The sequence below is a fragment of the Abrus precatorius genome, unplaced genomic scaffold (genome assembly GCF_003935025.1).
Source record: "Abrus precatorius isolate BTA unplaced genomic scaffold, Abrus_2018 Scaffold7, whole genome shotgun sequence".
Lineage (NCBI taxonomy): Eukaryota > Viridiplantae > Streptophyta > Magnoliopsida > Fabales > Fabaceae > Abrus > Abrus precatorius.
Genome location: NW_020874417.1, coordinates 17,174,362 through 17,406,609, shown reverse-complemented (window position 1 = coordinate 17,406,609; position 232,248 = coordinate 17,174,362). Strand labels below are relative to the sequence as shown.

The 232,248-nt window shown below is 30.9% G+C and overlaps 25 protein-coding genes and 1 long non-coding RNA gene across 37 annotated transcripts; 9 read left to right on the top strand and 17 right to left on the bottom strand.

The window, feature by feature from the left end:
- Positions 1-17,905: 17,905 nt before the first annotated feature.
- LOC113871574 (tubulin-folding cofactor C) lies at positions 17,906-19,357 on the bottom strand. The gene is made up of 2 exons (XM_027508665.1): positions 19,312-19,357; positions 17,906-19,034 (listed from the first exon to the last, which is right to left on the bottom strand). Exons 1-2 carry the CDS (start codon positions 19,355-19,357, stop codon positions 18,001-18,003), a joined length of 1,080 nt encoding a protein of 359 aa, XP_027364466.1. The 3' UTR covers positions 17,906-18,000.
- Positions 19,358-19,977: 620 nt separating this feature from the next.
- On the bottom strand, positions 19,978-22,471 carry LOC113872650 (50S ribosomal protein L29, chloroplastic). The gene is made up of 2 exons (XM_027510357.1): positions 22,041-22,471; positions 19,978-20,381 (listed from the first exon to the last, which is right to left on the bottom strand). Exons 1-2 carry the CDS (start codon positions 22,350-22,352, stop codon positions 20,199-20,201), a joined length of 495 nt encoding a protein of 164 aa, XP_027366158.1. The 5' UTR covers positions 22,353-22,471; the 3' UTR covers positions 19,978-20,198.
- A 5,029-nt stretch (positions 22,472-27,500) lies between these two features.
- On the top strand, positions 27,501-33,572 carry LOC113871964 (ubiquitin carboxyl-terminal hydrolase 3). Its single transcript, XM_027509065.1, has 6 exons — positions 27,501-27,823; positions 28,424-28,540; positions 29,530-29,628; positions 30,206-30,394; positions 31,991-32,172; positions 32,841-33,572. Exons 1-6 carry the CDS (start codon positions 27,707-27,709, stop codon positions 33,244-33,246), a joined length of 1,110 nt encoding a protein of 369 aa, XP_027364866.1. The 5' UTR covers positions 27,501-27,706; the 3' UTR covers positions 33,247-33,572.
- A 3,206-nt stretch (positions 33,573-36,778) lies between these two features.
- On the bottom strand, positions 36,779-39,893 carry LOC113871963 (probable mitochondrial adenine nucleotide transporter BTL3). Its single transcript, XM_027509064.1, has 5 exons — positions 39,332-39,893; positions 39,205-39,298; positions 38,526-38,829; positions 37,264-37,731; positions 36,779-37,081 (listed from the first exon to the last, which is right to left on the bottom strand). The coding sequence occupies exons 1-5, from the start codon at positions 39,600-39,602 to the stop codon at positions 37,007-37,009; spliced, it is 1,212 nt and encodes a 403-aa protein (XP_027364865.1). The 5' UTR covers positions 39,603-39,893; the 3' UTR covers positions 36,779-37,006.
- A 7,988-nt stretch (positions 39,894-47,881) lies between these two features.
- LOC113872808 (ras-related protein RABH1e) lies at positions 47,882-51,005 on the bottom strand. Of its 2 annotated transcripts, none has more exons than XM_027510635.1 (6): positions 50,762-51,005; positions 49,803-49,873; positions 49,550-49,638; positions 48,902-49,013; positions 48,618-48,708; positions 47,882-48,437 (listed from the first exon to the last, which is right to left on the bottom strand). In XM_027510635.1, exons 1-6 carry the CDS (start codon positions 50,876-50,878, stop codon positions 48,294-48,296), a joined length of 624 nt encoding a protein of 207 aa, XP_027366436.1. In that variant the 5' UTR covers positions 50,879-51,005; the 3' UTR covers positions 47,882-48,293. The 2 variants fall into 2 exon arrangements, with proteins under 2 accessions (XP_027366436.1, XP_027366437.1); XM_027510636.1 differs by having other exon boundaries at positions 48,294-48,437; positions 48,902-49,009; positions 49,546-49,638; positions 50,762-50,985.
- A 3,712-nt stretch (positions 51,006-54,717) lies between these two features.
- Positions 54,718-58,375, top strand: LOC113872336 (BTB/POZ domain-containing protein DOT3). 4 transcript variants are annotated; one of them, XM_027509822.1, is made up of 6 exons: positions 54,718-54,921; positions 55,147-55,216; positions 55,850-56,748; positions 56,883-57,156; positions 57,250-57,378; positions 57,870-58,375. In XM_027509822.1, the coding sequence occupies exons 1-6, from the start codon at positions 54,791-54,793 to the stop codon at positions 58,245-58,247; spliced, it is 1,881 nt and encodes a 626-aa protein (XP_027365623.1). In that variant the 5' UTR covers positions 54,718-54,790; the 3' UTR covers positions 58,248-58,375. The 4 variants fall into 4 exon arrangements, with proteins under 4 accessions (XP_027365623.1, XP_027365624.1, XP_027365622.1 ...); XM_027509823.1 differs by having other exon boundaries at positions 54,758-54,921; positions 55,850-56,745; positions 56,934-57,156; positions 57,250-57,383; positions 57,854-58,337; XM_027509821.1 differs by having other exon boundaries at positions 54,758-54,921; positions 57,250-57,383; positions 57,854-58,337.
- A 1,013-nt stretch (positions 58,376-59,388) lies between these two features.
- Positions 59,389-59,724, bottom strand: LOC113871573 (50S ribosomal protein L23-like). The gene has a single exon (XM_027508663.1). The coding sequence runs from the start codon at positions 59,722-59,724 to the stop codon at positions 59,389-59,391; it is 336 nt and encodes a 111-aa protein (XP_027364464.1).
- A 920-nt stretch (positions 59,725-60,644) lies between these two features.
- On the bottom strand, positions 60,645-65,165 carry LOC113872573 (CMP-sialic acid transporter 5). 2 transcript variants are annotated; one of them, XM_027510222.1, is made up of 7 exons: positions 64,988-65,165; positions 64,092-64,140; positions 63,747-63,973; positions 62,774-62,972; positions 62,538-62,681; positions 61,724-61,798; positions 60,645-61,241 (listed from the first exon to the last, which is right to left on the bottom strand). In XM_027510222.1, exons 1-7 carry the CDS (start codon positions 65,110-65,112, stop codon positions 61,080-61,082), a joined length of 981 nt encoding a protein of 326 aa, XP_027366023.1. In that variant the 5' UTR covers positions 65,113-65,165; the 3' UTR covers positions 60,645-61,079. The 2 variants fall into 2 exon arrangements, with proteins under 2 accessions (XP_027366023.1, XP_027366024.1); XM_027510223.1 differs by lacking the exon at positions 61,724-61,798 and having other exon boundaries at positions 60,719-61,241.
- A 2,078-nt stretch (positions 65,166-67,243) lies between these two features.
- On the bottom strand, positions 67,244-71,207 carry LOC113872945 (TLD domain-containing protein 2-like). Its single transcript, XM_027510848.1, has 9 exons — positions 71,039-71,207; positions 70,448-70,896; positions 70,251-70,323; positions 69,542-69,622; positions 69,361-69,424; positions 68,355-68,442; positions 68,134-68,218; positions 67,327-68,002; positions 67,244-67,284 (listed from the first exon to the last, which is right to left on the bottom strand). Exons 1-8 carry the CDS (start codon positions 71,153-71,155, stop codon positions 67,919-67,921), a joined length of 1,041 nt encoding a protein of 346 aa, XP_027366649.1. The 5' UTR covers positions 71,156-71,207; the 3' UTR covers positions 67,244-67,284; positions 67,327-67,918.
- Positions 71,208-72,963: 1,756 nt separating this feature from the next.
- LOC113871572 (protein FAR-RED IMPAIRED RESPONSE 1-like) lies at positions 72,964-74,285 on the top strand. Its single transcript, XM_027508662.1, has 2 exons — positions 72,964-73,283; positions 73,442-74,285. The coding sequence occupies exons 1-2, from the start codon at positions 72,964-72,966 to the stop codon at positions 74,283-74,285; spliced, it is 1,164 nt and encodes a 387-aa protein (XP_027364463.1).
- Positions 74,286-84,386: 10,101 nt separating this feature from the next.
- LOC113871126 (annexin D2) lies at positions 84,387-87,422 on the top strand. The gene is made up of 5 exons (XM_027507926.1): positions 84,387-84,524; positions 85,204-85,349; positions 85,821-86,039; positions 86,439-86,651; positions 86,953-87,422. The coding sequence occupies exons 1-5, from the start codon at positions 84,443-84,445 to the stop codon at positions 87,244-87,246; spliced, it is 954 nt and encodes a 317-aa protein (XP_027363727.1). The 5' UTR covers positions 84,387-84,442; the 3' UTR covers positions 87,247-87,422.
- Positions 87,423-87,634: 212 nt separating this feature from the next.
- On the bottom strand, positions 87,635-90,581 carry LOC113871127. Of its 2 annotated transcripts, none has more exons than XM_027507927.1 (5): positions 90,264-90,581; positions 90,083-90,156; positions 89,218-89,347; positions 88,773-89,087; positions 87,635-88,132 (listed from the first exon to the last, which is right to left on the bottom strand). In XM_027507927.1, exons 1-5 carry the CDS (start codon positions 90,369-90,371, stop codon positions 87,860-87,862), a joined length of 900 nt encoding a protein of 299 aa, XP_027363728.1. In that variant the 5' UTR covers positions 90,372-90,581; the 3' UTR covers positions 87,635-87,859. The 2 variants fall into 2 exon arrangements, with proteins under 2 accessions (XP_027363728.1, XP_027363729.1); XM_027507928.1 differs by having other exon boundaries at positions 87,822-88,084; positions 88,782-89,087.
- A 9,484-nt stretch (positions 90,582-100,065) lies between these two features.
- On the bottom strand, positions 100,066-115,985 carry LOC113870951 (ABC transporter D family member 1-like). 2 transcript variants are annotated; one of them, XM_027507554.1, is made up of 28 exons: positions 115,735-115,985; positions 115,502-115,659; positions 114,955-115,075; positions 113,623-113,902; positions 111,294-111,518; positions 110,511-110,708; positions 109,922-110,376; positions 109,648-109,786; positions 109,490-109,568; positions 108,539-108,777; positions 108,112-108,416; positions 107,923-108,028; positions 107,659-107,817; positions 106,354-106,453; positions 106,170-106,278; positions 105,486-105,576; positions 103,867-103,991; positions 103,613-103,762; positions 103,443-103,515; positions 102,617-102,797; positions 102,355-102,531; positions 102,100-102,225; positions 101,769-102,005; positions 101,188-101,351; positions 100,963-101,015; positions 100,790-100,868; positions 100,421-100,564; positions 100,110-100,353 (listed from the first exon to the last, which is right to left on the bottom strand). In XM_027507554.1, the coding sequence occupies exons 3-27, from the start codon at positions 115,014-115,016 to the stop codon at positions 100,478-100,480; spliced, it is 3,999 nt and encodes a 1,332-aa protein (XP_027363355.1). In that variant the 5' UTR covers positions 115,017-115,075; positions 115,502-115,659; positions 115,735-115,985; the 3' UTR covers positions 100,110-100,353; positions 100,421-100,477. The 2 variants fall into 2 exon arrangements, with proteins under 2 accessions (XP_027363354.1, XP_027363355.1); XM_027507553.1 differs by having other exon boundaries at positions 100,066-100,564; positions 102,100-102,258; positions 102,373-102,531; positions 115,735-115,983.
- Positions 115,986-119,283: 3,298 nt separating this feature from the next.
- Positions 119,284-124,588, bottom strand: LOC113872444. Of its 2 annotated transcripts, none has more exons than XM_027509994.1 (4): positions 124,187-124,588; positions 122,496-123,552; positions 120,877-121,744; positions 119,284-119,707 (listed from the first exon to the last, which is right to left on the bottom strand). In XM_027509994.1, exons 2-4 carry the CDS (start codon positions 123,462-123,464, stop codon positions 119,661-119,663), a joined length of 1,884 nt encoding a protein of 627 aa, XP_027365795.1. In that variant the 5' UTR covers positions 123,465-123,552; positions 124,187-124,588; the 3' UTR covers positions 119,284-119,660. The 2 variants fall into 2 exon arrangements, with proteins under 2 accessions (XP_027365795.1, XP_027365796.1); XM_027509995.1 differs by having other exon boundaries at positions 122,496-123,547.
- An 11,460-nt stretch (positions 124,589-136,048) lies between these two features.
- On the bottom strand, positions 136,049-137,745 carry LOC113872888. Its single transcript, XM_027510763.1, has one exon. It carries the CDS (start codon positions 137,599-137,601, stop codon positions 136,192-136,194), a length of 1,410 nt encoding a protein of 469 aa, XP_027366564.1. The 5' UTR covers positions 137,602-137,745; the 3' UTR covers positions 136,049-136,191.
- A 4,023-nt stretch (positions 137,746-141,768) lies between these two features.
- On the bottom strand, positions 141,769-147,261 carry LOC113871571 (tetracycline resistance protein, class B-like). The gene is made up of 3 exons (XM_027508661.1): positions 146,968-147,261; positions 145,978-146,729; positions 141,769-142,249 (listed from the first exon to the last, which is right to left on the bottom strand). The coding sequence occupies exons 1-3, from the start codon at positions 147,259-147,261 to the stop codon at positions 141,769-141,771; spliced, it is 1,527 nt and encodes a 508-aa protein (XP_027364462.1).
- A 1,238-nt stretch (positions 147,262-148,499) lies between these two features.
- Positions 148,500-151,221, bottom strand: LOC113873107 (protein spinster-like). Its single transcript, XM_027511087.1, has 3 exons — positions 150,876-151,221; positions 149,603-150,354; positions 148,500-149,224 (listed from the first exon to the last, which is right to left on the bottom strand). The coding sequence occupies exons 1-3, from the start codon at positions 151,167-151,169 to the stop codon at positions 148,726-148,728; spliced, it is 1,545 nt and encodes a 514-aa protein (XP_027366888.1). The 5' UTR covers positions 151,170-151,221; the 3' UTR covers positions 148,500-148,725.
- An 8,095-nt stretch (positions 151,222-159,316) lies between these two features.
- LOC113872680 lies at positions 159,317-161,969 on the bottom strand. Its single transcript, XM_027510412.1, has one exon. The coding sequence runs from the start codon at positions 161,265-161,267 to the stop codon at positions 159,831-159,833; it is 1,437 nt and encodes a 478-aa protein (XP_027366213.1). The 5' UTR covers positions 161,268-161,969; the 3' UTR covers positions 159,317-159,830.
- A 13,869-nt stretch (positions 161,970-175,838) lies between these two features.
- Positions 175,839-178,737, top strand: LOC113873138 (protein SCO1 homolog 2, mitochondrial). 3 transcript variants are annotated; one of them, XM_027511133.1, is made up of 7 exons: positions 175,839-176,065; positions 176,191-176,326; positions 176,457-176,532; positions 177,686-177,889; positions 177,982-178,071; positions 178,218-178,350; positions 178,429-178,724. In XM_027511133.1, the coding sequence occupies exons 1-7, from the start codon at positions 175,992-175,994 to the stop codon at positions 178,535-178,537; spliced, it is 822 nt and encodes a 273-aa protein (XP_027366934.1). In that variant the 5' UTR covers positions 175,839-175,991; the 3' UTR covers positions 178,538-178,724. The 3 variants fall into 3 exon arrangements, with proteins under 3 accessions (XP_027366934.1, XP_027366936.1, XP_027366935.1); XM_027511135.1 differs by having other exon boundaries at positions 175,839-176,067; positions 176,193-176,312; XM_027511134.1 differs by having other exon boundaries at positions 175,839-176,067; positions 176,193-176,326; positions 177,686-178,737.
- A 4,615-nt stretch (positions 178,738-183,352) lies between these two features.
- On the top strand, positions 183,353-183,805 carry LOC113871570. Its single transcript, XM_027508660.1, has one exon. It carries the CDS (start codon positions 183,353-183,355, stop codon positions 183,803-183,805), a length of 453 nt encoding a protein of 150 aa, XP_027364461.1.
- Positions 183,806-184,998: 1,193 nt separating this feature from the next.
- LOC113872878 (ribosome biogenesis protein TSR3 homolog) lies at positions 184,999-190,783 on the bottom strand. The gene is made up of 10 exons (XM_027510750.1): positions 190,623-190,783; positions 190,505-190,533; positions 190,352-190,413; positions 189,957-190,022; positions 188,932-188,972; positions 188,258-188,394; positions 187,916-188,006; positions 187,432-187,503; positions 186,342-186,454; positions 184,999-185,466 (listed from the first exon to the last, which is right to left on the bottom strand). Exons 1-10 carry the CDS (start codon positions 190,691-190,693, stop codon positions 185,345-185,347), a joined length of 804 nt encoding a protein of 267 aa, XP_027366551.1. The 5' UTR covers positions 190,694-190,783; the 3' UTR covers positions 184,999-185,344.
- A 947-nt stretch (positions 190,784-191,730) lies between these two features.
- On the top strand, positions 191,731-194,619 carry LOC113873861. The gene is made up of 3 exons (XR_003505967.1): positions 191,731-191,906; positions 192,036-192,090; positions 194,593-194,619. It is a non-coding gene; the product is annotated as an uncharacterized LOC113873861 (long non-coding RNA).
- A 412-nt stretch (positions 194,620-195,031) lies between these two features.
- LOC113873524 (probable RNA-binding protein EIF1AD) lies at positions 195,032-196,971 on the top strand. The gene is made up of 4 exons (XM_027511679.1): positions 195,032-195,190; positions 195,813-195,888; positions 196,424-196,550; positions 196,713-196,971. The coding sequence occupies exons 1-4, from the start codon at positions 195,077-195,079 to the stop codon at positions 196,897-196,899; spliced, it is 504 nt and encodes a 167-aa protein (XP_027367480.1). The 5' UTR covers positions 195,032-195,076; the 3' UTR covers positions 196,900-196,971.
- Positions 196,972-207,313: 10,342 nt separating this feature from the next.
- Positions 207,314-208,040, bottom strand: LOC113871569 (PLAT domain-containing protein 3-like). The gene is made up of 2 exons (XM_027508659.1): positions 207,926-208,040; positions 207,314-207,814 (listed from the first exon to the last, which is right to left on the bottom strand). The coding sequence occupies exons 1-2, from the start codon at positions 207,998-208,000 to the stop codon at positions 207,314-207,316; spliced, it is 576 nt and encodes a 191-aa protein (XP_027364460.1). The 5' UTR covers positions 208,001-208,040.
- A 5,158-nt stretch (positions 208,041-213,198) lies between these two features.
- Positions 213,199-213,990, top strand: LOC113871568 (NDR1/HIN1-like protein 13). The gene has a single exon (XM_027508658.1). It carries the CDS (start codon positions 213,199-213,201, stop codon positions 213,988-213,990), a length of 792 nt encoding a protein of 263 aa, XP_027364459.1.
- A 6,284-nt stretch (positions 213,991-220,274) lies between these two features.
- LOC113872037 (probable trehalose-phosphate phosphatase J) lies at positions 220,275-223,079 on the bottom strand. Of its 2 annotated transcripts, XM_027509217.1 has the most exons (12): positions 223,017-223,079; positions 222,659-222,921; positions 222,414-222,554; positions 222,262-222,333; positions 222,080-222,172; positions 221,925-221,987; positions 221,724-221,825; positions 221,545-221,622; positions 221,325-221,394; positions 220,967-221,037; positions 220,747-220,839; positions 220,275-220,633 (listed from the first exon to the last, which is right to left on the bottom strand). In XM_027509217.1, exons 2-12 carry the CDS (start codon positions 222,914-222,916, stop codon positions 220,565-220,567), a joined length of 1,110 nt encoding a protein of 369 aa, XP_027365018.1. In that variant the 5' UTR covers positions 222,917-222,921; positions 223,017-223,079; the 3' UTR covers positions 220,275-220,564. The 2 variants fall into 2 exon arrangements, with proteins under 2 accessions (XP_027365018.1, XP_027365020.1); XM_027509219.1 differs by lacking the exon at positions 223,017-223,079 and having other exon boundaries at positions 220,365-220,633; positions 221,925-221,972; positions 222,062-222,172; positions 222,659-222,916.
- Positions 223,080-232,248: the final 9,169 nt, after the last annotated feature.

The following is a 232,248-nucleotide window of genomic DNA, read 5'->3' as shown; positions in this document are numbered from 1 at the left end:
ATATTTTAATTAATTAATAATATAATATTTTTATGCTGACAATGAATTAAAATAAGTTTTAATTTAATTCAAAAGTAAGACAACATGCATTGCCTTGTGCTATAAAATATATTATTGACGAAACCTCAAAGTTCAAAACCAAGTTGAAGACTTGCTTTGCACTTAGTTGGTCGTAACGGACGGCCTACTTTTGCCTCTTTCTTCCTCCTTTTTGGAAGATAAAAGAAAGAAAGTGATACCCCAAATAAATAATATAATATAACAAAATAAAAAATAAGAGATGTTAAAGTAAGTAACAATACTGATAGAATGTTAATAAACTATTTTATTTTTCAAACTAATATTAAATGTTAAATGGATCGAGGTGCATGTATTCATCTACCAAGAAACGGGGAGCTATTTCCAAAATAGAGCACGTGTTTTTGTTTAATTAAATATGAAATGTTCAGTAAAAAAATATTAGATGGAAGTGCATGCATGTATATAGCATTAAGGCCGAGATATTTTTAAGATAGGGAGAGTGTTAATACATTTTAAATATATATTCTATTATTGAATAAAATTTATGTTACTTTTATTAATACAAAAATAAAGCTCAATAAATAAATAAATTCATTTATATTAATTAGTGGAACCTATGTAAATGTTACCGACTAATAGAAAACACACTTAAAGGAGCGTATTGTTGATACTATTTTATATATTTACACGTGTCAGGATGATGTTAAGTGCCAAGTTTTCTTTTACATATTTATATGGTGCTGGATTCAAAAAGATTGAATGGTAATATTAAGATAAAATATCGTATTTCGATTATAAAAAGAGTAATAGAAACAAAACTAAAGATTGAGACTTAAATAACAACCTAATATTATAATTATTGAACATTTTGAAATTAAATAGAGGCATGCACCTCCACGTTGCTTAATGTAGGACTGTCCCTTTATTTATGTTATTAAACGTGTAGATCAATTGGAAAATGCTGTTCCAACTTAGCATGAGGCTTTGAGTTAGTCCATGTAAATGTCGTCTATGTTAAAACTTATGAAAATTCAACTCAATTTAATCTAAATTAACCAGATATTTAACGTGGTATTTGAATATTGATAGTTTTAGATTAAAGAAAAAGTGACAAGTATTTTAAATTCATTTTATTTTTCCTTTTTTCTATGACTTTTGCTGATCTTTCATTGTATTTGATTTTAAATTTATTTTTTTTATAAATTTAAATATCTTAAAGACACATCATTTTGATACAACAAAGTGTAGCATAATTAAAAAAAAAACTATCTATTTATTTTTGGATTTTTTTGCTGAAATGGGATGAACAGATAAACAAATTCTCTATATAGGATAATTGTTAAACAAATTCGATGTGGGTGAGGTATGACACGTGGTATAAGTGTCGATACAAATTAATTTTTATTTTTTTGAATTTTAAGTATTGTCAAGCTACCTACCAACACTAAAGAAAGTTGGACACATGTCACAGATCCAGATTCTCTCCAGTTCACGCGGGAACTGGACGTCCAGTCATTTTTTCGCTTAAGCGAAAATGGGTTATTTTTGCTTAAAATTATGACAAAATGGCTTAAGCCAATTTTTATAAAACAAATGGCTTAAGCGAAAAATGGACAGAGAGTTTTAATTTTCACTCAATTTTATCTTCTCCTTTCCCCTAAACATAACATTTTCTTCTTAACAATATTCCGGTACTCTACCGGTTATTACTTGCAACAGAACTAGTATACTTGCCGTGTTTGAAGGAAAATAAACCAACACTCTTATACTTAATTCTTCTCTTTCCCTCCTAACTCTCTTTTCCTTCAACCTCATACCTAACTCCTCTCCTCCTCTTCTCATTCTCACATCACCAAATACCTATCTCTCCCTTTTCTCTTTATACTCAACTCTTCAATTTCCTCTTCTTCTACCGTCACTACTATATCATCCGCTCTCCTTGTCTACATCCATTCTTAATCTTCTTTTTTCTCTACACTCAGCCTTCATATCTTCAAACACACAAAATTCACTTAAGATAAAATAATTCACTTAAGCGAATACACAATTCGCTTAAGCCAGAAAAATTAGCTTAAGCTAATTTTGCATAAAAAATTTTTGGTAGTGGAGGAAGAAGAAAGTGAAGAGTTGATTGTAGAGAAAATAGAGGATTAAGAATGAATGTAGACAAGGAGAGCGGGTGATATAGTAATGACGTTGGAAGAAGAGGAAATTGAAGAGTTGAGTATAGAGAAAAAAAGGAGAAATAGGTATTTGGTGATGTGAGAATGAGAAGAGGAGGAGAGGAGTTAGGTATGAGGTTGAAGAGAGTTAGAAGGGAAAAAGAAGAGTTAAGTATAAGAGTGTTGGTTTATTTTCCTTTAAATACGGCAAGTATACTGGTTCTGTTGCAAGTAATAACCGGTAGAGTACCGGAATATTGTTGAGGAGAAAATGTTATGTTTAGGGAAAAGGAGAAGAGAAAATTGAGTGAAAATTAAAACTCTCTGTCCATTTTTCGCTTAAGCCTATTATTTTCGCTTAAGCCATTTTTCGCTTAAACCATTTTTTTTCGCTTAAGCCATTTTTTTTCGCTTAAGTCATTTGTTTTATGAAAATTGGCTTAAGCCATTTTGTCATGATTTTAAGCGAAAATAACCCATTTTCGCTTAAGCGAATTTTTTCGCTTAAGCAAAAAAATGACTGGATGCCCAGTTCCTGCGTGAACTGGAGAGAATCCGGATCCCACATGTCACACTAATAATGGAAAGAAATTTAAAAAAATCATTAATAATTGTAATTGTAACACGTAAATGTTTCTTATAATATTGGACAGCTCATATTCGACTTTTGTTTAAGCACTATTTTAGTCGACATGTGTGTCAACATAAGCAGGACCGACACACTTTTAATTGGTCTACATGGCAGAGCTTCTGAACCGTTTCTTGCCCACCTCTCTCCCTATGCTTCTTCTCCACTTCGTCTTCTTCCTTAGAAACATACAGTAGAACCAATGAGAAAAAAATATCATTTTAGAGCGATGATTTTGCTGTTTTGAGAATTTGTAAGGGACAAAGAAGCTAATTTATATTAAATATAAATATTAATATATTTTTAAATAAATAAAATTATTTTTCATTTCAGGAAGAATTATTGAAGAGAGTCATAGAATCTGAGTAAGAGTGTAAGATATTGGTTTCATTCAACACTCCAAGAGTAAAGGTTAGCAAAAATTAAAATATTTAATTTTTTAAAATATTTTTTGCATGAATAAAATGAAGAAATAAGAAAATAGAAATTTATATTTTGAAATTAGAATTATCAAATATATAATTAAAATATATATTATAATATTTTAGTTTTTTAAGGTAGAAAATTGTATTTAAAAGCAAAACTAATGTTTATATTATTTAGTATTGTACATATTATCATGTTAAAATAACTAAAGTTTAATTATATATAAATATAAATAATTTGAGAAATGTAAAATAATTAAATTAGATAAATATATAAATTAGAATTACATGTGATTGTTACTTAGATTAATAAAATAAAAAAATATTTGTGACAAAATAAAATTAAAATAATAAAAAAATATGTTAATTAATAAATTTACATTGATAAAAAAACTGCAATTGTTAAATTTGTAAAAATAATTTGTCACATAATTAAGAAATAGTAAATAATTTAAAATTCTGAAATTAAAAAAAATCATCATTTAATTATAAATTAGATTATTTTGAAAAATTAAAGACTAAAAGAATAATAATTTAAGTGAAAAAAAATATGAATTTATAAAATATTACAGTAGTTATAATATATGTATTTATTTAAACTTAAAAGTATATAATTATAATATGTTATATAAGTAGTTAATATTTGATGAAATTACAGTTTATCCATAATGTTATATAATACTTAATATTTGATAAAATTAAAATAAAAATTATAATGAAGGTGTAATATATTCATCATCAAATTAGTAATAAATATATTTGAATATGTTAATTTAAAAAAATACTAAAAATTAAATAAAATAAATAATTAGTAATTTAGAGATTTAAATCTTTTAAAAAATTGATGTTCTTTATATAAGTTTGATTAATAATAATAAATTTATGTATTAAAATTATTAATTTAAGTGTAGTAAAATATAATAGTTGATTACATTAGTAAAGTTTTAAATAAAAAAAAATTGTATAATGAAATTTTTAATATATAATTTTTTTAAAGCTATTATATGCCACCATTATTTACATATATTTTGTAGAAATACTAATTGTAAGTAAATTTAATAAAAGAGTTATTTTTTAATACAATAATTCATAAATTCTGTTTAAGGTAGAATTTGTTTAATAATAAAATAAAATTATTTTTGTTAATTATATATTGCTTACATTTAAAATATGAAGTTTATGGTTTATTTGTTTAAATATATTTCAGATGGCATCATCTTCGTCCTATAATAAAGTATTAAATTTCGGCTTTGAGTATGGTTCATTATTGTCCTATCAGTCTATTTATGTTTGAGAACATATTTTGGATGGACGTGAACACCTAATTTGGAGAATAAGGAGATGTCACTTCATATCTGCTGGCATAGAAGAAGTTCCACTAGAGATTCTTCCTCATTTGATATTAGCAAGATTTGCTGGAGTTGCACAGCTGACGAGTATTTCTATTGACTGGCAGTTGATTACAGCTTTGGTGGAAAGATGAAGGCCAGAGACTCGTATGTTTCATATGCTTCCTGAAGATTTCTTGCCCCTTTTTGAAACCTTATTGACATACTCTAAAAAATTAGTAGTTATGTGCCCACAGTGACACCTTTCATTATCATAAGCCAAATTTTGCTTTTTCTTTGATACGTTATCAATCCAATTTTGAATTTTAGAAGAATGCAAACAAAATGTATTAAGCTTTACTTCAAATCTTTGCTTGCAGGGTATATATGCTATATGTATAGAGTTGATAGGGTTAATGGTGAAAAACATATATGGATTAATTAATCCAAATACATGTTAGAAAAAACTTACCTAATTTGATGAGATTACTTTTCAAGGTGATACTTTTGAATCTTCTATTGAAATTGCTTGCAATGTGATGAATGCAACAAACATGATAAGCATTGGGAGGTTGCCACCTAATGTGTAGGTTATACACAACAACTTTAATACTTTGATGACGATCAGATATGAAAGAAATTATGGTCTTCTCAGTAACATTCAAACGAATCATCGCTAAGAACCATTCTCATGCTTACAATGTTTTTCCTTCAATAATGGCAAACGCTATTGGAAACACAGTATTATTGTCATCTTGAGTTGTAGCAATTAACAATGTTTACTTGTACTTACCATACAAAAATGTATTATCTACCTATATTATAGACTTATAGAACTTGAATGCTTCATGACATTGCCTAAATTACCAAAACAATCGATGAAAGACTCTAAATATATTATCCACTACATTACCTCTAACATAATCATTGGCCTCAATTTTGTCAACCGTCCCAGGAGTATGAAATTGCATGTATTGTAACCATCTTGGTAATTGATGATCGCTTGGATTGCATAAAGATTTGTTATTAATCCTCATCAAAGTATGGAGAAAATTTTGTGTAGTCTATGATGCAAGCCTAGGTTGTATCCGATGACTTTGGTTGAAAATGTGCATTAAACATATTTATATACATTCACTATGAAAGCAAGTAAAAAAGGGGGTTTGTTTGATTTCTAGATTCAATGTAAAAAGCAAATAACAAGATTATCAAATTCAATCAATAAAAAGTAGTAATCCTTAGTTCATTCACGTCATTCTATCCCTATTCCTCTTAATATTTAGCACTCTTCCTCTTCCTCTAAATTAGATTAATTCAACAAGCGAGAATCAATCTCAAAACTCATGAATTTAAACAAATTCAATGGACTCTAACCCCTTTTTCTAAGATTACGCAACTTTAGAAATTAATTCAGAATTAAGTAACCCAAGTTAAGAATCTCATTAAAATGAATTAGGGTTAATTAAGCAATGTCTCCCTCATTCAACCATTAATTCAATTCAAAGGATTGGAAAAAAGAAATTCATGAAGGAAAATGAATTATATTAAACATTCATAACCCAAGAATTCAAGAATTCAAGTGAACTCACTAAGGATTACAAAAGATCTAGCCCTCCATGAGGATGAGTCTCAACAATATAAAAGAGAAATGAAGAGAATTCAATGACATAGATGTAAGATCAAAGGAAAGTAAAGAGAAATATAAATCAAACTCTAGGTTGAGTCCTTGCTATCACCTAAGGCTGACCTAAGCTCTACAAGTGTTCCTAAAATGACAAAAATCTAAAAGTGTGGAAAAAGATCCCTAACCCTAATTTCTAAAATTCTATTTATAGTACAGTGGTCGTCGCCCATAGTAGCTATGCGCAGCTTCCATCCTACCATCCATTTCTGGAGTGTCCACTATGAGTTCAAAGTGGCTATGCACACTGCGTGTTCTATGGAATAGAAGTGACTACACATAGGACTGAGTCAATTTGGACTTCTCTGGAATGTCCACTATGGGATTCAAAGTGTCTACGCATAGGCCCTCTTCAATCTGGGGTCTCTGTAGTGTCTATTATGATTTTGAAAGTGATCACTTTGGTCTGCTCTCTAGATCTAGCTTGCTGTAGTATCCATTATCACTCTGAAAGTTGTCACTTTCAACTCAAATTTTCTCAAAGGCTAAAAATCTATTGAATAAGCCTAGAAAATTCTGCGCAATTATTCAAATAATCAAAATTACAAATTATATCTATGTAAATCGATGCAAATTAACCAAGAAATTAAGAAACCTATGATATTTGACTAAAATGATGTTTCTGTGCTATTTACACTCCCTAAGTCTACTTTTTCTATTAAATAACACTAAAAATACAAGTTAAAATCCCATAAAATGTGGATTTATTACTAATGTTGCATATCATTCATCCTAGTCACCAAGTATTATCACAATTGCTTTTTATTTTATTTTTCATACTTTTTTTTTATGAAATTGAATATCAAATTATCCACTTATTCTCTCTTGGATTAATGAAATTAGTATTTGTAAGGTATCAGGTTTAGAGGATAATAGAAGAACAATGAAGAAGAAATAAGAGCAGATGTATAGTATTATTGATCTGATCTTATTATGTATATTTACAATGAAAGAATGCAATATATATATATATATATATTTATTTATTTATTTATTTATTTATTTATTTATATACAGATTACAAATGAATAAGAAAACAAATCAAAGAACTGGACAACTGAATTAACTAATTCTTAACTACTATAACTACTTTCCTTTACACTTCCCTCAAACTTAGGTGAAGGCTTAGCTGAAATATTGAGTTTGAAACATAATAGATGAAATAATGAAGAAAAGACAACTTTTGTAAAATTATCAGTCATTTGAGAAGTCGCAAGAATGTGAAGAATTGAAACTTGGGATTGGGATACCTTTTCCCTAACAAAGTGTAAATCAAACTTATTGTATTTTGTCCTAGAATGTAAAATGAGATTAGTTGTGAGAAGCACAACACTAAGGTTATCACAAAATATTGGTGAGGGATCTGAAGGGAGAAATACTTAGAGTTCATGGAGCAAAGTCTTCAGCCAAATGAGTTCAGTGATGGTCACTACAATACTTCTGTATTCAACTTCTGTACTGGACCTGAAAACTACTGATTGTTTCTTAGTTGTCTAAGAAATTAAGTTGTGTCCAAGGTAAACACATATACTAGATGTTGATTTTTTATCATTTGGATCCGATCCTCAATCTCAATCAGAATAAGCATGGAGTTGTAAATGAGTGGATGGTTGAAGATGTAAACCATGATTTAAGGTTCCTTGTAAGTATCGTAGATTCCTTTTTACCGCTTTCCATTAAGAGTCAAGTGAATTTTACATGAATTGACATACTTTATTTACACAATAAGCAATATCTGGCCTACTAAAGGTTACATACTGAAGAGCTTCAACTGTAGACTTGTACAGCAAAATGTCAGAAAAAGGTGTTCCTTCATGGGCTGAAAGCTTAAGACCAAATGTAATAGGAGTAGGTGCAGGTTTGCAATCTCTCATCTTTGTTTGTTATAACAGGTTTGAGATGTATTTGGTTTGTGAAAGAAATAGACAACCCTCCTTTCTTTTTGTTGCTTCTATGCCAAGAAAGTAATGTAAATCCCCCAAATCTTTTAAGGAAAAAATTGTATGAAGCTCTGAGATCAAGGAAGAAATGGCATAAGATGAAGTACTTGTGATTATTATATCTACATAGATTAAAGGAAGATAGTTTCTTTGGTGGTAATTCTATGAAATAAAGATGAGTCACACTTGGCTTGAGTAAACCCAAAATGAGACAAGTAAAGTTGAGTTTCTCAAACCAGGCTTTGAGAGCCTGTTTTAAGCCATAAAGAGCTTTCTTAAGCTTACAAACCAAGTTGGAAGATCCTTGAGAGAATCCTGGAGGTTGGAGCATATATACTTCCTCGCTTAAATCGCCATTTAAGAAGGCATTATTGAAGTTAAATTACCTTATTGGCCATTGCTTGGACATAGCAACTGTCAAAATAGTTCTGATTGTACTTGGTTTGACCACTGGACTAAACGTTTCCTTAAAGTCAAAGCCTTCTGCTTGTTGGAAGCCTTTTGCAACAAGCCTAGCTTTGTGTTTACTTATACTGCCATCAAGATTGTATTTAAGTTTAAAGACTCACTTACAGCCTATTGCATGTCTATCTGCTTAAAGTGTTTCCAAAGACCATGTGTTGTTTTTTCAATAGAGCTTGCTACTCATCAAGCTTAGCCTATTTCCAATTTGGATCTTGCAAGGCTGACTTAATTGAGGTTGGTGCAGTTTCTGTAATAGCAGTGAAGACTCGAGGTTTAAAGACAGTGATCATAAGATGAGTATTAGTATTGAGTTGAGAAGTATGGTTGGAGATTTCTTGTTGGTTTTGACGACCATTATTCGAAACTTCAGTTTTGAAATCACAAGAAACTATAGGAACAACATAATTATAGTCAGCGGAATCAGAATATAAAGATTTTATTTGAGTGGGTTGTGAAGAGGGAATAGAAATTATTTTAATAAGTGGTACATTATTAGTAGTAGTTGACAGATTATTAGACTGAGTTGATATATCATTATCATTTTGTTTGAAAGGAAACATAGATTCATAAAAAATAACGTCTCTAGTTATATAAATTTTTCCATCTGGTGCTAAGCATTTAAATCTTTTATGATAGACACTGTCCAACAAATGTACATAGTTGAGATCTGAATTGAAGTTTATGTTTATTGTAAGGCCTAAGCTTTGAAAAACACCTACAACCAAAAACCTTTAATTGAAAATAATCTGGTTCTTTTTGAAAAGGGGTTTCAAATGGGGATGTAAAATTAAGAGATGATGCAGGAAACCAATTAATAACATGTACAGCAGTAGCAAAAGCTTCATTCCAATATTTTAAAGGCAACCGAGAGTGAGCAAATAAAGATAAACCAGTTTCTGTAATGTGTATGTTCTTTCTTTCTGCACACCCATTTCACTGATGTATATAAGGACATGACAGTCTATGAATAATCCCATTTGAGTTAAGATAAGGTTGAAAAGCAAGATATTCCTTAGCATTGTCTGTTTGAATTGCCTTTAGTTGTGTTTGTAGTTGTAATCCTGTCATTGTCTTAAAATGCTAAAATGCAGAAAGAGCTTAGGACCTATTCTATAAAAAATATATCCAAGTATATCGTGAAAAGGTATCAATGAAGGTTATATAGTATCTTGTACCATTATTTGCAGCAAGAGGTGAAGGTCCCTAAATATCTGAATGCACAAGTTCAAGAGGAGTATAATAATCAGCAGTAGAATTTTGAAATAGTAATTGATGTGACTTAGCAAGACAACATGATTCACAAACAATTCCTCCTTTATCATTGTCAATAAAAATATTACATTTTTGTTTGAATACATGAGCTAATCTAGAATGCCATTTATTGATTCAATATCTCTAAGAGCTAATCTAGCATGCCAAAGATCAAAATTTACATTTTTGGTTGAATAACATGCTGAGTGTATATTGTTTGAATACACATTTTGACTCAATGTAGTTGAGAGAAGATTATCAAAGGCATACAGTCCATTCTTAAGAGTTCCTTGCAGCAGAGTTTGTTTAGTGTCCTGAGATTTAACATAACAATAATCAGAGAAAAATTCAAAATAAACTTTATTGTCTTTGCAAAATTATGAGATACTCAATAGATTTTTACAAACTCTAGGAATATGGAGTAAATTGTTTAAAACTAAAGGAGAGAGAATTTTCAAAAACAAATTTAGAACTGCCAACATGTTTTATATGGATACCTATACCATTGACAAATTGTAAAGATTCGTGACCATTTTATGGAACTTTAGTGTGCAAGTTAGACACTTCCGATGTCATGTGATTTGAGGCACCTGAATCAGGATACCATATAGGATCTACTACTGAAGCAGGTGTAACGATTAATGTTTATGATTTAGGCTCCACATTGGCAACATATGCTTATTGCTGAGATGTTGTATTCAAAGCAGAAAAGGTTTGATTATTTTGGTTAGCGAAGGGATGGGGTAGATTTTGATTAAACCTTTGATAGTAATCCTAAGCAATATGCCCTAGTTTGCCACAAAGTTGGCAAGAAGGTTTGGACTAATTATTTGATCTTGGTCCTCTAAAATGTCAACCTCCTCTACCATCTCTGTATGAACGACCACCTCTAAAATTTGAATTATTAAATCTTCCACCTCTACTATTATTATATTCTCCGCGAAGATTGAAATTGCTTATATTGTTTTGACTCTATGCAAGATTTGCTTGAATCGGAAAAGAAAGTTCAGTATTCCTTCTTTTTTTCAATGCGCTCTTCGTGAGCCATCAAAAGAGCTTCTATTTCATCAATGGTGTAAGGGTTTATCCGAGATGTAACTGAGACAACAAAAAGGTCATATTCTTCCTGTAATCCTGCTAATATAGCATCAATATGTTGGGCATTCGTGAGTGGAGCTCCAACTGCTGCAAGTGCATCTGAGACTTTCTTTATTTGCAGCAAATATCCAGACACAGATCCTTCTTTCTTTATGCTCTTGAGTTAACACTATAATTGATTTATTTTTGCTCTTGTTTGAGATGCAAATTTTTTTTTCAACTTACTCTAAATCTGATACGAATGATCACATCTTATCATTCTAATAGTGAAAGTTTTTGTCATGGAACCTAGTAGCCAAGACATGAGAAGAGAATCTTGTTGCTCCCAAATTTGAAATTCTTCTGAATCTTTGCCAGCTACACTATCTTCTTCTGTTAAGAACCTTTTTGGTAGTTCATTTTCTTTGAGATGCTTTTGAAGCTTGTAACCTTTGATTACTGCAAGAAATTGATGTTTCCAAGACAAGAAGTTTCCATTATCTAATTTTTCTGATACTAGGTTTGAAAAGGTTTGAAGCATGGCAGATTGATTGGGGGATTATAGAAGCCATGGATCGATAGAAGCTTTGATACCATGTAAGGTATCAGGCTTAGAGGATAATAGAAGAAGAATGAAGAAGAAACAAGTGAAGGTGTACAGTATTATTGATTTGATCTTATTATATATATTTAAAATGAAAGGATGCAATATATATATATATATATATATATATATATATATATATATATACATATTACAAATGAACAAGAAAACAAACCAGAGAACTGGATAACTAAATTAACTAATTCTTAACTGCTATAACTACTTTCTTTTACAGTATTAATGGTTCTCATTTAACCATACATGTCAATAAAAATAATCAATATGTCTCAGCTAATGATCATTTAAACATTATTTAAAAAAAAACAAATAAAAATTATATCAATTGAAATTCACGTACCAAAATGCATGAATAAATAAAATTTGAATACAACTTTTTGTGGTATTGAGAAATAATTGTATTTACGCATGTATCCTTACCACCCCATTTCATAATTTTTTAGTTATTTGTATTTTTGGGTAACAATGCTCTTTCTTTTCAACGACTTCGTATTATAATTCAACATTTCACAACATGAGTTGTCATTATTGACTTAATCACAAAAAATATTTGATATTTTCTCATTGCATAATAATCGCCAATTTAACCTCCTCTTTAAAGTCAAAGAGTTTCCCAACATATAATGTATCTCCTTGTATCCATGATTGTGACGAATGCAACTCGGAAAAATCTAATTCTTGATAATGGTGTTCTTAATTAATAGCAGTGTAGTGTGAACTTATATTCCAAAAAGGTATTACAGAATCTGTATTAAACTTCTATAATGTTAATGTTCGGAGGGCAAGTGTACCCTCGAGAAATAACAAAGGGTTCTTAAATTAAGTTCCTGAAATATTGTCCCACAAGGATTGATTTCCAATTACTAAAAATTTTCTAATTCAATTGTTTAAGCTTCAAAGGTACGAGATTAATTAAAAATCAGAATTTATAAAATCAATTATAAAACTAAGAGTAAAGAATACAATACACGTCTTGGTTAAACTTATTGAAGAGGAACCTAGGGCATATGGGTTTTCTCATTCAATTCTTTATATTATTTTTCTGTTTAACTCTAAATTCGATTTCCTTGTGATTACCAATCATTCATACGAATACTATTAATACCCAATGGTCATGCAATATTAATATTCTTTTCTCTAAATTAACAACTCCAATGGTCATACAAGACATTAATTTGAGAAAGCTTAAGGAACCTATAAACTTGTTAATTTAATAACGATTAGAAGAAAAAGATTGATTTGTTCCACCTAATCCTTTATTTCATTTTACCTGATAGATCTATTAATTCACCGAGCTACGGTCGCCTGACGATATAATTAATTAGGATTAAGAGAGAAACACAATAAGATAAAATCTAATCACGAAACGGAAATCAAATTTAGATTCAAACGTCAAAACTCCCATAAATTTATGAACAATAGTTCCCATGACCCTAGCTATGAACTTAGTTACTCATACTAAAGAAAAGCAAACTAGAATAAGATGAGTTCTCAGTCTTCAAGTACAATCGCTCGAAGCTCCAAGTCTCGCCAAGCATGTGCCAAGGATCCCATGCAAGAGAAAAGAGACGAGAAGTGTATCCGAAAGCCAAATACTAGATGTAAAAACGGTCTCTTTACGATGCTTGAGATCTCCTTTTAATAGGGTTTGAAAATCTTAAAGACTCTTGATAATTGGGCTTCTCGTAGATGAGTGCGGCCGTGCAAGGCCTTAAGCACGACCATGCATGGGCTCGAAGCTCTAATCTTCTATCAATTTGGGCCCAAGACACACCCAAAGTATACTTGCGGCATCTTTATACCAAATTGCATAATTAATATATAAATTAGTGTGAGCACCAAATAAAATAAAGGTTAAAGATGAATATATGGACTGTAAAATAGGGCCTAATTACAGACTTATCAGTTAGTTAAAAAAATTTTATAATTAATTTATTATATAAAATTATACCTGTTGATCATTGTTGCACATCGCTATTTCTTTCAATGTTTGAAATATTGATCATTGAATCAAAACCATCATCCAAATTAGTATCAGAAGAACTGTCTAAAAGAATTTGTCTTTCATCTTCTTCATCTACATATGCAATGACACATGTTTATTAATAAATTAGTAAATTTGAAACATTATATTATTGAAATAAATATTGTATATTATCTCTTCCAATTGCATACTCTTCTTCATTGTCACTAACATTAATAAGTGAAAGTGATAAACTTAAACCTAACAATTGTGCAACAACATCATCACATACATCTAAAATTGTGTGGTTTCTACTCCTTGCATCAACTAAAATTCATGAAATTAGTCTAGAAGTTATATTACTACTGCACAATCTCAATTTTATATGTATCTTTCTTTTCAACATTTCAAAAATAATTTCACGTTCTATCTTAATCATCTTCTTATTTTCTTCAAATATTATACCCTCATTTCCTTCATAGACTTTTCCATTCTAATATAAAATAACCATAATTTTAGTCATCTTACATATTGATAAGTCTATAATTAGGCCCTCTTTTATAGCCCATATATTCATATTTGATCTTTATTTTATTTGAGTTTTACACTAATTTATTTGTTAATTGTGCAGTTTTGTATAAAGAGGCCGCAAGTATATTTTGGGCGCATTTTGGGCCCCAATTGATAGAAGATTAGAGCTTTGCAGCAGTCAGCACGCCCAGCGCCTTTAAACAAGTACGGGAGTGCTTCAAGCCCATGCACGGTCGTGCTTAAGGCCTTGCACGGCTGTGCTTATCTGCGGAAAGCCCAATAATGAAGAGTTTTTAGGGATTTCAAACCCTATTAAAGGAAGACCTGATACACCATTGAAGATATCTTTTACACACCATTTTTGACATCTTGGCTTTTACTCTGGGATACATCTCTCATCTCGTCTCTCTTCCACAGGATTTTTGGCACATGCTTGGGGGAAACTTGGAGCTTCGAGCGATCATACTTGAAGACCGGGAACACATCTTACACTCTAGTTTTCTATTTCTTTTCTTTATGTCTTTGTTCATGATTGTTTTAGTTATTTTCTGTAGCATGAGTAACTAAGTCCATAACTAGGGCTATGGGAACTATTGTTTATGAATTTATGAAAATTTGATGTTTGAATCTGAATTTAATTTCTGCTATGTGATTAACTTTTATCCTATTGCGCTTCTTTCTTAATCTTAATTAATTATATCATCAGGCGATCGTACCACAATTAATTAATAGATCTATAGGGTAAAATGAGACAAAAGATTATGTGGACCAAACCAATCTTTCTCTTCTAATCGTTATTAAATTAACAAGTTCATAGGCTCCTTAAGCTTTCTTTAATTGATGTCTTGCATGACCATTGGGGATGTTAATTTAGAGAAAAGAATATTAATATTACATGACCATTGGGTATTAATAGTATTTGTATGAATGATTGATAATCACAAGAAAATTGATTTTAGAGTTAAATAGAAAAATAACATAAAAATTGAATAATAAAACCCATATACCCTAGGTTCCTCTCCGATAAGTTTAATCAAGACGTGCATTGTATTCCTTGTTCTTAGTTTATAATTATAAATTTTTATTTTAATTAATCTCATATTTGAAGCTTAAACAATTGAATTAGGAAATTCTTAATAATTGAAAAATAATCCTTGTGGGACGATATTTGGGGAACTTAATTTAAGAACCCTTTATTACTTCTAGATGGGTACATTTGCCCTTCCGAACAAGTTTTTGGTTACATATCAAATTAAAAATTACCAAAGAAAAATTTACGAAAATAAATTAACTAGTTAAACAAACACTAATAGAAAATATTACGAGAACATTAAATTAAAAGAGATTTATATTTACATTTTCAATATTGTACTTACACTAAAGAAATTATCATAGCACCACAAATATTCTTAATTTCATAAATTCATAATAATATTAATATTATTATTTAAATTTTAATTGCAAAAATAAAAAACTTTTAACCTTTTCAACTGCTTCTACAAATTCAGCTTCTTTAATGTAATAAACTTCAAACAATATACATTCTGACATACACATAAGTATATATATATATACTTTAAATTGGATAAAAACTGATAGATAAAAAAAAGTGTATTACTTCTTTAACTGCAACGTAAAGGTGTGAAGTACGAAGCAAGTATCAGAGTCAAAGTAACTAACACATAATAAAATGTCAGAAATCAACATACAAACACAAGTGTAGCAAAGAAGTTAATCGACAATAAGTGTTAAAATATTCTCAACTAACACTTATATCATATAGCATTAATTTAAGTTAGTATTAATTGTTACTTTGCCAATATTTTGTTTTTAAATAATATAAAATTTGTGTCGCTATTTCGTAAGTCGACATTGCTGATAAAAAATAAAATTTAATGTGTCAATGATAAAGTCTATTTGATTAACGAATTTGTTTGACAAATCACCTATATGAAAAATTTGTTTATCTGTTGAAAAAAAAAAACCGTAATTTTGACAGAAGCACTCTCATTAAATATTTTCTCGTTCTTTATGTCAGGCTTTCTTCTTGGAGCACCCACGAAGCATGGGTTATCCATTTGTTCTTAAACTGGCGGTTATAAGTGTGGGGCCAAATCAGTTCAGTTAAACCGGTTCAGTTCGACTAATTCAGTCTGATTTTCAAAATTATGCTTAAAAGTCTATGGGTCATGTGGTCATCTATGCAGTGTTGGAGAAAAACTGAAAATAATTGATGGTCGAACCTGCCCGAAGGGTGAATGGTACTGATAGAGTAATACCAACATTGACAAAAAAATAAAAAAATAAAAAAATAAAAATGAAGAACCAACAGAACCTGAAGTCCCAGCATCAGCATAATATACCACTGATCAACATCATATAACACTAAACTGTGGGAAAAAAAAACACTGAACCAAATTCGCTGTTATTGGACAACGTCTCATTCACACTATTTTTCTTCTGTTTTGACTGAGCTATTTTGCAAGTTGTATTCTCTTTATTTGTATCGAGCTTGTTAACTACGATTTTGGTTCTGTTAACAGTCTTTCTTTTACTGGGTGACATTATGAATGACACAAATTACAGTATTTTGGATGATGACGTTGTCGATCAAACGTTGTATTTTGTCTGGTGATATTATGAATGAGATTGTTTTGCCAGTTGCAAAAGTTTGCAGCTTCATTGTCGTATATAATAATAACTCACGTATTGATTACTCATTCTGAAACGAAGCTATTGATTAATCAACTTTTAACAATTTTGTCTGTAATTATAAAACCATTGTCTTTTCTCAGTAACAATCAATCCTAACAGAAAATAATTTAAAACTTCTAACATCAATTAACCATAAAAGTCAGACATTACAATAACAAAAAAAACCCAGACCCTCCAAACATTGCAAGCATTCTAATAGTCACCTATTCTCATTTGGTAACTACTGACATGGTGACAATCCATAGTTATAACTTATAAGCATATTACTTTAACAATACAAGTACAGTCGAAAATAGACAATGATTTTACAGTAGATCAGATAGCTTTATTTAAAGAAACTTAAGTCTCATTTTAAGGTTGGGAACACAATTAAGGGATGTTTAAAAGAGCTCATGAAAAGTTAATAAAAATAACTTATCTTATATATATATATATATATATATATATATATATATATATTATTATTTTTTTATTATTATTTTTTAAAACTTCGTTTCAATAAATTTCTTGATTTAAGTTAGAAGTTTTCTTTCAATAAGAATTTATCGAATAAAGACTTGCATACCATTATAAAGTTTGTGCTTTTATTATCAAAATCCATGAAAAATCGAAAAAGAGAGCATACAACCTCAGACATAAATTTCATTCCCGTACTCACTCCACTTGTATAAATAAACAACAAAGAAATATAGATGATTTGATAAAATATATTAAGTAAAAATATATTTGTCTCAATTAAATTGAGCCATTGATTCAATTAAATTGTAAAAATTAGTCTAAATTGACAAATTCTTTTGCTAAGATGAAAGCAAAAACTTCATTTGAGCTAAAGAGAAGTCTTCACGTTTAGCATGGTTCGAGTTTTCTCCTTACCAGAATCACCAGATTATTAAAATGAGCAAGGATAACCAGACCGAACCCACCCCCGTCAGCACCTTATAAAAAGGAACAGAGACGTAAATCCATGAAAAATCGAAAAGGAGAGCATACAACCCCCGACATAAATTTCATTCCTATACTCACTCCACTCGTATAAATAAACAACAAAGAAAAAGAAACAATTCAAAAACCAGTTGTACAGTTAAAATCACATGAATCTCATCATCAAAATTTGAAAAACAGAGCATACCTACATTCAATAATAATAGTCTGGTTCCACACGGCTCTTGAAAGAAATAAACAATGTTGAGATCAAATTTCCTCGTTCCCATTGTTCAAATTAGATATATCAACGATCACAACCCTTTCTTTCTCCGGCAAAATCGACCAATTCGGAGACTGCACCGCGCGCAGCCACTTGAAATCATCGACATTGCCCCAATTTCCGGTCTCGGCATCGAGACCAGCACCGCGAAGATCCTCTTCAATCCCTATGTAACTCAAACAATACGGAGCGAACCTCACGCCGTTACTGTCCTCGATTATAGGCCTGCTCCTAACCCTAAGGTAGAAGTCACTTCCTCTAGCACCGTGAATCCTAATCTGATGCGACGCCATCATGAAGACGCAGCCCTCAACTTCCTCAATAAGAATCGACCCCGTCACTGGCCCCACGTAAACCCTACAATTCTTCAACCTGTGAACGAAAAGCGCCCTCACGCAACCAATTATTCTCACTTCGCAAGAATCGAGATCCGAAACCGTGAACTCCCCAACCTCTGATTCCCGGAACGCCCCAACCAAAACCTCGCCAGCTTTGTTTCTGAACCCGGGCAAGTCACGCGCGGCTAGAATCGTTTTATCACGTGAATGACAATCGCGGTTGGGAAGTTGGGGTTGTTTGGGTTCGGTAACAAGTGGATTCTGGTCTTTCTTGTTAGATTTGTTTTTGAAGGAGAATTTCTTTTTAGGGATAAGCTGGGAGCTGAGGTGGTCGAGGGCGAGTTTTAAATCGGAGATGGTTTTGAGGGAGACTCGGACGTCGTAGGAGGGTAAGAAATAGGAGTTTTCGGCGACGAGTTTCTCCAAATCGGAGATTGATGCGGAAACATTGTGGAAGTGGAGTTTGAGTTGAGATGGATCTGATGAAAGTGAATGGGAATGAGCGAGTTGAGATTCTATGGAGGATTTAAGATGAGAGAAGCGTGAGAGGAAAGAAGAAGTAGATTCTAATGAAGATTCGGACTTATCTGAATGGGTTTGGGGGCGTTTCGAGAGACGCTCCACCATTGCTAAGTGCTTCTTCTGTTGTTCCTCGTCCATTGTTTTTTCAGAGGGGAGGGAAACTGTACAGTAGAAGAGGCAGTGGCTTTAGAGACTTCGTTGAGTAGTATGCAAAAAACATAATAGTCATTCCCAGTGGTATGCAAAAACTCTAGATTTAATGATCCAATCTATAAAAAAACAAATTGAAATTAAAAATCTTGATTTTTTAAAAAAAATCAGACGTTCAATCCATTTTTTTATGATTGAAATAAGTTTTAGATTTCATTTAATAAAATTAAATTAAATTTATTAAAAATTAGTTTTCATCTTCGACCGTATTTATGGATAAATCTCAACCAGATTCCTCAAAGTAATGCATGTGCAATACTATTCTTCCCTTCATTCACCGTTTATGTCTTATTTAAAATATATATTATATACATATATATATATATATATATATATATTTTTTTTTTTTTTTCATGCTCATTTATCCAATTAAATTTTGCTACTACTTGCTGTTATGTATTATTTACACACACACATATATATATATATATATATATATATATATATATATATATATATATATATATACACGTTATCGATATGGATTCGTATATTAATAAAATGAATAAAAATAAATATTATATTATCTACATCATACGTTTTTGTATACGCATAAAATGTATATTTTTAGTTATTTTATGATAAGATAAATTTTATATCTTATAATGATATTTTTAATATAAAATAAAAGTATAGAATAATATATATATATATATATATATATATATATATGTGTGTGTGTGTATTCATAAATCTTGATATGCTAAATAAATATATTTCTAAAACCAATTTCAAACTAAATTTAAATTTTAAAACTAATTTTAATCTAATTTTATAAAAAGTGAAATATATTAATTTAAAATTCAATCTATATAATTTGATTTAAAATAGATTTGGGTTGGTTTTATTCTCCCAAGTTATTCACACAACAAACTAAAAGGCAAACTTTTAATGAATTTGAAATTCCCGAGTTTAAAAATATGTTTTACCTAATTTGAAGGACAAATCATGATTTTGATAACCATGTCTCTTTTCTTACAAAATAAAAGGCATGAACCATTACTACAAACAATATATTATACACGGGATAACAGTATCCATCTAAACAAGAAAATTATGACTGAACTATAATTTTCACCGTTGAACTCTGTAACTTGCACATTTTTTGTGTTAGCTCATGCAGCTTTTTCTGCTTCGGCAGCTTCGGCTGCTGCTTCTTCCTCCTGAAGCTTCTTTAAAGATGGAGGTGGTCGTACAACAATGCTTCTCTTCCATTTTTTATCAAGCTTTCTGGACAACCTCTTATTGATACCCTCCTCAATCTCTCTTTCCCGCTTCACAGTAAGCATGCGAGCAATCTGTATGGACATTAACAGTCGCATCATCATTCATCCAAAAATAACATCTAGCCAAGAAACACAGCATTTAGTAAATCCCTCTTGAACCATTTGAAGTCATATGCAAAGGTAATAATACACTATTAACTATAAACGTGAGGCTGAATCAGCTAGGCCAGATTGAGATTATTTCTTTCCATTGTGCATATCTTCTCTTCAACATGGTATCAGAGCATTCTAAATCCCAGTGTGCTGTCTCTTTACCAACTGACTAACTAGTGAGCCCTCTCCCTGATTAGCTTTTTCTTAGGTGTGAGAGATGGGCCCTGATAGAAGACAATTTCAGTTCTCACAAAATCTCAGTTTAACAAGTGGAAAATGGAAATGGAAAATAGCAGGATGATTGAATTTCATTATGGATTTAAAATTGGTATTGACATGTAGTCATGACAAAAGAAAACCCAAAAGAGAAAGCAAGATAGATGGACAGAGCAGAGCCCCTTCAACACACCATAAACAGAAAATAAGACTATTATAGTATATAGTGATTTGACAGGAAAAACACTCAAAAGGATTGCAAAGAAAGGACAAAAATACAGAAAAGATTATAACTCAACCAATTGCACACTAGTTCACAAAGAAAACCTGAAGCGCATCTAGCGTTCTCAAAAAACAAGCAGAGGTTAGAAGTTATAAGGGAATCAATGAATTGAGGAAATCAAAATCGTAGTTCAAGTATTACATACATGTTGAATTACTCCATATCCATGCATATATATTTCTCACAGTACTTCCCTGCTCGTGGCTTATAGAGTGTGATGCTATGCTAGAATAATAATTTTCAATTAAAAGTGGCAGGTCTCATCAGACATATGCTAGAAATTGGAATCAAATGTAGGGGTTGAAGGACCATTCTATTCATCAAGGGGCATTGATCTAGGCCTCATTACTTGATCAAGCACCAAAGACAAGGCCTTCTCTTCATAATCTGGCAGCCAGTGATCCCAGAGCAGGAGAAATAGTAGCACCATTTCTGGATCTAACAGCACATGGGTGTGCCAGCCTCAATTACCATGAAATGGCCATAGGCCTTACTCTGATTACGTTAGTTATCAGTGACAATTTGTTTCTAAGTGAGCTCTCTCTTCAGACACCTAGATAGTAAAGACACTATGGAATAAGAGATTCAAGCTTATGACCTTATGTTAGATTTAATCTACATGATTCTAGAAACGTGTCCTCAAATCCTAACCTTTTAATGACATAAATTTTGTAGTGCAACCAAACAAAATGACAAATGAGTTAGCAAGCCATCATCTACCATGCTTCGTGTAAAGGTAGTAAAATAGTTTACATGAATATAAACATATAGTAAAGCATAAATAAGGATGAAAAATGTAATGGATGAAATAGTCTTCGAATAACTTCCTGTGTAAGGAACACATCAAGCTAATCACATAAGTTAATTTCATTGTTAAAGCAGAAAACCAAACAACGCTCTCACACAAACTCCCATTGTCCTAGCTCGTTATCCATGACAAAAAATATTAATGAATTTTATATTATCTTATTTTGTGTTCAAAAGAGCTTATCCCTAAGTCAAAATCATACAGAGAGAACTTAACAATAAATAAATAAATAAAAGACTAATCCCTAAAAATTAAGCTAAAAATGCAATACCCTCTTGCGCATGCGACGGAACTCGCTGGACTTGAACTCGTTACGAGCCGATTTCTGAAGGCGAAGCATGAAAAGTTCGCCCTTAAGATCGACAACTTCTTCGTTGATTTGTTCGGTGGTCATTTGCCTAATTTCCTTCAATTCCTCTTCCCTCTTTGCCATCATAACCACCGAAACGGTGCGTTTGGTTGGTGGAATGGAGCATGTGGGAGAGTGACGGAGCTGAATGCCAGTGAAGGATGATTTGAATGGTAATGGTTTTGGGAGAAAGCAAATAGTCGAAGAAGGTGAAGCAACAGAGAGGTTCAACATTCTCCACGTACAGAGTGTTGCTGTTGCAGTTGCAGTTGCAGATAAGATTCACTCACCTTCGTCTTCTTTAATTTTATCGGCTACACAGCGCTACCCCAATTTCCCCTTTTTGTTATTCCTCCTTTACGGAAAAAAATAAAAATGGTAAATTTTGATTATTGTAGTTTTCACTTGATGGGAATTTTCTTTTACAATATCTTTCTTTTGATACAAGTGTTTGTATATTTTTTATTATTATTATTATTACAGTTTTCATCTCCTGAAAGTTAATATTCCAATCATTTACAAAATTGGGATAAATCCTTTATAAAAGTGAATTTGTTTACATTAATAACTACAAATTTATGAACTAAAATTTAAAAGTGAAGAAAAATATAATAATCGATATTTAGAAGGAAAAAGTGAAATATAAATAAATAAAATATGACTCTTTTAAATCTTAGTCTTGAAGATTAATTTTTAAAATCTAAAAATAATAATTTTTTATTTAAAAATATTTATACTATTTTATATTTTTGGTGTGATAAGTTTTTTTTTTAAATTTTAATATTTGTAATTATTTAAATCAACTCCAAAAATTATACTTAACATTTTTCATGAAAATATAGAAACTGAAGAAAAAATTACGAATACCAAACAACCAAATGATTCTAGAATGAAACGAACTAAAAAAACCAGAAATGTAGTTAATTAGTTTTATGAGAAAGATTAAGAAAAACACAATAAAGATGAAGAAAAGAGAAAAGTCGTGAGAAAAATAAAGGAAACAGAAAAAATAAAATTGATTGGATGAAAATATGATTATATAGAATCATTTATATGGCTTAAATATAATATAAAAAGTAGTTTCAATATTTCCTTCGATTATTCGTTGTTTTTTTTTTCTTTCCATTATCCTACGTATTTGATCATATTTTATAGTGAAAGAAAATTATAAGAAATTTTGTGATTCACTTTCCTCATCCAAACCACAATTCATGCTATTACCGACTGATCATATTATCCTACTTTGTTTAGTATATAGAATTAAAATTAACATTTCGAATTGTAATTCCAATTCAAATTCTATCAAAAATCACAATCTTATGTTTAACGTATTTAAAAAATTAAAATGTAGAATTAAGATTTTAAATTAAAATCAAGTTCTACAGTATTATGTAAGATTTAAATTTTAAAAAAATAATTTAATTTTGTATTAAAATTTTATTTAATAACTTTTTTAAAATAATGTATTAATTAAAAATACAAAATAATTATTAAAATAATAATTTAATATTTTTTTAAAATCATAGCATAATAAATATATTTTTATGTTTAGTTTATCATTAAAATTTAATATTATGATATAAAATGTCTTTTTCATAAATTATATGAAAATATATAAATATTCATAAATATAATTTAATTCTCAAAATTAAAAATAGAAATTGAATATAAGTGTTTCCGAAAACTCTTATTTTGAGACTATGAACTAAAATAAGTAGAAACAGTGTAACAGATTCTTTTACGCCTACATGATAAATAAGATGTAATTTATTATAATATTTTTCATCAGTTATATAATATAATCGTCTCAAAAGTATATTATTTACTATGTCTTTATTATTCTATTGCATTTAAACACTATTTTTTTTATTTTTCTTATACTTTCAATATTTTTAAATTAATTTTTAATATTTACTCTGATATCTAACAATTCAAGAAAATATTAAATAATTAATTATACAATTAATATAAATAATATAGTTTGCGACAAGTGTAAAATAATAATAAGACATAGTAATGTAAATATATTAAACATGTAAAAAAAAAAAAAAGACTTGAAAGAATAATAGAAAGAATAAGACAATGAGGAATAAAGAAATATCACTTTTATTAATAATCAATGTAAAAGTAAAGTTAAAAGAAAAAGAGAATATAAAGATCATGAAAAAAGGAAAAAAAATACATGACATTATATGAAGAAGAATTCTACAAAGGAAGAGAGAAAAAAGCATTAAAAATAAAATATATAAAAAATAACAAGAACTACTGAGATGAAAAACTATAAAAAAAAAAAACATATAATACAATATTAGAGTATATTTGTGAATTATAATCTAAGAATTCAAATTTAAGAATTTAAATTTTTAGAGTGTAGGTTAGAAATTAAAGTTAGTAAAATTTAATTGTTATAAAATTTTATGAAATTACTCTATAGAATTATAATATAAATTTCAAATGAATATTCAAATATGATAATAAAAATTCGGAAGTTCTATTTTAACTTTAGTATTTAATTTTATACTCAATTCCATGGATTCAGTCGACCAACTGAAGAAATGAGAAAAGTCTCATATCCAAAATCTCAATATTCATTTTTTTAAATCAAAGAAAAAATTATAAGTACGTTACGTTGAGTCAGGTATTTAAAATATAAGTTTAATTTTAAAAAAATAATTTTAACTTATTTATTTAATTAAACATTTTAAAACTTAAAATTTACTTTTTAAAATTTAAGATTAATTTATTAATTTGATAAATATTTTTAAAAAATCGTTTTCAAAAATCAATTAAAAAATTAATTTATTTTTTCACATTTTAAAAAAAATTTCTCTCATAAATTAACTAAAAAAATAAAGTATTATTAATTAATTTTCACAAAGATAATGATGTAACCCGCTTAAGTACAATGTGCCCCGTGCCAGGTTAACTTATTTTTTACTATATCAACTCAAAAACTACAAATTATACTATAAAATAACTACAAATATATTTTATTTTTATCTTTCATATAACACTATATTAAAAGTGTGTATAAAAATAAAATATTTATACTGTCACTTTATGTTATGATATTATTAATTAACATAATTAAAAATACATTAGGGCGTTATATTACATTTAATGCAGTGCATCAGCATTTCTGTGAGAATTAATTGATAGAATTCAATGAATAACAAATCATCGGTTCATAACTTAATTTTAATTTAATTTATTTTAGAAATTTAATTAAAAAACTTCTTATCATTCCATAACTAGTTTAAATCAAATGTTTTTGTAGCTTTTACACTCTCATCGGTGACCAAAGCAGTGGATGAGTATGGATCGAGTTATGGATCCACCACTCTCACGGTTCCTTGCTAGAAAAATGAAGACTTCCTTAGTTTTCTCTACCGGCATTAACTGAGTTATTTAAAACAATTTATTTGTTTAATTTTTTTATTGCACAACTCAAGTGAAAATTTGTTTCCGATAAATAATAAATTAATAGGCTGAAATAGAAAACTAAAAGGCACAAGAAAAGAAAACTACAATAACATAGTTGAATTACGTAAGATGTTGATTATCAAAACATATAAAATCATATAAATTCTTTGAAAAATTAGACGACGGTTCTCTTAAATCTTTTTGGAAAATAAAGTATATTTATGAAATTATAATTTATGAAAAATCATAAGTCAATTATAAATTCACAAATAAAGTTGAGAGTTATGGATTGATTTTATAATGGTCCACCACCAAACTAATATTGCTACATCCAAATCTTGACACAAATATAATTTTCAAGATATGAACTAATGAATAAAAGTTTAATTTTATGTTTATGATAAGAACAGTGATAATTAATTGAACATACAACAAAAAAAAAAACTAACATTTTTGTTAAAAAAAATGAAAATGTAAGGATGAATTGGACGAGAGCTAGGGAAATAAATAAGCATAATTTCTTCTAATCCAACAACATTTACTTTCGTTTTTGGAATTTTTAGATTTTGATATGCCAAAAAACAATGAAGCTTTTCTACTGCTTGCAACATCTTAGTTTTTGAATGTTAATTCCATATATTTAATGCAGATTGACATCAAACTCACATTTCTGTGAATAAAAAACCTGCCTTGGAGTGTTCAAAAAGAAAGAAAGAAGAAGAAAGATTAGCATGCTTAGTTAAAACCTTATAATCTTTACTCAGGCAAAAGAGAAAATGTTATAGGCACAAAACTGAAGAAAGTCTCTATTAGCTAAGTTGACTTGAACCTTGATCAAGCAGGAGCATGTCTTGAAAGTTTTGTTTTTAAACGATTTTTCAAAATTTTCAAAAATTGTCGATTAAATTGTCCGTCTGAACATGATCATTGATTTGATACTAAGATAATTTCTTACAATAACTTATTTAATAATTAAAAATATTTAACATATTTTTAACCACCTTCCTTAATTTCTCTTGTCTTGTCATGACAATTTTCTGAAGACAAATGCTGTGTGATGCGATATACGAAACCTTTGCCCGAATAACAGACGAAAACAGTTTACACCGCAATCCAGTGTGATTTTCGCCAAATATTTTATTTTATTTTTTAATTTAATATCTGTTCAATGTAAAAAATATTTGTACAATCATCTTTCGTACTATTTAGCAGCGTTCTTTCCAAAATTAACGTGTAAAAATAAAAATCTACGTGACATGAAATTATTAGAAATTGTTACAAAATAACATTAAAAATATAATTGATTTTTTTATCTTTATTCAAACGTATTAAAAATACCAGTGAAAATTTTAAGTAAAGATCTTTTTTTTTGCTATTTTAAATAAAGATCTTTTATTTTAAGATGTAATAAAATTACATAAAGAATTACAATAAATTTTGTTAATTTTAAAATTTTCATGTTTTTAATTTCTTAATTAGTACACCTTCACCAATTTATTCAAATAAATTGTAAAGAAAATTACATGTACATTTATATATATAAAAAAAGAGCAACACATTTCTAACACATTTTTTAAATATATTTTTAATTATTTGTTAAAATTTATTAAAAAATATGTCACATAAATCTTATTTATTTAATTTAATATTTTTATATTTTAATAAAATTTATTTAATAATTAAGAGTGTATATTTTTTATATAAAATAATAATTAATAAGTACATGATGGGACACAATTATTTAAATTTAATTAATAAATTAAAATTCAGACATTATATATGCACATGAGAATAAAACTTTATCACTCTTCACTGTTGTACTCATTCAGAGTAAAATTGGTTATTTAACATAGCTGGGATCTAGGTAATAAAAAAATACTTGTAAAAAAATGATAAAACCTGTGTTCTTTACTTCTTTTTAATTTTTTTTTTCTAATTTTTCTTTAAATTTTCGTCTGCATTTTCATGCTCTTGCGTTCTCTGTCTTGAGCGAAACCCTTTTTCATTCTCTGCGATTACATCTATAGGAAAAACCAAAAGCCATTGAAGGTTTTATTCTGCAACAAACCCTAACTATCCAAACGGTCACTCAGTATTTCATGCTGCGAGTCACTGAGTTGAATCGGATAGAAATCTGAGTTTCTCGGTGATCGGTTGACGCGGTTATGGGTGCGGCTGGCTCCAAGCTTGAGAAGGCTCTTGGCGACCAATTCCCCGAAGGAGAACGTTACTTTGGCCTTGAGAATTTCGGCAACACTTGTTACTGCAACAGCGTTTTGCAGGTCTTGAATCCATACTCTAATATTTTTCGTTTCCAATCCGATTTACAATTTTTCCTTTTTCATTCCTTTTTTTTGTCGCGTTCAATCGGTACTCTAATGTTTACTGCATCCTTATTTGTTTCCTTTTTGGTTTCAAGACGGTAGATTCTTCTTTTCTATTGTTGTTGTTGTTGTTGTTTTTGCCTATTTTGATGGTATATTGATTCAATGCGAAGTTTGTTGCAGTTCCACATGTATCATCACGAGAGTTTAGTATTTTGGATGTGCTGTTGACCTGATTAGCATAATCATTGCGCGCTAGATTAAAGATTCCGTACATGGATTGAGCATCAACTATTTTTGTTAAAATTGATTCTTAGTTCTATTGAAATTTAAAAGGGAATTTGCTAATCAATATTTTTTTTTTCGGTTGAATTCAGTAGCATTATCAACGTCTCTGTAGATGCATATGTTGATTTATATCTAGCTTACCATGTCTAAATATCAATAAGTAAACTAGACGTCTCTGGTGACAGTATTTGAAGATGGGCCTGTTTTCCTTTTTGTTAAGGTTTTTAGGGTTCTTTGCTAACTTGTTTCTTATTTTGCCTCCTTGTACAGGCATTATACTTTTGTGTTCCATTTCGTGAACAATTACTAGAGTATTACGGAAATAATAAAAGCATAGGGGATGCGGAAGAAAATCTTTTAACTTGCTTAGCTGACTTATTTTCACAGGTAATCAGTCTTTAGTTTGTAAATTTCTTGGCATTACATGCTTGATTTCTCTAAGCTTTTTCATATCTGATTGGGTGAAGCATAATTCACCATTTGAAATTTGTCTCATCTTCACTAATTAAGGCTATATTGCTTGCTTTGTACTCTCATAAAGGAAGCTGTTGATTTGCTAGCTATGCTCACTTCTTCATTTATTTGACTTTTTGTATGTTGATCAAACATACACTTGTGACAGAGAAATCTTCATGTTGATTTATTTAGTGCTTCAGTTCCTCCTAACAAAGCATACCGTGTGGTTTATTCTGTTTATCATTTGAAGTGAAGTTTATCAAAGCATGATTAGGCAGTAGTTAGGAATAGTGCCTAAAATTTATATACCTAGTCCTAGCTGACATTTTTTGTTGCTAGGTGTTGTATTTTTTCCAGTTGTTTTGTGCCTGAGAGGCAAGGAATTCACATTGGGCATCGCATGCATATCTAAAGTTTGTGTTGAAGTATGCTTGAGTATAAATACTATTACTTCCCTCTGAGAAGTTGCTTTGTGTTTATGACAGTGTGTTTTACGTGGGTTTAACGCATTCTTTATGTGTTTTCGCCTTTCCTCTTTGCCTTTGAGTTATATGAAATTGGTTTAGGAAATTGTGTGCTTGCCTAAATCTGCTTCATAGTATGCTTGAGTATATATATATATGTATTATGTATACCTGAGAAATGGCTCGGCTATTTTTGGGGTGCTTTTGTAAGTATTTCCATTTTGTATATCTATAACATTTTTGTTCCAATATATTTGTCTCAAATATTTATTTAATGGACTCTTACATGCCTGTCTCTTATGCCTCTGAGAACTTGCCACAAGGTATTTGTAGTGTGCCTTATGTCAGTATCTCCATTTTGTTTATTCTGAATAATATTTTTTTTCCAACAATTATCTCAAATCAAATGTCCATTTAATGGCATTTAGATGCATATATTTATTTCTTTTGGTGTAGATAAGTTCCCAGAAGAAGAAAACTGGCGTCATTGCTCCCAAACGATTTGTACATAGGTTGAAAAAACAGAATGAACTCTTCCGTAGCTATATGCACCAGGTATGTGCTTACACTGTTAAGAACTAATTTCTTGTACAGAAAGGTGATTATTATAGAAACCTGTAAATTTCATTGACCACAACATTCATATTATAATTAGGAGATTAGTTTGTACACATGCACACAATGATTGGTTATTCATATTATAATTAAGATTTCTTTTATATGTCCTGTGGGAAGCATAATCTTTTTATATCAGTTTTTCCATATGGCCACAATCCTTTTCACTTTGGCATATAGCACCATTCCTTTGTTACGCCTACTTATGTTTTGACTGTATATAGCTGATATACAAATGGTGCTTTGGCTTATTGGGTTTCTTTCTTTTCTGTGAGGAAATAATTGTGTAACTTATGTTGAGTGTTCATATGTGGAAAATCGTTACTTTTGAATGAGGTGGTTTACTATAAATGTTACTGAAGTCAGTGTAATAAATTTATAAATGTATTCATTATTTATCATTGATTGTTTATTATCCGTCAAACCTGATGTTCCACTGCTTGCATAACATATCATATTTTGTCTAACTTTTTCATTAGAGACAGCATTGTTATTGTGGATCTTCTCTTTTTGGCAGGATGCCCACGAGTTCTTGAACTTTTTACTGAATGAACTAGTTGACATTCTGGAGAAAGAAGCTCAGGCTGCCAAAACTGATCAGGAGACCTCACCGCCTTCTGAAAAGGCTGTTAATGGGCCTAAGAATGGTCAAGCTAATGGTGTTCACAAAGAGCCTCTAGTTACTTGGGTACACAAAAATTTTCAGGTGATCTTGCTTTGCCAATTTAATGTTTTCATTTTTGCATGTTGCTTGCAACAAAATTTGGATGGACCATAAATTGTAAACTTTATACTGGATCCAGTCAAAATTAGTGTTCTCTTTTTAAGTGTTCATGTCTTGCTGCTTGCTAGTTTAGGTTTCTAACAATTTTATACATAATCCAGTCATATTGGCTTTTATGTGAATTATTATGAAAATCTGCACATTATTTACGATACTATTATACTATTAGTTTATTTTAAATGAACTTTATTATTATACACTGTAAAAATAGTAATTTCACTTCTCAATTTTCAGTGTTGTTAAATGGTGGCCATGGTGGCGCCATGGCGGAATTCGGTGGCGGTTTTTGACCCGCCGTTACAGCGTTACCGTTTTCTGGCGTTTTTCAATGGCGGCACCATGGCGGCCGTTACGCACATGGCGGTAACGGCAGCCATGGCAGAAAATGTAAAAAAATGGCTTTTTAGTGAGAAAAATTGAGTTGGGCCATTGATTGGACCTGCTCCAAAAAGATAATCCGTGAGCCCAAACCCTAAATCACATATTTTCTTCCTTTTTTCATTGCTGTTGTGCCGCTGTGGAGCGTTGGCTTTGCAGAGGTTAAGCCCTAGTTGTAGTGTCTTGGTGTGGGTGTTGAAGTGTAATTGAGAAAGAGAGCGAAATTCCAATCTTGCCCTTGTTTTATGTATTTTAGGGTTTTTTAAGGGCAAAATAGACTTTTTCCACTTAAAATTTTTACCTTCTCTTCTCAAGCAGTAAATTTTCAAAAATATTTAGGGTTCTCTACACTGTTTTTCTTCCTTCTTCTCTAAAGCCAATTTCTCCTTCATCTCCTTCACCATTTCTGCCGGAGAAGACATCCTTTCTGGCTGTTTTCCGGCAACTGTGAGTGGAAGGCCCTGTTTTCCGACGTCCATTTTCTATTTTGTGTCTCTGGGCTCTGCCCCTCCCTCTTAGTTTTTTCCTCTTCTATTTTTTTTCAGTTCTGTTTTTCCCTCTCCCACTCTGTTTTACTCCCATTTTTTTCGTTTTTCCTTATTATTTTGTTTTCTTGATTCTATTTTTCTGTTTTCACTTCCAAGTTTCCTTCTCTATATTTATTTTAATTCTCTACTTTTCTGTTATAACTTCAGCTTATTATTCCCTCTTTCTTAGTTTTTCCCTCCTATTTTTTTTTCAGTTCTGTTTTTCCCTCTCCCATTCTGTTTTACACTTCCATTTTTTTCGTTTTTCCTTATTATTTTGTTTTCTTGATTCTATTTTTCTGTTTTCACATCCAAGTTTCCTTCTCCATATTTATTTTAATTCTCTACTTTCCTTTTATAACTTCAGTTTTTTTCACTATTGTACAACCATTTTATTCTTTTTTTCTCAAAACCTTCTTTTTATATGTAGTTAGTTTTCTAGTTTTATATCACATTTTGCAACATATATATATATATATATATATATATATATACAATTTTTGTATTTTTTCTTGAGGGGAGGGGGTGTTGTTGCTCTTACTCTGTACTGATCAGAAAAATAATATTTACTTGTATTTTGAGGAATTTTATTGTTGTAACTTGCTCTGATCAGGGAATACTCACCAATGAGACAAGGTGCTTGCAATGTGAAACGGTGACAGCTAGAGATGAAACATTTTTTGACTTGAGCCTTGATATTGAGCAAAACAGTTCAATTACAAGTTGTTTGAAAAATTTCAGTTCTACTGAGACGTTGAATGCTGAAGACAAATTTTTTTGTGACAAATGCTGCAGGTATAATGGCTTTTTGGCTCAAATTTTGTTTCTATAATTACCTGAAATCCCGAATACTACTTTTGTGGCATTGGCTGTTGGTTTCTTGAGTGGTTTGGATAAGTTAAAGTGCGTGTTCAACCATTTTGAATCATGTGGATAGCTGAATTATTCTGCTGCTTGTTTATCTAAGAACAATAGGAATCAAGCTGTATGCAACTAGTTGGAATTGGCTGCATGGATTAATTGATGTGATTAGACTTTATGGAAAACCTAATTTGCAGAAAATCATTTGGATTAAGGTCATTTCTGTTAGTTTCTCATAAAGTTTTCTTAATTCTATCTACTACCCATTTTAACAGGAGTGAAATAAATTGTTTGTGGTCAAACACAAATGTCAAATAGCTTGAATATCATCTGTTGATTTATTGAAATTTTGATGTCCTTTTAATAGGAAAATAGAGTGCTATTCATGTTTATTGATTGATACTACACTTAAAAAGAAACAAATTAGCAAACCATGATATGTTCATTTTTCCTTTGTTTGACATTTTTTTCTGTGTTATCTGAGCAGAATTTGGTGGCCATGTCAGTTTAGTGTTTAAAGATGTATATTTACTGTGGTCTCTTATTTTTCATGTCCATTCACCATTTTGATGACCAAGATGTTTACATTCTTATGATATTAGTTTGCAAGAAGCTCAGAAGAGGATGAAGATAAAGAAACCACCACACATCTTGGTCATCCATCTTAAGCGGTTTAAGTACATGGAACAGCTGGGCCGCTACAAGAAACTGTCTTACCGGGTTGTTTTTCCACTTGAGCTGAAGTTGAGTAACACTGTTGAAGATGCAGATATTGAGTATTCTCTATTTGCAGTAGTTGTCCATGTTGGGAGTGGGCCCAACCACGGGCATTATATCAGCCTTGTGAAAAGCCATAACCACTGGTTATTTTTTGATGATGAAAACGTAGAGATGATTGATGAATCTGCTGTGCAGACATTCTTTGGATCAGCACAGGAATATTCAAGTAATACAGACCATGGGTACATTTTGTTCTATGAGAGCCTTGGACCCGGTAACAGGAATTAGACAGAGTAGTTCTACGACTTTTAGGTACTTAAATCATTTGGACTTTGGCTTTTTCATCAGCTTTCCATATTTATTTTCCTTTCTACCGTTTTCTCTATATCAACCTGTTTGTGGATCCTTCAGAGGATACGGGTTGTGCAAATGTATACTTAGGTGGTTGGCATGTACAGTGGATGGTGTAGCACTGTCCTTTTCTTTTTTCCTTTTTTTTTTTTTCACAATAAGAGCAGTATATATATATCGGGTGAAAATTTCACCAACAATGTGTATTCATGGTTGCAAATGTTCAACCAACATTAGAAACACAATGAAATGGGAATTGCTCGTAACTGGTGTTTAGATTATTTCATGTTTTATAGTTTGTCGAACTCTTTAGGTTATAGGTAGATATTCGTCAATGAACTAACAGCCCTGTCTTTGGGAGGGCAAACAACCTAAATAGTTACATATAAAGCCAAACTAGGGCAAACAGCCCTTTTAACCTATTTCGAATTTCAAATCTAATTTGGTGCTTTCACGGTAACCTGGGGGATATACGGCATTATCTAACTGTTAAGACAAACTTCGTTTCTCCTTACAGCAGAGTATGCATTGAAAAATTGACTTCACTATTCCATTAAAGCCTTTGTATTGGCATATGATTATTGTGCACTGCACATTCCAGCATATGATAGGGAAATATAATGAGAATTAAGATCACAATAACGATCAAAATGAGACAATTCATCACCTAACCCTGATGTAAAATTTTAAGGCATATTATTAACAATGGAGGTTGTCCAACAATGCTTATAGATCGTTGAGGTTGTGGAACGCATACTTAATCTCCATCATGCTTTACTTGCAAAAGAAATATACACACACACACACACGTCTAAGCTCTACTGCCAATCACAAGAACGAAACTGTGCATGATGTCTACGGCTGGTGTTTTGAGTCCTTGTTTTCCTTTTTTTGGTAAATTGTGGTAGTTTGTTTTGCATTAGGGACTACGCAACAGAGACATCTAAAACTTTTGCATTATTGATGCCTTGTCCTACTGCCGAGCATGAAAGAGATCGACTCAAACTACAAGGGCGATTCTATGTCATACAAGACAAGTATATAAATTATTTCCTCACAAGCTTTAAGGTAGCCTATCCAATATTCATCGCTTCCGTCAACAGAAGGAAATTGTTCTTGGTTACAAATGAGAATGGAATTCAATATGGGGACGGAGCAGTGCCTCAAATAGACTTATTGGCACTTTAGTTAAGGCTTCTTAAGCTATAATAGAAGCAAATTGAACTTAATAAAGGGGAACAAAACCATATTTAAGATTCATTTAAATGACATGATAACTCGTGTAAATTCTCTCTCTTTCTATTATTTTATCAGATCTCACTTATTTAATTTCTATTAAGAAATAGATAGACACAAAATTTAAAGTGATATTTTCATATGAAATTTTAACACGAGAGAATATATCACCACACAAAAAAAAAGCATTTGTTGTTAGGTACCAGAGTAACTGAGTAATATCACACAGCTAAAATAGAGATGAGAAAAGAAGAACTGAAACTCAATAATTTTACGTGGAAAACCCTCAACAGATAAGGAAAAAACCACGGGTAAGACCCAAAAAATATTTTTAATAAGTGAAAGAAATATTACACTTTCTCTCTAATTTATAAGGAGAGAACAATGACACTCTCTCTTAAAAAATAAAAAAAAACTCACTCACTAGAATACCTCACAGAAGAATACTATTTTATCTTTCTGTATTTTTCTCTCTATATACTTAGGTATTGCTTCTAGTGAGATTACACAATGGTGTTGGATGCACTAAATGAACGAAGGAAGCTTGCTATTTATAGGCAAAGCTTCAGCCTTTCTTTGCCCAACAATAAATGCCACCAAAAAGTATGCAGAAGATTTTGACAAAACATACAGCAATTTGTTTGACTTTTACTATACATGATGTGAGACTAACATTTGTTATATTAAGAATTTAAAATTGTAATATATTTTTTCACTAAAAACTTTTTATTTAGATACTTATAATCAACATTAAAGATTAAAAGTGTGTTTAGATATGTTATAAATTTAACCATAAATTTTATTGGAATAATCTCAAAAAGAACTTTTTATATGTATTAAGAAGCTTGTTGAAATAATTAAAAAGAGCTTAAAAAAATCATAAACTATTTCATAAGGTACTCATAATCTTTTCCAAATGCTTCTAACATTAACAAATGAAACTATTGCTGTGATATACTGACAGGAAAGTAAGCAGTATATATATATATGCGCGAAATAACCTTTTCGAAGGTTCCAATGACCCCTCACATAAGCCTATAACCATGAAGACAGACATGTTATAAATTAGAACAATTAAAAGGAGTCAGAATGAGAATAGGAACAAACTTTTAACCTGAACAGTAAATACTATACTTAATCTTAGACAAAAAAAAAAAAAAAAACTTCCAAAAAAGATATAAACAGAACAATAAAAGTAAACTCGTCTGCACATTGCACTTGTCGATCTGGATTTGTATTGCAATTGACCTGCAATGACGTTACTGAGTATTGACAAATAAGATTTTATTCTGTTTCTTGGGCCATTTCACATATTTTTCTTTTCCCACTAATACAATCTCACATACTACATCACTCTTGCAAAGTCGCAATTAATATGTGACCCATCATCCTATTAAGTTAATGTAATGCATTTCACTCAAGAATGTTGTGGTAGATTAATATGATATAAAATATAAATCGATTCTGATGCAATGCATTTCATGCCACAAGCATTGATGTGTTCACCTGCCACAAAATGCTGCCAAAGGAAGAGCAATCCATCGCTTTTACATTAAGGAAGTTCACATTAACACCAGCAACTATTGTGACCGAGATAACGAAACACACCTTGCACAACCTCATCCGATAAATTAGGGCCTAATCCCCCAAAAAATAGAAAGCAGTTCTAAAATATTATTTTAAATTATTTGTTGGCCAATCTAATTCTTAAAATCATAAAAATATTATTTACTCTTTTTTATATATAATTTTAAAAAATAAGTTAATGAATGTTCATAAGCTTAAAAACTACTTTAGTATAATACACATACGTCGCGTATCTTCTCCACTTTCTGTAAACTCCACACCGTTATAATAGTACAAAAACTTAATAGTAGTTATTTTTTTATGAATGTATCTTAAAAATCAATTTATTTTAAAACATTTTTTTTAGTTTAACCTGCATCACGAGCTTTGTTATAAATAATAGGCTTTATATCTAATTTAAAAAGAAATTCTATCACTTTTTCAAATACTTCTCCCATTAACAGTTCATCCGACTTGAATTAGATTTGAAGTCACTTCCAAGAGATTTCATATTAAAAAAGCTACCATAAAATATTAAAAGTCAAACATGCTACCAAAAGATATTGATCGAATAATTAACCAAGCATCAAAATCTTTTCAAGCTTGCTGCTCCTTTTTCTTTCTTCTGATTATTGTCAAGTGAACCGTACAAAATTAGTACAAGATCTAACTTAAAACATCAATAAATTATTTGTGTAAAACATCCTTGATTTCCTCGCACATCTAAAAACATTCCAACGCCCAAAGAAACGGGTGACAAAAAAAAAAAAAGGAAATGAGGGGAAAGTATCATTTTCAACCTGTTTGTATGAAGAATGGAACGGAGTTTTCGCATTATCTTTCTTTCTCTTTTTTCACTTTAACAAAACAAAGCCTGAATTGTTGACATAATCCTCTATGTTGATTCTACTTTGAGAACTATCTTCATGAACTCGTAAACAAGATAACTAATAGCAGCTGATGGTAACACCTGAAAAGTCACAAAATTGAAAACACCATATTAAAACATTAATAAAAGGATTAACAGCACCTACTTGTCATGAATAAGCTAAGATGAAAACTAATTTTCAACACTCATTTGACCTTTTTTGCGAAAATTTAATGCGCAGCTTTTTATGGTTCAAAGTATATTATCGAGAACAGAGGCCATACCTGCAATAAACTGGGAGTTAATCCAGCATAGAGAGCAGGAACACCTCCTTGCTCAACAATCTTGACACAAGTTGCCAGTGCATTCAACCTCGTTGCTCGAACTTGCATTTGAAGTTGTCTCCTTACAACTTCAAAGGGGTAAGTAGCTGCTTCCGAACAACAGCCAGCAATAGCACCATAGAGTAAAGTTCTAACAGGACCCAGTTCTAGTTGTTCCAAAGCATTCAGCTCATGAGCCTCTTCTTTCATGTATTGGATTCTTTTCATTCCTTCAGGTGAATGCAGATATGCTGACTTTAAGATATCATAAACACCATAGTAGACAGCACCTGAAGGTGCCATGCTGATAATGGAGGGTACTAAGCCCTTGTAAAGAGAAAAGAAGCCCTCTGTTTTGATCATGTGGCGGAAGGCACCGATCACACCTCCCAACGCTTCACCACCAGGTGCTATCATTACCGTCCTGATCTGAAAGATATCACTCTTAGAATGCAACCACAAAAAATTCAATTAAAAATTGTACTACGTTGAAATACAAAGTGAGTCAGTGACAGAGACCATGAACAATGTCTTCGCCTCTGCGGTATTCAAAATTGCAAATACAATTTTAAGCAGACACTTTATTTTACTATGATTCAAATTTTGCCGTTATTGTTATTTACAGATGATTACCCCAATCAAGGAGCATCCTGGTGGAACAGATATATCAAAGATAAGATAAGAATGTAATAATTATGATCAAAGACATGCTTACAACATCCAATCAAGCAAACATTAAGATCTCTTAATAACCATGTTTGGTTAGCAGATAAGAGTAGAACTAAGCATCAAGTGAACTCATAAATACAGTTTAGAGAGATGGGTGGATAAGAACAGCAATTAATCCTCTTTAGTTTTTTCAACTAGTTAGCATAAATAACACTGGTTAAAAGAGATAGGGAATGAAATGTGGCTAGAAAACGACATTTTGCAAATTAAAATTCATTGGGTAAGCAGAACCTATGCGATTCCAGCAAACCTATCAGAAACACTACACTAGACAAGTCTGCATCAATTCATACCCATCATATCATATTTCTCTGAGCATCACAATCCAAAGAAAATGTACCTATACTTGAACAGTAACAATAAAGTTATAACTGTCACATCCTATCCTATCATATTGCTCCTCAAAGTATCACAATCCAAAGCTTGAACACATAGCAAGCAAAGAAAGTTATCAGAGACAGACACAACTAACAGGATCCTGAATTTCCACTCACTGTGTCCATGGGCAAGCAGAGCAAGGTAGCTGTAATCCCTGCAGCAGCGCCCGCAATAAACCTCTCAAAATTAGTGGATTCTTCATTCCCCAATATCCTCGTCAATTTATTTCTGTATGTATCATAGGCATAAAAATTTATAGCCTTAAAGGGCGCTGTCCGAAGAATGTTCACAAAATTTCCTTTCCAGAAACCTCTCAACCCTTGAGAAGCTGCAATTGCCTGAATGAGCTCATAAAGATTCTTCTGTTCACCACGAACTATGTACTCCAGCTTAAGTCTCTCAAGTGGTGCAACAAAAGTCCTGATACCACAAACAGAACACAACTCAAACGGTGCATCAATAAAATCACCGTGCACAAGCAAGAAAATAACATGTTGCATGTTGGTTTTCAATTTTTTTAAAAAGAAGGGACAAAACTTATGCATAGCTTCAAAACAAAAACAGCTACTTCAACCTTAAGCAAACCCATAGTGTAAAAATAAATAAATAAAACAGTTCAATAATCAAACAGTTCCTTCACTTGAACTATGGAAATTAACTTGGTATATAATCATTTCTAAATTTCTCTCTCTCTCTCTCTCTCTCTCTCTCTTCTTTTATATTTGTATATACACATTTTTAAAATACACATAAAATTGTGAGTGTATTTATTGAATAGAAATAAGGAATGAAGACCTTGAAACCATGGCTGCGACAGCACCAGACCACAGATGCTTGGTCATGTTGATAGCACCCGATCCACTCACCCCAACATTCTCTTTCTCTTCAGCTTCCACCTTTTTGTGATGCCCCACAACTTCACCCGATTCTCGTGAATATCTGTGATCCGCACCGGTTCCATTTATGGACAAACTCAACGACAATAACACGCCACCGCCGATGGTACAAACTCTCTCTTCCACGCAACCGACCTTTCTCCTGGGACTCCAACAAAAACACGAAACTTTCCTCGGATTCAAAGAAGAAGAAGGAATCAAGGAAATGAAGGAGGAAGGAACTATGTCTGCGTGGAGGAACAGGCCACCGGGGAAGAACGAATCAGAGGGTTCGGGTTGTTTGATCAAGTGGGGCATTGTTGTAATTTTGATTGTTGTCGTTGTCGTAGGTTGTTGCTTCAGATTGTATTCGGTACGAGGTACGAGGAGTTGGGTTTGAAAATGTTTTGGCTTTCCTTTCAGTTTTCACGTTTTGCTTTCGCTGGCTTTTTAATTTGAGGACTTAACAAGAATGAGGAATATATGAAAGTTGAAAGATGAGAGGAATGGAATCCGATTTGGGCTTCTGAGATGTGTGTGTGAGATATAGAGAGATGTGAGGTGTTTGATTGGGGATGCATAGCTTCCACCGTCGCATCTACATTGCGGGGCTTTGTCGCCGGTTAGTAATAGTGCCTTGCGTTGAGGTTGGTGATATCGTGCTTCTTTATTTAATTTAAATCCCAATCGCTCCTATTCATTTTAAAATGCATAAATTTCTAGTGTTTACGCTTTCCATTTTTTTCTTTAAATTATTTACCGATGATTTTTCTCTTTTTAAACTTCGGCTAATGGAGTTTTCCAACTTTCCTTTATTGTGACAGTAATAGTGGCCTAACAAATAGCCTAACTAGTACCCGTAGTAGTATGGTAGCAGTACATATTATTTATGGAGCGTGCGTGGGCTTGAACAGGGAAATTCTTGTGGGCGTGTGGGCCTCGACTGGCCCAGTTCGTGGGCTTTGCGGGTTGTGCGCGGCATTCCGAGCGCTGATTCACGGTCTTCTTGTTTTTTTTCACAAACTAGTCAGAAGGAACTCCCTCTAGCCTGACCCTGGATAAAGACAGCAACGCTGCTGACAAAATCTTTTATGCTCTTTAATATACTTTTTATATTTTATTATTTTTTGAAAAGTTAAAAATAAGTTTTTTAAATATTTAATCCATGTGTAAAATAAAAGTGGTTTAACATATTCCAGAAGTTTATATAAATTATGAAATGCCATTCTTTTGTCTTTTATATGAACTACCATAGAGTTATTCGTAATTTTGTGTTTTTAATCTTTCGAACGATAAAGCTAGATCAAACAAATTTTGGGATTTCCTAGGTCGTTCATCTAAGCATAGACATAGACATAGGGGGGGGGGAGAGGTTTCAAAGTATATGCCTATTGGACCCACTCGCTGGTGTGGTCCTCTTTTATTGGATGAGCTTGCCGAAGTATCCTTCCATAAATAAATTACCTTTGCCCTTCCTTACAACCAATAGATTACTATTGATACAATAATGCTATTTAAACATCCAGCTTTGGTGTCTATACTCAACATCTTATAATAACACTCTTCAAATATAAAGTTGCATATTACTTATTCTACACACGTGAATATATTGTCTAAACTTATTAACCAAATTTAAAAAAAATTAAAAAGAATATTGTAAGTGTCCTGTCTCTGATCCCTTCTCTCTTCTTCTTCTTCCTCCTCTTCTCCTGCGGCCTACTCTTAGGTATTTGAGTGTTGTCTCTCATTTGAGCATGCACTGTGTCACTTTGTCTCTTCCACTTCTCCTCTCACGCGTTCTGTGCAGTTTTTTTTTCTTCTTCTTTTTCGTCCTCCTCCTCTCCTGGAGCCTGAGTATTTGGGTGTTGTCTCTTATTTGAACAATTTACTGTGTCACTTCGTCTCTCTCACTTCTCCTCTCACTTGTTCTCTACGGGTTCTTCTTCTTCTTGAACATATCCGAAAAACAAACATTTGAGGAGCGAAGCTATGTTGTTGCTGTCCTTCTACAACAAAAAAAAAAAATTTCTTTCTCACTCTCGGGGACTATTCATTATTATGTGACTCTCTCTCACTTATTCTGTGCGGCTTTTTCTTGAACAAATCCAGAAAAAAAAAATGTTTGAATTGCAAAGCTACGTTGTCGCTGCCCTTTTTCAACAAAAAAAAAATTTCTTTCTCACTCTCGGAGATTATTCATTGTTACGTGACTCTCTCTCACTTGTTCTCTGTGGTCTACTCCTGGGTATTTGTGTATTGACCCTCTTTCGAGTTTTTGTGTTGAAGATAGGTTGGACAACAGTCGTTCGCAGCATTACAGGTACTTTTAATGTCTTCTTCTTTGGGTTTTCCACAATGTTAATGAGTACTCTGAAATCATTTTAGATTCCGTTGTGGTAGCCTTATAGAGAATGACATTTAGTGAATTTTTGTCACTAATATTAGGCCATAAGTAGGAAACTGCTACTAATATCATAGAAGATGTGCTGTGTCTAAACTATATGAAGATGGTAATTGACATATAAACCTAGTAATTCAATGTTTAATGTGATGGTAATTTTAATATGAAAGTGGTAATGTTGCAGGATTAACACAATTTCTTTTTCTCGTGTAATATGTGTTATTGAACTTACTAAAGTTTATTTCTTGAGTTGTCACCAATATTAGCTGATAAGTCTAAAACTGCTAGTAATATGATAACAGTTATACTCTGTCTGAACTGTATGAATATGGTAATTCAGCAAATAAAGTTAGTAAACCAATGTTCAATGTGATGGTAATTGTAATATATATACTGGTAATTTTGTAGGTTGTACATAATTAAAAAATGATGTGAGGAAAAGGACGCGTTGTTGAACAAGCGACAACCTCAGGATCAGACCAGGACTTTGATCTTAATGAAAATGTTAATTTAGATGAAAATGACTCTAGTGATGAAAGTAGACAAGTTATGCATAGTAATAGGACCCGTTAACTGTCAAAGAAGCAGACAAAGAAGAAATCTGGCGGCAAGGTATGTAATCATCAAACTTGTGAACCATTTATCATTTATATTGATGTTGTATATTTGATAGTTTAATTGAAATGCATATATACAGGCTGTATTCCTTAGTCGATGCTCACCAAATCGTTTAGAAACGATTTGTAACATCTTGACAAAAGAACAGCGAGACATAGTCATTGATATGGGGTTTGGAGGACTTTTCCATGTAAAATGTACAAGACTTGATAGGAGAATCTGCTTAAAATTGGTAAAGTCTTTTTCATTTAAATCAATTGTGCATATACGCAAAGGGAGAGGAGATTTCAGTAAGCTATCACGATGTAGCCAAAGTTTTTGGGCTGCCAGAACATGGTTTGTACATATTAAATAAGTTAATTAACCTAATGACCTTTACTCTCAAACTGATAAATCTAATATTTCGAACTTGAATATAGGATTGGACATTCCAGAATGTGACACAGCCGAACAAAGAGCAATGTTGACTGAATTTGAAGGAATAACAGATGCCCAACTATTTCGGATTATTGGTGAAGGCAAAGTGGACGACTAGTTTAGAAGAACTTTTATCTTGTATGTTTTGTCATGTTTCTTGTGCTCAACTTTAAAGATGACACCCTGTCCAACGCTTTTAGGATTTATCATTAATATAGAAAATGTAAAAAAGTATAATTGGAGCTTATTTGTTTTTAATTGGCTTGTAAGACAGTTGAAATCATATAAGGCAAGACAATACAAGAGTAAGATAGTAGGGATTGGAGGTTGCATATTTTTTCTTAAGGTATTGTAACTTATTTGGTATAGTTTAGAAAATGTTAATTGTACAATTGTTATAACCTATTAATTGAGTATATAAGTATTTCCGACTCTAAAATAAAATTCCAATATTGCTGCGAGTTTTGTATTTTCATAAGCGTCTATTAAGCATCACTGGCTTTGACAAAGAATATCCTTGGGTTAAATTTTGGGATGATGACATGATAGAAAAACGGATTCGGGAAGAGAAGAATGACATTCTGGTAAATTCCATTGATTTATCTTGAAGATTCCTATTTGTGGTTATGTTACTGTTATTATAACGAAAATGGAGTCGTAGTTCATATAAAAAATTTGTTTTTAATTAATGATAATTCTATTCTTGAATAGAGCCTATTGTATCACAAAAAAGATAAATGTGATCTTGTTGACTCACTGTGGTTGAAAGAAAATTCTGAAACAGAGGTATAGTAAATTTTTTTTTTTTGAGTAATGCAATTTTATATTTCTTTTGCTGTTGTTCAGTTTATGTTGTCATGTTATGTAATTTTGTTGTCAATCAGAATAAAGTTTTATTTATTGTGAAAATGTAGTTGTTTCGAAACTTAGTTGCGGAGACTATCAAGATGTATAAGGCACAAGAAGAAGCTGCACTAGCTGCTAATCGTTTTATAGTTTTTAATTCCACAACGATGAAATCTTCACAAGATAATAAAATGAGAAATAATGATTTGGATAAATCAAGCCATAAAATGGAAAGCAGAAGTTTGAAAGAGTCTGATTTCAGAAAACATCAGCATAAAGATATACCTGAAGGTGATGGTGGACTTACTTGTGGTCGTATTGTCTAATCACATAAAGATGATTGTAGAAAAAAGGCATGTAATGCCTTATATCAGAATTGTATTAACAAGTCAATCCCACCAGAATAAAAAAGAGAGTATGAATTTATAAGTCTATGTTTTATAAATAATAGTAATACATTTTATTTATATACGACCAATTAGAGGTGGACTGTTTTAGCTTGACTAACTATTTGTCCTTTAAGTGTTAGAGTGCTAGTTTCAATGTGCGGATACTATTTGAATTGGGTAGACATTATGACAATGGGACGTAGACGACAACTGTGTAACAATGTATAGTACAATGTATCATATTAATGGTAGTTTATTATGTTGTTCTTGACTTTTCCTTCTACTAACGTAGTGTGTTGGTTATGCTTAGGTGGTTTAGCTTGACTAGTGCAGTCTTGAATGATACAAACATTTCTCCAAGTTCAAAGTCGCGTTATTGTTTGTCTTCATATTTTATGGTGATTGAAATTTATTCGATTTTGGTATTACATCAATATCTTTGTGTCTTTGGCGTAATTTTTTTCATTTATCTAACTGCAGGATTGCATAAAAGTTGATCTAGATAATTTCATGAAGGATAAGCATTTGCCATGTCGCGAATTATCCTCTTTTTTTCCTGTTAATCAGCCTCAGCTTCTGAACTGCAATTTGATATTTTAATTGAAGTCATGTATCGCGTATTTGCTATGTTACAATGTCGCAACAGATTAATGCAAATCTTATTGTGTTGTAGATATTTGCACCAATCTTGTATTCAAAGCATTGGTGGTGCTATGTGGTGGACTAACAGAAGATGAAATTAAAGTTCTTAGATTCTATGTACTCACATCACATAAGGAAGATGACTATGTTGGATTAGTTGGCGGTGTGGAAAATATTATTTCTTAAGTCATATGATGCATGTTTCATAGTTATAGTTAATGCTAAAGCTGAATAATAATATAACATTGTAGGCTAAACAATTTGAGGAGATATTCACATTAATTGATCAAAACTTTGTCTCTACAAATGCTCACTTTCAAATTGAGTATCCAAGTGTCCCAAGACAACATAATGGGGAGTTCATCTTTCATATCACCTTATTTCATATATAGAAATAATTAAAATTGAATTTACTCTTCATTTACCTTTCTTTTTTAATTACAGTTATGATTGCGGTGTGCACACCATTAAATACATGGAGATGTGGAATGGTGAAGCAGCATATGATGGTGATTCTACTATGCCAACATGGACTGAAGTGTGACATTTGTTTTGTTGTTTGTATTACACATTCGTTTATATTCATTTAACCTAAATTGGTGCTAATTAAAGTGTATATAATCCCAATAGGATAAAGTTGCAATCATTCGAGAGGAATTGTTAATAAAGTGGGTGTTGGATATCAGAAATGAAGAAAGAGAAGCTATGTGCAAAGCAGCTGATGTTCATGACATGTTATTAACTCCTCTATGTATTCTTACTAGTCCAAGGTCTAAAAGGTTATCTTCAGGTGGTCGTATTGTCCAAAACATAGGTATGTGTATATGTACACTACTGTATCGTGTTGATAAGGCTAAATTGATGCATGTTAAGCTTACCATGTAGAGTTGATGATTGATGTTAACAGGTTTTGAAGAAAAAGCACATAAAAATGAATGTCAATCCATGAGAATGTTATAGAACAACTGTTTTTATAGACCATTTTCCAGATCCCCCTTTCTTTGCTGTGATCTTTACTTCACAATTGACAGCTATCCTATGAAGTGTCTTCAAAGTTGTTGGTACCTTTGAAGAGCTCTTTCCTTCTTGTATGCATGCAAGTATCAAATAGTTCAACTCTTCATCAGGGCCTTTTTTTGAATTTCTAATCTTCCATCCAAAACCTACTTTAGTTGAATAGTTCTTGTAAAATACTTTAATAGCTTCAACATCATCAAACTCCATTCGGACACTTGGCTCAACTATGTCAGAGCTATCATCCTCACTAGCAACTTCACACACGGGCTCAACAACATTTTCATTGTCATGCTTTTGTGCTTCCTCCTCAATAACCCGTTGCACCTCCATATGCTTTAAACGTTCAAGCTACAACCTGCAAAAAACACACAAAATAGAAACAAAAAAAATTAAACTTTATAAAACAAAGGGTGTTTTATAAAACAGAGTCATGGGCATGAGCTTTATCAAAGACCAACTTACCAAAAACTATTCAGCTTAAATGCAAGACCCTGGGTTTTCGATTTATATTGCACCACCTTTGATAGGACTTATGTATCACTCAAATGAGAAGTGAGACAATAAACTTACACACAAAACGTAGAGTGTAAGATGAAAGTAACGTGAATAACAAATAACATGACAAAGATATAGTTTTAGCATAGGAAGAACATTGTAGGATTGAAGAACTTCATATTTTTGGAAAGGAAGAGGACGAAAAAGAAGAAGAAGAAGAAAAATTAAAAGAAAAAGAAGAAGAAACCGCAGAGAACGCGCGTGAGAGGAGAAGTGGGAAAGACGAAGTGACACACTATCACACTCAAATGAGAGACAACATCCAAATACGCAGGAGTAGGCCGCAGGAGAGGAGGAGGAGGAGGAGGAAGAAGAAGAAAAGAGGAGGAATCAGAGGCGGAAGACTTACACGACATTCTTCTAATTTTTTTAAAGTTTGGTTAATGAGTTTAGGTAGCATACTCACGTGTGTAGAATAAGTAACATGCAACTTTCTATTTGGGAAGTATTATTATACGGTGTTGGATATAGACACCAAAGCTGGGTGTTTAAATAACATTATTGACTATTATTATGACTACTTGTTCTAAACATTCTCTTAGAAGTATATTATTTTGTTATTCAATCTAATATATCTCATTAATGTTTTCAATAAACATATTCTACATTATTAAGTAACAAAAATAAATACATTATTCTCTTTTCTATTATATGTCTATTTTTCAGAAATTTCTTCACTTGTCTTAAAAGATTGATTTTTGGATTTGATTATAAAAAAATTAGTTTCAAGTCTTGAGTAATTCTTTTGATTGATTAAAATAAATAAATCAATCAATCAATTCAACCTAGCTTCTGATGACGTTCTAACTAAATGATTAATCAATTTGGTCAAATGAGAATGACGAAATGAGTTTAATATTAGTAATTCATTAGAAAAAGTAAAATAAAAAGAAGAGAAATAAAACTAATTCAAAAAAAAAATTAATCTATTTGTAGTAACTATTAAGAAGCTATTAACAAAAATCAATTCATTCTTGGTAAACATGTTTGAATTTTATTTATTTTTCAAATTTTAGTTTGGTGAATGTAAATTGAGTTTTATCAATAAATAACATCTTTAGCGAAGTTGTAATTGAGTTGTGTTAGACAATATTTTATATCTCAAAACGTGATTTGAGTAGAAGCGATCCTTTAGAGTAAACAACCGTTTACAAAAATATAATCCAACCATACCCTTATTAGTAAATCGCTACTCAATCCATATTTTTTTTTTATTAACAAAACCTAATATCCTGATCCCTTTAGATTTAGATAAAAAAAAACAATTTAATAAATTTTATTGTACTCTCTAAAATGAGCAGATGTTTTATACTATGTTACATAATGAAATTAGTAGTTTATTTAAAAAAATCATAAATATCTTTTAATTTTTAAGATATTAAAAAAATTACATCCTTTAATAGAATATCATAACAAACGTCAAACAATTTTACAATACAACACAAACCATATTTTAGTACTTATTTAAATGTCGATTGAAATGTTAAAAAAATCATGTTAATTTTAATATAATATAATTGTACAGAATTTTTATGTTTGAGTGAATTTAAAATTTTGTTCTGAGTTTCACTAGAAAAACATTCAAACATAAAAGACATTTCTTTAAACTCACTTTTAAATAAAGCTAATTCGATAAAGATTAAATTCATTCAAAATCAAATTTGTAAATCGCAAACAATGGAATGGTTCCGTCAAGTTAGTCGGGCCGTTGAGTCAAACCAGATCCATAGGCACACCCATAAACCAGGCAAAATTCTGCTTTGGATAGGACGCGGTGCCCCCCCAAAAAAAGGGGTCGGATGGAGGGTAATTTATTTCAGGCCTTGTAAATAGTTTGCCTTTCTAAAGGATAACATAAACCTTAGACAATTTGGAAAACTGGTTTATTACCTGTATTCTTACATTAAGGGACTAATTGCATAACAAATAAAAAAATAACTAACAATATTTGGGCCGTACATCAAAACCATTACAGCAATTTGTCCCCCTCACCAAGTAAACTGAAGGAGTGAAGGATCATCGATATGAAAGCACACTTCCTCCAGCTTTATCATTCCATTCGAGCAGCCCATCCCGGAATCATGTTCAGTGAACAAATATTGGCTCTTATGAGAATGGTCTTCTCTAGCATGAGCAACCACCTCCTTGCTGCTCTGCCTGGGATGAATTCACCGTGGGCTTTAAATTTACATCAACCATGTCTTCCTGTTTTGTAGAAGAAAGAGTTTCCATTCCTGGCAAGGCAGCAGCAATCTTACGAAACAAAGGCTGCAATTTTGCATTGATGGAAAACATTAAGGACACAAAAACCAACTCGTGAGATAAAATTGAGAAATCACTAACTGATCTTAAGCTTGAAAAATACAATAGATCACGGGCATTTTAGTTCAGGAGCTGCTCTAATAAACTAAAAATATTGAGATGACCGGAGAATTCACTAATTTTCACCTTGATATTGAAGCCGGCTTTTGCACTGGTTTCTATAAACATGATTCCAAACTCGCGGGACTTGGCTTCTCCTTCCTCTATAGAAACTTGCCTGTTTATGCATCAAAATGGCCTTTTTCAAAAGAACTTTCAGCTGGTAAAATCACTATTAATTGAATGGCAAACACAAAGTGCAAGTCGTCTGCTAAATAGTTTACTGTGATTTCTACTATCTGTAACTACCAAATCCAAAGAGTTCACGCACAGAGAGCGAGAGGGACCAAACTTACAAACTCGGTACTAACCTTTTATCAACAAGATCAGTTTTGTTTCCAACCAAGACAATAATAACATCACTGCCACGTTCTGTACGCACCTCCTCAACCCACTTGTTAGTGTTCAGAAATGATTGCCTGTCTGCATCATAACAGCTTACCTAGGTTAAGTAATCATAAATTGCTGTTAAATATATCATTACTTACATGAAAAAACAACACTAAAGCACTTCAAAACCACATATGCAAACACAGTTAAGATAAAAAAAAAATTCAAGAGAACAGGGTTGCATGCAAGCAGGTACACACACAGGAAAGGGCAAAGATATTTCCATAAGTTGTAACAACATAATGTATTTAAGAAAAATAAGATACTAACAGTGACTCAAACACTTGTATGCATTAAAGAATGCATTCATACACTACAAAACCTTTTTTGCTGGGTAACATGATCAAATAACCTAGCCTATGCGTGGACTCGTGTCCAATTGGCCTTAAACTCACGTTAATTGCAAAAGCTACACTTGACGGTGTTGAAGAAAATGCATGTGTATGAAAATCGACGTGGAAGCGAACACACATAGAAAACTTATGTCACAAGAAAACCAGTAAAGATCCAGAAAAGAGCGTGTTAATTAGATGATGGAAGTGGTACAAAGAAATACATATAAAACTCACTAGCAACGTCATATACAATAACTGCAACAGAAGAATCTCTTATGTAGCTTGGAATGAGACTTCTAAATCTTTCTTGCCCTGCAGTATCCCTGTGAAGTAAAAATATACCAAGCTCAGAAATAGTAATAAGAACAGGTGAAATAAAAAAAGGCTATACCACCAGATATATTTGCTCTCATATGACTTCTGAAAAATAAATAAGCAAATATACATAGACCGTGCTAATAGATATTTGAAAAGGAACTCATCCTACCAAAGCTGCAAACGAACAGTTCTGTCTTCAAGATACATTGTTTTTGACAAAAAGTCAATACCAATAGTAGCCTGAAAATTAAATGACCCCATAAAAAAAATTGTCAGCGACCAAAGTAGCAGCAAGAAAGGAAAAAAAATGAGAAATGGTGAAAAACAAAAGACTTGAAAAGAAAACAAGCCTCAAATTTAAGTTATCTCTTACATGATAACGAACATAAACATAAAGAGCTAAAAAATGTCGGAACCTTCATAAGACCATGCCTCTTAAAAATCAACGCAATTATAATAATCAAGACCTTGAAAAATGTTGTCTCAGCAACTAAAACAAGCTCTTCTTCCCATTCTAGCATTTCAACAACACAAAATGCGGTCCTGATTTCCAAAAATTGCTAACGCGACAATGAATTTTCGAACAATTTTGACATAATTCCTACTCGCCACCACGGCTTTCCCTTGAAAATGTGAGTGAAAAACAGAGGGATGAGTTTCAACAGAAAAATTACAAGAAAAACTTGTCCCTCAATATTTGTTTTCTCATCCGAGATTGCAAGGAATAAAATGAAACAGTCATATAGTTCAGATACCCACAAAATTCAGAGCAAAAATATCTCTCAGAGCAGAGCACATTGCATTTTGCAAAATATCCATCTCCTCCTGATCCTCTCATGTTCTAATTAATCACGTGCGATTATTGATCAAAACGCCTTAAGAAATTCCATCACAGCAAAAATTATCGCGGAACTCATTTCCCAAACGAAGTGATCTATTAAAAAACACTACATATATCGTGATGCTATTACCTCAGATTAATTCACGCGAAATCACGTAAGCATATAAAACACATGTCGTAAGTGCCTTATCCGAGAGATAGAAAAAAGAAAAAAAGATCAACGGGAAATCAAAATCAATTTCGTTACGGTGAAGGAAACGACACGGCGTTTGAGAGTGAATGGAGACCTGATAGGTGGTGTCGAATTTGTCGTACATGAAGCGAGTGATGATGCTGGTTTTGCCAACAGATTGATCGCCCAAGAAAACGAGCTTGTATTTGGCGAGAGGGGACACCGTCGCCATTTCTGACAAATCCTTTCTTATTCTTCTCTCTCAGAAACGCGGATCTGAATCTTCCGAATTCTCTTCTCGCAATAAACACGCACACACACAGAGAGAGAACAAATGAATGAAGAGTAAATGCAAATGCAACGTTATTTGGAGTGCAATGTCTTTTATATATATGGGAATGGAAACCGCCAACCACGTTGAGGACCGCATCACGCGAATTTTCCATCACCTCTCAATTGTCACGTTTCCTCACCCCTTCCCAAAAATTCCAAATTCACTCGTATATTACTCCTTATGTCTATAATATTTAGTGTATATATAATGCATAGTATCATGAAGCATATCATTTTGTTGATTTGTCGCTTGTTCTCTTTATTCAAATTATGCAAATATTCTTTAACACTTATAAAGAGTTTAAGAGACCTTGCATGTTGATTAATCAACAAGAAATTGTTTAATTTAATATATGATCTCGAATTTAAATTTTAATATAATTATATTAAATATTCAAAATAAAATTTTGTCAAATAATTATTTGATTTGGTTCAAACAAATTTGACTAAAAAATAGTTTAAAAAAGAACAGTTGTGGCACAAAAAATTATTTATACTAGTTAAATAAATTAAAAAATAGTATCTTATTTTGGCTTTTCAAATATCTTAAAGAACCGTTTGGTGGAAGAAAATTTATTTTCTTTTATTAAAAAATGTGCCTTGATCGTGTAAGTTTAGCAAACAAGCTAAAATTGGTAGGTCAATGATCAACTTGCTAAATGGATATGAAAACGGTAAAAATAGTAAAATACATGTAACTTATGCGTGTATTAATTAAATGAGATGTGAGGTGAGATGAAATAAAATAAAATGAAGATTTTTATTTTTGTTGTGTAGGAAATGGATTAAATAATAAGATTAATAAATAATAAATTAATTCTATCTCATTTCTCTTAAACTGAATAGGAAAGGTTCATAATAATTGAGTTTGAAAAAAAAAAAACATGATTATATTAAAGGTTATTTTAACAAAAACTTATAAGTATTACCATGTGTTTCAATCTAAACAATGAACCTTCGATACGACTAATTACATATTGAATTGAAATAAGTTAGACAAAAAAAAATGATTAAATTTAATTAAGTAGGGCTAAATTGATTTAATTTATTAAAATTAATAACAAATTTTTAGTACACCTTTTATTATTAATTAAACTTGTTAAAAAGATTATGTAGATCTCCCTTCTAATTTAATAAATTTTATTCATAATTTTTAATATATTTCATCTAATTATTGAGAATGTGTTTTAATTATAAGATGGTGGACTCATTTTAAAAAAATTACTTTACTATGATATTTTCTTAGAACCTAAAGCAAGATATCAATTGCATGTCCCTTAAAGCTAAGCCTCTAATTTAGGTTAGTTAAAATTTTAACAAATTTAAATACTACTTCGATAACATAATTCAATCTAAATTTGATTGATTTGGTTAAGTTAGATTAATTAATTTTTTTTGACTAATTTAATTAATTTAATTTTTTTTATTTTTTATCTGATTTAATTCAGATTTGACTAGAATCGCGCACCTAAATGTGGTGCGTGAGTCTATCACTGAAATTTTTTTATACACATAAAAACTTGAAATTGAGACATTATTTAAACAATATCAAACTATTTATTTAGTAATTCAACTCTTTTATTTTCAAACTTAATCAACTCTCTACCAACGATGATTATATTAAAAAAATTTTTTTTTGGTATTTATATAATATCTACTACATTGTCTAATAACAGTTGGTATTCTTAATTAATTTGATAATTTTCTAGTTAAAATAATAGAAAAATTGTATATTTGATGAGAACATTATTTTCATGTGAAGAATACATGATATAAAAGAATTTAATTAATCTTTTTACTAAAAACTTAAGAGCATGCATTTTAGTATCTTGTGTAGGACAACGTACGTCTATTGTCACGTATGTACGTTTAGGAAATGATGCAAGTCTATGTTGAGTCCTATTACTCCAAGTAAAAACTTATCATAAAATAATGTCATTCACCGTACATTATCGCGTGAGAATATTTATATATATTTTTATTAAAAGCGACGTTAATTCCATGATGTCTTACAAGAAGTCATATGAACTACATTAGTTGCTAACAAGTCTAAATTCATCCTATATTAATATTTTTTATGAATAAATTTAAAAACAATATCTGGTCAAAAACTCTAAACTAAACAATGCATTCATTTTTTATTTAGCCAACAAAAAAAGAAAACAGTACACGAGACCGGAGGTTATTTTATGGAGTAAATAACTCCCATTTTTTTCAGCGTACGATTTTCAGAACCATCAATTTAATGTTCAAAAGATAAGTTATTAATATAAAAACAAACCAAAAGTTATAGTTTTTCTTTTGGCACAGTGAAGAACAAAGGGAATAATTTCAGTGGCTTAAAGTAAACGGCCTCAAGGGAGGCTCACTCTGATCTGCACCATACTTTGCAGAAAAGCAGAATCTCAAGCCAAAAGTGAACTACTATTTAAGTGCCATTACAGCTTCTATTCACATAAAGTTTTTAAAAGTATATATAATTTGTGTAAAATCTAATGAGTAATGGTCAAGCCTAATAGTTTATAATCATGATGAAAAGGTATGGAATTTGGGTAAGAAAATTTGTGCGATTGTTCGTTCACATTTTTTTGTGTCTACTAGCAATTTCTTATTTTAAATTAATGACTTTTAATTGAAAAATTAAACAAAAAGGAATGAATACATTTACATTGATAATGCATTTTCATCTAAATTTGGAATGAACATACTTCACAAATAATTGAATGTAAATGACATTTCTTTGAATGTGTCAGTTTAGAGTTCAAGTAGCTCATTTTCGAAAACGTGCACAAAGAACTAAGAATTACGAGTTTATGATTTCATACGCGTTACTTTTACCCCAAAAATCGTGTAGAAGAATTGGTTATTTTTTGGGTCGATGTGTAGAAGAAATTGAATTGCCACAAAAACCAAATAGACGTACAATTAGCTATGAGCCACAAGTGGGCGAGCACTTCACACTTTGTAGGGGTTAAAGGGGGACAAATTATGGCCCAAATCCTTTTAATAATCACTATAGATGTTATAAAATATAGAAATGTGACAGAGAGAGAATCCTTAAAAACAAAGACTTTTATATCATTATTTTCTTTGGGTGGGCGTAAAAAACAAATTACATTTATATAGTCTTTTATACAATTAAAAAGAAAGAAAGAAGCGCGTGATGAAATAATTGACGTAGTTGATAGAAATAAAGAAACACTAACAATGTTATAAAAAGTATTATACGAATAATATAATTTAGGTAAAAATACAAGATGGGAGCAGAAAAATGTAATCCTTAAAAAGTATTGTTAAAATAACTTTGCAATTCCATAGCTATGGTACATTTAAAATTTAGGATAGGGGTAGTAATTTTAAAAAAAATGTTAATTAGTTTCTATAAGAAATAATTAAAAGAAAATATTATTAATATACTTTCATAATAATTTTTTATACACTTATAAAGTAATTTTTAACAAAAAAAAATTAGTTTTCTTAACTAATATTTTTAAAGCATTACTTAATTGTAATCGAATATAAATGTTGGGTCAATTACAAAATCATAAATATACAAATAATTTAATGTTAGGGGAAAAAAGTAAAATAAAATAAAGCCACTTAACTCAAAAACATTTGCTCAACAGAATTTTTCATCAAAGTTGATAGCTAAGCCTAGAAGGAAAGAAACAACCCACCAACCGTCTTAATTACAGCCCTACTCTGACCACAAAACCAATTTTCAGCATTAATTTAGACAACACCTTGGGCCTCTTATATCATTTAGTCATCATATTGGAATAAGCTTACTGTAGTTAGCTAAAGAATCATCATGAAGAGTCTTCAAGTAGCACAAGACCCAGGGAGTCCCACTGATAGAATAGATCAAGTTTCAGACAAAAGCATTGTAATTCCCAACAAACTCATCACAATAGCTGATAGCTTCAAAGGGGAACATTCATGGTACTTGTAGAATAGGATCTTTTATAGATTAAGCATCTAAAAACCAGTTGTAAGTAGTAACAATATCTACATGTCTAAACAAATTTAAATTTGCATGGTACTCCCCCACCCCTCTTATTTTCTCTTCCTATTTCGTATTCGTTAAATTAAAACTCTACTACTTCTTTGTTTCTGTGTGTTTTCTTTTTCCTCTTTATATTTCTTTTCTGGTTTGGGCTTGTGCAGGTTCATTGCTCCTCAAATCCCATCAGACTTTTCAATTCAAGTCCAGGAAACCACTTATAATGTTCACAAGGTATTAGACAAATTCCGTTAACATAAATAAAACCTTGTTAATGCTGAAACTCATTGACCTTTCCCTCTAGATTGGTTTAGTGTATATGATAAAATCACCTGAAAATGATAACACTGTCCATTGGTTTTGGTATTTATTACCAGACTCTCATCTCAACGAGTGACACTGACTGGTGTAGACTATAGAGCATAATTCTATCATAGGGGGCGTAAGAACCACTCGTTACTATTCTTTTTGGTGAGTGTATTTGCGGGTGCACGTGTTTTCTTTTTTTTTTTAACCTTTTTGGATAGGGGTAAATAAGTTAGTGAGAACACAACATTAGATATGATATGTGTTGTTTTTGTTTCCTACAACATTTTAAACTGATGTTTTCACTGATAGTTATATAAAAAATGACACAATCTTTTTTATTCTATTTTATGTTTTTAAGATATTATAAAGAAAATAGTGAAAATAACAAAATGCTGCTTTTACTATTTCCTCAAAATAAAATCTTAAAAGCAAAAAACGTAATTAAAATAAAGTCTCAAATTTGTAATAAAAATGGGTCATCTGAAATTGAAAATAAAAAAGAAACCAACACCTCAGCAACTTAATCATTACGTACGTTGGCTTACTTTTTTGTAACAGTACCCCTTGATATCAAAATGCGGCTACATAGGACGATTGGAAGTTCAGCCTTTGATCTCAAATTCTGGCAATGCTCTCAAGCTCGAAAATTTCCCAGGTGGGTCTGAAACATTTGAAACAATTCTGAAGTTCTGTTATGGCCTCCCTATAGACTTCAGTCCAGACAACATAGCTGCACTAAGATGTGCATCAGAATTCCTAGAGATGACTGAAGAATTAGAAGATGGAAACCTCATTTCGAAGACTGAAGCTTTCCTCACCTTTGTTGTGCTTTCTTCATGGAAAGACACCATCACTGTTCTCAAATCTTGTGAAAACCTATCTCCATGGGCTGAGAATCTCCAAATTGTAAGGAGATGTTGTGATTCCATTGCATGGAAGGCTTCTAAAGATGAGCCAACAAGTGAGGATGCAACAACTAATCAAGAAAGTTGGTGGTTCAATGATGTGGCCACCTTCCGCATTGATCATTTTATGAGGATCATTTCAGCAATAAGGGCAAAAGGAACCAAGCAAGAGACCATTGGTAAATGTATCATGCAATATGCCAAGAGATGGCTACCTGGAATGGATGTGGAGTTAGAAGGGTTAAGAGGGTATGGGCATGAAAAGAGTAACCTACAGTTCAGTATTTTTAGTGGGAAGAAGAAAGAAAGCACTGGACACAGCAAGGAGCAAAGGGCTATTATTGAAAGCCTAATAAGCATTATTCCTGCTCAACAAGAAGCAGTCTCATGTAAGTTCCTGTTGCGGATGTTAAAGATGGCCATGATGTATTCTGTATCACCAGCTCTCACAACAGATCTTGAAAAGAGGGTGAGTATGGTGTTGGAAGATGCTGAGGTGAATGATCTTCTAATTCCAAGATATCAAAATGGAGATCAAGGAAAAACGGTCAAGTGAGTATGCCTCAACTCTCTCTCTCCCTCTAGAATTGGCAACCCTCTAAACCAAAAAAACATAAAGAACCCAAAAGTTGATGAAAATGACCTGTGATACTAATTTTTCTTTTCCTATTCCCCCTCTTCACTAGCACGACTAATACCTCTGAAGAATGCACCATGCAAGACATAGATGTAGTGCAACGAATTATTGAATACTTCTTGATGCATGAACAACAGCAGACGCAACATCAACAAAAGTCTAGGAAATTCAATATCAGTAGGCTCTTGGACAACTACCTAGCTGAAATTGCAAGAGATCCAAATCTTTCAATTACTAAGTTCCAAGTTTTAGCTGAATTGCTACCTGAAAATACTCGATCATATGATGATGGTTTATATAGAGCCATTGACACCTACCTCAAGGTTGTCCTTCTAATTATCATTTTCCTGTGTTTCAGTTTCCTTTTTAGTGTTGCAAAAGAAAGTTTTGACATTCTGATATTGATATCTCTCCAGACCCATCCTTCACTGACTGAACATGACCGTAGAAGACTCTGCAAAATAATGAACTGCGAAAAACTCTCACTTGATGCATGCATGCATGCTGCACAAAACGAGAGATTGCCTCTAAGAACTGTTGTCCAGGTAAAGTTTGCAGCTGGATCTGTGGAACCTATTTTTAAACTATTTCAACTTCATATTGATAATTTAAGAAATTAACATTAACCACAGTTTTAAGAATTTCAGATTCCACTCACACATGCACAAAATAATAGGATGATCATATAACAATTCAGATTTAGCAGCATCCTTTAAAAAGGCCATCAAAAAACACAACCAAACTAAACATTTGAACTAATTAGGATAAATGATATTCAATAATCAATGCAGTAATAACTGGAACTTTACAGACTTTTTACTTTAACTTTCAGAAGGAAATCCCAAAATACTAATGGAATATAGGGGTATGAAAAACTTAATGAAAGAATAAACTATTTTGGAAGCAAAGAAGGATCACATAGAAGCAGCATAACAGATGATAGTTAAAATCACATAGCATTTGTAGAGCTAATATGATAAAAGTGGTGATCCAGCTTAAAAGTTGCCACCTGAACTAAAGTATACAAGACATGCAGGTTCTATTTTCAGAGCAAATAAAGATGAGAGCAGCAATGCAAGAAAAGGAGCCAGCACAAAGTGGAATCCAATCTGAACAGGAAGGAAACCAGACATCCGCAACTATGGACATTAAAGCACTCAAAGCAGAACTAGAGAGTGTAAAGTCCAAAATGGTAGAACTGCAGAATGACTATTTTGAATTACAACAGGAATATGAAAAGTTAAGCAACAAGCCAAAGAATTCATCAGGCTGGACTTTAAATTGGCGGAAGATTAAGAATTCCCTTCATATAAAACCAACTGGAGTTGACATTGGAGACAGAAAGGATTCACCCAAATCACCAAATACCACTCTACGTAGAGGAACCCCTAGAAGAAGGCTCTCCATGTCTTAAAGTATTCCATTTTTTAACATAAAAAAAAATCTGTAGTAAAAGCACCTACCTAGCCATTTTTTATATGAAGCGTATAGTCTAAATTTTGTATCTTAAGATATTGTTCACTTCAACACAGAAAAGTTCCTTGCAGGCTGTAGTTTCCATATACAGACAAAGGCATCTAAATGCAAGGATACGTACCTAAGAAGAAAATGAATAAGTGACTAGATTGCTGATAGAAGCTCGTGAATCCCAAGAAAATACAGCTGATTGAACATCAACTTAAAATTTCAGCAATGATCCATAAAAGACAGACAAAGGGGGAACCAAAATGCTCTAGCATTGCAGAAAATACAACTTGAGAGGAAACAATATTTGTAGGAGTGAACTTATAATCAGATTTTAATTAGGATCCTTACTCACACCAGTTTAGTGATTAGCGAGATCCATCTATCAGCCGAGCACTCAACCATTTCATAAACAAAGATTCTTGGAATCATCATAGTCGTACTGTTTATAGCAATTCATTATCACGAGATTCTTAATGTTTATAGCAAACAACAAAACTACACACAGCCTTCAAACTTCCACACCCAAATTCTGGGTTTTACAATATTATTTTACCACTCATACATGGGTAAAATAAATCATACTAATTTAACTTCTTATTTCTTTTTTAAAATAGAGTAATTTCTCCTTTTAAACATCAATGTTGAATTAAAATGGAAAAAATATCACTACCACAACCTTCGACCTTGGATAGTACATTTTCTAAAGCTTATATACACCATATTTGGATCTAAAACGAAGTTGATAAACTAAGACCAATTGATGCCATTTCTTAGAACAAGCACAGTGTATTACAGAGTTACTTAGATTTACGTCAACAGTCCATTTTTGACAGACATATAATGCCTAAGAGCATTAATTATTATTACCTATAGGAATGGCATTTTTAGCACCAAGTAAAAAATAGACGCAACGTATCAAAAGTAAAAAATCTTATTCATCAACAAACAGAATAATCCTGATAGATCAATAAACTCCAATAAATCACTGGACCATCCTATGTTTTCCATGCCAAAATGGAACCATAAAAAAGAAAGTGAACAACATAATAACAGAATATTGAAACCAACACGTCCCCTGAAACTAGCAACTAAAATTGAGTAGCCAACACCTTCTTGTTCTTAGTGTCCTCGAGGATAGTGGGGTTGGGACGAAAGGGGTAAAGGTCTTGGGAAAAGGAAAGTGGTTTCTTGAGCGTGACATAGGCCTTCTTGTAATCGGGTTTTGCGACCAAGCGATGTTTCTTCTTGCCCTTCATGTTCAAAGTTCGAACCTTTTGGACCTCCAAGCCATAGAAGGTTTGGAGGACGTGCTTGATTTCGAGCTTGGAAGCAGAAGGTGCGGTCTTAAAGGCGATTTCTTTGATATCGGGTGAGGAAGTGGTGGGCATCAGTGGCATAATGGGAAGGTTAGCGATATGTGCCATTGATTTTGGAACAATTTGCTCGCAAATTTAATCAATCTCTCTCTCTCTCTCTCTCTCTCTCTCTCTCTCTCTCTCCGCTTCCTTAAACCCTGCCAACGCCCAAAACCCTCTTCCTCTGCCTAGCAAGTCTGCCTCCTTATTTTGTCTGACTCTTTTTTTTGTTTATGATTTGTTAGCTTTGCCCAAAAGTAAAGCTAATCCCACTTGTTTCTCATCAATTTTTTTCATTTTTTTTATATATTAGTTTTATTAACTTATTTTATTTTATGTATTTCTGTATCTATTTTTTATTTTTTATTCATTCATTTTTATCCTAATAACATGTGTTGCAAATATTTTTACTTTTTCATGCGACCTTTTTATCTTAATGACATGATTATTTTATCAAATTTATATAAGTTAGTATCTTTACCAAAAGAAACTAATATTAGTATGCTTTGTGATTTGTTTCAGTTTTAAATATGAAAATAAAAAATTTAACCAAACTAAATAAAAATATAAATTTTTTATTTTTTCGATTAATAGTTTGTTAGATTATTATTTTATTTTATTGTGCTGATTTAAAAATTTGAAACGATTATCAAACACCTTCCAATAAGCATATTATTTGCATTTTCAGAAAATTATAAACACAAGTCATAGATGTGTATGCCAAAGTTTATCTTACAAAAGTTTGTAATTCATATTTCGGTATATGAATTCATACATTAATATTAATATTAAAAAAATTTAAAATTGTAACCGTAAATTACGACTAGAATATTTAAGATGCACACTGAAGTCTACAGACATTCCCATAACAAGTCACTAGCATCGTCGTTTTAGCTTCCGGGAAACAGAATTACACCAATTGATGGTTAAAAATACATAATACACAAGATACAATACACGTTACAAGGTACGAGATAAGTTTAAATTCCCGTGTTTCCGGGACTAATAGAAATTTTTAGTGTTTGTTATTCAAAGCGAAAGGGTCGACATTCGTAATGTTTCAGTTCATCAGAGATGAAGGATTAAGTCATTAAAATACAATAAACGTTTTCTGCGTTAGTTTCATCATCACCAAAGGTGATCCACGCATTGTCCACTACAATATAAATTTCAAACTGAAATCCTGCTATCCACGCACTGAAAAGGAGACAAATAAATGCCTCACTCAAATTCCAGAATAGTAAAGAAAAAAAAAAAGCTCTGTATAACACCCTAATTCTATTGAGATTGATAAGACGTTGAAAAGAATGCTTGCCTTCAATGTTCTATCATTTACACTATGCTAAAATATTCTAGATTAACACCAAAGTAGTTTCAGCGGGGGAACTAATGAAATAACTTCCCCTTATGATAGCGGCCAGATTTTATGATTCCTTCTTCTTAACCTGGTAGGGGTATTTCTGGTATATTGAAATGCTACTGACCACTAGCGGAAGAGCCACAAGGCAATACAATGAAGGCGGCTTTCCGTCAAAAATAAACTGTAACAATGCTGTAATGAGTAAAGCAGAAACAATGACAAACCCCTGCAACCACAGAACGAATGCCACCGTAAGTACATTTGTATTCAACAGAAATTATGAAAAGTTTCTATACCCCAATACTCCCTATAGAATGATTTTGAAAGTCATTGAATTGCCGTGATCCAGCAACTCCTAGGTTCCCCAGTAATTTTAATGTTTGTCCAGTATCAAACTAAGCAATTACTAAGTATAAAAAATTTGGGTAGTTACTGCCTCCGCTGCCCTACCCATTCTCTTGATCAACATTAATAATGTATATTAGAATTTAGATTAAATCCCCCAAGAGCCATTGTAAAGCTAAAACATATGTTAAAAGCATCAAATGCATACAATCTATTTCCACTAATTAACCAACTGATACATGATTTAGGAACGTTGCAAACTAACAGTAAGGACTGACTACCATCTGATTACTGTTTTATCTGTCATCTGAGGATAGCGCATCTCAAAAGTCATTTAGTAATAATTCACAAAGTTGAACTAACCTTCCGAACACCACCAGCTTGGCTTGTAACTAAACCAACAAGGATTCCGCCAAGGGCATTGAAAATTACAGGGATCTGACATGAATAAACAATACGTAACTTTTTTAGGTTGATGTACAACAACGTCTATTAAAGGCACAATCACTGTTGCATATGGATAAAAATGGCCAGAACAGATAATTACAGATTTGTCATCAACTAGAATGTATGGGAACCATGGAGTTGTGATGGTAAAGGTTATGGAGGATGGTACCGCAATAATACCATGTTGGATTTTAGGTATATAGAAGGAGAGAACAGAAAGAAAAGAGATAACAAATAACATTCATTTGTGATGTATTGCAACATGATATTGTTGTTCATAAACCTAAGGCACTAACTTTTATTTATACTAATCACAATCCTTACTAAATAATGAAGCAAAACATGAGATATTAGGAAATATGGAAACTAAGAAAATGGAAAAACTAGTCCTAAGAGTAAGAGATAATCTACAAGATACCCTAAAGTATTCTAGGACACAATCTAGATATTAGTACATATTCTAAATAATTCTAAGAGACATAGTACTGATATTAGGAGATATTCCAACAGCTGTTACTGATCTGGATCTGAAAAAGCACTAGTCCAAATTTACATGTATAAAAGCATGTGCTTGGCACAAACAGCTGAATACCCAAATTTGAACCTTTCAGTTTTCTATATCTAATCTGTTTTGGGGGTTGTATTGCCTTTTCTATACACATAAGCATGACAACAATCTAAAAGCTCTAATACTTATATTGCAAAAGATATATAGTGGTAAGAACATTACCAAAGTTAGAGGAGTCCAACCATAAAAAAATCCATGTTGTCTCATAGCTTCCCCATCTGGAGATTTCAAAGTACTAGTAAGCAAACATAGACTTCCAACAATAGACATTTCTATAGTCATCAAGTATGATGAGTGTTTCTTAACCTGTGATAAAGAAGGAATCCATGGGATAAATATTAATATACATCAATCTAGGAAATATAATTTTGAACAGAAAACTCAAAAGTACTGGTTACCTGAGAGGCCCATTGACACAAGGAAGAGGCCAGTCCAGAGAGCACTGAAGCAACTAATACAGGAATAATTCCATAGAATAAAATTTGATCAGCATTACCACTTGTAGAACCTTTGCTAGAGCCTTCACCAACACTTAACAGAACTGCAGCAACTATTAACAAGAACAAGGCCCCAATCTGCTGAATCGATTGTTTTTGCCTGCAAGAACCATTATAAGATGCCTTGTAGTGTTACAGTGTTAGCCTTATAGATTAGGGTTAGAGAAGATGTAAAAGAGATTCCAATGGCTAACAGTTTATGAAAGTATGATTGACGGATGTAATCTTTTACAAACCCCTAACCCAATAGTTCTATTTATAATAATAATTACATCATTTACTGGTACTATTAGAGTAAGGCCAAGCCCACACCAACAAGAAAGCTAATAACCTTATAATCTTAATTTCTAAAACCAAACCCTCAAGCTAATAACCTTATAACACTAAGATTTAGCTTGTTACAAGCAGCAAACAAAACAAAAATAAACACAACCATTTTAACAGAAGCTATCACCAAAAAAAGGAAAAGAAACCCAGCAAATTAGAAGATCTTGAACCATCCAAACACAGAAAAGACAAGAAGAGAATATCACCAAACTGTTAAAGTTCTGGAAAACACCAAACTACACATGTATCACCTCAACCAGCTCATGGACTGCAGGAATATCACTAGGCACAATGAAAACATACCTAAACAACACCAAAATTATACATTTGCCAGCAAAAAAACAAAAGAAACTGGGATGACTCCTGCTCCACAAAACAAATTACTTTTTTTTTTAGTTTTTTATACTGACACACAACAGCTATTGAGGGAAACCATTTGCTTCACAAACATAGATAACAGTTTAGCCTATCCACTCTCGCATATGGGAACAAATGGGTTTTGTCAGAAATAGCAAAAATATTAACAATTGCAATTGTAGGAACATACCTCAATATGAAATATGTAAAGAATGCGGTGAAAAATATTTTTGTCTGATTCAGCATTGAGAATGTGAGCGAATCAAGATTCTTGTAAGAAATTTGCAACAAACTATTTTGCAAAGCATATATAGCTGCAGGAAGGCCGGATGCAGTCAATGCACCAACCAAAGTCCACTCTTTATACACTCTCTTTAGACTACCTTCTTTCGCCATGAAAAACACTGCACATATAACCTAAAAGGCAGATTACAGAGATATATGAATATTCCCTAGAAAGAATAAGAAAAGCAAGGTATGGCACAGGTTTTATAACAAGGCATGCCACAACTATGTAGTACAGTTCAAGAGCTACCTTCGCAATCTCACATGCCAAAACTGATGAAGTCACGATGACTTCACGCCTGCGGGGAGAGGGGAAAATATGTTAAGATGCTTGAATGCTTCCCACGGTCATTCACAATTAACATGTTAATTAATGGTTTAATGCACAAGGAAATGAAAGACTTAAATGATTCCAAAATCAGTTCACAACTCCCATGGACATTATTTTTAATCTGAGTTAAAAGGGGAAGCATAGACACACTTCATGATGATTACTATACTGGTATCAAAAGCATATCCATGGCGTCAAAAGCCATGCACCAAATTAAGTAGTCCTTCCACCACCATATGTCTAAGCATAAATATAAAAGGAAGGCATAAATTCACATGCAGATTTATAAAACGATTTATTCTTCTGTTGTACTTTATACTTGTTCAACTGAATTTCTTCTAATGTTTAGACACCTTTTCTTTTCCTTTGTTTTCCCATTTTGTTTTCTTTCACTGATATTGCATATCCTCCACACTGCCACCCTTGCAAGAGCAGACTTTGATATAGTTCAATATTTATCTTAGCTAGTTCAATTACGTCAATCTTGTAATTCTAATTCTCCAAAGACTGACCAATCTCACCAACAACCACAGCATAGATCGAAGGGAAGATAATTAATTCCCCTAACTATAAATAAAATAGTGATTATTTCCTATGCTTAGAAAAAAAAGACTACTAAATTCGTGTCCAGGATTTCAATTTTATTTTATTCTATTTATTTTTAAAAAAGGCGATAAATGGTTGAGCAACTGGCTACAATAACTATAACTGCAATTATATGGCGAATCAAGAAGAAGACAGCAAAAGAAGAGAAGAAAACCAAGTATAGAAATGAAATAGTGAAGGAAAATGGTTGAAAAAGGAAAAAGAAAAACCTGATGAAGCGTTTGGAGATCAAAGGTTGAGCACCATATTGAAGAGCGAGGAGAATGGAATAGAAGTAAATCCTTGCATTCATCCCCTGAGTGGCCCCTCTCGACTTCGCTGTCGGTGGCGCCATTCAGGGCTTCACAATTCTGATTCTTCCGATTTCGATTCTCCGGTTCCACGATGAACACATATATAACTCCACATAACGGCCGTAAACGACGACTGATACGTTACTTGCCATGCCTGCCACTAAACGACATCGTTGCGTGACCATTACTGTTTCAGGAGAGGATCCAATTCAGCATATGGGGAAAAAATGAAGCTTTATAAATTTATTTCATTTTAATGATATTACTGAATTTTTATTATTATTTAAAATGTACTTTCACTTTATGATTATTAAATTATTTTCTGTTGAATGTGAGAAATGACAAGAAGTCTAACTCTATATATTGTTCATCTATTTACTTCTCATTATATAAAGTATGCGTAAGTGCGGTCTGCATAAATACATAGCAAATAGGAGTAAAGTTAGTGTTTCATGTCATTTATATATAAGTTTTTTTAAAGTGATAAAATATTTATTGTTTCTATAAATTATAATGATTAATCATCCTCAATTTTTAAGTTTTCATTTATCTAAAATATCTATTGCACTTATTTATCTATTATAATAACTGTGAACGCAAATTACACATTGTTATTCTCGACATTTTTAAATGGTTTTAAATATTAATTACAGTATTTACCTATCATAAAAAGTAATATCCCTTATATCTACTACATTTTTAACATTACAATCTTAATATAAATAAAATTAATTGTTTTTATTTTCATTACTTATGTAGATAGTGATCCATTCTAAAATAGATAAAACTTTAAAATGTAGTGTGATTATATTGATGGTTATAAATGTTAAATGTAAAATACATCATTATAAAATAATATGATATTTTTGAATTTTTTTTCTTCGAGTTTATCTTTCAACCTTACAATTTCAACAACAATATAGTTAATATATTAATTTCAACAATAATATTTTTTATTATTATATATAATGAACTAATTTTTTTCAATAAATGCATAACTAGTTCAGTATTCATAATTTTTTCATATAGATGAATATATTATAATGTTGCAAGACTTTTCTATCATTTATTTATTATTGTTATCATTATTATCATTGCTTTTTATTTGTACATAATAGCCTTGCTTTTTTTCATAACCAAACTTAATAAATATTATTAATCTTATACATTAAATTTGAGCACTTGACTGGGAAAACTTTTATGATCTATTTTTTCCTTATTAAATCCCACAACTTTTTTGACAGTAAGTATCTCACTTTCTTTTTGTATATTTTTAAAAATATTATTAATTTAATTAAATTTTAAATTTTGATTTTTGACACATGGTTTAATGTTGTGTTTTGATTTAAATGTTTATTTTCATAATTTTTTTTATCAATATTGAACGTTTTATTTCTTTATTTTAGTCTTCTTTAGTAAAGTTTATTTTTCAATAATAATAATATATAGATATTTCACGTTATATTTCATTTTTTTAATATATACAATTTATTATTATTATTATTAATGATGATTATGACAATTTTTTCCCTTATTTAATCAAACAATTGAGTCCTTAATCTTCTTGCCTTTTTTCTTCAGCGGCACGAACTTTATGTCCAATTGGGCAGACAAAGCTGATCATGGAAGGATATCAGTAGATCTTGAGAGTGCATTTGATGATGAATCCAAACGAAAAGGGTGTATCCACTAATACGGCATGCCTAATAGTTATGCCTATTCCCTGTCCCTATCTTTCTGGCATAATCGTGCAATTGCATCATGTATGTCTTGAATGACTTCTCAAATATTTTCCTTTCTTTTGTGGGGGGTGGGGGTGACTGGCGCATATTGTACAGGCAAGAAGGAACATCAGTGATATTGTGTACAGCTGTGTAGCTTGCCTTTAAAGAACACAGCGCCATTATCAGTTGAGACCTAAAGGCTAGCCATAGCTTATTTTAAAAAGTCTCATTGATAGGGTGTACCTTGGACTTGGGCCCCCTTTAGTTATATATATATATAAAATACATTTTTCATTTCAATAAATGGCCAGTTCACATACGCAATGCTGATGCAAGCTAACTAACCATGTTTGGATCGGTGGTATGAAAAAGAATGAAGCTGAATGAGGTGATATTTGTTCATTTTTGTCATGCTCTTCAGAAAACTGAGGAGAAACTAGCTTTTTTCTTTTCCTTTTCCTTTTTTCCTTGAGTACATGGAGAAGCTACCTCTTTATTTCCGCAGAAAGAACTGAGTAGTCAAACTTATACCTGGCTAACCTACATCTAAATTATGTTCAACCATCTGAGCAGAACGATAACGATGCAACAATTCTAGGAGTTCTTGGTGTGTTGTGCAGACAGCTGATACACCACGAAAACTATGTAATAAGCAGGAGCTACATAAGGAAGCAGAAGCAGTAGATATAGATATAGTCCAGCCTATCAAAGATCCTTTCTGAACACCTTTTACGCAGGATGTAAAAGACATCATCTTTCGTCTAAGGAATTTCCGTTCTAGGCCTCCATGATATCTAACTTAAAACAATACTTGGGCCACATGGTTATCCTTTGTTTTCCTTCATCTGCTTCAATTAAGTATGCAAACACGTAAATTTGCCCCAATTTTTACAACACAAAATTGACCATTTTATAATGGGGGTGAACACTGTATATACAGCCTTGCAAATATTTACAAGCATGTTACACAATCGTAACATGAGTGGAATCATAAGATTACTTCGTTATACTGTCTATCGATAGACTTTGCATCCTTTTCTATCAGAAATTGTCATTTTATGACTCGGCTTGACCATTCAGTAAAATGCAAACTGCAAGGCATTTGACACATTTTAGGAGATATTTACCAGCGACAAATCCCAGGTGCCTCTGTTCTGCTCATTGCCACTATTTCCTCATACTTTGAAGGATATACAAAGCCCCACAACTGCATGGATGAAAGAAAATTTGTTAATTAGTTTTCTTTCTTTCTTTTTTAAGTAAGTGGATCTATAATTACTATTTTTTATGGGCAACTAATCAGCTGGTACTAATGTAAGTTGGGGAGCTTTATCTGACCTCTACTTCCTTCACTTTGAACTCTTGAGAATGTGCAAGGCAAGGATTCCCATAAGTTTCTGAAACCGAGCTTGACCCAGTCGATCTTGGGTAGATATGTCAAATTTTGGAGATCATAAAGAAAATAAGTTCAGGCCAATGATATTATAGAAGGCAGGCTAGTGATTTGTTTGAGGAAAGAGGGGAAAAAAGATGGCATAATGAAAAGACGATGTTCTTACAGATCACCCTCCAAATAAAGCGCAAAATGATCTCCCCCACCAATTGCTAGAAAGTCAGTGGTGCAAAGTGTGAAGTAGCGGTTTACTCCTGCAATAATGTGGTCAATTCAGCATAGCTAGTAAAGAGAAAAGAAGTATACGGTAATCCAAACCAAGCCAGATATTTATTTTCTGCCAATCACGTGGATCAAGTGCTAAGATGTTACATGGGGTCGGGTAGGCTCACACGTGTGTAATTTTAACTTTTTCACATCTCAAAACTTAAGCTTCATAGTGATGCTGAATCTCAAAAGAAAATATTGCATCAAACTTTTCTGGGTCATTACAATAGGAGTATATCAATTGCTTTTTCTTTTTTGGATTGATCACCAGCTTGAAGATTGAAAATCAGACTTCCAAGTTTTTATGGAAATTGTCAAACATGCCAGAAAATTCATCATTTTTTACAAGACATTCAGACCGAGTTAAAATTAAACCTTGCAGACAAAAAAAATAAGCGCATGGAGCATGCAAATATTGGCGTGACTGTCTGTAAAGAAAAGTAAAATAAGCCTTCCTCAATACATTTCCTTAAGCAAGATGTCAAACAATCTTATGATTATCAACAAATGTAGCCTTCCTAATTTAAAAAAAAAAATGGAAAAGGGTGGGGGGTTATGAAATATAGCCAAATTCTGAGGTAATAAACAGATTTGTTTTGAAATACAACATGCTTCGTAGCATAATTTTTAAAAGCTGTACAACAAAACCCCCGGGGAACCCATATGTCAGTAAACTGTTATCATTATTCATCCCAATAAATCAACTTCGATTCTCTCATTCCACATAGCTTTTGAGATAAATATAAATATAAAATAAAATAATTTAGTCATTTATCTATCCATCCAAATTATCGATAAATAGAACAATTAATCCCTGATTTTGATGTCACTCAAAATACAGTGTAGTGATAACAGCAAAAGAACGATAAAGAACAGTTTGTTCAAACACGATAAAAAATAGATACCTGTTGGGCGATATATAACAGGACAACCAGAGGTGTTTGTGAAAACAAATGTATTGTTTGTTCCCTGTGAAAATTTAAATGTCAACTAGACAAATACAACCACACATATATATGAACATTGTCGAATAATGAACCAGCTAATGCCCAACAGTTTTAGATGGCAGAAAAGATAAGATGTGACCTGATATTTTCTCTTGTTGGATGGCCTAAGGGGAGCTTCAACCATGCCACCAAACACTGCTCCTTTACGGTCACCAACAACCTGGAACAAAATAGCTGAAATTGAGAACCAATCCAAGAATGAAGAGACCAGAAATTAGTCTTGCTGATTAAAGGACACAATAATGCACATATCTTTGCTAATCCAGATAAGAGTAAGCCAACCCATAGTAAAATATCATAGTTCCAAGATGTGGCTGTATAATTGGATTGCATAAACTTGTGTTTAACCAGTAAGTTTACAGACATGGTATGGCAGTCATCTTAAACTAGTAAATGCTACTATAGTACTATTAATTACAAAGTCAAAACTTTGTACTTGATATACAAACTACACTATGAGCATCAACATAACAGGAATAGTAGAAGTGTAGAACAGTTGGGATTAAAAATAAACTCAACTCAGCCATTCATCCATACAAATAAAGTAAATCAAAATTAACTATGATGCAGAACCTCTCTCCAATTCAACCAGCTAGTTAATTTTCCAATAAAAAAAAGTCCAAGCAGACATCAATTAGTCTACTCAGAGGGAGGGAAAAATATTTATTTGACTGTTAACTTCTTTATGGTATTTTTTAAAAAATAAAATCTCAATTGTAGAACATACATGGATAAACCATAAATACAGGCACAAAATAGATATCTTCCCAAGGACATCGAAACAGTACCAGCAAACTGAGTCCGGGCCAAATCATGCTTCTCCTATAAAGAGTTGAAAGTGATATACCATGCTTCCAAGTGCTGCAAAAAATTCAAAGAGGACACGTAAGAACATTACTCAACATTCAAAATTTTGCAACTTTAACAGATAATAGCAAAATCTGGTGTCCGGCAAATGCCAACAAATCTTCATCCTTAAATATACCTGTATAGCAATAGCCATTTGCGGCCATGAATAATAGTCGGAAGCGAAGCATACACGGCATTCCTCACATCATCCGAAATCAGCATTGAAGGTTCAGAAATCTGAGGCAAATGATGAGCCTCAGGCGCAGGCACAGGGTCTTTCTTAATTCGCTTCATCTCAACGCCCCGCTCTTCATTTTCGGAACTAGTATCCTTGTTGCGAAATCCACCCATTCTGGTAGCTAGATGAATGGCTCTACCCAATGATTGCCTACCCCTACAAAACAAAGTTCTCTTCACAACACCTGCTGACTCATCATCGTTCTTCCCATCTAGTTCAGCAACGTTATCCCCACACTCCGAGGAAGTCAACAAAGAATAGAGAAACGCAGTGAACGACGACGTATCAGGCCCATTAATTACATCAAAACCACCCTTTGACTCACCCACTTCTTCTTCGCCTTCTTCCTGAATAACAATCTCATAAATTATAGAAAACTAGTATAATGTTGCAATTAGTTAAGCCTATAATCTAGGTCCCATTCCCATAGGATTAATAAAATTGAATTGAATTGAATTAAATTATAATAATAATAATAAGAGAACTTACGGAAGGAGGGAGAGAGGGTTTGTTGTTGTTGTAATCAGAAATAGGGTTGAGAAGAACAGTGGTGAGATCAGAAACAAAGTGGGCTGCTTTACTCCGAAATGTTTGCCTTTTACCCATTGCTATTTATGGAATGGATGCGATCGTTATTCAATTTCCGCCACCCAAAAAAATAATGATAAAAAGAAGAAGAAGAAATGGATTCATATATTCCCACCCACCCACGCTCCGCTATTGCGCAATGATCACAGTTGTCTCCGGCAATATGGATTATTATTATTTATTGTTATGATTATGATTAACTTTAACAAATGGTGAAACAAAGCGGTGACGGACAAGACTAGTAACAGTTCTGTTGTAGGGTGCTGAAGCGCTTTCGGGTTGTTGAGTCACCAAACTTGTTGAAGCTCCGCTTCTTGGTTGTTGGTTACGTTTCTCGGCGGCAAGGGTTAATTTTGGTGACGACACCTTTCAAGAGTAAATGGACTTCAAGGCCCAATTGATAAGTCCTCTTGGCCTGTTTGATCGTTCTTTCCGGACCGTAATGCTGGCTATATTTTGATTTTAATGTATTGTAAACAAGGTGGAAGAATAAACAATTTTATCTTTTAATTTTCAAAGTATTTTTAAGATAATTTTATAAGATCATTTAAATTTATTTTATATTTTTTAATTTTAACTTTAATCTCTATATTTTAAATTCTTAAAATTTTTACATTTACAGTGCGTTCAGACAAGAAAGACATTAGACTAGAAGATAATCACAAAGAGAAATACTTCAAAGCTAAATTCGCATAACAATAATGTTATTTAAACACCCAGCTTTGATGTCTATACCCAACACCGTATATTAACACTTCCCAAATATAAGGTTACATATTACTTATTCTACACACGTGAGTATGCTGTCTGAACTCATTAACAAAATTTAAAAAAAATCAGAAGAACATCGTGTAAGTCTCTCGCCTCTGATTCCTCCTCTCTTCTTCTTCTTCTTCCTCCTCCTCTCCTGTGGCCTACTCTTGGATATTTGGGTGTTGTCTCTCATTTGAGCGTGATACTGTGTCACTTTGTCTCTCCCACTTCTCCTCTCACGCTTTCTCTATGGTTTCTTCTTCTTCTTCTTCATTTTCTTTTTGTTTTTCTTCTTCTTCTTTTTTGTCTTTCTCCTCTCCAGAAATATGAAGTTCTTCAATCCCACAATGTTCTTCCTCTGCTAAAACTACATCTTTGTTATGTTATTTGTTATTCACGTTACTTTCGTCTTACACTCTGCGTTACTGTGTGTGAGTTTGTTGTCTCACTTCTCATTTGAGTGATACATAAGTCCTATCAAAGGTGGTGCAATATAAATTGGAAACCCAGGGTCTTGCATTTTAGCTGAATAGTTTTTAGTAAATGAGTCTTTGACAAAGCTCACGCCCATGACCCTCAGTTTTATAGAACATCCTCTGTTTTATAAAGTTTAATTTTTTTATTTCTATTTATTGAGGAGGAAGCACAGAAGCATGCAACGAAAATGTTGTTGAACCCGTGTTTGAAGTTGCTAGTGAGGATGATAGCTGTGATAGCTCTGACATAGTTGAGCCAAGTGTTGGAATGAAGTTTGATGATGTTGAAGCTGTTAAAGTATTTTACAAGAACTATTCAACTAAAGTGGGTTTTGGATGGAAGATTAGAAATTAAAAAAAAGGCCCTGATGGAGAGTTGAATTATTTGATACTTGCATGCATACGAAAAGGAAAGAACTCTTCAAAGGTACCAACAACTTTGAAGACACTTCCCAGGATAGCTGTCAAATGTGAAGTAAAGATCACAACAAAGAAGGGGGATATAGAAAATGGTCTATAAAAACAGTTGTTCTACAACATTCTCATGGATTGAGTCCTTTGAAGGCTAGAATGTTTAAAAAAAATAAGAATATTAGCATGCATGTAAGAAGAACTCTTGATTTACACAGTGAGGCAGGAGTGAGGATAAACAAGACTTTTCAAACCCTTGTTCATGATGTTGGTGGACATGATAATTTGAAATTTGTAGAAAAGGATGTGAGAAACTACATTAACAAGGAAAGACGTTTGATTGCCAAGGAAGGAGATTCAAAAGCATTGGTAGATTATTTTTGTAGGATGAAGGAAGAAAATAGTCAGTTCTGGTATGATATTGATGTTGATGAAGACTTTTGCATAAGAAATATATTTGGGCAGATGCTAGAAGTTGAGTTGCATATGAATCTTTTGGAGATATCGTTAGTTTTGATACAACCTACCTAACCAACAAGTATGACATGCCCTTTGCTGCTTTTGTTGGTGTAAATCACCATTGTCAGTCAGTTTTACTTGGCTGTAGCTTAATATCAGCAAAAGATACAGAAACATTTGTGTGACTTTTCAATTGTTGGCTTAGATGCATGTGTGGGAAGGCACCCAATGGGATTGTGACTGAGCAATGCAAGGCAATACAAAATGCTATTGCAATAGCTTTGCCTAATACTCAGCACAGATGGTGTTTATGGCATATAATGAAAAAAATTCCAGAAATACTGAAGGGATATGGTCAATATAAACAAATCAAATCAACAATGAAAGATGTTGTTTATGATAGTGTAATGAAGGATGATTTTGAAGAGAAATGGTATTCTTTCTTGAAGAAGTTTGATGTTAAACAAAATCAATGGTTGTGTGGATTATTCAAAGACCGGCATAGATGGGTGCCAATATATTTAAAACAAGATTTTTGGGCTGGACTATCAACCACACAAAGAAGTGAGAGCGTACACGCCTTTTTTCATGGATATTTAAACTCGAAGACAAGCCTACAACAGTTTGTGAAGCAATATGACAATACATTAAAGAGCAAAGTGGAGAAGGAAGTGGAAGCTGACTTTCGCACAATGAACACGACAATTCAGTATGGGTCAAACTCCCTTATTGAAAGACAATTTCAAGCTGAGTATACAAAGGCCAAGTTTGCTGAAGTTCAAGCAGAATTTAGAGGTAAAATGAACTGTGCTACAGCAAAAAAATTTGAGGTTGGAACTATCATTTCATATAATGTGTGCGAGGATTTTATATTTAGTAATCAGATGAAAGAAGCCAAGTTTGAGGTTATTTTTAATAGAGAAAGTAAGGACATTAGTTGTCAGTGCTTGCTATTTGAATTCAGAGGTATAATGTGCAGACATTCTCTTTCGGTGCTTGGAATTGAAAGAGTTAAACAAATATCTTCTAAGTATATTTTCAGTAGATGAAGCAAGCATATTAAACGAAGACATTCATACATCAAGGCGAGCTATGATAAAACTGAATTGAAACCAATGAAGGAGAGGTATGATAAGTTGTGTAAGCATTTCTATAATGTGGCTGAAATGGTTGCAAATTCTGAGGAAGCAAGCAAACTCCTTCACACAACACTTCATAATTTCACTTCAAACTTGCCAACCATATGTTCTTCTTTGAATAAACATTCCAATGATGAAGACATTGCTAACAACTTGGGTGAAGAGTGTCCAATTCAAATGAATACAATTCATAGTCCCACATGTGTAGCACGTAAAGGTCGGCCAACAACCAAAAAGAAGATATCCAAATGCAAGAAGGTTGTAAGAAAGTATAACAAAAAAATACATGAAGTCAAGTGCAAACTTGCTGATTGAGGTGCTTTTATTTTGATTTATATTGTTACATGTGTATTAAATTGCAATTCTTATAGAGAGAGTAATACTAATGTCAGATTTCATTGTTGCAATATGTAGGAATCATTTGGTGGAACTGTTGTAGAGTAGTGTGAAAGTAACTTATGCATTCAGTCGTCGGTCAAGGTTGTAAGTAATAATAGTAATGTACTATATGTTAGTGTGAAGTTAAGGTTAAATTTGTAACTATCACCAATCTGGGTGATATGACACAAGTTCTGTGTTTGTTGTTTTAAATATTGTAACTGTGTCTTTTCTTTAGAGGTGGTATTTGTGAAACAACTATTCTATTGTGGTGGCAATGGCCATAGTTATGATGGCCATTTCAATTATTCATTATCATTGAAGCTGTATACATTGGACTACTGGTAAATTTATAATGATTAATAGTCAATGAAAGTGTTGAAGTTTTGATGTTTGAAGAAATCATACTGGGGTCACAGTCATCTATCTTGCAGCCAAGAAAATTTGTTTCTTTTCTTCAATCTGTTGAGCATAACTCTCAGCCAAGGGTGCAATAATGTGAATCAAAAGTAATTTTATCTTCATTGGATTTTTGGTATATGTTAAGCTAAATTTTTTATGTCCTATTTTATAAGTTGTACAGGATTTAGGTCAAACGGATTTATATCTCCACAAGGATACAATCAAACCCCACAATAATCTTCAACAGTGTTGAAAAACAATATTCCAATGATATGTGTTCAGCTTAACCCTTGTTCCAATGTTTGACTTAGGGTTGGTCTTCTCTTCAGTTGGTTGACAATAATTTTCATGTACTTTTTCTTCAAAACCTGTTAACATCAACCATCAACGCTATGTGGTAAGTTTAACATGCATCAATTTAGCCTTATCAACAGAATGCAGTAGTGTACATATACACATACCTATGTTTTGGACAATACAACCACCTAAAGATAACCTTTTAGACCTTGGACTGGTAAGAATACATGGAGGAGTTAATAACATGTCATGATCATCAGTTGCTTTGCACACAGCTTCTCTTTCTTCATTTTTGATATCCAACACCCACTTTATTAACAATTCCTCTCGAATGATTGCAACCTTATCCTATTGGCATTATATACACTTTAATTAGCACCAATTTAGGTTAAATGGATATAAACGAATGTGTAATACAAACAACAGAACAAATGTCACACTTCAGTCCATGTTGGCATAGTAGAATCACCATCATATGCTGCTTCACCATCCCACATCTTCATGTATTTAATGGTGTGCACACCGCAATCATAACTGTAATAAAAAAAGAAAGGTAAGTGAAGAGTAAATTTAATTTTAATTATTCTTATATATGAATAAGGTGATATGAAAGATGAACTCACCCATTATGTTGTCTTGGGACACTTGGATACTCAATTTGAAGGTGAGCATTTGTAGAGACAAAGTTTTGATCAATCAATGTGAATATTTCTTCAAATCATTTAGCCTACAATGTCATATTATTATTCAGCTTTAGCATTAACTATAACTATGAAACATGCATCATATGACTTAAGGAATAATATTTTCCACACCGCCAATTGATCCAACATAGCCATCTTCCTTATGTGATGTGAGTACATAGAATCTAAGACGTATAACTTCATCTTCTGTCGGTCTACCACATAGCACTACCAATGCTTTGAATACAAGATTGGTGCAAATATCTATAACACAATAATATTTGCATTAATCTATTGCGACATTCTAACACAGCAAATACGCGATACATGACTTCAATTAAAATACCAAATTACAATTCAGAAGTTGAGGCTGATTAACAGGAAAAAAAAGAGGGTAATTCGCGCAATGGAAAATGCTTATCCTTCATGAAATTATCTAGATCAACTTTTACGCAATCCTGCAGTTAGATAAATGAAAAAAACTACGCCAAGGACACAAAGATATTGATGTAATACCAAAATCAAATAAATTTCAATCACTATGAAGTATGAAGACAAAAGATAGCGCGACTTTGAACTTGGAAAAATGTTTGTATCATTCAAAACTGCTCTAGCCAAGCTAACCACCTAAGCATAACTAACACACTAAGTTAGCAGAAAGGGAAGTCAAAAACAACATAACAGAACTACCAGTAATATGATACATTGTACTATACATTGTTACAGAGTTGTCGTCTACGTCTTATTGTCATGATGTCTACCCGATTTAAATAGTATCTGCACATTGAAACTAACACTCTAACACATAAAGGACAAATAGTTAGTCAAGCTAAAATAGCTCACCTCTAATTGGTCATATATAAATAAAATGTATTCCTATTATTTATAAAACATAGACTTATAAATTCATATTCTTTTTTTTTATTCTGGTGGGATTGACTTGTTAATACAATACTGATATAAGGCATTGCATGCCTTTTTTCTACAATCATCTTCATGTGATTGGACAATACGACCACAAGTAAGTCCACCATCACCTTCAGGTATATCTTCATACTGATGTTTTCTGAAATCAAACTCTTTCAAACTTTTGCTTTTCATTTTATGGCTTAATTTATCCAAATCATTAGTTCTTATTTTATTATCTTGTGAAGATTTCATCGCTGTGGAATTAGAAACTATAAGACGATTAGCAGGTAGTGCGGCTTCTGCTTGTGTCTTATACATCTTGATAGTCTTTGCAACAAAGTTTTGAAACAACTACATTTTCACAATAAATAAAACTTTATTCTAATTGACAACAAAATTACATAACATGACAACATAAACTAAACAGCAGCAAAAGAAATATAAAATTGTATTACTAAAAAAAAATTTACTATACCATTGTTTCAAAATTCTGTTTCAATCACAGTAGGTCAACAAGATCACCTTTATCTTTTTTATGATACAATAGACTTTGTTCAAGAATAGAATTATCATTAATTAAAAACAAATTCTTTATATGAAGTACGAATTCATTTTCGTTATAATAACAGTAACTTAACCACAAATAGAAATCTTCAAGATAAATTAATAGAATTTACCAGAATGTCATTCTTCTCTTCTCGAATCTACTTTTCTATCATGTCATCATCCTAAAATTTAACCCAAGGATATTCTTTGTCAAAGCTAGTGATGCTTAATGGACGCTTATGAAAATACAAAACCTGCAACAATATTGAAATTTTATTTTAGATCACAAGGGGTTGGGAACACTTATATACTCAATTAATAGGTTATAACAATTTTACAATTAACATTTTCTAAACTATACCAAATAAGTTACAATATCTTAAGGAAAAATATGCAACCTCCAATCCCTACTGTCTTACTCTTGTATTGTCTTACCTTATATGATTTCAACTGCCTTACAAGCCACTTAAAAATAAATAAGCTTCAATTATACTTTTTTACGTTTTTTATATCAATGATAGATCATAAAAGTGTTGGACCGGTGCCATCTTTAAAGTTGGGCACAAGAAACATGACAAAACATACAAGATAAAAGCTCTTCTAAATTGGTCGTCCACTTTGCCTTTACCAATAATCCAAAATAGTTGGGCATTTGTTATTCCTTTAAATTCAGTCAACATTGCTCTTTGTTCGGCTATGGCACATTCTGGAATGTCCAATCCTATATTCAAGTTTGAAATATTAGATTTATCAGTTATTTGGTAAAGGTCGTTAGGTTAATTAACTTATTTAATATGTACAAACCATGTTCTGGCAGCCCAAAAACTTTGGCTACATCGTGATAGCTTACTGAAATCTCCTCTCCCTTTGCGTATATACATTATTGATTTAAATAAAAAGACTTTACCAATTTTAAGCAGATCCTCCTATCAAGTCTTGTATATTTTACATGGAAAAGTCCTCCAAACCCCATATCAATGACTATGTCTCGTTGTTCTTCTGTCAAGATGTTGCAAATCGTTTGTAAACGATTTGGTGAGCATCGACTAAGGAATACATCCTGTGTATATGCATTTCAATTAAACTATCAAACATACAACATCAATATGAATGATAAATGGTCCACAAGTTTGATGATTACATACTTTGCCGCCAGATTTCTTCTTTGTCTACTTCTTTGACATTTGACGGGTCCTATTACTATGCATAATTTGTCTACTTTCATCACTAGAGTCATTTTCATCTAAATTAACTTTTTCATTAAGATCAAAGTCCTGGTCTGATCCTGAGGTTGTCGCTTGTTCAACAATGCGTCCTTTTCCTCGCGTCATTTTTTAATTATGTACAACCTACAAAATTACCAGTATATATATTACAATTACCATCACATTAAACATTGGTTTACCAATTTTATTTGCTGAATTACCATATTCATACAGTTCAGACAGAGTATAACTGTTATTATATTACTAGCAATTTTAGACTTATCTGCTAATATTGGTGACAACTCAAGAAATAAACTTTAGTAAGTTCAATAACACATATTACACAAGAGAAAAAGAAATTGTGTTAATCCTGCAACATTACCACTTTCATGTTAAAATTACCATCACATTAAACATTGAATTACCAGGTTTATATGTCAATTACCATCTTCATATAGTTTAGACACAGCACATCTTCTATTATATTAGTAGCAGTTTCCTACTTATGGCCTAATATTAGTGACAAAAATTTAATAACCTTATGTTAGCCATTAATTAAGTTAGTTCACTAACATATATTATAGAAGTAGAAAAAAAAATTGTGTACACCCTACAACATTATCATTTTTTACATTCAAATACCATCAAATTGAAAATTAAATTACCATATTTTTATGATGAATAACCATCTTTATGTAGTAAAAATATTAGCATTATTGTTATCATACTCAGGATTAACAGAAAACATATGTAAAATGATTTAACGTTAGCTTATACACTAAATTACTAGAATCTAGGTAAAAAAAATACTAAATTAATATATAAAATTAACTACATTCACTAAATGTCATTGTCTATAAGGCTACCACAAAGGAATCTAAAATGATTTCAGAGTACTCATTAACATTGTGGAAAACCCAAAGAAAAGGACATTAAAAGTACCTGTAATATTGCAAACGACTGATGCCCAACCAATATTTCAACCTATCTTCAACACAAAAGCTCGAAAGAGGGTCAATACAAAAATACCTAGGAGTAGGCCGTAGAGAACAAGTGAGAGAGAGTCATGCAACAATGAATAGTCCTCGAGAGTGAGAAAGGAATTTTTTTTTGTTGAAGAAAGGCAGCAACAACTTAGCTTTGCGATTCAAATGTTTTTGTTTTTTTTATTTGTTCAAGAAGAAGAAGAAAAACCCGCACAGAACAAGTGAGAAAGAGTCACGTAACAATGAATAGTCCCTGAGAGTGAGAAAGAAATTTTTTTTGTTGTAGAAGGACAACAACAACATAGCTTCGCTCCTCAAATGTTTGTTTTTTGAATTTGTTCAAGAAGAGGAAGAACCCATAGAGAACAAGTGAGAGGAGAAGTGGGAGAGACGAAGTGACATTATAAATTGCTCAAATGAGAGATAACACCCAAATATCCAGGCCGCGAGAGAGGAGGAGAACGAAAAAGAAGAAACGCAAAGAACGTGTGAGAGGAAAAGTGGAAGAGACGAAGTGACACAGTATCACGCTCAAATGAGAGACAAAGCTGGGTGTTTAAATAGCATTATTGATTCTCATCATCAACATCCACTGTGGTGAAACGAGCATCCTCACTCCACTATATCTATCACATCACGGCAGCAGCTTACATGCTTAAAGCAAATAACAAATGTCAATTCACTGCTATGTAAGGCATAGTGATCTACATCAAGGCAATAACAAAAACCCTAATAAAAGAGTAACACAAATGCTTGTATAAGATAAATAAATTACAAATTTAAAAGATGTTACTCATTTTCTATTTTACATAAAAGAACCTACCTTAAAACCCTTTCTTACTTGAATGTTTGAGTATTTCCTTACAATAATCCTGCTAACTTGCATGAATTAAAGTATGTATATATATATATATATATATTATAAAACTAAAATATTATGTATTGTTTTGTAGAAAAAAGGAATGGAAATTAATACAGGAAAAACAAAATAAATACCTTATTTAGATTACACCAACAAGAGAAATGGAAAAAAATTACTATGTTATATGCGTAAGACATTGACATAAAATTATTGAGTTAAGAACATTTTAAATTTTTTTTTTAATTTTCTTCATTTTTGAGAGAGTTAAAACTAGTTGATGAGAAATTTTAATTCTCTTCTATTTTTCTCTAAAATTTTGAACTAAATATAAAAAATATAAACAAATTCTCTCCTTTTCGTTTTTTTAGAACAAATACTACATAAGATTTTAAATTAAAAAGGGTAAAAATAAAAAATTAATAAGTATAACAATAGAATAATCCTAATTACATCTTACACCCTTTTAATTAGAAAAAAAATTGATTTTATTCCATTTTGTGTGTTTGAAAACACATTTAAAAAAATTGTAAACATAAATTCAAAATATAATCCATAACTATAACTATAACTATAACTATATATATTACACTATCTATCTATCTTAATTTAGATTTAGGTAACTCAAATAATAAAACATGCTAAAACTTTATTTCGTTATATCTGCTATGTAAAAAAATTGATAGATGGTAATGTATAATTCATACATAAAATGACTATCAAATGGACTCCATGGCCCAATGGATAAGGCGCTGGTCTACGGAACCAGAGATTCTGGGTTCGATCCCCAGTGAGTCGGTTTTACATTTTATAGCGTTGAATTCCAAGTGGTTTCCTAAATTAGCTACCTAGACTGTTAAGTCCCAGTTATTATAAAAAAAAAATTAATCTTTTATATTTTATTTTTTAAATTTAGTTTTGATATATATTATTGGTATAAAAATGTATAATATCTATCAATTAAAAATTATGCAGAATTCATTTTTAAAACAATAATTATTAAAGTTAACAATTCTCAATAAAGAATAACTCATCATTAGATGATAATGTTAAATAAATTGTAAATATTATTAGTATATAATAGTTAATTTTTTTTTTATCTAAACAAACATATTTCATTTAAAAAATTATAGAAAAAAAACTACAAATTAGTAAATGTCTGTATTAATAAGGATACATAATATTATATTATATGAATTAAGAAAATCTATTTAATATTTAAAACTAATAAATATAAGGAGAAATTAAACTTGAATTCATGTGATAAAGAATACAAAAATTAACTCCACAGAATGACAAATCAAGTTATTACAGGTTAATTGATGATTGAATTTTATTACATGATATTCATGTGATCATGGGTACTCTTATTGGTTAAATTAATACTTGTTTTTTTTCTTTTTTTAACAGTATATATATTTTCTTTTTTAGTAATATGACCTTCTATTTAACATTGTAGAATAATTATTCCTTTTGGTCTTTTTTATAAGAAATAAAATAGAACATTCTCTTAATCCTTATTATAAGAAATAAATGATAGATTTAAAATGCATTAATTGGTAAAAAAATTTTATATACTTCTTTTATTACTATCATTAAATATACAAATTACTAACTATACCATTTAATATCATAAATATTTTTAAAATAAAATTTATATTTATAGAAAACATAACAAACTTAATTACTTTCCTTAATATGATAATTTAGTATTTTATTTCTTATAAAAAAGGTCAAACTAAATATTATCACAATAACACCACACCTACTTATAAGCCATACAAAATTTAAGACATATTACAAACTGTAAGCATAAAGTTATTTACTAATATGAATGTTTAAGCACAATAATTCATTAATTTTATGATTAATTTGTCATCAATAGCAAAAACTTTTAACTAAACATGATAATTGCTTTCTTTAAGTCTTAAAAACAAAATAAAAAAAAATGATTTTTAATCTGTAAATAACTGTCAATAAAATTGAAAATGATATCAAACAAAAAAAAGATATATTAATTTATAATATATATTGTAGTATCTTAATTTATTTTTTTTAAATATCGTACCTAAAAATATTTATACTAATAAAAAAAAATACGTGTCAAGTTTAAAAAAATGTTATTTTTTATAATTTATTTAAAATTATATTATTTGCTACATGAACTTTTTATTATATATATATATATATATATATATTGTATATTAATTTTTTTTATAATTTTTTAATTTTAAATAAAATATAATTTATATTTAAATAATTTCTATTTATTGTAAATAAATTATAAATAATATATTAATTTAATAATTAAATATTAATAATAATAAATTAAAAATATAAAAATATATTAATATAATATTATTATTTTATTTTTAAATTTTAATTTATTTAAATATAATAAATATTATAATTTATTTTTAAAAAAATTTATTATTTAAACACATGTTTAAATATTATTGATTAAAATTTTTTATGTAGGATACTCTGAAATTTTTTTATGAATATCCCAGAATTTACCTTAATTTATTACTAAGTAGTTAATCGTCAAGTTAAAAAGCCAAATGGGAAAATATTATTGAATTTGTAAATTCTAAAATATATCATTCACACTGCATTATTTTTTTTTTGTTATAAAATTTGTCTTAGGCCTGTTGTGAAAAACGAGGCAATGCCATCCACATCAATTATTTCATCAACAAGGGAAAAATTAGCCTTAACTTCACACTCTTTAGAAGATAAAATCCATAATAATAATCTTTAAAAAAATTAATTTATCAAATTTAAGTAATTTTATTATAATCTTAATAATTAGTTTTCAATAAATAATTATTGCTAAATGTACTTTACATTTTTGAGAAGTAGACTTTAAAATAATTATCATGCTATATTATTGTTCATTTGCTTTAGAAAAACAACACTATTGTTCCATTTTCAGAAGTACTTGAAGAGTTTGTATCTTTGAATCAGTGGATGAAACAAAGTAAAATAAAATATTATAACATTATAATGTCATGATCATTTAAAGCAATATAATATCATAATGTTGATTTAAAAAAAAAACCCTTATTAAAAAAAGCACAACAAAATTATAGAAATTACAAGTTATTTTTATAAAATTAAATGAGTTGTCAAGAAGTTCTTCTAAACACTCACAAAAAGTATTTCATTCTATTTATTAAATTTTATTTTTTTATTTTTTATTGTAATTTATAGGGTACGGAACAGTTAATATTTTTTATTCTATCATCACATTTATTTAAATCTCTTTTTGGTTTTTTTTCAAACACAACTATCCTCTCTCTTCTTGAATATATCTCTAAGTTACAGCAAATAACGAAAGGAAAAAATGAGCTCAATTTATAAAGAAATTACAATTCATAAATTATTTACACGGGAAAAATATATTCAAACAGTATAGTGAATATATAAACGTGAGTGTACTTATTTTCGTCTGCAAATTAGAACACGTCGTTTGAAATTGGAAAACCGTGATTATTCGTGGTACAGCTAATGTGAGTAATGTCACGTTTTCTATATTTGAAGCTGATATCACGTTTCTCACACTTCCATCAAAAAGCAAGGTTATAATTAAAAATGAATTGAATTAATGTATATATTTTTAAGGGATGAAATAAATTTTTTCATGATTGAAATAATTTTACTAATTCTTTTTATCCTTCTGGTAGGCAATAGGTTCGCACCATTTATGGTATAAATGATTAAGCCGGCACCAACTTCTCATTCTCCTTTCTGTTTTGTACATCACATTCTACACAGAGATCGTGAACACTGAACACACGCTATGACAATGGCAACGTTGAAGGTTCCCGCTCAAGTTCCTTCTCCAGCGGAAGACAGTGAGCAATTGCGAAAAGCTTTTCAAGGTTAATCTCACTCTTTCATTTCTTTGACTTTAATTTTGTTTTAGATCAGTGATCTGTTCGCATTTTCTCGATCTATGTCGTTTGGATTTAAATTTTTGTGCGTCCGTGATCTGATTCTGCGGTTTCTTTAATGTATCATCACGCTGATGGCTCTCTCAACTCTTACTTGGATCACGGAATTAATCGTTGACTTGTTGTAGCGCTTCTGATCAAATTATACGCATGCATTACTGTTCTGTGGTTTGTGTTTGGTTTATGCAATCACTGCTAGTTATATCTGGTTGATGAATGACAATGATCATTGAGTATTGATTTCGTTTTTTTATTATTTAATTTAAATTTCGCTTTCAGTGATTTTGATTTTCTCCTTTTGCCGATGTTGTCGAATCGTGTTTTCTTTCTGTAAAAACTAAACGGAACGGTTTCGCGCACACGTTTGACGTGGCTTTAATGCAGTTATAACTAACAAGCAACTTGTGTAATCCATAGGATTTTTTTCTTTTTATTTTTGTATGTGTAATGTTTAGTCTCTGTGGAATAAGTGTAAATAACTGGTTACAGACAATTCATAGGTGCTCAAATAAGGTGTTCACTTTGTTTTGTCATAGCAAGGGGCCTTTTTCATTCTCTGGTCACTCTAGTTGTTTCCAGTTGTTGTCACTGTGACGTATCTTTGCAGGGTGGGGAACGAATGAAGGATTGATAATATCAATCCTTGCTCATAGAAATGCAGCTCAGCGAAAGTTGATTCGCCAAACTTATGCTGAAACCTATGGAGAAGATCTTCTTAAAGATTTAGATAAAGAACTTTCAAGTGACTTTGAGGTCAGTTTAAATCGATTGATTTCTGGCTTATTGATGTAAATCTCAATTTGACTCCCATTTCACTTGTCAGAATTCAGAAATTTCGATTTCGCTATTTATTATTTGGTTTTCAATTTTCTTAGTACCCCATTTCAGTGTTCTATACCGATGATCTTGTTGAATAAGGGTATGTTTAGTTGGAGTCGGGTTTTGGAGGAAAACGAAGGCATGATAAATTTTTATTTCTAATAACTATTCTCTAATTTGATGATTTTTTTGAATAAAAGAAAGATAGATCACCATAAATTTAATGTGTTTATGTTTTGTTTATTTTACAAACATTATACTACTCACACAATTTAAAAATAAAATGTGTTCATCTCCATTTCCTTCTAGAATCCAACTTCCAAGCATTTATACCTTGAAGGAAATGAATAGTTGCAGTTATGAAGCTTTTTTCTTGTCTAATGTTTGATGTTTTGAATCTAAAAGCGGGCTGTGTTGTTGTGGATAATGGATCCTGCTGAGCGTGATGCCTTTTTAGCTAATGAAGCTACTAAGAGGTTGACTTCAAGCAATTGGGTCATTGTGGAAATAGCTTCCACTAGATCTTCACTTGACCTCTTTAAGGCAAAGCAAGCATATCAAGCCCGTTTCAAAAGGTCCCTTGAAGAAGACGTTGCCTATCATACTTCTGGTGACATCCGCAAGGTAATATGAAGACGCAGTTTCTAATGTACTTGTTTATCTCTTGACAGAGAGACGTTGCATATGTTGGATTATTTAATGATTTGAATTATTGGCTTCAGAGATTGATGCCTCTGTTTGATGTCATTTCCTCATCAATCCAAATTTTCCACAATATGCAAATCTTTTCAATTTAAAGAACCTTTGCTTAGGAGTGAGTCACAGATTTATGTTCAAAGAACAAATATGTTCCAGAAATATGTGCTCCTTGAGAGGATGGATATATCTATTCATGTGAATTGCTAGATTTAAAAGCTAATCAACGTGCTTTACTTTTGTTTTGTGCATTATTATGCTATGTATAGACCTAACATTTTTTACCTATTACCTAATGAAACTTTGTTTTTGATACTTCAATAACAGCTATTGGTTCCTCTTGTGAGCATATTCCGTTATGAGGGGGATGAGGTGAACATGACATTAGCAAAATCTGAGGCTAAATTGCTTCATGAGAAGATTGCGGAGAAGGCCTACAATCATGAGGACATGATCAGGATTTTAACAACAAGAAGTAAAGCACAGTTGAGTGCAACACTAAATCACTACAACAATGAGTTTGGGAATGCCATAACCAAGGTATAAATGTTTTGGCTGCTTATGAGTCTTATTTCTCTGTTTTTAACTTATCTACTTTATGCTCAAGTACCAACTGAGCACTTGCACAGACACAGTGCTGAACTTGTGTTGTCGACAATGTTACTGATCACTTTAAGAAACACGAATTCCTGTACTAATCAATTACTACATCTTAAGGGAATGGGATGATTCTGGTTTTTTACTTTCTTTTAAAAAGAAAGACACGATAGAGTTTGTCATTGAGCAATTATAAGATTAATCAGTGATTTGTAGTCGAACTTACAATTGGCTTCTGCTGCAGGATCTGAAAACTGATCCGAATGATGAATATCTGAAATTATTGAGGGCAACCATTAGGTGCTTGACCTACCCTGAGAAATATTATGAGAAAGTCTTAAGGCTGGCTATAAACAAACTGGGAACTGATGAATGGGCCCTTACTAGAGTGGTGACAACCAGAGCTGAAGTTGATTTGCAGCGAATTGCTGAGGAATACCAAAGAAGAAATAGCGTTCCTCTGGATCAGGCAATAGCCAACGACACTTCTGGAGACTATAAGAGCATTCTCCTAGCTCTGGCTGGAAATGATGATTAAGAGCTCTTACTCTGCTCAGTTTTCATGGATTGCTGGTTAGCCTCTGTGCCGTGGATCTCTGGACAGAGGAAATCGGTGGCTTGCTGGAAATGATGCTTGTCAGGTGTATAAATTGTCCTGGTCTTTTTAAAATAATGTTTTGAATATGATCGTAAATTCAAGACATAGAGCTTTACCCCTTTAAATAAAATATTTGCCTTGTCTTTTTCGACTGTACTAAGAATCAATTATTCCTACATCATACTTACCGCCCTTCACAAAAAGTCGGTATGGATAAAGGCAACTATAATAGTTAATTTCTTACCATATATCAGCAAATATACATCTAAACCATTATCTCGTAAAAAGCATAAACCAGATATAGTAAATAATTTCTTAATACAGAAGGAAAAAAAATCTTAAAACAATTTTATTAATCCAATATATGATTGTGTATATAACATAAATAACCATTTGCACCCTTTATCGTAACACTAATTATACTGCGTCAGGGGTTATGCTGTAAATATACAACGCTGACAATCCAACACACTGATTCTTTCAGTCAAAGATGGAACTTGAGAGGAATTTAAAGATCGCACACACGTAAATGGAACCAATTTAGACATCAAGTTTAAAGGAGGGCAATGCTGCTTCCTCCACCAGGTGGTCTACGAGCACCTCGTATACAGTCTCTGGTTTCTGCCTTTCCATCAGCAAAGATGTCACTCCCAGCCATTTCTTTAAGTTTAGCCCTGCTTAGAGGTTTTTCTGCTGATCCAACAGGAACGTCTCCCTTGAAAATATTATTGCCCGTCAGCTCTGCAAACTTCTGGTCATGTATTTTCTTTGATGTCTTCTTAACTGATTCTTCACCAAATAAGAGATTAATTTGGCCACCGGCAGGCTACAACAATAATAAAACTAAGGTCAAAATGTAATCATAAGAAGGGGGGAAAAAGCTTGTGAGCTGAAGGGGAAACACATGAAAAAGAAATGGATGAATGTACATTTATTTCAGGAAATATAAAAGGTTGTTCCATTAAAACCAAGAGAAACACATCTATTGCCTCAACAAAAAATCTTAAAAGGAGAAAAAAAAAAGGAAATCTAAAGTGAAGAAACCTCATGTGGAAACTTTAGAAACTCTCGACCAACTTATGGACCTGCCTCTTCCAGTAGAATGCATGTGCCCTTTTGGCTCTAACTCAAGATAACATGCTCGTGTTTTGGTGAAGGAACAAACTTTATGATTAAAAATTACATCCCCGAAAGAGAGGTATTCTTCAAGAGCAGCAAACAATATTTCTATTATAACCCTTGGGTTATATTATCATAAAATTATACAATTTGATCTGGATTTGAATTTTTCCTTTCAGGAAACCACAAGGTGATGTTTTTTCACCATCAAAGATAAAAATTTATCACTATGAATAGCCATGTATATGTTATAAGGCGGGATTAGAACAATGTAAAAATTTTTAAGCCATTCATCCAATATAAATCTGATGACTCATGATTGTTCTTAGTGCCCAGAAGACACTTACTTTAGAAACTTTCGCTGTTTCCTGCACCTTTTGTTGAACAGGTTCTCGCACACCTTTACTTTCTTTCGATTCCAAAGCGGGTGCAGCAGCCAATGAACGAGGCACAATTTCTGGGGGAGGGCCAAATATATCATTTCCACTGAGCTCCTTGGTCTTGGCACTTGATATTTGTTTCTTACTCTTTGTGTCTGATTCACTTTGATATGTTCCACTAAGTTCACGCTGCTTTGCTATCTCCGGTATAGAGGTTGGTTTCTTTGGAGAAATGCTTTCATCAGTACTGAATGATATCTGACTAATTCCACTCATTGCTTGCTGAAATGTAATTGCAGGGAAATAAAACAAAGAATACTGTTATCACAACAGAGTTGATATTTAAGAAACATTCGTATTTGTATGGTCAAATATCAAATCTCCCGGGAAGGAGGTAAACCATCTGGTATACCTGATAGACACGTATGCTTGTTCTGTTGTTTGCATTTGCAGAATTGCCTTCTGATGCAGTATCTTCCTCACTAGCCAAAAATATACCACTTCCATTCATCTCTTTCATTTTATATCCTGAGCATGGTTTCCTGAGTAACACACACACACAAGAATATCATATAACATAACCTTTGAAATTACTTGTAGCCAGAATGCTGCTGTTTAAACCGACAATTTCCAGCCAAAAAATAACAATAATAAATTTATGGCTTTTTAACATGGCATAATAAGAATCTATACATAATAATATTAACGATCACAAAATATTATAAAATTCAATGTATTCATAATATTAAATAATACGATTTTTAAAAAAAATCATTTATTCATTTTCAAACATATGTCGCGAACACACATTAAAAAAACCAATAAATATAAGTAAACATACATGCACATGAAAAACACAAGCGGTGATTAATACACCCAATTATGTCAGTCAGAAAGTTAGGCTAACAATAAAGAGAGGTTCCATTAACAAATCAGTAATGATTAAGCATAGAAAAAAATAGTTTACAAGGAATTTCACGTCAACTGTTTGTCATAACACAATTCTCAGAATTTCAACAATTAACAACAACTGAATGCAGGAGACCAAAGATTTGCTTCTTCTCAACACGTTCGCATTAATAGTGGAGGGAAAACTCGAAATAAACAACTAACTAAAAAACGCATAGTTTCCGACAATACAGAACAGATCAAAAAGGAAAACAGAATCTGATCACAGGAAGAAGCAATCAAAACGAAAAAAAAAATCGTTAAAAAAAAAGCACTGGTAGATCTGAATGCACACTCAATACTGAATAAAAAAAGAAAGACGATATTACTTTTTGGCCAGAGTCTGTGCTTCTTCCTCAGTGAGCTGAATTCCGCGGAGAACCTCGCCGATTTTATCGGAAGGCTGTGATTACGATGAGCCATTTAAAGAACCAACAAACTCGTTATATATCTTAAGGAAATTAAGATTGAATCGAAGAAACTAAACAAATAAATAAAAAATTGTATGACCTGGTGAGAGCGGTGAGCGGAGGCGGGGGAGTCCGGCGGAGGTTGTTCGGGCCATGTTAAGAGATCGGAGGTTGAAGTGTGGATGCTGAGGGGTGTGTTTCTCTGCATTTTGTGTGTTTGTTTTGAGTGAGAATGAGAAATGGCGTTTGTGTGAGTGTGAGTGTGAGTGTGAGTGAGATATGCGCGGGTGAGAGGGTTATGTTATTCACCAGATTTGAAAATGCGTTTCAACGATAACGAACCATAAAAAAATCATTATCTTTCTTTCTTTCATTTTCTCGAATTTTCAACTGCAACTGCCACCTACAATTTACGAATCATTACAATCTCCCAAGAGATTTGGATACAATGTTTCATTCCACTTCCTTTTATAACTACCTTTGCCTAGTAGAATACGCCTACACTTCCTTTTATTTATAAAAAAAAAGGACTTTTGAGGTTACCAATGGATTATACCATCCGCTAAGGAACCAAGATTTTAATTTTGATTTGTGTCACATAATTTTATTTATTTGTTGTTAATTACCATGTGTTGATTGGGGATGCTTAATAATTAATTTAAATTATTTTAAAGAAATTTTAAGATGTATTTTGACAAGTAGCTTAATCAGATATTTATTTAATAAATCATTATTACATGAGAGTTCATGAAATAAATTTAATTACGAAATTTATTAGAATAAATTAAAAATCTTGTTAATTTTTATAAAAAATTATTAAAATAAACTAAATAAATTAGAAGAATCGTAAATTATTTTTAGAAGTTATGTACAAACTCTTTTAGATACCACTTAAATCAATTTAAAAATTCAAAACTTCAAATATATCATTTATTGAAAAAGTAAAAACAAAAACACTACGTTGTGTTATACCATTTGGTTCAATTTTTCAGATTGTGTCTGAAATGAAACTGAACCAAATCAAATCACAAACTTCCTAAAGTTATAGTAATTTTTTTATTCAATACTTCTATAAACACTAACTTGAAATTATTTTATTAAATATATTTGACTTATAAAAAATTGAGATTATTTTAATTTATAATTTAAATTAAATTAATTATAATTTATGATGAGATTTAATAACTTTAACAAGTTCTTTTATAATTATTATGTATTTGAATTTTTCATGTGAAGTATGCGTGTGTTACTTGTATAGATGGGCAATTTTTAAAAAAGAAAATTAGTATTTGTTTGGAAAAAATGATAATTTAACTAATTAAAATTTCAAACTATAATGATAGATCATTCTCGGAATTATGCTTCGTTAAGACAACACATAAACTTATGGAGAAAAAATAGTGATGAGAGAGAGAGAAAGAATTTGTAATCTGTTGTTAATTATGATATTTGACCACTATATCAACACTTAATAATTGGTGGGTATATGTCTAAATGAGTAGCTTAAACGTTCCCTTCTTAGGGTGATAGAGCTAGATACAAGTCAATTTCTCTTTCCAATTTGCCGAAAGTTTTGTTTATAAACGTAGCTAACAATTAATTATCCCTTGTTTCTTAATTATCTCCTTCTAGCAATTTAATATTATCCTTTTTTTGGTCAAGTAAATAGATTACTGTAACTCTTACTGTCATAGCCGTAAAACGCCAGAACATCTTTTACTTCCATTTTTAGTAGCTTCTTGATTCATCTTAAGGAAAGTTATACTTAAGTAACTTTTTAATACATGCAATGAGAAACCACAAAAAAAGCATTTCGTTTTGAGTAAAAATAGAAGTTGACTTTAAGGGTACTTTAATCAGCGTTTGGTGATCGTATATTTCTTACATTTATACTTGAATAGTACTTGCGTGTTATACAGTAAGGAAATTTATTTAATGAGAATAATTTTATGGTAAGAATATGCTTAAAAATATTAGTGTAATAGAAAATATCAAGAAATTAAAATTATAAATGAGAAAATAAAAAGTGGCACACAATGTTTAAAGGAAAAAACTCTGAAAAAAGTTCATGGACAAGAGTAGAAACTTTTTCACTAAATAGAGAAAATTACGTTATTTTCTCTGAATATAAAGATATATACACTCTCTTATAATATAAGAACATACTCAAATGTCTCTTATATTGACTACTAAAATTTGGGTTTGCGGATTAGATAGAGTAAATATTAGGGATTAAATCTTACCAAATCTAGTAGAGACATAAAAGGATGCAAAAAATTATGGGGATTTAAAAATTTATTAAGAGTGATTATATTCTTACAAAATCTATTTATAAAAAATTTTACAAATATTATAAGAATAATAAAGAGTTTTTAAGTGATTTTATCTGATTATTAATATCCTGTGAAAATATTTGTGGTATAAAAAAAGTAATATTAAATTTTGAATTTTTTTTATAAATTTAACACAGTTTTGTCTTGTTAAAATTTATCGTAAAACTTTTTGGTATAAATATAATAAGTCATAATTTATTAATGACTGATATTGTCTAAAATTCCTCGTGTGGGCAGTAGTTTTTGATAATATTGGAAGGGAGGTATAATGATAAATATGTTTCTTCTTTTAAATTTATGCATAAAGTATTCAGACGCCCCCGTTGGCTCTTATAAGCCATAACCTTATTTGACAATAGAAATGTTTTTTGAACGTGCTTTATGGACACATGAGGAGAGACATTGTATGGTGTTCTAAATTTTTAAGTGCGATGTGATACCAAATAATAATAATAATGAATAATACAAATAAATGTAATACTATTTATGATAATTTTTTCAACAGATAAATAAATTCAAAAATAATTTAGAAATTAAATTTTAAATACTCTTAATAGATTCTTTATAGTATATTTTAGTGAGATTAGTAACATAAACGAGTGACTTTCAAGTGAAATAGAAAAAGAGAAGAAGAAGAAGAATAACAAAGAAAAATTAAAAACAAACAAAAAGATTGAAGAATTTCAATTTGAAAGTACATTGCAATTAAAAAAATTGTACAATTTTCAGTTGAGAGAAAGTACTGTTAATCTATTTCTATCAAGTTTAACCACTATCGCATATCCTCCATGATCTTTGTCATGTGCTTTTACCTAAAATGGTTAATAATTGCTTTTAATATATTGAATTTTTATAAAAATCTTTCTTTTATGAATTATTTGTACTTAAGATACTTCACCATCATAAATAGCTTGAATCAAATCCTCTTAACAAAATATTCTTTGACTTATTCATAATTACATTTATTGATGATTGTAATATTTTTTTAAGGTACCTTTTTAACACTTTTGAGATATAACACTTTATAACCTATAAAAGTCATGAGTAGAGATAAAAATAAGTTAGGCCATCTAAAAGGGCTTATGACTTAACCTTTTTAAAATTTAATCTGGCTTAGTCTATTTAATTAATAGACTTAATTTAGAATTTTTAAAAAATTTAATTAATTAAGTAGGTTAGACTTGAGTTTAAGAAAAAAACCTATTAGACCTATTAGAATAACCTATTTAAAATTCATAAAATTTATAATAATATATTAAATCAATTAAATTTTAAAATAATAAAATTTTAAATTAAAAACCCTAATTTTTTTTGTTTGAGTTGAAAAATATATCTACTACATGCTCTATAAGAGAGAGAGCTTTACTTGCTGACTTTTTTTGCATATCTTATATGAAAAAAAAAATTATTTGTGCATTTTGTTTGTTGCATTTGCTAATTTTAGGTATAAAACTTATTTAGTTAGATTGTATTTGTTGATTTAAGGTGTAAGACTTTATGCTACTAGATTTGCTTAATGATTTTAAATTTATTTTTATTTTATTATATTTTTTGTATATATAGTGATTTATTTATTTAAATTAAATATGTGATTTGAAAATGATAAATATGAATATATAATTTTATTATACATATTCAAGGTGTTGAATCATTTTTTAATAGTTTATTTAGATATAAACCTTATAATTTTTAAAAGATATACCTATTTAAATAATTTAATAATCTATTTATAAGAAAATTTAATAATCTATTGAATATCTCGGTATAAAGTAGAGCATTAAAAAAGTTAATAAGTCAAATCAAACTTTTAAAAATATTAAGTTTGCCTAAATAAAAAACTTATAATAAATAATAGGTCAGACTTAGACTTTAAAATTATTAGACAAGTCAAACTTATTTATGCAAAGTCTAGCTTAACCTAATTTATTTTCATCCCTAGTAATGAGTTTGTAAAAAAAAAATTCATTAAAATAATTTTTTTTCTTTTACTAGAAGGTTAATATTTTTTGTTATACTTTACACAAAGAACTTGTTAAAATAAAGTCATTTTTTTAGGTTATATATATATATATATATATGAAACTCATCAAAATATCTCTTTATCTAATATTTTGAAGAAAAAAAAGTCTCTTCCTTTTCAAATAAAAACACACATTTTTTTCTACAATTTTTTAAAAAATTTGTCGAAAAGGCCACTCAATCTTATTATCAAGGTCATAAAATAAAATTGTAGTAAAAAATATCCACTCAACTCCAAATCAAGACTTAATTCAACGCAATATTTGTTAAGAAGAGTAGATTTGACGTCTAAGAATTACTTTTCAAGCAAAAATAGATAGCAAATATTGATGAAGGTAAAAAAAAAAAAAACCTTCTTTCGAAAAAAGAAACTCCATATCTTAGGAAAATTTATTTTCTTTAAAAAAAAATGCAATATATCTGTTAAAAAAAAGAGTGAAACAAATAATAGAACTCAATTAACAGTTGATGGTGCAATGGGACGAAAATCATGGTATGGATAGACGCCAGCAACATTAACGGCAATTACCCTTCTACTTTCAATTGTCTATCAAGTAATCAATATTGGTTATTATACAGCTAGCAATTAATGTTTTTCCAATTTGTAGTTGGTAATTATGTGCTAAGATGGAAACTAATAGAGTGGTAACTGATAGATGCTAACCCTCATAAATTAAAACCTTAACGACACAGACGATCTATAAACTATGTTAGAGGTAAACTAGTACAAATTGCTTAAAAATAAACAAATGTTACACTTATGTTTCATAGCTAAGTGAAAAAAAAAAAGTTTTAAAGAGTATATTCCTTAAGAGTGTTATTTACCAGAGACCAAGTTGGGAATATAAACAACCCATCCCTTTGAAGAGTGAGGCCTACACTTTTTCATATAAATGTCAAGTGAGAGAGCATGTGCATCTATTTTTCGATTCTACGCATAAAGTTGGCCTTAAAATTCAACGAATGTGGATTTAACGGGACCACCGCAAATTTGGCAAAAGTTGTTGCATTTGGGTGTTCCACCATATTTATATTTTGACAAACTCATTAATTCATGCAGTGAATTCAGGGTGGATTTTGAATGATTAGACAAAGGAAAAATGTTTTATGTACATCTAAGTCTAAGAAGGACAATAAAAGTTGTCTTTATTTAATTTTGGTATATTGGTTTTTAGGTATATATGTATAGTAAAAATTATATATGATATTACATGCAATTGTTTCATTTTATGATAGTTAATGAAACTGTGAGGCAAAGAAAGGAAAAAGCTCAAAACTGAAGAAATTTCTTCAACGAAGCATTGTAGCTGTGGCGAAATATTATGTGTTGAAAACTGTTGTGTGCGCCTTCAGAGAAAATTAGTATATGAATGAATTAGTTTTATTCTTAGTTATTGATAATACGTGAGCCATTGTCATTGCTTTAATTTATCTAATAATAAAAATAATTATATTTAAACTTTGACAAATTTTTACAGCAATTGTATCACAATGTTCTTTAACTACGCGTCGTTATAATAATAATAATAATAATAAAAGCCAAGTTTAAGGAAGGGGGAGAACAAATGATCGTTCACGCGTCATTTTAGGAGAGGTCCTTTCGGGTGAATGATCAAAAGAAATTTTGGTGACATTGTAGGGCCTGACTGTTACCGAATGATAGCTATTAGCTTCATTAATTTTGCTTGTATTTGTATACCGAACGTGTTTAAGTGAAAATCAGATGCTAAAATTTTAATAAAAAGTATGGTTACGCTAAGATTTTATGAAATATGGAATACAATATGTCTTTCTAGCATTGTCAAAATTTATATAGCTATAATATACGACCCGATTTACATGCTAAATCCTAAATAATTCTGAGAGTCATGAAACACATTATAGTCATGAAACACAAGTACAGAAAATAAATGATCACTTCTAGAAGTTTGAAAGCTCTAAGTGTTATGTTGCGTAGCTTGCAGACTTGCAGTCTCGAAAGGTACAAAAGTACAAAAAAAATAAATAGAAAACACCGTTACATGTATTTGGTTTGCGTATCATTTTTTGCATTTAAAATAAGGCTTGTATGCTTTAAATATTGTTAGAATTAATTTTAGTAAAATTGATTTTAAAGAATTGGTTTGTGTTTAGATAATTCAAACTGTGATTGGTTTGGAAAGAATTAGAAGGGAGTGATCTGGAGTGAAAAAAAAGCGAATTTTTCTTCTTTGGACGTAATTAAAAAACTTGAGAGAATAGAATTTAGAATAGTGAGGCCTACAAAAAATAAATTCCCATAATTAATCTCTCCATTAAAAGAGAGGTGAAAATAATTAAATTTATGTTTTTTTTAGGTTAAAGACTGTTTGGAATAAGGAAAGTTAAAAATCATCTTGAGAGAAATTACATTTCAACAAGTTTTGAGAGTTAAGAAGGAGCCAAAAAATAGGTCTAAACATAAGGAAATATTGAAAGATTATCCAAGACCTTTAATTTTATTAAAAGGGACACATTTCAAACTATTTTAGGAGATTTTTGTCACATTATTAATTTTTCTCTAAACTGCTTGAAAGATAAGAAAATATTCTAAGTCCACAAAACTAAAGGCTTTTTCGAGGAGTTTCCAAGTCACCGACACCCAAAACTGCTCGAAAAGTAAGACTGACAAGAAAATATTCTAAGTCCACAAAACTAAAGGCTTTTTCGAGGAGTTTTGATGAGTTTTCAAGTTATTGACACCCAAAACTGTTCGAAAAATAGGACTGACAAGAAAATATTCTAAGTCCACAAAAACTGATGGCTTTTCGAGGCGTTTTGAGGAGTTTCCAAGTCCTTGACACCCAAAATTGCTTGAAAAACAAGAAGTGGTCAGAAAATATTCTAAGTCCACAAACCTGATTGAGCTCCAAAGTCTCTCCAGAATTGCTCGAAAAACAGGAAGTGGTCAGAAAATATTCTAAGTCCACAAACTTGGTTAAGCTCCAAATTTCTTCCAAAATTACTCGAAAAACGGGAAGTGATCAGAAAATATTCTAAGTCCACAAACATGGCTGAGCTCCAGTCCCTCCAGAATTGCTCAAAAAACAGAAATGAGCAAAGAAAATATTCTAAGTCCACAAGACCAAGACAAACTCTCAAAACTCCAAAAATTGCTCGAGAAACAGAAATGAGCAAAGAAAATATTCTAAGTCCATGAGATCAAGACATGCTCTTAAAACTCCAGAATTAGTCGAAAAGAGAAGGCAAGGAGAAATTATTTTAAGGCCATAAACTAAATGAGCTTCCTAAGACCCTCCCAAAATAACTCGAAAGACAGAAAAATTGACTTAAAAGGTTAAGTGCAAAAGCAGTTATTAGCAATTACCAACACTGGGCAAAGGTTCAACTATGCAAAGAAAAGATCGTGGGTGATAACGGTTACTAGCAGTTACCGACAGCACGATCACAAATAATCGTGGATAATGGACATAACAGTTGAAAGCAGTTACTAAAAAGTGCCCGCAAAAGGAGGAGGACGGTAGTGATCTTCTTGCCTATAAATACCCCAAAGCACCATTCTACAAAGGATGACTTTTTACACCCAGACACTGCACTTAAACTCTCTGAGATGCTAAACCCTGCACCGCGCCAGACACTAGCTACAGGGAAACATTACTGTCGTTGTTGTTCATTGCTAGGAGTCGTACGTTTACATTCACGTACCTTCACATTCCCGCATTTACCTTTCTGCATTTTAATTTCAGTTCTTGTTGCTTATATCTTTGTACGTTGTTTTATTTCCTGTTTACTACATTTTTGTAAAAGCATCTACGTTTGATTCAATTCTGCACAATTACTATTCCCTATTCTTGCTTACTCTTTTACGCCGTTAATTTGAGCATCACGTTAACAACACACTTAAAAGAATCCAAAGATGACCTAAATCCAGTCTCAAGATTGATCTTTGGATTATTTGTTTACAAATTGTCATTTTTCACCGTAAACAAAAACCCAAGTTAGGAAAAAGAAAAAAAAATCTTTGTTTTGAATACAATGCATTGGAACATGTGTTTATGTGTTAGTATAACTACATTAAGAGCGCAAAATAACCATATATTTTGTTTAGTTAGCAAAGTGCTTCTCTTTTTCTTTTATTTTTTCATAAAAAAAACTACTTCTCTTTATGCTAGGTATTAAGCATAAAAAAGGGGAAGAAGTTATCAACTTGAGCTGCCCCCACACAACATGATCCATTGCAATCTTTGCATCACTGTACAGTTACACCTAACTACGGCCATAAAACCAAGCTTTTTGGAAGGTAAAACCCTTCACCCAAAAACGTCACCCTCTTGCCTTTCGAAACATGTTAAATGTTAGCAACTATTTTAAAACTGTTATGTTGCAAGAAAGATCTTAATTTAATTAACCAACTTCCCTTTATTATCTTCAAATTCTTGAAAGATACGAGTTAAAATTTATCCTCGTTAGGATAATATTTTTCTACTTTCTCACTGTTCTTTATCTCTCTAATATGATATCTCTTCTTTTATTTTATTTTTCTCTAATTCTTTTTTTTCCTATTTTAGACTATCCAAATATAATACATGAGATGTGATTTTACTTATTTAATATAACATTCAAAGTTTAGATATACAACTTTCTCTCCTTTATTTATGAGATATAATTCTCCTTATCATGACATAATAGTATTTAAGGAGACATATCCATAATATGATCATCTAAATCTAGTCTATTCATTGACACTTCTATTAATGAAGGGTGTTTATAGTACAAGTTCAATCAAATTTTAAGTAAAATCATGATTATAAAAAGTTACATTTTGGAGTATTTGAATACAATACCACACTGCTGTAATCTTTTACAATTTAAATTAAATTGATTATTCAGTTTTGCTTTTGTTTTAATGACACAATACATGTTAAATGAAGCATCAAATACATAATTAAATTGTAAAAAAAAATAATAAAATGTCTCCATAAGTTACATTATAATTCAAATTATAAATCACTGGTTACTCAATTAGCCAAAACAAGGACAATTTTTGTATGCTAAAAGATCCAATTCAATATTAAAATTGGATCTTCTAACATGTACCTAAAGATATATAATAAAAATATATATAAATATTATTTTTTTATTAAAAATTATAACATTTAATATTATCAGTACATTGAGTTCTTTAATATTTTGTAATTTTTAATAAAAAATGACTGCATAAATTTTATTATGCCATTGGCAACACATTAGAAAAATTAATTAGAATACTAGGTTTCCTCTAGCCCCAATCTCCAAAAATTTACCTAAAATTAGAGTGTTTGTTTCTCTTTTTAAAAACAGTTTTCTGTTTAATTCAATACAAATTTGTATTGAATTTTTTTTTTTTTTTGGAAGTTTCGTATTACAAAGGAAATTTCTCGTCCCCCGAGCAATTCAAATTGCTCATACAACATTGCCACATCGGAACATTGAAGGCAACACCAAGGGATGGGTGAAAGCAATTCAGGCGGCGGCACACAGGAGTAAAGAACAAGAAAGTAATTAAAAAAAATCTTACACAACTGGAGTTCACTTAGGGCTTCTCTTCTTTCCTTCTGTTTTATTGATAAAAGAATTAAATATTAATCATTACATCCAATGGCTACAACATATGAATCAAAATCAACTACCTAAGAAGGGAAGGGGGGAGGGGGATCTGTACATAATTGATCACTGTACACTGCAGAGATCATGCAATGGTTGGTGCTCCAACTTATAATCAACAATTTGGGCTGTTTGTTTGTCAGCTCAAGTCAACGGAGTAAACATTGAATCGTGGAGAATGTGGTGAACTAAAAATAAAATTATATAGAATTGACCTTTATTGGCAAACATTGCAAACAGCCAACTTGGGCAAGACTCGACAACATCTCAAATTGTATACCGAGTCCGTAACATCTCAAATACTAAACCAAGTCCATGCACCAACACTGCTATGGTGAACTCAATGCTCGATCGATCGAAGCTCCCAATTACCCTCACCATCAATCAGCCGCAATTCCATGGAATGGAATGGTATTAAAGCAGGACGCTGCGGCCAGAACAAATATATTTAGTTTGATCACATTACTATGGCTAATATGCATGTTTAAGTTTAGAGAAGTTAATAACTGGTTTATCTAGAACTAAAGAAATCAAATAGGTGTGCACCATGAAGGAAAGAGGCAAGCTCAAAACAACTAATTAGTGAACTGCTCATTCACTGATTTTACAATGGCAGTGTTTTTTTTAAAATATACTCATATAATCAACTTACTTGTGATGAAGTTACAACCGTGATTCCCATATCTTTCGCCAGTCCATATAGGTGTTCTTCAACATCAACACTAGTTGCACTGACGCCATTATTTTTTAGAACATGAAATAACGTTAATAAAGAGAAGCAACAGTATCTCTGGAGAGAAAAGGGCAAAGGCAAATGATACATACTTGGTGCACTCGTCAAGGATTCCAAATTTGGGCTTATGAAAGAACAAGCGTGCCTTACAAGAACAGAATGTGCAATGTTAAAAGCCAAAAAAGAGAACAACATAAATTATAATAAATGGCTTCCTTTTAGGAATTGAAGTCTTCAAGGGCCACAGTATACGAAGCAAAATATTCCAGAAAATTAAAATATTATGTCTAAAATTGCAAGAGATTAGATTCACGTACCATCCCTAATCTCTGCTGTTCTCCAAGCGAAAGAATGTCTTCCCATTTTAAATTGGCATCCCAGTTGCCTTCCTCCCTTTCTAAGAGATAATTCAACCGAACATTCTCTAGAATAACTCTTAACCGTGCGTCTAACAAATTTTTGGTGTCAGCATGTTTTTCACCTGAATTAGCAAGATTACAATTATCAGGAGTTAAAATGGAAAGGCAAAATACATAAAATAAACCCTTGAAAATAGTTAGAGAAGAGAACAAGAAATTATTATTGATCTGTAAAAGTAAACTGACCAGAGTAATATTTTCCCCCAGAATAAAATGTAAGGAAACGAGAAATTTTCAACAATATTAGCATAACTAACACATCATTCCATTGAATTGCCTCAACTGTAGAACAGCTCAGAAGTGAACTTATTCACAGCTAGTGGTGATTAATGAAAAGTAAAACAGCACCAGCAATTTAAACTTTTGTCGCATCAAATCAAATTAACTTTTGCTGCTTGCTACTGTTAATGTATAGTCAGAAACCTCATTTTTACCCTTAAAGTCATGTCTAAGGGATTCCACCCAAGATATTTGTTTACCTGTTCCATACATCTTTAATGCTTTAACCTCTGCTTCCTCACGGGACAGGGGATATATAATTTGATCCCTTAGGGTTCCCAAGCATGTATATGGCCGTTGAGGAACATAGAAGATGCCACAACCTGATCCAGCTTCTTGATCCACATCTTCAGATGGTCTAGAGAGTCTTCCGCTGGCAATTGGCCAGAGTCCTCTAAGAACTCTGAAAATGGAACTTTTTCCACTGCCATTTGGACCTTTGAAAATAAGAGACATGTAAGATTGAAATTTAAATCACATTAGAAATCCTTCTTCTAAAGGGACAAAAAAACATAAAATAACTATACCAACCAGTAACAAGTAGGCTTCCTCCGTGCTCAATGTCACATATTAACTCCCTGGCCAACATCTTTTGAGCAGGGGTTATGATATCAACTTTTGAAAAGGAAATGACATCTGTGGAATGAATACCCTTCACTGGAGGTGTGGCACTAACACTCATGAAATTCTCTGTTAGGTAGAAGGCCATATTAGCATGTGATGGCTATAAAACAGTTACAGCCATAGAAACAACAAGATATTGTTCGATAGGATTGATTACAAAACTAAAGGATAATGAAATACCAGACTGGGCCGCATCCAGAAGTTCTTCAAGCTCAAAAATCCGATTAATTCCACCAGAGAGCTCTACAAACTTTCTATGCAGTTCAAGAATATCACCGAAGGCTAAAAAGCTTTGAGAAACAACAGATGCCAAAAACCTTAATGCATGTGCTAGCTCACCTGTAAGTATAGTATATTACTGTCTGTGAGAGGAGAGAGCAACAAAAGAAATATACAGAATTAAGGCTCAACACAAATATCTTACCCTGAGTGGTTATTGATGCACGGTCTCCCTTGTGTTCCATGGCATATAACAAGCTCAAGCCCCAAGTCACATTATGTGGAAGTTGCTTTGTGATAAAATCATCCAGGATACCAAACAACCACTTCTTTTTTAAAAGGTACTTGGAATGGGTGAGAAGCTCCCTGAATCTAGACTCAACCATCTGCTCAATGTTAAAAGAGTAAAATTTACAGATTGATAATAGCTATAGTTTTAATTTGCTCCTGATTAAAAGTAATGTGGTCCAGCCATTATTAAAAAGGGGCTAAAGAAAATTAAATTTGTTGATCTTTTCCCTCTAGCTGAAACCTAATTACATTTTCCCATATTAGAGCCTAATATCACAAAAAATTTTGATAAAATACATAAAAATGTATACAATTTATTGTATGTTTAATGAAGGAGGTGGAAAATGAGAAAATGGAAAATCAAGAGAGGACTGAACATGGTACAGGAGGTTTTGATTTTCACTCTTCATTGCTTGACAAAGGGTGATGATGAGCCTCTTCATAATGGTATGGCTGCTGCTTAGCGACCAGGTGGTCAAGGTTCTTATTACACAAACATCCTCTCTACTCATAATGATAGCTTAGCCACCCTTTATTGCTTGGTTAAGGGTAAAATTACTTTCAACTCACTTTCAAGCAACAGGCGTCCAAAAAATTTGTAAGGGTGGATTGACACTCCAGTTCAATCCACCCACATTTTTATTGTACAAAGCATGAAGTTTCAGTCCAACTTTTCCATGTTGCAAACAAGCACACACTTAAAGAAAATACATTAAATATTATCAAGTTAGGATGCTCACAGCTTTTTCTCGAGCACCACCTCCAAAGAAAGCAACAGATTCAGCATGTGTACAAAGTCTTTCATGCATGAACCTAAGACAACCATAAAGTAGAAACAGATCAGAATAATTTCCACCGCACTATTTGATTAGCACCTGGACAGAGACAGCAGATAGTAGAACAAGTTTACCTGAATGATCCTTCAAGTTGTTGTTCTTGACTTATCAAATCCCCAAAATCTGGAGTAACAGTTCTTAGAAATCCCAGACCAAGTAACATGTAAGCATAGAGTATGGCAACTCCCCTCTGACCTGTTAGCAGCTTCATTCTCCAAGTGAACCTTTAGAATAACAAGCGTACTTGGTTAAGTAAATAAAAGCAAAGAACATGCATCAATATTGTTAGGACTGTATAGTAACTCAATTTTGCAAATGAACCACTCACCATAAAATATCCACAGATGGCTTTACCATTCCAGTGACCAGTCCTGACAAGTCTGATGTTAACTTCTCCAAGTCATGAGTTATCCTCTGATCTGCATCGATATTTTTGCTTGCCATGTGGAAGACCTACAAAGATAGGCAGGTAACATGAATTTGAAACCAAGCCCCAGCTATATGCCTAAATATATTTATTATTAATAACATAATAGTAAAATAACACAACATATTTTTTGCTTGTGAAATTCAAACCTAGTCTATGTTCTCAACTATTGATATGGGGAAATTTGGTATGGGACACCAGTAAGATTACTAGGATATAATCCCTATGGAGTATGAAGTGTCAAATTCCAGCATTAATTCTTTTTGAATTTCCCACATTTCATTAGAATATGATTTGTGGCTAAATCTAATACTATGCAATCCTCAACAATATCTACATTACCCCAACCAAGCATGAATACTCATTCTCTATGCCTTTTTCTCTTAAAAAATTGCCAAATATTTAATGAGAAAATATTGTTATTAATTGAATATTAGTTGAAGACACCATGGAAGCATTCTTATTTTTCATTATTTTTTAAAACTATTTATTAAAATATTATTATTTCAAAACAATTTTCTTTCTAAGTGTTTTTAGCCTCATTATCAGAAGTCATTCCCCTTGCAGGAGTGAGACTTTTTTTTTTTTTTTTTTTGTTCTTTTAAAGTAGTCTCGCCACCTGAGGGAATCTTGACACATGTTAGGATCTCCTGTGGTGGACTTTAAAAAAAACAATTGAATTTGAATGGTTGAGGTATAACTTTGTCAAATTTTGATATATTAATAACTTTAATTAAAATTAATTGAATTTTATTTTCAGTTGGATGAAATCTTCATTTTGCTGGCAAAAATCTTGATTTTGTTCAACAAACGGTTAGTAAAATTTAAACTTAAATTATAATTTAATTTTTTGTATAATTTCTAATATACATTTTGCTTTTAGATATAGAAAAGTTAAGATGTTGTAGTAATTTGCTGGTAGTAAATAAATAATTAAAAATTGTGATTATGACCCCAGTCATTCAAATTCAATTTTTTTCTCCATTATGTGGCAAAGTTAAACTTTAGCTGTTCAAATTCAAATTTCAATTTTTTTGTAAAAAAAAAAAAGTAGTCTTGCCATCTACATTGACTTGTGTCAAGATCCCTTGAGTCTCGCCACTTTCAAATTCAAATTTCAATTTTTTTATTAAAAATAGTCTCACCCTACAAGAGGCAAGACTTGTGTTATGATGTGGCAAAAAGCACCTACAGACAAAAAAATTGTTTGAACATAATAATATTTTAATAAATATTTTTTTATAAAATATTATAAAAAAGCCAAACCATGGAACTATAAAGAGGTAAAGGATTGGAATTGAAAACTGAGTTAAATTTGAAGGGGAAATAGTATAATGTAATAATAGCAACCTGAGATACAAAATGGTTTTGATAAAAGGTTCCACATACAATAATAAAAAACAATACTTGATTGTGATTTATCACTAACTAATAATTATTCAAGCACAGACATGGAAACAAAACAAGCTTACATTGTTAAAACAAAAGAGGTTAAGTCATGGAATTTTATGAATAGTTACCTTGTAGAAAGCATTGCTTCTTAAGTAGTTCTTGAGTAGATGTTGTGTCAAACGAATCCGCCCACCAAGGGCTAGCCTGGCAGTCAAGTGTCTGAAGAACAACCAATAGCATACTAAATTTACTTTTTGAAAGACTGTTGTTAGGTCAACCAATCCAATCTTCAATCCATTGCAATACTTTGAACTATCTATTTAGCTATCTAAACTTTTCATATTTTAAGTGCTATCAATAACATAGGAATAATAGAATATAGAAATTAATGGGATGTAAAGTCAACACAAGAGGGTAGTTAGTTGAGCTGCATCATAAGGATTATTTCAAAACAGTAGTTATGTATATTATTAATAAATGAACAATTCTAAGCAGATTATCTAAGTTTAGGCATAATAACATAGAAATATTTTACAAACATCTAAGATCAATTTGTTGAAGAAATTCAAGCATTCATTATGGAATCATCACTTGATTCTCTGACCAATGAATTGAATGGGAATATGCCAATAGTATAGAGATGTCCATTTATCCAGTCATAAACTAATGATCAAATACCTTATTTCAACAACCCCCCACCCCCCAAAAAATAATAATAATAATAATAAAGTATTAAGTCATGGAAGGAGCAATGAAGACACAAGTCATTTGAGCTAATCTGTTTCCTGCAATTCATGTGAATGCCAGATTACCTTATAGAAGGTGCAATGAAAGAAGATGCAGCACTTTGGAGAACACTTATACCAATTAATCGAATAAAGGAAGCTTTATCCTGCTCCAAGACAAACTTCACAGTAGTACCTGAGAACATAAACACTCTGGAACATCATACATATGGTCTTTCTTAATAATGAAAAGACAAAGAAAGGAAAATACCATTTAGTGATGCAATACGATCTGAGACCCATGTTCTTGAAACAACAAGAACAGCAACAGCAAGTAGTCGTGCTCCTTGTTTATCAAATACGGTGGGCACCTGAAGCATGCAGTATACATAAACAAAATGCACCTGAGATCTATTGTATTTATTGAGTAACTAACGTGCACAACAAGTCCTTTATATGGATGTTGGCTCGTAGTAGGTCATCAAGGAGATAGCACTAATGACCACATAGTTTCATTTGTTTCACCATACTAGAGATACTTGAGTACATATGCATCACCAAAATACATCATAGAAATGTAAGCCAACATCCTTTTAAGGAGATAATGCACGAATAACAGTGTAGTTTCCTCTGTTTTGCCAGGTTATGGCACTTGATTGCAGATGCACCACAGAAATAAAAGCTTAAAGACTACAGAAATCTTAACAATATCAACTTGTTCAAATTGGTACAATTAAATTTTGTTAGAAATATAAACCATTAATGACCCTACACCAAACACTTAGGCTTTTGGGAGAGTTAACCTTTGATATAGTATCAAACCCTTTCTAATTACTTTATAGTATGGATGGGGAAAAGGCAATAGAGAATACAACAATAACAACAACCGAGTCTTATCATACTAGATATTGAGTTCAATTAAAAATCTAATTCTATGAAATTTATCGCTTGATCTCTTTTAATAGTTTTCTCAAAAGTTCTTCTAGGGTAAGAACAAGTATTACAAGATTGAGAGTAAGACATTGCAATGCCCAAACCTAATGCTTTCATTTATACAAATAATTAGGTTAAGTATTACTAGTACAAGCCTATTCTCGTTAACTATAAGAGTAATAACCTTAATATCTTCCAACAATAACCCAGTGATTGAATTCTCATCTAGTGGGATAAGACTTTATTGTTGTTGTATAAGATAAATGAGGGCATGGACATTTTCTAGCTTCAAGCCTATCAGGGATCCTGCATGAGGAGGGTGCATCCTTATGTTTAGATATAAATCATTATGGACTTCCACCCATCAGCTCAAAAAATCTTTTGGAAGAGTTGGTCTTCAACAATAATGCCTCAACAAGCTAAAATCAGATTTCGAAGTCAATAGGCCATTTCATGGAATACAGTTGCTTCACTTTATGAAATTGAATTACATCCCCCACGCCCCCCCCCCCTCCCCCCACACCCCTTTTTCTCTGGGTATTGAAGCCACTTGTTAACAACTTCCCCAAATTATTTGCTCACTAAAAGAATTTATTAAAGTAAAAACTTTATAAGATAATAAGCGCATACAGAAGATGCTTACCAATACTTTGCACATAGCAGCTACTCTCATTGGCAGTGCCCTTGTATTACCGCGAAGTTGGGGAACAGCAGATGGTGAAATAGTATGCTTCATAGATGGAGATGATGCTAGCACTTTTGTCACATACAATTGTGCCTTTGAATTTGAGAATGCAGAATCCTAGGGAAAACAAGAACAAAAAAAGAAAGGGAATTTTTTATTATCAATATAAGATAATGAACAATGAATACACCACAAAAACAAGAATCTGGAAAATATCCAAACCTTTCTATTCATGGCAAATGCCCTTTGAACTGCCTTTGCATCACTCTGTCGTTTTGTATCTGATACCTTCATTGTATCAATTCCCAATTCAGTAGAAGAGTCCTCCCTGGAGTTTAAGGTTGAACTTATATATAATAACAGCATCAAAGTAGAACAATGATAATAAGTGAGTATGGTAAAGATCCCAACCTTCTATAATGAACACTCCACCCTCCCTCACCATCCAAGGACAAAACCACATCATGGAATGCAACTAAAGCTGGACGATGTGATATTGTAATGCATGATGTTCCCATGGCCCGAACTTTAGCACAAAACCGTTCTTCCATATCAGTGGTGACAGCACTAGTGCACTCATCAAGAATGGCAAACTTAGGTTTATGGTAGAAAAGTCTAGCCATGCCTAATCTTTGTTGCTCCCCCAATGAAAGTTCATCACCCCAGTTTACCTCTTTTTCAGGCGGGTATCGATCCAACAGATACTCAAGGTCAACCTTGAATACACGTACAAACAATTCATATGAATAACAATGATAATGAAAAATAGCACATAATTATCATATACTAAATATTATTGTGGCATTGAGAAAGAAGTAGGACTAGATGAGAGTTTCACATTTTTCAATAGCTCCACCATCCCACTATCTGTAAGTGGGTCAACCTCTTGATCTGCAGTAAGAGGGTAAATTAATTGATCACGAAGTGTTCCTACAGCAGTATATGGTCTTTGTGGCACATAAAAGATTTCCTTATTAAGATCAGACCCAACTCCAGGTTTCACAATATGTCCAGAAACCAAAGGCCAAAGACCACCTAAAACCCGGAATAATGAGCTCTTCCCACTGCCATTTGGACCTTCAGCAAAATAATTGTGAATGCCATGTCAAAAACAATGAATCCTAAGAAATCTTATTTTAAAATCCAATTATCCGAGTGAAACATAAAACTTTCAGATTGTCAAATGGAACACAAACAATAAGTATCATAACAAATTTGGTCTATTAAATCAATTTCCAAAACATCTAAATTTCCATCCCCTTCAAATCCATAAGCTCATCAGAGCATAATGACCAACCATGAGTGAACAGTGAAATTATTTACAATTTTGGCATTAGTGTTATTTCTCTAAACACGTTAGAATTTGTGTTAGTCCACACTTATTAGAATTAGTAAATTGCTCAAACTGTGTGAAACAGAACACAGTTTGAGAGGTTGAGCTGATTCAATAAAATTACTACAAGATGCATCAACTAGAGGAAGTGAAATTGAACACCCATGTGGTAAAAATAAAGCTTATAAAAGCTTAGGCAATTCTCATCTCACAAGCTAGCTTTTGATACTGAATTAAGTTCAACCCAAATTCAAGAATTACAATTATTATTTAACTCTATTTGATTGATACACAAAATCAATTATTAGTGCAAAAATCTTTACTAAAGATTAGAAATAAACAACGCTCATGAAAGAAATCACCTTAATTAAACCAATGATCAACATGGCAATAAACAATTCTATAAGTTTTCAATTATTTTTTAGCTTAAAAATTGTTGGTTACATTGATGATTACCTGTAATCAAAAGATTTGATCCTGTCTCAACCTTAAGAGTCAGATCATCCACTAATACATTACCAGTGGGGGTCACAACCTGCATTTTGGGAGCAACATCACAATCAAAAAATGAAAAACACATAAGGTTCATTGATAGTTCAGCAGAAATCACTAGCCTTGACACCATAGAATCCAACATGATTAGCTTCACTTATGCAATTTCTACTTCCTTGTCTTTGCAATGAAGATTTCTCATTCTCCAGGCTTAGCTCTCTTGATATGGCCATTAACTCATGAATGCGATCAGCATAACCACTGTAAAACAAGCAGATAACTAAAAAGATGTATGCAAATAAAATGAACCTTTGAAAGGAATAGCATACAAGCCTCCTAGCAAATAAAATCCTCTAATAGCAACTTCTAAGGAGACAAATGACAGATCAAATATACCTGAGTCGATTGAGCCGTCTTGCACTGATAGAAAGAGTTCCTAGAGACTGAAATAGGGAAATAATGACACTAGTATGATATCTTAAATTGCTTAGCATCTCTGCACGCCCTAAAGTTGAACTGTCAGGCCTTAGATGGCCAGAAAAGAAAGGTTCAATGATCAAAATAACAGCAACAGTGGCACCAAGGTACTTCAATAAAAAATCCTGAATCATGCCAAACCACCAATGGTCATGTAGCACTCTATTCATGTGTCTAACCAAGGTCCTAAATTTCTGCTGAATGTGAGCTTCTTCTCTCCTCTCTCCACCATAAAATGCTATACTTTCTGAGTGAGTCCGTAATCGTGAGTGAAGCTGTCGATAATCTCCTTCCAATTCCTGCTCTCTGGACATAAGCTTACCAAAAGAAGGAGAGAAGTTTCTAATAGCAGCCCCAGCTCCAAGTACGTAAGCCTGCAAAGGAAACAATAGATATTGAAAAGACAGCCTCTGAATTTAGTACTAGATCAAACAGGTAAGAACTCAAAAAAAGAACAGTGGCTGCCACTGAGAAACATTTGAAACAGTACAGTGCAATACAGAGTTACCAGTATCCAAAAGACATATTTTGGGCTTGCATATGAACACAGCCGCCAAGTGTATAACAGTCCATCAGTCACCGCAGTTAAATCATCCTGTACAATCTCACTCAACTCTGAACAGAACCTAGGCACATCACTGGCAATTCTTTGCTCTGGATTAGTTATTCGACCATCGACATGTGATATTTTGTAATACACCATATTCTGAAATCAAAGTAAACGATAAACAGAAATCCCACATAAATATATGTGCATTTGTGCATGGGATGGTAATTGGCATGCTTCCAATTTAAAAGAATCGATTCAATTCGGGATGATTATTTTTATTTTGGGAAAAGATAGAATAGTAGTTCAAAGCAACTGTAGGGATTGTTTAGTATTTTTTCTTTCAAACCTTCTGGAGTAACTTCTACCCAATGCAAGAAGATGTAGAAAACAATATGGAATGGTCTGGTCAGGACCAGTCCAGGACCCCAAAGCAAGAACAATTGAACCAGAAGAGCCCTTTTCCTGATTTTATTAATTATTAATAAGTTTAAAGCCATGTGCCCAGCAGATTGAGTCTGTAACACAAAAACTACTGTCATCTTTAAGCAGCACATTGAATTTTCATACCTTTCAAATAAAGAAGAAAAACATACTAGACTTGTAAACAGGTAAAAACAACAAACTTGAGAAGGATTTTAGTTCTCAAATTTCATATGACAAGATGAATGCACAAATGGAGCAAACGCTCAATACAGACAACCAAATATAGATAGCTTTTACAAACAATTCAATAATATCTACCTCAAAATAGTGAGAATGGATAAGTTTAGTCAGTATTTTCCGGAAGTGCAGACTCAAAGTCCCAGTAATGTACTTTGATGTAGACTGTATAGTTGATAAGAGGAAACACAAAAGAATATTTTCTGAAATTAGCCGAAAAAACAAAGGAACACGTCGAAGAAAAGCAGCACGAAATAGGAAGCCTTGCACTTTGGCCAGTCTGTTGCTCAAAGTGGTTCGCAGCACCTGCAAATACATCAAATATTAAAAATTATTGCTTAAATATCATTATTATATATTTCTGGTGAGTCAACCAACACATTTGCTTGTCTGATATTCTTACCTTTGTTTTCATATAAACTTGAACAGTCTGCTGCAGTTTGATATTTGAGTAATTTTTTTTCATTTTTTTCTTCAATTTAATTTGCTTAAACAACTATATGTGTTTGTACATTGAACTCCAAGCAATTGAATTCCTTCAGGTATGCAAGTATAAGTTGCATTCTTATGCAATTTTTTTATATGTCTTTGCAAACTTGTATAAGCATACACAATAATAAAGTCAAAATATATTTAAGATCAGAACCAAGACCATAGCTATAGTCTTATCCAAAACTTCAAGCTACTTAGGATAAAAAAGATAAGACTTTCTACTATACAAGACTTCTATTTTACCTTCTATGCATTGGACCTTTGAATAAGTACTGAATATTGGGAAAGGTATCAAGTAGCAAGCAAAGATACTAAAAGGCAGTTTGCAAGGCAAAAGCCAAACTTTTTGTGACAATCTTTATGCACCAAATAGGGAAAGACATGTTTACTAGCTTACTGTGGGAAGAGAAAAGAAAAAAAGAGATTTAGACCAAGTGAAATACATTAAGAAAAAAGAAGTAAAAGTTTTGCTGATTGAGCAACAAATGAAGAAAAGATGGATTGGTTATTTCTACAAGTTATTCGAGTCCTAGGAGAGTTTAAAGAAGATGGACTTTGGTAAAGCAATTCAACCAAAATATATAAGTACCACTTGAAGTTTAGAAATAGTTTTTTAAAAAGTTTACAATTGTTTAGGGGAGAAAGATATTACTTGCCTTATGAAATAATAAAGTCTAAGAAAATGCCAAATGAGTGGATAAGAAGCACTTTGAAACCTATTTACAAGAACAAGTGAGGCATAACCATATGAGTAGATAATACTCATATGGTATGTAAAGAGAAATTGATCATCTCTCATTAATACATAATCATATGAGTAGATGATTATCACAATTTACAAAAAGATATTTGTAACCATAACAAAAAATAATGTTGTTACATATTTTTCCCCTGCTTGTATAAAAATAAATTCTTTCCCCTATAAACATGTCACAAAAATTGCATATATCCTGATAATATGTCATGTTTATGTTGAAACACAATTGTATTATTTTTTTTTATTAAAAAAATCATATTTTGAATGGTTAAATCATTTTCAGTCAAGTTAAATCATATCCCAAGTGTATCAGCCACTTTTATAAAAATGAGGGGAAACTCAATGGATGTGAATCTAGGCACATCATATGCATATTGGTGTTGGATATCCATACAATATTGGTACTTTGCGAGTTTTGGGGTATCTAGATTCTAGGCTTCACAGTTTGGCTGTTTGTGTCCCCTTCAAAGAGGGGGAAAACACCTAAATAACTCTCAAGCTGTCTTTGTCAATTCATGAGCATATTATCTGGCATATGTCTACTTTCCAAAGCAATGTCCTTACTCTAGTGTATGGTCATATAATTTTTTTGTCAGATTTTAGTTATAACCTTAAAATATGACTGCTATGTCTAAACACAAACTACTCTTTGAAGCTTGTTAAACTTCTCACAAGGAAGCCAAACATGCTATTTGGTGAAGAAAATCCTCATATGCAATCATATAGTGGATAAGGAAAAAAAAAAAAAAAACATACAGAATTTTAACTGCAGTCACAGTTGTAAGTCCAACTGGTATAGAATTTTAGTATATACACAATGCAGAAGAGTTCAATTCCTCCTGATGATACATACCAGCAGGATAATTGCATCTGCTGACTCAAGGCATACATCACAGGAAAGTTCAAATTCCTATCCCAAAAAATTGAATGACAGGCAGGACCAAAAAAAATAATTTTGATCAATATATTTCATGTGCATAGTGGTATACATGAAATGTTCACAAATGATGCTTTACATAGTACAGCATTGACTCCTTAAATTCAAAGATAAGTTGAGAGAGTGAAATATCACGTCAAATATATGAATACATAGTGCCTTATTGTGCATTGAAATATTGAAGATAAGCATAAAAATAATAATCCAAAACAAAATAGACTTACCACTATAGAAACTAAAGCTAAAAGGTTCCTTGCACCTAATTGACCCATCTCAGATAGAAGAATTGCAGCAAGGACTTGAAGTGATTTCAACCCTCCTTTCTTTTGTTTATTTGGCGGTGCAGAAGTTGCTCTCCTAACCTCCTCCTTTGTGAGTTCTTTTTCGTTATTGTGCTCATTGGAATGTGCTAAGAAATCATGTTTATTAACTCTAGACCTTGACTGTACATATGCAGCAGTTCCACCAGCAACTAAGATACCAGTTGCTAGTAGTAAAGTTTTTCTGACATAATCCCAATGGACAATGGATCAATAAGGTTATAAATAATATGAAAAACTAGTTCAACATTCCAACGATTTTATTAATGCCATTCAGCAAACAAAATAGTGTGCATGACGCAATACAAGATACTACTACCAATATGAGAACAGAAGGCTATAACCAAAGTACAAAAATAGTTATTCAATAAAAAGATGAAATCAATGTTAAACTCAAGAAGAATGCATCAATATTTCATGTGAAAACAGTCCACCAGAACATACATTGTCCTTCAAAAACCAAAACAACTATAACAATAAACTAAGTCTTATCCTACTAGGTAATGTTATTAAGCAATAGATTTCTTTTAATAACTTCTTCTATGGTTATTTTGAGTCTCTCTCTATCCTTTTTTTCACCAAACTAAAAGTTATGTCATCCACTCTCCTCACAGGTGTCTTCAAAAACCAGAACCTTCGAGAATAAATTCTAAGATCAACAAAGAAATTCCTTACCAAATAGTTCTACAAGGACAAGTTTTGTTGCACTTCTGATCCATATTTACTCTAATGATAAGCTTTTAAGTATATGTTTCATGTGGAAAATCATACTCAAAGAATGTAAGTTTAAGAATCAACCATTTTACTTATAATGAAAATTCTGGATAATTACCAGTTCTACAATACTTAATAGGTATCAGTTCTAAAAAACTTAGACAGATTAGAATAAGAAGTCATGAGATCCCAACACAGGATTTGGATGCAGCATAAACACTATCTCATCCCATATATTTAGTGTTTTTTTTTTATCAAACGTGTTGTTCTGAGCAAATTTTTGTTAGACCAAAATTTTGAGCTTTGAGCATCACATATTTCTGATTATGAGATTGTGATCAAATATCTCCTTGGGCATAAAACTTTTATTTATAGAGGCATAAAAATGAATGGGAAAAAACAAATGATAAAAGCATAAACTTGACGTAGATCAATAGGCAAACAAATGAAGTTGCAAGTCAAAATCAAAGTCAGGATGAACTCACTCGTCACCAAACACATCTAGAGAAAAAGTTAATATACCTCCTTGAAGCCAGAAAACTCCGGCCATGCTGAGTTAGTTGGTACAGTTGAAGGGAAGACATGATAGCAAATCAACCTCTCTCTTACCAACAAATATAAGCGTCGCAGTTGCTATTTATACCTTCAGGAGCAATAAAATCTACCCGAAATTAAATCCACAGAAAAATGACAGATCAGCGACTGGAACTACATGAATCAGAAATCTAGAGGCAAAATGGCATGCTTTTGGTGAACCATGTTCCTTCACTCACATTAAAGAGGTTTCCACATACATGTCAAATACATCATGTTCACACAGTGCTTCAGTTCAAGGTAATAAACAATGACCTCATCACATCAAAAGCATAATTAAAGAATCACAGCCTTGCAACTAGTAGTTTTTTTTTTTTTTTTTTAAATTAGAGATTACTCATTTAAGTGTAATTAAGAAATTAAACTATATGCAAACAGATTTACTTAAAAGTCAAAATACTACATGGATTATCCTAAAACTCTCCATTTGTTGATAGTAGATCCCAAAAGTGTAAAACCCCTAACGGTGACTAACCTTCAAGGTCGAAAATGTTCAGCACGCTCCTCCAATCCAAAGCGTCTAACGCTTCGTAAGAGAGCATATTCGCTAAAAAATAGAATATTCTAGTTCAATAACAATAAGCATCTCGATTGTTCCAGTCCTTAGCAGCGATCAGAATAACGAGTCAGATTCTGCAATAATTTCATCGATCATCACAGTTCTTATCATAACAGAAATAAACAACAGAGAAACTATTTTTCACTCACAACGAATCGAAGCCAAACAAAGGTAATACATAATTGATAAATTAATTCTCATTCGGTGCCTGAAGCTGGGAACAAACGATTGCAGAAATTGAGCTTGGCACCAACGAGAGAGTTAACGGTGTTGAATGGAAAAGCAAGTTTTAGAGGTGAGGTGTTTGGTTGCGTGCAAATTGTACATATCAAGTCAATAATAAAAATACTAACATGCCTATGACAAAAAGACGCACCAAGGTAAAACCGAACCGAAGAGAAGAGAAGAGGAGAAAGAATTGGTAGAGATTAGTGTGAAGGGCAAGACAATAACGTGTTCCGCATGGATGGTTTTGTATAATCCGGTCCCGTTCGGGAAATTACGAATCAACAATTGTTCATAATGTGTGTACTTCCATGACCCAAAAAACAAAAAATGTTTCACTTTTGTAATTATTATAATCAATAAGCATTTATATATATATAAGTGTGTGTAGCATATTAAAATTCTGTACCTAATTCACTTATTCAAAACTCTAACAAACATTCAGAAAATGTGTCTAACTAACTTAAGTAAAGAAAAAGACTAAAGAGGATTTGTCTCTAAATTAAGTAAGAAAATGTGCATTTATTCATTTAATTTAAACAAATAAAAGTTGAAGACAAGTAAGATTGGAATTAGCCTTTGTAGTATAGGAACAATTTTTCACATAAATAGTTGAGTCCGTCAATCAGAGATTTAATCAAGTTCTAAATATTATATATACAATTATCACAACATGTAAATAGAAGAAAACATTAAAAAAATAAACAACTAATAAGAATCGTGTAATTGTGTATAAACAATGGAAATAATTTTATTCAAATACAATATTAATTATTTCTATATAATAAATAATAAATATTTTTATTTTTCACATTATTATCAGTATACTTCGTGTTATAATATTTTTACGTTATAATTTATAGATAGTATATTAAAAATATAATTTAATTGACCTATTCAAATTAAAAAAAATTATACAAATATAATTTAAATTATAATTAAATACGTTAAAATTAAATGTAAATTAAATTTTACATAAAATAAGATATAAACAAGTTAAAAGTTTATAAAAAAATAAATCTATGAGCTTATCACTTTAAAAATTTAAAGTTGTATTATGATATTTTGTTCATTACTAAGACTCCTTCCCTTAACTCTCTTACCATTAAAATATGGGATTTAAGTATAGTTATTTTTAACTTTAACATCTCTCTTGCTTAAAAATAATTAATATTATAATTATAATATATTAAAATAAAAAAACATTTGAGTATTTAGAAATGTTTTTAAAATATTTTACTTTTTTAATTTTACTAATACCTTTAATTATCATTTATTTTCACGGTTGGACCGTTAGTTGTAGTTAATAGGACGGAAGAAGAACAAACTTTGTAAAACAAAGAGAAAGAAAAAAAGAAAAAAAACAGTAATCTTACCTAAAGAATTTATGGATGGATGGAACACTTTTGGGACATTGATTGGTAGAAATAACCACCCAAGGCATTCAATTCAACGACATTGCAACTGTGCATTTCACAGTGATTATGATAATAAATGAAAAAATAAATTTAGTGCACCGTTAACAAGTTATCACAAATTAACATGATAATATATATTGAAAAAGTCATACTTCTTAAATTCTTTTTTTCATTTTCTTTTCTTTAAACCTTTAAAATTGTGCACAATAATTTTAAGAATTTAATATTTTAAATTATACAAAAATAAATTATTTATTTTTTATTATACTACTCATCTTAATCTCTTATCATACATGTTAATTATTAGAAATAGTGTTATAAAAATCATTTATTCATTAATTTTATAAAAAAATATTGCTGAAGTATAAATAAAAATAATAATTATATTGCGAATTAAACTTTAGCTACTTTAAAAAAGTCCTACTAATTATATATCTTTAGAGTTTGAAAAAAAAATAATTAAATTACATTTCAAAACGGTGAAAATAGTTAAAGATATTTTAAAATTTAACAAATATTTAAAGACATGTAAGGTTAGTATGTAGAAGTACTTGTAAGTAGTAAGAAAATATAATATAATATAATAAATACATAAAAATTATAAGATAATATTAACTTATGTTATGTTATTTAAAAATAATAACTAATATTTTTAAATTATGAAGTGTATCGGTTAATTTTAACTTATGATAAAATTTGTTGACTAAAAATGAAAGAAAAAATAATAATTCGGTTCAATCCAGTTATTTATATTCATTGAATTGAGTTAAACCACAAATATACTAAACTTATATGAATTTTTGTTATTTTATTTTTAAATCAATCTTGACCTAAAGTCACTATATTAAATCTTGAATATCAGGTGTTGTAAGTTAGAGAGTGCAAAGTTCTTATTTCTCACCGATTGCGTGAGGAGTTTGAGATATGGCAAAAAGAGAAAATGGGAAAAAGCAGTGTATGGGCTCTCAGTACAGATATGAGATATATCCCTCCACAAAATGCCACTTGGCAAGCATGCACCACCCCCAACCATTTTGCTAATTTATTTTCATCTCCTCTTTCTTACCTTAAAACATTTTTTTATTTTAAATTATGATTACTTTAAAAATATGACAAATTACACATATATCTCCTAAAGTATAATAAAATTTTATCAGTATCCACCATTTTTTTGAACTTGCATACTTTTTTCTTAATTTATGTAATGATATTACATCGCATATTTTTTTTCTATTTTTATATTTATTGATATATCACTTAAATATTTTAATAAAATGTTTTAATGGATTTTCATTTTATAAGAATATTTATATAATTAAAAAATTATTTAAATAATTACTTTAAAACTTTTTGAAGAATATTGTATTTAGAATCGTCAATAATTTCTGCGGGGAAGGAATTGTACAATTGAATAGGGAAACTTCGAACGGGAGATGGCAACAACAGGAACAACAAAACGTCATTAAGTAGCGTCAATCAAGTAATTTTTTACTAAACAGTACTTTATAAATATATACACACATATATATTATAATAATTTCAACTCGAATAGAATTAATAGACAACTTTATAGACACCGCATGCAACTATTACTCCATATTGGTAGACTTTTTTTTAATCCTTACGAAATCATTAAATTTTAATTTAGTTTTTAATTACATTTTATTTATTTTTAATCTTTATAAAATATTAAAAAATATGCACTTTTAATTTTGACAAAGGACTAAACATTAATTTTATAAATATAAAGACTACAAAAAATAAATTTTAATCAAATGATAACATTTTATAAAGATTAAAAAAATATAATCTAATCAAATGTTAATAACTTACTAAACGTATATGTAATTCTTAATATATTCAGTAAATCATTACTCATTTAAGACATGTTTGAATTACTTTATTTAAAAAAAACTTTTTCAATTAAAAGAAATTGAATTGTAATTATTTAAAATTAAATTAATTAAATCGTGTGCTCGACCAATTCATCTGAAAGGCTGAAAAGAGAAAATGTGACGTGGCCCCAACTAATCAGGCAAACTACAGTCGGAATAAGAATGGGAAAATAACGGAAAACTTAAGCACAAAGGGTTTATATACACAAACTTCCCAAGAAGAAAAAAAACTTCACATCCTCCAAATGCTATGCAGTTCTCCAAACTTGAAATCTTCAATTTTTACACTTGACAAGAAAAATGGGGGAGAACAAATATGGAACACGGAAAACTTTATATTATATAAAATAAATCTCAACCTCAAATAGGAAGACCAAAAACTCTCATCACTTTCAACTCGCCACTTACAATAAGCAACTTAGACTTTTCCCTTTTAAAACTCACAAGCATGTAGAGTCAGAATAGTCACAAGAGCCAACCCTGATTCATCCGTGCTGGAGAACAATTGCACCAAATGCAAGGATTACCATGTCAAAGTCACGGTTCTTCTTCCGCAAGCTGCACATTGTATCCATGTTTTATATCTGGAGAAAGCCGAAGTTTCAAAAGCAAAGGCATTACAACATTTACAAACAAACGCCATATATAATATTGGAATTCACATCTTAATGGATATGTATGTGCATATTTTCCCTTTTTCCCCTTTTGTCCACCTATTTTGGAGAGAGAAATGACATTTAGTAAGAAAAATGATGAGTTAACAAGATTAGGGGTATGGTTTTTTGGATTCACTGTTTCTTTCTCACTTCACATATTTACTCATTTTAAAGGAGTTAAACTCTAGTTTTTACAAATCCATAAACTTTTTCCAATAATTTTCCCTTTTCTAAATTTTGAGTACAACCTTTTCAATCAAATTTACTTGGGTTGCAGATGAGTATAAATCAGCTTGTCTGACGATATAGAGGGAATGAGCTGAACTATTCACTAGTTTTATCAGGCTAGTGGCGAAGCAAGTACAAAAGCATGGCTTCCAGCACAAACTTTCTGCTGATGTTCTGGGTTTAGAAGGGGTGGCTGGGTGAAGTAAAACAACAAAAGACATCCCAACTGAAAGTGGGGTTGGGAGTTGGGACAACAACATAACGCAGATAGAACTTTCTTTAGGACTTGCGTAAATTTGTCCACTATCATCACAAAAACCAGAAATCCAAACTAAAGCCAAGAAATACAGATTAAGGCATGCATGATTCCAACATAGATCTCCACCACATGCATATCTTAGCCAACTGAGATTAAAAGAATTGTTCAACATTGCCATTTAACGAAACCGAGAGTAGGTAATCCTTAGGGTGGGTCAATGTCATCCAAATGAATTTGAATATCTATATTTCAAGTTGATAGGAAATATTCGGTTCAAGTTGACAAAGGAAAATTTGTCACTTTATAAATGAAGAAAGTGACAGATAGATTTAATACAATAATCCAGTTAGATTCATGTTGGTATACAATTTTTGCACGCAGAGAATGCAGTATAGTGAGTCATGAGTGGTGGAGTCAACCCCTTATACCTCACTCCAAATATCTCAATATTTTTTCTTTTCATTTGGAAATGCAAGCTTTTTGACATATCAGCCTATTCCCTCCCACCAAATAAAATATGCATAATCACAAGCATGAAATGAGACCAGATAAATAATAATGGAAATTATTGATAAAGGCATATAAAAAGGAAATTATATAGTAAGAATACCTTTTATTGACGGTTTGTCGTAATCTTTTCCGTCATCATCGTTATTCCAATCACCGTCATCATCATCACCCATATCATCTCTTCCATCATTTCCTATATCACTTTCACTAGCTGTCTCCCACTCAGAGTCGTCAGTCTCTGGGCCATACATATCACCACCATCACCCTGACTATGGACACCACCATGCTTAATAGCTGCCTCTCGAAATAACCAAGCAGCACGCATCTGCTTCTTAACTAATCGCTCAGCATAATCTGGAACTTTATTTTGCCTCAGTGAGAGATCAGGATCATTTGACTGAGAGCACTCATTTATAAATAGAATAGCATCCAATAAACTCTCTTTTGCTAATCCAAGCATGTCATAAGCCTGTGCTCGTCTCCAAAGGCTTTTGGCATGACGATTGACAGGTTTATGAAGACAAAGTGCACGGGTAGCATCACTTATGGCAGCCAAAGGTTGCTGCAGCAACAGATGGCATTGAGCACGATTACTATATAGAACAACTCTCTCCTTCCTGGATCTCATAGGACACAATGCCAATGCTTCGGAGTATTTTGATGCAGCTCCAGAAATATTTCCAGAAGAGAACAGGGAATTTCCTTCAAGCTTGACAACCAGTGCTGCAGCCTGCTTAATATGCAAATCTTCCTTGGGCATATTCTTTTCCCACTTTAGTCTCTGCTTTGAATTTAAGATATCCTCAATCTGTTCTTTAGTGCGACTACTAATGGAGCTTCTCCCTGACCCTTGAGACTGGATGCACTCTTGAAGAACATTAACAATGGAATCACCAAGCTTCTTATGATCTCCCAGAGTTGTAATCTCCGCAAGGTCAACTAATGCAGGCACCACTTTATCAATCACCTACAAATACATGCCGAGGCCTTAATGATGTAAACTCATAGTCATAATCTCTAGCAATCCGTGCTTGTATACGTGAAAGCGTCAGCCAATTAGAAGAAATATTAAAAATGAATAAATCTTTTGACACAAGGTTTTGTTAGTGTGCATCTAGTTTTACAGAGTACAAATTCATTGGTGTCTGGACAATGATAGGCATCATTCTTTGGAGACAGTGAAGGGAAGTGATAACTATTTTTAAGTAGCTTACATGACTACAAGCTTGAACTATTATTCCCAACAGCAATAGATTTAAATGTTCAAATGAAACTACTATACAAAACCAAATACTGAGCTAAAACCTTTCTTTATTTCCTTCTCACCAGCACTACCATTATAGACTTCTAGTATTCAGAAATCATCTTATTCCGTAGATTCACTCATCAGACCTGAACTATCAATGAAATTTTCAGGTGAAATTTGAGAAATTGAAAAGCTTTTCAACGAAGAAGAATTACAAATAAGAGGCAAGCAGTGCGATAGATCTCAAGGTGAAGGTCCATGCTTAATAAAAGTCCATGAGATTAAGCATAATGGATCTTACGTTTCCACTTTCCATTAATTGAATTAAAGTTAGTTAAGGTATATATAAGAATCAACTTTCATTCACATGCTAACTAAAGCATTCTTCCCCAGACAAACGCTTGTATATAGTGTTCATCAGTGCAAACACTGAACAGATGAACATGCCAACGCAAAGTTGTGGAAGTTTTACCTTGTGACATGTATTGGGATCTTGAAGTAGCCATAGAAGACAATCAATTGCCATGTACTGCCAATCATCTGAAGACCGAGCAATATTACACAATGCTTCAATAATACCAGGGCAACTGGCAACAGGTCCCCTACCAAGCTTTTGATGACAAATTGTTCTTAATAAACCTATTCCAGCTGGTGAATTTTCATTAACAAGTCCCCCCCACATGCCAGGTAGTTTTACCAGAAATTCGGGTTTGCATATGGTAGGAAGAAATTCATGTTTAAAGGCAAAGCAATTAATGAGCTGAAGGGACCAACACTGCAACTGACTGGCCCATTCCTCAGCCTTCCTGGACTCCATTTCAACACCACCCATGCCACGTGTAAGCAGATCACAATGATAACTAAGCCTTCTATCAACATATTGGTAAAAGTGTGAATAAACTATTTCCAGGGAACTCATCGCTAATTGGATGGAGAGCTCAAGAATTTCACCATGACTTGCTATGGCGGGAAAAGTGCTGGCATACGTGGCCAAGTGTCCCAAAGCTCTAACTGCCACCCTCTGCTCAACCCAAGTTAATCTACCTCTTAAAAGCTCAACCAAAGGAGGAATCACCCCAGCATGCACAGCACTCTCTGCAAATTCCTCCATATTCATTGTGTAAGAACCAATAATATGAGCTGCATAATAAGGAATATATATATTTTGGTCATGAGAAAGCCAACGCCGATTCTTAAGTCCCTTCCATATTAGAGCAGCCATGCATTCAAATATTCCTAGCTCTATAAATTCAGGATCATTTGGATGTGCCATTGCTGTGTTCCAAAGGCCACTGATTGGGAGAACCTGACCATCATCATCTTGACATGGAAGTTCTCTAAAGAATTTCAGCACACTTGCTCTTCGTTTGCTTGGATTCCCTTCCTTCATAACACAAAAGAAGCATCCAGGGTACGGACAGTCTGATGAAACTTTATCCATGTTCCGCAAATTAGAATAACAATCTCATGCATCAACAAGTCAATTCCTCATCAGGTAGCTGAAGCAAGAAAAACACTTCAAACCTGCACTGCACATTAGTGACATATCAGATCAGTAATCAGCAGAACCCCAAATACATACGAGCCAAACTCTAACTCTTATCCATGTCATAAAACACCAAAAAACTGACCATGATTCCTTTATAGTTCCCTAAATAAAATTAGACTGTCAGAAAGAAAAAAGTGAAAAAAATAAAATAAAATCGAAGGCAATCTTTATTACAACCATTTTGCATGCTAAAAAAAAGAGTCTATATCACATCAGGAGACCACTACATATCACACCATATAAATTACTAGTCAAAAACTTTTAATAGAAGCAAATGTTAAAACTTAAAGAAACAATGTCACAAACCACCCACATCACCAAACGTTTTTAATTAATAGCAACGCTCTGACTTTGAATATTTACAATTTTTTCAGCCCAAATAGTAAGGGTAAAGAAACAGTAGCCGCTGTAACAGAAAAACACAAATATTCTCACACGGAAAAGTCAAACCCAGAGTGAATCACGGAAAGGGATAGGGTAGCAAGAGGATCAAGCTAGCTATAGTAGTAGCCACAAACCAGTTACAGTACGGACATTTCTCCAGTTAAGTCAATTCAACACAATCAGATTTTAAAATAAAAATAAAAATCATTTTTCGTTGTTTCATTTCTTACAGTGCTAGATTACCCTTATTCCGTAACGGTCTTCTTACTGGGGTTGTCAAACACTGTAAAAGCTGAACGCAGAAGTTGTGAAAGAACGAGGCAGATGCAACGGTAACGAGAGAGAGTTGAATTGTGTTGAACGGAGGGTTTAGTGAAGGTGACACTGAAGCAACGTTTTCGGCGGAGATCGGCGATGAACGACGGTGACAGATCCAAATTGGTCGTCATCGATTACAACCTTGGACCATTCCATGTTGGATTTCGAGTGTTCCTCGGATACTTTGTCGAAATTTTCACTCTCTCTTTCTCTGACGCTTTTCTCACTGCATCGTCACCTTTGATCTAGGTTAAAATTCCACAGAGAGAGAGAGGGGGGGAAAGGGGGCAACTGGGAAGGAAGACAACGGAATAATGGAAAGTGGAATCAGTGGTTTACTACACTTTACTGCTCAAGTAATTTTCTGAATAAATTGTATTTTATTTTCGGAGGGAAAACTATTTTTTTCTATAAAATAGAAATTCAAAAAAAAATGAACGAAGAGAATAATATTAATTTAAACATTTATTTGTAAAAAAAATAGGCATCATTTTTATTTTACAATATCTTCATTGAAAAAAATGGTTATAACTAAAGTCTAAGAAATTATTTTAAAAAATATATTTAATAATAAAAGAGATTAATTTTAATATATTGTTAGTATATAACATTTACAGTATTAGATAATTAAAAATAATAAAAATTATAGTTTTTAACATGATTATGATAAAACTTAATAATTATTAATAGTGTGATATTTTCAATATATTTTAATTAAATTTATGATAAAAATCCAACGTTGTTGCTTCTTATTTTTTTTTGTGGATAGAAAAATAAATACTAAAAGCTGAAATCTAAGGTTGTAGTATAATTGTAAAATTTCAAGCTTATTTTTAGGACCGTTTATTATGACTTTTACAGGTTTATTATTATTTTTATTTAAGTGTTTTTTTATTTAAGATAATTTTGTTGTTTATGTGATTATTAAAAAAATATTTAAATAAAAATGGCAATAGATATTTATGATCAAGTGATAGTAGACATATCTTTATTTTTATACGGTAAATTTTAAAAACAAACATTTATTTTAGTTTTTAAGTTATAAATCGCTTCATTCTTATTATTTAAAATATTACTAATAATTTAATCCCATGGTTATAAAAAGCATTAATTTAATATTTTAAAATTTTATTTAATTATTAATCACTGAACATAATATAATTTTATTACATCAATCGTAATAAATAAGTAAATTTGTTAAAACATGTTTTGAAAAAATGAATCGATCCACATATGCGCTTAACATTTTTATTTCCCCATGCGTCCGCATATTGTATGGAATGTGTTTGTTGTGACCCCATCGATGGGGTCAATTGCGCACTTGCGTTTAAGTTTGAATAGCAAGGGGTATGGGCCAATTAGATTCAAACCCATGCGTAGCCATAGTGGGAGAGAAATCAAAAAGTGAAGGGCTAGAATGGCCCACTATGCATAATTCCCATGCAATATCATTATATTATTATTCACAATAACATAAATTACTTTAATGTGTCATACTTTGTGCTTATCACATAAAAATCTTTTGTTTTTAAATTTTACATATTTTTTTAGATTTTATAAATATAATATAACTATCTCTAACTTTTGATAATGTACATTGCAAAACTACATATAATCATTGGTCAAGTTACTTTTTTTTTAAAATTAATAAAATTACTCATATTAATCTGTGTCATGACTCGTTATATAAAATTTTGTATCTTTTTTATACAGTATACAAATTATTTTGTTTACAAAACATTGTACAATTAAATTTTTTGCATTAAAATACTGAATTTTATTAAATAGTTATGCTTTAAAAAATAGAATTTTGTTAATTTCATTTTTAAAAATAAAAAATAAGTGGTTTATAATAATAAAATTTTATTAAAAAAATATTTATTATATTTATATAACTTTAATATAATAATTATATTTTTTTTATAAAAAAATTTATTTGTAGATACTTAAACTTGGTCTTTAAAACTGAGGTTAACAAAATTTAAAAATTAAGTATCGAAAGTAGCATGAAAAATAAATAATAAAATACAAATTTTATTTGTATCATACTTTTTATAAATATTAAAAATATTACTGAAAAGTGCAATATTTAAGATATTACATGTGTATCATTTTAAAATTATACTTTTCACTCGCTACTATATTTAAAATTTTAAAAAATACACCGACAATTGTTAGTAGTTAGCATTTGTTTTTGTAAAATAAGAGGATTTGTGAAGATTAAAAAGAAATACATTATAAACATAAAATAAATGAGATGTTGGAGTAATTTACTGTTGTTCTTTAAAAAATAACACAAGCTTACACGTTTTTACACATAATTCATTAGATGACATTTTTGTTTTATTATAACGTTATGTGATGGTTATATCACATTTAAAATTTAATTTAAATGTTGTTAATGTGAAATAATACACTTACATATGTTTGTCATGATAATGAATTTTACAAATTATTAATTATCAAAGTAATTAGACACGTGACACTGAATAATAGTTACTCACGCTAAAAGCAAATGGTAACTTCATGCAAAAAAATTTCGTAATGTCAGGACTTGAGTTCTGGAATTAACTTTTTAACCTCAAATGAAAATTTAAAATATTTTTTTAAAATAGATTAGTAAGAAACATACTTCTAAAATAGATAAAAGTAATAGTAATTAGTACAAAAAAGTTTATTAAAAATGAGCTACAAGCCAAGTGAAAAACACTTGTCATTTCTCTATATTTTTTAGATTTTCAATTGTAAGTCACACACTAAAAAAATTATTACATTTTACATTTATTAAAAAGAAAGTAGAACATATTGTAAGTGAAGTTTTTTACCGTAAAATTACAAAAATTAAAATAAAACTACTCAAATAGACCCTACTTTAATTTTATTATAGGAATAGACCTCATTTTTTTTGCTATATGAAAATCGAATTTTGAATTTTTTTTTATATATATAAAATAAAATAAATATTATTATTTAAATTATATTTATATATTTTTATTTTTATTAAAATAAATATTTATAAATATTTATAATATATTATTTAATAAATATTTATAAATATTTTATTAGTTATATATAATAAAATAAGTTTTATTATTTAAATTATGTTTTTATTTTTATATTATTTAAAAATAAATAAAAATAGTAATAATATTAATTTTAAATGTTTATTAAAATTTATTTGACATATTTAAGATAATAAATAATATTTTTAGAAAATAATAATAACTAAATTTTTAAAAATTAATTAAATAATAAGTAAATTATTTTAGTTAATTTTTAAAAATTATTTAAAATATTTAAATAATAAGTATATTATTTTAGATAATAATGTTAATGTTTGAATTATTTATACTTAAAGAATACTAAATATATTTTTCAAAATTAAAAAAAATATTAAATATTATTCTGTTTATTTATTTTTTTAAATATGTAATTTTGACTTAATATTTTTAAATATTAGTATGATAAAATGATATTTTGAATAAAAAATTTATTTTAATTAAATTATTTTTTAAAATATCATTATTTAATATTATAATGTTTAATATCCTAAACTCTAAAATTTTACTATTATAATTTTGAATAAATTTTATTTGAGAATAAAAAATTTATTTTTAAAAAGTAAATAAAATAATAAATTCTAATTTAATTATTTATAGTTGAGATAAATATTTTGAAATTAACGTTTTTATATTATTAAAGTAACCGATGAAGACAAAGTACATTACTAAAGATGAAAACAAATTCATAACAACATTAATAATTAACTAGCTCCGTAATGGTCGCTAGTTCCACAATGAGGGCGACGTCTGTGACGTGGTGGATTTTGTCGTTGTAGTTTTTGCTCTGATATTTCATGATGAACTTTTGGAGGATTTGGATCATCATGAAGGTCTAGTTGTTGGAATGTATTTGATGAATTACCAAGTCGTATCCATTTCAAATGTGTTGGTAGTCCTTTGTTGTTAGTCGCTCCTCCTTGGATCTTGTAGTAGTTGTGGCACAAATAGGAAATAAATAGAATTAGCAATGTATCATTCTATATATTCTTGTGTGTGACACACTGGGCCTTGCATTGGATGACCTGTTATTGTCAACTCACGTCTGTTGTTCCATATCTCGATTAATTGAGCATGTCTTGTAATCCAATTTTCATCCTGTCTTCCTCTCATGTCAATTTTGTGGAGGTCATTCAAATTATTCGGTAGAGAAGGGACTTCTTGGATTAGACGAAACTATAATTTGACTCTGTTTGGTGCCATTCAACAATTGCAAAATAAAGGATGGCGGTACATGAAGTCCACAGTTGGACATCTCTGTATGCTTCCATGGGTATTGATGTCTGTAAGTCTTGATATAGCGCCCATAAAAACTACAAATATATATAACTTTGTTACTTAAAATGATGTGTAACAGATAAGAAAATAAATATGAAGAGTTACTTTATTAGCTTGAATGTGATCAAACATTGATTTGTACCCCACAACATCATTGTGAGGTTTATTTCAAAATTTTAGTACTCTACTCCCGCTCCATCTGTACACGATAGGGTATGTTGGTGGATTACTAGAAATTGACGCAATATATGACATGCGATACCATGCCCAGGACATTAACAGTGATGAGCAACCACCCATTGTTTTGCTACCAACTCCTGTGGCTCTGCACATTTTCTTGTACAACATAGCTAAATAAGCAAAACTCTAACTATATCGTCTTGTTCTTCTAAGATTAGTTAATAAAGCTAAATACATAAGATGTACTTTGTTGTCTGTTTTGTCAGGTATCAAAACACCTCCAATTAAACCTAGTATATAAGCCCTACAATGGGCATGAACTTCTTCTTCAAATGGTTCTTCTGATAATGGCAACATGTTGTCTCTCAGCCACTTTAGTTTTAGCATAGAGCCAATAAGTGACTCTCCCTTAATTGGCACGATACCGAGATATGTGTTACACATTTCCTCCCAGTCAAACATTATTGGACCAATGACTGGTAAACTATCAATTCTTAGCCCGAGTTGAAGTGCAACATCTTCTAGGGTTATGGTGCACTCTCCTGTTGGAAAATGGAATGTGTGAGTTTCAGGTCTCCACCTCTCAATCAAAACTGTTATCAATGCATGATTCACTTTAAGATGCCTTAGCTTTGCTACTCCAGTAAAACCAAGTTGTTCAAGCATAGGAACAATTAGAAGACTGGATTCTGGCATTGAATGACAGAAAGATGAAATCATGTTTTCAGTTTCTTGCAGTTACTAATAAATTAATAACAATATATATAGAATATTGATTTACATATTCAGTTAATAATGTTAATGTGTAAAACTTACCATTCTTCTAATGAAGGCGGACCTGTGTTCGTTTTGCTTCTAGAACAACATTTTTAGTAATGGAAGCAAAGACAGAGAGAAACGAAGAACAAAGATGGATGCAAGTATGAATGAAAACATGTGGCCTTGGATGAACATATTTATAGATAAATGGAGAAGTCACTATCTCTTAGCATACGTGACTGAGAAGTTATTATTTCTTGGCATGCGTGATTGAGAAATCATTATCCCTTGGCATGTGTGACTGAGATGTTACTATCTCCTGGCATGCGTGACTGAGATGTCACTATCTCTTGGCATGTGAGACTGGCATGCGTGACTGAGAAATCACTATCTCCTGGTCTGCGTGACTGAGAAATTACTATCTCTTGGTCTACGTGAATGGAGAGGTCACTATCACTCGTAAAACATGGTGAAGCATTGAATGATTGAGAATCCAACGTTACCATTATAAATAGTCATATTTGTGTTCATTTTATTCATTCAACCTTCTAAGCTTGTTCCTTGTTTTTGTGAACCTTCTTCTTCTAAAAATATCTTCAATCTATGTCATTATTCACTTTGATGGTGTCATTAACCAATGTCCTAATAAAGTAGTCACGTTCATCTCACCATCAGCGAAATTAGTACATCTAAAAAGATGAATGACTCTACAAAGGCTCAAGAAAGTGATCCACACAAAACTTAATTGAGACTCAAATGAAAGGGTGACAACCATATATTTTCGCTACACAATTAGACTTGGCCCAGGAGTTAGCAACTACACATGTGTTGAATTGAATGATGATGAAGATGTCGAGATACTCTTCAACATCCACGATTCAAATCAACTTCAATCAGGTATAGAATTATATATTACATTTGCTACAAATGTAATCCAGTTACCACAACTTTCACCTACACCTTCACCTTACCAAACTTACAAAATCATAAATCCATCCTTTTCAACATATGATATGAATTCTGACTTTCAGTCCTACACACAACTTTCAACTGTTCTATTCATGGACCTCAATGAAATATCCTCCAAACCATGTGAGCAAATCCTACCCTCTCAGCTTCTTGAATAAACTCCAATTGAAGAACATGTTGTTCTGGGTCTCTCAATCGAAGTATTTGATCTTTTTAGCGAGGACGAAGATGAAATCCTATCTCAACAGCAGGATGATGACGAAGACTCCCTCCCACTTCCAAATATTTCACCATCACAATCATTACCATTATACAACTCACCTCCACATTTTCTAAACATTCTCAGTCAAATATAAGAACATGACTCTAAGTTTGGCCATGTCCTTGATCATGAAATGGTAGTGTATCCACCTGGAACACTATTTGTTGGCCAACGCTTCCTAACAAAAGAACAAGTCCAATACGACATAAATAGATTGCACATTGTCAATCATTGCCCTTACAAGGTAAAAATGTCAAGCACAACTAGGCTTGTCGTCGAATGCGTTCACAACGACTGTATCTGGAGATGTCAGGCTATATTGCGCACCAAAGAGCAACACTGAAAAATAATGAAGCTTGAAGGGTGCCACACATGTACTTCCCCAATCATTTCATAGGATCACAACAAGTTGGGATCACGAATGATTTCTTAAACCATTCGTGAAATTATTGAGACTGATCCATCCACATCCATCGCAACCATCTTAGCCCACATAAAGTCCACAATGGGTTATACAATAAGCTATAGAAAGGGATAGTTGGGGAAACAACATGCCATTGAAAATATCTTCAGAAATTAGGAGAAGTCATACCATAAGTTACCTAGACAGTTGCTTACAATACAATTGTATGTTCCGGACTTCATATGAAAATTGAGTATACAACCGACATACATCGGTGACTTACTTGACGAGGGAAATGTGTTATTCAAGAGGTTGTTTTGAACCTTCAAGGCATGCATTGATGGCTTTGCCTTCTGCAAACTAATTGTTCAAGTGGATGGAACATTTTTGACTGACAAATACAAAGGGACTTTATTAGTGGCATTTGCACAAGACGGCCGCAACAACATAATTCTCATTGCTTTTACTGTGGTTGAAGGTGAAACTAGTGATGCATGGTTCTTTTTTTAAAAAAAAAATTAAGGAGTTACGTAACTTCGCAAGAGGGGTTGTGCCTCATTTTGGATCGTCACGAGGCCATAAGAAGTGCATACTTCAGAAATGGAAGTGGTTGGACAGAAAACAATTTTGTCCATGTCTATTGCATTAGATACATTGCACAAAACTTCATGCGACGATTCAAAAATATTACATTAAATTAAATTATATTAATTTAATTTGTAATCTTGTTTCTAGCATATGAGATGACTAAACCGAGATTCTTTTACTATTACAACATAGTAAAAGATAATAATCTTGAAGCTGCATAATGGTTGGACAACATCCCAAGAGAAAAATGGACACTAGCATCAGACAAAGGACGATGCTGGAGACACATAACAACAAACCTAGCAGAGTCAATCAATTCGATCTTGAAGAAACCAGAAACTTACCGATTTGCTCCATGGTCATGGCAACATACACTCGTTGCAATAAGTTCTTCATTGACAGAAGCAAGGAAGTAGATGCAATGATTAATACTGGACATATGTACTTTGAGGTTGCAACTAAAGCAATTTAAGATGCACAGTCAAAGGGGAACACTCATAGAGTCATCACCTTCGACAGAACAAACACTAGATTTTTAGTCGAAGAAACGCAACATCCGACAGAAATTCAACCCCTAGGAAGATTTACAGTATGGTTAGATGAAATGTGGTGTGATTGTTGCAAGTTTCAAAAAGTTCACATCCCATGCTCGCATGTACTTGCTTCATGCTTACACACACCACAACTTTGACATCTACATATCTTATTGTATACCTTACAACAAGTTTCTAGGGTATACGAAAGTCAATTTGGAGAACTCAAACATGAAGACTATTGGCCAACTTACACGGGCTCAACTTTGTTTCCAAATTCAGAACTAAAAAGAACTTCAAAGGGTCGATACAAGTCCAGTAAGATAAGAATAGAGATGGATATTAGAGAATAACAAAGTCGGACAAAAAATTATTCTTATTGTCATACCCCTAGTTACACAAGGAAGATATGTCCAAATATCGCTCAAGCTTCTAGTTCCCACCATTGATTTATGTTTTTGTTATTATTTTAAAAAAAATTTTAATGTCATTTTTAATTTTATGAATATTATTGCAAATTTTAAATTTTTAGTATTTGTAATTAATATTAAATATATAATTATATATATAATATATCTACATAATATTATTTAATTATATTTATTAATATTAATAACATATTTTTTAAATAAATAATTATGTATAAATTTTAATAAATATTAATATATCAAAATAAATAAATAAAATAGTTATTATTTAATACTTTATTTATTTTATAAATATATAATATTAAATAACCAAAAATATAATTTTAGAATATAATATTAATATAATTTTCAAAAAATAAATTTACATTAAATAATATAATAAGAAACATAAAAATATTATTTATTATCTTAAATATGTCAAATAAATTTTAATAAATATTTAAAATTAACATTATTAGTATTTTTATTTATTTTTAAATAATATAAAAACAAAAACATAATTCAAATAATAAAACTTATTTTATTATATATAACTAATAAAATATTTATAAATATTTATTAGAATAACATATTATAAATATTTATTTTAACAAAATAAAAATATATAAATATAATTTAAATAATAATATATATATATATATATAACTAATTCAGAATTTAGTTCCTAGAAAACTAAATTTTAGATAGCAAAAAAATGAGGTCTATTTCTGTAATAAAATTGTAATAGGGTCTATTTTAGTAATTTTACGGTAAAAAAACTTGCTCTAAGTGAGTAACACACGTCATTTTTATAGCTTATATATGTGTCATGTAAAGTATTTGTCTGTTAATTGATGCGTTGCACATTTTTTAAGGTTTTTAAACACGTGTATCAATTGTAATTTTAAGAAGAACAAAAATTTGTTGATTTCAAATTTGAAGTTTTAAAAATGCAAATATATTCCTAAAAAAATAATTTAAAATGACACATCAGACCATCACTACGTGATTGTGACTCTAAGTACAAGCTTAGACAACACATTATTGTCTCTATAATTTATTTGAGTGCAAATTTTGATAATATATCTATAGATGAAGAGAAAAAGAACTAAAAGAAAAAATATGGCCAAAATTGTAATAGAGGAAAAAATAAAACACTTCTAACATAATTTAAAACTTCTAGAATTATAACGTATCTAAAACTTTTAAATATCACAAATGTACAAACAAAATCGAAATTATTAATAAAATTTTTGACAAATTCTATCAAATACTTATTGTCAAAAAAGAAAATATAAAAAAATTAAAAAATCAAATTAACACGTGTTACTTACTTAACTTATATTACCAAAAAAACTCAAAATACCAGGAAATGACACATGTTCCTCACCTAGAATGTGATGCATTTTTTTAAAAAAATTTACATATTAATTACTATTGCTTTAGCCTATTTTACTTAACCATTAACTAAGTGTAAATGTTATTCTTAATAACTTTATTTGTAGAGATATTTAATAAGAATGAGGGTGACTTTATTTTCTATTTTAATTTTATATCTTAACTCCGTTTAAAATTGAATATTTCAATCGCGATATAATTTTACCTTTCAAATACAAAGAAGTTACATTAATATCCAAATTTGGTATCTAGAACGTTTTAAATCATTTAATCTCAATTGAACGTGTATATCATCATATATTTTTTGTAAAATCGATAAATATGTTGAAGTTTAGAAATTGACTTTATCAAATTTGAAGTCACATAAAAGACCGGGCATAACTCATCCTACCAACTTTAGTCAATCAAGGATTTGAAAAAGAACACTCGACAGCTCTTATAAGAGTAAAATGTATAACCTATTTTTAATATTCAAATCACGATGGACTTTAACCATTCATGATCCTTAATTTTTCATAGCAAAAAGTTAGTCAAGCTCGTTAGCGAGATAACACAAGATTTCATGGTATTACTATTAGCAAAGTTTTATACTTATATGCATGAAATTTTTTGTATGCATCCCTTTTTAGAATGTTGACGCAGACTTAATATAAAATTATATTTATATTTCATCGCAATATTATTTAATTAGTTTGACATATTATTTTATCGATCAAAATTATCAACATTGTCTGTGCGTTTACAACATATCAAAATTAAACTTATATGTATATATATAATTTTTCAATTAATTATCAATAAAAAATAATATTTACATATAACTATACTGTATTTTTTTAATGTTTATTAGTTTATTTGATTGCTTACAGAATAAAGTTTATTAAATAACATTTGAAAATAGAATTGAAATTATTGAACAATGCAAGTTTGCAATTTTTCATAGATGATCTATCAATTAGAATAGTACTTTTTCTTTATAGCCTGTGAACTGAATCATCCATGCTTTGCTTTTTCTGGTTTGGCGGTTAGTGCTAGACGATAGACCTACATCCTATGCACACACACACGTCTCTGTCTCTCGGCCATCGCGCGTAGGAATAGTACAAACTGATGCATGCCAAAGGATAAACTGATATATCAAAATGATTTTTCTTAAATCATGTGATGTAACATAAATTCATGTATAAATACAATTTTGTGTATAAAATCGTTTGTATTGTTTTTTTTAAATCTAATTAATTTCATATACTTTGATTTTTTTAGATAAAATTTGATTATGGGGGTAATATGTGTCGTGAAACTATACATAGCTTGCGATTTCTCACAATAATACTAGATAATGTGGGCATATAATGCAATTTTTTATTACAAGGATGATTGCCTTGATTGAGTCAATTGTCTTGAATCCCATCCAGAAAAATAAATATGTAAATTAAAAATTTAATAGCATCATATAATTTGTTTCCGAGGGAGAATATGATTAGTGAAATGACATAAGATATAACCGAAGACATGCTGGTAAAAAAGCAACTTATTTAATATAATAAATAATATTACGATGTCTCAATACCTTTTGAGTTACATATGACGTGTTAATATACTTACATGTCATTTAGTTAAATAAACTCATATAACTAATAAGTTGTCAAATATATTAATAAATTAAATAAAATGACTAACTAGCGTATATATATTAATTTTAAAAAAGAAAATCGTTTATAAGAAGCAAATAAGGTAAGTACCAATCACTACAAGAAACCTCCTTTTATTAAGAAGCAACCAGAAACAATGAAGTCAGTCTCCAAGCTTTGAATATTGGTTGGTCTATCATATGATATTTTTAAATGTTGAAAGGATCCGTGACCGATCAAAGTTTACAGATTCCATTTGCACACTCAAACATGTGATAAAAAGAATATTGAATAAAGTAAGAAACAATAATGTTTTCAATTTCATCCAAAAATCAGGAGGCATTAAACTATTGTTGTCACATTATTTTATTTATAGGACAAGCTTGCTTTGTTGTTTTTGGGTAACTTTGAAGTAAAAATGAAAATAAATAATAATAAAAATAAAGTAGCTTAATTTCTCTTGCCTTCTCCACCACCATCTTCCACGTAAGTCTTTTTCTTTCTATCAGCCCCTACCAGCACACAAATGAGGAGAAAACACGTGGCATAAATCCCGTGGATCTTCCAATTCGTTTTAGGGGGCTGCTGAAGCACCACTCTGTGAAATACCGTCACGTAGTAATGGAGCCCGACAGCAAGGCCCACGAAGACCTGAGCGAGGCCCAAAAACTTGGAGCCCAGCCCACATTCCGTTGAGAACACAAGAATAAGGTACATCAACAGAAGCAGCAGGTAGAACACGTAAGCAAGAGTTTGAAGCACCTGTAGACAAAGATAGGTGGACCGCGAAGTAGAGTACAGAAACTTCAATGGTTCAATACCAGTGACCAATGATGAGACACAGAGAATAGTGAAGTAGATGGAGAGGTAGATTTGGACGAAGATCAAGATCTTTTGGAGGGAGAAATAGGCTTTGATTTTGGTGCAAAGGAGTGAGACTAAGAGCAAAGGGATCAATATGAAAGCACAAGAAATAATGGTGGCAATGGTTGGTGCGTATTTTTTGCCAACGTAGGGTTTGAACCCTTTTGTCATTTCGTTATTGGCTTTGGTGATGTAGGCTTTGGAAGTGGTTGAGATTCGCTCGAGATCAGGGATTAAAGTTCGGTGGAACTTGTTGGGTAGATCTGTGAAGCCTGAAACAAAATCATCTTCATCATCCTCGTCCATTATCCAACTCGGTGGTGTTTGTTTTGTAGGTTTCTTGCTATGTTGTTGGGTCGGGGTGGTTTTCTCTACCTTGGATGTTTTGGTTTGTTTGTTGTTGTCTTTGGCGGGGGGGTTTGTTGTTTTGTCAGTTGCTTTCGCGAGATCAGAGGATTTTTTGGTTGAAGTGGGAATGGGGTTTGGTTTTGAGGTGTGGGGTTTGGATGGGGTGTTTAGTTTCTTGAGCTTTGGGGCGGAGGCGGTGGAATTGAGCTTTTTGAGTGTGGTTTTGGGAGGTGAGTTATTGGAGCTAAGCTTGAGTTGCTTGGTTTGGTTTTTGGAGGAGAGGTTATTAGATTTGGTGGTAATGTTGTCGGGTTTTGTGGTTTTGGTTTGGTTTTTGGAGGAAAAATTGTCGGATTTGGTGGTTTTGGTTTGGTTCTTTGAAAAAAGTGTACTATTATTACTATTGGGCTTGATTGGTTTGGTGTGGTTTTTGGAGGATTGGACAGGGATTTTCTTCTTCGAAGGCATCTCTTGCTCTTCCTTTCGGGAATCTAAGATTCTCCTTCTGCTGCTACTACTACTACCCAAGTGTGTGGTTTGAAGTTGAGGGTCGGAGCGGGCACCGAAGCAAACAGAAACATAAAGGAACAAAAGAACAGAGAGGAGGAGTACCTCTGTGTAACAGAATTTGATAATGAGTTGAGACATTGCTGAAGGCTTTTCCTCGTAGATCTAGAGGCTGAGGCTGAGGCAGAGGATCCCTAAGATCTAGGGGTATGAAAATGAATAAATGGAACACAAAACTCACATGGGAAATTATGATTTGACTTGAGAAGAGAAAGAAAAAGATGGGAGAGGAGGGTAGAAGAGTAGGAAATATAGTTTGTAGAATGGTGATGGGGTAGAAGAGAAGTGAAGAGGGGAAGTGTGTGCCGCCACATAATCACATGGCGCGCATGGACACTGTAGATTTCACTACCTACGCGCTATTACCGGACACGCAAGGCATTAGCTCTATTTTTCGATGCTCTCGAATTTTATACTCTCAAGTAATTTAAAAACAAAGGATCCACTCCTTGCAATTGACAAATCCACAGGTCAATAGTAAGGCTCATCAATTTCACCGAGTCTGTCAACCACGAGACTATGATACTCTCTCCCTCATTATCTTAATATAAACGATTCATTTATAAGTACAAACATATTTTATTTTCCCTCTTTAGACAAATTAAACCAAATGAAGGGAGTATAAGTTTTGACAAATAAAATAAAATAAAATAACTCTTGTAACTGGTTTAATTTTAAAATGGATGGCATATTAAGTTTAGAAAATATCAAAAGAATTATTACTAATTGATTAAAAAATATATTGATAAAATATGTTAAAATACATGAAAATTTATTATATTGATAATTTTTGTTTCCGATTAAACTTTAACCTTTCCGTTTAAAAAATTACATTAAAATAATATATAACTGAAAAGACATTTATTAATAATGTTTAAAATTTTTAACTAGACAACAAAGAGAAACCGTCTTTTCTTGTAAACAGATAAAAAATAACGAGGGAATAATTTGAAAGGCTTAGACATCAGAAATTTGATTATTTTAAAGTTTATTAAAATAAGAGGACTATAATATTAGAAAAGGGGAAATTTGGGATATATACATTTTTATATAAAAAAAATATTTTGGTTAGTGATTTTTGATTGAAACATGGTTTAAAATATTTTAGCCAAATTATTTTGCTTTAATTTTAAATAAAATTTAAGATGATTTCTCATTTTAAGTGGTACAAAATTGATACAAGCATTTAATTGAATTTAAAATGTTAAGAAAACGTTTTGAACAATGTTTTTAATCAAAAGTATAAATTAACCATGACATAATGATAAATATGCAATTAATCAACTTTCTGTAAAACCAACTGCGGAATTCGCTTGGAGGAAGTTTCAGGTGTAGTTGTCTCTTGAACGCATGATACACTACCTTTTTTCATTTAATAATTAAAAATATTGATTATGAAAAACATAATCGTTCAAATATTAGCAACACGTTAAGGGAATGCATTTGAAAGTTATTATTATTTTTTTTGTGCACCTTATTTAAATCGATCTTGACATATAATAACACACAAATATTTCATTAAATTTATGATTTTTTTATAATATTCTTACCGAACCGGATTTAATTTGAACTGCCCAAACGGTTTTAAATAATGAGGTGAATAACATTAATTAATTAATGTTGGGATTGATGTCAGTGGAATACGATGCTATCTAATAGTAATAGATGCTTCATAGAGGTTGAACAAGAGAAGGAACACATGTATACTCTAGTACCTGGTACTTTGAAAAGATTATAAATGGTAACTGCATTTGGAAAATGTTATTTTCATCACATTTTAGTAATAGAACAGCAACAACAACAAAAATCTACACTCTATTTTAGTGTATAAATAACAATAACTTACCTTGCCGACATGGAACGAAATACTCTCTGGGTCTCATCTAGCGTGTTTACATTACCATCGTTGACAAAATGAGAAAGTGTTTCGATAAAATATATGGTATGCAAGAAATCAAGAATCTAGCTTCTCATGCTTTCTTATCACTAGCACAGAAAAAGGTTTTAAAGCACATATATTAGCAGTTTACGTCCCAATTTGTTAAAATATTCAATATGGAAACATTTAGTTACGAGATTGTCATCTTTTATTAGTTTAAGCAAGTTATTATCACTTAACCTCACATTGATTCACTCTGGATGATAAAACACAAAATTAAAAAGGGTATTGCGTAGGTCCATAACCATTATAAGTGTGTTTAGCAAGCCCCGTTGCGGAGAAAGATGCGGGACCTCAACGAGCATCCAAGGCAATAATATAGATAAGATGTTTAAAGTGCTGTGTCCACTGAGTTGATAAATGGTCTAGGTCGTGTATTTGTATCGTAACAACTCATACAAATTAAAGAAAACTTTAGAATTTACACTTTGTTTATTATATTTAACAGTTAATATATACACACTTTTCCTTAAATAAGATTGACAAATGCTAACTAATGTTTGATTTTTCTACGAATATATAATGAATACATTTTTTTAATTTATTTATAAATTTTACTAAAAACTTTTTACTTTTAAATTTTTAACCAATGTCGTAAATGGCATGATTAATAAGACCTAATAAGATTTAAATGTAGTATTTAGACAAAAGTGACATGTGAAGCTATTCCTCTCTTTCATACGCAATACTCTGCAAAATGTAAAGTGACCCCATAAAAGGAAATTAAAAAGGTATTGGGACCCATGAGCGTAACCGTTGTCAACATATGATTAACTAGAAGGATGCCAGACATGTTCATGTTTTGATCACATATATGCCAAGTTTTCAACATGACTAGTGTAGGTCACGGGTCAAAGAAATAATTTTGTTTCTCAAACAAGATATTAATAATTAGCTGATCATAAAATATTGATTATCGAAAAATTCGTTACTATCTAAGGGGGAGTGATACTACTTTTGTATTTAGTTGTCAATGGTTTAAATAGTTAAAAAATTATAGCAAATTTATGAATTTTTAAATACAAATGTCTTTGAAAATAAAAAGTACTAAGTTCAACTTTTATAGGTAAATTTAAACCATTAATAATAAAAATTCATTTTATTTTATATTTTTAATATAATAAATATTTTTTAATAAAAACTTACTTCCAAATACTTAAAATCTATCTTAAAGATTAAAATTAATAAAATTATATATTAAAAAACTATAGGTTCATGGCCCCTCTCGATACTGTCTTTCAATTGCATAGTTGATTTTGATTATAACACCATGTTGACTTAAGTATTAAGAAATCTATGTTACTTTTGGTAAAAGACTGTAAATTTGGATGATTATATAGCGTGCTAAACAATTCAAGAAAAAAACACTTACAGGGTTTAACAACCCTGATCATGATTTCTCATTTATTTGTTTAAAAAATTGATATTAATTGAACCATAAATTAAATTTATAATATAAAATAACATTGTGCCTACTTCAATAAATACATGGCACATTCAATATCTAAACTATAATTTTTTATTTATTTAAAATATCATATAATTTTGGCCCCTTCAATAATCAATTTCTGGATCTGACCTTGCTTGGATCTACGTTCTTAATTCTATTTAGCATTTATAATTTTGTTTACAATTTAAGTAATACGGTCAGTGTTGAGTATAAAATGATTTTATGTTTACATTAATTTATATTTAACACATCATGATTTAAAAAAAATAAAGAAGAAAAATAATAAGATTAATAATATGATAAAAAAATTATAATCTTATAAAAAAAAAATTCCCAGAAATTTACAGGAGCAGCTAATAATGAAGCACTGAAAGCGACAAAGCTAATCATTTTGAAATAACGTCTTTTTTATGGGTCCAGATTATGAGATCGCATTAAAATTTCTTTTCTGCAAACTGCGAAGTCACAGAAAGCTAATAAGCGAGTGGTGGCCCAACCCCTTTCACAGGCTATTTATCCGACCCAACGGATTTATAATGTGTAGAAATTAAATTTAATTATTTTCAATTGAAAAAATAAAGTCTATTTTCTGTTAATTTAAAATTAATTATATTTATAAATACTTACATTTAAATCAAAAGTAAATAAACATTATCTTTTTCACTTTACACATTTAAAATTCTGTTTAAAGGAGGTAAATTGTGAGACATCAAGAATTAAGGAATGAACATGATATGAAAGGGTTATTCAGAGTCGTGTAAATGACAAACTCTACTCATGTTCGGGCAATTGGGTCAGAACCAAAAAAAGATATAACAGCACTTGATCAAATGAGCACGTTTCTCATTGCAAAAATGAACTACCGAGACAACAAAACCTTCCCATCGTTATCGTCGAAGTCTAGGCTCTCTGCCCTTGTATAATCAATGCTACTTTCTTTACCATCTGAGTGTAAAACATGAATTTCGCAAGATTTTTCTGTTGTGTTGTCTTCAACTTCTAGCTGCTCCATTTCTGATTCCGCTAATGAAACCATTCTTGCTCGCTCCCTATCTCTCGGGTATGTGCAATAAAGGAATGAGTAAACTGCGACACAGATTGACATTGGAATTAAAATTGCGATATAAAGTGCCTTGGCGAGTGATGCAGCATTTTCCCTGTCTGTTTCAATCTCCACAGAATCAGAGGACCCACTTGGGATTGGTCTATATCCATAAACTCGCTGAGCCAAAACTCCAACAATAGGAGGAGCAAAGGACGCCAATATAGACTCAAATGAACAATCCAAAGCATATATAGCTGTCCGAGATTTCTCAGGAACTATTTCTGCAAATATTGGGCTGTCCCACACAACATTAAATTTAGACAAACCTAAACGAAATGCATAAGATCAATATTTGATTGTATGTGTCAGGAAACATATACGTATCTTCATGTTAAATACACGCAAATATACTTTAATTATTGTGTAAACATGTTTAATTGCTCTAGATCAAAAATAATCTTATCTTTAAAATCATGTTTTAATAAACATGATAAATTAGGACTTTTACTTAAAAAATTTATACTAAATTTTCTATAAATTTACTAATAAGTGTTGAACACAACCATGGTAATCAAAATCTCATACCGAATCATAGAATCGTAGGATTCTATGATTTCTGGCCACGCTCCTGTGTTGACTCACATATGAAAACACAAAATAATAGAATTGATGGGATCGCATGAGTTGGATTGTAAAAAGACAAACGATCCCAACATGCATAGATGTTGTTTTGGACCAATGACCCACGACTTAGTGGGACTGTTCTTTATTCTGTTTGTTGTGGGTGGATTTATTCACTACTGTTATACAAAATGACTTCAACTAGTAGTGAGACTTCTCCTTTCAAGTCATTACCAAAGAATGCATCGGGAAACAAAAGTGATATAGCATGACAACATAGGATCACAATTTAAGGTACAAGAATAATTCAATGCAAATATTGTCAAATAAAAAATAGTAAGTAGAAGTGTTTATCGATTAAAGCATCACTTGGCTCAAATAGCTAAAGATGTTGGAGCATGTAAATTTCTTCTGAATGAGGTGAGAAAGAAAATGTGGAACTTGTAACATGCAAGAAAAGTTGAATAAAAAATAAAATTCCTTTGCTAGTTGTTCTGCTAACCAGAAGATTGAGAGGGAGACTTTAGATACAAGTAGTAGAAGAGAAAATCAAGTGAGAGTGAGTTAACTAAAGGAGGAAATATTTTTCGGAAAAGGAGTGTAGCCACCCAAGCAACAATCAACAACATATTCATCAAACTAGAAGAGAGGAGGCTTGTCAAGCTATTCGAAGGTTTTTTTTTTTTTTAATAATAATGCCATATCATTCAATGTGGCAAGAAGTGATGAATTTTCTGTTATGTGTGATTTAATTGCTAGTCATGGTCCAGGATTTAAACCATCAATCTATCATGAAATTAGAGTAAAGTATTTGAAGAAGGAAATAAAGTTGACAAAGGAGATATTAGAAGAACACAAAGCTAAATAGAACACTGTTAGATACACATTAATGACTAATGGGTGTACTAATAAGAGGAGGGGAATAATATTGAACTTCTTGGTAAATAGTCTTAAAAGAACAATATTTTTGAAGTCTATTGATGTATTTCATATAGAAAGAATAACTGATAAAATATTTAAAATGCTTGATGTTGTTGTTGAAGAGATTAGTGATAAAAATGTAGTTCAAGTTGCGACTAATAATGCATCAAATTACAAAGTTGCAGGGGAGATGTTGATGCAAAAAAGAAAATATTTGTATTGGCCTCCTGTGCAGCACATTGCATTAATTTAATGTTAGAGGACTTTGAGAAGAAAATACTAATTCATGAAGAGACAATTTTGAAAAGTAAAAAAATTACAATCTACATCTATTCAAGGAAAGGTTTTATTTCTGTATTGCAACATTTTACCAAAGGTAAAGATTTGGTAAGGCCAGGAATTACTTGTTTTGTTACATCTTATTTGACTCTAAGGTGGAAGACTTATAGAAGAATTGATTTTAGATAAAGAGTTTTGGAAAGATATAATCACTTGCTTGAAAGCTACATTTCCTCTTATCAAAGTTCATCAAATGGTTGATTTAGATGAAGAAACTATGAGCTTTATTTATAAGGCAATGAATCAAGCTAAAGAGAATATTCAAACCGCTTTCAATGGTGTTAAGAAAAAGTAAATAAAAATACTATCAAATTAAATTAGTGGATATTTTGTGATCTATGTTGTATTGTATATTGAATTTTTATTTTTTACTCTTTATCAATTATGTACTTATATGGAATATCATAGATGAAAGATAGGATAACTAGCTCTATAGGTCTTTGCATGCATCAAACTATTTTCTTAACCCTAAGATGCACTATAGTCCTAAATTTAAGGCTAATCTTGAAGTTAAATATGGATTATATGATTGCTTGATAAGGATGGTGCTTGATCAAGATGAACAATGTAAAATTGATTATCAACTTAATTCATTTAAAAAACGAGTTAGAAAAAACTATTGATATGCGTCTGCCAACTGATTGTGAGTGTCTCATGGATATAAGCATCTTGAGCTTCAAAATTTAAAAAGTTGTTATTCAAATACTAAGTTTTTCTAAGTGTGAACGTAAGTTGAGTGCCTTTGAGATGATAAGTAGAGAATCTTTTTCTAAAATTATTCATTAGGGTAGTCAACTAGTTTTTTTTAATCTTAAATTATAATTTAATATGTTATTATTTGTTTAGATGCATACAAAAAGAAAAAGTCGTTTGAAGCAAAATATAACGAATAATGTAGTATTTGTTAAACAAATTCAAAATCGGCTAAGAAGAAGACAGGTAAGAGAGTGAAGGATCTTCACATAAATGTAGATGATATTCCATCTGACAATAAGTGGATAGTGAAAAATAATGATAGAAGAAATCATGAAAATTTGAACTTAGAAGACAATTTGGAGGATGAAAACATTCACGAGCATGTTGATGTTGGTGTTGGTGATGTTCCTAATATAGACAATTTAGATGGTGAAAGAGATGACAAACCAAATGAAGATGATATTGATTCTAACTTTTTTCATTATCAAAATATTTTAGATATGATAAAATAGATATCTAAAGTTTGGATATTGATTTTGTATTTGGTTTGTATTATGTTTATGTTAGACATGTTCTTAATATTCATCCTTTAAATTATTTTGTATTTGGTTTGGATTAGTGTCTTTGTTTTCTTTCTATTTATACTATTTTATATGTATATATACAATTTTGTAGGATTTATGTTCCATGTTACGATCCTACGAGTTATGATCTTTGACTCCATCCATAATTTTACGTAAAATCTCAATTTTGACTACCACACTACCTTAATAAGGACTCTCAAAGAAATTATATATCTATTCTCACTTTCTTTTACATCTATTTTATCATTTTTTTTTCATTTTTTATCTTTCTCTTTCTTTTTCATCACATTTTTTACTTTTTTTTTATCTCTTTTTTTCATCTGTTCTCTCTCTTCCTCCACCCAAATCACACTCACTTTAAGATTGTGAACAAAATATTTTCTTTCTAAATATAAAGAACATTTTAATATGAACTATTGCACCTAAAGGAGTTCTAGTAATACTTTCTTTTTTATAATAGAATTTTAAGTATAAGTTGAAATTATAAATTTATTATAATTATATTATTTTAATCTTAAAATTTTAAATAGACCATAGACTGATTATATATTTACACTTAACTTTTTTTTTTTATATCTATTATTTCTTTTTCTGTTCTTTTTTCTCTCTCTTTTCCATCTCATTTTTATTTTTTCTCTCCCTCCTCCCAAATCTCATGAAATATTGTACCTCGAGGAGTTCCAACAATACTTCTTCTAACACATTTTTAAGTATAATTTGAAATTATAAATTTATTATTGGGATTAAATTAAGAAGCCGTATAATTTTGGTGACTCTTAAGAAATTTAGCCAATAATAAAAAGGAATATTTGAAATAATGTGTTGCTAACATTTTTTTTTTATTGCGGTTATGGATACGTACTTGTTAGTTGCTGGAGCATTCCAAGCTGAGGTGAATCCCATGATGACTAAAACCAGACCATGCATGAAGGCTGTTGAAGGATCATCAGGCAATCCCAACAGCAAAATTGCTGCTAAAGGAATGACTGAACCAGCGCTTATTTGTGACAAAATTATTCTCCCAGAGTTGGGAAACCTTAGGGATAAAAAATCTCCCATCCATCCTCCAAACAGAGAACCAAATGAAGCAGCAACTATAAATAGTGTCCAAAGGATTGCTGTTGTGACATGGGAAAATCCTATTAGTTCTAACCAAAGAGTGGCAAATGACAAGCCTGACCAAGGGAACGATCCAAACACTCCCTGAGCCACAATTATCTGAAACGTTGGAATTCCAATAACTGACTTTGCTTCTCTCATTAGACCTTTCATTTCAGAATAAAAGGACTTGCTTGGAGCTTCATATGTTGCTTTGCCATTGTTCTTTGAATAGTGTGGATCATTAGCAAAGAGGCGTACCAATATACCAACTATAACACTGATTAAAGCAACCAAATGAAAAGCTAATCTCCAACCAGGTACACCCAAAAATGAGGTTGATGCTATAAGTACCGAGAAGAGCCCACCAATGATGCTTCCAAAGTTTCCTGTTAGTTGCAGCCACCCAAAAGCCATACCACGGTTGCTATCAACTGTTGAGTCAGCAACCAGTGATTGAATCGCCGGAATAACAATAGCAAGTCCTATCCCATTTAAACCTCTTGAAATTGCCACCTGATCATCCATACAAATTTATCATTTTTTAAGCAAATGAGAGATAAAATTTTCAAATAACATTTTTTTGATAAATAGATGTCAGAATTGCGTGGTAAAAAAAAAAACCAATTTTCTTCGCAAGTCAAATTTCCCTATTTCACTCGGTCAAACGCCTATTGATTTGTTCGATCAAAAACCCAGAGGAACAATCTAAAACAAAAAAAATCATAAAATTGAAAGAGGTGTAAAACTTTACCTGTAAGAAGGTGGAGGATATGGCAACGAGAAATGTAGCAGCAGCCCAAAGAAAAGCACCGAGAGCTATGACATGTGCACGATTGTGACGCATAGCAAGGTAAGCTGCAAGAGGGTAACACAGAGATTGCACCAGTGATCGGAACAGAGTGAGTGAACCCAACGCAGTGGGGTCAGCATTCAGAGCTGCACCAACCTCTTTGTACACTCCTGGCAGCAATGATTCATCTGCTCTCTGCATAATGCTTGCCAGATTCACGAGCACAAGTGTTACTGTCTCCGATTTCGTCTTCATCTTCAATCAATCACTGTTCTGACGCTATGTCTTCAGTTTCGATTTGGAGGGACACATGTAAATCGATACAGTGGGGGGCAGCGGAGACCAACTGCTGCATACTTGAAACTCAGATGAGTTTTTCTTGCACATAATTCAATTTTTTATATATAAAATATGATTTAATCGAAGTTTAAGGAAACGTCACTGTTCTATTGTTTTATGAGGTTGGTTCCGTTATACTCAAGTTTGGTTAGTTTATTTGTTGTTTTCCTTACAATATATCGTTGACCTTAAATTTGTATCATGGTTAACTCTTCGGATTTAAGTAAAAGTACATAAACTTTTCTAAATTCACAAAATATGTTAGTACTTACTGTTCAATTTATAATAAATAATTATCAATATATTTTTTTTGTCTTAAGTATAAAACATAAACACTATATTAGATATATAGATTTTTTTTATATTCTTATTTATTGTAAAATTTTTGTTAATTAAGCATTTACTTTTTATTTTATGAAACACATACATTTATTCATTTAATATATAACACTAATTTCATCATTTAATACTATAAATATTTTTAAAATGATATAATTATTTAATGCTATAAAATTCGTGGTAGCCCATGTGCATGTATTCAAATTATATAGTAAAAAAAAGAGAAGGAGTTGGAGGATTGAAAATAAAATTAACAAGTTGATGGTCTTTTTATTTTATTCAATAATAAAATAAGAACAAGTTGGAGGGTATACTGTGGCACTATTCAATCGGTATTCGTGTTTAAAAACATAAATATGCAATTTGCATTATTTAATCAAATGACCAGTGGTAAATAATAAAATAACGTAATTGCTTGAATTTAATATGTCTGTTTAAGATTAAATGAAATCAAGAATAAACTTACGAGTTTAATTTAAGAAGGTTTTCGATTTCAAAAACTTAAACAAACTTTTCTTCAATGTCGTATTACAGTTATAGATTTAACTACAGTTAATATTCGTAATTAAGATATGAAATAATCTTTTTATTTGAATAAAAGTATAAGTAATGAATTTACAAGGATGAATATTAGGTACCCTCAACCAAAATAGTGCATGAATATGAAAATGGACGTTTTTGGGTTAGCTCCACAGTGCGCACTTACGGCCCCTCTGTTTCACGTGCTACACTTAAATCGTTAAAAAAAGAATCTTTCTGTGGTTTTAAGATTTTTATACGCAATAATAATGATTTAATTGATGCTATATATTTTAACTAAAATACCACAATTTATATTTCCAATCATTTCATTTGTTATTTTCTAACTTTCGGTAAACTAATGAGGTACATGTGGGAAAAAAAATCCTGAAAATCTAAAACTACAAAATGTTTGAAACAAAAATAAAATATTAAAACAACGAAAGTTAAGAAATGGAAGGAATAACTTGAAATGTGATATGAACTAGTTGATAAAGTAACAATTTTTCTGTGGAAAGTGAACTACCGGGACAACAAAACTGTCTCATCATTATCATCCAAGTCTATGCTCCCGCGCCTTGGATAATCGATGTTAATCTTGTTACTTTTTTGACAATTGAGGCCATTTGATTCTAAAACTTGAATTTCACTATATTCTTCATTTGGGTCGTCTTCCACCTCTAGTTGCTGCATTTCTGATTCTATTAATGCAATCATTCTCGCTCGTTCCCTGTCCCTTGGGTAAGTGCAGTAAAGGAATGAGTAGATGGAAACACACATTAATATAGGAAAACCAATGGCAGTATAAAGTGCCTTGGCGAGTGATGCAGCATTTTCTCTATCTGTTCCAATCTCATCAGAACCTGAGGACCCTTTTGGGATTGGTTTATATCCATAAAAATGCTGAGCCAAAAATCCAACTAGAGGAGGAGCAAATGATGCCAATATAGTCTCAAAAAATTTATCCAAAGCATATATAGCCGTCCGGGACTTCTCAGGGACTATTTCTGCAAATATTGGACTGTCCACGCTAATAAATTTCAAAGGAAACTAAAAGAAGTGCATATGACCAATAGTTGTTAGCTAGAATGACTTTATTCAATCCTAGAAGTAGAAGCTATGTGCATATGGACTAGCACCAGGCTTATAATGCGTGCATTCTGTTCATATTTGATGTAGTTGGACTCTTGCTGTAAGTTATAGCTTAATTCAACATAACTTGTTTAGCTAGAGATTCTTCCTAACACCTTCATTTTAATGGAGATTATTTATTCTATAAAAAAAGGGGGAATATTTAAAGCGAATGTAGAGTGTTTTATGTTGTTTGTTTGTTAAAGCCAACTAATATTGTGAAATCTTAAACAAAGGAAAATAAAGGATGACAATCATTGATACGTACTTGTTAGTCGCTGTACCATTCCAAGATATGAAGAACCCCATTATGAATAAAAGAAGACCATGCATGAAGGCTGTGGATGGATCATCAGGTAATCCCAACAGCAAAATTGCTGCTAAAGGAATGGCTGAACCAGCGCTTATTTGTGACAGCATTATTCTGCCTGAATTGGGTAACCTTTGGGATAAAACATCCCCCATCTTTCCTCCAAATAGACCTCCAATTGATGTAGCAACCACAAATAGGGTCCAAAGCAATGCAGTTGTCATGTGAGAGAAGCCTATTAGTTCCAACCAAAGAGTGGCAAATGACAAGCTTGACCATGGAAATGCTCCAAACACTCCCTGAGCCACAAATACCTGAAATGTTGGAATTCCAATAATTTCTTTTGCTTCTTTGATTTGATCTTTCATTTCAGAAAAAAAGGACTTGTCTGGATCTTGACGTGGAGCTCTGCCATTGCTCTTTGAAAAGTGTGGATCATCAGCATAAAGGCGTACCAATATACCAACTATTACACTAACCAATGCATTCACATGAAAAGCTAATCTCCAACCAGGTATACCAGCAAATGAGGTTGGAGCAATAAGTACTGGAAAGAAACCACCAATGATTCTTCCGAAGTTCCCTGTTAGTTGCAGCTTCCCAAAAGCCATACCTCGGTTGCTATCATCTGTGAAGTCAGCAATCAGGGACTTAATTGCTGGAATAACAATAGCAAGTCCAACCCCACTTAAACCTCTCCAAATTGCCACCTAATAATCCATGTTATGCAACAAGCAAAAGTTAGGATATGGAATCACATTCATACCAAATTATATAACCATTTGTTATATAAATAATCTTGGCGGGGTTTTGTTGTAAAAGTTACTATTTAAAAGTCAATCTATGATGGACTCATAAAGGGTATTTACAATGTTCGCTAATCAACCTATAAGTTTTAATCCATTTTGCCAAAATTGCGTTCTAAGTTTTCTTTACAAATTGTAAAACTCTAGCAATTTTCAATAATAAAAAAAAGGTTAACAGCTTATTGCATGATTCGACTTAATCACGTAATTTTATATATGCTAAGCTGTTTATTTTGTACCGCATTAGAAATAATCGGTTAATTCAGATTCAGAACTATCACAAAATACCTAAAAAATAAATAAATAAATAAACTTTGAATTGACTTGGATATAAAATTGGATGATGCCAACGCAAATTGGCACCATGTCTATAAGCAAAAAGATGATAAGCAATACAAGTGAAAAGCTATTGAGAGAAAGAGAACCTGTGTTAAAGTGGAGGAGATGGCAACAAGAAATGTAGCAGCAGCCCAAAGAAAAGCACCGAGAGCTATGACATGAGCACGATTGTGGCGCGTGGCGAGGTAACCAGCGAGAGGGTAACATGAAGATTGAATAAATGATCGGAAAAGAGTGAGAGAACCCAACGCAGTGGGATCAGCGTTGAGTTCATCACCCACTTCTTTGTACACTGCTGGCAGTAACGTGGCATCTGCATTCTCCATAATATTTGCCAGATTCACCAGCAATAATGTCACCCTCTCTGACCTCATTATCATCTTCTGCTTCTTCTTCTTCTATCATCCAAAATGACCCACTCGCTGGGTCTTTGGAAGAAGGCATTGTAGCAGGGATTTAGGAACTACGAGGTACGTTGACTTCGATGCCACACAGTCTCACGCACAGATAGACCCTGCATATTACCACAATAACCCCACTTTTTAGTTTTTAATAAAATGTACTGCTGAGTACTAACCTTATTTTATGTCATCAAATAACATCTTTCTGTGTCCCACAAGCTTGCAAAGGTTAAAACTTGTTTATTATTAACTAATTTTGATCGATTAATTATCCATGTTGTTTGAAAATACCTGTTTATACTTCTCTTTCATTTATTTTTTTCTCCCTCTCTCTTAAAATATCTCTCTGCCTATATAAGAAAATAATACCTATCTTTTTATGTTTGGTTTGAATTTATCTTTTTGGGTCTTGAGTTGATTCACACTGTTTATACCCCTATGATGAAAATATCTGATAAACTATGAATTAGTACTATAAGCCTCAGCGGGGATGGCACGTGACATCCACCTGTCATGGGGGGGGGGGGGGTTGATGGGCCGTGGACATTTCCACTTTCGATTTTTTGAAATAATGGGCCAGTGGGCCACTCAAAGACATGAGCATCTGTATACATAAAATTGTCGTATCGTATAATCTCTGTTGACCAAAAACAAAAATATCGTACAATCTCTTTGACCTAGAAAAATATCGTATAATCTCCCTCTCTTCATAGCTTAACAGGGACATGAAATATAAAGAATAAACTTCAAATTTTGTCACATACAAAAATCACATTTTTATCCCCATTTTCCTTTTTGAGAAAAAAAAATCATAATTATTCCGACAAAAACATAAAATAATAATAATAATAATGTCAGATAAAAAATTGAATAATAATAGGGACTACGTTTCGTTGGCAATTGACGAGAAAAGGGAAAAGAAGGATAAAGTTTGGTAAATAGCGATAATTTGCTTGATTATGAATTTATTATGATGATGCGGATTTGGACGTGAAAATTACATTTTTCTAACAAAAACAGCTAAAGCTTCTAGAGCGACTCTTTAATAATAATAACCCATGCTTTTAGAGTTGGCAACTAATCAGAGAGGAAACACAATCAATTGAATAGTCTTGTTTTGATGTATGCATGACTAAGAAATGACGTCAGCGACTTAGCCAACTTCATGTAACCCTGTTTAAATTTAAAATATTATTTTTCATACAATTGCCTTTATCACTGAATTAAATTTATTTTTCATCATAAAATACAATCATAGATTTAATTGATTACTATTAAACTTGGAACTACTTCAACTGGATGAGTCAACAATACGTATACATAACATAAGACAGGATCCACGATATTAACTGTCACTACTGTTAAGATTATATTTTTAATAATTTTTACACAATTTAAATACTTGTAAATATGTAATCCAATAATATATTTATATGCATTTTGAATAATATATTATGTGTCAAAATAAAAAAATAGGATGATAAAGTATTGATTAATTTTTGTATTATGTAAAATTTTATAAATTTATTTTATCTTGTGAGAAATTTAAATTAATAGTTTGATTGATAAAATTTATTTGTAATAAAAAGTATTAAGTATATTATTTTATTATACTTCATAATTAATATTATTAAGAAAATAAGTAAAAGATATAATAGGTCTCGAACCATTAATACATTTATTCATTTTTTTATTCACAAATTAAAATAATAATTATTCTCTTCCATTATATTAAAACTTATCTGTAATTTTATATGCTTAATATGTTTTAAACCTAAATAAATTAATATTTTTTTATTTGTTACTTCTTTTGTATTTTTTTCAAACTAGTGATTTAAAATTTGTTGTTTTGCCATGCGGCACATTTGTTAGTAATTTATTAATTTAATTTTTTCTTTGTGTATGTAGCTATTAGATGACATAGAGTTGTCGTAAACAATGATGCATTATTTATATTTATATTTATATTTTTTATTTTATAATTTTAATTTCAAAAATTGTAATTTTATAATCTAAAATTTTATTTAAAAAATACCAAAATGTAACGTTTTTAATAATAATTTTGTCTATATCATGTTGATAATCAAATTATATGAAAATTTTTGAATATTATATAAGCAAATAATAAAGCAAGTTAACAAAACACTAACTAAGGAGGCAAACGAAATTAAAAATAATTTTTAAGATATTAAATTTTAAAAAATTACCACATAAAAAGATTATAATTTTTTTTGAGAAACAAAATCTTATTTAAATCTAATTTTATATTCGTTTTTATATGTATTATTTCAACATTCTATACACTGTTGTTTATTTCTCTCTTGTAAGAACATAATTGGTAATATTTAATATTATTTTAAAATTTTAAAATAATAAAAAGTTTGAGGCGTGATAAATAAAAAGAAATAGAGATAGTAGTTTTTGTTTGTTTCAACTATCAATCTGAAATATCCGCTTAAAAAATTTAGAAATATATTGTTTAAATTACTCTACAAAATATTATTAAGTTTAATCTTCAAGATTAAAATGAAACATCTACATTATCAAAAAAAAATATATATAAATGAAACATCTGCTAGTAATAATATTGTATTTAAAAAAATATTACACTTTATAACTTTAAAATAATAAATATTTTTTAAATATTAAAATTTGGATACTTAAATTCTTAATATATTTTTTTATTATTGTATTATTATTATTTTAATAACAAAGTTACATTTTCAAATTTTTAACTGATATTTTTAAGATAATGAACGTAAAATATTTTTGAGCTGAATAGACTAATGTCTAGTCTTGCATGTGGTTTTTCAATCATTCTTAATTTGGGAGCTACGCATCATGACTGAAAGTTTCGATAGTTGTTAAGCCAATTATGCGCGTTTTAGTTAACCATCAAGATTCTAACGCCGGATTAAATGGCTTATAAAATTAGGTGTTTCATGTCCAAATGGACGACAATGCTTGAGCCTTGAAGACTATACATAAAGCCTTAGATTTTGAAGGGAAAAAAACATATTTTAATTTTATACCAAGAGAGTTATACAATATTTATAAAAAATTAATATGTTAAATTTTTATTTTTTTTACTTTTTATTTAAAGAGAATTAAAGAATATTTGTATAAATAATTTTAGAGGTTCATTCTTTAAGGATCCAGGGAAGTTTGGGAGAAATAAGGTTGATAAATTTATTTGAGTTTAACATTAGAAAAAATCATTTTTGTTTAAATGAAAAAATAAATAAACACAAGGTGAAATTGCTTAGTTAATGCATAGAACCACCTACCATGAATAACAAGATCTAAAATAAAATTTATAGGGAATATTATATTATATCATATAATTAATTAAATGATATGTTAGGTGTAAATGTGTAGATACTGTGACAAATTTTTATGAAGGTACAGTTGCTCCCAACATAATTTCTTAAAAAAATATGATATTGGAATAACCTTTTATTATTATTATTATATATTTTGAGTTTTTTATATGTTTAAATTATTCATGTTATTCTCATATCTATATAGCGATATTTTCATACACATGAGAGAATATATAGATGGCACGTACAAGTCAGGTTAAGTTACGTTATAAGAAAAATGAAATCTAAATTCGTTTTTGTTTCAAAATTATTCTAGGCAGTGTGAACCAACTGAATCCAACATTTTCATTTAGGCGTGTGTTTTACTCACTAAAATTATATTAATTTTAATATAAAACATAATTTATAACATTGAAATATATTTACATTTTAAGGAATTACACAATATATATATATATATATATATATATATATATATATATTCAGCAAATTTTGTATATAAAAAAATGAAAACCACATGAAATGAAACAGATGCAGGGATTTTGGTTTGCTGAGCCCCTATTGGATCTTCACTCTTACCCATACCCATCGTTATCTTCCTCCTCTGACAGTGGCAATGATTTCTCGGCCCTTGCCTACGATGTTGTAACGAAGATCGCGACCACGGTTGAAAGTTGCCACCGGTTCTACCTAGACCACGGTGGAAACCATCTTGATTTAGGAGCCGAGAAGAAAACCTTCTACAAATTAAACCGTAACTAGTAGTAAAAATTAAGGAGTTCGAATAATTTATTTGGATTTTAACTTTGGGATGCAAAACGTTAATTAGTTAATACAAAACGTAGGTCGCAATCGAACTGGTGTTGAAATATGAATATCTGGTGTTTTGTCAATTTTAAAGGGTTTATTTATACTTGGGATGTTAGTATACGTTACATTGATTTTACCCAACTATCCGAATCAATTTGATTTTCTTCTTTTCCAGGTGAAGTTAGGTTATTAGGGTTCACCAATTTACCCGGGGTGCATGAGCACCATAGGAGAAATAGCTAATAGGCTCATGGTGAGTACTACACTGATAGTTCAGTCAATACATGATTACGAATAATTGCTATCCAATAGTAAAAGAGAAAGAATGAACATATCATTCCAATGAGATACTGGTATTTATAGATTATAGGTGGTAATCGAACTAGCAGTAATACTTCTGTTAGATTGTTGTTACAAAATTTTTAAAAAAATGTTCTAATAAGTAATAAATATATAACTTTTATTTATTTACTTATTTATTATTGCTTTATAACATATTTAAAAACACACATTAAAGCTAAAAACGCAATTTTTTATTATTTATCTTAGCCTAAATTTCCTTTATCCTTAATATAATGTATTATAAATACACAATTTTTTATAGAGTAGTGATATAATATCATCATTTTGGTTTGTCAAAATATTTTTGTCATTTTCCAAACTGGGCCACATTATAATGATGTTTAATATACTAATAATATGTATCTATAATTTATATTAATAAAACTATCTGTTAGTACGTACGGTATATCATATGTTAATGTCGATAATATATATGTATAAGATACAAAATATTTTAGTAAAGATTAACCTAATACTAAACTGGTAACATATTACATTTTTTGAACAGAAGACTAAAGTGATGACCCGTACATTCATGGACTCAAATAGGTCTTTGTCTTTTTGTGGCATCAGGTACTTGAATTGATGCTTTCCGGGCGAAGGAATGAATTGAAGCGAAGGGTGAGTGCAGCTTTTTCATGAGAGGGGAAAAGTTGTTAATCTTTTTTTAAGTTTAGGCTCAAAATTATAGGGCACTGTAGGCTGGGAGGGTGGGAGGGAAAGGCCAAAAAAAAAAAAGGGCATCACTGTTAAAGTGCACAAAAGCGAAGGCTTGTTCACTGGCAATGGGCCACCATGCATCATGCTAAATGAAATGTCAAAGTTAGTGGCATCCAATCTCACAGAAGGCCTAACAAATCTCCCAAAATCCCACACCTGTAATCATTTCATTTTTATTTCAATTTTGATATACTCTTTACTAGTTTATAAAAAGTAAATGTGAATGCTGCTTACTTTTTGGGAAAGTACCCCTATGGTTTTCTATGATTCATGTGCCTTTCCTTTTTAAAAAACATTCAAAAATATTTCAAGGCCATCGATTGATATTACATGTCCCTCTCTCACCCTTCTAAATTTAAACCCAAAGGAAAGATGAAAAAAATTAAGATCATGATCTATCAATCAAGGAAATCAAAAAGATTTTTAACTTTTGGACTGGATTATATCCCGGACATTTCATGCAAAAGACAAGCCACTATGACAAATTAAATTATAACCATTCACGAGTGCTTCAAGTTCGTGTCCTTTCTCCCTTTCTTTCTTCTTTTTTGTTTTCTTATCACACTTTTAATCTTTATTTAAATAAAAATGAATCCAGTCCTCTCCTTTAGGGCAAGTACTTAATTCTGGCTTGCTCGTTAGAACCGCATAATTAGATCCCACCACACTAGCCCTTGAATATAAGGGCGGATTTATATGAGGTTAAACAAGGTTTTACATTAAAGAAATTTGACTTGTATAAGATCTCAACCAAACTTATTTATTTGATTTAGATTTTTCCCCCCTAAGATTTGACTTAGTTTTTTTTTTTTTAAAGTTTAATTTGATCTAAAAGTCTAGGTAAACTTACTCCTAGTAAAATATTTTAAATAGATTACCTAATTTATCTTTTCATAAGCTAATAGATTTAAATCTTTTGTTGGTTAACAGTGTAAATCTTTAGACTAAAAAAAAATTAATTTCAAGACATTATAAAAATACTTAATATAATAATAAAAACATTATTATATTTAAATTTACTTAAATAGTTTGATTGCTAACTATAAAAGACCTTTCGGATGACCTAAAAGCTTAGTTTTTTGTTAAATAATTTGTACAGATTTTAAATCCATTCAATAAATAAACTTAGGCTAAACTAGACTTAATGTTGATCACGTTATAATAATCAAAGAATTACTTGAACTATTTTAATCTCTATATATTTAAAAAAAAAAAAAAAAAACCTTGTGATGTTTCCTCCTTCTCGTGCAGCTTGTTATGTAACTTTCACCCTTTTTTGATATTATGCACAAAATAGGGTGAAATGTGAATAATTTGACCTGCTAGGTGACTATACTAATTAACAAAGTAACTAACAGCTAGAGATTATAAACCAGGATGATAATGTGACATGCTTATTAACTCTAAAAATATGTTAGTGTCTAATTTATGTTTATATATTATTATATTGAATTTATGTTGGGTTTTATCCATGTCGTATATACTTTTAAATTCTAACCGATTTATTATTTGTGCATTTATTCTCTTCATATTAAATGCTTTTTTTTTTCCTTTTTAAATCAATTCACCGAACTCAACTTAAATTATGATCAGGACTAATTTTTTTTTTAAATTAATCTCCCTTTTTACAATCATTTATCTTACATTTTATTTATACTCTTTTTTTATAATTCTGTTTGTATTTATTATCATATCTCTTATTTAATTCTTTTTTAAAAAATTGCAGTGATATTATGTTTCTTATTTGGAAATATAATCCCATATCTTCCACCCTCGGGCCCTGGAACTTTTTGATCTGTGGGGTTTTCGTTTCATTAACACTTCTCAACCACATCAACGACTTCCTAGACCCCACTGTTAAATCAACTCATATACTTTCATATTGATTTATTTTATCATATTATATATTTATATCTTCGTTTTTATTTTATTTGTCTTCTTATCTTCCTCTTCCACCAATTTAATATCCCAAAATAGAGTGTGAGAATGTTTCCTTGTAAAATTCCTCAAGATAAAAGTCTCATTTATGAGCGTAAATAGAGCATACGCGCGCCTTTCCATTGCCTTCCCTTTCCTAGAGGAACAATATTTTGGTGCGAAATCGAAATCAGACAAAAGTAAGGAGAGATATTTCATTATTCAAATTAGACACTTTTTCCTTTTTCCTTTTTTCAGTGTACAATTAATGATTTTACATACGTACGTACCAAGATAATTGGCTCACCTAGTCACCGTTGAATTCATAATATAGCACATCCTGGCCTCATATTCGCCTATATAAATAATTTATTTTATACAATAAAGTTATGTATGTGTGTGTTACACTAAGAAGAGAAAAACTATGGATAAGAAAATTTACCTGACGAAAAAAAAATTATAAAATTTATCACAGGTAAGAATAGTATAACTCCAGTGTAAATTATGTGAGCCAATTTTGGAGTGCTTACGTACACATTTACGTCTCTTCTCTCCAATGTGACTATTCCTAAAATCTGGAAAAAGAAAGATGATCGAGGAGAAAAAAAAACTTTGTCTTAGTCAGGAAAATGCGCAGGCCTGAAATGTTTGCGTCAATTATTGTATTTCTTTTGTTTTGAAAAACAAACAATAAGTGGAAGAGGGAATGTATGGACCCATGCATATATACATGCCCATGTGTAATGTGTTTTATATTTTATTGTCATAATCTTGAAAAGTTGAGAACATATGAATATGTCTTTGATTTCGATAAAACAAGAATGCGGCCGCTAAGAATTCCCGAAATCTCGCCACCAATTACTCCTAGAACCCACAACATAACATATAATCGGTGTTAAATTAAAGACTCAGAGAGAGAGAGAGAGAGAGAGAGATCTTTGTATACATTAGATGCCAAATGAATTGAAGGCGTATAAAAACAAAAAGAGAGAGGGACACATTCGGTTTGTGTAAATGTGTTCAATCAACGCAGCAGACTATATATTTATTTCTCTTATAAACTCAAGCAAGTCAAAACCAAGATCCATATATAATAATCTCACACCGATTGACATAGCAGAGACACAATAAAGTGATAAACACTTTGAAACCACCAGGATCCTTTTGCATAAAGGCGTGTTTATATGATTAAAAGCACAAATCAAAATTTGAGTGAAAAGAGAAAATAATAGAGAGAGAGAGAATGAAAGAGAGAAAGACAAGCTAGCTGTTACTTATTTACACATAATTTGAGGGGACCCAAAATACAATGAAAAGAAAAAATAAATTAAAGCAGTGTTTAATTTAATTAATTTGATGGTCATAGTTAAGATGAGGATACCAAGATTCTCTCTTTCATGCATTAGAATTATACTGCCATAGTATTAGTACCATTAGTTGCTTTAAACTTTATGAAATCACAAATATCAATCTCTTTTCTTCTTATTCTGTTTCTTGGTCCATCGTTTCGATCTTTCGGTGAGGCACTTTAATCAGAAGAACAATTAATCCAAGATTCCACCATACCTTGGCTTCTTGCGGGCACAGTGAACTCTGGCCCCTTCTCTCCATGAAAACCAGACGAAGAAGAAGCTGAGTAGTGTACTTTGCCATTAGTGACTCGCTCTGCAATATCACTGTAGCTGACAGTGCCACTGAGAATTCCTCCTTCTCCACCGTGATCACAATCATTGTTGGTAATGGTGCCCGTTCTTTGGGCCCATTCCGTTGAAGAGTCATTACTCAAGTGATTGTTGTTGCCACTTGACAATGCTCCCACTCCAACCGATGTTGACGAAACCATGGTCTGATGAAGACAGTTGAGGTCGGTGTTAACATGGTCGTGTCTCAACCCCAATTCCTCGAAGACCCCCATTTTGAGATTCTGCGGAATTTCCAAAGAAGGTTGGGTTTTGGAGGCGAGAAGAGAAGAATGGCCAAGAGGGTACTTGGGTGATGCTTGAAGAGCAGTGTTTTGAAAGCCGAGAACCGGGTTTTGCATGTTAAAGTTGAGTAGTTGTTGGTAGTTAATGGAAGTTGAATTAGTAGTAGAGTTAGTTGAGTTATTAGAAGGGAGTAACAAGTTGTCCACCGTGGAAAAGGAGTGAGGAAAAGGGTGAAGATTTCGAAGTTTCTGCGCGAAAGGGCGAAGAAGATAAGGAGGAGTTGTTGAAGGGTCCAGAGGGTTGGAATTGGATCTCAAAGTTGATGAAGCAGCAGAAGCAAAGAGATCCAACCTGGTTCTCGGGAAAGGCGAGGAAGTGAAGGGTGGTGCGGGTATGCCAGTGAATTCCTGAACCATGGCTCGGAAATTTGTGGTGTCTGTGGTTAGCACAGTGGTAGGTGCACGCCTCGAGGCTCTGGACCGTTTCTTTGGGTTTCGAACCACGTTGCTGTTGTTGTGGGTTTGATCATTGTTGGCGGCTGACACCGAAAGCATTAATCCTCGGGAACCACTTTCATGAGGCAAGATTTGATGTGTGGTAGAAAAAGCATTAGTATTGCTGCCTCTTGTTTGTCTTGAAAGAAAAGCGTGGTTCTGGGACGAGGGTGAGGATGATGAACAAGGTATTATCATGCCACCAAGATCGGTTAGGTTGGGTTCGGATCTACCAGGCTTGGACCACATCACATCAAGGTTTAACTCCGAGTTTGTGTTGGAAAGTGATGTTGATCTTTGTGTAACTGGATCCAACAAGTTTGATAAAGGGTCGAACATGTGGGTATTTTGGTGGTGAGGAGGGGTAATCAGTGGATGCAAGTTTTGGAGGTTAGTAGTAGTGCCAGTGCCGAAGGGAGCAACTTGGCTTGGTGGTAGTTGGTTGTTTAAGAACACAGAGAGTGATGATGATTCGGCGCGTGAATCATACTCCTCTTCACCACCGCTTGAGGATTGCATACTCCCACTAGTGTTACCCGAATCCATGAGAGCAGAAAATGGAAAGACGTGAAGGAGACAAGTGCAGAGATTTTGATTACTTACTTGCACATACCCATATGAATTTAAGAGGGTGCTACGGAATGAGGTATGGGAGCATAACAAGAGAGAGATTTTTCCGGTTGTGGAAGGAAAAGCTAGTTAGATGATATATAGGTAGGTTTTGTTTGAGAAAGTAGCACCACCCACCAACGTCTTTATGGCTCTGATCTGCGACCAGCACACAGTGCTTGCCTCACTTTTCCTTAATCTGTGTTTGTGCAAAAGGGTGTTACGTAAACAAGGGAATAAACAGCCCACGGATGATGGTGTATTTAATACTCTCAGAGAGGTTGTGAATATGAGTTACTCTGTTTGTGAGGGTGAGAGAAGTTTTTGCTCTCTTTTTCTTGCTTCTGTGACCTGGGCTTTGGATTACTAAGATTGAGAATGAAATGATCCTGTATTAGGGTTTCAAAGTGAAACACAAAAGGAAGAGAGAGAAAGAAAGAGAAAAGGATAGTTCTTTAGCCTTTTTCCCCTATAAAAAGAGAGGCTGCTTCTGATCAATGTGTTTTCATCCGAAAAATATCAGCGTGGGGCAGCAATGGGAATGAAAGAGAGAGAATGGGGGGGTTTAGTGATGGTAGGCTCAATGGGGTCAAAGTATGTGAGATTTGTGGTTTTGATTTGTAGAGTGAGATCGAGAAAAGACACGAGGTTAAGGAAGATATGGGTTATCGGAATAATATACAAGAATTGAAAAGGTTATTTATTAATTAAAAACGTTATTTTCCTACTGTTCGTCTTGTATTTTGCGGAATAATGAGGTGTGCAAGCAACCAAATTAGAGTGATGGTTGTTGAATTGCATAAAGGAAAGAGATCAACCATATTTAGCTTTTCAAATTGCGTCAAGAAATGAATATAAACATTTGCATATATAATGTAAAACAAAATATTAAGATTGTTACGGATTATTACATTCAATAATTCTTGTAATTTTACAATTATTTTTTATATTTAATTTTTATTTTCCTTTTTTTAATTTTATCACGTTATCCTTTTTTTTGTCTTATTTTTCTCTGCAATCTATCCACTTTATACCCTGAAATGGATTTCAACTGATAATTTCCTTAAACCAAAAAAATTAAACAAACTATGTGACTTGTTTGTTTCCAATAGTTTTGACCCAGTCAGAAAACGTGATATATAAATTATTAAAAAGGGGATAAAATCTGAGAGAATCTTCCGCTGCTAAAGATGTAGAAGAGAAATCATGTATACTTAATATCTTATACTATTAGATTATCGTTTTTCCTATGACCTTTTTTTATTTCAACGTCTAAAAAATAACGTTGTATATATGTAATATTATATGTGATTTTTTAAAATCTTTTTGAAATATGTGTATTAAAAAATATTTATCATAATTAAAAGAGATAAAAAAATATATCATTCTAATGATAAAACAACATTTTCCTTTGTTTTTTCGTGTTTATGATGCTGATACTCCCTATGAAGTATAGGAAAAAAGACTCCAATTTATTTTACTAGGTGTTCGAAGGCTAGATGGATGAATCAGCTCAACTACATTCAAGTTCGCTCCAACCAACCAAACACGGAACCGAGGATGAACAAGTTCCCTTTTCTCTTTGTGCATGTGTTTTAGGGAAGGGGAAGCTGTTCAATATAAAATGAATCTCAAATAATCTTCAAATACTGTGTTCATTATTTTTTTTCTATTAGAGAAAGTTCAGTTTCTATTTATCTATCACTTTAAAGTTTTCAAAATAATATCAATTATTATTTAATTATGTTTTTATAAAAAAAATTAAAAGAGTATTAATATAAAATGTCAAAATAATAAATGAAAGAGATAAAAAAAATATTAAAATTTTATAAATAATTTTAATTTAAATGGAGGCTGTAATAGCTTAGTTGGTAGAGTGTAGCGGTCCATAACCATTTCTACGTGTAATGTACCCATTTTCCTATTCGATTTACCTTTGCTCTGGGATTTCCCCTAAAATACCAAATCCATTCATCAAAAACTTGTACACTCTATTTCTCGTGCTTTCTAGATTTACACGTGTAATATGTTTGCAATTCCCTGCCTACAACAAATTTAAACCCTTTTCGTGTTAAATGAATTGTTCAGCTTATCTAAAACTTAGGTTCCATTTCATCGTTACTTTTTTTAATTTATTAGGGTATCACGTCTTTATACAGAGAAAAATCTGTGATCATTCATTGTCATATGACTCATATTTATCTACGTAATAAAAAAATATAAGGCCTAATATGTGTATTACAGTGTGCAGTACAGTTAGTTTAGTTTTCTTTGTAGATAATATGGGCCCTCAACTAAAATTTACTATTTTTATCAAAATTAATTAACATTATTGTTGTAATTAAATTTTCAGGAAGTTCAGTAATCGAAAGCTACAGGCACACATCCACGTGATTATCTTATTCTATCACAATGATTAGTCAAATATGAAAGAACTGTAAGTATATAAAGGAGATGCCATACGGTCTTACTACGCTACTTCTATTTTATGTTCTCCTTTATTCTGCTTACTTTTCTTTAATATTTGTGCTATTAGATACCGTCATTGTTTAGTTTCCTACCCCAGAAGCTTTTTTCAACCACAATATTGATATATTACTTTATCGCTAACAAAAAGTCCAAACATGGAACTGTAAACGGATTTGACTTTTCCTTTAACTATAGATATGCAAACGTGGCCCCCCATTAATCTGCTCAAAACTGTTGAGCTAATTATGTCTGGTTTATGTTGCTTGAATATGTAAAACTACTTTAATTTGTATTACTGGATATGGTCATCGTCCCCTCCATCTACAAGGATAAGCGATGGATCAAAGAAAGGTTTGGAAATGATATTGATGGGACCTCTAATCTTCTGTCTATTATTGTCAAGTAGATAGCAATTGGAGTCATGGACATATACCCATTGTTGTATGAATTACGATGATGATGGCCTTTAGATGCACTTGTCGATCCTTGATGAACATATTTATCACTTATCTGTTGTAGATGTAGAAAGCTAAAATAAAAAAAAAGGACAAAATTTATATATATTATTTAGATAATTTTATAATATTTTTAATTATTAATTGAGCTTTATTATAGAAATTAATATCAGTGTTGAATGTTGACTTTGATTAGGTGGGTTATTGCATTGAAATTTTACTTTTAATTTTTTAGTTATTAAAAATATTGTATTTTGGATGTGTTGGAAAAGGAATTGCAAAATTTGCGTGGTCGTAGCCTCGTACTCGCATTGTACGTACCTTGATGCCGGCACATAATTAAATTAGGGGGGGCTTCATTTACCTTTTTACTTATGTCCATCAACTCATGTTTACAAATCCCACGTGGCTTATTTATTCTCATATGCTCGAGACAACGTAGTAATTTCGAGCCATATACTTCAACTATCCATTTAATGAGCTGTATAATGCATGTAAAATATGCTTGATGACCAAAAGAAGAAAGAAATTGATCGTTAATCTCTCTCTCTCTCTCTTCATATTCCAAATTCAGCCCTATATAATCTTTGTTAAAAAATTTAAAACACTGTTATTCAAATAAAAAATAAAATAAATAAGAACTTGTTTATGTATATATTTGAAATTTACATAAATCGGTGTGAGTGAATGAGATTTAAGTTCTTTCCTTATGAGATCTTAGAATTTTGGAGAGCATACAGTATGTATTTTTAAAATTTATTTCTATAGGAAAAATTTTCAACCAAATAAATTAGTGTAGTGAATGATTATACATTATCAAAAAATTATTATTATTTGTATTCTTATTTATCTGTTAAAGACATAAAAAAATTTACAAATTAAGGAGTCTAATTATTTTTGTCACAACTATATTTTTATTTTCATCTCATTTTCTTTGCCCCATCCCCTGCGATTTTGTAGACTCTTCCTCCTAAATCTCTTTTAAATCTACAAGGAAAAACAATATTTACATAATATTATAACTATATTGAATATGCATATAGTATTGGTAATTTTTTTTTATTTACAAAATCATATTAACTTAAAATACATCAAAATCTTTTAAAAACAATAAAGGTCACATAATAAATAGAAATTTTAGTTAGTATATGTGAAATATTTAAGGATTAATTATTAAAATACAATTAAAATGCACTACTTATATAATTTTTTTTTATAATTCAATTATAAATTATTAAATTAACGAGAATCATTAACTTGTGCCTTTTAATTAATTATATAAATAAAATTAAAATTTTCAAATATGATATATCATATTTTGATAATTTCATTTATTAAACAAATAAAAATTGAATTTAAGTTTAAGTTTTTTATTTAATAAAAATAAATAATTTGAATTAAATATTTAATAAGTTGAGTTTAAATAAATTTTTTATATTTTTTAAAAGAGTATGTTAACAAACTATATATCTGTGTTTATGTGTGTACGCATATAATTTGTTAATATATGTTTCTTAAAACATTAAGTGAGAGTATATTATTAACATATTTTACATTTCAGAATATATTAACAAATTAAAAATTATAATTTGTCAGTAAACTCTTTTTAAAGAGACAAGAAAACAGAGAGTGATCGATGAATGTAAGAAAGGTTAATGTTAATTTACTTGTGTATAAGATTAAATAGTTTATATTAACTACTACTGCTTTAACAGAGATAAACTCTTGTGAAAACTAACTCGCCAGGATAGGGACTCAAAGTATATAGCCCAAGTGAAATTTCTCTTAACTCCTTTCGAATAGGATTGGAGTTAACTTGTCTAATTAAACTCTCACACTTTCTCTTCATTATGCTTTGTATACGTATATAAGAAACGCATTTCAGAATATCTAATGTAGAAAAATAAGATTCAAAAGGGGAAATTTTCTTATACATAGTCATATTTAACTCTCCAAAGCGTGTGATTCCCATGATTCGAGTCCCTCCATTGCATGCAGTCACAGATCGCAATTATCTACTTCCACAATAATTTATAGGGTGTTTTTTATTTACCAGAAAAAAAAATTAATTTATTATGTTTATTTTTGTAATTGCAAAACTATTAATCAAAAGTTTTATAATAAAGTATTTGTAGTCTTTTCATCTTTACCAAAAATAAATAAATAAATAATCAAGTATTTGTAATATTTCACTCAAAATATAATACAAATTATTCATGTATTTATCTTACAATAACATGATTTTAATTTTAAAAGCTTTTTTAACAATAATCACAATTACATGCATGTACTGTCAACAATATTTTATAAGTATTTGGAAAATAATTCGATCTTATGATATTGATAAATACTTTTGGATATTAATTTTCTTTTTTTGGTTGTATGTTTGTTTCTGAAATAAATTAGGCCATTGTTATTAAAACAGCAAGAAAGAAGCACGTACGTGAGAAATAATTAAGAAAATTCGGAATAAATATTTGAAAAAATAGTTAATAATAGTATTAGGAAAATTATAGCAATAAGTTATCTTAGTGGCGTGTCCTTAAAATAAGATAAAATTACACTATACATCCAATTTTCTTTGATATATATAAACCAAGAATATAAATAAATATATATAATATATACGAGGAATTGGATATATCTTTACTTAGTTTATGAAGATGGGTTAATAATTGATTAAAGGGGGAGACAAATTACATTGGAATTACCCCGATATATTCCCCAAATCGCTATCCCATTTGGCTGTTGAGTTTTCAGCAGCACGTTCTCGAATATTTTCTTGCCTCTCGTCCCTTTTCAATGGGTTTCCTCTCTGATATTATTCTCCACCATGCGTCAACAATCAATCAAAACAACTAAATAGATGGATACCAGAATAGCTGAAAAAGATATGTAGACGATCACAAAACCAGGCAGATCAATGGTTCAGAAATTTTGAAGCCCTGAAGAAAAAAAAACAACAAGTGTTAGTCAATATTTTATGTTTATTTATTTCATGTTGTTTTCTGAGGTGCGATCAAATTGTACGTAAACTGCTACAGCCAAAATATAGAAAGGCATAGCTAGGTAACCATACTAGGTGGTAATGCCACTCGTCCGAATCTTCCTCCCGTACTATTATTTGAAATTAAACATTGTCATTTATATGTGAAAGATATTTTTAATTTATTCTCTCTTTTTTTTCAATTTTGTCTTCATTAAAGAATGATAATTCGCCAACACTGCACACAAACGATATTTATCAAGTCAAAGTTTCTTATCTTGTGTTTAGTTTTACGTTGATTAAATATATTCGTTTTAAATATATAACTCATTTTGAGTAACGTTTAAAGTTATGCATACATAGTAATTAATTGTGCTAGCTTATACCTAACCTAACCACCGAAGCAGGCAATTGAAATTTTAAGATGCGTCAAAAAAGTGGTAGATAACGCTATCTTTTCTTTTAGTATCATTTTACAGTTTATGTAAAGAAAATTATTCGTTGCATTTCAGTTTAAATCTAATAATTAACTTTAATTATAAGCCAGTCATTTGCAACGTGCATATACATGGTGGTCAAGCAAAGTGTCAACTTACAAACCCACGGTTTTATCTTTAACAAAAATAACAAGCATACGAGCTAGGAATTTCAAAGATTTTGAGGTCATGGAATCTATTCATCGTATACTTGTTTTATACAATAAAATTTAAATCAACAGTGATATTAGAAAAAATTAACAAAGATTTCTAAAAAGGAACAAACCTTTGATTAAAGAAAGTTTAAAGAGAAGAAATGAAGTAATACAAAAATATTTAATATTTTGTTTAGTGGAGAGTGGGATTAGTCCAAATCCCGAGAATGCATTTGAATGTGTTGGTATATTCCTGTTGGTAAAGTGGTAAAATTCTAAAGCCTAATAAAAAGAAGAATACAAGTGAGACCCTCTTCCTCTGGCTTCTGCCGGGGATTATGGAAGAGATACCTTAATGATGATGCACAAGAGGCAACAGCTATTTTCTTGATTTGATCTTCATCTCTATGGATTTGATATGAAGATTGTGATGTGAATAGATAAACATAATTTTCAAGTGGGGATCTAATGTGACTCAAATTTTAAGCAGTTGATACCAGTCGCCATTTTGACAAGTCCAATGCCACCTAACAATTTTCCTTATTCTTTTTTTTTTCCCTCATTAACCTTATTAGACCTTTCTTTTGGGGTACGCTAAACTATTCCTATTTTATTTTATTCAAATGCTTCCTGTATTAACGATGTTCTCGACATTTTTGGATATTTAGGCTTAGATAAGTAATTGTAATTGGCAGAAAATAGAAGAAAATTTTAAGTGGTGGAAAATGAAGGAGCAGAGAAGTAGGAGGCATGACTGAGTCAAAGCCTCAAAGGCTCCTCACAAGTCAACGTAGTGGGTGTGGTGTGGCCTTGACTCGTGACTCGTGACTCGTGTGGTCCAACCGTTTGGGTATGGTCAGTCATGGTATATAGTGTATTGCACTAAATAAAATGCTCCCCCCTCCTTTTGGTAACTAAAATGTTCATATTCTAGGCATCAAAAACTAAAATGTTAAAATAAGTTTCATTTTTCTACCTGTTATACTTATAAATTTTCTTAATTATTAAATAATTTTGTTAAATAAATCTTATGGTTTTAAAAATAAACATATAATAATTTAAACACACTAATTTTTATATTATTATCTAATTATACATTATCATATAAAAATTTATTACTTTCCGCAATAAAGTTTTATTTATTAACAAATAAAAAATATCAAATAATAAGATAACTTTCTTTAATATCATATTAATATATATTTTAAATGTTACTTTATAGTAACAGATAATATATTATATTCATATTTAGTATCTTATAATATATTTTAAATTAATGAAATTATTTGTTACTGTGATATATCACACTGAACATATAAATTTATAACATTTATATTAATAAATTTTTATTAAAAAATTATACTAATTAAAAATAATTTAATATTGAGTTCTTGATAAATAATATTTTTCTTAAGTTGAGTAAAGTTTAACAATAAACATGTTAATTTTCAATACATAAGTTGTTTTAAGATAACATTTATTTAGATATAGGAGACATGATGAATAAAGAGACATTTAGATACATAACTTATTTAAATAATTTTTATAATTTTATTTAAATAATAATCTATGTGATAAATTTAGTGAGTAAATTTATAAAAAAAACAAAATAATTTATTTTAATAAATTATATCATAAAATTTATTAAAATTAAATTAAAAAATTATAATTTTTTAAATCAACAATTTATGAAAAGTATAAGCTGTCTTCTAATGGACGGTTGACTTATGTTCATTGGCAATCTACAATTACACAGCCTCCGATGACCCTCTCATTATTTTGATCAGTGGCCATAGAGAAAATAGAAGAAACAAAATTAAGATAGGAGAAAATAGTTTAAAAAATGGTAACCTTTTCTTTTATTGTTTGAAAGAGAAGTAAAAGGAAAAATGGAGTGTGTGCAATGCGACATAGGTTAATAAATAACGGAGGATCCTACGTACGATGCAAAGAAGATGAACAGAGTGAAAAAGAGATAATGAAACTATTAGTGTGACATTATCTACAAACAATCAATTATTTGGATAAAATATAGTAGTGGGTTATTCATGTCAAGCACAGCACATCAGAGATTGTAAATTTTTTATGCATTTGGAGATATAAGTATTTGCAACCCATCTAATATAGTGGCTTATAAATAGCTAAAGAAAATTTATAGCTGTAACACCAACCTTATGAAACTGGTTTCTTTCTTTCTTTCTTTTTTTGGTTCTTTCTTTTTTTGGTGCAAAATGTCATTCACTTGACGGACATGAAGTAGTAATTATTATTCATTCTGTTTTTTGGTCTCATAACAAACAGCACAGAAGGCCCAAATATAAACGTAGGCCGAATCATTGTAAAGCAACCTTTATTTTTGGTCGATAAACCTTATTTGAAAACGAAAGCTCTCATCTATTAACTCTTTATGTAACCTTCCCATATGTACTGCTAAGCAAGCCTGATACTGTTCATCCATCTCTTTTTCTAACTTTTCATTTCATTTTTATTTTTAAAATATAATATTTTTTTTGTAAAATTATACAAAGGAAATAAATAAGTGATAGTTTTTTTATTCTATTCAATTTTTAATATTTTTATTGTTTTTCTTTAAAAATAATTTATGAAGCAATAAAAGAAATACTATTTATGTTGCTTACAACTTTTAAGATAAAAATATCCTTAAAATATAGAAAACATAAAATTTAGATTTTTTTAATTTTTTATTAGACGATAGGTGTAGAAAAGTATAAACATATATAAGAAAGCTTTCTTCAGTTTGATTTAATTTTAACATAACATAAAATCTTGAATATTAAAAAAATATTATGTTAACTTAAAAAAAAAAGATTAGTAGTATTCTCATAGTTTTAAGGTGAACAAATAAAAATCAATATTTGAAACAAATTCAAAGTGTACGACCAACTTATTGAAGAAAATAAGCATTTGATAGTAACAAAAAAAATCAATAATTTAGAAAAGAAAATCATTTAAATAAGGAAAAATAATTGACAGGAAGAAGAATGACACTATCAGCAACACAATTTATTATTTTTATCTTTATATATATATAATATGAGTTTTAGAGAGAAATTTTCTTTCACAACTGCATTAATATTAATATATTAATGCATTTATTTTTACAATAATAAATATTAATAATTTACTTTAAATTTTATTATTAAAAATTGATAATTAATATCTGATTAATGAATAATACTGGAACAAATGAATAAAGATTAATGAGTTTATATATTCGAAAGGTTATGCAACAATAGAATGAATAAGAATTAATATGGGTTTATATATTCAAAATGTGCAACATTGAAAGCAGTTTTAAATTTTAATATTAATGATTTATTATTCTTGTAATGTTTAAGGAAATTTTAAATTTTAATATTAATGTTTATTTTAAATTTTATTATTAGAAACTGATAACTGATCAAATTAATATGAGTTTATATATTTGAAAGGTTATGCATATTACATTTTAAAATGTAACATGGATAGTAGAATGATTTTAATATTGTAAATACAATTACATGGTGCATGATAATTATATGGACAGATGTAAACCCTTTAAAAATGACAAAGAAATTGTATTTTATTTGGTATATACAAAGAAACGTACATGTTATTTGTTTGAAATAATATTCTTCCAAAATAACACCTACAGTTTCAATACTTTCTGAAATACGACCTACAAGGTGAATTGAAAGATAATAATTCAAATCATTCATTTGTGATTTTCTTTTGAGTTTAGAAATAAAAATCAAGTCGACGTGATTTTGGTTGATAAAAAGGTGAAGTTATATTTCTTTAGTCGGAATGCATAAAAATTTCTTATTATTTAATTTAATTCTTTCATCTTCTCTCATTATTTCAGAATTCAAGGATTCATTGTACTATAAAGAAAGATATTATATCACATTATGAAAAATTACTGCATGAAGGCAATGTATATGATGGGATAAAGTTGTATATCAATCATAACATAAAATAGACTATTGATTACAAGAATAAGTATGTTTTTTTAATTATTTTTTATTTATAGAGGCATCATTATGTTCTGTACTATATTTCCTATTTTTGTGACTTATAAGTTATCCAATTTGTAGTATAGAATGAATGTGAATGTGTTGAGATTTTTTCTTAAAACACGACAAGTGTATTGGGTATATTGCAAGTAATAATAGGCGGAGTATTGAGATATCGTCCTCAGCAAGTAATTTAAAATTAATTAAATGTTAAAATATAAATTCATTAAGTTTATACAATAAAATTGATTTATGGTTTTCATAGAAATTGAGTAAAATTATAATGTAAAACAAAGATATAAAATGTAATAAAAATCAAATTAAAGAAACATGGATTGAATTTCATCTCTCTCTATATTCTAGTAATTCAGTAATAAACATAACAATCATTTTTATTGATATTGATGCAAAATACAAAAAACATATATCTCAATTCCTTGAAAATATACTTCTAAGATAATTTATTAAATATTGATTTCTCAAGTAGTTAACAAACTATCCAGCATTATAATTGAGATTTAAAAACAATCAATAACTCAAAATCTATTCCTAGAATGACTAGTTATTGAGTAATCTGCAATACCTTTTCAGATATAGCTTAGATTTGGGCTCAATCAGCTATCACCTAAACAGATTCAAGCATTAAACACAGATTGAAATCACCAAATCAATAAAAATAAAGAAGAGATAACTGTATTTATATAAATTGCTGAGAATACATCAAGTTTAAAGATTTACATTCAATCCCACAAGAGTATTAGCTACTCATTGTAGCCATAGCATAAAAAAAAGAAGTTCAAACGGTATGAAACATGTGAAACTAAGTGTTCCCACTCTATTCCTACACTCTTCGCTGCTTTTCTCTATGTGAAAAATGAAATGGAAAAGTAACTCCTTCTAAAACACAAAAGTCAATTTTTATACCATTCTGGATGAAGCTTCTCTCGTTACAGCAACAACTTCACATTAACAAATATCTCGCTATAGCGAGAGCTGCAAGGAAAGACCATCATAAGCTCATTTTTTTTAACTTCATGCTTTTTGCTTAATGCTTCAAATTTCTTCAATTTTGAGTGATGTTTCTCTTTTGATTCCAAATGCAAAATATATCAAAAAATAATCAAAACGCTTAAATTTGCATTCTTCTCCTCAAATATACAAATAATTATAAAAATTTCAAGTTTAGGAAAAATTTAACTGAAAAATCCAAATACTTAACATGAAAAGTGTCTAAGTCATTACCTAAAATTACCCAATTTATACATTTATCAGAATGATGCAGGCATAAGTCAAGTATTAAGTTAGATGTCTAAGTACTCTTCTGTTTCAATGAAAAATGATTTGCTCTAAGCTCAAAGAATGAGCATACATGAAATAATTGAGACAAATTATGTATGTTTTATATTGATAATAAAGTGAAATGCAAATAATTCTTTTTAAAATCTATAAAAATCATAATTTGAAGTTTCACTTTGAAAAGATTGGATTTGCTGTTGATCTTGTCCAAGTGATTGAAATTAAATATGAGAAGGGATGACAATATGACTCATAATAAGTATTTCAAGAAGCTAAAAGAAAATTGACATAATTTTTTTTGTGAAAATTGTCAGAGGTATATCATTCCTACTCCATGTATAAACATTACTACTTATAAATTATTCAATTTAAAACTAATTTAGTAAATTTTTTAGTGGATTTATCACCAATTATTTTTTCTAAGTTTAAGTTGCATGTTAATGTTATGAATTTCACTGAATCTGTTTCGCTTACAGTATTTGAAATTTCGTTATCGCAGTTAATTGAAAGTTTGTAAATCAATTGAAAACAGAGATGATTGAGGTGGATTGTGTTGATATTGGTTTCATTTAATTTTTTATATTTGTTTTAATCTATAATATTTTTAAAATAGTTTCCTGCTCTTATAAGCAAATGTGAGTAATGAATTTTCTCTTGAGATTGATGCAATGTTATTTAAGTTCTTTATATTTAAAGTTAAAATTACTCAAGCAAATTTAGATGCTAATTGGGTTTCATATAATGTTAAGAGACTTGTTAATAGTATTGATCTAATTGACCAGTTTAAGTCATTGCATGGTATTAAAGTATATTTTTAAAATTATTAATGATTAAAATTAAGGTGTCAAATTTTGTTTTCAAAATAAAACAACTAAATCTTGTATATTAGTGGAATGATGATGACAGTAACTTAGAAGATTAAGAGGATATTTTGTCAACTTAAATTGCTAATAATTTGAAAGTTATAATTTGTTTTGAATTTTAATCGTCTTCAAATTTAAATTCCATTTCAATTGATAAATTTACTTACAGTCAAATCTCTACAAAATATTTTTGTATTATGTTTGATGCATGGAGACTTTGAATGAAGGTATTGGCTTAACCATGAGTAATGTTGAAGATGAGCAAATAATTAATATTACAAAGGTAGTAAATGAATTAACTTCAAATGAGTAATAATATTTTAAAAAATATTAGTTTAAATGTTGATTATTATTTAAATTATGTTAAGATCCTCAAATAGTTTTTGTTGAAGTAACCTTACTAGTATATATAAAAGTAGATGAATTTTGAAGAAAAGTTTGCCTTAACAACTGCATTAATATTAACCTATTAATATATTTATTCTTGCTATAATGAATATTAATAGTTTAATTCAAATCAGTTAAATACATCTATCTTTAATTTGCAATTTTGATATATTCTAAAGGTTCAACATTTAAGGGGGGAAAATTTACCTTTACAACTACATTAATATTAACATATTAATGTAATAATAAATATTAATAGTTTAATTCAAATCAGTTAAATGCATTTATCTTTAATTTGTAATTTGATATATTTGAAAGGTACAACATTTAAGGGAGGGGAATTTGCCTTTACAACTACATTAATATTAACATATTAATACATTTATTCTTGCAATAATAAATATTAATAGTTTAATTCAAATTAGTTAAATGCATATATTTTTAATTTGCAGTTTTGATATATTCAAAAATGCAACGTTTAAGGTAATTTTTAATTTAATATTAATGATTTATTATTAGAAATTAATAAATGATTTTAATGTATAAAAATTATGCATGTTACATTTTAAAATGTAACATAGATAATCAAATAATTTTAATATTGTAATACAATTAAATAGTACATGAGAGCTATATAGAGAAATATAAATTATTTAAAAGTGAGAAAAAATTGTATATTATTTAATTTTTATAAGAAAAAATATATATTGTTTGTTTGAAATGATATTAATCTAAAATAGCACCTACTATTTTAATGCTTTTTAAAATATTACGTGAAAAGGTAGATTTAAAGATAATAGTTTGAATCATTTATCAGTGATTTTTTTAAATATTATATTTATTTTTTTTATAGATAATTTTTTTTTTTAAAAATCAAATTTTCTATTTAATATTTTTTATGTTTCTATTATACTAAAGATAATTATTTTAAAACTAAATTATATATATATATATATATATATATATATATATATATATATATATATATATATATATACAAATCTGTTCAACACAGATATATTTACTAGTATACATAAAGAAGAAAGAACCTAAAAATATGAAAATATACATACCATTTATATAATCTAATTATTAAGTTATTTGTTTAAACCAACTAATTTTAAAAACAGGGTTAACCAGAAATGATAGTATTATAATCAAACACCTTTTTTGTTACTGTAAACATAGTTCCAAGCCAATCCAACCAACTACTATTTGTTGATTAATCTGCAAAAAATCGACACAACTCCCATTTAATTATAATTATTTCCCTAAAAAAAGGGTTTCAATCACATTGCTTAACTTGGTCTAATAAAAAAAATTAATAAAAAGTATTTGACCAATACCATATTTTTTGTTGCTGAAGAGTGAGCTATATATGAGTATGACAGAGCAGTTGGATCCATTCAAACAAGGCCCAAAAAAGAGAAATAAAATAAAATATTGAGAAACCAGGGTAACTGAAAGATTAAGCTTGGAGAGTAAGGCGCATGAGATGGGTACCAATATCCCTCTCTACCATTTCAACAGTGTTAGCCATAGCCAATAGCCAATAGTGATGCCCATTCCAAGGTTTATGCTCTTTTCATCCCAACATCGCTCCGTTGGAGAGACCCTCACTCTTCTTTTCAGGTTACTCTTCAAAATCCTCTTTAATTTTTATTTTTCGAGTTTTAATTTTGGGATTTTATTAGTTAATTTCTCTAAACAACATTGAAATAATTATTAATTTGTGATAGTACTTGCTTTTGCCATAGACGTGTTCCCTCCAACACAACTCAATCTGTTAGATATACAAAATTCACGAGACACGGTAAAACAAGACATGATGTGCTACCTGCGGAATCGAGCTCAACCTCTCAAGATTCTCGCTCATGGGGTACTTATGTTGCTGTATGATCCCTTACTCATATCTTTGTCTGTGTGTGTTTCTATAATTCTTGCATTGTTGTGTAACAACTGCATAGTTGTTTAGTTGTTTCAAGTGGATTGAGTTCTCTGTGTTTTTCTTATTTTCCTTCAGCCAGCTGTTGTTCTAGGATTTGCTGGGCTTGCAGCTTTTTTTCACTACAATGATGAAAGGAGAGCAGTTCCAAAAGGTAATTGCAATTTAGTATTCTTGATTGATCTGCTTTCAAGAGTTTTAAGTTCAAATATTTGGTGACAGTTGTTTTTTTTTTTTTTTTTTGGTATCGATAAAATTGAAGGTAGGGTCTTAGAGTATCCGTGATCTGGTGGAGTTCGTTTATTATTATTAGAATTAATTTTTAAAATATGATACCATTGTTCTTAAATCCATTTATACAATTTACAAACTAGCCAAACAGATGGAAAGTAATACTTTGCAATAAGTACATTGAGTGGTAACAATTCTGAGTGAATGTCCAGCTATGATTCTGTTGCTCATTTTTTCACCTGGTTATTTGGCATTGAGTTTTTGGATCATGATAATGTGCCAAATCTACCCTAGTCACTTTAGTGCCATTTGATGATTACTTGTTTGAACACACATTTGGGGAGCATCTTTGCTTAGTTTTTCTAGTCAAAAAGATATGACTAGGTACTTGGTTTCCTTCTATTTAACTTCAAATTTATGTCTCAAAAATAAAATGTTTCTATTTGTTCTTCATATCCATTAGCCAGTTTTCAGTGAGATACTTATGCTTTGTTGACAGTATATTATATATTGTCGGGAAGAAATCATTACAGTAGAATGGAAGGTGCATATCTTAGTCTGTTACATTTTTGCTGTGAGATTTCATGAAGAAGAGTTCATGACATCTTAATTTGTTAACTTGATACTTCCTTTTGCAGATCTGCTTTTGTTTTATTAAATTTTATCTTCCTTTTCTTTTCATGGGTCTTCTTTTTACAAAGTAAGCACTTGTTGGGACTTGAAACTGGAGCTAGGGATAGGTCCAAATTCCATTGCTTTATGACTTGGTTGGAGTTTTATTGCCTAAATTTGATCCTTGACTTGCAAATGTAAAGCACTCAGTTGAGAGGATCAGACCTAGACTTTGAAAGAATCATACATAATCTAATGAATTTTGTCTTTGTTCTGATCCAGAATTATTTGGAATCACTTGTGACTTCTGGGTAAAATGGTTTCCATTTTCATTTTGAAGTTCAGAATTTCCAGTTTTAGGAATCAAATCTTAGCAAGTTATCAGATTACATAAATGTGATCCCAATATAAGTTTGGAAGGATGTTTAATTTTCATGTCCTAATTGCTTTGTTTCTTGGATCAGGTCATCTGGGTAGTGGCCGCGGTGTAAATGTTGTCAATGGACCCATTATTGGGGGTCCATTTACACTAATTAATACAGAGAGACAAACAATTACAGAGCGTAATTTTCTTGGGAATTGGGTCCTTCTATACTTTGGATATACCTCTTCCCCTGATCTCGGGCCTGAGCAAGTCCAAATTATGGCCAAGGCAATTGATATATTAGGTTTGCCACTTCAATGTTCAAGCTCAGCTTACTGTTTTACAAGTTTCTTTTCCTGGGTTAACCTTAACATTATGTATTTTATTTGGGTCAAGAATCAAAACAGAATCTTAATATCTTACCAGTATTTGTTACTATTGATCCTCAACGTGATACTCCCTCACAACTTCGTGCATACCTTAAAGGTTAGATTGTCTCGGTTGGAAAACTGTCATAATTTTTATTTTTGGAACTTTTGGCTTTGGTCGCTTTATGTTATACCCTTACCCTCTCCTCAATGAATTTACCCCATTAACTTTCCTTGTCTCTCTCTTCCTCTGGTGTGCTGTAGAGTTTGACTCGCGAATCATTGGATTAACTGGACCTGTTGCTGCTGTCAGGCAAATGGCACAAGAATATCGTGTTTATTTTAAAAAGGTAGAAGAGGATGGCAATGATTATCTTGTTGATTGTTCCCACAACATGTAAGCCTTTATTTTCTACCCTCATCCATTGTTCTATAGTTTTGTATGGTTTCACTTAAGCTGTGTTAAAAAAATTAGGTATTTGTTGAACCCTAAAATGGAGGTGATGAGATGCTTTGGAGTCGAGTATAATGCAGAGGAGTTGTCAGAAGAGATATGGAAAGAGCTAAACAAAAACCCATCTTGATGCTATAGGCTACCGAATGCAGCCTGATATTACTTCTTCAATCCATGCATCTATTGATCTCTGGCATGATCACAAAATAATTTACTTACGACTAAGTAACTTTGACATTGGAGGATTGGATTTAACGTTGCTTTATTTTCAATTAGACTAACACGGAAAAATATAATGGCAATTTGAGCTTCGTTTCGAGTTTGGAGTTTCGTGGGTATTTTTTGGGTGGCATATTGGATGGAAGTTTTATATAATGGACATTATCACAACCACCTTGTTTTTATTTCATGTTGTAACGTGTCATGGTTGAGGCTCTTGTGATACAAAATTTGTTCCTTTCATTTTATTTGTATTGTGAAGAGGTCAGATGAAATTGCATCATCAAAAGAGCACAATGCGAATACACAATCAGATTGGTTGAAAAATGAAAATGCGATAGCTGGCTGTAATATTTTTATTCTATTTTTTTTTCTTTTTCATTCAGTTGCTTGTTTGATTATAACGAGAACACAAACAAGTAAAACGAAGAGGGCATGTAAGGAAGTATCGTCATTTTTACAATTGTACATATCCTTATCCACCCATGAATGACTCTCTGGGTTCCTGTTATAATCAAACAAGCAACTGAATGAAAAAGAAAAAAAAGTAGAACAAAAATATTATAGCTAACTATTGCATTTTCGTTTTTCAACCAAACTGAATTGTATATTCGCATTGTGCTCTCTTGATGATGCAATTTAATCTGACCTTTTCACAATACAAGCAAAATAAAAGGAACAAATTTTGTATCACAGGAGCTTCAACCGTGACACTTTCACTCTCCCCAGGTTCCAAATTGTTGTGTTTCAATGTTCGATTTCACAAGGTTTGGTTGGACATGTTTAAATTCATTTTATGGAATCTTCATATTCCTTGAATTTTCATTTTTGGACTTGTAATAGACCAAAATATTTAACCAGCCAGCAATCAATCTTATCTCATTAAGCTTAGGAATTAGAAATCATTCGTCATCATCCTAGAATGAAGCATCCTTCATAATAAGCAAAAGGAGAAACAAAACATTAGAAAAATGGGAAAAACCTCGACACACAAAATGTGGTTGTGGCTTTATAAATACAATTTTCTTGCGTTTTGCTCCCGACAATATTTTAGTAAAGGCATCAAACACACCTGAAAACAAGAAGGAAATGTGGCTATTAAGATGCAACTTTTTTGGGAAAAACTTCATCCAATCTCATTCTGACTATAAGGTTCCTCACATGGCAATCCCTGTTATGAACCAAAACCACCAAAGGGACCATCCCAGAGAAACAGCAAAAGGCACGCCCTTAGGATCCCCTGCCGAGTCTTATGTCAACCATGGAAGAAGGGTCCCTAAAGAAGCCATTGGCATTTCTGGTGAGCTTGAAAGCATGATCACCGATCACCTAAAGTCCAATGGAAACAGCACGCTCCTTCGAGCTTCGTCTAGCAACATGATGTTGTTTGGTAATTTAGGTAACTTAAGACAAGGAGGGAGTACCAATTCTCACAACGTTATGGATTACCATGCCAAGCAAATGGAGCAAGACCTTGTTACTAGAGGAAGTGTGGACAAAGGAAGCAAAAAACAAATAAGTTCTCTACGCAGGGTTTGTGTCTACTAGAATGGATCCTGAGCAGTTGAAGATAATGGGCAATGAGGATTATAAGAATGGAAGATTTGAAGAAGACTTGGCTCTTTATGAAGCAGCAATTGCAATTGACCCAGATATAGCTTCCTATAGGAGCAGCAAAAGTGCATCATTAACAGCTCTTGGAAGGCTTCTAGAAGCTGCGTTTGAATGCAGAGAAGCCATTCGAATAGAGCCTCATTATCAAAGAGCTCGTCTACGATTGGGAAACCTGAACATGAGGTAGCTCTATGTGCTAAACCTTTACAAGAATAAAAAGATTGATTGCAGAATATAATACTCCTTCCTACTTGTTTATTTTTCTTTCTTTTCAGTGTTGCCACTACTTGTTAATTTGTTACTTTGTTCTTGCCTTCAGATTAGGAGTTACAGATAAGGCCCTTTATCATTATAACAAACAAGCAGAAGCAGAGGCTGACCCATATGAGATTGCTAAAGTACATCAAATTCAGTTACATTCAAACAAGTGCACCGAGGCACGTAGGTTAAGAGATTGGATTACCCTCATTAAAAATCAAAATAGAAATAAACAAGCTTTATATTTTCATTATTAAAATGAGTTTGGTTTCTTATTCTAAATCATCATTTAAATTTTAAAAAAATAAATTTTTAATTTTTTTACAATAATTATTAATAAGAGTTAAAGAATAAACACTTTATCATGTGATTTTTTTTTTTACAAAGTTCAATTTTTATCTCTGACTAATTATATGGTGTTGTTTATGAATTTAAAAAATGTGAAATATTTTGATTTTAGATAAAAAAATTATTCATAAAAAAATCAATGTTGTCTATAAAATAAATTTTAAAAACATTTAACATGATATGTGAATTTCTAATTTAATATTAGTTTTTATTACTTCAATTTAAACCATATTTCACCATTTAATTTGAATGTTATAACATTCAACAATATTAAAACCTTCATTTCTTGAAAACAATTTAAATAACCTTCGAAATAAAGATGTTATTTATTATGTATATTATGTTTTTCCTGATATAGTGTTTCATACTTCTATTTTAAACTATCATTTCCTCTTGTATTAGAACATAATCAATTGTCCTTGTATTTTCTTTCTTTTCGATTTTTACAACTTTTTATACCAATTCCATTTAAAATATATCCAATTTATTTTGTCAAATTTTTATATATTCTTTTACCCACACAAATCTACTCTTTCTTTAAAATTATATCCAACTCACTTTTTTTTTCAAGTTTCATGTTTAAAATCATTAAATGAATTATGTATGTATTTTTATATATAATTCTAAGTTTTTTTTACTTATTCTTTAAAAAATTTATATTAATTCATTATATATATATATATATATATATATATATATATAATTTTACATGCTTTTATTAAATGTTTTCCATTTTCAACTTATATTTTGTCTTAAATCTAAATACATTTATATAATGCATAAAAATTCTCACTACTTAAAAATGAACTAATTTGGTATATTATACAGTAAAGCTTAAAATAAGTTGGTGTTTGAAACATGATTTGTAATCTTATTTTTTATATTTCTTCCTCTAATAATTTTGGAGAACGTGATTTAGTTTACTGAAACAATATTGATAATGATATTTTTTTTTCATAAAATCTGCCTATAAGTTAATTTTTAATTATAATTCTACTTTTGTTGGATGGTGTAATCTCTTTAAATTAATTTAGAATTGAAATGCTCCTACTAAGGTTATTTTATTCTAGTGAAAGATTTCTCATAATAAGTTGATAACTAATGCAGAAGGAATAAGAAAGGTATGTCTAGTTACTCTATCTCTTTATACGTGAAAAAAAAACCTTAAAACTATAATTTATGTCTTCTGTATATGTTGTTTTGCTCTGATAAGGAACATTTTATTTTATTTTCTAATTGAGTTTATTTCTTTAGCTCTGACATATTTGATTGATTGGTTTACAATCTATCAAAATATACTAATAATAAATATCATGATTGGAATAAGTTATTTGAAATATGTGGAATAATAGGAATGTTGCTTTTTTCTAGAATTCTTCCTCCCGATTTGATGCCCTTATTCACAAAAATTTCTCTAATTTTGATTATTTTAAAATATGTTGCAGGAAAAAATCATTGGTTATGTCTAACATTACTTATATCCTTTGTTTAATTAAGTGTTCCTCCTCCTTCTCAAGAGTTAAAGATTAATGATCATGACTCTAGTTCTTACAATCATTATGCAGCTGATTGTGGAAGTCTTATTTGAGATTTCAAAGGACATTTGGTTGCTAGTTTCTACAATAGTTTGGATGTCTACTCCGTTCTTGTTGCTGAGTTATAGATAAAAAACATTTCATTCATTTGGATTGAAAGTAATTTCAAAGAAGTTATATTTTTAATTTTAACAATTCAAAATTATAATCATCACTTATATTCTCTAGTTTAGGATATTAGACTTTCACTTAAAAGTGTTAATTTTATTAGATTTAGTAATGTTTGTAGAGAGATCCATTAAAGTGTCATTAGACTTACAAAATTAAGTCTTAAGATGTGGTGTTTTTTTACATGTTTTAATAAGATTCACTTTAATATTTGTTATTTGTTAAATATGGATATTTTAAATATTTGGAACCCTAAGAAAGGTTTGTAATTTGTTTGCTCTTGGGCCTTAGCCCCTGTTGGTATAAATCTCATTTTCCCTTATTCTTGTAAATGAAAACGATGTGGCATATGGTCAAATATGATGAATGAATGCCGTAATTTGGAAGGTTTTGCCTTGCAAGTCGCAAGGACTACATTTTCTCGGATGCGTATCTAATTTGTTCGTGTGTTGTGGTGACACCGTCATACACGCCTCAAATTTTCAGTTTTCACACCCATTGGTAAAATGTTTTGACCATTCTGGCACGTGCGGATAAAATGTTCATAGAATTTAGGCACTTTGAAACGCGTGTCCTCTACGCCATTGCTTCCCAAAAGATACATAACCTGAAACCTGAAACCTGAAACCATACATTATAAATTTGTTTTTTTTATCGATATATTATTTTTGGTTTCAGGTTAGGTATCTTAATGGCCAAGTTGGTCACATGACATCAATCAATAACAGAAATTGAACACCAACACAAACATATAACACAACACAAGCCAGTAGAAATTGAAAACCAAGGCTTCGTAGCCAAAAATGAAGGGTCTTCCGTGCCTTGTTAATACACACTACAAGCTCAACTCCTGTCTTCCTTTTAGCAAAGCCAATTTGAGTTGTTATGTGAACGTGGGCAAGGTGAGGAACTTGGGCTTCAAGGTGGACAAGAGTTTTTGGTCAAGCCATGCTTCGTGTTTGGTTCATCAGAGAAAGGATAATAATGGGTTTGTGGTAGAAAGTGGAAGGTGGAGTTCGGTGGAAGAGTTGGAGAGAGAGGTTGAAGCTGAAATGAAGACCCAAAAAGATGAAAGGTTTAGGCATAAGTGTGGAGAAGAAAAGGGTGTGGTTGAGATGTTGGTGTGTTTGGAGATGGAGGCAATTATGGGTGAGGATGTGGGAAAACACCCTATGGATTACAACCGAAGGGCTCACATATTTGATACAAGCTCTAGAGTCTTCCAAGCTCTTAAGGAGCTCAATAGTCATGCATGATGTTCTTTCTCAACAATAGCTAGTAACTAGTAACTACTACTATTTTGTTTTTGTTGAAAATGAAATAAACCTATCAAGAGAAAAAACGACCAATTGTATCTTTGAATAATGATTGTTTTGTGCTACATTACCGTGTAGACATACGATTATGTCATAGTACTTCTGTTCTTTTTGTGGTTGCTAAGCCTATTTCGACTTCTAAATGTGATTTTGCTGCATTTTCATTTCATCCACCGTGAATACTAGGTAGATTCCGAGTCTGAATTATTGCTTTGTATTCCTCGCTAGATACTGGACCTCCGATTCCAGTTTCCCTACTTTCTAAGATTGATGGAAGTTTACAAATAGATTTTGTCTATGTTACCTTTCGAGATAAATAAAAGAAAATAATAGATTATATTAAAATGGTATAAGTTTTTTATTTAACTTTTTATAAACAAAATATTATTAATTCATCTAAAATGAATTATTTATCTTCTGAAATAATTAAGGCAAATCCTGGTTAACAAGGATATTATTAATAAAGGTTTGTTTTGAATTATTAAAAATAGATTAAAAATTAAATTCTAGCGTGATTTTTGGATTCGTGGTTTTTTACTTAGCTTAGTGTGCCAATTTTGTTATTCTTAAGTATTTAATTAATCTTACTTGTTTTGATAAAATACTCACTAAAATTGAGATAAAATTAAATTTAATGTTCTCAAATAAATTTTTGATCTTATTGTAAATACTATTTTTAATTTTAATAAGATAAATTATATTTAAATTAGAGGGGAATAATTCATAATTTAAGTCCTTTTAGCAGTGAAGAATATATTTTTAACTCCTATGGGTGAGTAAGCAATATTAATGTTCATAGTTATAATTGTGTAATAAAGAGGCGCACTCAAAGTATATTAAAAAATGTCATTATAATTGTTTTGTAAGTTATACAGGATATATCCCATTTTTCTCATTCTTTTCCTCTAAATTTAGGTTGTAAAACCAATAGAACTTTCTGATTCAGTGTTTAAAACATTTTCCAATAGCATTAGTTTGTTCATGGGAAAGTGAAATTTTACTGTACAATTTCTTGTACACATTTCAACCACATGCAACGTATATATTTGCCCATCATTTATATATTAATAATATACTTTGACATAAGGTTTTCATCTATTTATCTATAATTTGAATATTTATCGTGTAATTTAAATACTAATGTATTTTCAATTTTTATTTCTGTTGTAAAATTTAGAGCAGCAGGATAGAACTCTTGCAGCCTGCACACTAGAAACTACGATGATGAAAAATCACACATTCAGAACCTAATGAGAAAATGTATACCTTACTACCTGCTAAAACTCGATAACGTGTTCCTATTTAAATATTTTATAAATGGAAATAGAAGATAGAATTAGGAACTATGCGCCACCCGATGATAATAATACACATCTTTGTTAACCGAAAAAGCTTTGCCACTAAGCAATTATGCATTACTAACATCTCCAAATTACTTTGGCTTGAGAAAATATCTTGCGCTAGATATTTAAGACTCGTTTACTCACTCTCCTCATCGCTATTGACTATGTGCAAATGATTCATGTTCTTTTCAAGAGGCGGAAGCCCATCTTCAGAATCGGAAGAGTTTTGAATTTTATCCTCACTTTCAAGTGTCGCAACTGTTCATGCAACAGTAGAAAATAGAAAAACATGTTAGGATAAATTCTCAATATATTAGAGGTATATATAAGTAACAATCTTTTCTTTGTGACACAATAAAATTCAGCACCTGAAGTATACTTAAAACAAATCTGAAGCATATTCATGGCTTTATGTGCCACTTTTGAAGAACCAATAATAACTACACATTGACAACTGACAAGATATAGCTTTCTGCTCAATCTGCCTTTAAAAAGTTGATATTATGCAACACCCGTACAGAACAAAATTCAGAAAAATGAGAGATAATGGAGGAGTAAAAGGTTAAGACCACAGGGGACATGTATGCATTAGCGATACCATTAGTTCTCACATTTGGATCAACCAAAGTAGATCCACGGCATACCTTCCTTGCTAAATACACAGATACTAGAGTATGTTAAACAAATAAGAGTAAAAGGCTAAGAAAAACTGCCAAACTGAAGCGGAAGGTAAAAGAAAGGCAGCCTAGTGCCTAATGTACAAGGCTGCCACAACCAGAGAGGCTGTTTCCAAAAAGTACAGCTCAAGTCACAACCCAAGTAACCTTACAGTCGTGCCAAAGCAGCAACCCACATGAAAAAGATAAAAACAGCCAGAAAAATTAAATATTAAATTCAAGTCTCAATAAAGGCACTTCATTACATAAGGCTTCTACTACTATGTGATCTGGAGAGTCAGATGTACACAGCCTTATCCCATGGGTGGAAGGCTGTTTCCATGACTAGAAAGAACTCATGACCACAACAGGTTAAGGGAACAAGATTATTATTGCACGGAGGTTTACCCTCTATGGGAGATTAATTAGTTAAGCTCTCCAATGTATACAAAAAACAGATATTAAATCAATACATACCTTCATTATCAGTAGGAGCCCTTCGAATCTGACTCTCCTGAGACAGCCATGCATTTTGAACAGAAATAATATCAGCGCTATTTTGGCAATTGGAGTAGGCCTTCAGTAATTCCCTGCCTTGATTAATAGAAAGTTGTGAATATAGAAAAGTCTATGAAGTCACATGTAGTTGATAATGAAATTAATGGAATCATGTTAGTTATGTATCTCATGGAAACAAAACAATTAGAATGAATTTGTATTTCCTTACAAATCCCTTGAATTCACTGTAGTATATTATATAGAAACAAGAATAATCAAGGAACTAATTATAGCTTGAATGCAATCAATGGCAAGAATAATCAAAGAACTAATTAGCAGCAAATGACATGCTAGTTTACATCCTAATAATCACAGCCAAGCAGTACTGTTAGAAACCCAGATTAGAAAATAGAGGGAAGAAAAGAAGATTATTTTTCATGATTGCAAAAGAACAGAACAAAGGCTATAGATCTCTCCTCCAAGGTTTTCCCCTCAACAAATGGTTTCCCTTTTCACCCAGCGCTAATCCTCAGTTTACAATTGATGAAATACAGAATGACATCCCTTCCCTCACACCCTCCTAATTTATATTTAACCCCTCTAACTAACTAACACTCTAACTGTTGCTGACTATCTTTCCCTCCTCCTAACAAGTATTCACACATGCATAATCAATTCTAACACTTTACACAGTTAAAATAATTGATGAAACGGATATCCCAAATTACTTTTTACAAAAAATCTGTTCAAGGTTACATAGAAAGACAGGTTTTATAGTAGTATTCATGTGCAAGTCATGCCCACCTAAGTATTACACTCAGCTTAAAAGGGATGACATAAGCTTCAGAAAGGACAAAGAGACAACTACGTTGTAAGTTAAGGATAATATTTTTAGAATCAAATTCCAGGGTTTGAAAGAAATCAAGAGAAGCTCTGAGTACCCTGTTGCTTTTCTCATTTGATGAGAGGGGAAAAATAAATGCCATGTTGATGTTTTAAACTTTTGCCCTCATAAGTATCAGAAGTGAAAATAATCTCATTAACAAAATCATATAAATGAATATCATACCCATTAAGAGACATAAAAGCGTGACCCCATTTGAACTTGCCAAGCAATAAATTTGCTGTTTCTTCTTCCCCACTGCAAAATCACACCAAAGAACCTAAACCATATAGAATTGCAAAACGGATAACCTTCTATATTATAAATTTAATATTTACCAGATCAAAATAAACTACAAAGCAAGTTAACAGTAAATTATACGTGCTGCAAACTGCAAAGTCAATTAGTTCAGACCTAATTTTTTTATTTGAATGTTTGTAATGGTTCCATTTACAAACAGCATCGGAGATAGCACCATCATGTACATCTCTAGCAATGGTAGTCTAGTAGCAAATGAGCCAAAATAAAAACATTCCAGATACCAAACTTCAGTTACAATTTCTTTTATTTTTTGGGGGGTGAAGGATGTTGAATAAATTATAGAACATGCCAAACAAAGAAAAAAAAAATATCATCCATCCATCCACCATAGACAAGGCCATTTTGGTACCATATTGTCAAAGCAGCAGATAATGCCTCTACACAAGACAGCTGACATGGCCGACCATAATTTACTGGATTTGCTGCTACAAGCCATGGCACTGCAATAAAAAGAAAATATTATGAACTAATTATTACATTCTGTGTCAATAGAAGCAACCTTAAAACAAGGCAAAAATATTAAATTACTATAAAGATTTTTTAAGCATCACGGACAACTGTGATAGTACTTGAGTGAAGCATGGGCGTTTTCATACACTAATATATTTGAACACTGTATAAACAAACAAGCATGTAAAATGAAGAATATAAAACAATTTTAAAATATTCTTGTCAGTGGCAAAGTTCATACAGAGGCGAGGAGCAGTACAGCGCAGCCTCACGAAAGGCACTTCATCTAAGCGTGCCCATGAACAATCCACAACAGCCAATCCTTTCTTTTGGATTAAAGAGTGATCTTCTCTTGACACACATTGATTTCCAACAGGACTGTCAAAATAGAATTACAATAAATCAGTAATCACTATTTGGTGAACACAGAAGCTTGCATTATATACTACTTAACAGTCAAAAGAGAATGCAATGTTATAAGGGACTAATAACTGCTACAAGTGCATTAACAACACTACTAATGAAGACTCATATATGGGATAAACCCAGCTTCCTACAGTTCAATCAAGCTCCTCTGCCAGTCTAATAGCCAAAATAAATGACTGCTTTCAATGATTGATTCCAATCATTTATTATCTGACAAAAGCACAATAACTAAATACTAAATTTAGGGCAGCGGCAACTTTGACAAAGCAAATTATATGGAAAGGAAAAGATAGGTTAATAACCACACGACTAATAGAGGCAGAACCCAAGAGCATTTCCTACAGTTCTAATCCATGCCCAAATAACTAGTTGATAAAATTCTTGAACCAGTTGAAATGTTATGTAATATCAAGGTAAAACCGTATTCAGGAAAAAGTAACATATTCTTCAGACATAAAGTGTGAAGAAAGATAGTTTCCAACCAAGTACCTTAAAACAATGCCCCCAAAACCATTACTCACACGTAACTCCTGTATAAAACCAAACAAATCAAGATTATTGACATATTAACCATTTTTAAATAATGGAATTATACCTTCAGAGTACTGCATCAACCATAACAATGTGGAGCTAATGCAGTGTGTTTTTTTTTTTTTTGTTTACAAAATATGCACACACACACACAGAAGAATTGGCTTACACCAGTGTAAGACTTCATACCCTCACCATTCATTAACTTTAATTGTTAGTCTTACAAGAATTAAGCAACAATAAGAATATGATCAAATGGTTCTTATTCAGTTTATTTAAGTTTCGTCCGCAGATGCTTGGATATTTTGATGGACCAATAAGGCAGGTAATTACCACAGATCAACGTACTTGGGGCATTATGAAAAAAATTCTAGATCTCTACTCACTCAGTAATTTAAGAAAAAACTTCTCTTTCAAGTTTTTTTGCCATCAATGTTTCTCCCTATTTTAAAGTCAGAATTCTAAAAGGATAGTTCATCTTAGTGAAGTTATATTTTAGGAAATGCTTCTATATTTCAATCATGATATGGTCTTCCTCTTTTACTATATCACCTTGATCCTTTCAAGAATCTCTAGTGCAATATTCCATTTGGAGCTTTCAGATATACCAGGATATGTCCATCAAAAGAACTTCAAATAAAGTGCCAAATACAGGGATTCAATATCTAATATGATCTTCCAACATTATGCAACTAACTTCAAGCAACAACTTTTCTGCCACCCCTAGCATTTATAATCGTTTTGCCTTTGATTTGAGAATTATCCTTTTATAAATTGTCAATTATTTTAAGTGCCAATGAAAAAGCTAACCAAATCATGACAATGACACTTAACAGTTAACATCTAATTAACTCAGATACAAGATATATGCATGCATACTTATATATTTATGTTTATGCTTATATATGTAAATATATGTATATATGCCTGATTATATGCAAAAAGTAATCAGAGAATAAAGAAAAAAGAGAACAAATATTTACTTTTAGCAAGCCCAGTCTGGAAAGCTTGCGTCCTGTGCAACGTTTGGCATCGCATTGCCCGAAATCCTGAGTAAACATCAGCAGAAACCAATTACATCCAAAATACAAAATTACATTACATGGCATGCAAATCTTATATCTGAATTCAGTGATGACATTTATAATTGCATAAAGTCATCAGTATCACCCTCTGATGTGTACCATGTTCCCATTCAAACAAACATTGAAGCGTTTTGAGTTTACACAGAAATTCAAATATTTTGCGAAAAATAAAAATAAAAATGCACTAGCCTTCGTCAATATCTTTTTTTTTTTTTCCCCAATGACAAATAATAAATAATGGATAGCAATAAATCCCAGTTAAATTAAAAATATTAAAAGGATTATATGCATACCCACATTGCAAGCTTTATTTTAGGTTCCGTGAGCTCCACCTCCTCTTCACCCTCACCAGCTTCTGCAGTTAGAAACAGGATGATGCAGAGAAAAAAAAATAAGTATGAAACATGTAAGGAAATTGAAGAGAAGAGGGAGCAATCGAGGAGCACCTGTAACAGAGCTTTGAGAATCGTCCTCTCTGAAGTAGAATTACATAGCGTAAATAGGAAATCAAAAGAAAAACAAAACTAAAATCGAAAGAGTTGATAGTGTTGGGAAAAAAGTTACAGTGAGTGTTGGTGGCGTCGACTTGATTGAGCGCGATGAGTTCTGAATTTCCTTTGTCTGTTATTACCCATTTTCTGCGAAAGCGGACGAACCTGAAATCGTTCACAGCTACGGTATCTTGCTCGCTGTTCTGTTCTTAATACTCCCTGCTTTCCCTTTTACATTTGACATTTAGGTTTATATATTTTCTTCGTTTTTCCCCCCTAAAGTACCCAGTGTGGCAGTTCGGTCATTCTAATGAGAGTATCGATATTCGTCATATTAATTTATGAGACTAACTTTGATAATTTAATTAGAATGATCTCTAATATGAATTTTTATATTAATATTATAAAATTTAATATTTTCATTAATATAATAATTTATAATTTCATTAATTCTAAAAATATTATACTATTAATATATTTAAATTAAATTCTTAAAAATTTATATTTTCAATAAAAAATTTAAATTAATAAAATTATAAAAATTGCTCAGAAGTAATTTATAAAAAGACAGTTAATAAAACATTATGTTCCATTTAATTAAAAAAACATGATATTGAATTTTTTTTAATTTAGTTCCAAACTAATTTTAATTTAATGTTAAACCATTTTATTACTATACCAATAAATATTAATGTTTTTTAGATCGAATCGGCTATTGAAGTAGTGAAGTTGTTGATTAATGTTCCATTATATACATTATACGATATATTAAATAAAAAATTATTACAAAATCATAAAATAATTCATTTAGATAAATTTTTGTGTTAATTTAAAAGGATTATATTATATAGCTTACAAGATGAAAAAATTATAATAAACAATTAAATAATCGTAGGAAAAGAAAATGGAATTGGACTTAAAACAGCTTCTAAATAATGAATTTTACCATATTTATTGAGCATGTCTTAACGTTCACGAAGTTTATCATCAATAATTAATAATTTTAGTTTCTTAGCAATTTATGTATTAACAAAAGGTTATCCTAGGTTAAATGTAATGTGAGGGATGCATTTAGGTTTGATAAAGAAAAATATATATATTATTCTATAAATAAAGCAAAATTTGCATTAAAAGTGAAGATTACAGAAACACCCCTGCTGGCATTGTGCGTTTGAGAGAGAAATTAAGGTTGCAATTCGTCTTTGAAAAAAGAAAAGAAAAGAAAATTGGAGTTGAAGCTTGTAGGCTACAAGGGACACCATCACCGCAATCGGGGAAGCATTCAGTGGATCCATTCCACTCCATCACTCATTCTGAACCAACCAACCATCTACTCTCACACTGCCATGTTCCGAAGGTATCCCTCTATCCCTCTCTAACTCTAAAATCTAAATGAATGTTCCTTTTTCTTTTCCTTTTTTTTTTTAATTCGAATCTTTTTCATTCCTCTAACTGCTCTTTTGATGCTTCCTTGTGCCTATCGCAGGTCCATTTTCGAAATATCATCTCGATCAACGCTTAGAAGACATTTTATAAATCAGGTACCTTTGTTTATTTCTTCTACTTCCATAGTTTGTTGGCATTGTTTATTTCATCCTTTTCAATAGCAGGTTTTATGAAGCATAGATTGTTTTTTAATGGAATTGCTTGATTGTACTTCTATTAGAAAACTTGGGATTATATTATATGCATCAATGAATTAGTCAATCCTAAAGTTGAAGCCTAAATTAAATAACCTGCCACTAATTGGCATAGATAAAATCCTAGGCAACACAAACAACTTAACTGCGTCAGAAACCGATGCCCCAAAAATGATAGAGATGACCAAAATATCTTTATGATTCGCAACATAATAAGTTTACAAACTCTTAAGCTTCCTCCTCCTTGTTTTTACTACTGCCTGGCTGATTTTCTTCGGTTTGGGGAAAAGCTAAACCTTAAGTTTCAAACTGTGACTGTATATCGTTGCCTCTGAGTAAGATTTTTTCCCCTAAATATTGCTTCAACCTCCTTGTTCTTGAAGAAGGAAATGGTTATAATTTATAGAGACAAACGACTTTGTAACTCACAAGGTTGTATTCGTGAGGGGTGTTAAAATTGCTATTAGGAGTATCCCTTGTGATGTATTATTCTCTGGATAGTTTGGAATCATGCACTTGAGTAACATCTATGTTGTCTCTCCACTTTCTGTTTTCTGTGTTCTTGTCTTCTACATTTTCTGTTTAGTGCAGACTTAGTTGGCTTTTGTAGGTTTTGCTCCATGTTCATTCCTGATCATAGTTGTTGATGTAACTCCCAACATAAAAGCAAGATGCTGATATGCAAATTGGGATTAAGAGAATATATTAGAAGTGTTTATCAACAAAATTATGATGGAGTCTCTTGCTGCTAAATGATGCATAGCATGGATATAGGCTTGTTCTAAAATTTGAGTGAACATACTCAATGGCTCGTTATGCTCAGATGTAGATAGTTATGCTAAAAAGTAGGAAAAGTACAATATTTCAAGCATGTAGTACTGTGGTTTTCACTAAAGAAAGAAATGCACAGCACAAATTGTACAAGATCCTTGACAATTTAGAATGTTTGAAGCAATAAGAGTACTTTATACCATCATGATGGAACCGTCACTCTTGTGGTCTTGCCTGCTTGTATGCCCACTGTTGCCATGTTGCTATGAAGTTTCAAAACATATTTCAATAAAAGGAACATCTAGTCTGTTGGTGCAATTGATATCTTTGTATTATATTTTGAATTACTGTTTCTAACTAACAACATTGTAGCAGCAATGGTGTAATTTATATGCATCTTTGATATTTCACTTGTTTATAGCATCATGATCAGTGAATTTATTTACTGATATACCTCAACACTGATGCCAATACCACTCTTGCTGATATGCAAATTGGGATTAAGAGAATATATTAGAAGTGTTTATCAACAAAATTATGATGGAGTCTCTTGCTGCTAAATGATGCATAGCATGGATATAGGCTTGTTCTAAAATTTGAGTGAACATACTCAATGGCTGGTTATGCTCAGATGTAGATAGTTATGCTACAAAGTAGGAAAAGTACAATATTTCCAGCATGTAGTACTGTGGTATTTACCAAAGAAAGAAATGCACAGCACAAATTGTACAAGATCCTTGACCATTTAGAATGTTTGAAGCAGGAAGAGTACTTTATACCGTCATGATGTAACTGTCACTCTTGCCTGCTTGTATGCCCACTGTTGCCATGTTGCATGAAGTTTCAAAACATATTTCAATTAAAGGAACATCTAGTCTGTTGGCGCATTTGATATCTTTGTATTATATTTTGAATTACTGTTTCTAACTAACAACATTGTAGCAGCAATGGTGTAATTTATATGTGATAGAGCCCAATTTCAGATTGGTCCTATTGAGCCATTGGCCCATGAGACAAAGTCATTCCCTAAGAAATTGTTAGTGTACTCACGGAAGAAAAGAGAAGGAGCTGATGTGGCATGAAAGAAGGGGGTGCTGGCAGTTAGAGGAAAGAGAGTGGGATATCTTTCTGTTATTTAGGGAATGATGTGAGTTTGTGGAAGGTGTGCTGTTTTTCTGATATCTTGGGTAGAGGAAACTTAGTGGTTTCTCTGTTAGGAGCATTGCTTAGGGAAGTAAGGAGTCATCCTTCTTGATGTATTTCTTCTTTTGTCATTAATACAGGATCAAAGTCTATTTTCTTCTTCAATTCTCTGTTTCACTTTTATATTTGTTGCTTGGGAACGTATTAATATGCATCTTTGATATTTCACTTGTTTATAGCATCATGGTCATTGAATTTATTTACTGATATACCTCAACACTGATGCCAAATTGCCAATACCACTCTTGTTGCTATTGTACTAATTTGATGAGGTGTTGTTTAAACACTTGTTCTTGATGTAAAAATACAATTTATGCAATTTACTAAACTAATTATATATGTGGGAACTATATAGGTTGTTGATTTGGTAATACTCATTTCCAATTTGGCTTCGTATGTTACCCTTCTCTGCATTACATAATTCTGCAGACACCTTCACATCTAGCTTCACGAAAGAAATTGTCAACTGCATCAAAACCAGGTGTTGCCTCAGCTCCTAGTTTGGGCACGCCACCTGAATCTAATGGCGCTCTATCAAAGTTTTTTGTTGGAAGTGTTGCTGTCGGTACATTATTTTGATGTGAATTTTATTGTATCACTGGGGCTTCAGCTTTAAGTCTTTTATCCCTTTTGATGGATGTGAATCTTATTGTATCACTGGGGCTTCGGCTTTAAGTCTTTTATCCCTTTTGATGGTTGAAATAATGTACTGCCATTTGAAACCTAAGCTTATAGATGCTTCTGAACATGCATGGTTGAATGGAATATATAATATTGATTTAGCACATTTTCCTCTATCTTTCTGTCTGTTTATCTTTTCTTGGTTAGTCTGTTAAGCTGCCATTTGTGAATGGTGATATGCAGAGTTCAGCGAGAAACCTTGACAACTAGAAAATTAGGGTTTCAGGTGGCCATGAGAGGTGGAAGGAAGAATTTGAAGAGGGCAACAGAGGAAAAACATGTAACCCTGCAAGATGGGCAAAGCATCATGCAGGTGGTGTCTCTTCGAGGCTCCAATCTCATTGAGGTACTGCTTTCCTAGTTCTATGCCTTCCATCTTTGCCCTTTTATTTTGTACTGAGAAATATGACAAGACAACTGAGGTGAAGCTTGCAAATTTCAATAGAGATATAAATCAATGAATATTTTTTGAAAGTTTGCATCTACTAAAGAAGAGTAAAATTACATTACAATGGTTTTAAGTGCTACCCTAGTAGTAAACAAAAAATTGGTAGTTTGGTACTTTTGATTACTTAAAAAGCAAATTGTTTCCAATGATATTGCAAGGATTGCCAGTGTTTTTATCAGCTTCCAAGAAAGAAAATAGAACAAAAAAATGTACTGGGAGAAAAATATAGTGGTTGTTTTAAAGGCATGAAAAAAATAAAATAAAATTTGGCTATTTAATTAAACAACCCATTACTGTGTTTCCATAGTGATGTCTGAAGGTTATGGATGCATGTGGTAAGAAATCAATATCTCTATTGCTAAATTTCAGAAAAAGTAGAGATGGAAAATGAAAACAAGACTATGCTAATTCTGTTAAAATTAGGTTACTTAATGTAAACAGCATATTCCTTTTTGCAACAGGGACTGTGTTACTTGTGTATATAGCTTCTTATTTATGTTTCCATTTTTTATGTCTGCAGGTCATGGATGCCTGTGGTGAGAAATCCTTAGCTCTATTCCCTGCTAAATTTCAGAAAAGCATGTGGATTAAACGAGGTTTGTCCTATTTAAAATGCACGTCAATACTTCTTGTTTTAATTTAAATGTTAATATATGTTATTTTCTATTTGCTACTTTTTGAAAACAAAAAACTAAATGCTTTACTGAAAATGGTATTATGTCTTTGTCCAGGTGACCAAATGATTCAGTGTTACCATTGTTGATTTTCTATCTGAGCTTATAGTGAAAGCTAGCTAGCTTTTTTCACTCAAACCTCTGCTCTGCTTCGTTCTTCACAAATTAGAAAATTCTTAGCTAATTATGAATTTGTTGATATAGGTTATGAAAATATTTATTTAGAAGCCATGTCAACTCTACCAAACTGTTTTGTCAAACAATCTGTGATCATCAAACTTGAACATAATTGTTGTGTGTACTGCTTGAAAATTGATTGTGTTATTTGCATGATCTGATCAGGGAATTGGCTAAAGAAACCGTCTATTCATTTATATTTTATGTTACTCCAACCCATCTGCCAAAGAATTGAATTGAACTGAGCATCATTTTGAAAATTATTTTCTCAATGGTGCAGGGAGCTTCGTTGTTATTGATGAAAGTGGAAAGGAAAAAGCCCTTGAATCGGGTAGCAAGGTTGCTTGTCTTGTTTCTCAAGTTCTTTTCTTTGAACAAGTTCGAGCACTACAGAAATCTCCGGATTGGTGTGTTATTGTTTCTAGCTTTGATTTATATTATATTTACTTGCTTTGGGTTCCCTTAAGTAATCATATATTCAGTTTCTATATCGAACTTGGATATATGATCGCATCTCCATATCCAAGGTATCAAATATTCACTTTTTTCCAATCATTTCTTCCATACAGGCTTGAAAATTTTAAGTCTGCAATGGTAGATGATTCATATGAAAGAACTACTGCCCAACAAGAGAATGAGATGGACGCCAGCGATGATGATGGGCTACCTCCATTGGAAGCCAATACAAATAGGATGAGACCTTTTGAGTTGCAAGCTGATGCAGATTCAGAATTTAGTTCAGATACGGATGATTGAATCATAATATAGCTAGGCTGCCATATATATGAATGATTACATTCAACTGACAATGTATGTGAAAGAATGTTGTTGTCCTATCTGTGTGCTGATTCCTTCAGCTCTCAATTAAAAGAAATGAATTGAATTTGAGCTAATCAAATTAGAAAACAGAGAGCTGAAATCATTCGATTGATTGCCACTTAGGATTCTGCCTTTTTAGGTGGGAACGGTAAGGACTACTAACAAAGGACTAATAAATTTAAATTAAGGACTGTAAAAACTTAATTTTGAAAGGACTAATATCCAACATAGAATTCACTGGTCACGACAGAGATATTTTTAACACAACTAATGTCTAAAACACAAGATATATGGATATTGTCTACGTGAGAGGTATTATAGCTTATTTCCGACATTTATTTTTATTTTTATTTGACTTCAAATTTTAATAGGGTAATTTATTAAGATTTAGACTTAACTCAATTAAGTTCTAATAATATACGGGATAAGATAATTTATCTACGAGCATAATATGTTAATCATAATATTCTCTGTAGTTAAATTATAGTTTTAAAAAATATAAAATCTAAGTATATTTTATAATATATATGTTGAACTAAATCGAGGGTAGGGAAGGAAAATGGATCTGCTTGATAAGGAGACATAGTCTAAGGAAGAAGTAGATCTGATGGCAAAGAACACAAAAAAGGTTAAAATAAATGTAGAAAACACTATGGATATGGTCGAACTACTTTGTAAAGAAAAGAATCAAGACCAAGAGTTTGGAAATCAGGTGTCATCTTTTCCTAAATCTCCATCTTGCATATTTTACAAAGAAAAGGTTATGGCTGGTTATGATATAGATCTAGGTTTTAATGATGCTGAGATTTTAAAATCAGTTTTAGAAGACTTAAATATTCTTCAAGATTTAGATAATCAAGAAATAGAGGCGCATGAGGCTCAGAACCTCTGCCCAGAAATTAAAATACACCTAGAAGATTATGAACTTTGGTACAATCCATGAAAATTTACTCTGATTGTGAAACTGTTAGGGAAAAATATTAGTTTTAATTTCCTTAATCAAAAGTTGAACAATATTTGGGGCAAGAATGGTAACCTAAAAATCTTAGATCTAAATAATGATTTTTTTCTAGTTAAATTTGAAAATCTTGAAGATTATAAAATTGCCCTTTTTGAGAGTCCTTGACTAATCTTGGACCACTATCTTATAGTTCAAAGATGGAGGCCTTTATTTAGGCCCCAAAATTATAGCCTTAGGAAAATAGCAGTTTGGGTGCGTGTCCCTAATCTTTCCCTAGAATTTTATAATGAAAAATTCCTCTGGCAGGTTAGGTCTTTGCTTAGGTTCTATGTTAAAAATAGATCCTCACACTTCCCTAATATCTAGAGGTAAGTTTGCTAGGATCTATGTAGAATTAGACCTAAATAGGAAATTAGTGCCATCTTTTAGAGCCCTTGGCCAGGAATTTAAAGTGGAATATGAGAGTTTTCATTTGATATGTTTTCACTATGAAAAATATGGGCATAGGGTTGAAATTTGTAATGAGAATACTAAGCCAGGTCAATAGAATATGGTCATAGATCAGTCAACTAGCCATTCTGGGATTAGGGAAGAGACTGAACATAATAAACAAGTAAGCTAATCCAAGGTTAGTAGTTAGACAGAACATGAGGATAGTCAAATAAAGGACCAGAGCAAAATTGGTCCATAGATGTTAGCTAAAAAGCCTATTAGGAAAAAAGATGGGCAATTTACGAACACTAACAATTCCAGTCTATATAGGAGAGGTAAGGAATCTCCTACAGGATCTAGATTTGATGTTTTGAATAACACTATTAATGTCCTACATAAGGAAGATATTTATGATAATCTTAAGTTGGAAAATTCTCAAACTGACCCCTATGTAGAAGGTCACTTTGAACTTGTCCTCCCCAAATTAAAAAATAATAGCCAGGGTTCCCTCAACCAAAACAACAACTATCGAACCTTGAAAAGTAACACTAAAAATATAGTGGGTTCTAAGCTAGGTAGCATATCCAAAAAGTCTAGTAAAGAAAAATTGTTCCAAAATAGGATAGGATAGAGGGAGAAAAACTAAGTACCCCCAAGCTGAGGACTTAGGAAGAGGTGAAGATGGGGACCAAAATCCTGAAAATTTTACTAAAACAGATATCTATTTTTTAATGAATCAATTTTAGCAGGAAATTAATAGGAATTCCAAAGGTAGTAATTCTATACAAGAGCTCATAAGGCTTAATTACCAACAGAATTGGACCAATATAGGTAGGGTGGTACCTTATGATAAGCCTCTTAACAAAGACCCTGTTAATATGTTAGATACAATAAAGAATGGAGATGGTGATGATTCACATGAGTTCCAATATATGGATTGCAATTCTAAAGATCAACATCATTTAGATGCTTATTGAAAATCTTACTCTTCAACATGAGGCTTTTTTGCCTTTTTGAGAAAAAAATTACCAAAATAAGGTTGCATTGAAACAAATTCTCGATCTGGGGTGGATAGGCCACGTGGCATGAAAGTCGTCCAAAACAGGGACGACACACGTGATGACATGTTAAGCTATGAGAGTGTCATCCCATTAGAAGCTGACACTTATGAGATAATGACATGTGTCGCGCCATAAACTTGTGTCATCCATATTTGGAACGATTTAAGTAGCGTCTAGATCAGAGACGACTCTAATGTCGTCCAATAGGAGCCGATTTTAATGTTACCGCTAAATAAAAATTTTGATACATCCTTTTGTCCAAATTTAAATGTCTGTAAATACAAAAACTGACCACAATAACCGTGGAAATGGGAAAGAAATAACAACTGTGGAGCTAGGAAAGAAATAGCAACAGTGGATAGGGATGGCAATGGGTAGGGTACTATAGTACCCATCCCCATACCCGCGTTTTAAAAAAATACTCGTATCCGGTCCCATACCCGCGTGGGTATGAATATTAATCTCCGTACTCGTACCCTCTGGGTACCTGCATACCCATCTTGTACCCATTACCCGCGCTTGTTTGAGAAAAAAATATTTATAAAGAAAAATATGTTTATATAACTTCACCTAAATAGCATAATAATACAAAAATTTAATATGTAGTTGCCGAACAAGGTACAAATATAGATAAAAACAAATATTCAAAGATCATAAATGTTAAATGTATCTTAATATAATAATTTTCTAAACTAAAATTCTTAGAAACAATAAGCGAAACTAAACACATAAGTTATTTGTCAGTGATAACCCTATCTTGTGTGAGATTTGATCGATTGGTAATGTTAGAGCGACAACGAAATAGATATGTACAATGGTTGTCCCTTCATGTGGAATCACTTGGTGACCTCTTGTGACGACATTGACAACTAACTCTAATAAATAATATTTCATAGTTATTAGGTTTTAATGAGACAGACATTGAGAATGAGAATAGAGTTAGAGTAGAGAAGTTTAATACTAATAACAGAAAGTGGATACATATAATATTGTTTTTAACTTTTGAATTTAAAATTATAAGAAAAATAATAGATTTAATTAATATATATATATATATATATATATTAATTAATACTAGTATTTTTAACTCATATAGTATACGAAAGTATTTTATCAAAAATAGAAATTTTTGAAAAATTATTTTAATGAATTAAATATTTATAATGTATATAAATTTTAAAAGAAAGAATTTGAATAAAAGATAAATAGTTACAATAAAATTTTATAATAAAGAAATATACGTGTATATTAAAAAAATTATACTTTTTTATCTGAAAAAATTAACAAATAAAAATTAACAATAATTTTTTTATATTTATGTCTTTTCAAAAACTTATTTGAACGTGAATAAATAGTAAAAATAATATTATTTAGATTCAATAGATTATAGTTGTGCTTGTAATACATATGTTGCATAGAAAAATATTATTTAAATTAAAATATAAAAATAAAATTTAAATATTATTAATAAATAATAAGTTTACAATAATAGTAGGTGATTGTAAAATTTATAAAATATTTACAATATATTTATTATTTATCATTCACTTTATGATTTAAACATCAATATAATTTTATTAACAAAAATATTTGTGTAAAAAATATTTTATGTGTGTTATATATAAATAATATTTTAAAAAAAGTCAATCTCATATTAACTATGTAATAATTAAATTGTATTAGCCTAATTAAATGATATAAAATAGTAAATAAATTTTTTCATTAAAAATATAAACTAAAATAAATTTTTTGGTTTACTTTATTATTAAATATATTTTAATATTAATCTTATATAACTTCACATAAGTAATATAATAATACAAAAATTCAATGCATAATTATAAAATAAAGTTCAAGCATATATATATATGCGGGTATGGGGCGGGGTGGGTACTTAGATACCCATACCTGCACCCATCCCCCATTAAAATTTGAGAGTTTTTACCTACACTCATATCCATACTCGTATAGCGGGTAAATACCCTACCTATTGTGGGTAAATTTTGCCGGTGCCCATCGGGTACTTTACCCATTGTCATCCCTAATAGTATAGCAATTAGGTTAGGTTTTAAGCATTACAAATATATACTTTATTTTTATTGGCTATTAAGATTTTTTATTTTGAAGAATAATTTTTATTTTGTATTATGATAATTTTTAAGTGTTAATGTTGTAATTTAATTTTTTTTGTTATGTTTGAAAATAAGGCAGATAAAATATAATGTTAAAAATTAAATATTTACATATTTGTAATTACAAATGAACTTTTAAATATAATTTCGTTATATTATAAATTATTATGATGATCAATTATTTTTAATGCAGGATGAATGAAATTATTGTTATATTATATTCAAATGGTAAAATATATGAAAAAAATGAGGGTATAATTTTTGAAGGGGAAAAAAAATAATTAAGATAGAACGTGAAATCACACTTGAGATGTTTAAAAGGAAGATCCATACAAAATCAAAATTATCTAGTTGTCACGTAATTTATAGATTATTTTCATGAATTTTAGTTGGAAAAAATTGTCGATACTATACAACTTTGAATGTATGTTATGATGAAGACATAGATTGCATAATAAGTACGCGTTAACAACCACATTATAGGAATGTAGTTGAGATATATATGGATGTTGCGGTCGGTGAAACATCTTATGTTGTGGCTTGTCCGTTAGAAGTAAATTTATTACTCTCACATATTAATATAAGCGATGACAATGATTATGCAACAAGAGAAGGTAATATGATTTTAATAATTTTAAATTTTTAAAATTGATGCTGCAAATACTATTAATAATATAAACTTATAATGTAGGATCTACATATGGAGATAATGAATATGAAGAAGATATTTTATTAAATAATTTTTCTGATACTGAGACAGATGGTAATTTTGATTCAATGATCAATATGGAGGGTATTGTAAGAGTTAGCTCAACGCAACAACACCATGGAGGTATGATTTTAGATAGTGATTTAAAATATAGATTTTCATAACTCATATCTGTAGTAATATATAAATCGTTAATGGGGGTGTAAATTTGATGGATGAATTATTATAATACAGAAACTACATTGCCTTTTTGAAATATAACACCACATTATAGTCATATTAATTGGGAACACCCTGATCAATAATTAGATTTTCTTGGTATGAATGACTCGCAATCATGGAAAGAAGGAGATGCATTATATGTTGGACAACTATTTGACACTAAAAAAGATGTAAGAATGACTATAAACCATTATGTCATAAGGAAATATCAAACTTTTTTTGTGTGGTGGAGTCAAAAGTAACAACATATGTAGTGAAGTGTGTCAATCACAATAGTGGATGTCCCTAGAAAGTTCGAGCATCATTGTCAAAAAATGAAGACAAGTGAAAAATTACAAAGTGGTGTGGTGCCCATACGTGCATACATGCTTCAATATCTCAATACCACCAAAAGTTAGATTCTAAATTTATTTGCTCATGCATTCTTAGTATGTCAAATCTTATATTAAATTTTATTATTTTAAAATAGAAAAAATATACTAAATTTTATCGTATTACATATAATATTTCCCTACAAATTGAAAAACTCCCTTATTATATGAGATGCAAGTATAGTGAAACAAGAACCATCAATGTCTATTTCGTTAATTCAAGAGAGAATTAGTGGTCAATTTGGATATTCAATTTCGTACAAGAATGTATGGAAAGCAAAACAAAAAGCAATAGTTACTATATTTGGTGATTGAGACGAATCTTATGCTACATTGCCAAGGTAGTTAGAGTACATGCTCCTGGATCTGTATATAAAATTGAAACAAATGATTATGTTGAGGTCACATTGTGAATAATAGATATCGAGTTTTTCATCGGTTGTATTGGTCGTTCAAGCAATGTCATAAAGCTTTTAAGTTTTGTAAGCGTATAATACAGGTAGATGGAATATTTTTGTATGGTAAGTACCGACAAATTTTGCTAATTGCTACGAATGAAGATGGAAACAACTGTGTGCTTCCTATTGTGGAAGGAGAAACCTTATTTGCATGGGAATGGTTCCTAGCCATGATTTGTATAAATGTGACAAATAAGGCAAGGCTCTGTTTAATTTTTTTTTTATCAACATCAAAGTATAAAAAGGTGCAGTCTCTAACCCACATTTTGGTTGGCAACCTCCAAATGCTTATCATGTTTATTGCATTCATCACATTGCAAGCAATTTCAATCAACGATTCAAAAATATCATGTTGAAGAATAAACTAATTAAATTAGGTATGTATTTAAACATTTGATTTGTTTAAGTTTTAATGTATTTTGAATATTTATCCTTTACATTCTACCATTTTTTGTTAAATGTAGGATATACACCATCGAAGCAAATATTTGAAAATAGGCTTAATATGTTTCAATCACAATCACCTGAAATTCATATTTGGATAGATAATATATCAAAGAAAAAGTGAAGGTTGGCTTATGATGATGAAGAACGTCATTATGGACACATGACTACTAATTTGTTTGAATCAGTAAATAAAGTTTTGAAAGGGGCAAGAAATCTCCCTATTACTGCCTTGGTGAAAGCTACGTATGCACAATTGGTAGAATATTTTGTGAAGCATGGTGAAACCGCAATGAATAAGGTTAACAATGGAGGAAGATATTGTCAGAAATTAATAGAAGCTATGAAACAAAAATCAACAAGAAGCATCTTCACATCAAGTTCGGTGGTATGACATACAAAGAATAAGGTTTGAGGTTGAGAAAGCTTTTAATCCAGTGACACAAAGGAGCGGTCATAAGGGGCGGTCATATTATCCACATGTTATTGTGAATGCGTAAAATTTAAGGCATTCCAATATCCATGCTCACATGTCATAGCTATTTGTGCTCATATGAGTATAGACTTTTTGCAATTTGTGTTGTTTATACTTTACAGTATGTTGTGAACGCATACTCATCTCAGTGGTGGCATCTTGAAAATGAAAATAATATTTTACAAAATAATGAATGAAAGTTAGTACCAAATGTAGAAAGAGCACGAGGTAAAGGACAATCAAAGGCTACTCGAATTAGGAATGAAATAGATTGGGTCGAGTCACAACTACGACAAAGATGTAAGTTGTGTCGACAACCTGGTCACAACCAACGTCAAAGTCCATAACATAAAGAACATGTTAATCACCACGAGTAAGAATATGTCGCAACCAGGTTTCTGCAGAATCTTGCTACAGCGAGACTCTCTCGCTACAGTGAGACTGCACCCAGAAATGCACCCAAAATTGTTGCTTTGTCGCTACAACGAGAAGACGACACTTCTGGTCCTTCCTCCTAGGGCTTTCTCGCTACAGTGAGAATCCTCTCGCTGTAGCGAGAACAGCCCAGTATCTCGCCCTGAACTTAGGCACTTAACCCATTTCAGTCCAACTAGTCATACATACACATATCCATGTAATTAATACACATAAAACATCATTTTCAAATAAATCAACACACATATGAATATATATATATATATATATATATATAATAATAATTAATATTACCAAAATTTAGGGTGTTACATTAAGTTCTGAACTGATATATGAATTCTGGATTTTAAACCGCTTTCTACTTACTTTCTATTCCCTATTTCTGCTATAGATCTAGACACCCTTGTGGCCTTGTTTTTTACCCATGGGTCTTGACAGTGGGATAAAATTAGAGCCTTGCCTGCCTGAGCAATTGTATATTTAATAAGTTGTATATAAATCCCCATCCAGATCTAAGGGTAAAGATCTATTTTTCTGAAATTTGTCTAATAATGACACCTCTCTTAAGTCTGTTTATGATCTTTTATTCGATATATCCTTTAGGCTTGAACCTTGTTCTAATGTTTTTAAGTCGATTTGGGGGTGGAAAGGTCCTCCTAAAGTCAATTTATTTTTATGGAAAATAGGCCATGGCAGATTGCTTACCTTACCAATCAGGAGAGATATAACAGAGGAATGACTACTTCTCCCATCTGTCTTAGGTGTGGTGAGGAATTTGAATCCATCATTCATGTCCTTCGGGATTGTTTTTATGCAAAACAAGTTTGGGAACATTTTATTTTTCCTGAACATTGGGCTAATTTCTTTAGTAGTAGCCTATATAATTGGCTTAACCAAAATTTAGCTAATCATTCTCATTTTGTTCCTAATTGGAGTAGGATCTTTGGGTATGTGATCTGGTACATTTGGTTAGATAGAAATAAATTTGTTTTTCAGTAGGCTTCTGTTTTGCCTAATTATCTAGTTCAACAAATAAATTGTAATATGAATTATTTTAATTGTGTGTTCAAAATTAGTAACAAGTCTGGTTCTGGTTTGCTTGTTCAGCAGGTTCATGTCTAGTGGATCCCTCCTAGCCTTGGTCATTACAAGCTTAATGTGGATGACTCAGTCCCATATCATCATCAGGTTGCAGGATGTGGTGGTCTTATTAGGGATGGTAGCAGTAGTTTTATTGCAGATTTCTTTGGCCGTATCTCTCCTTGTTTTCCTTTAGCTACTGAACTTTGGGTTATGTTTTCAGAGTATTTGGATAGAAGAAAACTCTAAAGAGGCTTTATTCTTTGTTCTAAACGTTCAACCTAACTTTCATCTTTTTGCTGTCTTATTGTCTAATATTAGAGAGTTGTTGAAATAAATTAGATTTGTTAGGTTTAGTTACATTTGTATAGAAGTAAATCAATGTGATGATTGGCTTCTTAAGCTTGGAGTGAATGGATGTACTCCAATTGAATGCTTTGATACTCCTCTTGCTTCCCTTTTCTCCTTTCTTTGTTTAGATGCTTGTGGTGCTTGGACAATAAGGTCTTTTTGTTTAGACATTTTGCCTCTCTTATTAGCTTATACATATATATATATATATATATATATATATATATATATATAATCTAAGTATGTTTTATAATATATATGCTAAATATTTTGAAATAAATATAATATCATGTTATATAAAAGGGTTATTCATTACGTCAATAGATTTGATTAATTATAATTGTTAAAAAATTATAAGTTTTAAAAGAATATAAGACAAGAGTGCAATCCAGACAAGCCGAAGTATAACGCAAATTCTTTTTCGAAATACATCAAGTTTGATGTCTAAAACTTCAGCCTTTTAAAATTAAATTCAGACAAAAAAAGGCTTATTTAGTAGGAGGTAGAACAGTTTAGGATATTATTAATAAAGGTTTGTTTTGAATTATTAAAAATAGATTAAAAATTAAATTCTAGCATGATTTTTGGATTCGTGGTTTTTTACTTAGCTTAGTGTGCTAATTTTGTTATTCTTAAGTATTTAATTAATCTTACTTGTTTTATAAAATATTCACTAAAATTGAGATAAAATTAAATTTAATGTTCTCAAATAAATTTTTGGTCTTATTGTAAATATTATTTTTAATTTTAATAAGATGAATTATATATAAATTAGAGGGAAATAATTCATAATTTAAGTACTTTTAACAGTGAAGAGTATATTTTTAACTCCAATGGATGAGTAAGTAATATAAATGTTTATAGTTATAATTGTATAATAAAGAGGCACACTCAAAGTATATTAAAAAAAGTCATTATAAATTAATTTAATAAATAAACAATACGCATACAAGGCAGTGGGTTTTTAAACCATGTAAAAAGAGACTATCTATCTCCATTGATATTATTTTTTTTAATTTTAAAAATTAAAAACCCGTAAGAATCATAAGGGACCACATCAGAATAGCATCATTTTATAATTAAAAGTGTAATGCTAATTTCTAAAAACGTTAAAAGCTAAAATGAATAATAGAAAAAGAAGTTGAGGGATAAAGTGACAGTTTATTCTTATTGGAAACTAGAAAGAAAAAAGGGGTGATTAACCCGCGAACCGATTAAAGTCACGGGCGGGCATCCAAAATAGAGAAGCCAGATCCGGATTGGGCGGGGTCAGTAACAGGTTGGGAGATGGGCCGGGCCTGGTCCAAGTTGTGACGGCAGTAGTTCCTAGCGGCCCAAAGCTGGTAAGGGGAAGTGTCGAGAGCGAGCCACTGCTCGAGGGTGAACTCTTGCTGGGCGCAGGATTGGTGGGGCCCAGTGGTGGTGACCTGAACGTAGTTACAGTACCAACCGTGATGGGAACCGGAACCGTCAGAAGTGACGTTAACGGCACAAACGGGTCCGTTAAGACAGGGTCCTCTTCCACTGAAAATGTCGAGGTTGCCACGTTCGAAGTAGTTGTAACCGTTACCCATCAAACCGCCCCATGTGACGAGGTTTTTGATGTAGATGTAGTAACCGTACTGGTCGTATAGTTTGAGACCGATCTTGGAGTCCGTTCCACCCTTCATTATGGAACCCGTTCTAACGTAGGCTGTGTAGACGCATTCAGATTCAGGGTCCTGCAAATCAAATCAGATTTATGAGTTTTGTTATTTTAAGAGGAAGAAGTGCTGCACTAGCAATGCCGGATCTGAGGGTGAGAGAGAGAGACAGAGTGTGCGTGTTCATACAGATCTAACGGTTGCGGCGAAGCAGAGGGAGAGGAGAAAGAGGAACGAGAGAGAGAGTGTTGTGGTTGCCATCATCGCATCAAAGTGGTCATGAGGACACTGCCATTGGTATTTGGTATTTAATTCATAAATAGTGAGTGGGAGTGGGACACATCACATGCTCCCTTCCCCATCTTCTCACCACGTTCATGGAATTATTAAAATGAGAAAAACAATGTTATTTACTGTCTTAAAAATATTTTAGCTAAGAAATTCCAAAAAAAAAAAAAGAAATGAAAATAATAATATTTTCGTGTTTTAATTAAATAAAATTTGTTAAAGTAAAATTATAAGCAAGACTGAATGTTCAATTATGATTTTATCACGTATTTTTAGTATTTCTATTTTAAAAATTTATTTATTGCATTTTTTTTTATTTTTCCGTTTATTTTACACACTCGTCTCGTCTCATACCATGAGAACAAATCGTTATTCTTTGAACACGTGATATGGAATATTCTTAAATAATTAAGCTGTTAATTTGGATCTTAACATATAGAATAATGAACTACTATCCTCCATTTTATTAGATCGAACTGTTATATGTTATTTTATTTAATAATTATTCCTTTCACTTAATACACACGAATATAATATATTTTAGTTGATTTTAATATATATGAGCCAATTTTGATAGTTGGTTTTTTCCCGGACTCATATTGTCAGCAATTTTAATTGCCTTATCTTATTACTCATGTAAGGTAGAAGATAGAAATAAATTATTAACATTTAGTTTTGAACAATGTTTTCAGGAATAGATTGGTAATTGAGTGAATAAAAGTATTGATTTACAATTTAATAATTTAAACGCAGTTGAACCGACGATAAATAAACATATTATTTAATATATTATGAAATGATAAATTAATATAAAATATTAATAAATTAAAACATAATATTTTTTTAATTATATAAAATTGTCGTATCACATGTTTTTGTATAAGAAAAAAAATAAAGAATAAATATTAAAAATTGTATATATGGGTTTTTTTTTTATTATTGATTCTTGTTTATAAATTTTAAAAACAAAAAATCAACCGGTTCAAATTAATTCTTTGACTAAATTTTATCAATTTAAAACTATTCTTTATGGGTTCTCATGAATTCTTAAGTTAATCGATTGATTTTAAAATAAATAATTTTGCAACATAGGCCAAAATTATTATTTTTTATCTTCTACTGAGTAAATAATATAAATTCAAAACTGAGAATAAGGTCGAGCTTGAAAGAAGAAACTTACTTTTGAAAAAATTGTTCATATTAAAACAGACCAAAGTGTATCTCATTAAAAGTGTCATTCTTTACCATTCAAGTGTAGTTTACCATATTTTAAATGTATCTACTTTAGTTCTTAAAAGTATATTAATTATTAACTTATTGCTTAAATTAATGTCTATTCTTTAATTATGAACTTAATATTTGAAATCTTCGCGATATCTTTATACATGTCATTTTTGTATATTTATTCTTAAAACAAAAAAATGGCCCATGTCACGCGCTTATACAAAAAATATTACTTACAATAATGTGTATATACATATTGGTTTTTTAAACTTTTTTTTTCAAGTTTAGCATATTATAAGAAATATCTAATGTTGCTTAAAATATAGGGATCTAATTAGAGAATTTTTTAGTTATAAAATTTAAAATATATTTAATCCAAAAATATTAAATAATAAAAACTTGCTCATTAAATTGAACTAAATTAATTTGTAGATTTTTAATGCACAACTAAAACAATATCATTTTACAAAAAATAAAGAAAAAAAATGTTAAATGATACGAAATTTATTTACACGAAAATGGTATACTATTATTCATTCATGTGTTTTCTGTCAAAGACTAAACTTTACTATGATAAACAGAATTTACCTACTTTTTATTGCAACTTACTGGTTTGACAAATTATATAGAGAAACGTGTTAAATATGATAAAGGTCATTTACAATAAATTTAACAGAAATATTAAAAAAATCAAATAATTAATAATTTTCAATCTGTACATTTTTTAATTAATGAAATAAATAATAATTTTGTTTTATTTTATTGCACTTTTATACGAATTAATAAAATAAATAAATACTGATCCAGGCAATCATTAGTACATTTGATCAAGCTGTCCGAAGATATATTTTTTTTCTCTGTTCTCTTTTTGTCAACTGAAGATTAACTTTATCTGAACCAAGTTGGGCAAATGGATGGAATAGAATATTTCCTGATTGGGGTTTATGCTTTTATGGGGCAAATGCAATGAACATTGAAACAAATAAAACGCCCTATCATTTGGACAGAAACTCTGTGTTTGGACCCAAACGAAAATATGAAGCATCTATCATCGCATCGTGATCTATATATGATTGTATAATTTTTTAAAAATGATATTTTTTTCTCCACTGGTTTGGACTGCATATATATTCACATGTAAGTGATAAACATAGAGAAATAAGAAAGAGAGACACTATCAGAAAAGCGTTATTTATAGACAGATATTACATATGGACAAAAATTTGTTTGTAATACAGACAAATTTTTATATTTTTATTTTTTAATTTTTTTTTGAAAAATCCGTCTGTATTATATCTATCTATAATAGTCATCTGTAGTTGACCTGCTATTTAGCGCAAAGTATTATAGACAGGAATTATAGATGAATTTTTCTGTCTATAATTTGAAAATGAGAAAGAAATTTGGATTGAGAGTTACAGATGGGAAAATCCGTCTGTAAATATTGTCATTTTTGACCGACTGTTCATCTGACAATTTACAGACAAATTTTTTTGTCTATAACTGTATTTGATGAATTTATAGACAGATAAATTTGTCTGTAATTTGAAAATAGGAGGAAAATTTGGAGCGGAAGTTACAGACAAAAAAATCCGTCCGTAAATATTGCCATTTTTGATCGACTTTTCATTTGGCAATTTATAGACAGATATTTTCATCTATAACTGTATTTGATGAATTTATAGATAGATAAATCTGTCAGTAATTTAACATTTAAAATGCATCATTTCATTAAAACATTTACAAACATATTTTTTCGTCTGTAATGTGTGAAACACATAACACTGTGCCTCTTCCTTTTTCTTCCTCATTTTGCATAATTTCCTCTCTCTCTCGCCTCTCACCTCTCTCTCTCTGTCTCTCTCTTGGAGCTTTAGTTTTTTGGCCTTTGCAAGTGATTGATGCATTCATTTGAAAGATAATTTGTATTATTGTGTTCCTGGTATGATACTCTAACTTTTAATCAGTTTAATTTTTTTTTATATTTTTGATGTATTTTAGAGATTTAAAATTTCTAAAATAGAGTTGTATGACTAGGGGGAAGGGCGTAGAGGTCCTTCTTCGAACCTGATTATTGTGTGCTGTGGGATTGTTTGTATTTACGGAGTTTGTAGAATATACATGTTGTGGAGTTACAAGGGGATGTGCTCTAGAACGGTTTAGAATTGTGATGTGTTTGTGTTTTATGCATTGATTAATATATTGTTATATAATATATTAGTTATGTGTGGTGAAAATTTTAATTTCTGTAAAAAAGTGGTAAACAAACATAAGGAAATTAACATATATTAGAGGAGATTATGCCAAAATTTATATTAAAAATTTGTGTAATGTATAGTAGAAGGTTGATACAACATTGTGTGTTTGTATTAGGTTTATATAGTTCTTGATTCATATGTTTCTCAGAAATCGTCAGTGGATGTATGATAGGTTGCACTCAAGTTGGGGGAATAAAACCTGAATTTTTTGAGAGTGCAGAGGAATTCATACGTGTTTGTTGTAATTCGCAGCAATTCATCACCAACTAAAAAGTTAGGTGTCATGTTCTAAGTGCATGAAAGAAGAAATGATAAAGAAAATGGAGAAGAAGATAGAAAAGAAGGTGGCATCGAGGATGCAAAGGGAGGTCTAGCAGCAAATGAGCAACAACATATGTAGATGCAGCAGATGCATGCATAATTTGAGCTCATAAGAGCAAGCAGTTCCATACCTCTTCCTCCTCCTCCACCAACTCCAGCACCACTAGTTTTCAGCTTTATGCATCATTCCTCTTCCGACTCCTCGTTTACTGATGATGATGCTCCTTCAGATGATAATCATACAGATTATTCGTGGTGAACACTTGTATTTTATTTTTAACATTATTTATTTGGATGTTTTTGTCTTCGTTTGTAATGACATTTAAATTTTAAATTTTATAAATTATTTTTGAATTTTTAAATTTAATTTTGTAATTTTTATTATATTTATAAATTGTGATAATCAAGAACAGAAAAAAATAATTATGTATATAAACAAAAAATAGTAAATATATCATAGACAAATTACAGATGGATTTTTTGTCTATAAGTTACAGACAAATTTTTCTGTCTATAAGTTACAAACATATATTTCTACTTATAGTTATAGATGAATTTTTTTCATTTGTAAATTACAAACAAATTTTTTTGTTTATAAATTACAAACAAATTTTTTTGTCTGTAACTTATAGACAAATTTTTCTGTCTATAACTTACAGACGGATTTAACACCCTGTCTGTAATTTTTTACCGATGAGGATATTATAGATAGTTTCTGTTCGTTTGTAAATCTGTCTGTAATTTTAAAATCTGTCTATAATGGTTCAAAAATTTGTCTATATATATATATTTTGTAGCAGTGAGAGAGAGATTAATTTGATAAAAAAAAATGGTAGATTAAAAAGTAGATATAAAGAATAAAGTTTGGAAAAATTAAAATATTTTTTATAAAAATTGATAAATTGCAATTTTTATGATGAATATGATAGTATATTGGCAACTCAACGATCGGTTGATATAGCATTTTTGGTTGTAATCATTACTTGTTAAAAGTATGCTAATTACACTTAATACACAAAAAAGACTTTCCATAAAAAAACTTAAAAACACAAAAGATGACAAAACTCTTTGTACACACTAATAATAGACGAGCTTAGAAAAGTAATTATATCAAAATACTTCTTAATAAGAAGTTAGCAATCTTGAATTAGGGCACATAAGCTGTATGAATTCCCTAGAAAATAAAGAAAGAAAAACTAACCCCGAAAAATTAACACCCCAATGCGGTGGGCGCTTATGTTTTCCAAGCTGTCACAACCTTATTATCTCATTCATCATCTCCAAACCCCCAAGCTAACCCCTATTCACGTGCATGCAAGCAAGCGTTGAAGTTGAAGCTAACACATTCGCCGATCAATTCATTGCATGCCAATGGAGGGGCACAGCTCCCATAACAGCAACGAAGTCGCCGACAACCGCGCCGCCGCCATATCACCATTGCCACCGCCTCCAGGGCGTGCCCAACATGACATGTACATTGTCCAATTCCCAAAAGACCAAGTCTACCGCGTGCCACCACGTGAGAATGCATTGATCATCGAAAAACACCGCAACCCACCACCAGCTCAGAAAAGGCGCGGTTGTTGCTGTCTCAGCGGCTGTTGCGGTTGTGGCCCTCGCATCTGGCTTACCATTGCTCTAATCATTATTTCCATCGTTGCCATTGTTGGCATAGCTATAGCCATCTTGTACTTCATCTTCAACCCCACGGGACCCACGTTTTCTGTCTCCGATGTTGTCGTGAAGAACCTTGGAAACAAGAACTCGCGACCACAGTACGAGGTTTCGTTGAGGGCCAAGAACCCGAATCAAAGGATGGGGATTGATTATGCAAATGGGGATGTTTGGATGCTGTTCGAGGAGACCAAGGTTGCCACGGGGAGGTATCCGATGATGGAACAAGATCGTAATGAGTCCTCAACGGTGAAAGTTGAGTTAACTGGATCCAACGGAGCGTTGCCAAAGGGTATGAATAGTGGCATAAAATCCAACAAGACACTTCCTTTGAAATTAGAGATGAAACTTGGGGTTAGGATCCAAGCTGGTGGACTCGAAACGTGGACTATGAAGGCGAATGTGGCGTGTGAGTTTGAGGTTAGCGGTCTCGGGAGCGACACGCGAGTCTTGTCACAACAATGCGATACCAATTTCAAGCAATATTGAGTTTGAAGATTTATTAATTAGGATATGGGATGGTTTGTGTACTTGTACTATTTTATTGTTGTAGCAGTGATGGGGTTGCGTGGTAAAAACATGGCATCCACTTCAATTAAACCCAGAAGTGATCCCTTCTCCCTCTTTTCTTTTGCTCTCCTTTGTTCGGTCTCATCTCTTTAATCATTGCTTGTTTTGTTCTTCCCTTGTTGTCTGCTCTTATTATATTATTTTTAATTAAGTATTTCTCATAGGCTCCAGCTCTAGCAGTTATATTCTTCGTTTTAAACATAGTAATGACAATTAATTAAACTATGTTGTAACATATGAGAAAAATAATGAAAAGGAAAGGTAAGGCAATGCTGAATGAATAAATATAGTTCATTTATATTTTTCTCACAATCTCCCTGCATCACAATACTCTTTTTAACTTATAAATTAGGTGCCCATGACCGACATCTCTCCGGGTTGTTTGAAGTCATTCTGCTTCTCAATTGTGCACTGCATAAGCAATAGAGTTATTCACACATTAATGCCTTCACAAAATTGGATTTTAATAGTATTTTTTTTAATTAAGCTGGGTTGTTTTTTTCTTTTAAACCATAGGCATAGATTCTAAAATTAATAATCTTGCTAGAATAACGAATAATGTTTTTTTTGTTATATATACCCGAAGTTGTCTCTTTTTTTGTTTTCGGGGGTGAACCTGAAGTTGTCAAGTTGACATAAAATGAATGATCTTTATCATAAAACGGGGCCTGCTTAGGCCAGAGGCTTAGGGGATTACTGGACCTGGAAAGGTTTGGGCCTTTCCTGAAGAATTATCCTAATCTAGATTTACAATAAAATGCTAAATCTACTTCAAGCAAAGATTTTTTTGTTATGATTTATGTTTTTAAATATTTGTATAAGAAATAGTGAAAATACAAGAAAAATATTATTAAAGAATTTTTTAAAACTTTTTTATGAGACAAGTTATTTTTTCCTTAAAATACTTCTTTTTAGCTTAATAAAATTGTTTATATGGCCTGCTAATCTCTTGTTACTTCTTTCAGGGAGCGCAGTAACCAATTTGACTGAAAAAAGCTTTCTAAAAAAATTATTTTATAAGATAAACATTATTCGTGCCATTTGTATGTACATGAAGAGATGTCATTGGGATAAGTTTACCTGTCTCATAAAAAAATATTATTGAGTTATTTTTATCTTTTTAATAACTTGATTGGATTTAATGATTTTTTTCAAAAGATCAATTTCAGTGTGTACTCATTGAAAACTTAGGATAACATTGGATTTAATGTTAGTGTATACTCACGAATTTTATGACAATAATCTGACAAATTATTCTCTTATTTTTTGACTGCGAGATTTTCTTTAAAAAAAATGTAAAGATGTATTTAATTGCAGAATAATTATAAATCCTTTAATCTTTTATTATTATAAAATTTTAATTATTATATATTTTTTAATGTGTATTAAAAATCAAATTTATATATAATAAATTTTTATAAAAGATAGAATATAATTAATTGATAATATCAAATTTTATAAATTTTAATAAAAAATTATTATCTATTAATTTTTTATTTTGTATCTTGAATGCATCATACATATTTAAAAAATTATTATATAAAAAATTATTAATTATATTTCATATTTTAGTATAATAAATGCATGCGTTATTTTTATTTTATACTGGAATAATTTTAAATCCTTCAACTTTTTGTGAGTATATATCTTTTTAGTTATTAATTTTCTTATTTTTTTAAGAAAATAAATTTATACACTTTTAAATTTAATACTTATTTTTATTATATTTTTTTCATTTATCCTTTTAATAATTCTCTTTTTATTTATAAAATGAGCATTAAATAAAAAATTGTTAATGTATTTATTAGCTTAAAAAGGTAATATATTTAATATTTTTATTTAATAATTATAAAAATAAAGAGTATTTATAATTATTTCTTACTTTATTAAGTAACAAGAGAGTTTTTAAGAAGAATGGCAGAAAAATATAATAAAACTCTCAATTATTACATACTTAAAAAGGAAAAGAAAAGATTGCAGGGTAAAACAACTAAATGAAGGGGATAAGTTTTGATTATAAAAAGATAATTAATATTCTTTAAGGGCAGGCCAATAAACCCCAAAAGAAGGTGCGCTTTAAATTAATAAAATAATTATGAAAGTTAGGCTATTGCAACTTTAATTAAAAACTGATCAACTTTCTTCTGGCAAATTAAAGGCCCCTTCCCTACCCCTTTTGGTTATGTGCTCTTTTGTTGAAAAAACCTTTTTGTGGCCTTCTCTTACTTAGCGGAGAATTCATTGTACCAGCTGGTTGTGAACAATAAGACAATGTTTTATTTCTTTTCCCTTCCCCTTACTGTTTGACCCTCTTTTTGGGCACACATATATGTCCGCTTATGTTATTCATTCATAATATTTTATTATTATTCCTCAGTTATGATAATTAGATCATCATTCACAACACAAGGTCAAATTTTATTAGCCATGTTCAATATTGTTCTATTCTTAATTTTCTGGCCTGTGAGCCTAACTTATGCAACTTACATGTGACTGCTTCGCCCATGACGAAAAAGAATCTGTGATTTGTATCTAACCACTATGTTCATCACACTGGTTGACCTTGATCACGGAACAGTGTCATAGCTGAGAAATATTTAATATATATATATATATAGCAGAGAGACTACTAAACACGTAAATCAATGATTAAAGATTATTCTAACTTAACTTATAAATACTAAAAGAGATGTACAACCAGTTCCCGGAGACAAGTTTTCATGCACAAGATACAAGATATTGATACACCACCAATCTCCCCATGACACATCCTCAATCACTCCTCCAATTAATATTTGCACTCCGAAACGTGAGTATCCGTATGAGAGTGGTCTGTGAACATGTTAACAGGTGAAAACTAGTGACCCATCAACAGAACATTATTATTGCTTTGCTCCCCAATACCAGGGCATCTTGGGGTCACATGGAGACCCATGTGGCCTAGGAGTGTAGCGTATCCAACAAGTGCAGTGCTCAACCTAGCTAACCCACTCCGCACCTTAATTTATTCCTCATATACTGTATAGTTTATGTACATATAACATGCATTTGTATTCCATGGCAGCCATCTTATGTGGGCTCGACCCTCAAGGCGGGGACCAATTCCCAAACTTGTACACGTGTAAAAAATTTGCATCATTCTTTTGCCAAGAACCAAACACGTGTACTTGAGGACCATTAATAGCCGGCACACCCTCTGACACCTTAAAATGCCAATGCCAAAGTCTAAGGCTAGAGGTTCCTACTTCTCAATCTTTGCCATGCTGCTTTATGAGTCCCATTACTGCGTGCGATCCGGATTCACAATTGTTGGTTACGTATGGGTCTAATATGATCCAGTTGTTGTTGTTCCCATATAATTAATAGTGTTTTCTGTGTTAATTTTGGTTGGGGTAGGTGGGAGCAAGAGTTAGTTATACTTCATAATAATATAATGGGTGGAAAAACATTGTTTATTGAAATGGAAGTATATTTAATAGTAATAATACTTAACCCATTTCCTTACTCCTCCTAAGATCACGAGCCAATTAATATTGAACTAAGAGAAGGAGAGGGAGAATATATTACAAAGCCAAGGTTAGTGAAAAAGAAAGAAGACAATTGGCAGAGAAATGGTGTTCGACTTTTGGTTCTCGCCAATAATTGAAACTTTCAAAAACGTAGTTTAATTTAACTTAGACATCAATCATAGATAAATCTGGTGGACACCATCTTTCCACGTCCGACACAAATTAACAGCTGAGCGTTGTCAAAGGTTGGAGCCATGTTGGTGTCTCTATTCCAAATATCTATGTTATTCCTCCCATCAAACATCTCCTTCTGAGTGGATTCCAACTCTTCATTCAACCATATAGATTCCCTAACCCTGTCTTCAGTTTCACTTTCACTAACCAAACCAAAAGTTTAACCTTCCTTGTCCTCCTTACGAACTCAATTTAATTCGAAAGCACCCCGTCTCATTTATCAGATTCCCTTTCACCATTTGAAACATGTTACTTCAAGGCCTTAAAAAAAAAAAGTGAAGTGGCCTGGGTTCCTTAGAACTTAAGCACCAATTATTCGGCCACTCCTGTTTCTCTCTTCTTTTTCTTTTTGCTAAATTTGCTATGTGCATAACACGCAGAATCTAAGCCATAACCTTACAGTCTCGATCATTACATTATATGGATTAGCTTTTATCTATGTTTCTTGTTTCAAGAACACGGGCAGGCACAGCTTTTTGCATGTGTATAATATCGGTGGTCATTTCACATGATTTGTGATTGCTTTGAGTTTTTTTTTTTTTAAATATTAGTTTTGGTCATGTCTTGTTATATATGGTACCACCTCACATACCTACTCAAACAAAGCAGGCATTTGGTTCATAAGATAGAGGATAGTGGACACCGAATTAATATAATGGATTTCTCCCAACCTTTCTTCATTCCCTTTCCTTTAGAAAAGATTGAGCATCGGTTTCTATTTTCAATATGTAAAATGAAACACCTTTTCTAGATACGGGACACGAAACCTCCTTTCCTATTTTATTTCCAAGATGCATGTGATTATAAAATTTATTTATCTAACCTAGCTAGCATATCTCTATATAAATAATTCGTAAATGCCTAGTTGCTGACATTCAATATTGATATAAAATTATTAATCTAGAATCAATAAAAGGCTTTGTTTTATTAGTCTTACTACAAAAATTTCTAAACCATTACTTTTATATTCTCTTGGTTCACCAATTATTGATCTAAAATCAAACATCATGTGGAGCGTACAGACATATTGGTGGCTATATTAGAGGCGTTCAATTTTCTGACTACATTTACTACTTTCTAGTCCTTTTTCTGATGCTCAAGAGCTTATTTCTCTGTTGGGTTTATGGTATATATCTATCTATATATATATATATATATATATATATATATATATATATACGAATCCATGATATAATTTCCAATACACAAAGGAGTATAGAAATGTCAGTATACTGCATGACAGAGGGAAAGCTGTGGGAGTGTATCTGGCATGGACAAAGAGACATTGATTCAAACGTTGAATAATGACATAGCATAAAATTGAATTTCTGGGGCACCAAAAAAGTCTAGCCCACAACAACAACTTTTGAGTCAGCTTCAGATACAGGATAGAAATATTCTAATAAGCCAAGTCGATAAGGGGCCCTCTTAGGCTTATTACCTGAATCTCCAATGACCCAATCATTGATGGTTATGATGATCTTATCTCCACATTAAGGATATCTTACTGAGATTGGAAGCCCGTTTTTCCTTCTATTGCATATAAGTTCTCTTGTTCGTTATGCACGTGCGACCAGTGGTCCTAAGCACCATACAAGTGGATGATTGTAGGGATAAACAGGCTTTCCTTTTGACATGGCTTTGTACAATGCAGCCTATAAGGTATCCAATAATATTATAGACTTTTAATCCAGAATAAGTTTAACTAGCACAATCAATTGTTATCCAAAAGAAGAATGTCCATTAATGTTTGTGTAAGCTAACCCTAATAGACCAAATATGTACTGCAGAGAAGGAAACCAATAATTGCTATTAAATCAAGAATTACAAAGAGCATTATTGGCTGAATAATTGCCGATAAAGATTGGCTTCGATTTACCCACGCCCCTTCTCCCTTCCTTCCTCTTTTATTTACTTATTTTCAAGTTTTTCAACTAAAAGCAAATGATATGTGATAGATGTGAAACGAACTTACCCCTTTCACTTCTTGTCCCAAAGGCCAAAAGACTATCACTTCACACGCTTATTCGACATGTCATAATCCGTTTAGTTCTTTGCTCATGTAGTGGATCGTAAGAATACAGCCATATTTTTCCGAAATTCCGAAATGGATTGTGTTAACCACGGTATTTAATTACAATGTTCTTTTTAAATTTTCATTACCGCTAAATATTCCATTAAAAGCTTGAGGCCTTGGACATTCTAAGTGAGTTAGGCTTTTAATTCGCTTTTAGTATGGTATTAATATTTATTTAATCTTAATTAATATTAAGCCAAATACAAATATCTATTCTTAAAAAATTTATGCATCAGATGCGCCTGAGGAGTGTATTAAAACATTTAACATTATTTTAAAATGTTTAAAATATTTCTTAATATAATTTTTACGAACACGCAGGACATCATGGCGAGACTATGCTAAGGCATGTAACGACTGGGAATTTATAAATAGTCTTTATACGTAACTTAAGAAATATTATATAATCATAATGGGAAGAGTACATGTTTAATCCATTCAGAATTACATTTGATCCTAGAGACTTTCCCCTGTACTACGTACTACGTGGCTAATTACATCAATGTAGACGTGCTTCAAACTCAGAAAGACAGTTTTGTCTTTCTTTTTTCCTTACATTTTTGTTCTTTGTTCTAATCTGAACAAAACAGGGAAAAAAAGGGTCCTATAATCCTACCCTAGCTGAACTCAATTTTTATGGCAGGGTAGGGATGTACAACGTCATTCTATCCATTTACACCCGGGAACGTGCTCGGAGGGATACTTGTTTCCACTCCACCAAACGTTGAAGGAATTCCATCACCTATATGAAATTAAAAAATAATTGGATAAATAAATAAACAAGATATATTTTATGCATACGATACGATGGCGCAAAAATATATGAAATAAGGAAATTAATCAAATTATACTTGCCTCGTTGGGTTCTTGTAAAGAGTATGATGCAGTAGTGTCCTTTGGAAATTTTGAGACAAGAATCCCAAAACCTTGTCCTCTGTCTCTTAATTTCTGGTTACGATAAAACAATTAACAACCACTAGTTAGTACAAATTATCCCAAACAATCCACTAACAAACTTAATATATTAATTGACTAGGCAGCATTCTTTTAGACAAAAATTAAGATCATTGGATACCTTGAATGCATCTTCATCGGTTTTATCATCACCAATGTAAACAGGAAAGACATTGTTACAGTTGGCAAATCCTGTTGAAAACGATTTGTTATTTAGATATTGATGGACAAATTAAAAAATTACTATATACTTAGAAGCATATGGATATAAAATAATCTTTCAATGAATATAATAATCCCACATGATGTGGGTGTCGTCCTCTTATTTGTTTGTCATGGTCAAATACTTGGAACAATTATCCAACCACTGATCGTGAGCAGTGGGTTATTCATAACTGAGTAATTATTATGATTTATGCTTAACAAAATATATTGTGACAAATAAATAAACAACAAAAATGAATTGGATTAAAACTCACCAAGTGACTCTAACAAAAATTCCACTGCCTTCCCTTTGTCCCATTTAATAGAGGGACGAATCTCTAGTACCTGTATTAAACAAATGACATTGAAAGTGAGACATCTCTTATTTCTTATTATTCTTAATCCTCCTCTCAAAGCCACCTTTAAATTAAATCAAATACCCCACCAGATAAACAAAGTAGATAACGAAAAAGTGAAAACAAAACCATGGCCCACCTTCCTTCCTTGGCTAAGACGAAGCTTCGGGTACTCTTTTAACACTGATCTCACTTGCTGTGCCAGTTCACTCCATTTCTGGATATCGTGCATATGTTGAGACTTTATGTTAAACTTTGCCAAGTCTAAATCAAAATTTTCTCGCATTAATTACATAGATGGCTTTCATGTTTATGTACCTTTTCATCAACGCAGCGAAAATGAACAGAGACGCAGAACTTGTTGTTCTCCACCGTGGCTCCAGGAATTGATTGTACTTTCTCAACCAATAGATGGTACACCTGCAATTGGGTAGAAGAAAAAATATATTTTTATTTACTATAATTAAAAAAAGAAGAAGAAGAAGGATTAAGAAGCATGTAGGGAAAAAATTGACTAACCTCATCCATCATGGGAAGAAATTCACTGGCAGGTTGAAAAAGAACCTCCTCTCTTTTGTTGTCCTGAAGATCAAAGTCAAAGTAAAATTAATATTTTTCTTAGAATTAGTAAAAGTTATGACCCTATTATACTGCACCATGTTTAGTTCACTCACCTTATTGTATTTGGAATCTCTTGTTGGTCCTTTAATATCCATGCCATGGCTTCCAGCATAATACAGCTCAGCCAAGCGAACAAAATTGTACACCTTTTGTTGGCAAAACATCACAAAATTAGTCCTTTTTTTGGTCCCCAAAATAAGAAGGGAAAGGGGCAGAACTGAAATTGAAAGTTGACCTTGTCTCTGCATCTGCCGGTAACAATAGCAGTAGGAAAATACCGCGCAAGTTTCCTCACAGTTTTTCTCATCTGATATGTGACAATTGAATATGTTACTATTAGCAAACAAATTATATATCTAATAATTGTAAGCATGTATAAATACTAACCGAATCCGACATAAAAGCACGGTCGGGGTCATCGACAATAGGCGACAAGGTACCATCGTAGTCGAGGAACATGACGATTTGTTTTCCCTTGGATGCATCCGTAATCTGTTCAAACATGTCTAATGCGGAAGGGTGGCGAAGCTGTTTGACAAAGAACATGTGATTATGCACGTCAGAGGAAGATGAGTCGAAATGACTAGTAGGTGTTGAAAAAATGATTAAGAAGAGTGGTTGTGGGTTCTCACAATCCAAGAGGTGTGTTCTTCTGCGAAAGAAGGAGTGGATTTGACATGGGTTGGAGAAGAGGCTCTCATGGAGTCAAGCCATGCACTGATTCTTTGTCCTCCGTCTCCATTGATTTCAAGGTTCTTCAAAACCCTTCTCCTTGGAATGGGAATGTAGCCTCCTGGTGCGGAGGGTGGCTTTTGGGGAAGGGTTATAGCCCTGTCGATCCCATTCCCAGATTTACTAGTCTTGGACAGGAGCACATTCTGCTGCGTCATCTTCACTGCACAAGAAACCGAAGCAAATAATTTATGATGTATATAGGCACATTGAGAAAGATATGATCTGAGAATGTGAAGGAAGTTGAAGGTAATAAACCTTAAATATGTTTGAGAGGAGAGAAGCGAAGGTGTCAAGTGTTGAAGAAGAGAGAGTATGTGTGGGAGAGAAGAAGAAGGGCGAAGCAGTGATTTATAGTTGGAAGAAAGGGGAAGCTCCAAAAAACAGAATGGTGGGACCCACAACAACCGCGATATCCTTAGGGGTCCCCGCCACTCTCTTTCCCAGTCCATCTCCGTTACTGGCGAATGAGGAAGGAAGTAACAGAGTAAGTCTTGTTGTATACTCTCCAACTTCTTTCTCTTTCTTTTCCGACTATGAAATCAAATCTCTACACGTGGCCAACATCCCTTTGCCCACTCTTTCACTGGGCTTTCTGCCACGTCGCAGTGGAGTGCCCCATTGTTAATATTTAATATTCTTTCGCTTCAGATACAAAATTATCTGCCTCTTTCTTTTGCTCGCGGCGTTAAAAATGCAACTATTGTACGCAAAAATGTTGGCTTAATCAGATGATCTATTCAATATTTTAAATATCAGTAAAATTTATAAATATTTTATCCATCTTACAATATTTTTTAATATAACTAATATTTAAATTTAAATATATAAATTAATCCCCTTATATTTTTTATTTTAGTCCTTTGAATATATGATTTTTATTTTTATTTTCTAAATATTATTACTTTTACTCTTTTTAATATTCACTTGTCAGTATTTTAATGGATCAAATAAGTAATATAAATTAAAGAAAAAAATTCGTTTAAAGAAAATTGTTAAAATATGAGGACAAATGTGTGTGTGTATATATATATATATATAAGTATAATTTTATTTCAATAATTAATTAAATTAATTTAATAATAAAAGAAAAATATTAAAACATAGTTTTTATTTAAAGATCAAAAACCACCACGGGCTACTTCAAGTTTAAAGGGTGTGAAATTTTCTCACATATAATAAAATTTGAACTCAAAGTTATCCGCTAAATAGGTTGATATTTAATCTTTAATTAAAACAAAAAATATTTTGATGTAAAAGTTAAGAGTAATTAATTTATAAATATATGATTCCTTATAATATAAATTGAAAAGTTTTAAGATCGATTACAAATTATGGATGGTAAAAATATTGTTTGACTAAATATTTTTTTAATATTAATTTTAAAGGGGAGTTAAATTACATATTTTAAATTATATTAATAATTGTATGATTTAATAATTTTTATTATATACTTTAATTTAAAATTCATTAAACAAATTTAAATTTATTAAAGTCTATAATAATTATCATCATTTTTACCAATATTTTTTAATTTTATATAAATTAGGAAATAAAATTATATACAATTACATGATAAATAAAATATTTCTATCATTTGAATGACTAAAAATTAATCTAAAAATTTATATATATATATTGTTCCAAAAATACGCTAAAATGCACAAAATCTCTCTCCACAGGGGAAGACTCAAACCATGCTATATTTTTGTTTAATTATGATTTTTTTATAGGAGATTATTCTATTCAGGTTGAAAACATATTAGAATTAACTACTTATTGCTCCTCAAATCAATGTAGTTGGAAATTAAACATGTATATATTATCACTTGAATTAATTGCTTATTTAACGTACTCGATTCTGTAATATAAACAAGGACGAGGAAGATTAATATTAAAATAATTAATTTTTTTTAATTTTAAAAAATTCTAAGTGTAAGGTTTTCTTTTTTAAAAAAATATATAAACATGATTTATTATTAGTATAAAAAATTTCATACTCATAAAATCAAAATTAAATTCAATGATTATATTACATTTTACAATTCTTTAAAACTAACTTAAAATATCATTTGTAACTATAAATTATTTTTTAATAATATTTGTTTTAACATTAATTATTTTAAAAATCATTTCTAATAAAGTCATGCATCTAAAGAGTACAGAGATCAGTGAAAAGTCTCTTGTACGTTTAGTTGTTTTTAAATATATATGAATTCAAAATAATTTTAACGCTGTTAATCGTAGTTTCTGCATTATGTTCACTTAGCATAATATTAAGGTTGAGTTCGGATATTTATTTTAATTATTTTATAATTTTATTAAAATATTCCTTTAGCTGTATGTATATAACGGGATATACAATACGCCATACAGCGTTATGAAAGGCATGCTGGAAGTGTATTTTCATTTATTTCGTTTTAGAACAATAATTTTTCAGATAAAAATAAAAAAGTAATTATAAAAGTAAGGTGAATAAAACGTGCTTAAGTTATAGTGATACAAAGATGTTATTGACACAAAAATTTATTGATATTCCATTGTGTGAGATTTATGTTAATGGTTAGCTGTTCCCATTTGCAGGAGAAGAATCTTGGACGCCCATCGAAAAACACTTGCGCAAAACAAGCAGCTCGCACCGAAAACCAATAGTGCATTGAACAATACAATACCAGCAGCCGCATACACATCAATTTAAGATGCATGCAATTAGGTTAAAGACAAAATCGATCCTCAACTTAAAAATATAAGATAAATATATATAATCTTAAAAGGTATTTTTAAATTAAATATACGTAATTCAAATATTTTTATTATAAAATCATTATTGCATGTGCATAAGATTCCTTGAAAAAAAGAACGCATATACTAACGGTATAACAACCGATTAATCTTTGTTAGCATAACTTTTATCTAACTATAAATTAATTTAAATTGCTAAAACACACGTAAATATTTAGCTAGCTAAAATATTTCCACTTATTTTTTATAATGAGTAGTTTAACAAACACGTTTCAACTTAAGTTTGTTGAATACTTATCTTAAAAATGTAACTTTGCTTACGGTCGTCTATGCATGCACGTGTACAAGAAGAGGACAAAATAAATTAATATAAAATGTTAAATATACGATAAAAAATATTATTTTATAATTATTAAATTATATATATTTAATCATTATATTATTTTATTAATTATGTATGCAAAATTTTCAATAATTCAAGCATTAGTAAATATGGAATTAAAATTTATGTATATAAAACAATATATTATACGTTTAATAACTATATTATTTTTATTTAATGGTTAAATTGATAACGTTTAATACTTATAAAAATATTAGTATATTATTTTACAAATTTAATACATAATATCAAACATATATATATAGAGAGAAATAAATGTGAAAAGAAAAGGTTAAAATTAATCAAAAAATTTAAAAAATCATTAATAATTATATCTATTAAAACTTAAGAAGAAATATTCTTAATCAATATTAAATAAGCAGAGTTAAGAATGCACTTTTTAATACATCTTTAATTAGTAACTAAAATTCATTAAAAACTTTAAAATTATGAGAGAAAATTATTAAATTAAAAATAAAAAAATAAGACTCACATAATTTTTTAATTTTTAATAAATTTTAATTAAGAATTAAGAATGTATTGCCAACCTTTCTTAATCTGGGAACATTTTAATATTAATAATAACAATAATATAAAATAAATATATAAATATTAAATTATATAAAAATTTAAAATACCCACTATATTTTTGTTGTAAAAAAGGTAAAATTAAGATTACAAAGAAAAAATAGTAGCAACGACAATTAAGTAGAATGTTTCTGTCATTGTCTTGTTAAAATTATTACGTGAATAAATGATGTGGAACATGCACAATAATAAAGAAGTTTGGAAGGGATTTTTTTTAGTGTGTGTATACATGGTCGCACACACGTTTAGGAGACAAGGTTGAACTTTAACTGGAAAAAAGTATGAGTTTGAGACTGATTTCAATGAGTTTAAATATATAATTAAATGTAAATTTAATGAATTCAAAATTATAAAGGTAAAAAACAGAGTCTTAATAAGTATAAGAGCTTTTGTTAATTTTAGTCTTTAGAGTTAGGTTTAAGAATAAACAAATATTTTTTATCATAAAAAATATTATATTCAAAATATAATAATAATTTTACTTTTAATTGAAAATTTGTAATTATTAATTACTCAAACTTAATTTTAAAAGTTGATGTTATCGTTTAAGTCTAAAGTAAAATTAAAAATATAAAAAACTTATTCTTACGGAAAGGTTGTGATTAAACTAGCAGAAGATAAATGAATGTTTAATTAGAGTGCAACTTTTGTGAACGGTCTGCTAAAATGTATGGCAATAGAAGGTGCAACTTTATTAGACAGATAATGTGATGGAAAGGCATAAAATAGAAAATTATGAAAAGAGTTATATGTAATGCATTTAAAAATGAAAAATAGTACAAGAATGTTATCAGTGTGTAATGTATTATTCTCCCGTCTATAGCAGCCGTCTGCGCCATTAGCACATGATCGTATGATGAATCAAATGACACAGAACGCGTGTCTGTGAATGAAGAAATAACTTCACTTTGGCCTTCCATTTTGGCAACGCCCCAATGTGTATGCAGCAGCCACCTAGCCTGCTTAAATTACTTACCCTAGCCTTCAAAGTTGAAACTACTTACCCCATTATTGAATGTTTCAGTTCGAAAGTGTTTATTTATTTGTTTTTTAATTTAAAGGGAGTGTTTTTTTAATATCCTTTTTAATTTTAGAGTATATTTTTTTAGTTGGTATATAAAAAAAAACAATATATTATTTTTTTTAATATGGGTCTAAAGAATACAATAAAATAGACTAAATTTTTATATTAAATATTATAACTTTTAATTAAAAAATTATTATTTATCGTAAACTTTCAGATATTTAAATAACCATTCAAGGTAGTTTTCTTCAGTCTTGCCATTGCGGGTCATCAGTCAAAAATCAAAATAAAGAAGAGAGAGACACAGAGCGTGGTTAAATAATACAACATGATTTGTCCCCAAGTTGTTGGCTCCATTCTCTTTACCTGCTCCTGAAACTATTCCCATGGAATGTAATGGTACAATATATTGCTACATACGATTTTGTGCTCCTATTTTGTCAAAGCAAAGGAATATTGCAGTCTCAATTTTCATATGGATTTGTCCTTGTTTCGTTGGCGTCTGAAAAAGGAAATTTCGAGACGTTTAAGGCACTATATGCAAAACCCATGCAGTTATACAACGTAGTTGTATATTTCATGAAAAGTTTTTTTTTAAAAGTTAATTTGTTTGTAAAGTAAAATAAATAAATAAATAAATAAATAGTTGAATATTCTTAAAACTATAAGTTAATATTGTTATGTACTTTAAATTAAATCAATAATAAATATTTTTTATTTTATTATTTTATAAATAAACTCATTTTAGAAGAACCTAGCTTGTCAACGAATAAATCATAATGTGAAAAGCCGTGGAATTTGCTGACCAATACTGTTTCCTTGAGTGCCAAGTTTCTGAATGGCAATGTTTCTTAATTAATTAACTAAAACGCATGCCAAGTTATAAGGCCTCGCTGGCTATGTAGTTAATATTACGAGAAATGGCAAGGGACTTGTAGACCAATGCTGTTTCCTTGCATGTCAAGTTTCTGAATGCAAATGTTTTGTTAATAAGTAAAATAAGAAAACGATAGGGCAGGGAATTCTTTTATCCCATATATATATATATTCGAATTTTGAATGTCCGGTGTCTGGGTTAATTTATTTACATTCTGCTGCACCTAATTAAAAGCACGAGATTCCATTTCTAGTTACAAGATATACGGTCGCCCCGTTCATACTGTTTCACATGCGAGCGTAGGGTTCTGCTTTCTTAATTCTCTGTGCTCTTTCAAAAGTTTATATCTTCTTATATGCTTTTTGGGGTATCTTTGAAAATCCTTTTTTTATATGTTCGAATTCGAGTGGTATGTATATCATTTATGTCCATGTGTAAGGGTTTCAAATCACTCGTCTCTACTTATTTATTTCACTGTCGATCTCTTTAATTGGGAAATAATTTATCTGCATAATAATAATAATAATAAGTAGTAATAGTAGCGTAAGAAGATATCTCCCTACTAAGATTGTTATCGTTATTATAAAGAGAAAACAATTATCATAAAATCTCATTTTAAATTAAAAGAAACATACAATAGGACAAGAAACGTAAACAAGTAAATGAAAAAAGTCTAGAAGATCTCTCCCTAGATAAAAACCTAAAAAGTCTCTTAGTCAAAATTGGAAGTCACAAAGCTCTAGACGAGCATAAAACCAAAGAAAAAAAAATAACTCACATGCCTAAAAGCATAAAATAGTTAGCTTTCATTCATTCTTTTCACTTTTATATATAATAATTAAAATTTAGTGTCCCTCCCCCTACACACACACACACAATTTTTGTTGTTGTTATATTAAAAAGCACTAATCTATAATTAGAATTTCAAATACTAACTTTCTTTTAAAATATCATTTGTTTAATATTTACATAAGAGATAAAAATTTATTAAGTACTTTCGACTTAAAAAAATATTTTTGACAAGATTACCATTTATGACTATTAATAGCTTTTTCCATTTTACTAGAAAGAAATACCAAGAAACTAGAATATTTCTCAAAAAACAATTAATGTCTTTTTAATTTTAAAAACCAATAGATAACATAAAATAAATATTTCTCTGAAGACTGACATTTTGAAATCTAAGAATTATCTAATAAATTAACAAATGTGTATTTTATAAATTATTTAATTTACTAACTAAATCAAAATCACACGAGTTTCAATCTTTCCCATCGAAGTTCCTTTAAGCTAAGGCTTCTCCTGCATTTCTTGGGTGGTTGAGGGTTTGATTTATGTCACCGACTGGGGATTCACCAGCACCTTCATTCTATAACCACCTCAACCAAGGTAGGTATATATACTTGAAACTTGTTTTTATTCCATTAAAATCTTTATTGACTTTTGCTAGACTTAAACAGTCAATAATTCAAAATTTTTTTTTTTATGAATATTGCAATATTAAGGCTTGAATAAAGTGTCTGGTAAACTTAAAATCTGAGTGTCTGTGCACCCTAGTGACTCCCACCGCAAATTTTATTCAATAATTAACGAGAATGTAACGAAACTGTAACCTGACATTGTTTTGTATAAAATGGAAGAGATAAGTAAGTGATAAATGATCATTAAAAAAATGTATAAAATTAAATGCATGCCTTTTTGTTTTGTTATTTTTATCTAAAAACATTTTATATAATTTTTCATTATCAATTTACATAAATCAACTTCAAATGATACTTCCACTATAAGTTTTGTTAATTATAATTATAAAAAGTTTAGAGTGAGATATTATTTAATTTTGACAATTAAAAGAATATGAAACTAATACAAGTAATTAATGTACTAAAAAGTGAGCAATTCAAATAAAAAAAACTACAATCATATATCAATTAAAATATAAAAACGTGGTAAAAGTAATTAACTTAAAATTTTACTTTTCTACTTAACTTTTCTTTCTTTTAATTTTTACAGTAAAATTTTACAAAAGCATCAGACTGTTTTTACTTTATTTCTTATTTTCAAAAGTTAATATGAAAAAAATTACTTTTACTGTTTTCACAAATATTGAAAAATAAAACAAAACTTAAAATTAAATAATATTTATAATTAAAAAACATTTTTTTTCAAAATAAAATACCCTTGTTTTCTAAATTCAGCAACAAGTTAGTGTTTACGACACTGCGGGGGACCGGGTTATGGGGTTCGGGTGACGCTATAATGCAATGGACTGTTAATAGTTAAATATATTTAGATTCAGTTGTCCTCTATTATTGTAGTACTTTGCATTCTTTTACTTTTACGTACCCAAAATAATATTTTTCTATGTTAACCATTCACTTTTCAATCTCGAAAGCAATTTACATATCCAATTTACAGTCCAGATACAACGTGAATCTAAACCCTTCGTTCTTTGGTTCATTTTCTGTCAAACTTTATAGCTTTTATGTATGCAGTATACGATATTTTTATTTCACTTAGCAGGTAGCCACCTACAAAGTAGTGCCCAGCTTTGTGTCTTTTTGTGTGTGTTCTAATGTAGATAGACAGTGAAGTGTTTTAAGCCTTCCCAACAAGGAACATCCACGGATCCCAAGTCAATGAAAACCCAAGTGCTGTCAACGTGTCTCATTGTCAAATAGCCCTAGGCCTGACCTATAAGGGGTACTTAACTTGCGGGTTAGGGACAAGACCCACATACATTGCTATAATGAATCACAGACCAGACACTACACGTGTGTTTTGTAAGAGCATGACTTTTAATTTGTTCTCCTTTCCCCCCCTCTACATAGGTAATTATCAAACACGTAGCTAAAGAAGAAAACAAACGTTGACGGGGCATATGAATGAATGGTATACAAAGGAGGAAGCCACATCGCATGTGCCAAGTTGATCAAATGATGGATCGTTTAAGAACAAAAACTATGTGGTGGTCGGCTGATGCTGATTCTCAAACTGAGGAGGTGAATATAAACCAAAAAATCACATGATGCGTAACGTGTACTTTGAGTTCACTATAATTGGACACCAAATGCTGCGACTCAGAGATTAGGCATATCATGTTCAATGTCTCATTTGTATGTGTCTAAATTTGGTACACGTACGTTGCAATTCCATACAAATGAAAGATTTCATGCAGTTCGAGGCCAATTAACATGTATGTATCGGATTCCTATCTATACATTCAGTTTTAGAGTTATTTTTAAATAGTGATTACATGCATCATTATTTTTGTTTTGTTAGAAGGGTTATACGAATATCATATGGCATTTGATTTGATTCTGTTGTTAATTAATTATAATTGGCACATGGCCCGAACTTGCATGACCTGAATTGTCAACACCAGAAAACAAAATATAAAAGACATCGTCTTTTCTAAAAGCACCCCATTTTTTATGTGTCAACATACCAAACTGACTAGCATGCTTTCTTCTTTTCCTTTTATTATTTTCATGAATGAGTGGGAAACTAAAGCAAGCACCCAATAAATTAGGTTTTAATTGATTTGTTGACACAGATTCCAGTCATCTGCTTGTACCAGCTTTCTTAGAGTGATAGGACATTTTTTCATCTTAGGAAACCAAAACCTTTAACTATTCAATTCGATGCCAGAAAACCGCTCATTGGTTATAGGGCGGTTCCAGAACTACCTAGATCAGATGTGTTGGCTTCCTAACTCCTTTAACTGGATGGGTCAATCAGAGAATCATGTGCCATAGAACTCTTAAGTAGAACATAATACTTCTATATTACACATTCCTTCTTTCAATTACTGTTTTTATTTGACAACTGTTTTCTATTTTATACTTTAAAAGAATATCAATATATATTCTAAAGTTAG

Coding starts and splice junctions, on each gene's coding strand:
- LOC113871574 (XM_027508665.1), bottom strand. CDS start 19,357: ATGAAGGGAAGAATAGTATTGCACATGCATTACTTTGAGGAATCTG. Junction 19,035..19,311: donor GCATTACTTTGAGGAATCTG/GTTGAGATTTAT, acceptor TCTACTGTACAG/TTTCCCTCCCCTCTGAAAAA.
- LOC113872650 (XM_027510357.1), bottom strand. CDS start 22,352: ATGTTGAACCTCTCTGTTGCTTCACCTTCTTCGACTATTTGCTTTCTC. Junction 20,382..22,040: donor TCCGTCGCATGCGCAAGAGG/GTATTGCATTTT, acceptor ATGTCCATACAG/ATTGCTCGCATGCTTACTGT.
- LOC113871964 (XM_027509065.1), top strand. CDS start 27,707: ATGGGTGCGGCTGGCTCCAAGCTTGAGAAGGCTCTTGGCGACCAATTC. Junction 27,824..28,423: donor ACTGCAACAGCGTTTTGCAG/GTCTTGAATCCA, acceptor CTCCTTGTACAG/GCATTATACTTTTGTGTTCC. Junction 29,629..30,205: donor TCCGTAGCTATATGCACCAG/GTATGTGCTTAC, acceptor TCTTTTTGGCAG/GATGCCCACGAGTTCTTGAA.
- LOC113871963 (XM_027509064.1), bottom strand. CDS start 39,602: ATGCCCCACTTGATCAAACAACCCGAACCCTCTGATTCGTTCTTCCCC. Junction 38,830..39,204: donor GTCGCAGCCATGGTTTCAAG/GTCTTCATTCCT, acceptor TTGTGGTATCAG/GACTTTTGTTGCACCACTTG. Junction 37,732..38,525: donor TCTGCTTGCCCATGGACACA/GTGAGTGGAAAT, acceptor GATATCTTTCAG/ATCAGGACGGTAATGATAGC.
- LOC113872808 (XM_027510635.1), bottom strand. CDS start 50,878: ATGGCGACGGTGTCCCCTCTCGCCAAATACAAGCTCGTTTTCTTGGGC. Junction 49,639..49,802: donor ACTGTTCGTTTGCAGCTTTG/GTAGGATGAGTT, acceptor TTTACTTCACAG/GGATACTGCAGGGCAAGAAA. Junction 48,709..48,901: donor ACTGATCTTGTTGATAAAAG/GTTAGTACCGAG, acceptor ATGCATAAACAG/GCAAGTTTCTATAGAGGAAG.
- LOC113872336 (XM_027509821.1), top strand. CDS start 54,791: ATGAAGAGTCTTCAAGTAGCACAAGACCCAGGGAGTCCCACTGATAGA. Junction 56,749..56,882: donor GATCAAGGAAAAACGGTCAA/GTGAGTATGCCT, acceptor CCTCTTCACTAG/CACGACTAATACCTCTGAAG. Junction 57,157..57,249: donor CCATTGACACCTACCTCAAG/GTTGTCCTTCTA, acceptor ATATCTCTCCAG/ACCCATCCTTCACTGACTGA.
- LOC113871573 (XM_027508663.1), bottom strand. CDS start 59,724: ATGGCACATATCGCTAACCTTCCCATTATGCCACTGATGCCCACCACT.
- LOC113872573 (XM_027510222.1), bottom strand. CDS start 65,112: ATGGCGCCACCGACAGCGAAGTCGAGAGGGGCCACTCAGGGGATGAAT. Junction 63,974..64,091: donor TGGCATGTGAGATTGCGAAG/GTAGCTCTTGAA, acceptor TCTGCCTTTTAG/GTTATATGTGCAGTGTTTTT. Junction 61,799..62,537: donor GTTGGACTCCTCTAACTTTG/GTAATGTTCTTA, acceptor TATTCATGTCAG/ATCCCTGTAATTTTCAATGC.
- LOC113872945 (XM_027510848.1), bottom strand. CDS start 71,155: ATGGGTAAAAGGCAAACATTTCGGAGTAAAGCAGCCCACTTTGTTTCT. Junction 70,897..71,038: donor AACCCTCTCTCCCTCCTTCC/GTAAGTTCTCTT, acceptor ATTGTTATTCAG/GAAGAAGGCGAAGAAGAAGT. Junction 69,623..70,250: donor GGCCCGGACTCAGTTTGCTG/GTACTGTTTCGA, acceptor ATTTTGTTCCAG/GTTGTTGGTGACCGTAAAGG.
- LOC113871572 (XM_027508662.1), top strand. CDS start 72,964: ATGCATGTAAGAAGAACTCTTGATTTACACAGTGAGGCAGGAGTGAGG. Junction 73,284..73,441: donor ATGAATCTTTTGGAGATATC/GTTAGTTTTGAT, acceptor TTGTTGGCTTAG/ATGCATGTGTGGGAAGGCAC.
- LOC113871126 (XM_027507926.1), top strand. CDS start 84,443: ATGACAATGGCAACGTTGAAGGTTCCCGCTCAAGTTCCTTCTCCAGCG. Junction 85,350..85,820: donor AACTTTCAAGTGACTTTGAG/GTCAGTTTAAAT, acceptor TGAATCTAAAAG/CGGGCTGTGTTGTTGTGGAT. Junction 86,040..86,438: donor CTTCTGGTGACATCCGCAAG/GTAATATGAAGA, acceptor CTTCAATAACAG/CTATTGGTTCCTCTTGTGAG.
- LOC113871127 (XM_027507927.1), bottom strand. CDS start 90,371: ATGCAGAGAAACACACCCCTCAGCATCCACACTTCAACCTCCGATCTC. Junction 89,348..90,082: donor GCACAGACTCTGGCCAAAAA/GTAATATCGTCT, acceptor TGTGTTACTCAG/GAAACCATGCTCAGGATATA. Junction 89,088..89,217: donor CAAGCATACGTGTCTATCAG/GTATACCAGATG, acceptor ATTACATTTCAG/CAAGCAATGAGTGGAATTAG.
- LOC113870951 (XM_027507553.1), bottom strand. CDS start 115,016: ATGTCTTCCCTTCAACTGTACCAACTAACTCAGCATGGCCGGAGTTTT. Junction 111,519..113,622: donor TAGCTTTAGTTTCTATAGTG/GTAAGTCTATTT, acceptor ATGTATTTGCAG/GTGCTGCGAACCACTTTGAG. Junction 106,279..106,353: donor TCGTATTGCATCACTAAATG/GTATTTTCCTTT, acceptor TTATGTTCTCAG/GTACTACTGTGAAGTTTGTC.
- LOC113872444 (XM_027509994.1), bottom strand. CDS start 123,464: ATGGATAAAGTTTCATCAGACTGTCCGTACCCTGGATGCTTCTTTTGT. Junction 121,745..122,495: donor ATCCCAATACATGTCACAAG/GTAAAACTTCCA, acceptor ATGTATTTGTAG/GTGATTGATAAAGTGGTGCC. Junction 119,708..120,876: donor CGACAAACCGTCAATAAAAG/GTATTCTTACTA, acceptor GGCTTTCTCCAG/ATATAAAACATGGATACAAT.
- LOC113872888 (XM_027510763.1), bottom strand. CDS start 137,601: ATGTCTCAACTCATTATCAAATTCTGTTACACAGAGGTACTCCTCCTC.
- LOC113871571 (XM_027508661.1), bottom strand. CDS start 147,261: ATGAAGACGAAATCGGAGACAGTAACACTTGTGCTCGTGAATCTGGCA. Junction 146,730..146,967: donor TATCCTCCACCTTCTTACAG/GTAAAGTTTTAC, acceptor ATGGATGATCAG/GTGGCAATTTCAAGAGGTTT. Junction 142,250..145,977: donor AATGCTCCAGCAACTAACAA/GTACGTATCCAT, acceptor TGTGTGGGACAG/CCCAATATTTGCAGAAATAG.
- LOC113873107 (XM_027511087.1), bottom strand. CDS start 151,169: ATGATAATGAGGTCAGAGAGGGTGACATTATTGCTGGTGAATCTGGCA. Junction 150,355..150,875: donor TCTCCTCCACTTTAACACAG/GTTCTCTTTCTC, acceptor ATGGATTATTAG/GTGGCAATTTGGAGAGGTTT. Junction 149,225..149,602: donor AATGGTACAGCGACTAACAA/GTACGTATCAAT, acceptor TAGCGTGGACAG/TCCAATATTTGCAGAAATAG.
- LOC113872680 (XM_027510412.1), bottom strand. CDS start 161,267: ATGGATTCGGGTAACACTAGTGGGAGTATGCAATCCTCAAGCGGTGGT.
- LOC113873138 (XM_027511133.1), top strand. CDS start 175,992: ATGCCCATTCCAAGGTTTATGCTCTTTTCATCCCAACATCGCTCCGTT. Junction 177,890..177,981: donor CAAGGCAATTGATATATTAG/GTTTGCCACTTC, acceptor ATTTGGGTCAAG/AATCAAAACAGAATCTTAAT. Junction 178,351..178,428: donor GTTGATTGTTCCCACAACAT/GTAAGCCTTTAT, acceptor TAAAAAAATTAG/GTATTTGTTGAACCCTAAAA.
- LOC113871570 (XM_027508660.1), top strand. CDS start 183,353: ATGAAGGGTCTTCCGTGCCTTGTTAATACACACTACAAGCTCAACTCC.
- LOC113872878 (XM_027510750.1), bottom strand. CDS start 190,693: ATGGGTAATAACAGACAAAGGAAATTCAGAACTCATCGCGCTCAATCA. Junction 188,973..189,956: donor CCAGACTGGGCTTGCTAAAA/GTAAATATTTGT, acceptor GGTTTTATACAG/GAGTTACGTGTGAGTAATGG. Junction 188,395..188,931: donor TTTGGGGGCATTGTTTTAAG/GTACTTGGTTGG, acceptor CTATTTTGACAG/TCCTGTTGGAAATCAATGTG.
- LOC113873524 (XM_027511679.1), top strand. CDS start 195,077: ATGAGAGGTGGAAGGAAGAATTTGAAGAGGGCAACAGAGGAAAAACAT. Junction 195,889..196,423: donor AAGCATGTGGATTAAACGAG/GTTTGTCCTATT, acceptor TCAATGGTGCAG/GGAGCTTCGTTGTTATTGAT. Junction 196,551..196,712: donor CTACAGAAATCTCCGGATTG/GTGTGTTATTGT, acceptor TCTTCCATACAG/GCTTGAAAATTTTAAGTCTG.
- LOC113871569 (XM_027508659.1), bottom strand. CDS start 208,000: ATGATGGCAACCACAACACTCTCTCTCTCGTTCCTCTTTCTCCTCTCC. Junction 207,815..207,925: donor TCGCCGCAACCGTTAGATCT/GTATGAACACGC, acceptor TTTGATTTGCAG/GACCCTGAATCTGAATGCGT.
- LOC113871568 (XM_027508658.1), top strand. CDS start 213,199: ATGGAGGGGCACAGCTCCCATAACAGCAACGAAGTCGCCGACAACCGC.
- LOC113872037 (XM_027509219.1), bottom strand. CDS start 222,916: ATGACGCAGCAGAATGTGCTCCTGTCCAAGACTAGTAAATCTGGGAAT. Junction 222,334..222,413: donor GTGCTTTTATGTCGGATTCG/GTTAGTATTTAT, acceptor GTCACATATCAG/ATGAGAAAAACTGTGAGGAA. Junction 221,395..221,544: donor GTCTTAGCCAAGGAAGGAAG/GTGGGCCATGGT, acceptor TGTTTAATACAG/GTACTAGAGATTCGTCCCTC.